Source organism: Balaenoptera physalus (assembly GCF_965194825.1).
Source record: "Balaenoptera physalus genome assembly, chromosome: 2".
Lineage (NCBI taxonomy): Eukaryota > Metazoa > Chordata > Mammalia > Artiodactyla > Balaenopteridae > Balaenoptera > Balaenoptera physalus.
Genome location: NC_138883.1, coordinates 122573385 through 122861742, shown reverse-complemented (window position 1 = coordinate 122861742; position 288358 = coordinate 122573385). Strand labels below are relative to the sequence as shown.

The window sequence follows — 288358 nt, the reverse complement described above, 5'->3', positions numbered from 1 at the left end:
ATCCTAAACAATCTAAGTCTCAAATTCTAAGAGAAAAACATAAAAATATTAGAAAAGCAATGACATTTTTATTAGCAAGTGGAATGGGGAAGGCTTCATTTTAAACTATTACACAAAACCCAAAACCATAAAAGTATTGAGAAATTAACTATATGAATATGATAAATTCTGCTTGAAAAAATAAAGTCAAAAGAGAAATGAAAAACAGAAATGAAATATTTGTAACTTATGTGATTGTAAAAGAGTGATTATATATTCCCATACTATGTAAAGAGTATCTATAAATCAATGAGAAAAAAGACCAAACCCCCAATAAAAACCTGCAAAAGATAAGAAAACATTTCAGTGCATAAGAAAAGAACACAAGAATAACTGTCGTGCCCCTTTCTTCATTTAAAGATGCAGACTAAAACCACTAGTATAGTTTTTACTTATCAGATTTGATAAGTGATTGGAGAAGATATAGTTCATACATTGCTGGTGGAAGTGCTCTTTGGTGCAAACACTATAAGAAACAGTAAGGTCCTGTCTTACCAGAAATTAAAAGTTCACATACTCTCACATAAAAGTACACATCTACTTTTCACAAACTCACACCGGACTACATGAGGTGTGAACAAAATTACTTATAGCAACATTGTTTGTAATAGCAATATGTTGGAAATGCATAAATATCCATCATTAGAGAGCTGTTGACTTGAATTGCAAAGGATCCATGAAATTTAATATTATACAGCAAAAGAAAAGAAGGAGAAAGCTCTACATACACCACAAAAGAATGAAACAAGTGAAAACCTCAAAGTGATGAGGTGGAAGACAATGTATCTTGTGTGAGCACGATGTAGGCCTGAAGAACCAAGAAACCAATCACAGAGGTTGCCCCTTGGAAAAAGAAATGCCTGGAACACAGGGAGGAAGGATGACTTTTTTTTCACTACAGATTCTCTATTCTTTTGAATTTTGTACCATGCATGTGTGTTTCCAGTTTAAAATTAATAAATTAAATGGCTATTTCAGAATTCAGCGGAGAAGAAAAGAAACATGATAAAGTCCCACAACACTTGGGTTTAGGACCATCTTAGCTCTACTGCAACTGCTACTGTTTCTTCTTCACTGTGTGTCCATGAGTCTTTCATGTCAATGCAGGAAGAGAAGAGAATCTCCAGCAGGGGGCCCCAAGGTGTAAGAATCCAATCTGTGAAGAGCAGGGAAGCTGGTTGGAGCATGGGAAGAAGTAAAGACAGAAAGAGCATGAGCAACAGATAATAAGGGAGCTCACGCAGGATACACTACTACAGCACAAATTCTGGAATTTGCTTAAAAAGTCATTGAAGTGTTCTAACCAGCACAGTGACAATGTCAGATTTAAATTTTTTAAAGGGCATTATTTACAATTCCCAAGACATAGAAACAACCTAAATATCCACTGACAGATGAATGGATAAAGAAGATGTGGTACATATATACAATGGAATATTACTCAGCCATAAAAAGAATGAAATAATGCCATTTGCAGCAACATAGATGGACCTAGAGATTATCATACGAAGTGAAGTAAGTCAGACAGAGAAAGATAAATACCATATGATTTCATTTATATATGGAATCCAAAAAAATGATATAAACTTATTTACAGAAAGAGATAGACTCACAGACATAGAAAACAAACTTATGGTTACTAAAGGGGGGAGGGATAAATTAGGAGTTTGGGATTAACAGATACAAACTAATGTATATAAAATAGATAACCAACAAGAGCCTACTATATAGCACAGGGAACTATACTCAATATCTTGTAATAACCTATAATGGAAAGGAATGTAAAACAGAATATATATATATATATATATATATATATATATATATGTATACACACATATATATTATTTATATATATATATACATATAACTGAATCACTGTGTTTTACACCTGAAACTAACACAACATTGTAAATTAACTCTATTTCAGTAAATTTTTTTTAAAAAAAAGAAAGGAAAAGGGAGAGCAGAAAAAATTTTAAGGGCATTCTTAATGAAAAAAACAGCAGATGGGGCAAAAATACTGGTAATGTGAGTATCAAAAAAAATAGAATTGGTAAGCAGAAATTTTTTTAAAAATCCTGAAAACAATACAAATAAAATTGATTGGAAAACATAAATAGGCAATTTTGAGGAAAAGGAGATATAATTGACTGATAAACATTGAAAAGATGGTGACCATACTGTAAGGCCTAAAATTGAATGTGCCATCTTGACATCTTCGAGCCGCACAGGTCCCAAGGTCTAAGCATGAGTTCTCCTGCCTTCCAGATATGCCCCCACCTAGTGGGAAAGTCTCCCCACTGCCTACTAGTCCCCTATCAGCAGGACCAGCTGCATTCCACCTGGTCCTCACCTTAAAGGGCTTGATTTCCCTGCCAGCTCATGAAGTTATTCAAGCAAGCCAATCGCATCCTCCAGTGGGGATGGGAGGCAACCCAACTCCTTGATACTACAAAGCCTGCCTCCCACAGACCCTGTTTGTTCACTCTGTTCCCAAGCGCAATTCCGGTGTGGACCTGTGTGTGTGCCATGTCCTCCTCCCCCAGACTGTGAACATAGGTGAGTAATAAACTTCTGCACATCTTGCCGTCCCAGTGTCAGGTGTCATGTGTCTCATCATATTTAGGGCAAGGGATCTCTCCCTCACCAACATAAGAGGTGATCAGAACCATCACTTCATTGGATATCAGAGAAACAGTAAGTGAAACAACAATAACATGGAATATTTTTACCCAACAGACTCACAAAATTATGAATAATAATAACCAGTGTTGGCAATAGTTTGGATGAAAAAGTAAATCGTTGTTTTCTGGATGATAACTATGCATAGCCTGTGACCTCTAATTGCCTTCTATTTACCTTCTAGAAACTTTTACTTAGATGCACTGTTGATAAAAGAGAAAAACTGGATAAGGCTCAGAGGTCCACCAATAAGGGGATGGTTAATGAATGTTAATACAACCACCTGTAGGTCATTCCTGTGGAACGGCTCAGTCAATATCATTTTCAATGTTCCTCTTGTATGTTTCCCTGTACTTCAGGGGCTGGAAAGCTGGAAACTGCATTTTTCTAGGCTCCTTTGGTTACAAGCATGACTTAGGTTCACCAATTAGAAGCTCTCATGTATGACTTGGCTTTGGATGTCTGTTAAAGGAGATAGAGGCAGCATGAAACATCATTTTTTAAATAAAATATTTTAACTTTTAGAACAGAATTCTGTTCTAAAAATTTTACATTACAGAAATACATTTACAGAAAAATTGAGAAGCTAATACAGAGAGCTCCCATAATACTCACATACTCAGCTTTCCCTATTTTTACCATCTTACCATTTAACATTTGTTAAAATGAATAAACCAATAGGATTTTTTACTATCATTATTATTAACTAAAATCCTTAGTTTACTCAGATCTTCTTAGTTTGTACAGAATGTCTTTTTCTGCTCCAGGATCTCATCCAGGGTCCCATTATATTTACTTGTCATGTCTCCCAGGCTCCTCTTGGCTGTGACAGATTCTTTGTTTTTGACAATCTCGACATATCTAAGGGTAGAGGTCAAGTATTTTGTAGGATACATCTCAAATGGAATTTGTCTGAAATTTTTCTCATGATTGGAGTGGGGTTATAGGTTTTGGGGACAAGGACCACAGAGGTAAAGTGTCATTTTTACCTCATCACATCAAGGATAATTTCTACCAACATCACTAATCACTGTCAATGTTGACTTAGACCACCTGGCTGGGGTAGTGTTTGTCAGGGTTCTTCACTATCAAGTTACTCTTTTTTTTCCTGCTTTCCATACTTTAGTTTTAGTAATGGAGTCACTATGTTCAGCTCACACTTAAGTAGTGGGGATTTAAGCACACCCAAAATTTCACCACTCTGAAATTCCCCTGTGCTTCACCTAGTCAACCTTCCCACAATCCTTAGCCCCTGGCAACTACTGATCTTTTTACTCACTCTGATTGTGCATTTTTGAGAATGCCATACAATTAGAATCATACAATATTTAACCTTTTCAAATTGATTTCTTTCACATAGCAATATGCATTTGAAATTAATCAGTGGCCTTTCTTGGCTTGATGGTTCATTTCTTTTATTGCCAAAATAATATTCCATTGTCTGGATGTTCTACAGTTTCTTTATCCATTCACCTATTGAAGGACATCTAAGTTGCTTCCAGGTTTCTGTGTTTATAAATAAAACTGCTAAAAACACTTGCATGTAGGCTTTTGTGTGAGCATAAATTTTCAAATCTGCTATTACTGAGGGATGTGATTGCTGGGTTTATGGTGAGACTATTTTTAGCTTCTTAAGAAAATGTCAAACTGCCTTCTAAAGTGGCTGTACCATTTTTTACTCTCACCAGCAATGATGTGAGTTCCTGATTCCACATCTTCTCCAGCAACTGGTAGTGTCACTTTTATAAATCTCAGCTATTCTAATATAGGTATAGTAGTATCTCATTGCTGTTTTGATTTGCAATTTCCAATTGACAAAATCATTTCAGAAAATATTTCATATTGCCATCAGTATATTTTCTTTGATGAAATTTATGTTCAGATCTTTTATCCAATTTTGTTTTATTTGGTTGATTGATTTCTTACTGTTGCATTATAAAGTTCATTGTATATTTTGAATATAAGTCCTTTATCAGATACGTGTTTTGCAAATGTTTTCTCCCAGTCTGTGGTTTGTCTTCTCATTCTCTGAACAATATATTTTGAAGAGCGGAGTGTTTAATTTTAATAAAGTCCAACTTATCAATTCTTCTTTCAAGGATTAAGTCTTAGAAGGTTGCCTTGATTCTAAGAATTTATTTGCTTCTTCTAGGTTGTCCAATTTGTTTGTGTATAGTTTTCATAGTATCAATATTTATTCTCTTACAATCCTTTGCATTTCTGTGGTGTCCATTGTTATTTCTCCTCTTTCACTTATGATTTTATTTATCTGAGCCTTGTCTCTTTTTTTCTTAGTGAGTCTAGCTAAAGGTTTGTCAATTTTGTTTATCTTTTCAAACAACCAGCTGTTAGTTTTATTGAGCTTTTCTACTGTCTTTTTAGTCTCTATTTTATTTATTTCTTCTCTGATCTTTATAATTTCCTTCCTTCTACTGATTTGGACTTCATTTGTTATTCTTTTTCTAGTTCCTTTAGATGTAAAGTTAGACCGTTTATTTGAGATTTTTCTTGTTCCTCAAGGTAGGCCTGTGTGTTGCTATAAACTTCCCTCTTAGTACTGCTTTTGCATATTACATGAAGTTTGTTGTTTCTTAGATGCTTATATTCATGTCTTTCATAAAATTTAGGAAGTTTTCAGTCATTATTTCTTCAAATAATATCTCAGCCCCTTTAGGTCCCTCTTCTCCTTCTGGGACTCCCATAATGCATATATTGATCTGCTTAATGATGTCCCACAGGTCCCTTAGGCTCTGTTCACTTTTCTTCAATTATTTTTTTTCTTTCTGTCCCTTAGACTGGACAATTCCCATAGTCCTGTCTTCTAAGTTGCTGTTTCTTTCTTCTGCTTGCTCACATCTGCCTTTGAATTCCTCTAGTGTATTTTTCATTTCATTTATCGTACTTAGTGGCTCCAGAAATTTTGTTTCTTTTTAGGTTTTCTGTCTCTTTATTGATATTTCCATTTTGTTCATACATCATTTTCTTGGCTTTCTTCACATCTTTCTTTAGTACTCTGAGCATCTTGCATACAGTTGTTTTACATTCTTTGTCTAGTAGATTTGCCATCAGGTCTTTTTCAAGGACAGTTTTTATTGATTTATTTTTTTTCCCTTTGGATGGGCTATAAATTCCTGTATCTTTGCATGCCTCATGATTTGTTGTGGTTGAGAAATGGACGTTTGAATCTAATAATGTGGTAACACTGAAAATGAGATTCTCCCCCTTTCTCAGGGTTCACTGGGTTTTATTATTGCTGTTGTTTATCTTCTTTAACTGTTGAAGTCTGTCTCTGTGTTAAAGATCAGCCTGAGGTGTAGACTTAAGGTCTGGTCAGATCTTTTCTAAGCCTGCACCTTTCCCTGGGCAGGTGCATCTACCTTTTAATTTTCCATATATATGAAGTTTTTGTTGTTGTTGTTTTGTTGTTTGTTTGTTTTTTAATGTTCTAGTCTTTAATGCTTGGATCCCAAAAGGAAAAAAAGAAAAAAAATTAATGGGAAGGGGAAAGGGTGTCCACTCTTTAAATCCCCTGAAAGTTATTTCAGCCAGAAGGGGAGGGGATTGCAACACAGGGGGCAGGTGCAACAACAATGGCCACCTGCCTCTTTGTCTGCACTTCTGTGATCAGAAGCAACAATCAGAACACAGATTCCTTATACTTGAAGAACAGTGTTCTTTTCTTCCACTCTTGTTCCTGTAAATTGTGTGCAGATATCTGGTGAAACATGTATACAGCTGCCTGCATGGGACAAGGGGTAGGAGATGGGTAGCTGCTACTCTGATGAAAGCTGAAATCATCTGAAGTTAACTGCAATTTACTGTTCAACTCTTCCCCTGGTAGTTGCAAACCTTTAATAGACTCCTGGAGTCCACAATAGTTATATTGGACAGATTCTGCCAGTGCAATTGTTGTCTAGTTGGGAAGACAGTTTCCTGATGCTTCCTTCTCTGTCATCTTCCTCCACCCATTTACTGTTAATGTGTCTGTGTCTTTGTATTTAAAGTGAGTAAGTTGTAGACAACATACAGTTGGGTCTTGTTTCTTTCATCCGTTCTGACAATATATGCCCTTTAATTGGTATATTTAAAACTATTGCATTTAATGTGATTTTTGATATAGTTGGAATAATATTTACCATGTTTGTAACAGTTTTTCTATTCATACACTTCTTTCTTTTTTCCCCTCTTTTTCTATCTTCTTTGGTTCTAATGTACCACAAAATATAATTATATTTTTCTTCTTTCTTAGCATAGCAATTATGCTGGTTGCTCTAGAGTTTTCTATATACATTTACAACTAATCTAAGTCTACTTTCAAATAACATGATACCACTTCATTGGTAGTACAGGTAGCTTGTAACAGAATATTCCCAATCTCTCCCTGCCTCCTCTTATAAAATTGCTGTGTTTTATTTCACTTGTCTATTTTATATAATTACATAATGCATTGTTACTATTATGGCTTTGAACAAATTTGTATCTATTGAATCAATAAGAACTTTTTAAAATATTTTATTTTACTTTCATTTATTCCATCTCAAATGTTTCCCTTTTATTTTTAAAATGTAGACCCAAGCTTCTGTTCTATCATTTTCCTTCTCTTGAAGAACTTCTTTTAACATTTCTTGTGGGGGGATGAATTCATTCAGTTTTTGTTCATCTGAAAAATTCTTTATATTCTCTTTTGAAAAATATTTTTTGGATATAGAATTTTATATTTGTGGGGTTTTTTTCCACTTTTTTTTATTGGAGTAAAATTGCTTTACAATGTTGTGTTAGTTTCTGCTGTACAATGAAGTGAATCAGCTATATGTATACCTATATCCCCTCCATCTTGGACCTCCCTTCCCCCTTCCCCCCCCATCTAGGTCATCACAGAGCACCGAGCTGAGCTCCCTGTGCTATACAGCAGGTTCCCACTAGCTATCTTTTTACACATGGTAGTGTATTTATGTCAAACCTAATCTCCCAATTCACCCCACCCTCCCCTTCCCCCCCGTGTCCACATGTCCGTTCTCAATATCTATGTCTCTATCCCTGCCCTACAAATAGGTTCATTTTTTTGGATATAGAATTTTATATTTTGGGGGTTTTTTTTCTTTCAATAGTTTGAATATTATGGCATGCCTGGGTGCAGATTCTTTGTTATTTATCCTGTTTTGTGTTCTCTGAGCTTCTTAGATCTGTGGTTTGGTGGCCATCATTAACTCTGGAAGGCTCTTAGTGATTATTACTTCAAATATTTATTCTACTCCATTCTTTCTTTTTTCTTTTACTGGTATTCCATTTTGCATGCATGTGTTACACCTTTTGAAATTGTCCCAAAGTTCTCAAAGTTCTTTCTTGGATATACTGTTCTTTTTTCCCTTTTTTTTTTTTTTTTTTTTTTTGCATTTCAGTTTGGTAAGTTTCTGCTGACATACTTTCAAGCTTACTGATTCTTTCCTTGGTTGTTGTTGTCCAATCTATTCATCAATCCATCAAAAGCATTTTTCATTTTGTTAACAGTTTGTGTGTATGTTTATTTCTATCATTTTCTTTTAATTTTCTTAGAGCTTTCATCTCTTAACTATCCATCTATTCTTTCATATTTTACTTCTTTTCATTAGATTTCCTAACAAATTAATCAAAATTATCTTAAATTTCCTCTCTGATAAGTCCAAAATATGTGACATATGTGAGTTTTGTTCTGATATTTGCTTTGCTTCACATTCTGTTTTATCCATCCTTTTAACATGCCTTATAATGTTATTTTTCTTGATATCTGAACATGATAGGTTAATACAAACTGAGATAAATTTGCCTTTACTCTGAGGTATTATGTTAATCTGGCTAGAAGTGTTTAATGCTTATTGTAGGTGTAGGTGCCAGGGGCTTCAAATTCCTCTAGTTTTCTTGTTTTTGTCTCCTTTGTTGTCTGAGTTTCTCTAAGAACTTCTTAAGTAGTGTCTGAGCCTTGCAACTCTTTTAGCTGTAATCCACTGTTAACTTATTGGAGCCCTGTTGACATAGTGGTAAGACAGGCAGGGAAGTGTTCTATAATCTTATGATTCAGTCTCAAGTGGTTTTTTTGTTTTTTTTTTTGTTTGTTTTGTTTTTTTAGTGGGCCTCAGTCTCTTGGCAGTAACTTTAAGGTACTTTAAGTGAGACAGGAAGGTTAGAGGGGGCTGGAATTGGATAATCGCCCTTCCACCTAAGTGAGACAAAGTCTTTTTCTGTGGAGAGTAGGTCTTTGTTATAGTGAATATTCTGGGCATTTCAAAATGGTTACTTTCCCCCTCTCCCTGCCTAGGCAATGAGGTGATTTTTCTTGGCTTCTTATGATAAGAACCTGATGAGGTGCCTCGAGGTAAAATTCACAAAAGTGTGGAAACCCTGTAAGACTGTGGCCCCCAGAAGTTTCTTGCTCTCAAGCTATTGTATACTCTTTGTCTATAAATTCATCAAAATTACTATTTATGAGATTCTACCAGTTTATGGTTCCAGAAACTTTTGTTCCTCGCAAATTTATCTGCACTCTTTTTCTCTGTATTCACCTGTATTTCTAGATTTCAGGGAACAATTTTCCCTGTGACTTCAATTCTCTCTTGGGTTCAAAAAAATCTTTGAATTTGTTTGTTCAGCTTTTTTCTTATTGTAAATTTGGTTGACTTCCAATCTCTTTACATGTTGAGGCTAAAACTAGAAGTCCCTGAAGCATCATTATTACATCATGTGCTCCTAGAGCTGGCAGCTGAAATGGCAGCATTCTGACTTGGTGACTTGGCAAGAGTGATGTGATGGTTAATTTTATGTATGAAACACACTGGGCTATGGGATGCCCAGATGTTTGGTCAAACATTGTTCTAGGTGTCTCTGCAAAGTATATTTGGTTGAGATTAACGTTTTAATCAGTAAAGTAGGGTACAGTAGAGTGCAGCAGACTGCCCTCTGTAATGTGGGTGGACCACATCCAGTCAGTTGAAGGCCTGAACATAAAAAGACCAATCTGCTCCAGAGTAAGAGAGAATTCTACAGTATATTTCCTTAAGACTTCAGTTGAGCCATCAGTTATCCTGGGTCTCCAGTCTGCCAGCCTCAGGACCAGAACAGCAACATCAGCTCTGCTGGGTCTTGAGCTTACCAGCCCATACTGCAGATTTGGATTCCAATCACCACAATAATGAGAGCCAATTTCTTATAATAAAACTTTTTCAATCTATACACACGTTTATTGGTTGTGTTTCTCTGGATAACTCTAATATGGATTTTGGTACTGATAGCAGTTCTAGAGGAACAGACTTTTAAGTATGAATTTTCAATTCATCAAGATGATATAACAATTATAAGCATGTATGTGTCAAACAACAGAGTCCCAAAATGTATGAAACAAACATTTACAGAATTAAAGGAAGAAATAGACAATTATACAGTAACAGTTGGAGACTTTGTACTAGTTTTCTATGGCTGCTGTAACAAATTACCACAAACTGGGTGGCTAAAACAACATAGATTTAATCTTTCACAGTTGTGGCACCCAGAAGTCTGAAATCAAGGTGTCAGCAGGGCAATGCTTCCTCTAAAGCCTCTAGAAAAGAATACTTTCTTGCCCCTTGTAGCTTCTGGTAGTTGCCAGCAATCCTTGGCATTCTTTGTTTTGTGACACTAGGACTCTATTCTCTGCCTCTGTCTTCACATACAATTTTTTCCTGTGTGTCTTTAAATCTCTCTCCTTATGAGGATGCTAGTCATTGGAAGTAGGGCCTACCCTAATCCAGTTTGACCTAATCTCAGCTTGATTACATCAGCAAAGACCCTACTTCTAAATAAGGTCTAGTCATGGGTACAGCATATCTTCTGGGGGAGACACAATTCAATCAACAACAACTGCAGTAATAGATATGTTAAAAATATGTTAGATGCATACTACAGACAAGATGTGCACATATCAACAAGGATACTGTAAGGACACATATCGGAGGGAAAAAGTGAGAAGCTGAACGGGATATATAGCAAAATCCCATTCATGTGATTTAAAACATATGCACACAAAATAAGTTTACATGTTTTACAATAGCACATACAAGGGAGTAATTAAAATGGGGCCTGCAATAGGCAGATGTAATGGAGTAGGGGATGGGGATAAAAGGTATAAAACAAAAGAGATGCTGTGCTCTAAGGGCACTGATGTGAGCTATATGATATTTTTGCACTTGAGGTCCAAAAAAGAATTAATAAACACATGAACACAGAAAAATAATAACAAATACACATTTAATACTTACTGTGTTTCAGGCACAGTGTTAGCTCTGGCAGCCATATATATACATACATACATATATATGTTTAAATATGTATATGTATAAAAATGTTCAACTAATTAAACAGAAGACCACTCTCACCACTCTTAAGAACTTTACTTCTCACTTGATCCCTTAAATGGCATTTTAGAATGTTGTATTATTAATCAATATAAATTTATAGAAATGTTAACAGTTGAGGAGACTCAATGAAATCTCTAAAGCAAATTTCTAAAAATCTCTTTGAGGAGAATATCTGATAGTGGTTTGTTCTGTATTTGTCACTTTCTTAAAGTAGTATGTAATGTAATATAAGAGGGAACAATTCTGAATATTGAGTCTTCCTTTTGTTCTGAAAATTAATGAATTGTTCCTCATTTAAATCTCATGCTATAGATTGACTCCTTTCTAAGATTCCCTTGTACATGGATTGTGTTTGTTCTTGATGCTATATTCTCAATTCTGAAAGCTTTATATAATGCCTGATACCCTGGGGTCATTAAATGAATTATAACAGAAAGGACTCAGATGCCAAAGGTACCTTAGGTGATAGAGATTGCAGCTTCCCCAAACCTAATGGGTTCGAAGCCACAAAATAAAGAATCACAAGGTCATCAAGAGAGAAATAAAGTAGGTGTGGATTTTCCTCACTCCCATTTGATTTCCTTGGAGAAGAGAAGGCTTATAGAAGACCTGACACTTTATATCTGTCCCCAGAGACATACTAGAGCTTCTGTTCTGTTCTCAAAGTGCACTGTGGATAATATGAAAATGTGTTTCTGGGGAGATTTCCCAGTGGCTACAACTTTCTCAGATGACCTGGTGCCCTATTAATAAAATGTTAAACTCACAAACTCCCCACAAGTCAATAAATAATGCAGGCTGAAATCATTAAATATTATGCTTCTGAGGGCCATTTCATTGAAATTCACTGATTCAACACTTTTCCAAGTAAGTTCTGCCTCATTCAGCATTCTTACTATGAAGTTGGCCAGCCTGAATATCAAGGTCCTTAAAGGCCCTTCTTGCTGCTGTCACCCTTTGTCTGCACACAAACGATGGGGATATAAAGCTGGTTCACAGAAAACTGCAATTACATCGCGTCTCCAAAGTCTGGTTCATTTCTTCTCAGTTTCCAAGTCTGTGGAAGGGAATCAGATATGCTCACTCTGCCTCTCTAGCAGATTGTGCTCCTCTCCACACCCAGCATAAAGTTCAAAGCACAAATTGAAAAGCCTTGAAAAGGCTGACTCAATGTCTTTCTCCTCTGTTAAAAATCTCTTAGAGTATTATGTTCGGAAGACTTAGTTTCTTAATTGTATCTGTGCTCTTATTCTGGAATTTCCAGAGCCAATTCTTCAGAAATTATGTGCTATTAATACATCTACTAACAACAAGAGTAAAAAGTCTGCAACCCTGTTGCTGAAATTCAGCCGCTGTTCAACAGTGCCAAATGGAAACACAGAGACAGAGTTCTGAGTGAAGTAGAAAAGAATAGCTTTATTGCTTTGCCAGGCAAAGGGGGCTACAGTGGGCTAATGTCCTCAAGATTGTGTGACCCACCCTAGATGGGGTAGTGAGGCGTCTTATAGTGTTCAAGGAGCTGGGCGTGGTCAGCTTGTGGACATTATTCTGATTGGTTGGTGGTGAGGTAATCCAGAGTCAGTATCATCAACCTTCTGGTTCCAGTTTGTCTGAGGTCTACATGCTTGTCAGCAGCATACGGTTTACTTCTTCCACCTGGTGGGGGATTCAGTATCTGCAAAACAGCTCAAAGGACATGGCTCAGAATATTATCTATAGTCTTTGAGGAGGAACTAAAGGTCCTTGACTTTGTTTAATGGCTAAAGTATTATTATTTTGTTTTGCTTAACTGTATTCCTTTCTTTCTGCATTTTCTCACTTCTCTGATTAAATTTATTCTTTGACTAAAGTTTTTCTACAGACAAAAGGCAGGCAGAGGTGGGGGTCTATTCTGGGAAGGCCTCATAGGGTCCTGCTCGGTTACAACCCTTTGCAAGTTCTTTTCCATAAGGAGGTAGGCGGGCGGCCACAGATGGAGGGATTGCTGGGAGAGGAGAGAAGACATACCCGATTGCACCCTCATGGCTATTGCTGATGAAAAACAAAGGAAGCTTTGGGAAAAGCACCTTGACTTTTCACTTTCAAATTCCCACAACATCACGTGTCTTTCAGGTGCTGTGTGTCCATAGGCACAGAGGTGCCTTGACATTTGTCCTTGGCTCATGAGCAAAAAGAGAGTTGCAAGGCAGGTTTGTATATTCCAGGCAGGTTTGATTCCCCGTAAATCTGTATGTTGGTCTTTGCACTCCCTTCTTTCCACTCCAGCAGTCAATGGTGATTTATAAGCATCCTTCTGAATGCACTTCTGGTGTCAAGGAAAGACCCAAGAAATCACAGTTAAAAAACAAATGGGGGTCTAAGTAAAACCTGAACCTTTCTTTGTCATGAGCTTTATGGCAGATCCCTTCACCTTCTTAACTCTATACCTCCTCACCCCTAAAATGGGGCCAGTGATGCCTACCATACGTGGATGCTGTCAAAGGAGATAATGGGTATTTGCAAATAATTGAAAACATCAGGGAAAAAGTAATCTACATCTACTATGCCTTCCACTCACCTTTCAGTATGTCATACATTTCTTATAACTTTATTTAGGCATGTTACAAGGGTTAAGACTTCCTGCAAGCCAATTCAAAGACTGACTTTTGGTAAGAAATTTTATAGAAAACAATGGTTAAATGGTTGAAGGTGTGGATGCAAGGAACAGCACACCTGCTGAAGGCAGAGTGGAATCTTTGTCCAGTCCTAGGAACCCAGTCAGGGTTGTCAACCCCTCTCAAAGCTGATGGTCAGCAGAGCAGGTATGCAGCTAGTGTCTAGAAGAATTTTTTTTTTTTTAATTTTATTGAAGCATAGTTGATTTACAATGTAGTGTTAATCTCTGCTGTACAGCCAAGTGATTCAGTTATACATATATGTTATTTTTCATACTCTTTTCCATTATGGTTTATCACAGGATATTGAATATATTTCCCTGTGCTATACAGTAGGACCTTGTTGTTTATCCATTCTATATATACTAGTTTGCATCCACTAATTCCAATCTCCCACTCCATCCCTCCCCCACCCTCCCTCCCCCTTGGAAACCACAAGTCTGTTCTCTATGTCTGTGAGTCTGCTTCTGTTTTGTAGATAGGTTCATTTATGTCATATTTTGGAAGAATTCTTAGTCCATTAAAATCCTTTGTAAAAATGCTAAAGCACTTATCCAGAATTCTAATTTCTCTCTAGGATAAGGTTTATGCATTATGTCACACAAAAAGTTCGTTCCAGATCAGGACTAGAACAAGATTTTTTTTAAATAAATGTTTGCAAAGAACATAAGTCTCTGTTAGTAATCTGTTAAAAAGAAAGCTGCACTAGCCTTTTAATTTGTGTTTGCTCTTTGAGTCTTGTCGACTGAAAAAACTGCACAACCGGAAAGTTGAGAATCATGTTTTATTCGAGGACATTACTGAGGACTACAGCCCAGGAAGGCAGCCTCTCAGATAGCTCTGAGGAACTGTTACAGAGAGGTAAGGGAGGAGCCATATAGAAGTTTTTCTTGAAAAAAAAAAAAAAAAGCATGTAGTCTAATATCAAAAGATTACAGCTGATCACAAAAAAAACCTCAGACATCTCAAGTTAATGATTTTAGTGCTTTTCTACGTATGACAAGATGCAAGATTCTGGCCTCATTGAAATTATTCCTTTCATATGCATCTTAACTATCTAGGGACAGTATCCTGTTTTTCTCCATCCTGAATTCTCAGGGTGCACCTTAGGGGTCAGCTGCAGTAGCTGATAACTCCATGGCCACAGTGTTCTTTGTTTACTGACATTCTTTGTCCACAGTCTGAAGGAAGCCATATTGCCTGAGTGCCACTTTATGGACACCACTTGTTATGCTGCAATCTAGGAAGAATCAAGTGAATCCAGGAGCTCAGTTTGCTAATTTGTAGCATAGGGAAGAACCTCCCATAGTCCTGGATGGGATGGCAGGCCTTGGCAAGGTTCACCCACCTCCCTCCCCACATGAAGCCCCTGCCTTTTGGTTCTCTGAGCCTAAATCCAGATGGAACTGGCCATTTCTAGCTAAAGGTCAAATTATCCTAGGCATAATTTGAAGTAAGAGAATCATCTTCATTGCTGGTTGCATCTTTTCATCTTTCTTTTTTTCTCTTCTCTTGGGGTCTGTGAGAGGTAAATTTTGGTGAGAGGAAAAAAACTAAACATTTACTAATTTGAAATAATGGCTTCTGTTATCCTTATGCTAGTTCTGTGGGACCTGTTCCTTAATAAGGTCATCATTTAAGACTAAAGTTGCAGGCCATGGCTGGGTTCACAGGGGCCACTGAACTCACCCTATAAAGTAACAAGCAGAATCATAAAAATTATCCAGAGGATAAAAGGTGCATGATACAATCCAGTCCCCAGACACTGTGACCCCCAGGCTAGCTGGAGATCAGCAACAAAAATAGTACAAGCCCCCACCTGCCCCAGTGAGAGGGTATGAAAAGTCACTGCATCAGGAAACACTGCTCTGATCTTTTCCATGCCTTGTGGTCACTCCTCACTGGCTGATAGTTCTGAGTTCTTGAGCCCCAGACTAACAGCCACAGCCAGCCCCAGGCCTGAAGGGTGTCAATGACTCATCCTTATCCTCAAGGAGTTCCTACTCTTGGCCTTCGAGAGAGAAGACCCCAGGGAACAATCATCTGACCACAATGGGGAAACATTTTAGTAGTTGTCATTAAATATTCATGTTTCTTTTGCTATAGATTTAATCTCTCTGACCCTCAGTTCTTTGTTTTTTTATTGTTGTCTTCTGTTACAATGAGTAGGTAGTCCTAAAGCTGTGAATCTCAAACTATGTTTCTAAGGCATCTGAATGCTGTTTCCAGGTGAAAATTAACCCAGTATATACACACACATTTATGTATACACATGTATATTCATATAAATGCACACATGCATGTGCATATCATGCACATTTCATATGTAAGTACATGTAGCCATATACACACATATCCTATGTGTATGCACATGTGCATATCATATCACATACACACATGTACATATACACAGACACATGCATATACATATGCAAAAGTGCAGCTGTGGTGGTTGAAGCTCGGTCTCTGCCCCCCTGCCTCCCAGTCTGGCCTTCATGGTGACACCTGGGCACCATCACAAAACTCTTGGGCGCCATCCAGCTCTGCTTTAAAACTACTAGGTTTTATGATTGCAAGTCAAAGGCCTGGGGACTTCCCTGGTGGTCCAGTGGTAAAGAATCTGCCTTACAGTGCAGAGGATGTGGGTTTGATCCCTGGTCAGGGAACTAAGATCCCACATGCAGCAGGGTAACTAAGCCCATGTGCCACAACTACTGAGCTCTCATGTCTCCACTAGAGCCCATGTGCCACAAACTACAGAGCCCATGCGCTCTGGAACACGCTTGCCACAACTAAAGAGCCTACATGCCCTGGAACCCGCTCGCCACAACTACAGAGCCCACGTGCCCTGGAGGCTGTGCACCACAGCTAGAGAAGAGAAAACCCACATGCCACAACTAGAGAGAAACCCACACGCCGCAATGAAGAGCCCTGCGCGCCACAACGAAAGATCCCACATGCCGCAACCAAGACCCAACACAGCCAAAAATAAATAAATCTTAAAAAAAACAAAATCAAAGACCTGTTCCCACCAACCAGCTTGCTGGCAAATCTGAAAATGTGGACGTTTACATGAATCAGTGGTGCCTGAGGCCAAATTCTCTTGAAGGAACTGGGACAATACTTCAATTTTGTGGGATTAAATTTGTCAAAAAACAAACTTCCTTTAAGAACCAGTGAGTGAATTCAATGAGTGCAGTAAGTCTGGAGCTTAGACATCCTACACCCTTAGTTAGGACCCTTGGACCTCCCAAAATAACTTCGGTGTGGATGGTCTCTGTTTAAAGCTCTTTCTGTCACAGATGAATTAGAGTTTTCCGTGCTTTGTGACTTTGGGCAAATTGCTTAACCTCCAAAAGCCTCAGTTTCCTTATAAGTAAACTGAAAATAATGATAACACCTATTTCATGAGGTTAGCGTGAGGATTATGAGATGATCCAGGGAGAGTACTCCACACAGTGCTGGGAGGACAGTGAACACTTACTGTATGTCATCATCTTTACAATTATTGCTCTTATAATTGTAGAACTAGCGCTGACAGCACCAGTAAGAGTAGAGCCGGCAACAATAACAAAAATACTTTTGGAGAAGAGTAAATATAACTTAGTGACCTATCAACTTTAGCAGGCAAAGGAGACAAAAGGAAGAATTTCAAGCCAGGTGGAGGAAATCTTAAGGAATATGGGAGCATGAGGTAATGAAACTGTCAACTAAAAACAAATGCACAACCTAAAAGTTGAGAAATATGTTTTATTTTCCAGACAAAACTGAAGACTTAAGACTGGGACACAGCCTCTCAGGTAGCTCTGAGGGACTGCTCCAAAGAGGTAAGGGAGGAGCCAGAACATATAGGAGTTTTTTCAGCAAAGACCAGGTGGTCAGAACATCAAAAGATTACTGTTAATTAAAGAAAAGCAGACATCTCAAGTTAATGAATTTAGTGCTTTTCTATGTATGGGGAGATGCAAGAGTCTGGGCTCACTGAAATCATTCCTTTGATATTTACCTCAGCTCTCTGGGGCCAGTATTCTGTGCTTTCTCATCCTGAGTCTCCTCAGGGTGCACCATTGGGGGTGGCTGCAGTGTCTGATGGTTTGGTGGTCGGCGTCCTCTTCCATCCTGAGTTCCCTCAGGGCTCACCATCCATCCAGGTGGCTGTAATGTGAAGGCTTGATGGCTGCAACATTCTTTGTTTACTGATATGGCAGGCAATATCTTTTCATTGACAAACAAAAGCTCATAAACTGAATGGAGAGGAATCAAACACACATTACACGATACTAGCGAGTTAGAGCCATGTGAGGATGTCACAGGAGGTATGGTACATGAATAGAGCATTTTGGAAATTGGTGAGTTTCTGGGTAAGTGGAGGGTAGTATTGAGGGAGGAAAGATGTGGCTAGGATCAAAGCTGTGATGATCACAGAATTCATGGGACTGGAGGAGTTCATGCAATGGGAAGAAGACAACTTGTAATTGAGATCAGCGAGAAGATGAAAGGAGCTCATGGGAGCTTCTTTATGGGGAATGTATGGAGGGCTGAGAAGGGGCGGGACTGGTTCTGTCCTCCTGACAGAATGTGGACCCCATTATGAATGAGGTGAGAACTCTGCCACTGAGTTTGGGACTGAATGAGTGGGGACAGGGGTCTCACCCAGCATCTGCTATGAGAGAGCAAGCAAGTGACTCAACGGAAATGGCAGAGATTCCCTCTTTAGGTCCCTGTTGGGGGGGCACCTTCTGGTAAAATTGGTGGTAATTCATGTCACCTTCACACTGAACATATGCCACATTCTCATACTAAACACTTACACACTCCTATCCAAAAGTTTAAATGGACACACACACACACACAAACAAACATGCCCCTAAGGAAGAGGTGACCCAAACTTTAATTCCTGAAGGGTCTAAGTCCTTAGCTGTCTTGCCTTTATGGAATTGCTATTGTCATTTGTATCCATTTCCAAGGACTGATGGAAAAAATTACCACAAACCAGGTGGCTTAAAAACAACAAAAATTTATTTTGTCACAGTTCTGGAGGCCAGAAGCCTGAAATCAATGCATCAGCAGGGTGGGTTTCTTCTGGAAGTTCTGAGGGAGACTCCATCCCATGCCACTCTCCTAGTGTTGCCAGGGCTGCTCCAGGTCTTTGCTCAACACCCTCCAACCCCTACCTTTAGCAAGAGTTAACATAATTTTTTTTAAGTTTTTAATTTTATATTGGACTATAGTTGATTAACAATGTTGTGTTAGTTTCAAGTGTACAGCAAAGTGATTCAATTATACATGGATACATATATCTATACATGTATACATCTATACATACATACATATAAACATACATACATGTATACATGTATCTATTCTTTTTCAAATTCTTTTCCTGTTTAGGTTGTTACATAATATTGAGCAGAGTTCCCTGTGCTATACAGTAGGTCCTTGCTGGTTACCCACTTTAAATACAGCAGTGTGTACATGTCAATCCCAAACTCCCTAACTATCCCTCCCTCCTCAGTAACCATAAGTTCGTTCTCTAAGTCTGTGAGTCTGTTTCTGTTTTGTAAATAAGTTCATTTGTATCATTTTTACATTCCACATATACACAATATGATATCATAAGATATTTGTTTTTCTCTGTCTGACTTACTTCAGTTAGTATGATAATCTCTAGGTCCATTCATGTTGCTGCAAATGGCATTATTTTGTTTTTTTTTATGGCTGAGTAATATTCCACTATATATATATGTCTCACATATTCTTTATCCATTCATCTGTTGATAGACATTTAGGTTGCTTCCATATCTTGGCTATTGTAAATAGTGCTGCTATGAACATTGTGGTGCATGTGTCCTTTCAGACCATGCTTTTCTCCAGATATATGTCCAGGAGAGGGATTGCAGGATCATACGGTAGCTCTATTTTTAGTTTTTTAAGGAACTTCCATACTGTTCTCCACAGTGGCTGTACCAATTTGCATTCCCACCAACAGTGTAGGATAGTTCCCTTCTCTCCACACCCTCTCCAGTATTTATTGTTTGTGGGTTTTTTGATGATAGCCATTCTGACTGGTGTGATATCTCATTGTAGTTTTGATTTCCATTTTTCTAATAATTAGTGATGTTGAGCATCTTTTCATGTGCATCTTGGCCATCTGTATGTCTTCTTTGGAGAAATGGCTATTTAGGCTTTCTGCCCATCTTTTGATTGGGCTGTCTGTTTTTATGATATTAAGCCACATGAGCTTAGTTCTCTGACCAGGGATCAAACCCATGCCCCTTGCAGTGGAAGCACAGAGCCCTAAGCACTGGACCACCAAGGAATTCCCTAAGAGTTAACATAATCTTTAAGTTAAAGGGTTCAGAGATAGAGGACCCTCAAGATGGCCGAAGATTAAGACTTGGAGATCAACTTCCTCCCAACAAATACATCAGAAATACATCTAAATGTGGAACAACTCCTACAGAACAGTTACTGAAAGCTGGCAGAAGACTTCAGACCTCCCAAAAGGCAAGAAACTCCCCACATACCTGGGTAGGGCAAAAGAAAAAAGGAAAAACAGAGACAAAAGAATAGGGACGGGACCTGCACCTCTGGGAGGGAGCTGTGAAGGAGGAAAGGTTTCCACACACTAGGAAGCCCCGCCGCGGGCGGAGACTGTGGGGGGCAGAGGGGGGAAGCTTCGGAGTCACGGAGGAGAGCGCAGCCACAGGGGTGCGGAGGGCAAAGCGGAAGGATTCCCGCACAGAGGATAGGTGCCGACCAGCACTCACCAGCCCGAGAGGCTTGTCTGCTCACCCACCGGGGCGGGTGGGGGCTGGGAGCTGAGGCTCGGGCTTTGGAGGTCAGATCCCAGGGAGAGGCCTGAGGTTGGCTGCGTGAACACAGCCTGAAGGGGGCTAGTGCACCAGGGCTAGCTGGGAGGGAGTCTGGGAAAAGGTCTGGGACTGCCGAAGAGGCAAGAGACTTTTTCTTCCCTCTATGTTTCCTGGTGCATGAGGAGAGGGGATTAAGAGTGCTGCTTAAAGGAGCTCCAGAGATGGGCGCGAGCCGCAGCTGTCAGCGCGGACCACAGAGACAGGCATGAGACGCTAAGACTGCTGCTGCCGCCACCAAGAAGCATGTGTGTGAGCACAGGTCACTATCCACACCTCCCCTCCCCAGAGTCTGTGCAGCCCGCCACTGCCAGGGACCCGTGATCCAGGGACGACTTCCCCGGGAGAACGTACGGTGCTCCTCAGGCTGCTGCAATGTCACGCTGGCATCTGCCAATGCAGGCTCGCCCCGCATCCGTGCCCCTCCCTCCCCCTGGCCTGAGTGAGCCAGAGCCCCCGAAGCAGCTGCTCCTTTAACCCCGTCCTCTCTGAGGGAAGAACAGGTACCCTCAGGTGACCTACACACAGAGGCAGGGCCAAATCCAAAGCTGAATCCCAGGAGCTGAGCGAACAAAGAAGAGAATAGGAAATCTCCCCCAGCAGCCTCAGGAGCAGCGGATTAAATCTCCACAGTCAAGATGATGTACCCTGCATCTGTGGAATACCTGAAAACACAACGAATCATCCCAAATTGAGGAGGTGGACTTTGGGAGCAATGATATATATATATTTTCCCTATTTATCTTTTTTGTGAGTGTGTATGCGTATGCTTCTGTGTGTGATTTTGTCTGTATAACTTTGCTCTGTCTGTTCTGTCTGTCTGTCTTTTGTGTGTGTGTGTGTTTTTTTTTTTGCATAGTTTTCAGAGCTTGTTACCATTAGTGGATTTGTTTTATGGTTTGGTTGCTCTCCTCCTTCTTTCTTTCTTTTTTTTAAATTATTAAAAACATTTTTTTAACAATTAATTTTTGGTTTTTATTTTAATAACTTTAATTTAATTTAATCTTTTTCTTTCTTTATTTCTTTTTTTCTCCCTTTTATTCTGAGCCATGTGGATGACAGGGTCTTGGTGCTCCAGCCAGATGGCAGGGCTGTGCCTCTGAGGTGGGAGAGCCAACTTCAGGACACTGGTCCACAAGAGACCTCCCAGCTCCACATAATATCAAATGGTGAAAATCTCCCAGAGATCTCTATCTCAACGCCAACACCCAGCTCCACTCAACGACCAGCAAACTACAGTGCTGGACACCCTATGCTAAACAACTAGCAAGACAGGAACATAACCCCACTCATTAGCAGAGAGGCTGCCTAAAATCATAATAAGGACAGAGACACACCAAAACACACCACCAGACGTGGACCTGCCCACCAGAAAGACAAGATGCAGCCTCATCCACCAGAACACAGGCACTAGTCCCGTCCACCAGCAAGCCTACACAACCCACTGAACCAAACTTAGCCACTGGGGGCAGACACCAAAAACAATGAAAACTACGAACATGCAGCCTGAGAAAAGGAGACCCCAAACACAGTAAGTTAAGCAAAATGAGAAGACAGAGAAACACACAGCAGATGAAGGAGCAATGTAAAAACTCACCAGACCTAACAAAAGAAGAGGAAATAGGCAGTCTACCTGAAAAAGAATTCAGAATAATGACAGTAAAGATGATCCAAAATCTTGGAAATAGAATGGAGAAAATACAAGAAACGTTTAACAAGGACCTAGAAGAACTAAAGAGCAAACAAACAGTGATGAACAACACAGTAAATGAAATTTAAAATTCTCTAGAAGGGATCAATAGCAGAATAACTGAGGCAGAAGAACGGGTAAGTGACCTGGAAGATAAAATAGTGGAAATAACTACTGCAGAGCAGAATAAAGAAAAAAGAATGAAAAGAATTGAGGATAGTCTCAGAGACCTCAGGGACAACATTAAACGCACCAACATTCAAATTATAGGGGTCCCAGAAGAAGAAAAGAAAATGAAAGGGACTGAGAAAATATTTGGAGAGATTATAGTTGAAAACTTCCCTAATATGGGAAAGGAAATAGGTAATCAAGTCCAGGAAGAACAGAGAGTCCCATACAGGATAAATCCAAGGAGAAACATGCCAAGACACATATTAATCAAACTCTCAAAAATTAAGTACAAAGAACAAATATTAAAAGCAGCAAGGGAAAAACAACAAATAACACACAAGGGAATCCCCATAAGGTTAACAGCTGATCTTTCAGCAGAAACTCTGCAAGCCAGAAGGGAGTGGCAGGACATATTTAAAGTGAAAAAGGAGAAAAACCTATAACCAAGATGACTTTACCCAGCAAGGATCTCATTCAGATTTGATGGAGAAATTAAAAGCTTTACAGGCAAGCAAAAGCTAAGAGAATTCAGCACTGCCAAACCAGCTTTACAACAAATTCTAAAGGAACTTCTCTAGGCAGGAAACACAAGAGAAGGAAAAGACCTGCAATAATAAACCCAAAACAATTAAGAAAATGGTCATAAGAACATACATATCGATAATTACCTTAAATGTAAATGGATTAAATGATCCAACCAAAAGACATAGACTGGATGAATGGATACAAAAACAAGACCTGTGTATATACTGTCTACAAGAGACCCATTTCAGACCTAGGGACACATACAGACTAAAAGTGAGGGGATGGAAAAAGATATTCCATGCAAATGGAAATCAAAAGAAAGCTGGAGTAGCAATTCTTATATCAGACAAAATTGACTTTAAAATAAAGACTATTACAAGAGACAAAGAAGGACACTACATAATGATCAAGGGATCAATCCAAGAAGATATAACAATTGTAAATATTTATGCACCCAACATAGGAGCACCTCAATACATAAGGAAAATACAAACAGCCGTAAAAGGGGAAATCAATAGTAACACAATCATAGAAGTGGACTGTAACACCCCACTTTCACCAATAGACAGATCATCTAGAGATGGGCGAAATTTAATAAGGAAACACAAGCTTTAAATGATACATTAAGCAAGATGAACTTAATTGATATTTATAGGGCATTCCATCCAAAAACAACAGAATACACTTTCTTCTCAAGTGCTTATGGAACATTCTCCAGGATAGATCATATCTTGGGTCACAAATCAAGCCTTCGGAAATTTAAGAAAATTGAAATCATATCAAATATCTTTTCTGACCACAACGCTATGAGACTAGAGATCAATTACAGGAAAAAAGTCTGTAAAAAATACAAACACATGGAGGCTAAACAATACACTACTTAATAACCAAGAGATCAGTGATGAAATCAAAAAGGAAATCAAATAATACCTAGAAAAAATTGACAATGAAAACGCTACAACCCAAAACCTATGGAATGCAGCAAAAGCAGTTCTAAGAGGGAAGTTTATAGCAATACAGTCCTACCTTAAGAAACAAGAAACATCTTAAATAAACAAGCTAACCTTACACCTAAAGCAACTAGAGAAAGAAGAACAAAACATCCCAAAGTTAGCAGAAGGAAAGAAATCATAAAGATCAGGTCAGAAATAAATGAAAAAGAAATGAAGGAAACGATAGCAAAGATCAATAAAACTAAAAGCTAATTCTTTGAGAAGATAAACAAATTTGATAAACCATTATTCAGACTCATCAAGAAAAAAAGGGAGAAGACTCAAATCAATAGAATTAGAAATGAAAAGGAAGTAACAACTGACACTGTAGAAATACAAAGGATCATGAGAGATTATTACAAGCAACTATATGCCAATAAAATGGAGAACCTGGAAGAAATGGACAAATTCTTAGAAATGCACAACCGTCTGAGACTGAACCAGGAAGAAACAGAAAATATGAAAAGACCAATCACAATCCCTGAAATTGTGACTGTGATTAAAAATCTTCCAAAAAACAAAAGCCCAGGACCAGATGGCTTCACAGGCAAATTCTATCAAACATTTAGAGAAGAGCTAACACCTATCCTTATCAAACTCTTGCAAAATATAGCAGAGGTAGGAACGCTCCCAAATTCATTCTATGAGGCCTCCATCACCCTGATACCAAAACCAGACAAAGATGTCACAGAAAAAGCAAACTTCGGGCCAATATCACTGATGAACATAGATGCAAAAATACTCAACAAAATACTAGCAAACAGAATCCAACAGCACATTAAAAGGATCACACACTATGATCAATTGGGGTTTATTTCAGGAATGCAAGGATTCTTCAATATATGCAAATCAATCAATGTGATACACCATATTAACAAATTGAAGAAGAATAACCATATGATCATCTCAATCGATGCAGAGAAAGCTTTTGACAAAATTCAACACCCATTTATGATAAAAACCCTCCACAAAGTAGCCATAGAGGGAACTTACCTCAACATAATAAAGGCCATATATGACAAACCCACAGCCAACATTGTCCTCAATGGTGAAAAACTGAATCCATTTCCACTAAGATCAGGAACAAGACAAGGTTGCCCACTCTCACCACTATTATTCAACATAGTTTTGGAAGGTTTCGCCACACAAGTCAGAGAAGAGAAAGAAATAAAAGGAATCCAAATCGGAAAAGAAGAAGTAAAGCTGTCACTGTTTGCAGATGACATGATACTATACATAAAGAATCCTAAAAAAGCTACCAGAAAACTACTAGAGCTAATCAATGAACTTAGCAAAGTAGCTGGATACAAAATTAATGCACAGAAATCTCTTGCATTCCTATACACTAATGAAGAAAAATCTGAAAGTGAAATTAAGAAAACACTCCCATTTACCACTGTAAAATAAGAATAAAATATTCAGGAATCAACCTACCTAAGGAGACAAAAGACCTGTATGCAGAAAATTATAAGACACTGTTGAAAGAAATTAAAGATGATACAAATAGATGGAGAGATATACCATGTTCTTGGATTGGAAGAATCAACATTGTGAAAATGACTCTACTACCCAAAGCAATCTACAGATTCAATGCAATCCCTATCAAACTACCATTGGCATTTTTCACAGAACTAGAACAAAAAATTTCACAATTTGTATGGAAACACAAAAGACCCCAAATAGCCACAGCAATCTTTAGAAAGAAAGTGGAAACTGGAGGAATCAGGCTCCCGGACTTCACACTATACTACAAAGCTACAGTAATCAAGACAATATGGCACTGGCACAAGAACAGAAATATAGATCACTGGAACAGGGTAGAAACCCCAGAGAAAACCCCATGCACTTATGGTCACCTTATCTTTGACAAAGGAGGCAAGAATATACAATGGAGAAAAGACAGCCCCTTCAATAGCTGGTGCTGGGAAAACTGGACAGCTAGATGTAAAAGAATGAAATTAGAACACTCCCTAACACCATACACAAAAATAAACTCATAATGGATTAAAGACCTAAATGTAAGGCCAGGCACTATCAAACTCTTAGGGGAAAACATAGCCAGAACACTCTAGACATAAATCACAGCAAGATCCTTTTTGACCCAGCCCCTAGAGAAATGGAAATAAAACAAAAATAAACTAATGGGACCTAATGAAACTTAACAACTTTTGCACCGTGGGAGAGAATATTTGCAAACAAAACAACTGACAAAGGATTAATCTCCAAAATTTACCAGCAGCTCATGCAGCTCAATATCCAAAAAACAAACAACCCAATCCAAAAATTGGCAGAAGAGCTAAATAGACATTTCTCCAAAGAAGATATACAGATTGCCAACAAACACATGAAAGAATGCTCAACATCATTAATCATTAGAGAAATGCAAATCAAAACTACAATGTGATATCATCTCACACCTGTCAGAATGGCCATCATCAAAAAATCTACAAACAATAAATGCTGGAGAGGGTGTGGAGAAAAGGGAACCCTCATACACTGTTGCTGGGAATGTAAATTGATACAGCCACTATGGAGAACAGTATGGAGGTTCCTTAAAAAATGAAAAATAGAACTGACATACGACCCAGCAATCCCACTACTGGGTATATACACTGAGAAAACCATAATTCAAAAAGAGTCATGTACCACAATGTTCATTGCAGCTCTATTTACAATAGCCAGGACATGGAAGCAACCTAAGTGTTCATCGACAAATGAATGGATAAAGAAGATGTGGCACATATATACAATGGAATATTACTCAGCCATAAAAAGAAATGAAATTGAGTTATTTGTGGTGAGGTAGAGGGACCTAAAGTCTGTCATACAGAGTGAAGTAAGTCAGAAAGAGAAAAATAAATACCGTATGCTAACATATATATATGGAATCTAAAAAAAAAAAAGGTCATGAAGAACCTAGGGGCAAGATGGGAATAAAGACGCAGACCTACTAGAGAATGGACTTGAGGATATGGGGAGGGGGAAGGGTAAGCTGGGACAAAGTGAGAGAGTGGTAGTGGACATATATACACTACCAAATGTAAAATAGATAGCCAGTGAGAAGCAGTCACATAGCACAGGGAGATCAGCTCAGTGCCATGTGACCAGCTAGAAGGGTGGGATAGGGAGGGTGGGAGGGAGGGAGGTGCAAGAGGGAAGAGATATGGAGATATATGTACATGTATAACTGATTCACTTTGTTATAAAGCAGAAAAGAACACACCATTGTAAAGCAATTATACTCCAATAAAAATGTTTAAAAAAAAAGATAATAGAACTTCTCTATCTAAAATAAATCCCATTTCTGAGAAAACTAAAAAAAGGGTCCAGAGATAAAAAAGGAAGCTACAAACAAACAAACAAAAACCCAGATGGCACCAGCCTGGACTAAGATGGCAACTGATCGGACCTCCAACAGACCCTGAGTCTCATTATACATTGATTTTACCATATGAGTATATTAAAATGACACACCAACCAATGGCCATGACTGAACATTAAGGACCAAAAAAGGATGAAAAGGGGGTCACCCTCCCACTCCCTCGAATGCTCCTTCCCCGGTAGACTAATGCATATGCCTTTCCATCATTAGCCTCACTCCTCCTCCGTTTGTCTCTACTGTTTAAAATTAGCTTCAGTTTCGTTATTCACCTATTCAAACCCAAATGGGAAAAGAGCCCTCCCCCACCAAGGTAGAGGGCCTCAGCCAAGCTAAGATTCATAGGAATTAATTCGGTAACACTATCTTCTGGTGGTGGCTGGAAACCTTGTCATTACTTGCTTTGTTCGTACATAACTCCAATCTCTGACTCTGTTGTTAGGTGGCATTCTTCCTCTGTGTGTTTGTGTCTCTTCTCTACCTCTTATAAGGGCACCTGTCATATTGGAGGTCATATTGGTCTCCCACCCTAATCCAATGTGACCTCATCTTAACTTGATTACAACTGCAAAGACCCTATTTCCAAATAAGATCACATTCACAGGTACCAGAGTTTAGGACTTAAACAGATCTTTTGGGGGGACACAATTTAACCCACAAGATTGTCCACTAACATTTCCTATTGGACATGGGAGAGGCATGTGAGAGGCACTCCAGTGCATCTTCCAGGTACGTCCTCCCTACCTCCTTTGTGTAACAGAAACCCAGTTTCTCTGTAGTAATCAGAATCATCTACCCCGGCCAGGACAGTAACTCTCCTCTTTACAGTGTAATAAAGAGTCCCACGTGACAGGATACAGCCTCAGCTTCCAATCCAATGGACACATCGTTGAGTTCTCTGACAGAAGTATCCCTCCCCTTAGAACTAGGACCTCCAAACCAGCAAAGCACACAGTTCTAGGGATGGGAGGCAACAATTCTGCAGAAGAGATATTAGGCATACTAGTGAGAAAAACCATTTCCAAGTATGCTTCTTTGATTTCTAGACTCATGTATTCTGATGATTGCTTGCTGGTTCAAAACGTATACCACATATAGGGTGCTGCCTCCCAATGGGTACCATAATGGAGTCTTCTCAGGCCATCCTACCAACATATAATGACCACTGCTTCTGGGTAACAGGGAATAGAGTAGGATGTGTGAATTTCATGAGCTTATTACCCTGTTCCTTTGATTGTGAAGTGAATGCCTTGATCAGAAGCAGTATTGTATGAAATAACACCATAGCAAATGTGGCATTCCAGACAAAGCGAAAAACTAAATGTCCTGCTCAAGGTTTTACCCACTTGGAGGATATCCCTTGCCCTGTTCTTTAGGGCCTCCCTTGAGTGAGGCTGTTGTGGTCCAGCGGTCCACTTAGAGTTAGTTGGTGCCAGCATCTCAGGCAGAGCCATCTGTGAACCAGCCTGTCATAAGGAATTCCCCATGAGGTCATACATGTAAATCGTGGGTAAAAAAGATAGAGAAGCAGAAGATGTGATAGGAGTCTGAGCCACCTGCTCATGAAATCTACTTGTGCTTCCCAGACTTGCAAACCTGTTCTCTTACAAACAACTTCTGCACTTTGGCTCCATGTGTCAGAGCATAGCCAATTCGTGGTGATCAGCTTCAGTCACAGGGTCACTGAGTCCCTGTTCTGCTACAAAGTTCAGTTGCATAGCAAGAGCTGATTCTTAAAATAATAACTTTGCACCCCAAACCTAGATATTTTCATTGTTATACACAGAATCCCTGTTGGAAACAGCCATTTCAATTACCGTGATGCTGTTCCACAAGGCCCAAGACACCTCATCCAGGCCCCACTCAAAATCTGGAGCTTTGAAGATTTTCAGTAAATGGATTGGGGCAGCCCTTTCAAATATGGCATATGTTGCCTCCAAAGAGACCCACTCAAAACTGTCCATTTTTGAGCAGTAGGCAATCGAAGAAATAGCAACTTTTCTTTCACTTTGGAAAGAATGTTCCAACATGCTTCAGACCACCTGGCCCTTAGAAACCTCCCCACGGTCTGGGCCCTGTAGTTTCATGGGGTTTCTCGCTCACCCTCTGCCACACACGTGTCTCAATATGACATTTAAGGCTCTTGCTCTTCCTGCTCACCAGGTTCAATCATCTTGATATCATGGGTGTAGTGGATGAGCGTGGTCTTCTGTAGAATGCAGAGATTTCTGCACACAGGCCATCACAGAGAGCAGAGATGGCCTTATCAGATGTGGGCCAAGGTCCAGTCTGGATTTCACCCCAGCAACCAAGCAAGCTGAGAGCTCCCCTAAGGAGCTCCATTAAGTCACTCAGCCTGAATCTCTTGTCGATGAAAATAATCAATAAACAATCAATAAGAAGAATAGAAAAGAGTTTTATTGGCGTCAAACTGAGGATTAGCCCGGAAGCCCACTTCCCAGATGACTCTGAGAAACTGCTCCTGAGAAGCAAGGTTTTCAGCACAGTTTTATATCTTGTCAGAACAAAGAACATTAAACAAGTCAGGGTTACATTTATTCAAGGTTTCAAAAAAAAAGAAAGAACAGCCCAGCATGTACACAGCGAGTCAGCATGGCCTTGGCACCTGGGAAGGGAGTCTTATCATCAAAGGAGGACCAACATTGATATCCCAGGAAGGGAGACATTTAACCTTTTTATTTTTAACATGGACATTCTTCACTTCTGGCCAATGTGCCCTTTTTTTAAATAATTAAAGCAGATGTACAATGTATGTTTGATAGGCTACAAAGAGTCTATTTTAGTTAGCATCAAATTCAAGTTAACTCACGTATAAGCCAGAATGACTTCCCTATATCTCAATTGTGAACATTTCTTTTATCACTCTGGAAGGGCCCTCGCCTGGGTAAATTCAGCCTTATCTAGTACTGAATTCTGCACTTCATGGTTTAACCTTCTTAAAACCCATGGCCATTTTACCTGTGTCTGGTGGTTTGAATTAGCATATCTTTCCCTTTTTACCTTTTCCCTTCCCCTTTCTCTCTCTCTCTCTCTTTCCCTCTCTCTTTCCCTCTCTTTCTCTCTCTCCCACCCTACTCCCTATTCCTCTCTCACTCCCTCTCTCTCCCTCACCCCCACTAAGTGTAAAAATCTCTTCATGGATCAGATTTTGCATTTGTCCCTGTGAACCCTACGTGATAGTTGTGACCCTAATTATGAGTTTCAAGGCAGTATCATTTGAGGGGGTGGGTTGGCAGATCATAAGCATCACCTTATGAGGGGTCTCTCCCATGAAAGTTATTAAAGGATCTTCAGATAAGGGAAGGTTCTTCACACAAGGTGCATGGGCCACTTCTTCCAGCAAGGGTGGAACAGGGCATTTTGGAGAATTCAAAATTCCCAGCTTTTCTGGAATCCACACGTGTCCCAATTCCAAATCTCAGGGAGCCCCTGCACCACAATCCAGCCTCACTTGTTTACAAGGGTATCGGCAAGTTACATTGTAATGATACCACCTACTCAGTTACATTCTGAGTCTGTGTTACAGCCATATCTGCCCTGTTGCTTTAAGAAAAGAAAATGTTTTATCCTATTTTGTCTTGAGTGTCACTGCAGAAGCTGTCTGATTCTCTGATCGTGACAGGAGCCAAGGGGTTAAAGTACTGAAAGCATGTCAGTCAGTCATGCCGGCTTGTGACTGCCCTCCTGTGCAGTCACATGTGGCTTTCCCATGCCTCCCTGCCGGCCTTGTCATTGTTGTCACCACTGTGAATGTCAAGTACAGCACCCAAGGCACTCGTGTCAATAGGCATTGCTTCCTTAGCAACCCTAGGTGGTAATTGAATCCTAATGCCACTGCACGCTGTAGATTATTGGAATCCCATTTTCTACTCAGCATTGCATTCAAGGTGAAGGACATCATCAAATCAGTCCTGAAATCCCACATCAGACATTAGTAACAGGCTGTATTTTATACATATTTTTCACTCCTAAAAAAGTCAAGTGGCGGGGGGACATCTCTGGGGGAGGAGCCCCATTGCTAATGGGGTCCATGCTTATTTTTAAACTTCACAAAATAGGTGTTTAAACACTACTTCCTGGATACAGGTAGGGGTATGTTTTGGTCATTGTAGATTTCCTGACAATAATTATTAAGTACACAACCATACAAACTCATCATTAGTACTTATTAGTGCTCTTTTGACTTCATCCCCATCTCGTCTTTGAAACATACATCCTGGAAGTATCCCAGAGGGTTGGCTACACCACAACCACCACACCTGTGGGCTCATGGCTGTGTATTGGGAATCTGTCTACGTCTAATCTTCAGGGTCCTTACCTAATGATATTGGCTGGATGCAGCCTGTGGTCTGTGTGAGGTCCAAAATGGCAAACCTGGTTAATGTGTTTGCTCAGAGAAGCAATCTTAATTTGTTACTGTGACTTGTAGCATCAAGTTTATTAAAATTCAAGGACTTAATAGATTTCTCCATTTATTGCATCAATAGTAATTACATGAATTAGCTGAAATGCACTACCATTAATGCAATGGGAAAATATTTTGTCTTTTAGGGAACTTGTCCCCACCGACCCCCACTTCTTTGATACTTAAAAGAGTGAGAAAAAATGTTTTACATCTGGACCATTTGGTGTGTGTGTGTGTGTGTGTGTGTGTACGTGTGTGTGTGTACGTGTGTGTGTGTAATTTTCTATATAATTTAATTTGTTTGAATTCTATAGCAAGAGAGCTTCATTTTTTTCCATGCTATGTACTTCACCAGTGGTTTTGGTTTTCTGGCTATTTCTGTGATATCGGAAATAACAGGTACCATTCTGTGCCCAATAGATTTAATGGTTCTTCTTATTTGGGTTCAATCCCTCTGTGTCCTCTGAAAGGAGCTTCCAAAGTCTAGAATTGGGAGCCATGGCTAGGGGTACTTAAACTATCTATCCATTTTATAATTAATTGGGCCTTTCAGGCATCATCTTGATCATAATTTTCCTGATCCTTGCTTGACCCATCCACTTGCCAGTCATTGCATATTCCACAGAGCTCTTGATCTGTCTGTCATACCTTGGTTAACTGGAGAAGAGGCTGTTGGATGGGGCCAGGAACTGGGACAAGAGACCCACAGAACCCAGGAGATGATTCTGAGGGATCTCCTGTCATTGGAAGGAAGTCCAGCTCAGCAGGCACAAAAAAGTGCCAGAGCATAGGAACAGGAAGTGAGTTTCTGAAAATATCTGAAAATCCAAAGCAGGAAAGCAGGCAAGTACTCACCTGGTGTGGGTCTTGGGCTGGTGTCTGCAGTCCCTAGGGAGGCACCTGTCAGGGACATGACTGGGTTCTGTGGCCTCTCTGGAGAAAACCTTCTCCTCCTTCCCTTGTTCATTCTGCCCCAACCACTATGGCCCCTCCTCTGTTTTGAACTTGCTGGTCATGCTCCTGTCTCAGGGCTTTGCACTTGCTGTTTCTCCATCCCTTGGAAGGCCCTTCCCCAATAACCAGATGGCTCATTTCCTCACTTCCTTCAGAGGTTCACTTAAAAGTCATCTTCTCTGTCGGTGGCTTTCCCTGACACATGATCTGAATGTTTATATTCCCTCTCCCTACAGACCAAATGTATGTCTCCTTTCTCTGTTATATTTTCCTCTTTAGCATTTATCACTATCTAACACACTACACATTTTCCTTATTTACCTCCTTTAAGGTGTCTCCTCTACTAGAATGTAAGGTCCATGCGGGAATGGTGTTTGTTGGGGTGATGTCTTTTGTTCACTGTTCATGGTCCAGTGCCAAGAACAGAGCTTCGTAATTAGTAAAGGCTAGTCAACATTTAACAAATAAATGCATAAAATGATCATGCAAAATCTTCTTCTGAGGAATAACTATTGTTAACACTTTGATCTATATAGTAGATTGACACTACTGAGGAATAACTATTGTTAACACTTTAGTCTATATAGTAGGTTGACACACTGGCCTCAGTTGTCCACTCCTTTGTGCATGGACTTTTGGCCTGAGTGTCTTGACTTTGGGTGGGCTGTGGGACTTGCCTTGGCCAAGGGCAGAGGGCAGAAGCAATTGTGTTCCAGTTCCAAGACAGGCATTAAGAAGTCTTACACGTTTCTGTTTAGGCTCTTGAGGGTCTGCCCCCAGCGTGAGAACTGCATGTCCTGGCCAGCCTGCTGATCCAAGGAGGGTGAGAAACACACAGAAGAGACTAGAACACGGCTTACATGTTGAGGCAGAGCTGCTCCATGACCCAGAGAGTCATCACAATAAGAGATGGTTGTTCAGGTTCACTGAGTTTGTGACACAACAGAATTGTGGCAATATCTAACCAAGGCAGTATGCATCTTTCCCATGATTTTATCAGGCACCTACAGAGTTGATTATGTGGATGCATTGGTTTTGTTTTTGTTTTTTAATGATATGTCTTAGGGATCCTCCAATGTCAGTACCTATAAGCCAACAGTATTCTTTGTAAGGGTTACATAGTATTATTCCATGGTATGGATGTAACACAATTTATTTAGCCAAACCCTGTTGATGAATATTTAACTTCCGCTGTTTCCTCAAATCAACAATGCTGCAGTGAATATTTTTATATATGCATCCCTTTTCACATATGGGAATATTTAAGATAGATTCCTAGTGGAAAGTTCATGAGTAAAAATACATACACATTTACAATTTTGACAAATGCATCCAGTTTTTCTGAAAAACTAGAAAGAACATGCGACTCCCAAGAGCGATGAATGAGAACATCCACTATTCTGCAGCCTTTAAATTAATCCCAAACTAATAAATGAGGAAAAATATTTCAGTATGGTTTTATTTTGCTATTTCTTGATTTTGAGTAAGAATTAACCCCATTTCATATGTTTATTGGCTATGTTCCAGTCTTCTGTGAGGGTCATGTTCATAGTTTAAATTTTTCTAGTAAAATGTTTTCCTTTCTTATTGATTTTTAGATCTCTTTATATATTCTAGTTATTAACTCTTTATTGATTAAATATGTTGCAATATCTTGTACTAGTCACTTACTTGCCTTTTAACTTTATGGTGACTTTCTTTTTCTAAAGGTGATTTCAGATTATATGAAGGCAAACATTTCATTAGATTTATTTATGGATTCTGAGTTTTACACTTTGCTTAGAAATACTTTTACACCATTCCAATATAATGAAGCAACTCTCTATATTTTCTAAGTGTACAGTTTTTTTATTTGGCCTTTGCAACACCTCAATATTAGGAAAACACTCTAACATTTTTTCTAAGTTTACAGTCCTGCTTTTTATCAAAATTTTATTGCTTTTATAATGTAAGGGAACTTATTTTTTTCCAGAAGGAAATTATTTCTTGAATGCGTTATCCATTTACCACTGACTTGAAACACTTGAAACTTGAATTTTTTTTAATTTTAATAAGCTACTATCCTATCAATACAATAATATAAATATTTTTTAACTTAATAAATTTTCAATTGTGGTTAAAAAATAACATAAACCATTTTAAGTGTAGAGTCCAGTAGTGTTAAGTATATTCACATTGTTGTGGGAAAGATTTCCAAAACTTCTTCATCTTGAAAAACTGAAACTCTGTACCTCCTTAAACAACTCCCCATCCTCCTCCCCAAGCCCTTGGCAACCACCATCTACTTTCTGTCTCTATGAATTTGACTCCTCTAGGTACCTCATACAAGCAGTGTCATACAGTATTTGTGTGTGTGACTAGCTAATTTCACTTAATGTCCTCAAGATTCGTCCATGCTGTAGCATGTGACAGGATTTCCTTTTTTTTCTTAAGGTTGAATACTATGAAGAATATTTCCTGAATTCTCTAGTTTGTTTATCTCTTCTATTTATCTGCTTTTGTACCGATACCACCATGTTTTAATTATAATTGATCTGTAGTGATAATCACACTATATTTCTCTCTTAAAAAAATTAGATATTCTCTACCACGTTAAATTTAAAATCATTTTATCAGTTTCCATGAAACATTCCGATTTTGACTAAGATTTTATGCAATTTTTCGATTAATGTGGGGGAGAATTAACATTTTTACATGCCTATATCTTTCCATATCAGGACATAATATGTCTCTCCTCTTGTTTAGATTTTTTTTTTAATGTCCTTTAACAAAGTTTGAAGTTTTATTCACATAAGGCTTGTGCATTCTTTGTTAGGTCTGGAGCAGAATTTGCTAGCAGTTCTTCAAAATCTAGTTGACTTTTCTTCTTGGGCAAGCAGCTAAACTTACAGCAATCTTTGCAATTAGGTTGGGTCATATAACTCATGTCTTAGCCAGTGGAAGGTGAACAGAAGTAATGGGTGTTGCTTCCAAGCCAGACCCCTAAACACACCCCCACTTTCTCCTAAGCTCTCTCCCTCTCCTGCCTGCCTGGAATAATAATCCCCAGAGGGTTCTTAGAAGAAATTGATGAGGATGGCAGAACCCTGTCAGGGGATCCCTGGGGCCCGGAATCATGGAATGGAGCACGTGGGCTGCTGCCTGGGGCTGTTAGATGTGTGAGAAATGAACTTCTCTTGGGTAGAACTGTTAGATGTTTAAGTCTGTTACCACAGCTAAATCTTGTATAATCAGTATAGAAATCTCCACCTTGAAGAGGGGCAGTGCTATAGACAAGGATTGAAATTCATGGCCTAACTTAGTGCTTGGGTGTTGGGCACAGGAAGATCCAGAAAGAGAGAGGCCCCAGCCAGCAGTGGTGGACATTTGGTCCAACTCTTCCTGCTAACTTTATGCTTGCCAGATTTACCAAATAAAAATATAGGACACCCTGTTAGATTTAAATTTCAAGTAAACAATGAATAAGACTTCATGGAAGTATGGATGTGGTTGCTGGCATGTGAAATTGACTGACAGAAGATCAGAAGTCTACAAAATTTCTGAGGAAGTTATATTACCAAAGAAACCATGAGCTTAAAAAAAAAAAAACAAACCTTGGAAATGTAAAATAAATTTGGGCCCCCAAATCGGCACCAGCAGGAAAACTGTTACAAAAACTGTACACACACCCCTAGCCCAAGGGTGGCATATTCTCCAATGCCTACTTCAAATATAGTCATGAAAGAAAATGGAAGGAAAAAATAAACCTTGCCAAAGGGTAGAACCAAGGGCAAAGGAGATTCTCCTGGAGCCCAAATCCAACGTCTAATCAAGGCCCTTCTTCCAAGATGCTGACCCGGTAAGAGTCCACTCTTGCTGGGGATGGTGATTGCTGTATGTTTTCTGGTATTTTCCCCTGTACGTCTCCCTTTTAAGGGCAGTTTCATTGGGGTTACTCTCTGCCTGCTCCACCACAGCATTTAGTTTACAGGCAGCTGGATGATGGCGAGCCACATCCAGATGGATGGAGAAGAGAAGACTTCACCCAGATCCCAGACTGAGCTGGATGAAACTTGGGGTTGGTCTCCTGGGGAAGGACTTGAATGAGTTCCATATGTGGGAAGAAGGGTGCAGACAGATTTTCACGACAAGATTAATGCAGAAGTTCCTAAAAATCTGTCCCTCCTCTTCCTTACCCAGGCTGCCTTGCACTCACACGTGGCTGTGTGGTTGAGCACTGGCCGCTGGAGAGTGAATGCCACTTTCAGCCCAGCTCATAAAGCACTTCAGTGCACATTCTTCTGTGTTCCTCTCCTCTTCCGGCCAGCTTGGAGGCAAGGTGTGGAAGACAGCAGAGTCATGGTTACCTGTGCACCAGGATGTCTGGTGCAGCAGAACCTCTGCACTTCCCTGGAACCACCTCACGTTGTGAAGTGAGACTTTAGGTATCTGGGCCTAGTTAAGGCTGCCCTGTGGCCCACCCAGAACCTGTAGTTTATTTCGTGGTATTTTGTGTTTACTTAAACAATTGATAATGGAATCCATTGCGTTTTCTGATTGGTTATTATTGGTAAGTATGTTTTAAATGTTTATTGTACATCAGACTGTAACCGAAAGTGGGGTCTGGCTGCTCGCCGCTCAAAAGCCAATAAAGAGGCCAGGTTGGTGGAAAGGAAAGTTTGCTTTATTTTGGCTGCCGGCAGCCAGCGGGGAGGGCAGATGCCTGTCCAAAGGCTGACTCCCCTCTAACAATCAGGGGGCAAGAGTTTTTATAGGCAGAGGGAGGGAGATACATGAAGAAACAACACAGTCAGCTCTGAGAGTCATCTTGAAATCGGTCAAGCGGTGGTCTGACCAGCAACATCTTGATTGTTTTAGGTACAGTTAGTCTTCAGTTCCAGGGTCAGTTTGTTCCCATTTTCTTGAGGCCAGTTGTTGGAATTGTGGCAGCTTATGTCATGGCTACAGTCTGGTCATGATGTAGTTAACTTCTTCCACCTGGTGGGGGTTTCAGTATCTATAAGACAGCTCACAGGACATGGCTCAGAATATTATCTATAGCCCTTGAGGAGGAACTAAAAGTCCTTGACTTTGCTTACTGACTAACCTATTATTGTTTTGTCCTGTTTGACTGCTTTTTTTTTTTTTTTTTTTTTTTGCTTCTGCATTTTCTCACTTCTCTGATTAAACTTATTCTTTGGCTAAAGTTTTTCCACAGACAAAAGGCAGGCAGAGGACATGGGGGGGAAGGACCATAGGGTCCTGCTCCATTTCAAGACCATCTTTTTAGTTAATATTTTGTATCAATTAATTCTCTGGAGTTTTGGGGTAGATTATCAGATAAAAGTTTTTTAAATGGCAGGTTTGTCTCTTTTATTCCATTATTTTATTTTTTATTTTTTTAACATCTTTATTGGAATATAATTGCTTTACAATGGTGTGTTAGTTTCTGCTTTATAACAAAGTGAATCAGTTATACATATACATATGTCCCCATATCTCTTCCCTCTTGCATCTCCCTCCCTCCCACCCTCCCTATGCCCCCCTCTAGGTGGTCACAAAACACTGAGCTGACCTCCCTGTGCTATGCGGCTGCTTCCCGCTAGCTATCTATTTTATGTTTGGTAGTGTATATATGTCCATGCCACTCTCTCACTTTGCCCCAGCTTACCCTTCCCCCTCCCCATATCCTCAAGTCCATTCTCTAGTAGGTCTGTGTCTTTATTCTTGGCTTGCCCCTAGGTTCTTCAGAACTTTTATTTTTTTAATTCCATATATGTGTGTTAGCATATGGTATTTGTTTTTCTCTTTCTGACTTACTTCACTCTGTATGACAGACTCTAGGTCCATCCACCTCACTACAAATAACTCAGTTTCGTTTCTTATACTTCTTTTTTCTTTTAATTTATTACTAAGATTTTCTATTCAAAACATTGAATAATGTAATAATGTAAGTAAAAATGACAATAGTCGGTGTCTTTTTCTTGTTTATGATTTTTTTTGTTTTTTTTTTTTTTTTTTTTTTTTTCAGGAAATGGCCCTGTGTCTTTATCTCCCTCCTTCTATCCCCCCAGCACCCTTACTCACTGGGGCACACTTTCTGATTCTTTTTTTTTTTTTTTTTTTTTTCCACACACACACACTGTATTTTATTTTTACAAGAGATAGACTGTCACCAAGCATTGTACATGGATGACCACAACAAAAGCAACAATGATTGCAATTACAAAACATGAAACACACTCATACTATGTCATAATATTGACATTCAGTCCAGTAATCCTCCACTGTAACAGCTCCTTTACTTTGCAGTGAAAATTGATTTGTATATTCTTTGCCTCTGAGTCCTTGTGGGATTTTTTTTTTTTAATTCAGACAGAAAGTCACAAAAATTATACTCGTCCTCATCAGTTCACTCAGTCCCATGTAATTAATTGTTGTTTTTCATCTTGATCTTTTGTTAGCACTTTTATGAGTTCATCAGTTTTTCATCAGAGTTCTGAAAATGCTTATTCATTCAGTTCAGCAGTATAGTCAGTTACCAGAAACCTGTACTTGTCAGAGTCTTTTCCATGAATTTCTTGTAGATGAAACCCTTTTATAGGAACATATTTGCAAAATCATCAGAGTACACCCAGAACTGTCTGTAAATGACAAAAGACTTAAAAATGACCACGGTAAAAGATTTGATGAAAGTTCATAATAATGCAGTTGACAAGAAAATTAGTTATTTCTGAGATATACATTTTAAAGTAATAACTAGGATTGTTACTTATAACATTATACCAGAACATGTAAGATTTTTAGAAATTTCATGTAATGTCTGAAACATTTATATTAACATATTTCCATACATATTTCCATACAAATACAAGATTTTTAGAAATTTCATGTAACGTCTGAAACATTTATATTAACATATTTCCATACAAATAACCCAATGAAAGTTTAGTATTAGTTGTTTTGTTTGCTTTTTTATACTGCAGGTTCTTATTAGGCATCGATTTTATACACATCAGTGTATACATGCCAATCCCAATCGCCCAATTCAGCTCACCACCATCCCCACCTCACCGCAGTTTTCCCCCCTTGGTGTCCATATGTCCATTCTCTACATCTGTGTCTCAACTTCTGCCCTGCAAACTGGCTCATCTGTACCATTTTTCTAGGTTCCACATACATGCATTAATATACGATATTTGTTTTTCTCTTTCTGACTTACTTCACTCTGTATGACAGTCTCTAGATCCATCCACGTCTCAACAAATGACTCAATTTCGTTCCTTTTTATGGCTGAGTAATATTCCATTGTATATATGTACCACAACTTCTTTATCCATTTGTCTGTTGATGGGCATTTAGGTTGCTTCCATGACCTGGCTATTGTAAACAGTGCAGCAATGAACATTCGGGTGCATGTGTCTTTTTGAATTACAGTTTTCTCTGGGTATATGCCCAGTAGTGGGATTGCTGGGTCATATGGTAATTCTATTTTTAGTTTTTTAAGGAACCTCCATATTGTTCTCCATAGTGGCTGTATCAATTTACATTCCCACCAACAGTGCAAGAGGGTTCCCTTTTCTCCACACCCTCTCCAGCATTTGTTGTTTGTAGATTTTCTGATGATGCCCATTCTAACAGGAGTGAGGTGATACCTCATTGTAGTTTTGATTTGCATTTCTCTAATAATTAGTGATGTTGAGCATCTTTTCATGTGCTTCGTGGCCGTCTGTATGTCTTCTTTGGAGAAATGTCTATTTAGGTCTTCTGCCCATTTTTGGATTGGGGTGTTTGTTTCTTTGATGTTGAGCTAATGAGCTGTTTATATATTTTGGAGATTAATCCTTTGTCCGTTGATTCATTTGCAAATACTTTCTCCCATTCTGAGGGTTGTCTTTTCGTCTTGTTTATGGTTTCCTTTGCTGTGCAAAAGCTTTGAAGTTTCATTAGGTCCCACTTGTTTATTTTTGTTTTTATTTCCATTACTGTAGGAGGTGGATCAAAAAAGATCTTGCTGTGATTTATGTCAAAGAGTGTTCTTCCTATGTTTTCCTCTAAGAGTTTTATAGTGTCCAGTCTTATATTTAGGTCTCTAATCCATTTTGAGTTTATTTTTGTGTATGGTGTTAGGGAGTATTCTAATTTCATTCTTTTACATGTAGCTGTCCAGTTTTCCCAGCACCACTTATTGAAGAGACTGTCTTTTCTCCATTGTATATCTGTGCCTCCTTTGTCATAGATTAGTTGACCATAGGTGCGTGGGTTAATCTCTGGGCTTTCTATCTTGTTCCATTGATCTATGTTTCTGTTTTTGTGCCAGTACCATATTGTCTTGATTACTGTAGCTTTGTAGTATAGTCTGAAGTCAGGGAGTCTGATTCCTCCAGCTCCATTTTTTTGCCTCAAGACTGCTTTGGCTATTCGGGGTCTTTTGTGTCTCCATACAAATTTTAAGATGATTTGTTCTAGCTCCGTAAAAAATGCCATTGGTAATTTGATAGGGATTGCATTGAATCTGTAGATTGCTTTGGGTAGTATACTCATTTTCACAATGTTGATTCTTCCAATCCAAGAACATGGTATATCTCTCCATGTGTTGGTATCATCTTTAATTTCTTTCATCAGTGTCTTATAGTTTTCTGCATACAGGTCTTTTGTCTCCCTAGGTAGGTTTATTCCTAGGTATTTTATTCTTTTTGTTGCAATGGTAAATGGGAGTGTTTCCATAATTTCTCTTTCAGATTTTTCATCATTAGTGTATAGTAATGCAAGAGATTTCTGTGCATTAATTTTGTATCCTGCAACTTTACCATATTCATTAATTAGCTCTAGCAGTTTTCTGGTGGCAGTTTTAGGATTCTCTATGTATAGTATCATGTCATCCGCAAACAGTGACAGTTTTACTTCCTCTTTTCCAATTTGTATTCCTTTTATTTCTTTTTCTTCTCTGATTGCCGTGGCTAGGACTTCCAGAACTATGTTGAATAATAGTGGTGAGAGTGGACATCCTTGTCTCGTTCCTGATCTTAGAGGAAATGCTTTCAGTTTTTCACCATTGAGAATGATGTTTGCTGTGGGTTTGTCATATATGACCTTTATTATGTTGAGGTAGGTTCCCTCTATGCCCACTTTCTGGAGAGTTTTTATCAGAAATGGGTGTTGAATTTTGTCAAAAGCTTTTTCTGCATCTATTGAGATGATCATATGGTTTTTATTCTTCAATTTGTTAATATGGTGTATCACATTGATTGATTTGCGTATATTGAAGAATCCTTGCATCCCTGGGATAAATCCCACTTGATCGTGGTGTATGATCCTTTTAATGTGTTGTTGGATTCTGTTTGCTAGTATTTTGTTGAGGATTTTTGCATCTATATTCAACAGTGATATTGGTCTGTAATTTTCTTTTTTTGTAGTGTCTTTGTCTGGTTTTGGTATCAGGGTGATGGTGGCCTCATAGAATGGGTTTGGGAGTGTTCCTTCCTCTGCAATTTTTTGGAAGAGTTTGAGAAGGATGGGTGTTAGCTCTTCTCTAAATGTTTGATAGAATTCACCTGTGAAGCCATCTGGTCCTGGACTTTTGTTTGTTGGAAGATTTTTAATCACAGTTTCAATTTCATTACTTGTGATTGCTCTGTTCATATTTTCTGTTTCTTCCTGATTCAGTCTTGGAAGGTTATACCTTTCTAAGAATTTGTCCATTTCTTCCAGGTTGTCCATTTTATTGGCATAAAGTTGCTTATAGTAGTCTCTTAGGATGTTTTGTATTTCTGCGGTGTCTGTTGTAACTTCTCCTTTTTCATTTCTGATTTTATTGATTTGAGTCCTCTCCCTCTTTTTCTTGATGAGTCTGGCTAATGGCTTATCAATTTTGTTTATCTTCTCAAAGAACCAACTTTTAGTTTTATTGATCTTTGCTATTGTTTTCTTTGTTTCTATTTCATTTATTTCTGCTCTGATCTTTATGATTTCTTTCCTTCTGCTAACTTTGGGTTTTGTTTGTTCTTCTTTCTCTAGTTTCTTTAGGTGTAAGGTTAGATTGTTTACTTGAGATTTTTCTTGTTTCTTTAGGTAGGCTTGTATAGCTATAAACTTCCCTCTTAGAACCGCTTTTCCTGCGTCCCATAGGTTTTGGGTCGTTGTGTTTTCATTGTCATTTGTCTCTAGGTATTTTTTTATTTCCTCTTTGATTTCTTCAGTGATCTCTTGGTTATTTAGTAACGTATTGTTTAGCCTCCATGTGTTTGTCTTTTTTACGTTTTTTTCCCTGTAATTCATTTCTAATCTCATAGCGTTGTGGTCAGAAAAGATACTTTGTATGATTTCAATTTTCTTAAATTTACTGAGGCTTGATTTGTGACCCAAGATGTGATCTATCCTGGAGAATGTCCCGTGCGCACTTGAGAAGAACGTGTAATCTGCTGTTTTTGGATGGAATGTCCTATAAATATCAATTAAATCTATCTGGTCTATTGTGTCATTTAAAGCTTCTGTTTCCTTATTTATTTTCATTTTGGATGATCTGTCCATTGGTGTAAGTGAAGTGTTAAAGTCCCCCACTATTATTGTGTTACTGTCGATTTCCTCTTTTATAGCTGTTAGCAGTTGCCTTATGTATTGAGGTGCTCCTATGTTGGGTGCATATATATTTATAATTGTTATATCTTCTTCTTGGATTGATCCCTGGATCATTATGTAGTGTCCTTCCTTGTCTCTTGTAACATTCTTTATTTTAAAGTCTATTTTATCTGATATGAGTATAGCTACTCCAGCTTTCTTTTGATTTCCTTTTGCATGGAATATCTTTTTCCATCCCCTCACTTTCAGTCTGTATGTGTCCCTAGGTCTAAAGTGGGTCTCTTGTAGACAGCATATATATGGGTCTTGTTTTTGTATCCATTCAGCCAGTCTATGTCTTTTGGTTGGGGCGTTTAATCCATTCACGTTTAAGGTAATTATCGATATGTATGTTCCTATGACCATTTTCTTAATTGTTTTGGGTTTGTTTTTGTAGGTCCTTTTCTTCTCTTGTGTTTCCCACTTAGAGAAGTTCCTTTAGCATTTGTTGTAGAGCTGGTTTGGTGGTGCTGAATTCTCTTAGCTTTTGCTTGTCTGTAAAGCTTTTGATTTCTCCATCAAATCTAAATGTGATCCTTGCCGGGTAGAGTAATCTTGGTTGTAGGTTCTTCCCTTTCATCACTTTAAGTATATCCTGCCACTCCCTTCTGGCTTGCAGAGTTTCTGCTGAGAAATCAGCTGTTAACCTTATGGGAGTTCCCTTGTATGTTATTTGTCGTTTTTCCCTTGCTGCTTTCAATAATTTTTCTTTGTCTTTAATTTTTGCCACTTTGATTACTATGTGTCTCGGCGTGTTTCTCCTTGGGTTTATTCTGTATGGGACTCTCTGCGCTTCCTGGACTTGGGTGGCTATTTCCTCTCCCATGTTAGGGAAGTTTTCGACTATAATCTCTTCAAATATTTTCTCTGGTCCTTTCTCTCTCTCTTCTCCTTCTGGGACCCCTATAATGCGAATGTTGTTGCGTTTAATGTTGTCCCAGAGGTCTCTTAGGCTGTCTTCATTTCTTTTCATTCTTTTTTCTTTAGTCTGTTCCGCAGCAGTGAATTCCACCATTCTGTCTTCCAGGTCACTTATCCGTTCTTCTGCCTCAGTTATTCTGCTATTGATTCCTTCTAGTGTAGTTTTCATTTCAGTTATTGTATTGGTCATCTCTGTTTGTTTGTTCTTTAATTCTTCTAGGTCTTTGTTAATCATTTCTTGCATCTTCTCAATCTTTGCCTCCATTCTTATTCCGAGGTCCTGGATCATCTTCACTATCATTATTCTGAATTCTTTTTCTGGAAGGTTGCCTATCTCCACTTCATTTAGTTGTTTTTCTGGGGTTTTTTCTTGTTCCTTCATCTGGTACATAGCCCTCTGCCTTTTCATCTTCTCTATCTTTCTGTAACTGTGGTTTTTGGTCCACCGGCTGCAGGATTGTAGTTTTTCTTGCTTCTGTTCTTGTTTATGATTTTAATATGAGTACTTCTGATATTTCACCATTAGCTATTATGTTTGCTTCAGTTTTCTAGGAGATACTTTTTATATCAAGTTAAAGCTTTATTTCTAACTTTACTGTGTTATTTTATTTATATTTTTATCACAAATAGATGTTGAATTTTAGAAATGTTTTCTTAATATTTATTGAGATTATCTTCTTTTCCTACTTTAATTTGTAGATACAGAGAATTAATAGATTTTGAAACTACTGAATCACATCTGCACTCTAAGTATTGTTTTGACCTGATATGTGAATCACAAAAATCATTACTGAGTAAAATCTGCTGAGATATTTTGTATTTAATTTGTCCATATCTATGTATTAGTGTGATTGGTTGATAGTTTTTAGATTTCTGTCGTCAGCCTTGTATAGTGTGGGAGTTAGTATTATATTAGCCTCATGGAATTCTCTTTTATTTATAGAAAAAAGGGCATATTTAGCAAAAGGCACACTGAAATAAGAGTCACTATGGTCCAGGAGACAAGGCAGGGAGGTGACAAGTATTTGGAGGCCCTGCTAGGGGAGGAGAGGGCTGGGAATGTGAGAAGCAGTACCCAGTAAGAGCACAGTGTGGTGGGGGGGGCCACAGAGAGGAGAAAGGTCCAGATGGATCCACACTGATGTCAGATCATGGGTGGGACTCACAGTCATCTCACTGCTAATTATTGCTTTGGGGGGTGGGGGTGTCAGTTAGTGCTGCAGACTGGAGTGAGAGTCGCCCCCTGGTTCCTGGAGGGATACAGGCCAGGAAGCCCAGGATGGGAAGTGTAACTTGGGGTGGAGACCAGGGGAAGCAACGGATCTGCAGTGGCTGAGGCCTAGGTGCATCCTGTTGCGGGGGGGGGGGCGTCTGCACCGTGTCTGCCAGGCACTCTCCACTCCAGCCAGGGTCCGAGCAGTGATGATGTCTCCCTTCAGGGGCTCCCTGGCACACTGTCAGCACAGGGGGGCTGGATGTCTTTGCCCTTCCTATGACCCACAGCAGGTGCGTGTAGCACTTGGGGGGACCTGGGCCCCGGTGATTGCATTGCCTGTGCATGGTCCCTGGAGGGCAGTCCAAAGTGGATAAACAATGGGGTTTTCTTGTTTGGTTTTGTTTTTTCACTATTCAAGGTTTAGTTGGTATTTTAGCTGGTAGGACACTTGGATAGTTGGCCGCATTATTTATGTAGACTTTTCTTTTCACATTACATAGCAATGTACACTATTCTGATACATAGAGTACATAAAGTAAGATTCTTTAGAATAGTTATGCACGAGCCATGCAATGTTGGATTTATACATTGGATTAATCGGAGAAACAAAAGTTGGATTAGGCATCTTGACTAAAGGAACCAGAAGTTATATAACCCACAGTAAACACACATCCAGTTGGAAGGGCAGCTACAGCATCTGTGACATTGGCAGTGGTGCCTCTTGAGGAGGGGCTGAGTCCAAGGACCATGGGCCACATCCACCTGTAGTGCCCAGGGTGCTGGGCCCAGGGGTGCTGCTGGGGGTGAGGGCAATGAGTTGTATGTCATCCCAAAACCCTGGCACAGGGATGCTGGCCAGCAGTTCGCCTGGGTTGATTGCCCATGTTCAGTCACATTCAGAACCTGGTGACAGTAACCCACAACCTTCTGTAGAGGCAACTATCTTATCACTCCTGCAGGACTCAGAAGCTGCATTGTTGGTTTCTGAGGGTAATCAAACAGTTTGGTATGAATATGGTTGTGTACGATCAAAACTGCTCAATGTAACACAGATGCCATTTGATATGCATTAGGCTTCTCATGCACTCTATGCTATGCAAGTGTGTCCATAATACAATGATCATCTATCAAATAAGGTTTAGTAAAATTCACTCAAGAAACTATCTGAACCTGGTGTCGTTCTTATGGATAGATTTTTCTTTCTTTTTATTACCCTTTCAGTTTTGGTTTTGATACTTTATTTGTTTGGATTTTGTCTCTTTGTGACTTAGAACTGATAATTCATAGATCGCATCTTCAAAAAATGTCCATTTTCCCTAGACATTTAAATGTGTTGGTATAATTTTTACACTATCTTCTTATATTTTTAAATATCCTCTCTCTTCCCCTCCCTCATCTCTAGATAGATAGATAGATGGATAGATAGATAGATAGATGATAGATAGATGATAGATAGATAGATAGATGATAGACATATACATATATAGCATTTGACATTTTTTCACAGAACTAGAACAAATAATTCTAAAATTTTTATGGGAACACAAAAGACCCTGAATAGCCAAAACAATCTTGAAAATGAAGGACCAAGTTGGAGTTATCAAGCTCCCTTATTTCAAACTACACTACCAAGCTATGGTACTGCAAACAGTATGGTACTGGCACAAAAACAGACACATAGCTCATGGAACAGAATAGACAGCCCAGAAATGAACCCACAGTTGTATGGTCAATTAATCTATGACAAAGTAGACGAGAATATACAATGGGGAAAAGACAGCCTCTTCAATAAATGCCATTGGTATTTTAATAAGGATTGCATTGAAGCTGTAGATTGTCAGGAAGAGGGAGATTTAAGGACCTTAAAACCAAGCTCAGTCCTGGCTCACCCTTGTCTCAGCTGCCCAGCTCCAGACACAAGTTCTAGGCTGAGCCCCTGAATTAAGAACTAGGACCTCACATGGTTTATTGGGCCACTGATCTGGAGCAAGAGCTGGGGACCTACAGGAGCCTCACATCCACCTCTTTTCTATGTGCTTGTCTTCATGCTGTCGTGAAGGCCAGAGCAATAATGCTACTTGTAAAAGCCAGCACTCCTGGGTGTGCAGAGAGGCTGGCATTCTGACAAGCCTGCCTTATATGAGGAAGTAGGACTAAGTACGGGGCAGGAGGGTCAAGCTCCAATTCTGGGGCATGCTGCACATTGAGGAAAGCGAGACTTGGGGCAGGACTTTTTAGAACTAGAGGATACCATGAGTGTCTCAGAATCTTAGTGCAGGAGAACAACACATAATGGGAAAGAGAAAGGTATGAGAGTTCCAAGGCAAAAGAGAGTTCTTTTTTTTAATTGAAGTATAGTTGATTTACAATATCGTGTTAGTTTCAGGTGTACAGCAAAATGATTCAGATATATATATATTTCAGATTATTTTCCATTATAGGTTATTACAAGATATTGAATATTGTTCCCTGTGTTATACAGTACATCCTTGTTTAGCTATTTTATATACAGTAGTGTGCATCTATTAATCCCATACTCCTAATTTATCCTTCCCCTTGCTTCCCCTTCAGTAACCATAAGTTTGTTTTCAATGCCTATGAGTCTGTTTCTACTATGTAAATAGATTCATTTGTATTATTTTTTAGACTCCACATATAAGTGATATCATATATTTGTCTTTCTCTGTCTGACTTACTTCACTTAGTATGATAATCTCTAGGTCCATCTATGTTGCTGCAAATGACATTATTTCATTTTTTTATGGCTGAGGAATATTCTATTGTATATATGTACCACATCTTCTTTATCCATTCATCTGTCAAGGGACATTTAGGTTACTTCCATGTCTTGGCTATTGTAAATAGTGCTATTATGAACATTGGGGTGCATGTAATTTTTCCAATTATAGTTTTCTCCGGAAACCATATGCCCAGGAGTAGGATTACAGGATCATATGGTAGCTCCATTTTTTTTTAGCTCTTCAAGGAAACTCCATTCTAAAGGCAAAAGAGAGTTCTTAACTGTGCCCAGGACTGTCTGTTCCCCATCCCTTTCCTTAAGATATAACTTAATGCTAGTGACATTTCCTGGACTAAACACACAATATCTATTTTTCCTGTGGTTAAGCAGAGGTGTAAAAGACAAAACAAAGTCATTCTCTGGCCAGTGTCAGACAGCAAGCACAGTATGTTACTTTATGCTGGTAAAAGATACATGTGAATTTTTCCCACACTTAAGAGGAAGTAGAAAAGGAAGAGGTTCAGTAAAAGTGTAAGAAGCAGCAATCAGAGAGGCTGGGGGCAAATCCTGATATTCAGATTTGCCCTGGGCACCCCTGCCCCAATCATTTTAAATTACAAATTATCCATCGGAAACCTGGAAACACTTTTAACTTTCTATTTCAATTTTTGGTCATATATTACCTTAGATAATTTTCTAAAATTGGATAACCTGGAGACTAATTTACTTACTTTTCACTTTCCCTTTAGAAGGTTGAATTCATTTCTGTTTTCATTACTGGTACACAGTGGCTTGTCCAAAATTGCCTTCACCCAAATCCCACATGGATGAACTTACAGAATTTTAATAAGATGGCTCTTTGCTTTGGGAAGAATCTATAATAAATCTCCTTATCTTTGAAGTAATACCTCACTTGTGCCAGAAGATACACAGAGTCACAAAGGTTGTAGGTTAGCTTGAATGTGAGACCAAAGTATGTCCTGTGTACTTGTGCACACAATAATCCAGGATTCCTTCTTTAAAAGTTCAATACTGAGGGCTTCCCTGGTGGTGCAGTGGTTGAGAATCTGCCTGCCAATGCAGGGGACACGGGTTCGTGCCCTGGTCTGGGAAGATCCCACATGCCGCGGAGCAACTAGGCCCGTGAGCCACAACTACTGAGCCTGCGCGTCTGGAGCCTGTGCTCCGCAACAAGAGAGGCCGCGATAGTGAGAGACCCGCGCACTGCGATGAAGAGTGGCCCCCCGCTTGCCGCAACTAGAGAAAGCCCTCGCACAGAAACGAAGACCCAACACAGCCATAAATAAACAAATAAATAAATAAAATTTAAAAAAATAAAGTTCAATACTGAGGTTCTAATGCAGCATTTTATTAGATGGTAAAGAGCTCCCTTTCTTCATATACTATACTCCATAAACTGCTGAGCTGTCCGAGTGCTCCATAAATAATGCAAGTCCCCTGCCTATGATTAACAAAAGACACCACTAAGTGGACAGAAAATTCAATGATTCCCTTTTATGGAGATCACAGGACACACAGCACAATTTGCTGGCCATGCCATCAAAAAATACTGTCTGCAGAAAACGGCCTGGATCCTTTCACACTGAAAAATGGAGAGTGGGGGATTTTAAAGGGAGACACTGAACCCTGGTTAAAACTCTGACTTCACTTTAGAAGTGACCCACGGAGAGAAATGTGTAACTATTGCTTCTCTTCCATTCAGCACGCTCTTCTAGCAAAGGCATGCTGAGCCAGGAACCTGAGCTCTTTCAGGAAATCAGCTGGTAATAAGCCCAAGTGAACTGCAGAGTCCAGACCCCAGTGTGATAACAGTTATATTATCTGTGATAAGCTGTGAATCATCACTCATGCAACGTCTTGTTTGTAATGTGACAAATATGCCAGACAAGCAAATTCACCATGCATCTGTCCCTGGAAATTTGGCTTGGGAAATGTAACACAGCGTAACAGGCAACTTGCAAAGTTTATAAATCCAAAGAAAGCAGGGGCCTACGGGGTGAATGTGCCCGAGACCACCAGATGTCCAGGCACCTGGTCTGAATACGCTCTCCCCTAGCTGATAATACGTTCTGATGCTCCATTTCTCAATATTCTAAGCAATAACAAACCTCAGTTAAGTCTGCATTAACGTCTCTGGTGAATGCATGCTGCCCATCTACTTCCCGATTTGGAATATTTCTTAGTAGTTAGTAGATCCCATATTCTGGAAAGTCCAGTTAGACAGATTGTAACACAGACAATGCAGGGACCACTCTGGATTTCTTTCTGGCAAATGCACAAGCTTAGACTGTAGGCATCTCCAAATGTTACATTCCACAGCACGGAATCCACCTTTCACTGTTTCTCTCACTCAAATCAGAGCCCAGACTGAGCCAAAATTCTTCACCTGACCAAATCTACTGAAAGAACCAGAAATCTGTTAAGAATCCTTTGGCATTTTCTAATGGTGTGGCCACCGTGATTGGCTTCCTAACACACAAACCTACCCCACCCCCCTTCCCCACTGAAAGAAAGGCTAATCCTACAATCCAGAGAAAATGTATTACCCCGCTCATCCAGGTATCTTTCTTTTCTGTCCAATTGCATCAGAATCAGCTTCCGTGCACATTAAAAACTGGATTCCTGGTCTTCACCCTAGACCTGCTAATTAAAATCTCCCAGAATGAGGCTCAGGAAATTTTACTTTTTAATAAAATTCCAGATAGTTCTGTACACATTGTATTATACTTTGAGAATCATTTGGGATAGGTTTGCACTGAGACTCATCTCTGCCCTAATGTTCTGTGGCTTTGGAAACATCTAAAGATGTCAGTGTATATCACAAAAGAGCACCCACAGGGTCCCCTGCAGCCATCAGCCACCCCATCCTCAGACCATCACAGGACTGTGGTCAGGAGAACACACAGGGCGCAATAGGGCTGGGGAAGACGTGAGGGCTGGAAATCACGGATCTGGGTTCAAGTTCAGTGCCTCCATTTCTGATTTTGCAGTCTTAGTTCCAGCACTTAACCACTCTAATTTCAAGTTCTCTACCTGTAAAATGAGAGTAAACACAGAAAAAAAAATTGCTTCCCAGATTGCAAGAAGATTAAATGAAGTGATGAAAGTACAGGATCTTGTATACGGTGATGCTCCATTGATATTGGATTTAACTCAGTACATGTTAGTTCCCTTCCCAATTTCCTACCTGCAAGGTGATGATGACAGCACCCCCTGGCTTGTGGGTTGTTTTGAAGATCACGTTAGATGCACGTTAAAGATACTCTCTACAGATAGCATTGTGAAGAGCGGGGGCCCTGAATTCCTTTCCCTGCCTTGAAAGAGGAACAGACAAGGCCACCAGTTCAATCTGAGAGAAGAGTTGTGTGACTGGACAAATAATGGGCCCCTAGGATGTCCATGTCCTAATCCCTGGAACCTGTAAGTATGTTACCTTACACAGCAAAAGGGACTTTGCAGATGTGATTAAGAACTTTAAGATGGGGAGGTTATCTTGGATTATCCAGGTGGGCCCTAAATGTAATCATAAATGTCCTTGTAAGAGAGATGCAGAAGGAGATTTGACTATGAAAGGACAGAGGCAATATGACAAGGAAGTAGGGGATGAAAAAGTCATGTGTGCAAGGAAGGGGTCAGATCCAAACAATGTAGGCAACTTCCAGAAGCTAGAAAAGGCAAGGAAACAGTTCCTCTCTTAGAGCCTCCAGAAGGAACCAATCCTGCTTATACCTTTTTTTTTTTTTAAGTATAGTTGATTTACAAGGTTTTGTTAGTTTTAGGTGTATGGCCAAGTGATATATATATATTTTTTTCTTTTTCAGATTCTTTTCCTTTATAGATTATTACAAAATATTGAGTATAGCTCCCTGTGCTATACAGTAGGACATTGTTGTTTATCTATTTTATGTATAGTAGTTTGTATCTGCTAATCCCAAACTCCTAATTCATCCCTCCCCTTTCCCCTTTGGTAACCATAAGTTTGTGTTCTATGACTGTGAGTCTATTTCTGTTTCATAAATAAGTTCATTTGTGTCATATTTTAGATTCCACATATAAGTGATATCATATGGCATTTGTCTTTCTCTTCTGACTTACTTCACTTAGTATGATCACCTCTAGGTCCATCCTTGTTTCTGCAAATGGCATTATATCATTCTTTTTATGGCTGAATAATATTCAGTTGTATATATATGCCACAGCTTCTTTATCCATTCACCTGTCAATGGACATTTAGGTTGCTTCCATGTCTTGGCTATTGTGAATAGTGCTGCTATGAACATTGGGGTTCTGCCTACACCTTGGTGCTGTCCCCATGAGACTTATTGCAGACTTCTGACCACTAGAACTATAAGGGAATAATGCATATTGTTTTAAGTCCCCACGTTGATGGTATTTTGTTATATCAGCCATAGAAAACTAATACAGGTGGGTTTTAAAGTAAAAATATTTCTAAGAAAGTAAGGGAAATCCTTTAATAATTTATAGAGAAGTATCTGAAATTCTAATAAGGTGGTTTGGACTCGTATCCATTACTCCACCAGCACTGACAGGGCACACATTAAGGGCCTGGCACAGAGCAGCTCAATGTCAGTCTGACACAATCTAAGGTCGTATGTGTCCCCATTTCCTTCACCCCCCGACCCCGAAGCATCTCTGGGAAGAATGCCAAATGCAGATCTAGGATAGAGCCAGGCAGGCTCAGTCTCCCCAAGAGGCGGGTCGCAGTGTCTTCAGATACAGCTTCCTGTAATTCTTTTCTCGGCTCCATTCCTGTTCCTTAGGGGGTCTGCCCAGGTCAGGAGGCCCAGCAGGAAGAGTAGAGGTTTTTCCTCCCCATCCCTACCATTTTCTCTGCTAGCTGTCTCAATCTGTGTCCTTTTTGTTCCATTTTTCCTCATCCTCACTCTGTCTGCCAAAATCCTATTGCCAACCAATTGTAAAGCTGGGTTCTGTGGTTAAAACAAAGCAGATGCAGCCAGTTCAATGCACAGAGGACCCTCGGCTAAGAATAGGATGATCATATAATTTATCATCCACAGCAGGACACTCCTGCATTCAAAGCAGCACTGCTGACTTGAGACTGGGTATCTGTTGGAACAGGCAAGCTCCAACCAGGTAGTGGCACTGCCACCCAGAGTGGGACCACAGTCGGGCAGGGAGAGTAAGGGCACGTGGGCCCTCCGTCAGAGGCCCGCATCTTCCCTTGTTCACATGGAGCATGCAAACCTGTGGCTGTCTTGGGTTTCCAGGAGAGCCCTCCAGAAGCCCTGAGGGCTGAGCAGAGAGCCCTCTTGGGGAAGTGAGGGGTAGAGAAACAGACATGGGTTTCCTCATTCCTTTCCTCCTAGAACATCACCTGGACCAGAGCCAGCTGATTTCCCAGGCAGGGAACTTGACTCAGTTGAGACCAGCATGTAACTCAGCCTCCTGGGGCTGGTCTAGGCTCTGGTCTGTAACTAGACCTTCTGTAGTCAGCACTTCTCCACAACCCATCAGCATCAATCCCCTGCTACACACACAGTCCCCAAGTCCTCTTTTGGCCATCCACTAAGTTCCCAGTTCCTAAGACAGATGCCCAAAGCCCCTAGGTCATTGGCAGAGCATGCCTTGAATTCCATCACAGACCAAGCCTCTCTTAATTTAGAACTCCGCTTCGACCTACCACGTCTTTAATATTAATTTTTGTGATGTCCTTCCCACTCTCCTTCCCCCTGGGGTGGTGAGATAAAACACAGGATGCCCAGTTAAATTTGAATTTCAAATAAACTACTTTTGGGGAGTATAAGTAGGTCTCATGTAATATTTATTTCATTCTCTATTTTTATTTGATAAATATACTAGCCCTACCTTCCCCCACTCCCTTTCCCCAGAACCCAAGGAGCTATTGTCCAAAATCCTATCACGATTGTATAGTATCAGTAAAACATGATTAAAAGATTTTCATTTGTTGAAATTGATGTGGGAAGTAGAATAATGTGGCAACTATTTAGGGGGCCAGCCCACACCATGAATTCCATGAAGGCAGGGTCATCCAACGGTGTGAACTGCATGGGTTCAGATCATATGTCTCTGCCATGTCATACTCCTGAAAGGGGTGAAAAGAATTGCTGTGCAGATCTCAGCAAGATGTCTCCTTGAAGCTTCCCAAACTCCACTGTCAACTCCAGACAAAGAGATGCGTAGGCTGCTCAGATGTACGGTCAAAGGCTCCATATTACTCGCAAAGCCTCCCTGACTTTGAATATGCTTTGAGTGCCATTTTGCTAAAAGTCTGTAACCAGAAACTTTAAGTAGATTGTATTTATTTATTTTTTATGTCTCTGTGTTACTGTGTGAGAAGTTAATTTTCATGCCATTCAGTAAACTACACTGGTGCTGAACATCCATTATAACGTCTCTTTTGGTTTTCTGAAAGATGTTCTTTGAAAGCAGATACACAGTCATTGAAAACGAATGGAGTGTGCGTCTTAGGAACAGACAGCAGGAGAGCTGGGAAGAAGAGTTTAAAGGTCTGGGTGGTTCCCATTAGTCACTAGTAGACTCATTAGATGAATGAATGGAGAAAATATGATCTCCACTTTCATGAAGTTACTCCTGGTGTCATTTAGACACCACAAAAAATGCAAGGATGTTCTCAGCTCAGACATAATATCCTGTGTTCCAGAATCCTAGGGTTTAGTAAAAATTATACTATCATGGAGTTGGTGGCCAGTTGTGGGTGGAATATATAAGCTGTTTTATGTGTTTCAAAAGCTCTCATGGAAATTAGCCTGTGAATGCCATCCTATGTGAATATATTTTAACTGAAAATGTCCTCCAACTGAAGACCCCTAGGAACAGCCCTGCAGTTGAGCGAGTTTGGCTTATTATTTGCCAGAGGAAGAGAGATTACACACAAGTCACCCGAGGGGGAGCCAGGGGCATCCCAGTAAAAGGGAGCCAGAAGGGACTCATTATAGGCTTGTGTTGGGTGATTTGGGGAGAGGGGTCCAGGAAGCTGGGCTTTGCTCTAGATTGGATACTGTGATGCTGTCAGGAAGAGGGGAATCCTATGCTTGGACATCTTAATAAATCATGTCTAGAAGATGTGCAGGTGAAAGCGAGGCGGCAGTCTTCACTGTATAGAAGCAGCCCCTCTCCCTTTACCTGCAGCAAGGTGGATGTTTGGCCCTTTGTGTGGCTTCCTGTTTCGTCTGTGTTCAGACGTGATGACATTGTGACCTTGCTCTCGTCCTGACCTGTCACCTTCACTGGGTGGCCTTGCCTGATGATGTTCTGTGAAGTTGTTCAGGTTCATCAGGAGACACCAAGCTGTGAGCGCCGGGCCAGCTCGGCCGGTCGGTCGGGACAGCTCTCCTCTTTCTCATTATGAAACAATAATAACTGCAAAATAAGACCAAGTTTAGCACTCGCTTTGTCGTTGTTTACTGCAGGGTTATTATGGAATAATGCTTCATTATATTCCTTTCTTTAGAAACACTGGAATAGAGTCATTAATGGGGTAGATATGCTATTTTAAATCATGGGATGCAGAAAGGAAAAGTAACAGAAAGGTCTTGGGCTAAAGACAGCCTAATCTTGCAATATACAAAGATGCAACGGTCTTGTGGCAGCCACTAAACCAAACCCCAGGAGACAATGGAGGCCGAGTCTGTCCTCATCAGGCCAGGCACCCCCTTCATTTTCCTCACAGCAGGCAGCCCCCTCACTTCTGCTGCCTCTCTGTCCACAGCCCCACACATATCTGTCCACCACGTAACCCTCCTTTACTCTGGAGTGTTTCTCAGCAGCCCCTGGCTGTGCATCCTCCCACCTCAAGGACAGTCTATGATAAAGATGAAAGCTGCCTCCATCTCACCACTGGTCCATCCCAGCAAGGTAGGGGAACCCCTGCCTGCTGCTCTAAGCACAGCTGGACACCTCAAATAACACCAGCAGCAATCAGAGGACTCTGAAAGCTGGTTGGAGGACAGAGGGCTGGCTTGAGACCCTAGGGAGGAAGGAACAGTGTCAGGGAAACTGGCTGCTGCCCTTGTCCTTCCTAATCTTCCCGCTGGGTAACTTCTAATCAGCTCTCACTGTCTGCTGCACACATTGCCTGCAGGGGGAGCTGGCCTGAACCCATTCCCCTGCTCCCAGGCCTTCACCCCATCACTCACTCTGTCACATTCATGTCCATGTCTGTTTATTAATTTACCACCCTCTCTACCAGACTCCAGCTCCATGTGGATAAGCCTCTCTCCCCATTTATCTTGGGAACATGCCAGGCATGTAGAAGGCATTCAACAGACAGCCATTCTGTGAAGGGTCTCTGCTGGTTTCCAAGTGTAATGGCCCCTCCCTAAGGACCCCCCAGATTCTCCCAGGACTCACTGCCAAAGTCCCTTTCTTCATTTTTGACTTGTGCTTTTCAGTTTGGGGTCCCAGAAAATATCCCTAGAAAGAGACAGTTGACAGTGTCTCTCTAAGCTTTCCTTATTCTCACCAGAGAACTTGCTGCTTGATGTCATTGCCAACAGTGGTGGGAAGAGTTTGCTAAACTTGAAAGGGACACTTGTGACAGGACCAGGCAGCCTGTTTGTTTGTCGTAAAGCCTTTTAAGACAAGAATAGTGTGTTCCCTGTGTGGGAAGGCTGAGGTTTGATCCTGATGGAAATTAACTTAACTGACATTTTCTGAGTGTTTCCCATGTTCCGGGCTGTATCCAGGCTCCTGCCTCAGTGGGTACTAGTATTAGTTGTTTGCTCTTAAAAGATGGGGAAACTGAGGTTTGGATAAGGTGAGGAGCATGCTGGAGGTCAGTAGGGGCAGAAATGGGTTTGCAGGTGTGGCAGCCAACCTGGGGTGGCCACTTTTCATCTCTGCACTAGAGAAAGGAGGGAAGGCGTGTGGAGGGAACAGACTTGCCAACCTTAAAGAAAATCTTGGAGAGGTTTTCTTAATCACTGCCCACCCAAGCTTATTTTTTTCTTTTTTAATTTATTTTATTGAAGTGTCGTTGATTTATAATGTTGTGTTAATTTCTGCTGTACAGCAAAGTGATTCAGTTATACATATATATACATCCTTTCCAAGCTTATTCCTTTGTGATGTGTTCACAGGGCCCTGAAGCACTCAGGAAGTTCTCACTGCCTGGTCCTCAGGACATTCATTCTCACCTGCCCCGCCACTGCCCAGGCCCCAGCTAAAGGCAGTTTTAGGGACCATGAGCGTCTTCCACCATCATGGTATTGAAGTATTAACTTTCAAAGAAAAATTGTTTTGGCCAAAAATTTCATTCACAGCTAATGAAGACAGCACATACCAGTGACAAAAACAATACTTGCATGAAAGCAAAGCTGGGGTGAACAAGGCAGCCTCTCCAGTTTCCCTTTCATTCCAGATCATTTCAGGATTCCACGCACCGTTCCCTGCCACTGCCACAGGGGGTGGGAGGGCAGAGATGTTGGAAGTAAATGAGAGCGCTGTCGGGACATTTTCTCATTCTTTTTCAAAAACAGCCATTTGTGAGAGAGGGAGCAAGCTGCTGGTGTGGGCCTCAATCCTGCTGTCTGGTTCTAGCTGAAGCACCACCATCTCTGGGAGGCTGGCCAGGATTTCTCAAGGTTGGGATTCCTCACTGGGTGGCCCTTGTCTGTTTACATATCTAAGCCCCTTACTGAGAAAGAGCTCATTGCAGCTGAGGTGTCATTCTTTCACAGGACTGTATCTGCACCCACCCAGTGCCTGGCAGAGGAGATGCCCTGTTGTAGGCGGTGCATTAGTCTGAGAGGGCAGTCAATAAAGTCCCACAGGCTGCGTGATTTAAAAAACACACGTTTATTTGCTCACAGTTCTGGAGGCTGGAAATCTGAGATCAAGATGTCAGCAGGGTTAGTTTTTTACTGGGGTCACTTTCCTTGGTTTGCAAATAGCCATCTTCTCCCTGTGTCTTCACAGGGTCTTCCTTCTGTGCACATCTGTGTCCTAATCTCTTCTTGTAAGGACACTAGTCATATTGGATTAGGCCCCACCCATACGACCTCATTTAACTTAATCACTTCTTTAAAGCCCTCATCTTTAAATACAGTCACATTCTGAGGTACTGGGGTGGTTAGGATGTCGACATATGGATTTGGTGGGGTGGAGGGACACAATTCAGCCTGTAACACGGCCCAACATACTTTAAGTGAATGTATTAAATCTCAGACTATGGTTCCCATGGGGTCACGAAATCTGAATTTAAGTGGTAGGTTAGTCTCAGCCAGTGGCTTTTGCTCTCCTCTGCCCATTTATTTCTAGGAGTCTGGAGGACTCTCAGGAGAGTTCAGAAAGCCCCCTTGAAGGAAAGCACCAAATGTTGGCTACCACCACTGCTCCATCCTGAGAGTGGGGTTCCCACCTCCCCCAAACACAAACGCAGTGGGAAGTGACCCCGTGACCCCTCATTGGTCCACCGCCTCCTGAGCCCACATTGCTTTGGCTGATGCCCCAATGTTTACTAAGACCCTTTTCAAAATGTTTCCTTCACAGCTTCTCTTTAGGGGCAAATCAGGCCCCCCAGACTCCCACTCTGGAACTGATAGTCTGTTCTCTTCAGTTTGAAGAAGTAGTCCTTTCCCTCTTCTTTTTTTTAAGTTTGGAAATGGATGGCAGAGATGAGCTCTAAGCTTTTGTCTATTTTGGAAATTATGAATCTAATTGAATATAGTGAACTTGCCCCTATCCATGAAGGATTTGAGGCACTGCCTCCTCAAATGAGTCACCAGGCCTCCCTCTTTAAACAGTATTGTTACCCACCAGGATCCTTGGCCTCCTTAATCAATAGAAATTGATAAGAGACCAGACAAGAAATTCAGGCAAGGCTTTATTGGGACTCCTGCTGCAGCAGGGGGGAGCTAAAACAAGTAAAAGATTCCCTTGTTTGCTCCCTGAGGGGAGGGGTGAGCTGGTTCCTTATATGGCCTAAGGGTAGGGGTGTGTCCATGGGTAGGGGTGTGTCCAGGGGTCGGGCTGGAGGCGTGGCTTAGGTGGTCTGCCCATCCCCTTGGTGGTGCTGTGTGTGCAGGGCATGTGCAATAATGCCCTGCTTTTGCTCCTGGCTCCTCAGAAGTGACAGTTGGATTTTTGGTCTTTTTGTACCTTGTTCGTAATTTTCCCCAACTGCGCATGTGTGCAGTAATTTTTAGTCCATTATAGTTTCTTTGTATTCTGTTGCTCGAGGAGACCTTTGTCCAGGTGCAAGCACTGCAGCAAAGGGTCCCAAGTCCCAGCCTGTCTCAGTATGCAGGGCTCTGTAAATTAGGGTGCTAAAGGGAGTATAATACTGTCACATAGGAGCCAGAGACTGAGGATGACAGTGTATAGGGAGCACACTGCAGTATGGATGGGACTAGCTCAGATTGTCATTTCAAGTGGGTGGCGATTTTCTGAGCCTTATCATGTTTGAAAAATGTAACAGCAGTTCCTAATGTATAGTAACTACCAAAATGCACAGGCAGAAACATAACACTCATTTTAACTCTAAAGTATTTATTTCTGCCAGACTATCCTTATTTTAAGTGATAGTTCAAAGCAACATGCTTTAGAAAACAGCTATGCAGATAGTATTAATAAAAATATGTACTACAGAGAAATGGCTGATGCTTGGTTACTTTCATCTACCATAGAGAGAAAAATGGACAAATATAGGTGGAGAAATCCTAAGCCCAAAACTACAGAGGCTCCTTCAACATAAAGATCAACAGCTTCAACATAAAGTTGAAAACATCTGCCATGATACTCTCAAATTATTGATAATATAATTTACCACTAGCCTTGGTGCTTGAGTATATCACTGTCCACTGATACTCATCTTTTTTAACATAGGTCAAGGGCCTTAAAAATCATGGGTGGAGGAAATCAGGGCCAGAGATGCTCCAGCCCCAAACAACAAAACTACTAACCAGCAGCAGCGAAATAAGTGACTTGACGAAGTCACATGCCACACTCTTCAAAATGCTGCAGCCAAGAAAAGAGAGTCAATCGTGGTGGGGAAAACCCTGCCTCAGGGAGACACCCCTACATACACATCCTACTGAAGGACCTGATTCCGTTGTCCCCACCCCATCCACACCAACGTGGAGTGAGGTGACTGGGAAGGGAAGCTGTAATGTGGAGGGGAAAGTTTATAAAAATCTCACAAGTGCAGAATCCCCTACGGAGCCCTGGAGGGTCTCCATAGAAGCAGGACACCCACCCAAGGTCTTCGTGTTTTCTTTTCCAGATGGGCAGAAAGAAACGGGGATGTGACTGTAACCACTTCCAAGGCACAATCAGAGCAAAAGATAATGCTCCCCCATCCTACGAGCTGCCAGCACAGCACCCAATCCATGGTTATCTTCTTTCTGTCCTGACTGGAGGTGGGTTAAGGATAGGGGTTGGCAATGCTGCTGGGGAGATGAAGCTAAAATAACCAGCTGATGGGAGGCCCCAGGGTTTCATGCTAAATTAGAGAAGTAAATGCCAATGCAGGTCTCCTCTACCTGAGGGTGAGGGGCACTTAACAGACCAACAACTGCAGCAAAAGAGTAAAAACATACAAACCCAAATCCTCCAACCTTCCTTCCAGAACCTCAGGGCAAAAGAACAGAAAGAAGAGGGAGGTCTGAGCCTTCATCTCCAGCTTGAATGGGAGGATAGAGAATTTGGGAAGAGGTTCAGAGACCTTCTCTTTTAGAGGAAAAAGAAGGTCCACACAGAGCTGCCCAATAAGCAGAAGCAAGATGAACATAAATGGGAAGGCATTCGCTCAAACACACCATGGGAGAACAGAAGAGAAAGTGTGGACCCTGGCATGGGGCAGAGATGGGAAGTTCCCTTTCTGTAAAGGAAGAACCAAACAAACAGAAGAAAATTCTCCAAAATGTTGTATGAGAATGAGAACTGGATTTATATAAAATAAGTGCTAAAAGACAGGATGGACAAATAAAATAAGTGGTAAGTTGCAGAACTTTGGAAACAAACAGTGGACCAAAAGCTCACCATTTCAGAACATGTGGAAACACTGAGAACAGGTTCAGGTTGATTAATCATGAAATAAAGGTTTGATTATATTACGTAAAAGTATATAGGTGACCACTTGAAACACATACCTATAATGTCTTCCATTTTAACAAAAGGAATACATATACACCAAAGGAGGAAAAAGAAAGAAAACCGAAAACATAAGATGCAAAAGAAATATGAACTTCATATACAGAAATTATTTAAGGAAAAATGATATTAGAACCAAACATAGCAGTTATATTAAAATGTAAATGCATATTCAAGACAAACCTATAACAAAGTGACTCAAAGAAGGTTAAAAATAAAATTACGGTTAAGGATATACTAGGCATAAGCTCAGAAAAAAAATCTGGGGCCCTGATTTTAAAGTGCGAATTCAAGGAAAATATAGAATCAATAAATGATATCAATTGTTAAATGTCATATAGTAAAAGGAAGGAAAACTAGAGGAGAAATACTGCTAGTAAGGAGTGTAGCCCCTCCTGCCTGGCTCCCACTGGTCAGTCTCAAAGGCCAGAACTCCAAGGCCATACTCTGGAAAGTGCTCATTTGCACAAAATGATTATATTAAAAAATTCAAAATATACATCAATTATAAATATTAGAAGTAGTACACAATACATGGTGCTCAAAGCACAATATAATACAATAGGAAATTAATTTTTAACTTTTAAAAATTTTGGAAATTTAAAAATATTCAAAAAATATCAGTTCAAAGAATATTTCAAAACTGAATTTATAGAATATTTAGAAAGTGAAGATAAAAATGCTACATATCAAAACATATAGGTTGCTGTTAAAGCTCTAATGAGAAGAAAATTCAGAGCCAAAAGTACTTATATGATTAAATCAGAATAAATGGAGATAAATGAACTAGGTATCAACTGCATAAGTTAGAACTACAACAACAATAAAGTAAACAGTAAAAGCAGAAGAGGAGCACCAACTTGGATGAAGCTTGAGGGCCTTATGCAAAGTGAAATAAGCCAATCACAGAATGACAAATCCTGCATGATTCCACTGATGTGAGGTACCTAGAATAATCAAATTCATAGAGACAGAGTAGAATTGTGGTTGCCAGGGTCTGGGGGATGGGAAATGGGGAATTAGTGTTTAATGCATACAGAGTTCAATTTTGCAAGATGAAAAAGAGTTCTGGTGATGGATGGTGGTGATGGTTGTACAAAAATGTGAATGCAATTAATGCCACCAAACTGTACACCTAAAGATGGTAAATTTTATGTTCTGTATATTTACCACAATTCAAAAGTATACATAACATTTTTTTAAATAGGGGTTTGACTTCAAGACTTACTATAGATCTACAGTAATCATTACAATATAGTATTAATGAAAGAATAGACAAATAGAGCAGAATAGAGAACCCAGATGGTACCCAATGGGAGACAATAAAGAGCCCAGAAATAGACTCACATAAATATAGTCAACTGATCCTTGACAAAGAAGCAAAGTCAATTCAATGGAGAAAGGATAATTTATTCAACAAATAATGCTGGAGCAACTAAACATCCACATGCAAAAATAAATAAACAAATCTAGACGCAGAGTATATACTGTCCAAAAAATTAACTCAAAGTGATCACAGACCTAACTTTAAAACACGGAATTATGTAACTCCTGGGCGATAACAAGAGAAAGTCTAGATGACCTTGGGTATGGAGATTACTTTTTAGATACAACAGCAAAGGCATGTCCATGAAAGAAATAAATAATAGACTAGACTTCATTTAAATGCAAAACTTCTGCCCTTTGAAAGACAATACCAAGAAAATGAAAAGACAAGTCACAGATTAGGAGAAAATATTTGAAAAAGACACATCTGATAAAGGATTGTTATCCAACATATACAAAGAACTCTTAAAACCCAACAATAAGAAAACAAACAACCTGATTTAAAAAATGGGCCAAAGACCTTAACAAACACCCTGTCAAAGAAGATATATAGATGGCAAATAAGCATATGAAAAGATGCTCTACATCATATGCCATCAGGGAAATTAAAATTAAAACGAGATACTAGTACATACCTATTAGATGGCCAAAATCTGGAAGATGGACAACACCAAATACTGGCAAGGAAGGGAAGAAACAGGAACTGTCTTTCATTACCAGTGGGAATGAAAAATGGTACAGCCACTTTGGAAGACAAGTTACTTTCAAAACTAAACATAGTTTTACCATACAATCTAGTAATCACACCCCTTGGTATTTACTAAAAGGAGTTGAAAGCTTATATCCAGGCAAAAATCTGCATGCAGATGTTTATAGCATCTTTATTAATGACTGCCAAAACTTGGAAGCAGCCAACTCCTTCAGTAGGTGAATGGATAAACTATGGTATGATAAGCTCTGATATTAAAAAGTCAAACCCACATGTAAATATAGTAAATGATAATTAGAAAAGGAGCAAGGATCCGTATCATGAAGTAAATGATACAATGAACTGTTACTCAGTGCTAAAAAAAAAAAAAAAAGAGCTATCAAGCCATGAAAAGACACTGGGGGACCTTAAATGCATATTACTAAGTGAAAGAAGTCAATCTGAAAAGGCCATATACTGTGTGATTCCAACTATATGACTTTCTAGAAAAGGCAAAACTATGGAGACAGTGACAAGATCAATCATTGCCAGGAGTTGGAGTGGGGAATGAATAGATGGGGGCACAGATGATTTTTAGGGCAGTGAAATTACTCTGTATGATACTATAACGCTGGGTACACATCTTTATACATTTGTCCAAACTCACGGAATGCACAACATCAAGAGTGAACCCTTGTGTAAACTTTGGACTTTGGTTGATAACTATGTGTAGGTTCACCACTTGTAACAAATGTCCATCATGAGGGAGGTTAGGCATGCGGGGGCAGGGAGTACCTGGGAAATCTCCATAAATTCCTCAATTTTGCTGTGGATCTACAACTGCTCTAAAAAATAAAGCCTGAAAAATAAAAAAATACAAAAATAAGAGTAGAGGAGGACTGAAATATTAAAAATCAAGGCAGAAATTTAAGAATTACAAAATACAACAGCAGAATTTGTTGATGTGCAGTATTTGTCAGATGGTAGAATTACAGAAGTCTAACACAGAAGAGGAGAGATTGGCAATAAGGCTCTAGCAAGAAAAAAATTAGGAAAGAATGTAAATTTTTAAATAAGACATTGGAGAGAGAGACTAGAAAGGGCAAAGAACAGGGCAGAATGCTAGAATGTTTTGCATTCCTGTGATTCCCCAAGTGGGGTGTACTGCGGACACAGCAAGATTTGACCACAAGAGTTCAGAAAGCCTGAAACTGCAGACAGTCTCCATCACATGATAAGCTCTGATATTAAAAAGACAAACCCACATTCAAATGAAGTAAGTGATAATTTGAAAAAGAGCCAGGAGCAGTAAGGTCAGGTCTAAGAAGGATTGGGCCGGAAAGGAAGGTTTGGGCCAGAAAGAAAGAAGTAACCAGGGAACAGAAATTATTATGTGAGAAAGGATTGCTTCCGGGAGTCCAGAGCCTCAAGACAGCTTCTGGTTAAAGCTTCGGTGGGTCTGTTCTCCAACTAACTGTGGTCACAGGGGTGACATGACCAGCCTTGTTGGACACATCCCCACTGCCTGGCCTGGCTGACCCTCTAGCTCTCACTGCCAAGTGAAGCTCCAGTCCTGGTGCTGGAGCCCTGCTGTGGCTCCCCCTGTACTGCTTGCCTGCTGTCCCAGGAAGGGTTGCATCAGCCCAGGGGCAACAGGGGTTGCAGCCAGGTCCCCGAACTGATGAATAAGTCTAAGGTTTCAGTGTCTGAAAATACAGAAAAATAAAATCCTTGGCGAGACAAATCAATAAAGACAAAAGGAGAAATGCACACAATTAGAAATGAAAAATGGAGAAATAATTATGAATATAGAGGAAATTTTAAAATCCTAAGTTCCCATATTGCAGAACTACGTAAATATACTGAAAAATGGATTAAAATTAATTTTCTTTAAAAATATGTAACTAAAATTGACTCCAGAAGTGCCCTAGGACCTAACGTGCCAGTGGGAGAAATTCAGAAGCACCCCAGTGTATTCCCAGACAGCCCCCAGCCCTGGTGAGACATTTGACACTTAAGTAGATGATTCTAAAACCAAGTAAATGGTTGCAGAATATAGAGCATTCTTTGGTTTCTTTTGGTTTTGCACACAAAGCAAGCTGCAGAATGATTCATCTCATATGTGAAATTGATAGCAAAAATCGTAAGTAGAGATCTTCTCAGGAACATAATAGTAGTTTGGTCTGAAGCAATCTATTAATATACAACATACTACTAGAGCAAAGGGGAAACTCTTCTGATCATCTCCATGGCTACTGAGAAGGCTGTGACAAAAACCTAACATCTACATTTCCCCCAGAAAGCCTTAATAGTTTGAGAATACACAGATACTTTTTATTATGACAAGGAAAATACATGTCTTCATACAAGTTAAACGGTGAGACATTAAACCATCCCATTGATGTCAGGAACAAGACAGGTATGCCACCTGAGTCACTATTATTTAACATTGTTCTCAAATGCAGTTGGCTAAGAGAAAGAAATAAGAGAAATTAGTGGAAAGGGGGAGGCAAAAGAAAATCTTAGAAACAGTAAGAAATCATAGTTAGGGTGTTTGATTACAACACTGATATGCAAAATCGACTACTTTCCTATATATCCAGTGAGAATACAAAATGTAAAAAATCATTCCATTAAAAATGGTAGCCAAATGATATCTAGAAATAGACAATAACAAATTCATAGGACCTATCTGAAACCATAAAACTCAACGAGTGATATAAAATTAGATTTGAATACAAGCCTGGGTTGCAGTATTGTCTAGGAAGACAATCTAGAAATTCATTGTGATCCCAATTTTTTAGAAAGTTGTGTGTGTGTATATGAGAAAGAAAGAGTTACAGAAAAAAAGAGAGAGAGGAAGAGAGGGAGAGAGCGTAGAGAAGAGCCTTGATTGAAAATGTTTATATTAATATGAATATTTTATATTAATTGGAATGAAGCCTCAGAAATTAAAGGAATTCATAGGGAGACAAATCAATAAAACAGAAGTAGACCCAAACACTTGGAGGAATTTAGTTTACAAATAAGGTGTCATTTTGAACAAATGGGGAAAAGACTACAATTATATACCAGAATGCACTGTCATGTATTTTGCTGGCACAACTGACCAACCATTTGGAGGGAAAAAAACACATCTTTACCTCCATTTCCTGCAATAAATGAATTCCTGGGAGTTAGAAGATGTAAAGATAAACAGATGAAACCATAAGGATTTAGAAGAAAATATGAGTAAATTTATTTATAATCTCAGAATGAGAAAGGTCTTTTAGAACTGGAAACAAATTCTGGCATCTAACAAGGAAAATATGGGTAAGTTGACAACATAAAACTTTAAACTTTATATATATACATATATATATATATATATATATATATATATAACATACATATATATATATATACATATATATGACCATTAATAAGCAAATCAATAGAGAATGTCAAAAGACAAAAATATTTCAAGACCTAAGACAGAAAGGTTTCAAAATACACAGCCAAATTAATTAAGAAAAAGCCAAAATTGTGTAAAGGACATCAATTTACCAAAAAATTACCAGGAAACATTTGAAAAGATGTTCAACTTCACTCCTAATAAAGTGAACTAAATCAGAATGATACTGTAATATCATTTTTCACCAGACTGGAAAAAAAAAGGTTGTTTGTGAAAAATGAGAAATCGACCTTTTCATTATACTCTTAAGTGTGGCCACGGGTCAATTTTTGAAGAATAATCTGGCAATATTGACAAAAGTGTTAAATGCACATAACCTTAAATCCAGCAACTCCATTTTCAAGTTGGAATTGATATCAAGATACAGTCACACAAGTATGCCGTGATATAAGTACAAGGATGCTAATTTTAGATCTGTGTATAAAAATAAAGGCAGGAAATACTCTCTAGGTTCACTAATAAAAGACTAATCAAAGAAATTATAGTGCACGGGGACAATGGAACGCTAAGCAGCTATTAAGAATGAGGTAGATATTTATATGTTGTTATGGAAAGATCTCTTAACACCAAGTGAAAAAAGCAAAGTGCAGGGCGCCGAGCACAGCATGGGTGCTAGAAACATACAGAAAAGGAAGGTCTCTCTCCACGTCCTCTTCCTCCCTGCTCAGCCTCTCTCCCTTCCTTTTTTTCTGGAAATGCCCATCCCTCCCCAGAAGCTCACTGATGGTCCCCTGTGAGGAGAGAAGGCAGGGGCTGGGGTGGGTGGGGGCTTATTTTCAGCCCTTCACACTTGTCTTCCTATGTGTGCATCTTTTCCTTATTACTACTTTTTAAATCGCAGAGTAGTTATTTGGGTGGTCAAAATACAAACCCCTTTTGTGTGCCCTTTTACATTTTTCTGTGTAAAATACAAAACCAAAAAGGTTTTTTATTAAAGGAAAATGTAGTAGGGATCAACTTCGAATAGCAATAAGAAATGAAGCACTCTCTTTATATACCAAAACACTTCTAGTTATTTCTAAAGACACTTTAATAGGAAAAAAAAAAACCATGATTGTGCATTTTTCGTCCACTCCACATAGAATGAGTGTACTCTGAGGACGACCCTGCTCCAAATGGTATGTTGCTGGAATGTCCTTATTTATCAGCCTTCTTGTTGTAAACCAGGGGCCTTTTCTGAAGGTGCTCACACACACGTGTTCTCGCACACATACACACACACCATACACAAGCCTCCATCTTCTTTAGTGCACACAGATCCACCCAGAAATGAGCGAAATAAATGGCTGAAGAAGGGCATGCAATTTCTTTTGCTCTGAAAATCAAATCTTCCCTCATGATGTATCCATTTCAGGCGTTAGAAGCAAATTAAAGATCCCCAGGAGCTCAGACACCTTCTGCAGTTTTGAGCTCTGAGAGTTACTAGATGAAACAACAGAACAGGAGAGATTGTCTTGTGTCTTCCTCTGATCACATTAAACAGTAAGGATGGGAGAAGCAAAGGGATGATTGTCAGCTAGACAATCTAAGTGGAGAACTGCATCACCACCTGGATTTAAAATAAAAATTTCCCTAGCTTTCAAAGCACACACCTCCAGTGAATCCACCCATTCAGCCAGCTCTCTGGGCTGAAGCTGTGTGTGTGAGCTGTGGGAAAGCAGATCCCCCCAAACCAGAAACCGGAATTACTGGGTGTGCAGCTACTGTTAGTCTGTAAGCCCCTCCTGCTAACCACCACTGGCCTGCCATTCAAGGAAAGCCATCAGCCATGCCACCCCCTCCCTTGTTCCTGCCACACAGGGAGCCAGAAGAGGCCCAAACCCCTGCCCCTTGGCCCTGACACATGGAGAAAAAGCATAGAATACTTTGGTGACTTCATGTTGTGCATTTGTATGGATCCACAAATTTGTAAGGCTAATCAACTCCAATACATGTGAAGTGTCTAATGCATTATTTAAAAAACAAAACAAAAACATATATGGTTTAATTTAGCTTCAGCTATTACTTACAATAAAAAAAACCCAAACACATAGATGGTTTAAATTAACTTCAGCTATTATTACATTGGGTGGTAATTCTTATAGAATTCTACTTGTCCTTTGGGCTTTGTCGAATAGAACAGACCGACTCAACCTGCCAGTGTCTGGGGGCAGCACAGAAAGCTTGGGAGTGCCTGGGATCCACAGAAATCCCCTTAACTTGACTGGGTCTGCTCCTGGTTCAGAATCAACACACACCTGTGTCCCTCCTGGTTCCCCTCACAGGGTAGGTTGGCAAAAATCAGGCTGGCAAAAGCATACTTTACAAGACGAACTATTACTGTCTCTTTTTTTAAATGTAGACACAGCATAAAACTGTTTCTCTCTACCAACTGTCTTTGGTAGAGAAAATTAAAGTCTGAATTGAAGAAAAACCAGCAGTTGGGTTTTAAGTTTTAGTTTAGTTTTGTTTCATCAGTCAATTATCTGATGGATTTACTGAGTGTGGTTTATTATGATGATTAGCTTCAATCTAGATTTGTACACAGGCAAAGCAGATATGAATTTTCATGTAAGCCCTCACAGCAAGTGACATGCAGGCATGCAGACCAGCTACCCAGGTCTCACCTGGCAGTCAGTCCTGAGCTACCCGAACCTCTTTGAAGGGCACACCAGGCAGTGGAGAATGGGCAAAATGACCTCTCCAGGGTCCTGCTGACCATAAGGATGCTCAGAGGATATCGAGTGGCCCATCAAAGAGGGTTAAACAGAAACGTGCTGAGATCCTATTACTGAAAGTAACAAGTAAACTGAAACCGACATGACAGCGATAGGGTACATCTGCGTCCTCGGGTTTAACGGTGCTGTGGAATCAGCGCCCCCAAGTTCTCCCTAAGCCAACGTCATCGCCCATCTCTGCGTTTCCTACATGCTGGGAGCCAGGACTGAGTCAAGCGAAGTCTTTGGACACAGCCTCGACGAAGTTGGGCGCCGACATCAGGATGCCGATGGTGCAGAGGATGGTGAAGACCGAGAAGGCCATGAGGCACAGGCGGTCCACCACACAGGCCGCGAACTTCCACTCGCTGCACACGGCCTCGCTCTCGTCCTGGCAGCGGAAGCGGTGGGCGATGTAGCGTACCTCCTCCAGAATCTTGGCCAGGTCCGGGTCCCCCTCCGAGGGCTGGCCGCCGTGCAGCAGGTGCTCGTCGTGCGTGGGCGAGCAGGCCAGGCGGCCACACACGACCCCCGAGTCGGGAGTGGGCGCGCAGTGCACGCTGTCCAGGCCACGGAAGCCGATGTACAGCAGGTTGCCGTTGGTAGCCGGCGGCCCCGCCACGGCGCTCATCTCCACGCTGGCCAGGCTGCAGCGGCGCTGCTTGTGCTGGCAGGCCGGCCGCACCTTGTCCTCCCCCGGTCTCTTCATGCGCAGGAACCAGGCACACCAGTTCAGGAGGATGACTCTCGTCTGCAGAGACAGCACACCGTTAGGGTGGCCAGGAAGGGCGCACGGCTGATCCGTCCAAGGGGATGCTGTGATACCAGCTAGACTTCGTGGAGGTGGACCCTAGGGGTGACAGGTCCCCAGGCCTTCCCAGGCGAGTTTACACAGGCAAGCAGTGCCAACGCGGTACAATGGTTGAATCGAATGTGAGGCAATGACAAAGCAATACAGAAAATCACCCTGGGAAGGAACTATGCGCACACTGCCACCTCAAGGAGGACAGCCTGTGTGGGAGGAGAGGGCTGTCTTCTAAAGAGAGCCCTGAGCTGGGGAACAGAGCAAGTCACCCTCTCTGGTCCTTCCTCATCTGGAACTAGGGACCACCAACTCTAACTCCCTGTGAGGTACGCCAGTGTGAGGTGACAAACTCACAAGGGCACCCCTGGAGATGTTAAAGTTTCAAGGGCAACCCTGTGACATGTGTCAGACACTGTGTGCACCCCTAGCCTGAAGCAGTTCAGACTGTCACATTAGATCACTGCATTCCTTGCATGATGTCCTATCTGTGCAAAGTAGATTTTGGAACTTGTCCTGATAAAAGGCAAGTGCCAAGAAAGTCATCGTGGAACAGACAAGGAGGGTAGCATGCTCCCAAGATGAGAGAAGTTTGCTGTGCCAATAGGTGCTAAGCTGTTGGGGTATAAGTACTTAGTAAGTTGTTTTGACCTGTTTAAATAACAGAACCGTTAGGTATTCCTCTTGTCCTAGGTGCTCTGTCAAAAAAAAAAAAAAAAACAACAAAACCCTGAGACATGAAAGGTGCTGTGAACCATGGGAGTTTAGGAACCTCTAACCTAACTCATTAGGCTGCAGTGAAGACTGAAGGAGATGATATGAGACAAAATGCTGTGAAAAGTCTGAAGCTGGGGTTGGCAGACTTTCTTCAAAGGGACAGACAGTAAATATTTTAGCTTTGCTGATATAGTGCAAAATCAGCCATACATGCAAAAGAGCAAACAGGCTTTTTTTTCTAATAAAATTTTATTTGCAAAAGCAGTTGGCAGGTTGGATTTGGCCACCAGGGCCATAGTTTGCCGACCTCTGGCCTAAAGTGTTTTATAAACATACATTGCCTGCATGCTTAGACGATGATGGAGAGATTTGTTTCTCCCTTCTAATAGAAAGAAGGGAGCCTTGTGCAACCTCAATCCAGCTTTTAAAAAATTCTTGCAAGCCTATTTAGACAAGTGCAAGAAAAGTGAGCCCTTTCCCTGAAATGATCCAGATACTGATTTGAATTTTGGTTTATGATTTCAGGCAAATTCCATCAGCAGTGTAGCAGGTATGTTTCCCATCTGTAAGTGCAGGCAGCAAGTTGTGAAATTCCTGTCTGCCACCCTTTTTTTGGTAACCATTTTTATGACACTTATCAAAGATAACTGCAGTTATCTGGTCTGGAGACAGCAATGAAAAGAACAAGAAGGCGTAAGAGCAGTTTTGCTGCAGCTGTAAAGATCACCCTCTGTCCATCACAGGCGGCACTTTTTATGCTGCCCACACCCTATGGACATACCTCCAGAGCCTGGAAGAGCCAGCCTACAGACTCTGTTTTCCAGGATCAGTAAGGAGCAGAAACACACAGCCCCACGTGGACACTCCACATGAGGCTCAAGACAAGCCATCTCACCTGGGCATCTCAGGGTTCAGTGAAATGAGTATAATTCCCCCATTTTACAGATAAAGAAGCTGAGGCTCAGGGGGAGGCAGTGGGGGAGGGATGGATTGGGAGTTTGGGGTGAGCAGATGCAAACCATTATATATAGAATGGTTAAACAACAAGGTCCTACTGTATAGCACAGGGAACTGTATTGAATATCCTGTAATAAACCATAATGGAAAAGAATCTGAAAAAGAATATATATGTATATGTATAACTGAATCACTTTGCTGTACACCAGAAACTAACACAACATTGTAAATCAACTATACTTGAATAAAATACATTTTTAAAAAAGAATCCGAGGCTCAAAGAGGCAAATAAATTGGATCAAGGTCATACAGTGAGTTTGAGTCACCTAATGTGTTCAGACTTCCACAGCCTCATCTATAAAAGGGTCTGCTAGGTTCTCTGCAAGCCCCCTGTGACTTTAGCCAAACCCCCACTCTGAAGGCACCAGAAAGTTGGGGCCAGAGCTCAAGGGAGCACATGGGGCAGTGAGTGTGCCCAAACCCAGAGGCAGCCTGGAAGGGAGGGCTGAGCCTCAGATCCAGGGCTTTGCCTGCCAAGTGGGGGTCTGCACATCCCCTGGGGCATAGCTCAAGCTAAATCTATTTTGAATTTCATGGCCTAAATCATTAGCTTTCAAGGCTAAAGCATCTCAGAAGATGAGATTATCCTCTTGGCACTTCTCAGACTGTGCTTGTGACCTCTGCTGTTAGGTTATGGTTTTGTTTCTGGCTGTGTGAATGTTACATAATGCCACCACACCGGCAGTGTCTTCTTCATGGTAACAGAACACAATGAAAGCCCCTCAGAGGCTGTTTATGTTTCATATACACATGGAAAGAAAAAAAAACGCGGTGTGTTATATAAAGTGAAAGAGAAATACAAGTTTCATATTTGCTTTGCACCATTGGCTTTAACATGCTCTTGCACTGAAAGGTGAATAATCAGCATATGCTCTTAATTCAGATTTTTCTGGAAAAGGTCATTAAAAATGGTTTTGTTTCTTATTGCCTTAATCCCCTTGTCTTTACATCAGTCAAAACAGAAGAAATAAGAATATGTATTTATATTTTGGCATCTGCATAAACACTGGAAGGAAAAAGAAATTAATTGAAATGGTTATCAATTGGTGGTGGAAGTAGGGGGAGGGGCAGGAATGGGAGCAGGAGTTCCTTTGTATAATTCTTTGATTTTGACTTCTGAAACATGTAAATGTTATTTCAAACAAATGGGTGAATAGACAAGAAAGTGTATCAGAGTTATAAGGAAGTCAGATGAGAATGTAGGTCAATGTGTGCAAATGTGTCTCAGCTTCTTTTTTTGAGGGGGGAGGGACTTCTCAAAACAAGCCCGCAGACTGTGGTGATGTGACCCATGTGGGAGGTGGCACCATTTTGGGGAGCCCACTGCTGATGCCACGAGAGAATTATTAAGTGTAAGGATTTGCTGTGGAAAAGAATTCAAGGGCAGTCACTCTGTAAAGCCAATTTCCTAAAAAAAAAAAAAAAAGTGGTCTTTCCTAAGTTAATTTTTGGGTAACTGTAAATTATTGCACAATGGATATTTTTAGAAGGGCCAGGAACTCCCTGCTCCTGGAGATTAAGGGAATGCATCTTACATCTTGCAGTTACATTTAGTGCACTGGTGAGTCCTAAATTGACTCTGAACTTGGAGGCAAGATTTATGGGTCTGCAAAGACAGGCTTGTTTTGGCATGAGAGGGCTTCTTTAGCTCCCAACTGTCCCTAAGCCATGCTCTCTCAATGGGAAGACTGGAGGGTTTGTGGGGCCCAAGTAAGAAGTGGGGTGAGGGTTTGGGGGGCAGCTCTGCCCTGCCGGGGGTTTGGTCACACCAAGTGAGATGGGGAAAGTCCAGGCCCTGCTTGTCCCCCAACCAAGGTTTCCCAAGTGTCGGGCGAGGGTGGTGTAGAGCTTTGGACATTGGACTCCGATGGAGCACAGCCCATGGCTGGGGAAGCATCAGCACATGTCACAACACATCAGTGCTGGGAGGCACTGGGACCATGTGGCCTGACCTGGGCTCAGATGACAAACATTTATTTACCATCTATTTCCTTTTTGTTTTTCTTTTCTTTTTCTTTTTCATTTCCTTTAAAAAAAAAAATTATTTATTTAGCTGCACCAGGTCCTAATTGTGGCACTTGGGATCCTCTTTGCCGTATGCAGGATCTTGAGTTGTGGCATGCGAACTCTTAGTTGCGGCATGTGGGATCTAGTTCCCTGACCAGGGATCAAACCCGGGCCCCCTGCATTGGGAGCACAGAGTCTTACGCATTGGACCACCAGGGAAGTCCCATCCATCCATTTCCTTTTATCCCATCCTCCTTCCCCACTGTTAACTACTCACACGTTTATTTTATAGGCTTTTGGTTAAATCACTTTCCTATGTGTATTGTGATAAAAGAAAGTTTCACATACTGAGATATAGGGAAGTCATTCTGGCTTATACATGAGTTAATTTGAATTTGATGCTAACTAAAATAGCCTGTTCGTGGCCTATCAAACATACATCTGCTTTAACTATTAGAGAAAAGGGCACATTGACCAGAAGTAAAGAATGTCCATGATAAAAATAAAGATTAAATGCCTCTCTTCCTGGAACACCAATGCTGGTCCTCCAATGATAAGACTCCCTTCTCAGGCGCCAAGGCCATGCTGACTTGCCGTGTACGTGCTAATCTGTGTTTTTGTTTTGTTTTGTTTTTTTTACCTTGAAGAAATGTAACCCCGACTCATTTCATGTTCTTTGTTCTGACAGGATATAAAACTGTGCTGAAAACCCTGCTTCTCCAGAGCAGCTACTCAGATTAATCTGGAAAGCTGGCTTCCAGGCTAATCCTCAGTTGGACTCAAATAAACCTCTTTTCTATTCTTCTTATTGATAGTTTATTGATTATTTTCATTGACAACTGATTGTAATATTTGTACACTGTTCACTCTGTTTCTTACTCTTTTCACTCCCCATTCTGTTTTGAAGATCCAGCCCGCGGCTGTGTGCTCATCTTGTGTGTTGCTTCTAATAGTGTACTTGCAAAAAGGAGGTTTAGAAACACTGTCCAGTGAAAGGTGCAGAGTGTTCGACCTGAGCCCTGCTCTGGGATGTCAGATTGTAAGGACAGCCCTGTGGGACCCTAAGAGCATTCACCATACTGCCCTGGATGCAGAGATATGCAGACAGGTAAGAAATTGCAGCTTTTTGTTTAGGAATGCTAGCTGTTTGTGGGATTTTTTAAAATAGATAAGTCATCCTCGGAGCCTCCTCTGGGGAGGGGCCCTGACCCCCCCTCTGGTGGAGGAGCTGGGGAGGAACTCACCCACTTGGGCATCTTGCCACCGTCGGGGTCGTGGTGGTGGTACTGTAGCACGATCACCGTGACGACCACGGAGAGGCCCACGATGATCATGGTGCTAGCGAAGTACTGGGCTGCAGAGAGAGCAGATGGCAGGGGAGACCTGGGGCCTTGGTCACAGCGAGTCACCATGGCACAGTGCAGGGGACGCAGACTGTGTCTTGACCACCGGGGGCTGCGGAGCAATGCCCAAGAGCAGAGCAGGACCTCCTCCGGGCCTGCAGCCCACCACGCACATTCCTGGCGGGCAGATGCCAATCCAGAGCACACAGACCTCCTCCTCCCACCCTGCTGCGCGGCCTCACCAGCTGACTGCACTGCTGGGAACCCTGCCTGCCTCACCCTTCCGTGAAAGCTAACTGCGCCTCACAGGATGGTGATAAGGTTGTCCGATGAGAAAGCACCATTGTCAGAACTGAAACCACCTGGACACAGAGGGTGTGATCACCACTGTGATGACTGCGGGCCACGGACAGGCTTCGGGGATCTAGCAAGGGCGGACCCGGGTGCCACCGGCTGACTTATCAGACCTGGAAAATGACTCTACTAACGAGAGAGTCTGGCCCCATCTACTTACTGAGAGCCACAGGGGTGGGGAGTGCCGGCTGTCCAGCCGGAAGAAGAGTTAAGCTGCAGTGTCTTTTCAGGCTGAGAACATCAGCTTCAGCTCTGATGGGCAAGGATGCATTTCTCCACCTTGGACCAGGTGAGAAGCAGCATGGAGCTTCCCCCCCGGTCCACTGGCTGCCGTCTGTGAGCTTGGACAGACCACTCAGCCTCTCTGGGCCTCAGCTTCTTCACCAGTATAACAGGGATGGAAATGCCTTCTCTGCGGGGTTGGTGCAAGGATTAGTAATTTTATGGGCCAAGGGTATAGGAGAAAGCTGGCATGGGTGAGCATTCCTTAATTGCCAACTCTGATTAGTAAACCTTCAGTGTGGGGGAGGCATAAATTAGGAGGTTGGGATTAACATACACACGACTATATATAAAATAGATAACCAACAAGGACCTACTGTACTATACAGGGAACAATACTCAATATTTTGTAATAATTGTAGGTTATTTGTAAAAACCTATAAGGGAAAAGAATCAGGTTGTATACCTGAAACCAACACAACATTGTAAATCAATAAAATAAATAAATAAAATAAAAAGGGATTAGAAGCAAAGATGGATTCAAGTGTAAAAAGAGTATTAAAAAATAACGAAACAAAAAATATATACACACAATGCCTCTCTAAGCAACAGAATAAATTATCCTAACATAAATGCAAACAAACAAAGCTTCAGTGTGGCCAACCACCAAGGGGCTGGGCTCTTAAAGAAAGCATCCTGGTACGAGGCTAAGTATGCAGCCACGCACTTGGTTAAAAACACCTCCTGCCCTCCAGGCAGGCAGGAACTCGCTACTCTCCCATGGAGACCAAGAGGAACCTACAAGGAGCTACCAGAGGTGGACATTTGAGACTTAACATCAGCATCAGGGAACTCTGGGAAGGGAAGGGAGGGGGGACCAAACTGTGACTGTTATGGGCTGCATACTGTGTCCCCCTAAAATTTATATATTGAAGCTGTAGACCCCAAGTACCATAGAATGTGACTGTGTTTGAAGAGAGGGCATTTAAAGAGAGAATTAAGTTAAAATGAGACTGTTAGTGTGGCACCTGGTCCAATCTGACTGGTGTCCTTATTATAAGAAGGGGAAATTTGGACACACAAACAGGCACAGGGATGTGAAGATACAAAGGAAAGACCATGTGGGGACACAGCAGAGGGTGCCCATCTGCAACACAAAGACAGAGACCTCAGGAGCCTCCAAAACTGTGAGCACAAAAATTCTTCCTGTGTAAGGCACCCAGTCTGTGGAATTTTATTGTGGTAGCCTTAGCAGACTAATACAATGACCTATGGAGGGATCCAGGCTGACTGGATCCCACAGCTGAAATCTCAACAACAGAGGTCAAAGGCCAACAGCATCCCATCCTTCTAGATGTGGCCTATGCACTGACCAAGGCTGTGGGTTCATCAGACACAACAGGGCCTGCTGACTGCCCCTTTAAGGGTGGTTTCTGCTGCAGGTCTCTATTGAAAGCATTGTGCTAGAAGGTAGAAAGGATGGGTTCAGAATGTCAGGCTGAAAGACGGTTCCTTGCTCCCAGGATGGTACGGAGAGAAATATGACACTCTCAGAGGCTTTTTATACCAACAGTCTCTCTGGTCAAAATATTACACATCCAGAAACCTCCAATAAGAAGGGCCTTGGTTTCTTAATTCATGAAGCCTGGCGATATCATGTAAGGCCCCCCACTCTTACTTACCCCTGGTTAACCACATAGGACTGCCACAGGTATACTGCTTTCCTGTTTCTGACCTCCACCGCCAAATAGGAGTGGGGACTCTCATTAAAACTAAGATCTATTGGCAGAATGTTTGCTTCCCGTCCTCACAACTGGCTTGGAGGTCTGGTTCCCTGACCAGGAACAGAACCCTGGCTGCAGTGGCCAGGGTACTGGGTTCTAACCTCTGGGCCACTGAGAGCCCCTCGGCACGCTCTTGCTTATTCCAGTCCAGCCCAGGGAGGTTCACAGCAACAGGTGATGCTGCCTCCTGTTTCTGTCATCCTTCCTTGGGCAGAAGGTCATCCTTACACCTGCCTTTGCGTGTGGTTTGTGCATCCCCTGCTGGACCAGTCCCTGCTTCACCTACACCCTACTCACATGACTGACTTTCCCCCCTAATTGCAGAGCCTAATCAGTAAATACCTACATCCTTGTCCCGCTGCCCCGAGGCTAGTGATTGTTTAATCTTTAATTCAGAATGGCTCCCCTTTGATAGTTTAACAAAGGGAAGATCTCCGCACATTGAAGGTACTTAGCCCAAGGGGCTTAAGAGGGCTGTGCCCCTCTGCTGGTTTCCCTGGTAACCGATGGGCCAATCTGACTTCAATTCCCCCAGATAACTGGTGGGGTGTCACTCCAGGACCCTTTTGCTTCAGATGTGTAAGATCTCCCATCTACCAAACAACTGATGTCCTGTCTCTGGACTCTTTCTTCAGTCTCGAGTCTGGGCGAGTACAGGGCTTGCAGGCCTGAGGGGTGCAGCCCAACATGTGGCCAAAACATATTTGTCCTGTTTACCTTCCCTCACAAGCTTTAACTTTCTACAGAGACATCGAGTTATCTCAAGAAACAATGGCTGAGAGTTAATGTGTAACAAATAATTTGTGGAAAAACAGTGACTCAAGCTAAAATAATGAATCTTTAATGGTAAAAATCTCTGGTTCCATAACAAGTGTGAGGGGGGCATTGTGGGAGAAAAGGGGGCATTTCTGCATCTTAAGGCCAAACCACAAAGCCAGACTCCCCCCACTTCTATGTGCCAGGTGAGCAGAGCCCATGGGTCAACTCTGAGTAGTTACAGCAAGTCATCTCCTCACAGCCGAAAAGGGGGGCCATGCAGCTCTCCAGGGTTCTGTGGGACACGTTTCTGCTCCCTGCCTGTGCTGCAAAATCCCAGGCACTCTGTAAGCCCATGTCTTTAGAGGAGCTGGGTGCTTGCTTACCTATCAAGGGCACTGAGTCAGAGGTCGCAGGCATGATCTCAGCCACCAGCAGCATGAAGACGGTAAGAGAGAGTAAAACTGTAATCCCTGGAACAGAGACATACAGTGGCCCCTGAGACAGAACAGATGGTAAGGCCTGAACTCCATCCAGCCCAAGAGTCAAAGGAGGTGTGGAGGGAGGGATGGTGGTGGCCATGACATTCCTGAAACCAAATGCACGGTTTTCTATATTGATGGGAATGGGTATCTTTCTGGGGACAGTCCGGGTCATTTACCAGAGTCCCAGAGGAGTCCCTGGGAAAACAAACTCAGGAGCCAGAACTTTAGAAGAACAACTCAAAATAAATCATTGACCTCAGCACATGTATCTCTCATTTTCTTTATTACATTAGTATCGAGAGGTAGTTTCATGTAGCAGGAAAAAGAAAACATACAGTTTGAAGACCTGGCTTTTGTTCTTGACTTTTCTACTTACTAGCTGTGTGACCTTGGATAGGTCATTTAATGTGCCTGAGGCTCTTGTATGAATGAAAAATATCACCTGCCATATCAGTAAACAAAGGATGTTGCAGCCATCAAGCCATCATATTACAGCCTCCCCAGTGGTGCACCCTGAGGGGACTCGGGATGAGCAAACACAGGATGCTGGCCCCAGAGAGCTAAGGTGCATATCAAAGGAATGATATCAGTGAGCCCAGACTCTTGCATCTTCCCATACACAGAAAAGCACTAAATTCATTAACTTGAGGTGTTTGGCTTTCTTTAATCAACAGTAATCTTTTGATGTTTTGACTACCTGGTCTTTGTGGCAAAAACTCCTATATACCCTGGCTCCTCCTTTACCTCTTCAGAGCCATCCCTAGAACTATCAGAGATGCTATGTCTCAGGCTTGAAGTCCTCAGAAAGTCCACCAAATAAAACATAATTCTTAACTTTTCGGTTGAGCATTTTTTTTTCAGTTTACACTCACAGTCAGAAGTTATAGGTTTGAGAATGATTTCTATGTGTACCAAATAGGATCTTTAGTAACTCTTTGAGATGTTGAGGAGCTCATTTCACCAATCTAAATCATAGTTTTCTTATCTTCCTATTGGAGGATCATAAGGAATTACACTGTGTGTGGCCATATATAAATGCAAGCTGATACTATATTAAACTAAACTGTGTCCTGTCCACAGTGAATTCCAGCTGGTTGCCACCAAGGTGTGGGGTGGGGTGGCAGGAGGGGAGAAGGCACAGGCCCCTCAGGGAAGAATTGGTTCTTCCCTGGGCATCCCCATCCTCTCTGCAGGATCAGAGGAGCCTGTGGAATCTCAAGAGGGCCTGGCCATCCTGCACAGCGGGCTGTGGTGTCAGGGAGCCACCCTGGGCTGGGGTGCATGGAGTGGGCCCTGGACATCTCTGCACCTGGAGCCCAGACTGCCACCCTCAAGGCAGGGCCCTCCCATCCCAGCTCAGACCCGGTACTCACCCAGGGAGATTTTCTCCCCAGAGTCTGCAGGGAGCAAGAACACGAGGAGGGCCAGGGCAGAGATGAGCACACAGGGAATGAGAAGGTTGAGGCCATAGTAGAGGGTCCTGCGGCGGATGGTGACAGTGAAGGTCACATCCGGGTACGGCTCTTTGCAGCACTCATAGAACTTCTCACTCCGCTTGCCAGGGACCCCTTCAGTTCCAGGGGAAGAAAGGAACCACCGTTGAATAAAAGGACGCAGTTTATTTTAAGGGGTTATAACACACACACAGAGCCATGGGATTTGTTAAGTGCAAAAAACTGGCTAATTGTTGTCTGAATAAACGCTTTAGGTTTATTATAGATTTATTTAAGGGTATCTTAGTGATATTTGAACAAATTGGCAGGTTTTTTATGTATTCAAACTACATGTGCTCTAGACTGAATGTGTCCCCCGCAAGGTTCATATGTTGAAATCCTAACCGCCACAGTGATGGTTATTTGGAGGTGAGGCCTTTGGGAGGTGATTAGGCCATGAGGGGGAGCCCTTAGGAATGGAATTAGTGCCCTTATAAAAGGGACCCCAGAGAGCTCCCCTGTTCCTTCTACCATGTGAGGACACAGCCTGAAGACAGCTGTCTGCGAACAAGGAAGCAGGTCCTCACCAGACGCTGAGTCTGCCAGCACCTTGATCTTGGACTCCCAGCCTCCAAACTATGAGAAATAACTGTCTGTTGTTTATAAGCTACCCAGTCTATGGTATTCTGTTATAGCAGCCTGAATGGACTAAGACACCATGATTATAAATAATACATTGTAAACTTGACACAATTATAAATGTAATTATTGTTTTTCTATTTAAAATCATCAAATATAGGTTCCCATCAACTGCAATTTGCTGTTCCACCTGATTTTAGGGATGAAGCAGATTTGAATAACGTAGAGATGCCCATACTAGCACTGACCTTACCATAACTGCAAGTTCCTTATGGAAAGCACTGCATTTTCTAATTGTTTTTTGTTTCTCATCCTAGAGCTCTCAGTAAATCATGGAGAATGCTGCAGGGTTCAATAAATGCTCATGCTGAAAAGCGGAGTGGAAAATCCCAAACTTTTTAAGCCAGCACAGTAATAAAGCAGCTTCCTTCTATGTTGCCAGTATCACATCTTTGCTGGGCTTACCCACAAGGTCCCATTCTCCATTTGGGATATAGCCGCTGATGTCTGCCTCCTGCATCTGCAGATCCAAGGACCACCCTCCATAAGACCAGGACCCAAACTTCAGTTTGCACTGCTGCACATCAAAGGGGAACCATCGCACATCAATGTAGCAGGAGCTCTTGAAGATGCCTACATGGGCAATGAGACAGACCAAGATGGAAGCTGGCTGAGACCTGCTTTAAACACACAGCAGTCTCACACTGTTGGTGGGAATATAAATTGGTGCAGCCACTATGGAAACAGTACAGGGGCTCCTCAAAAAATTACAAAAAGAACTAAAAACGATCCAGCGATCCCACTCCTGGGTATACATGGAAAGGAAACAAAATCAGTATCTCACAAAGATATTTGCACCCCACTGCAGCATTACTCACAATAGCCAAGACATGGAAACGACCTAAGTGTTTGTCGATGGAGAAACAGATAAAATATTATATATATATATGTGTGTGTGTATATATATTATATATAAAATCAAATTTATATGGATTATATGGAATATTATTCAGCCTTTAAAAAGATGAAAATCCTGCCATTTGCAACAACATGGATGAAATTGGAGGGCTTTATGCTAAGTGAAATAAGTCACACACAGAAAGACAGATCCTGTATAATATCACTTACATGAAGAATTTGAAAAAAAAAGTTGAACTCATAGAAACAGAGTAGAATGGTGGTTGCCAAGGGCTGGAGGGTGGGGGAAATGGGGGAGAGGTTGATCAAAAAGGGAACAAACTTTCAGTTATAAGGTGGATTCATTTTGAGGATCTAATGTACAGCATGGTGACTACAGTTAATAATATTTTATACTTGAAATTAACTATCTGAGGTGATGGGTGTGTTAACTAACCTGATTATGGAAATAAATGATTTCACAATATATATGCATATGCATGTGTGTGTGTATATATATATATATACACACACACATGCATATGCATATATCTCATGTATATACATACATATATTATACATATATATGTGTATATGTATATATATATATTACAATTTCATTTGTCAACTACACCTCAATAATGCTGGAAAAAATAAAAATAAATGCACAGCAATCCCCTGGTCTCCATCCCATACACTGTTCATAACACACAAAGCCTACTCTTCATGGAGTCAAAAGCTTGGTAGCCTGATCAAGCGTTGGCAGGTTAAACGATGCATCATTTCTGATGCTCTGCATGTCTCACGATCAATGCTGTGAATACATCCCCTGGACCATTTGAGATCCCTTCAGGAGGAGGCAGTGTGAGTACCGGGGCCTCTCACCTGGGTGTGACCAGAGAGGCTTCAGCCCATCCTGCCTGTCCAAACTAGACCTGTCCAGGACAAGCTGGGTCTTTCTGGAAAAATCTCTAGAAAAGAAGTTCAGCTGAAGCTTTACTGTCTTTTACATTTCAAAGGCTACACCGACATTGTCTGTTCTGAGAGATTTCTGGGCAAAGAATTAAACATTCTGTAAACTTGCTCTTGCCATGTATGTGCATCTCCAAATTCTAAACAGTAAGAGAGATGTAAAGAATGTAAAAGAATCCCATAGAAGCTGATAAAAATGATGAAGAGCTTAGAAACAGAATCTGAAAGGTCTGTGTGTGTCTGTGTGACTGTGTTTGGTGAGGAGCAGGATGAGCATTTTCTTTAGGTTAAAAATTGAGAACATACTTGGTTATCTAGAAATATATATGGAAGATAATTTAACTAGCTTGAATTCTAGATTATTAACAGAACAAAACCTAATAGGTTTTAGTTGAAGAGGTAGTGTTTGGACAAAAGCTAGAGTTTCCACTGAAAAGAGGGACAGGACAAGTTGGGAGTAAATTTCTCAACAGGTCACTGAGATAAGCCCACACCAGCCATTTATGCCCATGTGCTCCTTGCTGCCCAGAGAAAGACCAGAAGGCAGTGATGGCACAAATAGCTAAGGGTCCCAGTGCTCACAGGGACAGGGCAGACGCTCTGTAAATTTCTGCTACCAAATTTTAAAAAATGAATGGAGGGACTCAACTTGCTAACAGGGACACCCCAACCACCCACAGTCAAGCTGGGAAAGGATAATAAACTTCCTGTCTCCTCAAGTCCCTTTGAACAGGATTTGCAGCATTACATCCAATGTCCACAGGAATCTGGAAGTCATTACAGACACTGCCCTCCCATTAATGGGCTGAATCCCCCAAAACTCTCACTGCTGGTAGAAAATGAAACTGTAACTGTATTATTCCATTTCTATCAAATGACCAGAAAAAGAGACTCTCTAGAGGCAGAAAGCAGGTCAGTGGTTGCCTCGGGCTGGCAGTGAGGGTGGGGATTAACCGCAAACAGGCAAAAGGGATCTTTGGGGGGTGATGGAAAATGTTCTAGAACTAGATTGCAGTCGTGGTCGTACAACTCTGTGAATTTACTAAAAATAATTGAATCGTGCACTTAAAATGGGTCAACTGTATAATACGTAACTTATACTTCAATAATGCTGTTAAAAAATAAAAATATGACATGGGAAAGAAGTCATTTCCTAATAACCAAGTCTATTTCAAAGCTTGCATCTGAAGCACTTTTTGCCTGTTTAGTTGCTGGAGCAGAGCAGCTTCCCAGATCAGGTCTACACGACCCCAGGCGCAGTCTTGCTGCCTTGAACCAGACAACCCCACACTCTCTCGGCCAGAGTAGGGGAGACTCCCACAGTCAAAGCTCAGTGTGCCCTCCTGACAGACTCCAGGGGCCATGGAGGCTGGGATGTAGGAACTGGCCCCAAAGGGGCTGCTGCACAGAGGGCTCGGGGGTCAGGAGTGCTGCTCCTGTGGCTGAAAATAGCCTCAGCCTTCAAAACAATCTGCAGCCCAGTATTCTTCTACGCTGATGACTGCTGGAGGTCGTTTTCCAAAATAGTTCTCATGATAGAAGCTGCAACTTCTAGGCCTGGTGTAAAAGAGTGTATCAGTGATGGAAGACCCATCCCGAGGTCTTTGTTAGGAGGAAGGCTTGCGTGGCCTGGGGGAGGAGAGGAGGGGCTGAGGAAGAAGCAAGGAATCACAAGGTTTAAGACAGAAAACCTGAAAGTCTGGAGTCCTTCCATCTCCTCAGACAACAATGGATGGTATCTGCCTGTGACAGGTTCAATCCCTGACGCGTTTGTTTACCTACATGTGGGCCAGGCCCCTGGTTGATGAGGGTGGTTCTAATGGGAATAAACACAGATCCTGCCCTCGGGACGCTTATCCTCTGCTAATGAGAAAGAGCATGTAAACAACAACCCAGGAGGCAAAGCCAGCTTTGCTGTGAGCTGTGAGATGAATCCGAGGGCACAAGACGGGGCTGACTGCTGGAGGGTGTGTGTGTGTGTGAGAGTGTGTGGTGTGTGTGCGGATAGTGTGTGGTATGTTTTTTGTGTGATGTGTCTATATGTGTGGTGTGTATGTATGGCTTTAGTGGGTGACGTGTGTACGTGTGTGTTTGTGTGTGTGTGTTTGTGGTGTATGTGTTGGTGGTGAGGGGGGAGGTGGCTGCAGGCTGCCTGGGAACAGGAAGTTAAACAGTTGCAGTGGGGGAAATGACCCTGGAAAAGAACATGTGAAAAATCATCTAGAAGATTTTTTAAAATCTGTTAATATCTTGAGGGCACAAAGCCCGGGTTTCCCAAGGCATGGATCACTCACAAGCAGCCCAAGGCCCTGTGAACTGACAGGAATGATGGGCTGGTGGGAGGAGATTCAACCCCAGCAGTTACCCATCAGCTGCCTGAGAAGGAGAGAAGCTCTTTCAGGAAGAAATTACTGATGAGTCCCTTGGAAACCACCTGTTCTCGCCTCTAACAAGCAGGTGGGCTTTAATGCACGCACTCAAGAAGCCCGCTCAGCAAGGTCACCATCTCACCCCGACACTGGAGGGCAGCACATATCCAGGTACCCAGTGCAGTGGGAAGGAAAAGGTAGGCTGTGAGGAGGAAATGACCTGGAGGTTGGCTTGCAGGCTATAAGGAGAACAGAAATGACCTGACAACGGAGACTTGTTTTAGTTGTGGATGAACTTTAAGAACACAGGACAGACAATAAGGACAGAGGACATGTGTTGGCAAAGACAGCTTGAGCCATGATCCCAAGACAAAAAAGAGGAAAACGGCATTGCCACGCTCAGGGAATATGTGCAAGCACAGAGGAGAAGTCAGGAGGGCTGGCCGTGCATGGAGGCTAAGGATGCCCAGAGCACAGAGCCAGCCGCTGCCCCTGTGGGCACCGTCGGGCACCCCAACCTCCTTCACGCTGTCTAACTGCAGGGGACAAAGGGAGCGGCACTTACCTGGAGGGAGGTACTGGCAGTGCCCAGAAGAATTCACTAACACGTTGGTGTGGAACGTGGCGTCAAACCGCTCATCAGCACTGGAAACAGGAGAAGGATCCGTGAGCCAGCCCGGCTGGGCAGTGGGTTCCCCATGCCCTTAGGGCGGTTGTTCCTGCAGTCCGAGCAGCTCTGAGAGGGGCTGCTGCTTGCAGTTGGGGCAGCCAACGGCGGTCTGAGAGCCCCACCTGTGGCTGACTTGGAAGGTCTTCCCAGAGCACAGGGGGAAGAGACCAATGCCCACCTCCGTTTCATAGGGATGCCGATTTTTTCCATGTGCATATAAAACAAAGCTCTTAGCAAAAATGAATCCTGAAGACAACTTAGGAGGACACTGGCAGATGAGACATTTCAATCTATCTGCAGGAGATAAAGAGTGGGGGGAAGCACAGTGCCCCTCTATCAGCCCTTAAGGGTGGGATTTGGACCCACTGTGTTCAAGGCTCTAGTTCCAGCCCCTTGAATGGGCCCAAAGCTCGGTTGGTGCTTGAGAAATCCATCTTGAGTGGCTGAGGCTGCAGGTGCACGGGGGAGCTGGGCAGCCTCAAGGAGTACGGGGCTCCAGGATTAGTGATGACAGGAAGGAGCACAGGTGGAGACAGAAGAATTAGGTTCAAGTTTAGAAGAACGCACTCCAGCCCCACCCCCTGCCCAAGGTCAGAACCTCCTACAGCCAGGAGTTACCAACCTGGTTAAAGGGGGCACACAAAACGGAAAGGAAAAACAATTAAGACCAACAGCCCTTATTATCCAGGTCTTTCATTTTCTGTGTTCTGACACTTTGACATCTGGGGTCTTGCTGATCCTGGAGGGACTATTCCCACCCCCACCCCCGCCCCAGGTCAGCCAGTTCCTAGAGATAGCAAACAACTCGCTCAAATGGAAAGCAACCAATCCAGAGCCCACACCCCCACCATCTCTTTTATGGAGCTCTCACCCTCCTGGCCACCATCCACCTGCCCTAATCACCCCAGGACCAGGCACCAGACAAACAGGGACAGGACATATGTACCCAAGCCTGTGAAGGCATTCCCGGTCCTAGCCCTGCTTACCCTGCCTCACCAGTTCCATTCCATGGAAACCACAATAAAGGCTTTGACCACATTTTCCCCTCACACCCTCTGCCTCCTGACCGTCCCTGGTGCTTCCCTGTGTGGCCCTGTACGGCGAGCATGCCTCCTGTTTCCAGGGAACTGCATGATAAACTTCCTTCCTTCCTTCCTGACAGTCATTTCTGTGTCTGCATTTTACCATGCCTGATTAAAACATATCCTTAAAATGTCAGATGTAGTGAATGGACTTGAGGACACGGGGAGTGGGAAGGGTAAGCTGGGACGAAGTGAGAAGGTGGCATGGACATATATACACTACCAAATGTAAAATAGATAGCTAGTGGGAAGAGGCCACATAGCACAGGGAGATCAGCTCGGTGCTTTGTGACCACCTAGAGGGGTGGGACAGGGAGGGTGGGAGGGAGATGCAAGAGGGAGGAGATATGCAGATATATGTATATGTATAGCTGATTCATTTTGTTATAAAGCAGAAACTAACACACCACTGTAAAGCAATTATACTCCAATAAAGATGTTAAAAAAGAAATGTCACCCTACAGGTGAATAAAAAAGTAAACAGCCTCCAGAAAATGTAGGCAGCCAGTCAAGGTGCCAGCACCTCGAGTTAAGTTTCCCTCATTTTAGCAACTGGAGAACCTCTGCTAAGGGCTGCCCACGTCTACAGAGCCTCTGCAGCCGTTTCTGTTCCCAAAATCCTCTAAAGGGGAAACTCACCGTCATGAGATATCTGAGGACAGCCTTCACTGTGAGAGACAAGAACAGAGACAAGAAAGATCCAAGAAGAAACAGTCAATGAAAGGAATGAAAAATTACCTCTTAAAAAAGTAATATGCTCACAAAACTTCAAGAGGATGTTGCATTTAGAAAAACAAATGGCAATATGGAAGTTAAAACATGATCTATGAAATACATCTTTATAAATTGGCGGGAGGTTTGGCTGATAAGAATCACTGAGATGAAACGTAAGACCGAAAGGATGAGGGCCTCAGAGTAAAGGCCAGGGAAACGCGCTCAACAGAAGCGGAAGAGACATGGGGGCAGGGGTGGGTAGTGGGAGGGAGAGAAATCACAGAGAGAAATTCCAGAGCTGAAAGAAACCCCTCCAACATGAAGGCAGAGAAAGGTGTTTTTAAGAACATTAAGGTGCCAGAGAGCTTGTTTCTTATGTATATTTTCTTGGTCATGGACTTGAGCATCAGCTCCAGAAAAATGAGGGTGAATACTAAGGAAGAAGAAATAAACTTTCAGACTAAACCTAAAGATCCGGAAAAGGAATTTTCATGATGAGCTGTGTAGTGGGTCTAGAAAAAGGGGCAGGGTCCAAATTACAGCAAGATGTAAGGGGTCTCTGAAGAGAGTAAAGTGGATTCAGAGTAATGAAGAGAAGAAACAATAAGGTGGGAAACACCATGGATTTGATTAAGGGCACATTTTTTTCAAAAATCTTTCATCCAAAAAAGGCCACCAGAAACTTCAGGAAAAAACTGTACAAGAAAGCCAAGGTTTGAATATGAAACAAAAATGTGATGAAGCTTAAAGAAAGAAGGAAGGGAGGAAGACTAAGCTACAATAAAAAGATAATCCTCTGAGATGAAAAAGGACACATCCACCTCCTGACTTCCAAACACACTCAGGGAGAGAGAGGAGGAGGAAGGCTCAAGATGTAAATATTCTTTGCTTGACTGCAGTCTGTACCCGACTGTCTTAATGAGACACAAACAGTGACAGGGCACCAAACATCTGAGGATGTGGACCTTCACAAACTCACCCTGGATTTTATCCTGCTTTTTAAATTAGGTTCTCTGGAACCCCAAGATTCTGTGGAGGTGCTTCAGGTTTCTGCAAATGTTTGATTCCAATATTTTCTTTTCCTTGTGTTTCAAAATGCTAATAAAAGTCCAAAAACACTCAAATAATTGTTTGCAAAATTTTAACTCTTCAGACACTACCAATGTATTAGTTCATGTGGCCAGTTTAACTTCTTTTCTGGTGGACGTGAAACTAAAACTCCTCTTGCCATGAATACTGCATGTATTTGAAACTCTTGAAAATGAGTCACCCAGTAAGATTTCAGTTTTGCATTACTGCTCTTTTTTAAAAAATTCACATTTGAATCTACAATTCCAGCACAGAACCTGCATCTGCCTTGGCACCTCTTCCCCCCTCTGTAGCAGCAACAGCAGAAAGCACTGTGTGATGCTTGCATAGCTTTGTTTATTTTAAGCTTGAGTGTTGTCTTGGCTGATTTTTATATTTATAATAAAGGCTGTGGGCATCTGTTAGTGATTCAATTCTGGAAGAAAAAGAAATTCATACAGCTCTTTCTCCATGGATTTGGAGCAATTTAATTGAAAAGACTCTTGAGATCACAAGGCAAATGGGTAAAAACAAGATAAAAATCTGTTGCCATTAGCAACAGCTTACCTGTGTGACTCAGTGATTTCTGAATACCGTGCAACCAAAATAGAATATTGAGATAAATGCACCGCTGTCATCATTATCAAAATTCAAATCTTAATGCTCACTATGGAAGTTTTAGGATTCTTTCCCAGGGGCAAATAGATTTTATACGTAAATGATATAAAAGTAAACTCTGGTAATAATTATGTGCTAATACCACTTCATCTGTTTTGACCATTAGGGCTGGAGATAAGGTTTGTTTGAAAAGGGGTTCTGTTGCTAAAATCTAAGTCTGAAAACAGGCAGGGGATGAAGTCCCTGTGAAACATGAGTGACCAAAACCACTGCAAGGACCTGCCAGGCGACAATATCAGTGATGTCCATTGGGTGCCAGCTGACAGTGACCTTGAGGCCACGTGGTATCACAGCCTTGTAGCCAGCAGATTCTGGTCACCCTGGAGGCTGGGTGGGTTCACGGAACACAGCTCACTCTTCTCTCTGTGCTGGTGTGCACCTGAAACTTTCTGTATTAAACCGTTAGAAAACAGTCAAACATATATATTTTTTCTTGACTACTAGAGGACAGGATACACCCTCAGAACTTTTGACGACCCTGGCACGTGGCCCTTCACTCCCCTCAAAACCTCTTCCCTCCAGCAGCCTTGGTCCTTCTCCAGGTAGTGATGGACAGATGAGCTTGCACTTGGTGTGAGGAGAGCTCTGGGCACTCCCACTGAGAAGTGCCCATGGAGAGGAGGCATATTTAACCCCAATATTGAAGGTGCAGGTCCTATGTTATCCGTCAAGTAGTCAGGAGCAGAGGACATCTGGACAGGCTCTAAGGATGGACAGAAGGCTCACAGGTTCTGTGAGCCCACCAGGAAAGGTGGGCGTGTCCCCAGCAGAGAGCATAGTCTGATCACACACCTGGAGGTAGACTGGACTGAGGGAGGCTTCATGAAGGTGAGGTTTGCCTGGAGCAGGGGTGAATGAGATGTTGTCCCAAGCAGCAAGGCTAGTACAGGGGCTTGAGAGCTAACCACCAGTGGCTATGCCTGCAGGACCCAAGGGCCCATCCTTAGGGAAGGATTACAAACTGTGCTTCCAGACGTCAATGGCAGCACAGGTAGGCAGAGCCCAAGGGGCACAGGTGAACCCTGGTGGTGTGGGCTAAGACTGTTTCCTGCTCCCCATCTGCAGGGTCTGACACAGTGCCTGATCCCAGCCCTGGAAAGGGCTCCTGGCCCTGGAAGCAGAGCCCTCCGATCCCAGCTTGGTGCAGCCCCTGCTCATCTCGCCCCACAGCACTGACCCCCATCTCTGAGCAAAAAACCCCAGGTACACTGCACTGCTGTCGAGAGCACACTGTGGGCTCATGAGGTGAGGACTGTAATGAATAGGGTCTCAGGCACCATCAGACCCATTCCCTCTGAGCTCACATGGTCCTTGAAAGAGAGAGAGGGAAGAGCAGAAAAGACGAAAATGATCTTAATTGCTCTACCACAAAAAAGAAATAATGATTATGTGATGAGGATAGAGGTGTCAGTTAATGCTACAGTGGTAATCATATTGCAATATATATGTGTTTCAAATCAACACAATGTACATGGTAAACATACAATGTATATATAGATCAATTGTATCTCAATAAAAATAATAAAATAAAATTTAAAATATTGTAAGAAAAAAAGAAAATGAAGAAGAAAGAGGAAACCCATCTATCTCAAAAGACTGTCAATCTAAGGTGCCATTTATCTTAAATCTTTTAAGGAATAAAAGCTGCCATGGATCAAACATCAATAAAATTAAAAGCTGGTTCTTTGCGAAGATAAACAAAATTGATAAACCGTTAGTCAGACTCATCAAGAAGAAAAGGGAGGGGGCTTCCCTGGTGGCGCAGTGGTTGAGAATCTGCCTGCCAATGCAGGAGACACAGGTTCGAGTCCTGGTCTGGGAAGATCCCACATGCCGCAGAGCAACTGGGCCCGTGAGCCACAACTACTGAGCCTGCGTGTCTGGAGCTTGTGCTCTGCAACAAGAGAGGCCGCAATAGTGAGAGGCCCGCACACCGCGATGAAGAGTGGCCCCTGCTCGCCGCAACTAGAGAAAGCCCTCGCAGAGAAACGAAGGTCCAACACAGACAAAAATAAATAAATAAATAAAATTTTTAAAAAAAATTAAAAAAAAGAAGGGAGAAGACTCAAATCAATAGAATTAGAAATGAAAAAGGAGAAGTAACAACTGACACTGCAGAAATACAAAGGAACATGAGAGATTACTACAAGCAACTATATGCCAATAAAATGCACAACCTGGAGGAAATGGACAAATTCTTAGAAAAGCACAACCTTCCGAGACTGAACCAGGAAGAAATAGAAAATATAAACAGACTAATCACAAGCACTGAAATTGAGACTGTGATTAAAAATCTTCCAACAAACAAAAGCCCAGGACCCGATGGCTTCACAGGCGAATTCTATCAAACATTTAGAGAAGAGCTAACACCTATCCTTCTCAAACTCTTCCAAAAGATAGCAGAGGGAGGAACACTCCCAAACTCATTCTACAAGGCCACCATCACCCTGATACCAAAACCAGACAAAGATGTCACAAAGAAAGAAAACAACAGGGCAATATCACTGATGAACATAGATGCAAAAATCCTCAACAAAATACTAGCAAACAGAATCCAACAGCACATTAAAAGGATCATACACCATGATCAAATGGGGTTTATCCCATGAATGCAAGGATTCCTCAATATACACAAATCAATCAATGTGATATACCACATTAACAAACTGAAGGAGAAAAACCATATGATAATCTCAACAGATGCAGAAAAAGCTATTGACAAAATTCAACACCGATTTATGATAAAAATCCTCCAGAAAGTAGGCACAGAGGGAACTTAACTCAACATAATAAAGGCCATATATGACAAACCCACAGCCAACATCATTCTCAATGGTGAAAAACTGAAACCATTTCCACTAAGATCAGGAACAAGACAAGGTTGCCCACTCTCACCACTATTATTCAACATAGTTTTGGAAGTTTTAGCCACAGCAATCAGAGACGAAAAAGAAATAAAAGGAATCCAAGTCAGAAAAGAAGAAGTAAAGCTGTCACTGTCTGCAGATGACATGATACTTTACAAAGAGAAACCTAAAGAGTCAACCAAAAAACTACTAGAGCTAATCAATGAATTTGGTAAAGTAGCAGGTTACAAAATTAATGCACAGAAATCTCTTGCATTCCTATACACTAATGATGAAAAATCTGAAAGAGAAATTAAGGAAACACTCCCATTTACCATTGCAACAAAAAGAATAAAATACCTAGGAATAAACCTACCTAAGGAGACAAAAGCATGGACTTATATATACTACCAAATGTAAAATAGAGAGCTAGTGGGAAGCAGCCGCATAGCACAGGGAGATCAGCTCGGTGCTTTGTGACCACCTAGAGGGGTGGGATAGGGAGGGTGGGAGGGAGACGCAAGAGGGAGGAGATATGGGGATATATGTATATGTATAGCTGATTCACTCTGTTATAAAGCAGAAACTAACACAAGATTGTAAAGCAATTATACTCCAATAAAGGTGTTAAAAAATAAAAATAAAAACAATATATTGGTAACAGCAAAAAAAAAAAAAAAAAGCTGCCAATTACATGTTAAGATACCGCTGATGCCCAGATTTCAGAGGAAAAAAAGTCTGTAGAGAATAGACTAATTTTATTTCAAAAGAGAGTAGTAAGTCCTTTCTCTGGATATTTTGTTTTGTATTTTATTCTTAAGTGTTAAGGACATGTTAAAATGATAGCAATGTGGCTTGTCACAGACCATGACCAAAAGTCTTGAGCAGAACTGAAATATCATGGTCGTTTCTACCTTTCAGAGATCCCAGGAGGCAGACATCTAGGTATCAGCAGGAGGCTTCCAGAAGAATCTATTCAAGATCCTTTCTTTACCCACCCATTTGTATGTTAAATAGCATATAACATGGATTATAACAATTGGATGTAACATTGGATGAATTATAACAATGTTATAAATAATATGGGATAATGTTATCAAAGCCTGTGTCAAGTTTCTGGGCTCCCAATATTGTTCCTTGATCAATAGGACTATTCCTGATCCAGTACAACATCATCTTAATCACTACAACTTAATGGAAATGTTGGTATTTGGCAAGGCAAGTCTTCGACAACTTTGTTCTTTTGTTTAAAAATTATCTTACCTATCCTTTGCCCTTTACTCATCATTGTTAAGTTCTAGGATCTACCTGTCCAGTCCCATGAAGAACCAGTTGAGACTTTAGTTGGAATCACATTAAATTTACAGACTAGTTTGGGAAATTTTGACATCTTTATGATATTGAGTTTTCCCAGAAATAAATATATAACTCACCATTTATTTTGGTCTTAGATTTATTTATTGATACTTTTTAACACCTGCAAATACTGGAAAAAAGTCATATAGTCTATGAATGATAGTAATTTAGTTTATTGCTTTCTAATCCTTAATATTTCATTCTTTTACTTTTCTTGTTATTTAAGATTCTTATCATTCTTAAGATTTTTTTTAAGTGATGACAATGTGTATCTTTATTTTGTTCCACATATAGAAACTTGTAATGTTTCAGCATTAAATGAGCTTTTGGTAAACACCTTACATCAGGTTACACAAGTTTTCTTCTGTTTCACAAATGGGTATTAAATACCATCAACTGATTTTTCCCCAGCTGCCAAGATGATCATATGATTTTTCTCCTTCATTCTGTTAATATTGATAGAATGAATTATATGAATGAATTTTTCTAAAGTTAAACAAAACTTATTTTTCATTAGAAAACTAAATTTGTTATGATTTTTTTAAAATTATTGCTAGATATAGTGAGTTAATACTCTAGTTAAGATGCATACATACATGCTCATAAGTGATATTGTATGCTAGGTGGAAGTTGCCTGCAAAACCCACTTTTTCAAATTTCTTTTTAAAAACATACCAATCAAGAGAATGAAAAGGCAAGCTTCAGACTGGTAGAAAATATCTGAAAAAAGATATACCTGATAAAGACTGCTAACCAAAATATACAAATGACTCTTAACAGTAAGAAAACAACCCAATCAAAAAAAACTTGGACACCTCAACAAAGAAGATATTAGGGAATTGCAAATTTAAACAACCAGATACCACCACACACCTATTAAATGGTCAAAATGCAGAACCCTGAGAACACCACATCTGGCAAGGATGTAGAGTAACAGGAACTTTCATTCATTACTGATGGGTATGCAAAATGGAACAGCCACTTTGAAAGACACTTCGGCAGCTTCTTACAAAACTAAACATCCTCTTACCATACAATCCACCAATCACACTCCTTGGTGTTTACTCAAAGGAGCTGAAAACTTATGTTCAGACAGAAATCTGCACATGGATGTTTAAAGCAGCTTTATTCATAATTGCCAACACTTTGAAGCAATCAAGATGTTCTTGAGCAGGTGAATGAATAAATAAATAAACTGTGGTATATCCAGACAATGAAATGTTATTTAGTCTTAAAATGAAATGAGCTATTAAGCCATGGAAAGACCTGGAGGAAGCTTAAATGCATACTACTAAGTGAAAGAAGCCAGTCCGAGGGCTACATACTGTATGATTCCAACTATGTGACATTCTGGACCAGGCAAAACTATGGAGATGGTAAAGTTCAGTGGTTTCCAGGAGTTGGGGGGAGAGAGGGATAAATGGGAGGAGCACAGAGGATTTTTAGGGCAGTGAAGCTAGTATGATACTATAATGGTGGATACATGTCATTATACATTTGTCCACATCCATAGAATGTACAACATAAAAAGCGAACCCTTAGTGTAAACTATGGACTTTGGGTGATCATTATTTGTCAACGTTGGCTCATCGATTGTAAAAAACATACCATGATTGTAACAAACATACCACTCTGGTGAGGGTGTTCATAATGGGGGAGGCAGTGCATTGTGGGGGCAGGGCTATGTGGGAAATCTCTGAACCTTCTCAACTATGCTGGGGATCTAAAACTGCTCTAAAAAATAAAGCATATTTTAAAGATAGATAGATGATAGATAGGTAGATAGATCCAATTATCTTGTCTATTTTTCTATTTTGTCTAGAATCAGCTTATATTTTTCTAGAAAAAAATAAATTCTGGCTAAGTTTCCATATTCAATGGCATAAAGTTGTCCATAATATTCTCTCTTCTTTACTTTCTTGATAATTATTCCCTGAGGTGTGTTCATTTTATTAGTTCTTTTTAAAACCAACTTATTCCTTCTTGATTTCTATCTTATTTTTCTCATTTAATAAATTTCTACTCTTTCCTTTATTCTTCCTTCTATTTACTTAATATTATTTTTTTCCTAACTTCTTGGGATTGGTAATTAAGTCACAAATTTTAGTTTTAAAATCTTGCCTAATGTAAGCATTTAAGGCTATGGATTTCTCCCTACATATATACACACATGCACACACACATTCACACATGCTAAAGTTTTTTTTTTTAATTCACATTTGGGTACTTAGTTCTCCAGATATGTATTTTTAGTAGAACAAGGACACATCTGTTTCTCTATCTGTGTCTATCTGTATCTATTTCTCTACATTAGATGAGGCTTGTTAATTATGAAGTTCTATATCCTGCCACTTTTTTTCCTTCTTGAACTATCAATTACTAAAAAAAAAAGTACATTAAAATCTTCTACCACAATTATGGATTTATCTGCCAATTTTTCTTCATTTGTTTCAAAGCTATTTTATTAGGTGCATACATGTGAAATTTGTTAAATATTCTCAGAAATTGTTTCTTTTTTATCATTATGACTTGACCTTTAACCTTAATTGCACCATTTTTCTTATAGCGTGTGTGCGTGCACATGAGAGTGCGTGTGTGTGTGTGTGCATTTTCCTGTTGTAAACATAGCCATTCTAGTTTTAGTTTTATCTTATTCCTGTTGGTCAAGTATATCTTTTTCCTTTTTTTTTTTTTTGTCTCCTGTGTACTTATGCTTTAGTTCAAATATATATCCAAATGGTGTGTGTGTGTGTGTGTGTGTATATACACACACACACACACACATATATATATGTGTGTATGTATATATATATATATATATATATATATATATATATATATATCCAAATGGTGTATAGCTGGATTTTTAAAAAATATATAGTTGGGGGATCTCTGTCTTTTTAACTAGCTGCCTAATCCTTTTATCTTGTCTGTTACAATGTTTGGTTTTATTCCTACTATTTAATTTTGTGCTTTTTATTTCACCCTCCTTTGATTGCATTTCCCTCATTTCTTTAGGCTTCTCATGTTTTCTTTATTCTTTCCCTACTCACTTCTTACCTGTCTGGAAGTTTAAAAAATTATTCTTATACTTCTGATGGTTATTCTTACATTATTTTATCCCTTTAAAACAAGCATTTGTTGTTCTTTTCTAATTACAGAAATAAAACATATTCACAAAAAGGGAAATACAGAAAACACTTGGGACACAATAATTATGAGGTGACTGAAGGAACAAAAATAAAAACTACCCACAATTTTGTAACTCAGAGGTAACCTCTTTAAAATTTTTATCTGACCTTTTTCTATGCATGTGGATACATCAGTTGTATATAATGCACATGCATACATACAGATATTTTAAACAAAATTTTGGACCTTACATACAATACTCTTTAGAATTTGCTTTTTTTCCCCACTTTAGCAATGTATCATAGACAGTTTTGATTTTTACATTTTTAACGTGTATACTTTACTTGAAGCTGACAGCTCTATGCTCTGCCAGAGCAACTTAAGTCCAACTAAGTGCTTTACCTCCAAGTACCATCCAAATACTGCCTTTCATGTTACTATTTTCCATCATTTTAATCTCTCTTTGTTTTTCACCCTCAAGTTCATCATTATTATATATGTTCAAAACTGTTTATATTTACCTGAATTTTTAACAATTGCATTCCTTCTCATACCCTGTTCCTAAATGTATATTCTGGTAGTTTCTTTAATACTTGTATTTCTGGTATTTCATCATGGCAGTTTACCTCTTCATGGTAACTTCTTTAGTCTTTGTTTTCCTGAAAATGTCCTGATTTGGCCGCTCATGTAAAGAAGGGTTTAGCCGGGACAGAATTCTATGTTGATGATTATTTTCTCTCAAAATTTAAAGTTACTCTTATTTTTTTCTGGCTTCTACTGTTGCCTCTAAAAGGCCTGCAGTCAGTCGAATCGTAATCCCTTTGTAGCAAACTATCTTTTTTTCTTTCATTTCTTCCAGCATCTCCTTAGCTTTGGGCGTTCTGCCGCTTTTAGCAAAGTTGTCTAGGTGCCCGTTTCTTATTATCTATCTTTCCTCAGACTTCTTGTATCGCCTGAAACTGAGGATTTATGTTTTTCATCAATATTATTAAATTCTCAGCCATTCTTTTGGAACACGGCTTCTGGAGGAAAAAGTCATATTTCACCGGAAAACTGCATCCTCTACAAGCATACAGCTCTGAGCAAGGCATGGGACTACGTCTGAGCTCTTTGGAAGCTCTTTGTAAGCTGCAAGCAGAGGATAGATGTATAAATTATGTGTTGTCTGGGAGTGATTTCACTGGTGGTGATTTGACTTCCTGCGCCCTATAAATAAACACATTTTATGTCCACTTACAATTCATTTCAACATTCCTTTACTTCATATACATTTGTCCTGGTTTGACTTTTCCTTTAATTGGATCTAACATCTGCCTGGTTCCCTCATGTCTTGTGAGTAAAATAAATTCTTTAGCATGTGTTCATTTTTTATATCGGTATATGGGTCACAATTTTACCTTTCCTCTGAAAAATCATCTCCTAACACTTCTCCCACGTTCTTTCTATTATTTCCTTCTACAATACCAGCCACCACGTGTGGGAGCACCTACGCAAGAGAGGAACGCATATGACCTGTCTCACAAGGTTAAGTGTGGGGTCAATCCAGGATGGGGTTCATACGTCCACATCAGCTTTCTGCATGACCTCAGACACACTGTGCTATTATTTTGATGACTCTTCCTATTTTTGACTTATTTGCAAAATAATAACAGTACCCTTCTCAAAAAGGTTGTAAATGTATGTAAAATATTTGGACCAGGACCTGGTACATAGAAGCACCATTCACCAATGCATCCATTCACTATTCTTTCATATTTTTCACCTATTTAGCTGGCTATGATTCATCTAGGAAATTGCCTTATTCCTTTGACCGTGTCTCATCTGACACCCAATGCTTCTACTGAGTTTTTAATTTTTTATTTCATTGAAATGTTGTGTTAGTTGTACAATGTTGTGTTAGTTTTAAATGTTGTTAGAGTTACAATGTTGTGTTAGTTTCAGGTGTACAGCACACTGATTCAGTTATATATATATATATATATATATATATATATATATATATATATTCAGATTCTTTTCCCTTTTAGGTTATCACAAAATATTGAGTATAGTTCCCTGTGCTATACAGTAGGTCCTTATTGTTTATCTATTTTATCTACTGTAGTGTGTATATGTTAATCCCAAACTCCTAATTTATCCCTCCCCCACCCTTCCCCTTTGGTAACCATAAGTTTGTTTTTTATGTCTGTGGGTTTATTTCTGTTTTGTAGATAAGCTGAGTTTTTAATTTTGATGCCTATATTTCTCATCTCTATTAATTTTATGTGATTTTTTCCAAAGCTGTTTTTTAAAGAGTGTTTTGCGTTTTTCTTGCATTTTCAATTCTTAATTGTGGTTAATTATTTAAACATTATTTATTAGTTCTTATTACCTAAAGTTTAGATCCAGATCTGCAGTTTGTTATGTCTGATAATATTTGCTCCAAGGGAGCTGCTATTTATTTATGTGTCTTTTGTAAGTTTAATTTTCAACTCATCTGTTTGCATATGTTTGTTTGCCTTTAACAAACAGTCTTTGTAACGTTTGCTGTAAAATCTAATGAAGGGCGATATAGAGTGAGAGCTCAGGGGACACAGATGCAGCCATGGTGTTGGTGGAAGCAAAATGACAAGGGGGAGGTGGGGAGAAGAGCAGAGCCCTGTGGCTGTCCCCTCACAGCTTTCCAGCCCCCACTCCTGACACCAACCACTGTAGTTTGTGCTGTTTGTCAGGTGGCAGAAAACTCAGGGTTCAAACACTGATGCACCACCATGGAGCTTGGACAGGGCACATCTCAGCTTCCAGATGCCAAAGACTGGAATGAATCTTCAGTCTCCGAGCCCCCTGATTGTGACATGGAGCTTCCCCCATACAGCCAGAAACAGGCAAGCTTCCTGTTCACCTTCCTGCACTGAGAAGGAGATGCTCCTCCAGCCCCCTTCTCAGAGAGGGCAGTGTTTCCACAGTAGTCGGTTCCAGCCCACCTGGTCTGGGCAAGAGGGTGGGGCCCAGGTGTCACCCTTGCCTCCCTAGGGGAGTTGTTTGGTGACCCAGGACCCAGGATAACTCCCTGAGCTCCCAGGGCTCCATGTGGGGAAAGCACTGGTCTCCATCCTCCCGGGCTGCTCAGAGCCCCTGCAGTCCTTCCAACACAGAGGTCAGGCAGCCTACTTCATGGATGTGAATGAGTCCATGAAGTAAAAGTGAATTTTCCATTTCTGAGCTGTGTAACCTGTGATGCCCTTTCTCTCCAGAGCCATGAAACAAAGAGGACAAAAGAAAGCTAGCCACCCCTGCTGGGGAGGGGAGAGTTTCTGCCACTGGTGCCCTTGGTTACTTTTCACACAAGGACTGTAAATCAGGTGTAGAAATTCAAACGTGAGTGAAGGTGAGTAGAAAACACAGAGGGAAAGGTGCTGACTTTGCACTCTGCCCACCTGTGTTTCAGTGACCTCTGACCTGGCATGTATGCCACCTTGGGAACCTCCCACATAAGTGGGGCCACCAAGTCCATGCCTGAAGTTCCCCAGTAACTGGCTGAAAAGTGACCAGACTAATTTTCTTAAGGGAGCTTTTCCCTTTAGATTGAAGATAGTAAAGAAATTGATCAACATTAATCTGAATAAATATGAAATCTAAGTAAACTAAGCATATGCACTTGCTATGACAGTATAAATAAAATCTAAAAATGATAAAACAGAAATATTGTTTTATCTCCAAGAGGTTAATCTAAATATTTCCTGCCTAAAATTATACTAAGTATTTCCACCAGAACACTGAAGCAAGAAGTGCTTCAAGTGAACCAAGCTGGTATAACGTGTTTGGAAAGAAATTTCACAAAATGTGATAAGAGGATTTAAGAAGCTTAAAAATTCCATGTTTCGTCTGGGAAAATATATAAGATTAAAATAATTATAGTCACAAATATGTTTATTACCAATTTCAATAAAACAAAAACTGGAGCTCAGACTTTCTGTTAGGGATAGAATAGACACACTTTTACCTATTTGCATGGACTGAACTGCATCTCCCTCAATTCATATGTTGAAGTCCTAACCCCCAATGTGAATATATTTGGAAATAGGGCCTTTAAGGAGGTAATTAGGTTACATGCAGTCATTAGGATGGGGCCCTAATCCAATAGGACTGGTAGCCTTATAAGAATAGGAAGAAATTAATATTCATATTCTCTCTCTCTCTTTTCCATAGAGGACACAGTGTGAAGGCAGGCATCTACAGGCCAGGATGGGATCTTTCACCAGGAACCGAACTGGCTGGCAGAAATAAACGTCTTCGTTTTTATGTATCCATTACAGTCACTTTAAGAGTTTCTTGGGAACAACACAGTATATAAATAAATAAGAAATAAAATGTAATGGCCTGGGGATTCTGCCCCAAATAAATATTTACTTTAGTGAAAAAAAATGCCCAGAGTATGGTATTTTGTTATTAGTGTTTTGCAGCACTATTATTTCCATTACCTATGCCTAGAATTCTTAACATAAAATATAAATAAACATAGGACCACTGTGAAAATGCAGAGAAGAAGGCAGAAGGATTGACACGAGGTCCCTGGGTTTTCCATTTGTCTCTTATATTCCAAACTGAGTACTGGAGAAGCATCAACAGGTGCAGAGAAAAACAGCAACAACAAAAATGTCCTGAGAAAAGCAAAATGACCAGGAAAGGGCAGCCAGGGAGACAGAAAACTTTTAAGTAATAGTCCCACCTCAGCTAAACACCAAAGGAAAAAATCATGTTCTACCACCAACACCATCAACAGAGAGGTGAGGCCTGTAGGCTACCAACCAAATTACATATTCCAAGAAAATATTATCAAAACAAGCAAGATAAACTATATTATTACCAGATAAACTAGACTTTAGAGGAAAGAAAATTACAAAGGGCAGATATAAATTTACATACTGATAAAGACTCCACCTACCAAGAAGACACAACAATCATACATTCTTTCCCAAACAAGCTGAAAAGCTGAAAAGTATGTGAACAAAACCAGAAGGAAGTAAAAAAAAAGAAAAAGAAAAAGAAAGAAAGAAAGAAGTATACAAATCCACATTCTTCAACACTCCTCTCTCAACACTTGATGAGAGGACAACTAGACAGAAAATCAGGAAAGTCACAGAACTTCACACACCATCAACCAATAGGGCCTAATTGACAGAAAACCCTTTCCCCAACACAGCAAAAACACATTGTTTTCAAGTCCCCATGGAGCATGTACTAAGACAGACCACAAACTGTGTCATAAAAACCTCAACAATATTAAAAGAATTTAAACCATATGGAGTGTGATTTTCCACAATGGAATCAAATTAAAAACAAGTAAAAAGGAGACAACATGAGAATTTCCAAAGACTTGGAATCTAAACAGTAAATTTCTAAATAATCTATGAGTCAAAGAGAAAGTCTATGGGAAACTCAAAAGATAAAGTGAACTGAAGAAACTAAAAATACAGCTTATCAAAATTTGTGAGGTGCAGGTAGAGTGCTGAGGAGATGTATAGTAGTAAATGCTTACATTAGAAAAAAGTATCAAGTCTGTAACTATGCTGACTCCTCATGTAACAAAAAAAATGAAGAGAAAAATAAACTCATAACAAGTAGAGAGAAGGAAATAATAAATATAGGAAGAAAAATCAATGAAAGTGAGAAAAGAAAAACAATAGGGAAAATCAATGAAACAAAAATCTACTTCTTTGAAAAAAATCAATTAAATTGACAATTCAATATCAGGAATGAAGTTGAGTATATCACTACAAGCCCTGCACACATCAGAAGAATGACAAGAGGATGTCACAAACAACTCTTCATCTATAAATTTGACAGTTTAGATGAAATACACCAATTCCTTGGAAAGCACAGCCTACTAAAATTTAAACAAGAGGAAATAAATAAGCTGAATAGTCACAAAATTATTAAACAAATTGAATTAATAATTTTAAAATTCCTGAAAAGAACTCTCTAGGTCTTGATGGTTTCACTAGAAAATTCTACTAAACAATTAATAAGGATTAATACCAATTCTATAACTCTCTCCCAGAAAATAGAGGATGAGAGAATATCTATCAACTCATTTTAAGAAGCTAATATTATTCTGAAACCAAAACCACAAAGATAGTACTGAAAAAAAAAAGAATAAGAAAAAAAATAGAAATGTATAGAGTACATTCCCTCATAGACAAAAAAATCCTTAACAAAAAATTAGCAAATACAATTTGGCAGCATATATAAAGAATTATACACATAACCAAGTGGGGTTTATTCCATGAGTACAACACTGGTTGGAATACTTCAAAACTGATCAATGAATCAACCATATTAAGAGGCTGAAGAATAAAAAGCATATGCTTATACCAATTGGTGCAGAAAAAAACACTGATAATATTCAACACTCATGCAGAATAAAAACTGTCCGAAAACTGGAATAGAGGGGATCTTCCTCAGCCTGATAAAGAACATCTACCAAAAAAACCACAGCTAGTATCATACATAATGGTAAAAAGACTGAATGCCTTGCCTCTAAGATCAGGAACAAGGCAGATCTTATTCCTGATCTTTCAACACCCTTATTCAACATAATACTGGAGTCCTCACCAGGAAAGCAGAAGAAATAAAGGCATAGAGATCAGAAAGAAAGAAAACCATCTTATTTGCAGTTGACGTGATGATAGAAATCATTTACATAACTATATAGAAAGCCCCAAGAAATCTCTAACAACAACAACAACAAAACCCCACAACAACTCCTAAAACTAATACATGAGTGGAGCAAGGTCAGAGGATACAAGGTCAACATTTAGAAAAAATTGTGAAGGAGGGTTCAAGATGGTGGCATAGGATGATCCTGAACTCACCTCCTTCCACAGACACAGCAGATCCACAACTACATATGGGATAATCCCCTCATAAAGGAACCTGAAAGCTGGAGGAACAGAACCTCCACAACAAAGAGTAAAAGGACAACATTGAGACGGTGAGGAGAGGCAAAGAGATGTCTCACCAAGGAGGAAACCACACCCTGGCTGCGGTGATCCACAATCGGGAGTGATCACAAAGGCCCAGATCTTTTCTTTGAGGAGTGAGGGATTCAAGCTCCACACCAGGCACCCTGACCCTGCACAGGAGAGACAAGCCCCCAAAACACCTGATTTTAAAAGCCAAAAGAGAGTGCTCACTTCGGCAGCACATATACTAAAATTCGAACAATACAGAGAAGATTAGCAGGGCCCCTGCATGAGGATGATGCACAAATTCGTGAAGCATTCTATAGTTTTTGCACTTATTTACAAAACAGAAATATACTCACACACATAGAAAACAGTTTTATGGCTACCAAAAGGGGAGGGAGGGGATAAATTAGGAGTCTGGGATTAACATATACACACTATTATATATAAAACAGATAAACAAGAACCTACTGTATAGCACAGGGAACTATACTGACTATCTTGTAAGAACCTATAATGGAAAAGAATCTGAAAAGGAAAAAATATATATATATATATTTTTTATATAACTGAATCACTTTGCTATACACCTGAAATTAACACAACATTGTAAATCAACTATACTTCAATAATAAAAAAAAAAAAGAAAAACCAAAAGGGAATACATCCAGGGCAACCACAGAACTGAGAGAAGAGAAAATTCTTTCTTAAAGGGCCCACATACAGACTCACTCAACCCAAAAGCCAGCATGAAAACATCAGATTGAAAAGCATATAGACTGTAGGTCAAGGGACCCACTTACTAACCTTGAAGCATCACCAGAGAGGCAGGAACCGTTTCAGATGCTCCCTGGGGAATGCAAGACAGTGCCAGGAACCATTTTTGCCATTTCAGACTACCTTGCTAATACTGGTGCTGGTGGGCACCACTTTGAAATTCTCCCTCTAACTTGTTAGCACCAGTGAGTGTGCCCCACTGAGAGCCCCACCCACTCCTGCACATCAGCCCCACCTACCAGTCGGTGCAGCCATCACAGGTAGACCTCCAAGCCAGTCTGGGGGGCTGCCTCACTCACCAGCACACCACAGCAGCTGTAGCTATGTCCCTCAGCCATCCTGGGGGGAAGCCCAGCCCACCAGCATGCCACAGAAGCAGCTGTGGCCCCACCATAGAGGAGGGTGCATGCAGCCCCAATAGGGGACAACCCTTGAATGCCTGGCTCTAGTGGCCAGGCAGAATTGCACCTCTGAGCCCCACAAGACATTTCCTAAATAAGGCCACTCCTTCAAGACTGGGAAGGATAGCTGATTCACCTAATACATAGAAACAAAGAATTAAGAAAAATGAGGAGACAGAGGAATATGCTCCAATTGGAAGAACAAGTCAAAACCTCAGAAAAATAACTAAATGAAATGGAGATAAGCAATCTACCTGATAAAGAGTTAAAAGTAATTGTTATATAGACACTCACCAAGCTCAGGAGACGAATGGATGGACACAGTGAGAACTTCAACAGAGATAGAAAATATAAGAAAGTACCAAACAGAAGTTACAACTAAACTGAAAAATACACTAGAAGAGCTGAACAGCAGACTGGATGAGATAGAAGAACAAATCAACAAGCCGGAAGACAAAATGGAACTCATCCAGACAGGGCAGTAAAATGAAAAAGAACTTAAAAAGTGAAGATACATAAAGGGACTTTTGGGACAACATTACATTTGCATTATAGGGGTTCCAGAAGAAGAGGAGAAAGAAAAAGGGTCAGAAAAATTATTTGAAGAAATAGTGGCTGAAAACTTCCCTAGTCTGGGGAAGGAAACAGACTTCCAGGTCCAGGAAGTGCAGCAAGTTCCAAATAAGATGAACCTACAGAGTCACATACCAAGACATATTATAATTAAAATAATAAAAGTTAAGGATAAAGAGAGACTCCTAAAAGCAGAAAGAGAAAAACAACTTGTTACATACAAGGTAAACCCCTAAGGCTATCAGTAAATTTCTCAGCAGAAACTGTACAGCCCAGAAGGCAGTGGCATGACATATTCAAAGTGCTGAAACGAAAAAGAAAACAAAAAATTTCCAGCCAATAATTCTCTACCCAGCAAGGTTATCATTCAGAATTGAAGAAAAGATCAAGATATTCTAAGATAAGGAAAAGCTAAAGGAGCTCATCACCACTAAACTGACCCAATAAGAAATGTTAAAGGGACTTCTTTAAGCTGAAAAGAAATGGCACTAACTAATAATAAGAAAACATACAAAAGTAAAAATCTCACTGGAAAGATGAATAATAAATATAGTAAATTAATCACATAAAACAAGCATGAAGGTTAAAAGACAAAAGCGATAAAATTAACTAAAATTACAATACTTAAGGGATGCATAAAATAAAGAGATAAAATGTGTCATCAAAAGTATAAAACATGGGGGGTATTAAAAAGATAAAGTTTTGGAATGTGTTCAAACCTAAGTTGCTACTAACTTAAAACAGGCTACTATTTACACTGAATGTGATATGTGAACCTCACAGTAGCCAAAAGGAAAAAAGTTATAGTAAATACACAAAAGAAAATAAGAAAGGAATCTAAACATAACACTAAAGAAAACCACAAAACACGAGGGAAGAGAAAAAGAGAAGAGGAATAGAACGGAGAGGAACTACAAAAATAGCTAGAAAACAATTAAGAAAATGGCAATACATACCTATCAATACTTACTTTAAATGTAAATGGACTAAATTTGCCAATCAGAATACACAGAGTAGATGAATGGACAAAAAACCCAAGACCCGTAAGTAGGTTGCCTACAAGAGACTCACTTCAGAAGAAAGGACATGCACAGACTAAAAGTGAAGAGATGGAAAAAGATATTCCATGCAAAGGGAAATGAAAAGAAAGCTGAAGTAGCCATACTCGTATCAGACAAAATAGAATTTAAAACTAACAGTGAAATAAAAGACAAAGACAGGCATTATATAATAATGGGGTCATTAGAAATTAATCACAAGAAAAAAATGGGGAAAAAACCCACAACATGGGCTTCCCTGGTGGCGCAGTGGTTGAGAATCTGCCTGCTAATGCAGGGGACACGGGTTCGAGCCCTGGTCTGGGAAGATCCCACATGCCGCGGAGCAACTAGGCCCGTGAGCCACAACTACTGAGCCTGCGCGTCTGGAGCCTGTGCTCCGCAACAAGAGAGGCCGCGATAGTGAGAGGCCCGCGCACCGCAATGAAGAGTGGCCCCCGCTTGCCACAACTAGAGAAAGCCTTCGCACAGAAACGAAGACCCAACGCAGCTAAAAATAAATAAATTAATTAATCAATTTAAAAAAAAAGCTGTCTCTCAAATTTAAAAAAAAAAAAAAAAAAAGAAAAACCCACAACATGTGGATATTAAATAACATGCTACTGAAAACCAACAGGTCATCAATGAAATCAAAGGAAAAATCAAAAATTACCTAGAGAGAAATGAAACAGAAATATGACATACCAAAATCTATGGGATACAGTAAAGTGGCTTTAAGAGAAAAGTTCTTATCAATACAGGCCTACCTCATAAAATAAGAAAAATCCCCCCCAAAAATGTAACTTTACACCTAAAGGAACTAGAAAAAGAAGAATAAACAAAGCCCAAAATTAGTAGAAGAAAGGAAATAATAAAACTTAGGGCAGAAATAAATGAAATAGAGACAAAAAGCTATAGAAAAGAGGAACAAATCTAAGAGCTGGTTCATTGAAAAGACAAAATTAACAAACCTTTAGCTAGACTAACCAGAAGAAAAAGAGAGGACTCAAACAAATAAAATCAGAAATGAAAGAGGAAAAGTTACACTAATACCACAGAAATACTAAGGATCATAAGAGATTATTACAAACAATTATTATTATTAGATTATTACAAACAAATCCAATAAATTGGATAACTTAGAAGAAATGGATAAATTCCTAGAAACATACAAACTTCCAAGACTGAATCATGAAGAAATAGAAAATCTGAATAGACCAATCAATAGTAAAGAGACTAAAACAGTAATCAAAAATGTAACAAAAAACCCAGGACCAGATGGTTTCACTGGTGAATTGCATATAATATTTAAAGAAAATTTAATACCCATCTTTCTCAAACTCTTCCAAAAACTGAAGAGAAGGGAAACTTTCCAAATATATTTTACAAAGTCAGCATTACCGTGATACCAAAACCAGATAAGGGCATCACAGACTTAAATGTAACTCTTAAAACTATAAAACTCAGAAGGAAACAGGAGAAAATCTTCAGGACATAGGTGTAGGCTAAGATTTCTTAGACTTGACACCTAAACACAATCCATCAAGTAGATTTCATGTATATAAATTTTTTAAAAATTTGCTTTGTGAAAAATCCAGTTATGAATATGAAAAGATGCCATATAAAAAAATAAATAAAATAAAATTCAAAAAAAAAAGAATATGAAAAGACAAGCTATAGAAGGATAAAAAATATTTTCAACACATATCCAAAAAAAGACTCACAGTTAGAATATATAAAGAACTCTCAAAACTAATAGTAAAAAATAAATAATAACAAAACCCAGCAACAATCAAATTAGAAAAAAGGCAAAAGAAATGATCAGATACTTGATTAAAGAGGATATGCATAACTAATAAATACATGGAAAAATGTTCAACATCATTAGCCCTTGTGGAAATGCAAAACCACAATGCGATATTACTACATACCTATCAGAATGACCAAAGTAATAAATAATGAAAACATCAAATCCTTGTGAAGAGGCAGTGTAACTTGAGTCACGTATTTCTGACAAGAACGTAAATGGTACAGGTGCTCTGAAAAAGGGTATGACAGTTTTTTTAGAAAACTAAACATCTATGTATTATACAACCCAGCAATTATACTCTTGTGTAATTTATACCAGAAAAATAAAAACTTATGTTCACATAAAAACCTGTACATGAATGTTCATGGTAGATGTATTTATAATACCTAAAAACTGTAAACTCCCCAAATGTCCTTCAATCGATGAATATTTAAACAAATGTTGTACATCTATACCATGGAATGTTATTCAGCCACTGTCAAAACGTTACATACTGTATGGATCCATTTATATAATATTACTGAAATGCCATAATTCTAGAGATGGATATCCTATGAGTATGTGCCAGAGCTTAACTGTAGGAGGAGTTACACAAATCTTCACATGTGATGGAATTGCTTAGAATTATGCACATGTAAAATGGGTGAAACCTGAATAAACTCTGTGGATTGTACCAATGTCAATTTCTTGGTTATGACATTTTACTGGACTTATTTAAAATGTTACCACTAGGGAAGATTGGGAAGGGTAGGAAGATGTACCTCCCTGTACATTTTTTTCTGTTTTTTTGTGAATCTATAATTATTTCAAAATAAAAAGTAGAATTATTATTTTTTTTAATATTCTTAATAAGCACTTTATTTTTTTTGAATTTTTGAATTTTATTTTATTTACTTTTTTATACAGCAGGTTCTTATTAGTCATCCATTTTAGAATTATTTTTTTAAAAAAGTTAAGACACCAAATATCCAACAATGGTCAATTAAAATACATCATCTCAATGGAATCTTATGTTACCATTAAAATTATAATTAGAAAGTGCCCATAGAAACATAGAAAATGTTTATAATTACTGAAAAATGCAGTCATTATAACCACATCAAAATGTATTTAGCTGTTTAGGGAAGGGAGGATAGAAATAAAGCAATTTGACTCTGTAATGGCCAATGATACTGCTCTTTTGAAGCATGAAGACTTTTTTTTTTTTGCTCTCAATCTGAAGTTGGTTTTCACAATAAATGAGGTAAAAGGGTCAACAAAGCCAAGATAAAAAGAATGTGACAATGTCCACTGGAAGGTCAGGAAGAACTGCCACCTTCAAACCCAGATGCCACCTGCCACAAGCTTTTAGAGGCACCCACTGGAAGTCTATAAAATGGAACCCATCCTATGTTCTGTTTACTGAGAACATCAAAGGAACTATGTTATAGCCATAATATATTAATATATCCTGCCTGTAGATTACAAAATGCATAAGGAATCCTGTAATAATTCCCTAAAGCATTAATGCACCCTGGGAAAATGAGAATACCTAGGTAAGTACCAGGGAGAAGCACTCAGATGGTTAGAATCAAGTTCCCATTTGTTCTTTTGCCATAGGCCACCAACGTCGTGAGCATCCTTCATCATTCAGTTGGTCTCTCTCTCTGGACAGCAAGAGGGAGACAAGAATTTAATTAAGGTTATTGTATGGGCTGAAATTCATGACATCAACCCCCCCAAATTCCTCCTAGTTTCCACCTAATTAAAGATATGTAAGTTGGTATTTGTGCCCAGCAGGTCAGAGTCTTTCAAAGTTTTGTCCATGGACCACTTGTAGCAGATTCCTCAGCTGTACTCGACACCTGCTGTATCTCACCCTGAGGGAGGTAGAGATGAAGCCTCCATTGCTAACAAGTACTTGGGAGCTTCTTAGGCAGAGCAGAAGCCAGAAAATCAAATCAGAAAAGTCAAAATGAGTAGGAGGATTGAGAGTACCCACATGGGTTGCAAGGACTCAGAGGACCACACCAAAGAAACCTCTGAGCATCCTGGGAGTTTTTAAAGCCCATTGAATGTCTCCTCATGAACCCTCTTACCTGGTGCAGAAGGACTGCAGACATGGCTTACATGGGGGCAGAGAGGTTCTAGACCCTGGTCCTGGAACCTGGTCCCCCACAGCAATGGCGCTTCTGGTTGCACACTCTTTCAGATGCTTTGGTGGGTTTTTATCCTGGATAGGCAAAGGTGGATGAAACTGGTAGACTTACTAATGCAATTCACTACATATCCATGTTAGACAAGGAAGCAAAGACATAATCTTAACAGAGACAGAATAATTGCTAAATTCAGCTCTCACGGGCTGGTGCATTTGTCCCAGATTTATCCCTCAGTATTTCACGGTTATGCTCACTATTGTAAATGAGATCCTGTTTTCCATTTTGCTTCCCTGTTAGTCACTGATGTGTAGCTCAGCTATTATCTCGTCTTCCTTGCTCAACTCTATTTAGCTCCAAGTTTGTCAGCAGATTCTATTTTTAAGTCAATAATCACCTAGAAGTAACAGCAGTGTTGTGTCTTCCTGCTATATTTAGATCTCTTATTTTTAATTTTTTCTTGTCGTGCTCTGGCTACACCCTCCAGCAGACTGCTGACAGGAGGGATATCTGGCATCTTTGCCTTATGTCTGACTTGGATGTGGATCTAACTTCTTAACTATTAGTTTATGTTTACTGCAGTTTTCATGTGGATTGTATTTATCCAATTATGAAAGTTTTCTTCTAGTCTTGGTTTATAATGTGTTACATCAAGAACTAGAGCTGAATTTAATATTTTTTCTGTCTCTGTTCATTTGTTTCCTTCTTTAACATGGATACAAATTAACGTGAATTGCATTAGTAAATCTACCAAGTTAATCCATCCTTGCCTACCTGGGATAAAAATTATTTGGTATTTTTCACTTAGTGCGCTGCTGGAATTCATCTGTCGGTATTCTTTTAGGGTATCTGCATTCATATTTACATGTAAGATTTGTCAATACTTCTCTTCTATTCAGACGTCTTTGTCATGTTTAATATGTGTTAGCTTTATAAATTTTCTATCTTTTATCATGTTCTAGAACAATTTATATAATGTATATTTATTCTTTGAGGATGTAAAATTCAAATGTAAAAATGTAACTTTTAAATATATATATTTGCCTACTTTTTCCATTTTTATGTATGTTTAAGTCTATTCTGATTTTCTACCTTTTAGGTATATTTAGTAATATTTATTTCCCTCAAAAAGCACCCATTTCAACCAGATGTTCAATTTATACATATGTTCTTTCATTCATTCACTTTTTTGACGTTTTCAAAGAACTAGATTTTAGTTTTGAATTTTCTTTTTTTTAAATGTGTGTTTGTTTTATGCCTTTTGAAAACCATTTCTGTTACGTCTTTACTAATTCCTCCTAGTTTCTTCCAGTTTATTCTGATATGCATTTGCTAACTTTTTGAGGTATAGGATTAATTAATCAAATTTCAAACTTCCTTGCTTTCTTATCTTTAGACACGACTTTGACATCTGTCCCTGGTCTTGATATGTTCATACTCATTGTTATTCATTCTTTAAAAGACACTTCTTAAAAGTTCCTATAGCCAAGATTAATTTAAGAGTGTTTTTTAAAAATAAATTAAGTGGACGTTATACATACATATATACATATTACTGTATTACTATCCCTTTGTTGATAAATTCCACTTATAGAGCTTTGTGATGAGAGAACAGAAGCCATGTGATATCTACATTTTGGAATACACTAGATATTATTATTTGCCTTAAGTACTGAGGTGCTCCTGTGTTGGGTGCATAACTGTTTAAGAGAATTCAGCACCACCAAACCAGCTTTACAACAAATGCTAAAGGAACTTCTCTAGGCAAGAAACACAAGAGAAGGAAAAGACCTACAATAACAAACCCAAAACAATTAAGAAAATGCTAATAGGAACATACATATTGATAATTACCTTAAATGTAAATGGACTAAATGCTCCAACCAAAAGATATAGACTGGCTGAATGGATACAAAAACAGGAACCGTACATATGCTGTCTACAAGAGACCCACTTCAGACCCAGGGACACAGAGAGACTTAAAGTGAGGAGATGGAAAAACATATTCCATGCAAATGGAAATCAAAAGAAAGCTGGAGTAGCACTTCTCCTACCAGACAAAATAAACTTTAAAATAAAGACTATTACAAGAGACAAAGAAGGACACTACATAATGATCAAGGGATCAATCCAAGAAGAAGATATAACAATTGTCAATATTTACGCACCCAACATAGGAGCACCTCAATACATAAGGCAAATGCTAACAGCCATAAAAGGGGAAATAAACAGTAACACAATAATAGTAGGGGACTTTACAACACCACTATCCCCAATGGACAGATCAACTAAAATGAAGATAAACAAGGAAACACAAGCTTTAAATGATACATTAAACAAGATGAACTTAATTGATATTTATAGGATATTCCATCCAAAAAAAACAGAATACACTTTCTTCTCAAGTGCTCATGGAACATTCTCCAGAATAGATCATACCTTGGGTCACAAATCAAGCCTTAGTAAATTTAAAAAAAATTGAAATCGTATCAAGTCTCTTTTCCAACCACAGCGCTATGAGACTAGATATCAATTACAGGAAAAAAAACTGTAAAAAATACAAACACATGGAGGTTAAACAATTCACTACTTAATAAGCAAGAGATCACTGAAGAAATCAAAAAGGAAATCAAATAATACCTAGAAACAAATGACAACAAAAACACGATGGCCCAAAACCTATGTGATGCAGCACAAGCAGTTCTAAGAGAGAAGTTTACAGCAATATAATCCTACCTCAAGAAACAAGAAATATCTCAAATAAACAACCTAACCTTACACCTAAAGCACTTAAGAGAGAGAAGAACAAAAAAACCCAAAGTTAGCAGACGGAAAGAAATCATAAAGATCAGATCAGAAATAAATTGAAAAGAAATGAAGAAAATGATACCAAAGATCAATAAAACTAAAAGCTGGTTCTTTGAGAAGATAAAAAAAATTGATAAACCATTAGCCAGACTCATCAAGGAAAAAAGGGAGAAGACTCAAATCAATATAATTAGAAATGAAAAAGGAGAAGTAACAACTGACACTGCAGAAATACAAAGGATCATGAGAGATTACTGCAAGCAACTATATGCCAATAAAATGGACAACCTGGAAGAAATGGACAAATTCTTAGAAAAGCACAACCTTCCAAGACTGAACTAGGAAGAAATACAAAATATGAACAGACCAATCACAAGCACTGAAATTGAAACTGTGATTTAAAATCTTCAAGCAAACAAAAGCCCAGGACCAGATGGATTCACAGGCAAATTCTGTCAAACATTTACAGAAGACCTAACACCTATCCTTATCAAACTCTTCCAAAATATAGTAGAGGGAGGAACACTCCCAAACTCATGCTATGAGGCCACCATCACCCTGATACCAAAACCAAAGATGTCACAAAAAAAGGAAACTACAGGCCAATATCACTGATAAACATAGATGCAAAAATCCTCAACAAAATACTAGCAAACAGATTCCAGCAGCACATTAAAAGGATCATACACCATGATCAAGTGGGGTTTATCCCAGGAATGCAAGGATTCTTCAATATATGTAAATCAATCAATGTGATATACCATAATAACAAATTGAAGGAGAAAAACCATATGATAATCTCAATAGATGCAGAAAAAGCTTTCAACAAAGTTCAACACCTATTTATGATAAAAACTCTCCAGAAAGTAGGCATAGAGGGAAGTTAACTCAACGTAATAAAGGCCATATATGACAAACCCACAGCCAACATCGTTCTCAATGGTGAAAAACTGAAAACATTTTTACTAAGGTCGGGAACAAGACAAGGTTGCCCACTCTCACTGCTATTATTCAACATAGTTTTGGAAGTGTTAGCCACAGCAATCAGAGGTGAAAAAGAAATAGAAGGAATCCAAATTGGAAAAAAGAAGTAAAACTGTCACTGTTTGCAGATGACATGATACTATACATAGGGAATCCTAAAGATGCTACCAGAAAACTATTAGAGCTAATCAATGAATTTGGTAAAGTAGCAGGATACAAAATTAATGCATGGAAATCTCTTGCATTCCTGTACACTAATGATGAAAAATCTGAAAGAGAAATTAAGGAAACACTCCCATTTCCCACTGCAACAAAAGGAATAAAATACCTAGGAATAAACCTACCTAAGGAGACAAAAGACCTGTATGCAGAAAACTATAAGATACTGATGAAAGAAATTAAAGATGATACCAACAGATGGAGAGATATACCATGTTCTTGGATTGGAAGAATCAACATTGTGAAAATGACTCTACTACCCAAAGCAATCTACAGATTCAATGCAATCCCTATCAAACTACCAATGGCATTTTTCACAGAACTAGAACAAAAATTTTCACAATTTGTATGGAAACACAAAAGGCCCCGAATAGCCAAAGCAATCTTGAGAAAGAAAAGTGGAGCTGGACGAATCAGGCTCCTGGACTTCATACTATACTGCAAAGCTACAGTAATCAAGAGAGTATGGTACTGGCACAAAAACAGAAATATAGATCAATGGAACAGGATAGAAAGCCCAGAAATAAACCCACGCACATATGCTCACCTTATCTTCTATAAAGGAGTCAGGAATATACAAAGGAGAAAAGACAGCCCCTTCAATAAGTGGTGCTGGGAAAGCTGGACAGCTACATGTAAAAGAATGAAATTAGAACACTCCCTAACACCATACACAAAAATAAACTCATAATGGATTAAAGACCTAAATGTAAGGCCAGATACTATCAAACTCTTAGAGGAAAACATAGGCAGAACACTCTATGATATAAGTCACAGCAAGATCCTTTTTGACCCACCTCCTAGAGAAATGGAAATAAAACCAAAAATAAAACTAATGGGACCTAATGAAACTTAAAAGCTTTTGCACAGCAAAGGAAACCATAAAAAAGACGAAAAGACAACCCTCAGGATGCGAGAAAATATTTGCAAACGAAGCAACTGACAAAGGATTAATCTCCAAAATATACAAACAGCTCATGCAGCTCAATATCAAAAAAACAAAGAACCCAATCCAGAAATGGGCAGAAGACCTAAATAGACATTTCTCCAAAGAAGATATACAGATTGCCAACAAACACATGAAAGACTGCTCAACATCACTAATCATTAGAGAAATGCAAATCAAAACTACAATGAGGTATCACCTCACACCGTCAGAATGGCCATCATCAAAAAATCTACAAACAATAAATGCTGGAGAGGGTGTGGAGAAAAGGGAACCCTCTTGCACTGTTGGTGGGAATGTAAATTGATACAGCCACTATGGAGAACAGTATGGAATTTCCTTAAAAAACTAAATATAGAACTACCATATGACCCAGAAATCCCACTACTGGGCATATACCCTGAAAAAACCAAAATTCATAAAGGGACATATACCACAATGTTCATTGTAGCACCATTTACAATAGCCAGGACATGGAAGCAACCTAAGTGTCCATTGACAGATGAATGGATAAAGAAGGTGTGGCACATATATACAACAGAATATTATTCAGCCATAAAAAGAAACGAAATTGAGTTATTTTGTAGTGAGGTGGATGGATCTAGAGTCTGTCATATGAGTGAAGTAATTCAGAAAGAGAAAAACAGATACTGTATGCTAACACATATATATGGAATCTAAAAAAAAAAAAAATGGTTATGAAGAACCTAGGGGCAGGATAGGAATAAAGACGCAGAGGTAGAGAATGGACTTGAGGACACGGTGAGGGGGAAGGGTAAGCTGGGACGAAGTGAGAGAGTGTCATGGACATATATACACTACCAAATGTAAAATAGATAGCTAGTGGGAAGCAGCCACACAGTACAGGGAGATCAGCTCGGTGCTTTAGGACCACCTAGAAGGCTGGGGTAGGGAGGGTGGGAGGGAGACGCAAGAGGGCGGGGATATGGGATATATGTATACATATAGCTGATTCACCTTGTTATACAGCAGCAACTAACACAACAATGTAAAGCAATTATACTCCAATAAAGATGTTAAAAAATAATAATAATTTCCCTCTAATATTTGAGTAAGACCTTATTAACTAAGGCAAATTTGTTTCTTGTTACTGTAATTTTTCACTTTGAGGGCTTCTAAAGGTTTTCCCTATATTTTGGATATTTTAATATTTCTGCATGATATTCAAAATATATGTCTCTTTTTGTTTCTCTCCTTAGCACTAAGCAGGCTACTGATACTGAATAGATGAATACAACTATCCCATTTCAATTCAGTAGGAAAAATACAGAATGTTTAGTACATCATGTTAGAACCATTTTCTACACTTTAAAGAAAAGTAAAGTTAGACCCTTACCTTACACCATTAAAAAAATTTAAGTAAAAAAAAAACCCACAAAATGAAAAGCAAAAAGCATTAGAAAAGCAAAAAGCATGAGAAAAAACTAGAATAGAATGCATGTGTGATCTTCTGGTATGGAACTCAAAGCCACAGTGATACATAATGAGAGTAACAAAAAGATCTGATTAAGAAGGTATAGTTTATCTTCAATAAAAGACCATAAATCATGCTAAAAGATAACTTGAGTAGTTTAAATTGGATAATCCTTCATGATAGATTGATGGGGAAGTGAAGGAGAAAAGAGAATGATAAACTCTAGATATTTGCATTTCATGACCCATACCCCTCACCCCTGCCCCAAACAACCAGAGTTCACTTATTTTTTATTTATTGCTGTTGGGAATGGATCTCTTAATCCAGAGCTGTGAGCGCCAAGCACTAAGGCCTCCAGCGATTCCCTACTGCACCAGGATCACAGCCCCCAACACCGCATCCACTCACTCTAATTTGATGCCTTCCATGTGCTGTTTGCCACATTCACCTTTAGGAATCAAAGATGTGAACAGAACGTGGTCCCTTTGACGGAGCTTGCTGGCCAGAGGGTAGGAACCTGGGTGTTAAACTGGATTTGCACATGATGTAATGCTGAGAAACACCAAGTCCTCTGAGGCCCACAGCATCACAGAGGCAACAACTGCACTGGACATCAAGGTCAGAGTCCTAGAGGAGAAGCCCAGCTGGACTGGTCTGAATGCCTTACTGTACTTCATCCTGGCCTATTATCCTGTTCTTTACCCCCTCCCTTGAATTAAATAAAAGCAATGTTTTGGGGGTCCTGTAACATTTGTTCCCCTCCAAGACTGTCACCCACGGTCCCCCCCTAAGAGCTCCGTGCCATGGCCTCACCTAGTGTTTCCCCCTGAGGTGCCCTATCCTGTTGGCTTCCAGGTCTTCATTTAACTGTTGTCTCCCTGTAGCCACCTGTCCTAAGTGAGAGGACCACATACATTATTATCTAAGCTGGGCCACTCTTAGAAGTGAAAGAGGCACAGTTAACAGCTGCACCAGGACTGCCCCTGGCAGACAGGTCCAGTCTGGCCCCCTTCCCAGAACAACTTCTCCCCCCACCACTGGATGAGGGTCTCTCTCCTCCAGATCCTGCCCGACCCCTGACTCACATCATCTGCTCTGTAAGATGATCTTCTGAGCCCCTTACACCCATGACAAGATTGTCAAGTGTTGGGAAAAGTCAACAGTTTGGGAGTCAAGGCCTTGGTCCTGTGTCTCAGCAACAGTTTCCTTAATTGCGAGTGAGGGAGAGTAATTCCACAAGGCTTCACTGCAATCAGGAATCAGATCAGATCAGCCCACCAGGATGAAGTGATATGTAACTGATTACAAACGCCTCAAGGGCAGTGAAGGTGCGTCCTCAGAAGATTCCCCTGAGCTGCACAGACAGCATCGGCTACACACCGGCCCAGAGACCCTGTCCCACAGTCCAGTTCCTCCAGATTTTGATGCATGCCATAGGCACACTCAGCTTGACCCAGCCCCTGCACAGCTGAAGTCCCGGGGGCTTCGGGGGAGGACCAGCACCCCGCCCCCATGTCTTGTCCCTGTCAGTCACAACTTTCTATGCTCTCCTTCCTCTGTACAGATGGCCCACAGCCTGGGTAGGCAGTGGAGATCCCACAGGGACCCCACAGCAGGCTGAGGAGGGGGCAGCGTGAGGGCTGACCTTGGCCTCTCCCTTCCCTCAGGAGGCTCCTGAGGATGACTGAACTTCCCATTGAATTCCTGTCTCACGTATTTACTACACAGACCCTTACAGCTGAGTTGGCTCCATGTCTGACATCACGAAGATCAATAAGCTCATCTCCCAAAGCCAGGCTCTTGGGCTGGATGGGTCTTGCAGCCCTCAGGGTGTAGGGGGTGGGGGACTCGGTGGGCTGGCCTGGCGCCACAGGTAGGAAGACAGTCTTCAGCCCTGGATACAAAGCTATCCCTAGAAAACTCTGCTGGCTGCAGCACCCGGCTCTCTGTTTGAAATTCTGCTCCAACTCTCGCCCAGCAGTTTGCATTTTGTCATTCCATGCTGGCTGGCAAGGGATTTGGTCAAGGAAAATTCGGTTGTCGGATGCTGAGGAAAGATCAGCAAGAAGCGATGTATGAAAATCCCCCAGCGGCTCTGAAATTGGGAGGAGATAGGCTCACTCCTTCCAGAGCGCAAGAAAAAAAGGCTGAGACAGAGTGGCCAGAGAAGGTCTGAAAGTGGAGTTGATTCTTAGGGAGCAAGAGGAGTCATTGCACTTCGTCTAACTTGTAGAAAAATAAAACACAAGAGCTCTAAAAGCACAGCTAGAGGCAAGTACATCACACTCCAGAGTCAAGCATGCCCTGCTGGGTAACCTCGGGCAAGTGGCTGAACTTCTCCAGGCACCAGTTTCCTGCCCTGAGAAATGTGGATGCTAACACAGACTTTGGAGCCACCCAGCCTTTTGCAGAAAGAGTGGAGCAAAGCAGGGGCACTAAAGGTCGGCTAGTGACAGTCCATGCTGTGCGGAAAGGCTGGGCTCCAAGTCAGTATGAGGCAGCCGGGTCTCTGGGATCCCAGCAGCTGAATGAGGACGCACGTCCACATGCCCTCTGTCCCCTGATTTTACCAAGATGCTGGAGGAAATGACAGAGGTAAAACACATCCACTGCCGTAAGCTGGGAGGAGTGTACAGCAGAGAAGAACAGATAATAACTTCCAGATAAATAACCATGGGATGGGAATCAGCTGCTAGCAAGTCAAAAGGAGAATATGAATTAGGATTTTGACAGTTATTCAGAGCAAAAAAGGAAATGCAATTCTACTAAGAGGCTCAGAGGCCTCTCCTGTCTCATGCAAAGTAAAAGTCAAGACCAGGGAGACTTGGGCGGCACCCCCAGTGTCTCTGAGCCTCTCCCCTGCCACTCCTGCCACTCTGGCCCCTTCTGCTCTGAGGACAGATCTAGATGACAAGTTCCTGCCTCAGGGTGATCAAAAAAAGATACATTTTAAAAAGATAAAATCATGATACTCACACAAATATAAAATGGACATGTGTCAAAGATTTTTTTTTTAAGTCATTAGTTAATGAGGGAAACAGCAAGGCATCAAAGACCAATTCTGAGGAGCATCCAAAGAGCAGACATGGACACTGGTGACCAGGAATGCTGAGCCCGTCTATTCACAGAAGAGTCCACCAGAGAGAATCCATTTGCTTCTCTACGGACTGGAATCATCTCCACCACTACCGGTTCTAGAACTTACAAAGGTGAAAGGTAGTTCAAAGACCATGGCCTACTGAGTCTACTAGAGCATCTGATAACTAGAGGGTGCAGGTGACCTCACACGGAGATGTCACAGACTCCCACTCATCTTTCTCTCCTTCACCATTTTATTTATTTTATGATGATGATGCTTTGCATTTCAAAGCCTTTCACAACCTTTCCTGGCAGGCCTGTGCACCTGTTCTTTCTGCCAAGAGCATTTGCCTCCCTGATGCTCTGACTTCTTCCACAGCCTCCCTCTAGCCATTCTGCTGGTCTCACACCCCACCTCTGGCTCCAGCACATGTGAGGCTCTCTCCCCAATTCTCAAAGCCCCAAAAACCTGATGCATGCTCTCCCCTCCCTCTCTCCCTTCCTCTAGAGGGCTGTCCATCTTGATCGCTGAGATGTCCTCAGATCCTAGAACAGTGTGTGATAACAGCACGTAAGCCTTCATTAAATACTGGTTAAGTGAAGAGACAAACGAAAAACAAACATCCACAGTGGCAGGGGTGAGAAGGGGGAGGTTTGGATGGACAAAGTTGGCAGGTTCCGCTCACTTCCTAAAAACTGCTCCGCCCTCTTCTCACCTCACCTTATCTACAAACAGCCTCCCTCCAGATTAGGTCAGAAGATTTGATAATGCAGATGCTATCACAGCACGCCATAAAGCCTCCTTCTCTAAGATCCACAGCTGAAAATTACCTTTGCTCAACTGGAGTTCCCTGCTGTAACAAGAGCTGCCACTGACGTCCTTTCAGTGATGCGTCCTGCCCTGACCCCCACCCCCAGACCAGCCACGGCTGTGTGATGGGCCTGGGAGCATCAACCTGGGAACCTCCTTGTGGCGCCAGTAGCAGCAACAGCACTGAGTCTAAGAGATTCACTCCCTAAGATCCCATCCCACACGTGGACCATTGTGATACCATGACAACACATGCTGCCCAGGGGAGCAACTGCCACTCACAAGGATGCAGGTCCCAGTTGGTCTCTGTTACCTTTGCCACCTGCCTGCCTCCTCCACTTTGCCTGAGTCCCAAGATGCTTTCCCATCACTCACGTCACTGCTGCCCTGCCCCCAGGAGCTGGGATTGGACCTCCAATCAGGCCAAGGTGAAAACGACTGGTACTTCAGTGGGCCACTCACCTGCACTGAGCTGACCATGCTGACAGCTGTCCTGTCCGTGCCTGAGGCCCTGACAGCTGTGCATGCCTAGAATCAGCAGCCCTGACCGAGGCTCTGGTTTGTGCATGGGACAGGCAAACAGAATGATACCCCTGGAAGCAGCTGTCAATCTAGGACAGAAGGTGGTTGGCAGATAAACACCCCGGACGTCCCCGGTGGGAATGGGCCTTGCTGCCCACAGCAGTAGCTTTTTGACACATCCTATATTGGTTTCCCTCCCTCCCTGGTCTCACGTCCTCTCTCAGACAATGTGCACTTGAATCCTTGTCTTGATTTCTAAGGGAATTTAAGACACTTGGAAAGAGAATAAATTCTATTTCACTGGTGACTCACTGATCAGCACAATTACAAGCCCTCTCGGGCTGGATCATACTGCATGCACTGCCCTCTCCCCAGGGTCTGCCATCAGCCACAGGGTCAGGGAAACATGTGACAGAAAGAGGGCTGGAGCCAGAGGCCTGCAGCCTCAGAGCCAGACAGGAGCCTGCAGATGTGCAAATGTGGTTTTGCACAGCCTGTGAGAAAGAGATGGTTGACACCCGACTCTGTCCTAAAAATACAGAGCCAACAAAAACATCAGCAAATTACATTCATCAACAAAGATTCCATTATTGTCATGGGATTTTCTGAAGAAACAGCTCAAGAACTGAGAAGCCTGGAGAGGCTGAGGCAGCTGCCCGTGGTTGCACAGTGCAGGGGTGGCTAAGACGTTGCTGGAGCTCAGGCTTTCCTCTGAAAAGCGCCGCTGATACCAGCCAGGCCTTTCATTCCGCCCACAGGCATTGTAGCTTTTCCCTGGTCAGTCTCTTGCATGACTCATTCTGAGGGAAGCCATCCACCACACATGCAATCCATAAAGAAGCCCATGTGCATAAGAATTAAGGCTCCCAACTGAGGGCCAAAATCAATTGGCCAGCCATCTGGGTTGTCAGGCTGCTGCCCCAGACAGCACTGGGCTGAAACTTCACGAGACCTGAAGTCAGAGCACCGGGCTGGACCCCTCCCCAAATCCCTGACCCACAGTGACGGGGAGAAGTCACAAGGATTCTTATTTTAAATTTTGGAGTGATTTGTTCTGCAAAGACAGGAACTGCAATAAATATTTGTCCCAGTTAGGATTGGTTGGGGTTCCTTTACCTGATGATTCGTATTTTTTATAATTTCTGGAAAATTCCCAGCCATTATTCCTTTAAACACTGCTTTTCCCTCTTTTTCTCTTAGTTCTATCTTGGACTCCAATTAAACATTTTAAGGACATCTCACTCTATTCTCCAAGTCGTGACATTTCTCTTATTTTTCATCTTTTTGCATCCCTTTGCTACTTGCTGTGTAAATGACTTAAATGTGTCTTTCAGTTCACTGATCTTCTCTTTATTTGTGAACCATCTGCTATTTAACCTATTACACATTTCAAATTGATCTATAATTTACAAGAAGAAAGCACAGATTTTTGGTGTGTGGTTCATTGAATTTTTTTTTTTTTTTTGGCTGTGTTGGGTCTTCGTTGCTGCGTGTGGGCTTTCTCTAGTCGTGGCGAGCGGGGGCTACTCTTCGTTGCGGTGCACGGGCTTCTCATTGCGGTGGCTTCTCTTGTTGCAGAGCATGGGCTCTAGGCATGCAGGCTTCAGTAGTTGTGGCTCGCAGGCTCTAGAGTGCAGGCTCAGTAGTTGTGGCACACAGGCTTAGGTGCTCTGCGGCATGTGGGATCTTCCTGGCCCAGGAATCAAATCCGTGTCCCCTGCACTGGCAGGCGGATTCTTAACCACTGCGCTGCCAGGGAGGTCCTGGTTCATTGAATTTTGATGCAGATTACATTCATGTGACCATAATCACCATGAAGTCAAGATACAGACACTCCCATTACCTCAGAAAGTTCCCTCATGCTCCTTTCCAGTCAAATGCCCCTCCCAGAGGCAACCATTTTATTGATTTCTATCCCCTATTCTAGAACATCAATAAATGTAATCATACAGAAGATAAAAACCAAAAAAGGGGAGGAAATCGTAACAAGCCATCCACAATTGCTACTCACTTTGAGCAAGATTGTGTTCAGACAAATCCTTGAACTGCAAGCTTAAAGTAAAGCAGAACAAAGTAACCAAGAAACCGCTGGGCTCAGCATCTAGCAGGGATGGTTTTATCAGTGCCCGTCCTCTCCTCAGAGCCACCCAGCCAGCTGGCCTGCAATGGTAACTTGTTCATCATCCCTCAGGGCACTAAAGCAGTGCATCCTAGAAATGATGCAGAGATGGCTGTTTTGCAGTGACCCAGCCTCTTCAAAGCACAGAAAATGTACTCTATCTCAAAAACCATGTGGGGCTCGCACTTGGACTACAAAATTGAGCTGGAATAGAAGGAGAAATGTAACATACATGTTGGTGATGTTTCCCTTGACCTGAATCAATGCTCCCTTCCAAACCACGCTCACACAGAAGGATGGCACATCCCCTCCTCAAGGAAGTGCGCCCAGCCCCACCACACACACATAATGAACTATCACATGCGCCCACTGAGGAAACATACCATTCTGAGACCCTCTGTCTGGTGGAAAGTATCAAGTTCAACATCTCTCAAAATCCCCCATAACAGAGTAGTATTGGAAGGTTAGGATCTTACTAAATTCAGGCCTGTTTTTGCTACTTCCTGTGTCAGTTTCTGGACTCAGTCACCCAGTCTCACATTTCCCAGGCTGCCAATATGATTTCTCTCCTTCCTTTCTTCCCTTGCTGTCCTTAGCGGCACTGGCATCACACAGATAATCCCCTTCGCTCCTCCTCCTCACACCTGTACCCTCCCTCCGTGCTTCCATCTCATCTGTGCACAAATATTAGTTAGGTGCTTTCCAGGTGCCCAGGAGAGGGGGCAGAACCTGCGTGCTACTGGGCACAGAAATGCCCTTCTAGGAGATCACGTGACAGAGAGAGGTGTCTGGAGTCAAAGGGGTGTCGACTTGAGGTCTAGGGGCAGAGAGGAGGGTGACTGTCCCATGCCGAGAGGGGGCACGTGCAAACAGTGGGAGTCAGGGCACATCCCTGAGCTGACAGACAGCAGGTGGAAGAGGAGGCTGCGGGGTGGGGGGTGGCGGGGGGCCCACACACACCTGGGGCAGGAGGAGTGGCAGCAGAGGGAGGCTAGCCCACGGAGGCAGGGATAACGGGGTCACCCTGCGTCTCCCCCTCCTCCTAGCCCCTCAGGGCGCCCTGAGCTTTGTGCTCCTTCATTATGCACGTCTGTTTTGGTCCTTCCACTCCTCCCAGTCTTTACTCTGACCTTCCTGTGCCATCACTGTCCCCTCTCAGCCTGGACAGCTGGTCTCCCCAGGGCAGCCTCCCCCCCTCCCTCCCTGGTGCCCTGGATAAGGGGACAGCTGATTTCTCCTCCCTCCTCCAGGCTGCACCCAGATCTACTCTGCCCAACAGGACCAGGTAAAGGGCTGGTCTGGTTTCTCACGCTCAGTCCCTAAGGGCCCCGGAGCCCCCACTTCCTTCCTCTCCTGCGTCGCCAGGCCACGTGGAAGAGCCTCGGGGAGGGAGGAGACAGCCGAGCTGGCACAGATGCAGCCCCGGCTGAGGCCCCACCCACGGCACCATCACCACCACTGCCAGCCCTGGTGGTGCATCCCCACATCCCAGCTCATCTGAGCCCCGGCCCGTCACCTTCCGCCAGCATCTCACGGAGCAGACAAGCAGCCACGCGGGCCCAGCCAGCCCACAGCATGGCGAGAAATAATCTGCGCTGTGTTTCTTCCTTAAGCCACTAAGCTCAGGGTCATTTGTTAATTTGTTAAGCAGCAAAAGATAACTGGCGCCGTGTCTACGACTGGCTTCAATATCTTGCGTAACCTGCTTACCCCTCGCTGTGCTCACGTGGACGCGCAGCCATATAGTTAGCAGTTACTTCAGGTAAAAAACCCTACATCTCATTTCTCGGAAGAAAACTAACGCAGAAGAGGAGGCAGCCTCTACAGATCCCGTGACAGAGGCTGGCGCACTCATTCAATAGGGATACGGGACTGAGAGGCAGGAGGAAGATGGTTATTTGGAGCTCCGGGGGAAACAGGAGAGGAAGAAGGGGATGCATTATTCCTGGGGGCCGGGTCCCTGTTGTCATCTATCAGATGGAGACGGCTGTATCTTTGCTCCTTGAAATTCAGGTATGTATAGAATACTTGGTAACTCTTCATTAGCCAAAATATTAGAAACTCCAAACATTTTATTTATTGGGGTTTAAGGTCTTACAGATAAGCCATAAGAACCATCTCTTAAAGCCTCATTCTTAAGATTCTACCATAATATTTATTCTTGATTTCAGATAAAAAAACTGAATCATTATTGGCATTTCTTTTTTAAATTGTCAAACCCGTCTTACTTGAAGCAGAAATCCTCATCATCAGGCCTGTGAGCACACGACTGCCATTAGTGAATGTTTACTCTTTGCCAAGTACCACCCAAGCATGCTATGTACATCTGCAGTCATCCTTCCAAACTCTGCGAGGTTGGCATTTCCCCCACTGGGCAAAGGAGGAATCTGAGACTTACAGACATAGTAAACATTACAGTTAAGATTTACACCCAGACTTGTTCAATCCTAACCCTTTGTCCTTAAGCAGTCAACGGCAATGCCCCTGTAATAGGCTGAATTGTGTTCCCCCAAAAGTCATCGGTTGAAGTCCTAATCCACATGCCCAAGTATCTCTGAGTGAAACTGTATTTGGAGACAGTCTTTAAAGAGGTAACTAAGTTAAAATGAGGTCATTAGAATAGGCCCTAATCCAACATGACTACTGTCTTTATAAGAAGAGATGAGGACACAGACACACACAGAGGGAAGACCTTGTGAGGACATAGGGAGAAGGTGGCCATCTGCAAGCCAAGGAGAGAGGCCTCAGGAGAAACCAACCCTGCAGACACCTGGATCTGGGACGACCAGCCTCCAACAGAAAATAAATTTCTCTGAGAAAATAAATTTCTGTTGTTTAAGTCACCCAGTCTGCGGTATTTTGTTCTGGCAGCCCTGGGCAACTAACATAGCCCCCAGGAAACAGATGAGCCAAGGAGAAGGCATGGGAACGTCTGTGCTTCTACTCAGTTGGGATCACTTACTCTGACCTGAGACATCTTTCAAAGCTCAGCTGCCTGAACTAATTTAAGAAACTGAAGAGTGGCAGCAAATCAGAAGAGGTATAGTCTTCTAGAGACAGGCCCAATGATTCAAATGAAATGTGATGTCAGTAAGAAAGAAAAAGAATTAAAAGGGGAAACAAGACTTGGAATACCCAGCCTTCTGGAAGGAGCCAGTGCAGGACAAACACATCAGCTGGTCCTGGGGGGATGGCCGTGGGCAGTGGCCGATGGCAGCACTGTTTCCTGAGTCAGGAAGGTACTCGGTTTCCTTCTTGTCCACGTGGGACCAGAGGCAGCAGCCATCACTAGGAAATATCTTTCTTGTATATTAAGCTGGTTATCACATCCTATGCCTTATTAGAAAGAAAGGTGCTGGGTTCCCTTTTTTGACTATGTAGTTTAGCAAATAATTTAATGCTTCTAGAAATTTATCCTACCCGGATATCTGCCTTCTGGGCTTCCACTCTACAAATCAGACAGTTTTGGATGACTAATGAATCTTTCCTTTCCTGACCTCAGGAGAAGGACTACATTTATTAGAACATGACTGCTATCTGCCTTTCTTCTGTCAGGTACAAGCTTCTGAGTGTGGCTAGAGATGACAGTCTCCTGTGCTCAGCTGCCCCACAGGGCTCTCCCAATGCCCAAAGGACAGTGCATCAAATGAGGACGTGGGTCCAGAAAGTCGACTCCAGCCATGCGTCCCGTTGACCAGCAACTTCTCGTGCTGTGACTGTAACTGCTGTCATTCAGGGGCAAAAGTATGGCCACATGCAAAAATGTCTCAGTGCCAACATGCACACAAGTACCTACACACCTGTAATGCACAGCCCTGTGGACATGGCCATCGGGGGCAGTGTGCTGGGCACTGCAGGCCTGCGTGCCAGGACAGAGAACGCTGGACATGGGACAGGGCTGCTTCCTACAAAGCCTTGTGGGGATCCACAGTCCCAAATTACAGATAATGTACTGGCATTGCTATAAAATACTCAAATATGCTTGATTGTTAAACACGTCCAAAAATAAAGTCATTTTTTTCCTTTGTCCACTGTGCTTACCTGTTGTAGAGGAGAATGTCTGGCTTCCAGATCTGGCCATCTGGGAAACGAACCGTCTTCACGCCTGGATACTCTGACATATTCCACTGTAAGTAGTGATCTATCCAAGACTGACAAACACAGAGGGCGGCATTAGCAGCACTTTGCTTCCTTGCCTGCTAATATATCTTATAAGAGATTATCAGATAAGTTCAAAACCAAAAAGAGTTCCAGACACTTATTTACATAATTGAGTTGCTATCTGTAAAATATATGGAAACTGGGAATTAAATAACCCCTTACAAAATGACCATGAATAGCAAAAAAATCACATTTAAGATCCTGCTGTCACCATGACCACAGTCAGAGGGTAGCATTAAAGTTAATTCCAGTTCACTGAATGCCCCCAAGCCTTCCCCTCCCATAGCAGATGGGTTTTTTCCTAGCCAAATGAAGAACTGTTTTGCTTTCAAAGTTTTCCATTGTAAAGACACTTTGGACAAATAAATTCATTATTTCAATTAGAACAAGAACCAAGCTGGAAAAATGAAGAATATTTATTTCCATGAAACAACTTCGTGCAGCTGCAGGGGTACCTCTCAGAAATTTCTAAGGCCCTGTTTTTGGATTTGAATTATTATTTTCATGTAGGAATAGTGCTTCTGACACCACAACTCAAAAGTGCAAACATGGGTGTTGCCAGTAAAACAATGAATCAGCACATGAGGGTACAGGGTAAGACTCAGGAAATATTTATAAACACGTGAACACAGGTGCATCTCTTTGGGGCTAGGCCTGAAATTGGCTCTTGAGGGATCTCTGTGAGATGAAGGCCCATGTCTGGGGTCCTCCGCCCCAGGACTATGCACCCCAGAGCTACCTGGGGTCCACTAGCTCTGTAAAGACTGCCCAGGTAGGACCCCACCTGCACTGCTGGACAACCAGCACCACCCAGCCAGGACCGCAGGGCTGCTGGGTTTGGACTCATCAGCTCCTACAGGTGTGCATAATCAGAGCAGACCCAGGAAAGGTCCCCATCCTGTATTCAGTCCCCCTGGGGCCACCTGCTCTGGAGCTCAAACTTTCTCAGATTTAAAAAGGTATGTGATGCAACACCCGAAGCTGGCCCAGGGACAACTCCCTATAATCAATCATTATTTCTGCAGCAAAACATGCATATTTTTACTGAGAAAATAAATGCATATCAATATCAGTTTGATGTAAAGTTATAAAAACAAAAACAAACAAAAAACCCTGTCATGTTCAGAGCTGCTGAGATTTGAGAATTGCAGCCAAGGGGCTGTGGGTCTAGAGCTACTGAAACTTGCAACAGAGGTCAAAGGGCATGTCCAAGAGATCCCACCATCCTCTGGAAAGGGCAGGCAAGCATCCCAGTTCTGGGACTATCTGAAGTCAGACAAGAAGGAATATGCAGGCAAGTAACAGCATTTCACAGCCATGGACCATGAGAAGGAGGGTGTATTGATACCTAACGTGCTGAAGTATCATCTGGGGCATTTAGGATAGAGACCCACCTGGCCGATGTTTCTAATTAGACATGTGTGGCTGGGGAGGGTCTCTCCCCACCTCACCCTGCTGTGACAGGACAGCACAGCACCCAGAAAGAGCCAGACTTGTTCGAGCGGTTTTGCAGGAAGGCCTGGGTACCAGCCATGCTGTGTCCGCTCCAGTGGCTCCAACTCTGCCCCATTTGCCCAGCGCTCCCTTCTTTCCTCTCCCTTATTCTGGGCATAAGCCCTTATGTGCCCAACATCTGTGCTTTTCTGACCATGTCCTCATATCCAGCCCTGGGATGCTTCTCTGGCAGCTGATTATCACAGAGCCTTACACTATCACCTTCCCCACCATGCTGCTCAGGGCCCCAGGGCGCCAAGAACTGCCCAGGAAGGTAGGTGTGGCAGGCAGACACCCATCTCTTCTGCCTGCTGAAATGATGGCCACAGCGCAAGGAGAAGCAGGGAAGAGGGAGCGCTCTGTTGGTCAAACTCAAACCTCTCCTAAGGGCACCTGATCTGAGCTGCAGGAAGCCTCCCTGGCAATTCCTCACCCCTCCCGTCTCCCTACTCATGCTCCTACTCAGCTGCATGTGCCCCAGGGCATGTATCCCGGCCACCCTGCTCACTCAGTGTCTGCTATGTGTACCATGCTCACCAGGATGCCAGGATGCCAGCATGACTATTCCTATTTACAAGAGAAATCTGGGGCCCAGAGAAGTGATATATTTTTTGTTGGTCACTGGATCAGGATTCAGAATGGCGTTATTTGACTTCAAGCTGGGTGACTCCTGGGCTCTACCGTGGTTGGTTCTTCCCATCCAATCTGCCTGCACAGGCAGATTCTGCACTTCACCCCAACAAGGTGGGCTGCTCATCATCCCTGAAGGCACTGCCCTTCTGGGGCTCTCCCTTAGTCCAAAGCCAAGCTGGGTCTCTCCCACCCTCACGGCAGAAAGGGGGGCTACCGGGAGCTTTGGAATCAGACAGGCAGGTTTGTACCAAGGCTCCGGCAGAGAAAAACTGTGTGAGCTCTAGCAGGTAAACCACCCTCTCTGTGCTGCAGTTTGCTCATATGTGTCACACCTCATCGGGCGCTGTAAGGATGCAATGAGATAGTGTCACAGCAGGTAAGTCACATGGCCCTGGGAGGCACGTGATAAATGATGGCTTTAAAAGGAAGAGGGATCCCTCCCTTTCACAAAATCTCAGAGGATGTGAGAGCTGTAATAACTGAGCTGCAGCCAAAGGTGGAGAAAGCAAGGGCCAGCTCAGTGTCAGGAGGTGGATGGAGCAGGAACCTTGGTGCTGCATTGTCCTGGGTTTTCATGAAGATTTCTTAAGAATGGATGTGGAAAAGGGCCCATAAACAAGTTGGGGGGGGGGGTGGTTTCTATCCTCCAAAGCACTCACTGCCCACTCAGATTGCAGGGCGCGGGAAGGCAGAGGCACTGAGCAAAATCTGTGCACAGACAGCAGCTGGCACGGCTTCCACACGTGGGCACCTGGAAACAGGCATGAACCTAGAAGTGCCAACCCTCCCAGAGCTTCCCGTCAGAAGAGGCTGCACTTTGCATTCTCTCCCTATTTCTGTGTGATTCCTTCTCATTAAGACATCAAGATTACATGGGATGCTTAAGGGGAAACGCAGGGGAGGAAGGGGGCCTTGATCTAAAATGCACAGTAAGAATCCCACTCTTTCAGGGGTCTGAGAACTGGCCCTATTAGAACCTGCCTTGGGCCCACAGGAAACTCTTCTTAAATGTGTATGTGCACACTTGCATGGAAGTATTTAATGCAAGAAAGAAAGAAAGCAGAGAGTGAGAGCAAGTGAATGAAAGGGAAGAAAGGGAAAGTTTACTTCATTTAAAAAAAAATACAGTATGGTATAATAAGAAATATATTTGGTCTTTTTCCTTGGTTCCTGGCACAGAGCTCCTAAAACCCTGGGAACTTCCTGAGTGATCAGATGTCTTTTAAGCATATTTTTTATTCTAATGAGCTGGCTTAGGGTGGGGCCCCTAGTCAGCCTCAGGCCAGCAGAATGCCTCTGGTCACCGGAAAGACCAACCCTGCATTAGAGGGTGGGAACCCTTATCCCCACCCCACCCATATCTCTGGGAAGAGAAGAGAGGCTGGAGAGTGGGTTATGAGACTGTGAACAATAAGGCTGACATTGTAAAGCAACTATACTCCAATAAAAATTAATAATAAATAAATAAATAAACAAACGATGCTGTTGGAGCAGGAGAAAAAAAAAAAACCAAGGCTGGTGACCACATCAAGGTGCAGGGACACAGTGACGGGGGTGGGGGGACAGTAGTTCCACTCCTCCCCTCATACCTGCCCTGGCATCTCCTCCTTCAGCTGTGCATGAGCTGCATCCTTTATAATAAATTGTAAACATAGATAAAGGTTTCTCTTGAGTTCCAGGAGCTGTTCTAGGAAAATACTGAACCCAAGCAGGGTGTGGTGGGAACGTCCGAATTTGAACTCAGCTGGACAGAAGTGCGGGTTGCCTGGCTCCCCCATCTGCAGTTTGTGTCTCAAGTGGGGGCGGTTTGTGGGACTGAGCCCTTACCTCGAGGGACTGGACGCTAACTCAGAATAAAACTGAACTGCTGGACACCAAGGTCGAGTCCCGAGAATCACAGAACCAGCTATTGGATGGGCAGACGCCAAGCGCCTGGTGTCAGCAAACACCTCACACACACATGCTCTGAACATTCTTCCTGTCAACTGTTTTGATCTCAGAGGAAGAGAGTGGGCCTCCTCCTTCCTTCTGCCCTAAAACTTTCTTCTCTCAGTGGGACACAGTGATTGGAACACCACCCTTAACCGTGGGTTACTCTTATGGCCCTAAGCAAGCCACCGACCTCTCATCTATGAGCATAACGTATGGCATTTCTATTTGTCAGAGAAAAGTGATAAAGAATGCAGAAATGAAGAAGGTAAGCATTTTAGAAATAAATATGGTTTAGAATCTAATATTCTATGATGCTATTCATTCCATAATTAGAATTAGGAGGTAAAAAATAAGCATAAGAAGGATGGGAAACCTGAAACCAGAAGAATGGTCAAAATTCCAAAATTAAAGACGACAGATTTTTTTTTAAAGCAACTACAAGTCTCTGGATGGCTCAAATGTCTCTTTAGAAACTGAAATGGCTTCTGTCGTTTCTTCTCGCAGATTAAATCAGATTATGTCTGACAGGCCTCCCCAAATGATAAAACTAATCTGCAGAGAAAATACACTTAACTGCTTCCTCCTATGAATATAGAGGTAAACAGAAAAGATCAGACACTTTCTCTTCCTTCAGGTTATCTAAATAACTGGAAAGTCCTACAAATCAAGGGCAGGTAAGAGAAAGGAAAACACAACAAACTGTAGGTCAAAGAGAATGTTTTCTCTGATTCTCTTTTTGAATGTATAGAAAATCCATCATTTGTATAATATTGACCTCAGAGTTTAAATACCTAGAGAAAAGATTATGTGGATTCAGGTTTTCAGAACAGGAATTCAGCAACATGAAATGAGGGGAGAGAAAAACCAATTGCTGAGAGCAATTTCCTGGGTCCTCTGTCCCCTCCTGTCCACATTTCTGCCCTCCCTCCCTGGGAACTCTGGCCTTGACTGTCTTCAGCATGGAGTCTCACTTCTTGTCTGTCCCCATAGCTGGGGCAGGCCAGGCTGGTCACCAGTTGGGAGAACACAAAGAGCAGGAATCGAGGTGGTCATCTTACGAATGGCTCTGGGGCAGCTTCCAAGGCCTGTCGGGGTGACATCTGAGCTCCCCATGGCCATGCTGTGGCCACAATAGGAATGCCATGGCTTTCCAGATGGAAACACTGGGTGGGGCAGAGGTTAGATAACTTTTAAGGTCTGCTCTAAATCCAAGATACTTGTGATTCCTTAAAATTCAGCTGGAAGCTACCGTTACGGCTGCTCCATGAGCTACAGGTGCCAGATAAATGTGCCACCCAGCTTTATAAGGACATGCGCTACGAAGGCACCCAACTTGTTTTCCACACGATGGGCACCTGGAAAGAAGCACTAATTAGCAAGGTCACACCTAGAAACACTCGGGCTCCCTGATCATCACATTCAGAAGAGTCTGTGCCTTTCCTCCTCTCCCTCCCGTTTCTGTAAAGCAGAGATTTCTCCCACCTGCCAACTCCACGGTCTAAACAGCCAGCCTGCCTCCTGCCAATTCTCTAGGGAGGTACTTGGTCTTGATATTGGAACCTTCTTTAGAGTGTAAATTACACAGCCAGATTGGAGATGATTTGCAAGTAGAAACTGGGTCTCATCCTTTTCTGGGCCCTCCTTACATGGCCTAGTTCAATGCTTTCCACAAAGCAGGTGCTCGAAAAGATTAGTTGAATAGGTTCATGAGATTAAAAAGTGAGTTTTAAAACAAATGAAGCTGCAGATGCCTCTGCAAATGCAAGTCTTAATTAGAAATACACTGTGCTTGAAAGAAATTTAGAGGCCTCTGGTGACATCCTCCAAAGCAAGGATGTTTATTTATGGAGAACCTGAACTCAATGCAGTAAGTAATAATCCAGTTACATTTTTCCTGGAAACCAACACCCTTGTAAAAAACACCAAATAATATACATTGCTGAAGATCAATCACTTACTGAGGGTTAAGAAACAGAGACTCAGGGAAACACGACCTGACATGACAAGGGGCAAATTCGGTGTGTCTCTCTCTCCATGAGAAAAATGTCCACAGCAGCTCTGCACTTTAGAGGGCTTGGGAAACAAGCAGTTTTATGTAAAAAAGGAAGCATTTGCATTATGCCCCAGGATTCCCAGAGCTATACCTTATATCACAGTCCTGAATGCAAGGGATGGGGGCGGGGGCTGCAGACCTGAAGGCATTCCTGGCAATTCATTGACAGATACACTCTTAGGATCTGTGCATTGCATTGTATGCAAATACTTTACCTTGAAAGAAAGAAAAAAAACCCTCTGAACTCTTGAGATCTCCATGAAATATGTGGGTGAAAGGGCACCACTGTCCACTATTCTACTTTGAGCTGCATTTAAAAATAAACTAGATGAATAGATTCCCAGATATGGGATAAAGCAAGTATAGTAAAACGCTAATTATAGAATCCAGGAGGCAGGTATATGGGTGCTTGCTATAAATTCAACTTCTTGGTATAGTTGAAAATTCTCATCAAAAAAATTGGGTAAAAACATTACTCATAATATGTAGTAACCTGGGGGTTAGTGCTTTGCTTACACACAGCCAGATGAAGGTGAGTTTAAGTGAGAATGCAAGTGGAGAGACTGAGGACAGTAGGGCAGGGGGGCACTGCTCAGGGGAGCCTTGCCATAAAGGTAAGAGGAACCAGGGAGTCACCGGGCGGGTTTATGGGGACAGACTGCATCATGTCTGCATGCTAATGAGTGGCTCAGAGACACTATTATGATGCTCCAGGCAATAGGGGCAGTTGTGAAAGCCCAGCTCTCAGCAGGTGCCAGGAGACAGGACCAAGTCCACTGAGGAAGGGCTGGCTTCCAGGGGAACACAGACCCTGTACCCCTAGCAAAAGGAGGGAAGCTGGAGTCGGCGGGCACAGGTGTGCAGGTGGGATCCACGCTGAAGAACGTTGCTTTAAATCCTGCAGGGAAGACTCTCAAAGGTTCCTACTTTATTCACTACAGGAAGGTTCTGCAAGAGGTCTGAGGCGTAGCTAAGGGTACCCCTGGGACAAACAGCAGACAGTGTGAAGTAAATCCGTTTTCTGTTTTCTATCCCTCAATGTCCACTTGAATCCAACTAAAACTCACCTGCCCAAGAATTGCCTGGGAGCATCCTTTGTCTCCATGTTGAAGTATCCCCCTCCCACTTCACAAATAAAGACCTATTTCCCTTTTCTCAACTCTTACCTAGGGACACTGACCCAAGAAGCAAGAGAAAGTCCATTCAAAATACCAGTGTCTACGTCAATTTTGTTAAAAATTTGGGTGACAAATACTTTCAAAGGTCAGATGCGTTTTAATTCTTTCAATTCTTTGTTTTCAGCAAAATTGAAGGAGAAACTAATCAAGTTGTCCACTGATACACCTTGATGAAAACTCTATTATTTTTGGCATGTAATCTGTAAGAAGTTCAAGAAACTGAGTAACACTGTTGTTACAAAGTGCCTTTCATTCTGAACTATACATGTTAATACATCTATTTTTAAAAGTTATAGAATTGATAGTGAAATCTGTATTGATGTCTCAGTTTTAGCAATAAAAATGTCATGTATGAATACATTAAAGAATTTAGAATAAAGCCCCATCTTTTTTTTTTCTTTTTTTTCTTTTTTTATACAGCAGGTTCTTATTAGTCAACCATTTTATACGCATCAGTGTATACATGTCAATCACAATCTCCCAATTCATCCCACCACCACCACCACCCCCCCCCCCACTGCTTTCTCCCCTTGGTGTCCATATGTTTGTTCTCTACATCTGTGTCTCAGTTTCTGCCCTGCAAACCAGTTCATCTGTACCATTTTTCTAGGTTCCACATATATGCGTTAATATACGATATTTGTTTCTCTTTTTCTGACTTACTTCATTCTGTATGACAGTCTCTAGATCCATCCACGTCTCTACAAATGACCCAATTTTGTTCCTTTTTATGGCTGAGTAATACTCCATTGTATATATGGATGTGGTATATACCACATCTTCTTTATCTATTCGTCTGTTGATGGGCACTTAGGTTGCTTCCATGACCTGGCTATTGTAAATAGTGCTGCAATGAACATTGGGGTGCATGTGTCTTATTGAATTATGGTTTTCTCTGGGTATATGCCCAGTAGTGGGATTGCTGGATCATATGGTAATTCTATTTTTCGTTTTTTAAGGAACCTCCATACTGTTCTCCATAGTGGCTGTATCAATTTACATTCCCACCAACAGTGCAAGAGGGTTCCCTTTTCTCCACACCCTCTCCAGCATTTGTTTTTTGTACATTTTCTGATGATGCCCATTCTAACTGGTGTGAGGTGATACCTCATTTTAGTTTTGATTTGCATTTCTCTAATAATGAGTGATGTTGAGCAGCTTTTCATGTGCTTCTTGGCCATTTGTATGTCTTCTTTGGAGAAATGTCTATTTAGGCCTTCTGCCCATTTTTGGATTGGGTTGTTTGTTTCTTTAATATTGAGCTGCATGAGCTGTTTATATATTTTGGAGATTAATCTTTTGTCCATTGATTCGTTTGCAAATATTTTCTCCCATTATGAGGGTTCTCTTTTCATCTTGTTTATGGTTCCCTTTGCTGTGCAAAAGCTTTGAAGTTTCATTAGGTCCCATTTGTTTATTTTTGTTTTTATTTCCATTACTGTACGAGGTGGATCAAAAAAGATCTTGCTGTGATTTAGGTCACAGAGTGTTCCTGCTATGTTTTGCTCTAAGAGTTTTATAGTGTTCGGTCTTACAGTTAGGTCTCTAATCCATTTTGAGTTTATTTTTGAGTATGGTGTTAGGGAGTGTTCTAATTTCATTCTTCTACATGTAGCTGTCCAGTTTTCCCAGCACCACTTATTGAAGAGACTGTCTTTTCTCCATTGTATATCCTTGCCTCCTTTGTCATAGATTAGTTGACCATATGTGCGTGGGTTTAACTCTGGGCTTTCTATCTTGTTCCATTGATCTATATTTCTGTTTTTGTGCCAGTACCATATTGTCTTGTTTACTGTAGCTTTGTAGTATAGTCTGAAGTCAGGGAGTCTAATTCCTCCAGCTCCGTTTTTTTCCCTCAAGACTGCTTTGGCTATTCGGGGTCTTCTGTGTCTCCATACAAATTTTAAGATTTTTTGTTCTAGTTCCGTAAAAAATGCCATTGGTAGTTTGATAGGGATGGCATTGAATCTGTAGATTGCTTTGAGTAGTATAGTCATTTTCACAATATTGATTCTTCCAATCCAAGAACATGGTATATCTCTCCATCTGTTGGGATCATCTTTAATTTCTTTCATCAGTGTCTTATAGTTTCATACAGGTCTTCTGTCTCCCTAGGTAGGTTTATTTCTAGGTATTTTATTCTTTTTGTTGCAATGGTAAATGGGAGTGTTCCCTTAATTTCTCTTTCAGATTTTTCATCATTAGTGTATAGGAATGCAAGAGGTTTCTGTGCATTAATTTTGTATCCTGCTACTTTACCAAATTCATTGATTAGCTCTAGTAGTTTTCTGGTGCCATCTTTAGGATTCTCTATGTATAGTACCATGTCATCTGCAAACAGTGACAGTTTTACTTCTTTTTTCCAATTTCTATTGCTTTTTCATCTCTGATTGCCGTGGCTAGGACTTCCAAAACTATGTTGAATACTAGGGGTGAAGTGGGCATCCTTGTCTTGTTCCTGATCTTAGAGGAAATGCTTTCAGTTTTTCACCATTGAGAATGATGTGTGCTGTGGGTTTGTCATGTATGGCCTTTATTATGCTAAAGTAGGTACCCTCTATGCCCACTTTCTGGAGAGTTTTTGTCATAAATGGGTGTTGAATTTTGTTAAAAGCTTTTTCTGCATCTATTGAGATGATCATATGGTTTTATTCTTCAATTTGTTAATACGGTGTATCACATTGATTGATTTGCATATATTGAAGAATCCATGCATACCTGGGATGAATCCCACTTGATCATGGTGTATGATCCTTTTAATGTGCTGTTGGATTCTGTTTGCTAGTATTTTGTTGAGGATTTTTGCATCTCTATTCATCAGTGATATTGGTCTGTAATTTTCTTTTTTTGTAGTATCTTTGTCTGGTTTTGGTATCAGGGTGATGATGGCCTCATAGAATGTGTTTGGGACTGTTCCTTCCTCTGCAATTTTTTGGAAGAGTTTGAGAAGGATGGGTGTTAGCTCTTCTCTAAATGTTTGATAGAATTCACCTGTGAAGCCATCTGGTCCTGGACTTTTGTTTGTTGGAAGATTTTTAACCACAGTTTCAATTTCATTACTTGTGATTGGTCTATTCATATTTTCTATTTCTTCCTGGTTCAGTCTTGGAAGGTCACACTTCTCTAAGAATTTGTCCATTTCTTCCAGGTTGTCCATTTTATTGGCATAGATTTGTTTATAGTAGTCTCTTAGGATGCTTTGTATTTCTGAGTTGTCTGTTGTAACTTCTCCTTTTTCATTTCTAATTCTATTGATTTGAGTCCTCTCCCTCTTTTTCTTGATGAGTCTGGCTAATGGTTTATCAATTTTGTTTATCTTCTCAAAGAACCAGCTTTTAGTTTTATTGATCTTTGCTATTGTTTTCTTTGTTTCTACTTCATTTATTTCTGCTCTGATCTTTATGATTTCTTTCCTTCTGCTAACTTTGGGTTTTGTTTGTTCTTATTTCTCTAGTTCCTTTAGGTATAAAGTTAGATTGTTTGAGATTTTTCTTGTTTCCTGAGGTAGGCTTGTATAGCTATAAACTTCCCTCTTTGAACTGCTTTTGCTGCATCCCATAGGTTTTGGATTGTCATGTTGTCATTGTCATTTGTCTCTACATATTTTTTGATTTCCTCTTTGATTTCTTCAGTGATCTCTTGGTTATTTAGTAACGTACTGTGTAGCCTCCAAGTGTTTGTGTTTTTTACGTTTTTTTCCTTGTAATTTATTTCTAATCTCATAGCATTGTGGTCAGAAAAGATGCTTGACATGATTTCAATTTTCTTAAATTTACTGAGGCTTGATTTGTGACCCAAGATGTGATCTATCCTGGAGAATGTTCCATGCGCACTTGAAAGTGTAATCTGTTTTGGGATGGGATGTCCTATAAATATCAATTAAATCTATCTGGTCTATTGTGTCATTTAAAGCTTGTGTTTCCTTATTAATTTTCTGTTTGGATGATCTGTCCATTGGTGTAAGTGAGGTGTTAAAGTCCCCCACTATTATTGTGTTACTGTCGATTTCCTCTTTTAGAGCTGTTAGCAGTTGTCTTATGTATTGAGATGCTCTTATGTTGGGTACATATATAATTGTTATATCTTCTTCTTGGATTGATCCCGTGATCATTATGTACTGTCCTTCCTTGTCTGTTGTAACATTCTTTATTTTAAAGTCAATTTTATCTGATATGAGTACTGCTACTCCAGTTTTCTTTTGATTTCCACTTGCATGGAATATCTTTTTCCATCCCCTCACTTTCAGTCTGTATGTGTCCCTAGGTCTGAAGTGGGTCTCTTGTAGACAGCATATATATGGGTCTTCTTTTTGTATCCATTCAGCAAGCCAATGTCTTTTGGTTGGAGCATTTAATCCATTCACGTTTAAGGTAATTATCGATATGTATGTTCCTATTACCATTTTCTTATTTGTTTTGGGTTTGTTTTTGTAGGTCCTTTTCTTCTCTTGTGTTTCCCACTTAGAGAAGTTCCTTTAGCATTTGTTGTAGAGCTGGTTTGGTGGTGCTGAATTCTCTTAGCTTTTGCTTGTCTGTAAAGCTTTTGATTTCTCCATCGAATCTGAATGAGATCCTTGCTGGGTAGCGTAATCTTGATTGTAGGGTCTTCCCTTTCATCACTTTAAGTATATCATGCCACTCCCTTCTGGCTTGTAGAGTTTCTGCTGAGAAATGAGCTGTTAACCTTATGCGAGTTCCCTTGCATATTATTTGACGTTTTTCCCTTGCTGCTTTCAATAATTTTTCTTTGCCTTTAATTTTTGCCAATCTGATTACTATGTGTCTCACTGTGTTTCTCCCTTGTTTTATCCTGTATGGGACTCTCTGCACTTCCTGGACTTGGGTGGCTATTTCCTTTCCCATGTTAGGGAAGTTTTCGACTATAATCTCTTCAAATATTTTCTCGGGTTCTTTCTCTCTCCTCCTTCTGCGACCCCTATAATGCGAATGTTGTTGCGTTTAATGCTGTCCCAGAGGTCTCTTAGGCTGTCTTCATTTCTTTTCATTCTTTTTTCTTTATTCTGTTCTGCAGCAGTGAATTCCACCATTCTGTCTTCCAGGTCACTTATCCATTCTTCTGCCTCAGTTATTCTGCTATTGATTCCTTCTAGTGTATTTTTCATTTCAGTTATTGTATTGTTCATCTCTGTTTGTTTGTTCTTTAATTCTTCTAGATCTTTGTTAAACATTTCTTGCATCTTCTCAATCTTTGCCTTCATTCTTTTTCCGAGGTCCTGAATCATATTCACTATCATTATTCTGAATTCTTTTTCTGGAAGGTTGCCTATCTCCACTTCATTTAGTTGTTTTTCTGGGGTTTTACCTTGTTCTTTCATCTGGTACCTAGCCCTCTGCCTTTTCATCTTGTCTTTCTATGAATGTGGTTTTTGTTCTACAGGCTGCAGGATTGTAGTTCTTCTTGCTTCTGCTGTCTGCCCTCTGGTGGATGAGGCTATCTAAGAGGCCTGTGCAAGTTTCCTGATGGGAGGGACTGGTGGTGGGTAGAGCTGGCTGTTGCTCTGGTGGGAAGAGCTCAGTGGAACTTTAATCTGCTTGTCTGCTGATGGGTGGGGCTGGGTTCCCTCCCTGATGGTTGTTTGGTCTGAGGAGACCCAACACTGGAGCCTACCCGGGCTCTTTGGTGGGGCTAATGGTGGACTCTGGGAGGGCGCACACCAAGGAGTACTTCCCAGAACTTCTGCTGCCAGTGTCCTTGTCCTAACGGTGAGACAGAGCTACCCCCTGCCTCTGCAGGAGACCCTCCAACACCAGCAGGTAGGTCTGGTTCAGTCTCTTATGCGGTCACTGCTCCTTTCCCTGGGTCCTGACGTGCACACTACTTTGTGTGTGCCCTCCAAGGGTGGAGTCTCTGTTGAAGTCCTGCAATCAAATCCCGCTAGCCTTCAAAGTCTGATTCTCTAGGAATTCCTCCTCTCGTTGCCAGACGCCCAGGTCTGGAAGCCTGACATGAGGCTCAGAACCCTCACTCCAGTGGGTGGACTTCTGTGGTATAAGTGTTCTCCACTTTGTGAGTCACCCACCCAGCAGTTATGGGATTTGATTTTATTGTGATTGCACCCCTCTTACCATCTCATTGTGGCTTCTCCTTTGTCTTCCGATGTGGGGTATCTTTTTTGGTGAGTTCCAGTGTCTTCCTGTCGATGACTGTTCAGCAGTTAGTTGTGATTCTGGTGTTCTCACAAGAGGGAGTGAGAGCACGTCCTTCTACTCCGCCATCTTGAACCAATCTCTTACAAAGCCCCATCTTTGGTAAAGAGGTAGATTTCCAATTTTTTATGTTTAATAATTATTTATTAAAATGTGTAATTATTGTCACCTTGAGGAATTATGTACCATTAATCAGTATAATCCTAAACTGATCCAGAAGAAAAATTCTTAACACTTATTTTCTGAAGGAATAATTTTTATGTAAATATTTACATTTGAGAGAACCAAGACAGAATGATTAATAAAAGAGTTTCAAACATAAAGTTATATCACATTTGGATAAAATTCTGTGTGGAAAGTGGAATAGAAATATAAGTGCAGGGGCTTCCCTGGTGGCGCAGTGGTTAAGAATCTGCCTGCCAATGCAGGGGACATGGGTTCGAGCCCTGGTCTGGGAAGATCCCACATGCCGCGGAGCAACTAGGCCCGTGAGCCACAATTACTGAGCCTGTGCTCCACAACAAGAGAGGCCGCGATAATGAGAGGCCCGTGCACCACGATGAAGAGTGGCCCACACTTGCCGCAACTAGAGGAAGCCCTTGCACAGAAACGAAGACCCAACACAGCCATAAATAAATAAATAAAATAAATAAAATTTAAAAAAAGAAAGAAATATAAGTGCAGAGAGAAAATGGGACTATGTAAAATATCAACCAGTTAAAGAAGGGCTTGTTTGTATATTTTTTTTAATTAATGATATGGGTGTCAAATTATATGGCATTTAAATAGATTCAATTTAAATAGAGACTGACAGTTTTATTTTTAAATGTCCATATTTACAATTGGATGGAAGTAACATAATTTGTAGTTAATTAACCTGGGGTTAGAACTTTAGATGTCAATGTTAAAATACATGAGTGAAAAAATACAGCTTCTCAAAATTCTTGCAGGGGTCACTGGAACAGGATGTGCGAAGGCCTCTGGCTTAGATTTTCACTCTGTTGCATTCAGACATGCATGGCTGGAGCCAGGGGGAGCAGGGCAGGCACTCCCGAGCCCTAGGGACCAGTTAGGGTGCAGGCGGTGGACATGCACATGCAGACTTGCATCTTATGACTTGTGCATATTTCTGCCTTGCAGGGTGTAGTGCAGGACATGCAAAGGCGGGGTGGTCTGGTTCACTGTTTGCATACATGAAGGAGGGAGGACAGTCCTGGCTTGCCTTACGGGACCTTCACTGTGATTCCAGCACAGGCATCGTGGAATCAAGAGCAGGAAGCCAAGGTCGCAACTTACCATTTGCAGCCAAATGTTGGTGGTCAACACTTGGTTCTTCTCATCCTTTAAATGAAAAAAAAAAAGTCAAAAATATGGTTTATATGATTTATATAAGAAGAAATGATACCCTCATTCATGCACCAATCTGATGGTTAGGACGGCTGGCGTGTGTGGAAAATAGAATTCATGGAGCACTTCCAAATATACTCCAGCATTTCCCTAGAGTGCAGCTTTTCTATTTATGCTGAAGTAATACACATTCATTACAGAGCTCTTACAAAAGATGGAAAAGTATAGAGAAGAAAATTAAAACCCTGCAACGCCACCATCCCGAGATGATACCTGCTAATGGTTTATCTTATTTTTCCTTACACATTATTTATCATTTGTATACTTAAAAAATAAGACTGGGTACAGATTCCAATCTTTTAAAGTCAAGTTTTTTAGCAGAATGGATAGAGTTTTAAGCAAATTGAAATATTTTAGGCTTCTCTCCCCCGGGAAAGGGAGTCCCCCGCCCCGCCCCATGACAGCTGCGGCACCTGTGCTAACAGTGCTGCGTGGGCCCTGTTTCTCCCTGAGCGCCAAGGGTCTGCCTGCCTTTCCTCCCATCCTCCATCAGCCTGGCAGCACCCAGGCCCTTGGCACACACCTGCAGGGTACATCCTGTCCAGGTGAGCAAGCTAAGGGTCAGAAAGGTGGTTCCTTTATGAAGGAACCATTCACACTTGGATCTGAGTCAACAGCCCCTCTTTCCACATTTCAAAACTGAGAGTGGGTTCCAAGCTGGGCGCCAAAGTCTGAATTCTTTCCAGGAAGCTCCGGATAGCAGATCGACCGCGACTTTGCCCCTGCACTGCCCAAAGAAGATGCTAGTCAACATGGGGCCTTTCCATCTGGGATGCAACCGGTTTTTTAGCATGGCTGGCAAAGCCCAAAAGGGCCTAGCAAAAGCCACGGTGCACACAGAGACAAACAAGCCCATTTCACGCAATAGTTCTACTGAGAACGCTGTTCAGTATTTCGTGTTCAATTCCCACCTAAAAGACTCTGTAAATTAGCAATTTTCACCTCTCCAGGAGAAAGTACTTATTAATGCTGAGACACCCAGAGGCTGAGGCCATAAGCCCCTCCAGCAGGAACTACCTGGCCTGGCTCCCTGATGGCAGTCACAAAAACAGACCCAGTGGCAGAAAGAACACCATCTACTGGGGCATGGTCTCAGGGCAGGGACACAAGTGAGAAATGGATGCTGCTTCTCCTTCAAATACAAATGTGTTGAATGTGTAAGGAGCTGGCAGAGATTCTTTGATGCACCAATGCCCCTGCCCCAGTAGCTCACCCTGGGTTCCTCTGCGAGGTGAGAGTTGGGGGCAGGAAGGCGGGTGTAAATCTCACAAAGAGGATCAGGCTGCCTAGGGAAAGACAGGGGACCAAGTCCCAAGGGTCCCAGGCCAGGGGCTGTGTCCAGAAGAAGCTGCCAATTCTGTTACAAGAAAAATACATCCCCTTTTTCAAAATAACACATGCCAGGGGTTTTGGTAGAAAAAGCTGTGGAGCTAACCTCTCTCCATCCTCTGTGCAGAGAGAACAGTCTCTGACAGAGCCATGCATCTGAATTGCAAGAGGGCTCTAGTTCCAGTCCAATCTCCAGTACTATTTGAAAGCACTGATAAACTCTTATAGGACATATGTCCCTTGCCTCAACTTATTAAGGAGTTGTTTTTAATCGACTTAAAATTAGCCAGTGTTCCATTCACGTGGCTTTCTTTCTTTTAATTGCATCCACGTCTTTATCTTCTGAGAGAAAGGCTTCTGTGGTTTGGGAGTTCAATTACAACCAATCTAATTAAAAGGCTTTCTTCTTTCCAACATGCTAGCTGAAACCTCATTAGAGGGAAATGAGATTTCTGTGGTGTGCGGCAGCATGGGACTGAGCACGCATTTCAAACTGTAATCAACGCAAAGCAGCAGCCAGCCTCCAATGGAGGCAGCAGCAATGCGGGTGGGGGAGCCTCCACGGAGATGCAGGAAAAGCCTGCAGGACCAGCAGAGAGGCTACTGTCTGTGTTCCCAAGGTGGGCCCCTCACACCACCCCCCCCATCCCAGGGCCACCCACTGGCTGAGTCTCAGCTCTCAGTCTGTATGGTGACAAGGCATCCCACCTCCTTCCCACCCCCTTGCGAAGTATGTCCTTCCCCCCAAAGACTGAATGTTTGTGTTGCCCAAATTTCCTATGTTGAAACCTACCCTGCGCGGGGATGGTATTAGGAGATGGGGCCTTTGGAAGGTGTTTCGGTCATGAGGGTGGGTTCACCCTCATGACCAGGATTATTGTCCTTAATAAAGGGACCCCAGAAGGCTCCCTCACTCCTTCTGCCATGTGAAGACCGAGCCAGAAAACAGCCATCTATGAACCAGGAAGCAGGCTCTCACCAGACATCAGAGCTGCAGGTACCTTGATCTTGTACTCTCCAGCCTCCAGAATTGTGAGAAATAAATGTGTGTCATTAAGCCACTCAGTCTATGGTACTTTGGTTACAGCAGCCGAGCTGATGGAAGGCAGGGCCCTCACAGGGTCTGAACTCTGCTCAGCTCCAGACAGGCTCTCTGCCCTCCTCCAGCTGTACTGCTCAAAGAATCCAGTCTCAAGTCCTTAGGGCAGCACACAGCCCTTTCTACAACCCACAGTCCAGCCAAGTGTTCATTTGCTCATTCATTCATTCACTCATTTGACAAATATTTCTGGAGCACTTCCTGTTTGGGGCATTATGCCAGCCTGACATGCACAGTGGGAACTGAACAGACATGGTCCCTGAGCTCATGGAATATAAAATGTGGGTGGAGGGTGGGATAACACAATTCGACGATGACACACCTATAATTACAAATGGTGACAAGTCACAGAGGACAGGAACAGAGCCCCTTCAGAGGATGACAGGGAGATGGACTTCACCAGAGTGATGGGGATGGGATCCTGAGGAAAAGACATCACCTTTACTCCCTATGACCCTGCAACACCAAGCCACGACCCCTCACGCCCACTGTGTGCACCCCTACCCTTCGAAATCTTGCTCCCCACTCAACTCCCAAGCGCCTGCCCTGCCCCACGCCCTCCTCCTTCCTCCTGCACAAGCCCAGGGGCTCCGGGAGGGAGCCGGCAACCTTGGGCAGACCTGTAGCCTCGGACAGCAGAGTTCAACTCAACCCAAGGAGGAACCTTCCTGCCAATCGTCCAGCTACTTTAGAAGGGACCTAACATGTATCCACAAGGATGACAAGTTAGCTGAACATCATTTAATGCTTAATAAATCTATTTTCCATTTAAAAAAAGAGGGAACCTATCAACCAGTTCCTGAGTTGTAAGCACAGAAAACGGCCACCCTTCTGGTCCACCCCTGGGCTGGCCCCCTGAGGGCGAAGCCAGGTGACCAGGGCCTGCAAGGTCTGCAGAGCCAGATCCCCCACACCCAGTGCCCCTGCCACAGCTTCCCAGCCTCGTCCCCGCCACCCTGCCACCCACGGTGCCCTGCTTCTTGATGGGAGTCTTCGCCTCTGCATTCAACTGCATGGCCTCAGGGGCTGCACGTCCTAAACACTGAAGTCAGGTGGAAATCAATTCTCACCCCGGGAGGAAGCTCTCTCCTCTCTCACCTCATCCTCCTCCACTGACACCCCGGCCACCAACCCCCGTGCTGCTCTCACGCTTGTGTGAAATTAGGAACCAGCCAATGATGCTGAACTCAGCAGTCACGTCTGGCACAGGCTGGAGGCACACGGGTCCAACACTGGGACTCTTGGGAGGGAGAGGGGGATGAGGCTTCCAAACCCTGACCCCAGACCCTGGCCCAGGGGCTCTAAAAAATAAGCAGGTACAACCCCCTGGGAACAAACAGCACAGGATCCGGGCATGGGTTCCAGTGATTCCAGACCCTCAGCAGCCGCCTGCCCATCACAGCCCTGACCCAACCTGTCAGGACAGCACACAGGATCAGAGCCCGCCCTGGCTGCCAGAAAACCCCCTGGGCTCCAATCAGCTGCCCCCTATCAGGCACTCACTGTCTGTGGTTTCAGTGCTCTCTTCTCAGAAACAGGGAGACAATAGCTGCCCCCACCACCTCCCAGTGTAGGAGGGACTAGGGTAGAGTCACACAGGCTGTGACATATGACTCGACTCTAGTGTGTCACTGTGTGGTTGCTCTATCTCTCTCTCTCTCTCTCTCTCACACACACACACACACACACACACATACACACACACACACACACACACACGGCTCCCCCACAAGACCCAGGCTCCTTGCTGACCCTGGGATCTCACAGGAGGACACAGGACCCCTGGGTGCCATGGAATCACACAGACCAGTGCACAAAACACCCCCAAAGCCAACCCCTTCTTTGTTTTTCAAACTGAGCACTTCAGAATATATTCAGCCTCAAAAAAGAAGGAAATCCCGCTATTTGCGACAGCGTGGATGAACCTGGAGCACATTACGTTAAGTGAAAGAAACCAGACACGGAAAGATACTGCATGATTCCACTTGTATAAAGAATCTAAAATAATCCAACCCACAGAAGTACAGAGTAGAATGGTGGCTGCCAGGGGCCGGCTGGGAAATGGGAGGTATTAGTCCAAGGGTGCAAAGTTTCAGTTCTGCAAGATGAACGAGCCCCAGAGATCTTGTGTGAGGCACAGAGCCTGTAACTAATAATGCTGTAGGGTAGACTTAAACATTTGCTAAGAGGGTAGATCTTATGTTAGGTGTTCTTATCACAGAAGTAATAATTATAATAAATAAAAAAGAGGGCAGGAGGAAACTTTGGGAAGTGATGGGTATGTTTATGGCATAGATTGTGGCGAGAGTTTCACAATGTATGGTTATCTCCAAACTTGTCATATTGTGTACATTAAACACGTATAGCTTTTTGTATGTCAGTCATACCTCAATAAAGGGATTTTTAAGTACACTTTAAGTAGCCATGCTTTTTAAAATCAACCTCCCAGAATAATCATGTGTCTGTTTTAGAGTACAACCATTCTGATGTGCTATCCTGCACACCTGCAGCAATTATTCTTCTGGAAGCTACAGGGTGACATTATTCAACATTATTTTGCAGAGCTCCCAATACTTTTTCTTTGCTTTTCTGTAAATGCTGAGAAAAAAAATAGGTAACAATAGATCTGTGTCTCAATTCTTGTTTACAGAGAAAGTTGCTAGATAACATAAATTTTTAGTTATGTAGTACTCTGCAGTTTTTTTTTTAACAAGGATCACTTCTTTTATCTAATTTAGTCTTTACATTAACCATATTTTTGTCCTGTTTTTACAGGAAAATAAATTGAGAGGCTGTGATTTTCCCTGAGTCAGCGAGATATTAGGGCTGAGAGAAGACTCATATCCAGAATAAGAAATAAATGCCTAAAAGTCAATAAGAAAAAGGCAGACAATCCAACAGAAAAATGGGCAAAAGATGAATAAGCCCATGATTCTCACCACAGAGGATGACAGTAAATGATATTTGAAAGTAACACAGCTAAACCTTAAATAGAGTTTGCAGTCTTCTGAATGTGATACACACACATGCACGGACACACACACACACACACATTTTTTTCAAACTCATTACAGTCTTGTGACAACCACACAGTGAAGTCAGTACTATTATTATTCTCATCTCATAGCTCAACACCAGTGTTTCAGCCACCAGGTGACTCTGCTCCCAATGTCCTAAGGAAACACTTTGGTGATGGTCACAGAAAATGATTCCCTTTGGCATCTGTACAGCACAGACATTCTCAATGTACAGGCTGGCAACCTCTGAGTTTCTGAGATGCCTCCAGAGGATCAGTGAAGCCACACCTTTTTCACAATCATGAGAAGTTATCAGCCTATTTCACCCTCATTTACTCATGAACGGTTGGTAGAGCTTTGCAGAGACCACGTGACACACGATGCAGCAGACTGACCGCAGAAGCGGATCAGAGAATCCAGCTGTCTTCTACGAAGCTGGGCATTAAGGAGATTTGCAAAAATATAAAACAATGCTACTCTTCTCACTAAATGTGTCTTTCCTGGGAAAATATAGTTATTTTTCTTAAAGTATTAGTTACGGTAACAAGGCATGGGGTTATTATTTCGAATGAATTCATGGACTTGAAAATGTTCTCTTAGTTTTTATTTCAAACACGGTAATAAATATTGATAGATGTAACCCATATAAAAAATCTAGGGGGGTGGGGCAGGGATCTGAAATAACTTTTATGAGAGTAGAGGGGTCCGGAAGCTTAGAAGTTTGAGAGCCGCTGGTACAGGCTTGGCGTTCCTAAGACAAGGCGTTCCTGGTTCTTGGACCCAGGGGCCCGGCCCCATCTCTGTTCTCATTTGGGGGTTGCTCAGAGTCTGTCTTTTGGGAGTACAGTGTGAAAAGTCTGCCCCAGCCTCCCCAGGCAGGGGCAAGGGGTTTGAGGGTGCACTTTTAACTAGGACTGAAAGGGCTTCTTTCCACTTCTGTTAGAGGAAGAGCCTCCCTGTCTCCCCCAAGAGGACACAAATCTGGAAGAATGAAGCCTGGGGCATGGATCATGACAGCAGAACCAGAGAAGAGATTCCATCTTGAGTCAGCAGGGCTGGAAAGTGGAGGAAGGGTGGAGGGGCCGGGGGATTATGGATGTAGGAGAGAGGGGGAAAGAGGTGGACTCCAGTCACACTGGTAAACCATCACTCAAACTTCATCTGAACTCTCCCTGGACAGAAACAATAAATTTCCCTTTATTCTGAAGCCATCATCCTGACTGAATCAGTGTCTAAACATCCCCTTCACAAACACAGCACACATAACAAGTTATCTCTGGCAGGACTCAAGGTAAGCAACTGCACACAGAGCTGGACTCCACAAATGCCTGGGTCATGGAAACCAGTGCTGGAGCTTCAGCATCAGGCTTCTCCAACAAACTCTCTTGGGAACCTGGTTGTGGAAAGTCCCATCAAAACGAGGTCCTCTGAAGACAGGAGCTAGTGATAGGGGATCTCAACACAACCCTCAGTGTGGAACTGGTGCCAAGGTGGATTCAAAAGGTCGAAGGGAAGGGAAAGGGATGAGATACATGAAAGAAGGCAGGAGCCGGAAGTGAAAGCAGTAATGTTTTCTTTTTTTGTTATTTGACATTTATAATATTTCTACAAGCAATGTAGAATTAATTGGTTAAATTAAGCAAAAATAAAGATCACATAAAAGGAAAGAATATATATGAAAAAAATTACCACCATTATAGCACAGAAAATTAAAAACTATGAGTAGACGCACCCTCATAAGGCATGGGCAAGATGAAAAAATTAGAATGACAGATTCACAAACATAGTTTGGCAATGAATGAATGAATGAATGAATGAATACATAAATAATTTAAAATAGCAAATGCAAGGAAGAAAAGAAGGCAAGCAGATAAACACAACTAAAATACAAAATATAATCTGGAAAAAAGCCCAATTAAGACAAGCATGCTTCCCATGAATTCTTTCTACTATATAACTCAATAAAGCCTTGGATCAAATTAAACATGATTTCAAAGATGAGATTATAAAATACCTGAATGAAATAAAAGGGAGACTGCAGAGCTAAACAAATAACCTCAGAACCAGAACAATACAGTTACATGGCTAATAAATTAGAGTCAGAAAGGAACAAAACAGACCCAGCTGAAAACTGAGTTACTGGCATGAAGGCAAGGCATGAGATAACCACAGTGTGTAGAGGAAAAACACAAAGAGATTAAGTCAATTAGGGACGTGGACACAGAAGTGCCACAAGGAGGGCACAACTTGAGCTGAAACGGAGTACACGCATGTGGGAAACAGAAAGTGTCCTGGGACCACACAGAGACACACTTCTGGTTCTAGTAAAACAGTAAAATCCATGACCTGAACACTGTCCTGCTACCAAACACCTAGAAATGCTGGAGAAAATCACAGAAATACCTTCTTAAACACAAATGGAAGCTCACAAAAATGGAAGAGAAATCTTCAAAAACAAAAGATCCAATAGGAAACCGAAAAGAACACTGTCAGGGGCACTGGTGGTGCAGTGGTTAAGAATCTGCCCATCAGTGCAAGGGACACGGGTTTGATCCCTGGTTCAGGAAGATCCCACATGCCGCAGAGCAGCTAAGCCCGTGAGCCACAACTACTGAGCCTGTGCTCTAGAGCCTGCAAGCCACAACTACTGAGCCCACGTGCCACAACTACTGAAGCCCACGTGCCTAGAGCCCATGCTCCACAACAAGAGAAGCCACTGCAATGAGAAGCCCGCTCACCACAGTGAAGAGTAGCCCCCACTCGCCGCAACTAGAGAAAGCCCGCGGGCAGCAAAGAAGACCCAACACAGCCATAAATAAATAAATAAATAAATAAATAAATAACCTTTAAAAAAATAAAATTAAAAAGTTTCAGAAGGAGAAAATTTAAAGAAATAATGACTGAGAAATTTCCAGAATTGCTGAACTAACCCTCAGTTTAAGGAAGCTCAACAAGTTACTCAAGAAGATAAATATGACTCAAAAACTAATCAAAGTTTAATCATTTTTTTCAGCTCCTATACGTAAAGAGCTTAGAATTAACCTTTTATAGCAAGAAAAAAAAACTGAACATACTGAAAATCAGTGACTTTGGTTGGACCCAGGAGAGCTTGATGTTGCAGTGTAAAGTGCCACACCGAAATGTGAAAACAGGCAAATTCACAGAGTCATAGACAAGATCTGCTTACCTGGGGCAGAGGCTACTAGAGCCATAAACTTGCAGTAACACCTACATGATCATTTTGATGAGTCTCTGTTTGCTGGGGATAAACTTGAGTGAGAATAAGAAACCTCCAGGGAGCCACAACCTTGGGGACACCCTACACTCTCATGGATTTCATCTCCAGGAGCCCCACCAAGTTCTCAAGGTAAATATGCAAGAAAGATCCCCTTGTAACTCTGGCACAGGAAGGGAAGGAGTAACTCTTAGGAAACAGGCCACCCAAAGCCTTCTCCATAGCAAAGGCTACTCTCCAAGCTTTCCAGAGCTTGATCTCCACCATTCCTCCCACATCAGTGTCCTGGAGGCTTTCTGTCCCATGCGAAGGAGGGGACAAAAGCCATCATCCGAGGGAAACACTTGTGAAGGCCACAGCCCAGGAGCACAGACAGGCCCACTGAAAGGCTGAGATTTAACCCTAACACTACAGAACCTATAGAACACTTCCCCTCCCCCACGTCATCCCACCACACTAACACTCCAGAATAAGGGCAGTGGGAACCACTGAAAAAGCTGAAGACACCCTCTGAGGAGGGGTACTGAGCGAAGACCAAAATCAAGAGGGGAGACAAAAACAGACACTAGAAGAATCTGAAACCTCTGGCACAGAAAGCTACAGCAAACATTACAGCCCAACTACTAGCCAAACTAACATAAATTCTCACATTAAAGGTGTATTTATTTCCAGTCCTATTACCTTATAGGATATTTCTGGTTTATAACAGAACAACTACAAGGCAACTAAAAGACAAGAAAAAAGTCTGAAGAGACAAAGCAAGCATCAGAAAAAGACTGTAATATGACACAGATGTTGAGATTATCAAACACTAAATTTAAGATAATATGATCAATATGTTAAAGGGCTCTAAAGAAGAAACAACATGCAAGAACAGATGGGTAGGGGGGACCTTCAAGATGGCGGAGGAGTAAGAAGTGGAGATCATCTTCTTCCCCACAAATATATCAAAAATACACCTACATGTGGAACAACTCCAACAGAACACCTACTGAACACTGGCAGAAGACCTTAGACTTCCCAAAAGGCAAGAAACTCCCCGCGTACCTGGGTAGGGCAAAAGAAAAAAGGAAAAACAGAGACAAAAGACTAGGGACAGGACCTGCACCTCTAGGAGGGAACTGTGAAGGAGGAAAAGTTTCTATACACTAGGAAGCCCCTTCACTGGCGGAGACGGGGGTGGCTGGGGGGAAGCTTTGGAGCCACGGAGGAGAGCGCAGCAATAGGGGTGCAGAGGGCAAAGCGAAGAGATTCCCGCATAGAGGATCGGTGCCAACCAGCACTCACCAGCCTGAGAGGCTTGTGGGTGGGGGCTGGGAGCTGAGGCTTGGTCTTTGGAGTTCAGATCCCAGGGAGAGGACTGGGGTTGCCTGCATGAACACAGCCTGAAGGGGGCTAGTGCACCACAGCTAGCCAGAAGGGAGTCCGGGAAAATGTCTGGAACTGCCTAAGAGGCAAGAGACCATTATTTCAGGGTGCACGACGAGAGGGGATTCATAGGACCACTTAAAGGAGCTCCAGAGACGAGCGTGAGCCGCGGCTATCAGCACAGACCCCAGAGATGGGCATGAGACGCTCAGACTGCTGCTGCAGCCACCAAGAAGCCTGTGTGCAAGCACAGTTCACTATCCACACCTCCCCTCCCTGGAGCCTCTGGAGCCTGCCACTGCCAGGGTCCCGTGATCGAGGGACAACTTCCCGGGGAAAGCACATGACATGCTTCAGGCTGTTGCAACGTCACACCGGCCTCTGCCACCGCAGGCTCACCCTGCAGTCCATACCCCTCCCACGCCCCAGCTTAAGTGAGCCAGAGCCCCAAATCAGCTGCTACTTTAAGCCTATCCTGTCTGGGCGGGGAACAGATGTCCTCAGGTAACCTACACGCACAGGCAGGGCCAAATCCCAAGCTGAACCACAGGAACTATGCAAACAAAGAAGAGAAAGGGAAATTTCTCCATGCAGCCTCAGGAACAGTGGATTAAATATCCACAGTCAACTTGATGTACCCTGTACCTGTGGAATACCTGAACAGACAACGAATCATCCCAAAAATGAGTCAGTGGACTTTCGGAGCAATTGTAGACTTGGGGTTTGCTATCTGCATCTAAATTGTTTCTGGTTTTATGTTTAACTTAGTTTAGTATTTAGAGCTTAATATCACTGGTAGATTTGTTTATTGATTGGACTGCTCTCTTCCATTTTTTGTTTATATATATATATTTTTTTCTTTTTCTTTTTGTGAGTTGTGTGTGTGTATGCTTCTTTGTTTGATTTTATCTGTAAAGCTTTGCTTTTGCCATTTGTCCTAGGGTTCTGTCTGTGCATATTTTTTTTTAGTATAGTTGTTAGCACTTGTTATCATTGGTGGATTTGTTTTTTGGTTTGGTTGCTCTCTTCTTTCTTTCTTTTTTTATTACTTTTTAATTTTTTAAATTTTTAATAATTTCTTTATTTTTTCTTTTAAGAACTTTATTTATTTATTTATTTTCCCTCCCTTTTCTTCTGAGTCATGTGGCTGACAGGGTCTTGGTGCTCCAGCCGGGTGTCAGGCCTGAGCCTCTGAGGTGGGAGAGCCGAGTTCAGAACATTGGATCACCAGAGATGTCCCGGCCCCAAGTAATATCAAACAGCGAAAGCTCTCCCAGAAATCTCCATCTCAACACTAAGACTCAGCTCCACTCAATGACCAGCAAGCTACAGTGCTGGACACCCTATGCCAAACTACTAGCAAAACAGGAACACAAACCCACCCATTAGCAGAGAGGCTGCCTAAAATCATAATAAGTTCACAGACACCCCATAACACACCACCAAATGTGGTCCTGCCCACCAGAAAGACAAGATCCAGCCTCATCCACCAGAACACAGGCACCAGTCCCCTCCACCAGGAAGCCTACACAACCCACTGTACCAACATTACCCACTGGGAGCAGACACCAAAAACAATGGGAACTATGAACATGCAGCCTGCGAAAAGGAGACCCCAAACACAGTAAGTTAAACAACATGAGAAGACAGAGAAATACGCAGCAGATGAAGGAGCAAGGTAAAAATCCACCAAACCTAACAAATGAAAAGGAAAGAGGCAATCTACTTGAAAAAGAATACAGAGTAATGATAGTAGATCTTGGAAATAGAACAGAGAAAATACAAGAAACGTTCAACAAGGACCTAGAAGAACTAAAAGAGCAAACAAGTGATGAACAACACAATAAATGAAATTAAAAATTCTCTAGAAGGAATCAATAGCAGAATAACTGAGGCAGAAGAACGGATAAGTGACCTGGAAGATAAAATAGTGGAAATAACTACCACAGAGCAGAAGAAAGAAAAGAGAAAGAAAAGAATTGAGGACAGTCTCAGAGACATCTGGGACAACGTTAAACGCACCAACATTCAAATTACCCCAGAAGAAGAAGAGAAAAAGAAATGGACTGAGAAAATATTTAAAGAGATTATACTTGAAAACTTCCCTAATATGGGAAAGGAAATAGTCAATCAAGTCCAGGAAATGCAGAGAGTCCCATGCAGGATAAATCCAAGGAGAAACATGCCAAGACACAAATTAATCAAACTATCAAAAATTAAGTACAAAGAAAAAATATTAAAAGCAGCAGGGGAAAAGCAACAAATAACATACAACAGAATCCCCATAAGGTTAACAGTTGATCTTTCAGCAGAAACTCTGCAAGCCAGAAGGGAGTGGACAGGACATATTTAAAGTGATGAAAGGGAAAAAATTACAACCAAGATTACTCTACCCAGCAAGAATCTCATTCAGATTTGATGGAGAAATTAAAACCTTTACAGACAAACAAAAGGTAAGAGAATTCAAACCACCAGCCAGATTTACAATGAATACTAAAGGAACTTCTCTAGCCAGGGAACATAAGAGAAGGAAAAGACATACAATAACAAACCCAAAACGATTAAGAAAATGGTAATAGGAACATACGTATCGATAATTACCTTAAATGTAAATGGATTAAATGCTCCAACCAAAGGACATAGACTGGCTGAACGGATACAAAAACAAGACCCGTATATATGTTGTCTACAAGATACCCACTTCAGACCTAGGGACACATACAGACTGAAAGTGATGTGATGGAAAAAGACATTCCATGCAAATGGAAATCAAGTGAAAGCTGGAGTAGCAATTCTCATATCAGACAAAATAGACTTTAAAATAAGACTATTACAAGGGACAGAGAAGGAGACTACATAACGATCAAGGGATCAATCCAAGAAGAAGATGTAACAATTGTAAATATTTATGCACCCAACATAGGAGCACCTCAATACATAAGGCAAATGCTGACAGCCATAAAAGGGGAAATCGACAGTAACACAGTAATAGTAGGGGACTTTACAACCCCACTTTCACCAATGGACAAATCAATGAAAATGAAAATAAATAAGGAAACACAAGCTTTAAATGATACATTAAACAAGATGTACCTAATTGATATTTATAGGACATTCCATCCATAAACAACAGAATACACTTTCTTCTCAAGTGCTCATTGAACATTCTCCAGGACAGATCATATCTTGGGTCACAAATCAAGCCTTGGTAAATTTAAGAAAATTGAAATCATATCAAGTATCTTTTCTGACCATAATGCTATGAGACTAGATATCAATGACAGGAAAAAACCAGTAAAAAATACAAAGATAAGAAGGCTAAACAATACACTACTAAATGACCAAGAAATCACTGAAGAAATCAAAGAGGAAATCAAAAAATACTAGAAACAAATGACAATGAAAGCACAATGACCCAAAACCTATGGGATGCAGCAAAGCAGTTCTAAGACGGAAGTTTATAGCAATACAATCCTACCTCAAGAAACAAGAAAAATCTCAAACAAATAACCTAACCTTATACCTAAAGCAATTAGAGAAAGAAGAACCAAAAAACCCCAAAGTTAGCAGAAGGAAAGAAATCATAAACATCAGATTAGAAATAAATGAAAAAGAAATGAAGGAAATAATAGCAAACATCAATAACACTTAAAGCTGGTTCTTTGAGAAGATAAACAAAATTGTTAAACCATTAGCCAGACTCATCAAGAAAAAAAGAGAGAAGACTCACATCTATAGAATTAGAAATGAAACAGAAGTAACAACTGACACTGCAGAAATACAAAGGATCATGAGAGATTACTACAAGCAACTATATGCCAATAAAATGGACAACTTGGAAGAAATGGACAAATTCTTAGAAAAGCACAACCTTCCAAGACTGAACCAGGAAGAAATAGAAAATATGAACAGACCAATCACAAGCGCTGAAATTGAAACTGTGATTAAAAATCTTCCAACAAACAAAAGCCCAGGACCAGATGGATTCACAGGCAAATTCTATCAAACATTTACAGAAGAGCTAACACCTATCCTTATCAAACTCTTCCAAAATATAGTGGAGGGAGGAACACTCCCAAACTCATTCTATGAGGCCACCATCACCCTGATACCACAACCAGACAAACATGTCACAAAAAAAGAAAACTACAGGCCAGTATCACTGATGAACATAGATGCAAAAATCCTCAACAAAATACTAGCAAACAGAATCAAACAGCACATTAAATGGATCATACACCATGATCAAGTGAGGTTTATCCCACTAATGCACGGATTCTTCAATATATGCAAATCAGTCAATGTGATACACAATATTAACAAAGTGAAGCAGAAGAACCAGATGATAATCTCAATAGATGCAGAAAAAGCTTTCGACAAAATTCAACACCCATTTATGATAACAAACCTCCATAAAGTAGGCAAAGAGGGAACTTAACATAATAAAGGCCATATATGACAAACCCACAGCCAACATCATTCTCAATGGTGAAAAACTGAAAACATTTCCACTAAGATCAGGAACAAGACAAGGTTGCCCACTCTCACCACTATTATTCAATATAGTTTTGGAAGTTTTACCCACAGCAATCAGAGACGAAAAAGAAATAAAAGGAGTCCAAATCACAAAAGAAGAAAACTGTCACTGTTTGCAGATGACATGATACTATACATAGAGAATCCTAAAGATGCTACCAGAAAACTACTAGAGCTAATCAGTGAACTTGGTAAAGTAGCTGGATACAAAATTAATGCACAGAAATCTCTTGCATTCCTATACACTAACGATGAAAAATCTGAAAGAGAAATTAAGGAAACACTCCCATTTACCACTGCAACAAAAACAATAAATACCTGGGAATAAACCTACCTAAGGAGACTAAAAAGCTGTATGCAGAAAACTATAAGACACTGATAAAAGAAATTAAAGATGATACAAACAGATGGAGAGATATACCATGTTCTTGGATTGGAAGAATCAACATTGTGAAAATGACTATACTACCCAAAGCAATCTACAGATTCAATGCCATCCCTATCAAACTACCAATGGCATTTTTCAGAGAACTAGAACAAAAAATTTCACAATTTGTATGGAAACACAAAAGACCCCGAATTGCCAAAGCAATCTTGAGAAAGAAAAACGGAGCTGGAGGAATCAGGCTCCCGGTCTTCAGACTATATTACAAAGCTACAGTAATCAAGACAGTATGGTACTGGCACAAAAGCAGAAATATAGATCAATGGAACAGGATAGAAAGCCCAGAGATAAACCCATGCACATATGTTCACTTTATCTTTGATAAAGGAGGCAAGAATATACAATAGAGAAAAGACAGCCTCTTCAATAAGTGGTGCTGGGAAAGCTGGACGGCTACATGTAAAAGAAAGAAATTAGAACACTCCCTAACACCATACACAAAAATAAACTCAAAATGAATTAAAGACCTAAGTGTAAAGCCAGACACTATGAAACTCTTAGAGGAAAACATAGGCAGGACACTCTATGACATAAATGATAGCAAGATCCTTTTTGACCCACCTCCTAGAGAAATAAAAACAAAAATAAAGAAATGGGACCTAATGAAACTTAAAAGCTTTTGCACAGCAAAGGAAACCATAAACAAGACCAAAAGGCAACCCTCAGGATGGGAGAAAATATTTGCAAACGAAGCAACTGAGAGAGGATTAATCTCCAAAATATGCAAACAGCTCATGCAGCTCAATATCAAAAAAACAAACAACCCAATCCAAAAATGGGCAGAAGACCTAAATAGACATTTCTCCAAAGATATACAGATTGCCAACAAACCCATGAAAGGATGCTCAACATCACTAATTATTAGAGAAATGCAAATCAAAACTACAATGAGGTATCACCTCACACCGGTCAGAATGGCCATCATCAAAAAATCTACAAACAATAAATGCTGGAGAGGGTGTGGAGAAAAGGAACCCTCTTGCACTGTTGGTGGGAATGTAAATTGATACAGCCACTATGGAGGACAGTATGGAGGTCCCTTAAAAAACTAAATATAGAACTACCATATCACCCAGCAATCCACTCCTGGGCATATACCCTGAGAAAACCATAATTCAAAAAGAGTCATGTACCACAATGTTCATTGCAGCTCTATTTACAATAGCCAGGACATGGAAGCAACCTAAGTGTCCATCAACAGATGAATGGATAAAGGTGTGGCACATATATACAATGGAATATTACTCAACCATAAAAAGAAATGAAATTGAGTTACTTGTAGTGAGTTGGATGGACCTAGAGTCTGTCATACAGAGTGAAGTAAGTCAGAAAGAGAAAAACAAATACCATATGCTAACACATATATATGGAATTCCGCCCCCCCAAAAAAAGGTTCTGAAGAACCTAAGGGCAGGACAGGAATAAAGACGCAGACGTAGAGAATGGACTTGAGGATACAGGGAGGGGGAAGGGTAAGCTGGGATGAAGTGTGAGAGTGGCATGGACATATATACACTGCCAAATGTAAAATAGATAGCTAGTGGGAAGCAGCTACATAGCACAGGGAGATCAGCTCAGTACTTTGTGTCCACCTAGAGGGGTAGGATAGGGATTGTGGGAGGGAGATGCAAGGGGGAGGAGATATGGGGATATATGTATACATATAGCTGATTCACTTTGTTATAAAGCAGAAACTAACACACCATTGTAAAGCAATTAAACTCCAATAAAGATGTTAAAAACAAAAACAAAAACAAATAAACAAACAACAACAACAAAAGAATAAAAGAACAGATGGGTAATGTCAGCAGGAATATGGAAACTCTAAGGAAGACTCTAAAGGAAATACTAGGAATCAAAAACACCATAACAGAAATAAAGAATGCCTGTATGCAATTTGAATATATTTTGTCCAAAATATACAAAATTCTATTAAATGTAAACATTTTTAAATTAAAGAAAAAAAGAAAGCTTTTGATGGTCTCATGATTAGACTGGACACAACCAGGGAAATAATCAGTATGCTTGAAAATATGTCATAGAAACTTCTGAAACTGAAATGCAAAAAAGGAAAAAGAATGAAAAAATAGACCATCCAATAACTCTGGGATGATTTCAAAATGTATAACTTTATATAGTTGGGTTACCAGAAGAAGAAGGAGCAGAGCAGATGAATAATCGAAGTAATAATGGCTGAGAACTTTCCAAAATTAATGACAGACACAAATCACACATTCTGGAAAGTGAGGGAACACCAAGCAGGATAAATATCTAGAAAAATAGACATGGACCTAATACCTATCACAGAAGTAAAATCAAAATGGATCATAAGACTAAATGTAAAACTAGAAGAAAACATAGGATAGCATATGTGTGATCTGAGGCTTGGTGATGAGTTTTTGGATACAACGCCAAAGGGACGATGATCCATGCAAAAAATAAAATAATTAAAATTGCTAGGTTGGGCTTCCCTGGTGGAGCAGTGGTTGAGGGTCTGCCTGCCAGTGCAGGGGACACGGGTTCGAGCCCTGGTCTGGGAGGATCCCACATGCCACGGAGCAACTGGGCCCGTGAGCCACAATTACTGAACCTGCGCGTCTGGAGCCTGTGCTCCGCAACAAGTGAGGCCGCGATGGTGAGAGGCCCACGCACCGCGATGAAGAGTGGTCCCCGCTTGCCGCAACTGGAGAAAGCCCTCGCACAGAAACGAAGACTCAACACAGTCATAAATAAATAAATAAATAAATAAATAAATAAAAGAACGTGAATTTCTTTAAAAAAAAAAAATTGCTAGGTTGGATTTTATTAAGCTTAAAAACTGCTTTGTAAAAGACAGTTACCAGAATGAAAAAACAAACCACAGACTGGGAGACAGTTTCTCAAAATAACATCTCTGATAAAGGACTTGGATCTGAAATATTGGGAGAAAAGTCAACAATAAGAAAACAAACAACCTAACTAAAAAATAGGCAAAAGATGTGAACAGATACCTGAACAACAAAGATACACAGATGGTAAAAAAGCATACAAAAAGATGCTCAACATGTCATTAAGGAATTACAAATTAAAACAGTGAGATACTGCCACACACCTATTAGAATGAGTAATATCTAAAAAACTGACAATACCAATTGCTGAGAGGATGTGGAGCAGCAAGAACTCTCATTTACTGCTGGTGGGAATGCAAAATGGTGTGCCTGTCTGGAAGAGAGTTTGGCAGTTTCTTATAAAACTAAACATAGTGTCACCAGACTATCTGACAAATGCACTCCTAGATATTTACTCAATGGTTTGAAAATTTTTATCCACACAAAAGCCTTCATGTTAATGTTTATGGCCAGTTTATTCACAACTGCCAAAACCTGGAAGCAACCAAGATGTCCTACAGTAGATGAATGGATAAACAAACTGTGTTACATCCATATAATGAACTACTACTATTCAGGGATAAAATGAAATAAGCTATCAAACCACGAAAGATATAGATATACCTTAAACATATATTTCTAAGTGAAAGAAGCCAGGCTGAAAAGGCAACATACCGTATGATTTCAATTATAAGACACTGCAAAACTAGGGCTGGTAAACAGATGATCAGTTGTGCTGTGTGTGAGGTTATACGGATGAATAGATGGAGCACAGGGGATTTTTAGAGCAGGGAAACAATTTTGTATGATATTGCAATAGTGAACACAAGACATAAAGCATTTGTCAAAACCCATATAACTGTAGAGCACAAAGAGTAAACCTTAACATATGCAAATTTAAAAGAAAATCATTTAGGAAGTCAGAGGATCCAGGATGGAATGCAAAATGTGAGAAATGGATCTAAATACATCACAAAAGTATGAACCTCCCTGACGGAGTTGGAGGGAAAGGGCGCTGACCTAAGTAAATTCCAAAATAAGGGAGTCTGTAAGGCACCGTACACTAGCACTGCACTCTAGGTGATGAAGCTGTTCTCCATAGAGGTCTGGCCTAACAATTCTAAAACCACTGCATGTATACTGGGATTGAACAATTATGTAAGTGGGTGGAAGATCGTGGGAGTCAGATTTCTCACCACTGGAGTGGGAGGAGGTTAGAATTACCTATATGGCAATGGATTAGAGTTGGAGACATAAGGCAGAATTCACGTTTAGCTTAATATAGATTCCAGTGTTATATATAGAAATACCATAGATATGTGCATATACATGCATTAGTATACATACTGTATACATACACCTGTCCCTTACTCCATCAATTTAGAGGGCCTAGAAACATGCCCCAGGAGCAATGAACACACACACCAAGCACCCAGATTTTGTTTCCTAATCATTCTCCAGTAAAAAGAATCAGGCGTCCTTGAGAAACAGCTGACTCCAGGTGTTGGGCAGGAAATAAACAAGATGACCTGGAGCATCGAGTGCCAGGAAGTAAGAAAGTGGTCAAAAAATAAATACATAAATTCACAATGATGAGGATACATCAAAGGGTCACAGGAACAAACAGAACAAGTACCCAGGTGGCCAAAGCTGGAACAATTTGAGAACCAAAATTCATAAAGTAGTATTGAATTATAACCAGAGTATAAGATAAATATCCATGAGTCCACACTGCCATAAATAAATAATTGAATAAATAAAAGGGAGAAAACAGACAAATCTCTCATGCAGAGGAACTCCAAATAATTTATGTAGATATTCCACTTTTTAAGGAGATGGAGCTTACCTCCCCACTACTTAAATGTGGGCTGCACAGAGCGACTTCCTTGCAAAAACTACAGTATAGACAGGGGGGAGAAAGAGTAACTGTACAGTGGAGAGCCCTGACATACCTAAAGTCATAAGATGAAGGTCAACATCAACAATGACAAATCATATTGATGGTATATGCCCTTGATATGACAGGATGAACTGGGAGATAGAACAATAGAAATTACCCAATTTGAAAAACAGAGAAAAACACTAAAAAATGAAAAAATGAACAGAGCTTCAGGGACCTATGGGACTAAAATAAAATATCTAATAATTGTATAATTGGAGTCTTAGATGAAAAAGAAGGTGAAACTATAAAAGTACATGAAGAAATAAGGGCTGACACTTCCCAAATTTTCTCAAGAAAATCCTAATAAAGCATGGACTTTAGTTAAAATAATCTATCAATATATGTTCATTAATTATAATAAAAGGTAGCATACAAATGTACAATGATAATAACGGGGGAAACTGGGTGTGGGGTAAACGAGTAAATCTTTGCAAGTTTTCCCTAAATCTAAAACTGTCCTAAAATAAAATATGTATTTAAAAAACTAAATCTACTAAGTGAAGTCAGAAAGAGAAAGACAAATACCATATGATATCACTTATATCTGGAATCTAAAATAGGATGCAAATGAACTTATTTACAAAGCAGAAACAGACTCACAGACATAGAAAACAAACTTATGGTTGGTTATCAAAGGGGATAGCAGGGATGGGGGATAAATTGGGAATTTGGGGTTAACAGATACAAACTACTATATATAAGATAGATAACAAGGACTGTATAGCACAGGGAACTATATTCAATATCCTGTAATAAACCATAATGGAAAGGAATATGAAAAAGAATATATATTTATAACAATCACTTTGCTGTACAGGAGAAATTAACACAACCCAACCCTGTAAATCAACTATACTTCAATAAAATAAAATTAAAAAAATAAAGTCCTCCCCTTGTCAAATCAGGACAGGGTCACCTTGGAAACCTGTTGGGCTAAGAGTACTGCCCAAACAATACACATCAACCAAGAGAAAGCACTACCATGACCTCTCTCAGATTCCTAGCTCACACCATTTATCACAAGGGCTCTAAAAGGTCCTGGAGAATCTGACTAAGCCTGTGCTTCCCAAACGGGTTTATAGAATCCTTTTTGTTTTTCTGTAAAATCTATTAATAATGAGTCCCCTATGGATCTTTAGACTCTATCTTTTAGAGACTTGTAGAAAGCTAATAAATTACTGGTGCCCAGAAATAATTTGGCAATTCACCAACAATTAATCACCACAGAGTTCTAACACTCAGAAAGGAAAATTCAACACCTCTCCCTTCTCCAGCCCCAAAGTCCATTTCCCATATAATCCAGAGCATATTCGGATTCCTATTTTACAGGGAACAATGAGGAGCTAAATAACCCAAATTCAGACTATTCACAGACCTCTTTGCTTCTGAGAAGTACAATGAAGTGACTCAGGCCATAAAGCACATGACACCAATTAACAAGAAAAATGTTCATATCACCAAATCAGGAAGAGAATTACTTCAGGAACTTTTTCATAATGCAGGTGATTACATACTTTGCATAAAGTTCCCAAGTCATTCCTTGTTTCATAAATGGCCTTTGGTTAAGTGTGAGCCACTTAACATGTCAGGGACAATATTTTCATTATAAACTCTGGGATGGCTGGGAGACAGGAAGAAAGTACACAATGTAGGTGATGCCTGAGCTTATATCTACACAACAGCTACAGCTGAATTTTTATCCCACAACCCCCCACCTCCTCACCCCAGACTATAGATGATCACAGTCTCACTTGTAGATCAAAATTAATCTGCACCTACTTTTATATTCATTATCATCTAGAACAACCACCAGTTTCTGTTCAGTTTAATGAAGTAATGCATTTGCCCTAATCTGGATTCCATAGATACAGGTTATTAGAGAGGCTTAGGTTATGAAATAAGGAGAGATTCCTGGGGAAGGAAGTACCCTCTTGACATCTTATAATCTAGTTCAAGAACTTTCATGGAGTACCAGAATGAGTCACTCTCTAACCTCTTCCTACCTGCCCTTACCTTACCTTCCTTAACCTCCCCTGACCAACCTCATGCCACAAGTCTCACCTACCCCTCTGCCCTCAGGAGGAGTTTCCCAAGGTCCCACCTATTTAAACAGAGATTTTAAATAAGACCCAGAGTCTCATAACAAAATAAGTACTATGTTTAGGTTCCTATTGAAAATCACTTACCAGACAAAGAGCCAGGAAGATCTAAAACTGAATTAAAAAAATAAAGACAATCAATGGATGTCAACAAGATGACGACCAAGAGACGTTAGAATTATCTGACAGAGATTTGAAAGCAGACATCAAAAAATGCTCCAAAAAAAAAAAAAAAAATGCTCCAAATAGCAATTGCAAACATGATAGAAATAAATGAAAAGATAGGAAGTCTCAGCAGAGAAATAGAAGATATACAGGAGAATCAAATGGAAATTTTAGAACTGAAAAACAAAATAACCTAAATAACTGAATGGAGGGGCTCAACAGCAGAATGGTCAAAGAATGAGTGAACTGGGAGACAGAACAATAGAAATTACCCAATTTGAAAAACAGAGAAAAAAACTAAAAAATTAAAAAATGAACAGAGCTTCAGGGACCTATGGGACTAAAATAAAATATCTAATAATTGTATAATTGGAGTCTTAGATGAAAAAGAAGGTGAAACTAAAAAAGTACATGAAGAAATAATGGCTGACACTTCCCAAATTTGATGAGACACAATCTATAGATTCAAGAAGTGAGCAAACCCCAAACAAGATAAATCTAAAGAAATCCCTACCAAGATACATCAGAGTCAAACTTCCAAAAGCTAAACACAATGAAAAAACCTTTGAAACAGCAAGAGAAAGACAATACCGTATCTACAGGGCAAAAGCAATTCAAATGATAGTGTATTTACATCTTGGAATCTAAAGTATCTCCTGTAGAGACATATAGTCAGATCATTTTTTTTTAACCCATTCTGTCAATCTCTGTCTTTCAGCTGGAATGTTTAACTATTTAATGTAATTTCTGATAAAAGTAGGATTTATGTTCACATTTTGCTATTTGTTTCAATGTCTTATGTGGCTCCCTCTACCTGAATCCCTCTCTTATTGCCTTCTGATGTGTTAAATCAAAACCTTCTAGACTACCATTTTAATCTCCTTGTCATTTCATTTACCATATATTTTTGACCTATTTTTCCTGGGGATGACAATTAACAATTTATTACAATCCTGTTTGGATTGATATTAACTTAAATAAATATTACACAAAAACTCTGCTCCTCTGTAGTTCTGCTTTCTCTCCCCGCTTTCTTTATACCACACAAACTTTATATATATTATGCACATCAACACGTATTTATAGTTATTGCTTTACTGGGTTGCCTTTCAAGTCAAATAGGAAGAAAAAAGTGATAAACAAAACATAGATTTATACTGTCTTTTATATTTACCTAAGTGGTTACCTTACTGGTGCTCTTTATTATTCACGTGGATACAAGTTACTGTCTACTGACCTTTCATTTCACCTAAAGGATTCCCTTTAGTATTTCTTGTACAGTAAGTTTACTATCAAGAGTTATCTCAGCTTTTTTTTACTTCATTTTTTAGAGCAGTTTTAGATTCACGGCAAAACTAAAGGGAAGGTACAGCGATTTACCTGCCCCCACACACATAGCCTCCCTCATTATCAACACCACCCCCCCCACTGAAGTGTTAGAATCATTACAACCAATGAACCTACACAGACACATCATTACCAACCAAAGTCCATAGTTTACATTATGGTTCACTCTTGGCGTTGTATATTCTATGAGTTTGGACAAATGTATAATGACACATATCTATCATTTAAGTATCATTCAGAGTAGTTTCACTGCCCTAAAAAGTCTCTCTGCTCTGTCTATTCATCACTCCCTCCCCTGATTCTTGGAAACCACTGATATTGTTATTATCTCCACAGTTTTGCCTTTTCCAGAAAGTCATATGGTTGGAATCATTCAGTATGAAGACTTTTCAGACTGACGTTTCACTTAGTAATATGTATGTAAGGTTCCTATGCCTTTTCATGGCTTAATAGCTCATTTCTGTTTGGTGATGAATAACATTCCAGTGACTGGATGTACCACAGTTTATCTATTCATTGACTGAAGGACATTTTGGTTGTTTCCAAATTTTGGCAGTAATACTAAATGAGGCTGCTTTAAACACCTGTGTACAAGTTTTTGTGTGAACGTAAGTTTTCAATTCTTTTGAATAAATGCCAAGGAGTGGGATTGCTGGATGTTATGTTAAGAGTATGTTTAGTTCCATAAGAAATCACCAAACTGTCTTCCAGAGTGGTTGTAGCATTTTGCATTCCCACCAGCAATGAATGAGAGTTCCTGTTGGCACATCCTTGCCAGTATTTGGTGTTGTAGGTGTTCTGGATTTTGGCCATTTTCATAGGTGTTATTGGTATCTCACTGTTGCTTTAATTTGCATTTACCTGATGACATATGACGTGAATTCTCTCAGAGTTTTAAAATTTGAGAATGCAGTTGTCCTTTGATATCCAGGGGAATTGGTTCTAGGACCACCCTCAGACACCAAAATCCAAGGATGCTCAAGTCCTTTATAAAAAATGGTGTAGTATTTGCATATAGCCTACATACATCTTCCCAGATACTTTAATTCATCTCTAGATTACTTATAATATCTAATATAACATAAATGTTACGCAGATGGTTGTAAATGCTATATAAATAGTTGCCAGCATGTAGCAAATTCAAGTTTTGCTTTTTGGAACTCTCTGAAATTTTATTTCAGATTTTCAATCTGATTTTCAACCTGAGGTTTTCAATCTGAGATTTTCAATCTGAGGTTGGTTGAATTTGCAGATGTGAAACCCACAGATACAGAGGGCTGACTGTGTATTAATTCATTCTTCATTTTTGAAAGGTAGTTTTGCTAGATATAGAATTCTTGGTTGAAAGTCTTTTCTTTCAGCATTTTGAATATGTCATCCCACTGCCTTCTATCCTTCATTGCTTCTGTTCACAGAACAGCTGTTAATCTGATTGAGGATTCTTTGAATGGGATGAGTCAGTTCTCCCCTACTATTTTCAAGATTCTCTCTGTATTTGTCTTCCAACAGTTTAATTATGAGCATCTGCATGTGGATCTCTTCAAGTTTATCCTACTTGTAGTTCACTGAGCACTTTGGATGTGTAGGTTAATGTTTTTCATCAAATTTGGTAAGTTTCCAACCATTATATCTTCAAATATTCTTTCTTCACCTCTCTTTCCGCTCCGTCTAGAACTCCCATTTTGCATTTGTTGGTGTCTAACAGGTCTCTGAGATTTATTTTTCTGCATTCTTTTTTTTTAAGTTCTTCAGACTGGATAATCCCATTGATTTATCTTCAAGTTCCCAGTTTCATTCTTCCACCTACTCAAATCTGCTGTTGAAACACTCTAGTGAGTTTTCCTTTCAGTTTTTGGGATTTTCTATGCCAGAATATATATCTTTATTATAATTTATATCTCATTATTGATATTCTGTATTTGATGAGACGTCATTCTTGAACTTTCCTTTGGTTCTTTATAGATGATCTCCTTTAATTCATTGAAAAGATATAAAATAGCTGATTTAAAGTCTTTGTCTAATAAATCCAATGTGTGGGCTTCCTCAGGATAGTTGCTATTGTTTATTTCTGTGTATGGATCAAACTCTTTTTTCATTGCATGTGTTATATATTTTTGCTGAAAATGGACATTTAAAATAATATAACATTACAACTCTGGAAATCATATTCTCTCTCCACCCAGGTTTGATCTTGTTGTTGTTTATTTATGTAGTCATTTTTCTGAATTAATTCTGTAAAGTGTATTCTTCGTTGTGTGTGGCCACTGAAGTCTCTGTTTGATTAGCTTAGTTTTTAGATAATGATGGAATGAACAGAAATTTCCTTAAATGCCTGGAACCAACAAGGCTCCCAGTCTTTGTCAATGGGATCTTCTGTGTGTGCTGGGGCACATCCTCAGCACTCAGCCAGGCAGTTGACTACATTGCTTTAGCATTTACTTTCTGCTTGTGTGCAGCCTCAAGGTCAATCAGAGGTGAGAAGTGAGGGTCTTCTCAGGTCTTTTCCTGAGCATGTGCATAGCCTACACATGCTTTCTGGAGATTTTTTCAAAGACGCTATGGGCATCTAATTCCCCAACTTTTCCTTTTAATCTTTTTTCCCCAAGTGTCATCCATTGCCTCAGGCAGCTCCAAGCTTAAGCAATTACTTTTCAAAATGGAAAAGTAAATTTTCAAAATGAAAAACATACAACACAATAGCAAATATATATACATCACCAACTAAAAAGTGGGCAGAGGTCTAAATAGACATTTTTCCAAAGAAGACATAGAGATGGCCAACAGGTACATGAAAAGATGCCGTCACTAATCATCAGGGACATGCAAATCAAAACCACAATAAGATATCACGTCATACCTGTTAGAATGGCTATCATAAAAAAGACAAGAAATATCAAGTACTGGCGAGGATGAACAAAAGGGAGCTCTTGTACACAGTTGGTAGGAATGTAAATTGGTACAGCCACTATGGAAAACAGTATGGAGATTCCTCAAAAAACTAAAAATAGAACTACCATTTGAAATTCCACTTCTGGGTATTTAGCCAAAGAAAACAAAAACACTAACTCAAAGATATATGCACCCCCATCTTCACCGTAGCATTGTTTTTAACAGCCAAGATATGGAAGCAACTGAACTATCCATTGATGGATGAACGAGTAAAGAAATTGTGATATGGGGCTTCCCTGGTGGTGCAGTGGTTGAGAATCTGCCTGCCAATGCAGGGGACACGGGTTCGAGCCCTGGTCTGGGAAGATTCCACATGCCGCAGAGTGACTAGGCCCGTCAGCCACAGTTGCTGAGCCTGTGCATCTGGAGCCTGTGCTCCGCAACAAGAGAGGCTGCGACAGTGAGAGGCCGGCGCACCACGATGAAGAGCGGCCCCCGCTTGCCGCAACTAGAGAAAGCCCTCACACAGAAACGAAGACCCAACACAGCCATAAATTAATTAATTAATTAATTAAATTTAAAAAAAAAGAAATTGTGATATGTATATTTCACTATATATATACATACATCAATCATAAAAAAGAATGAAATCTTGCCATTTGTGACAATGTGGATGAACCTCAATGGCATTATGCTAAGTGAAGTAAGTCAGATACAGAAAGACAAATACTGTGTATGATCTCTCTTACCTGTGGAATCTAAAAAATCAAAACAAAAACCTGATAAGGAGGGTGGGAGGTGGGAGAAATGGGTGAAGGGGGTCAAAAGTTAAAGAGAAAAAAGAGAAAAAAGAAAAATTATGGTCACACAGAAGAAATATGGAAATGGGAGACAGAGTGGGGAAAAAATTCAACAGATGCTCCCAGGAAAAGCTTTATGCACTAGAAAGCTCTGGATTAGGTCTGTTAAAGACAGCCTTGCAAGTGGGGTTTTCTAATGATGCACCAGACAGATCAAAGAAAACTCTTCTCCGGCAATGAGTTCTTTTCCCTGTGGTGGCTGGTACCCTGGATGGAACAGAGGGCAAGTTACAAAGCTCACTGTTCTTACCAAAGGTCAGCTAATTTTCTTGAATTAATGTTCCCCTGGATTTCTGCATATGTTTGGTTAATTTCCAAAGTTTTGGAAAAGTTTGTTTGGGAAATTTTTGACAGTTTTCTCCTTGATTTTGTGAAGGAGAGAATTTCCAGGGGTCCTTACCCCACCATTTTCACTTCCATCCCTCAAGCAGTCACATTTGACAAAGCTTTTCATGGGGTTCTGGTACAGAGTCCTAGTTAAGAATCACCATTCAGAGGATTCCTATTAAAAATGTGATTTGGGCATAAGCATACATCCTCTTCTTCTCAAAATTCAAAAAAATGCGTGATAAAGAAATGCGTTAAGGAATAATTTCAAACTTACCAAAACAAGCGTGAAAGGAGACAACATAAACAACTTGGAATCTGAAAAGTAAATGGACAAGAAATGATGACTGACAGAGTCTTCCAAGTGCGGATCTAAGTCCACATGGAGGAGATTGAGATGAAGCCCAGAACAGCTCACAAGTTGGAGGGAGCAGGTAACCATGAAAGCAGAAGCGCAGATGAGGTTAAAACAGGAGGGCTGACATCAAGTCTTTATAAGAATCATTCAAATGCCCCAATATACTCATATGCACGAGTGGCAGCTGCTCCTCCCTGCCTGGCAGGATATTAGAATCTTACTCTCTGGAGAAGACAGACCAGAGGATTCTGTACACCAGACACAGGCAGAGCTACAACGGAAGTAACACACTACAAATAGAGGTGGGGTTAAGAATACCCAACTCCTCCAGCCCCTGTCTCCTCTTGGCTCTCAGAACTCCAATTGCCAGGCTCAGGCTGCCCCGGTGGCAAACTAGAAAAATTTTCTCTGGGCAAACTGATCAGCCTAAAAGAAAAGATCTAATCATACTAAGGTCTCCAAAATAATACTGATAACTTCCCAGCCAGATCATGCTATAGTGAAGCCCACACTACCACTCCCTCTGAGACCCTCATGGACATGGACACACACACACACACACACACACACACACACACACAGCTCCAATCAAGGGATCACCTAGCATTATGAGAAAGCCTCTAATATAAAAAGCAAGAAACAGACAATACAGGGAGCAAATGAAAACTTCTAAAACTTAAAAAAAATATATAACTTCAGAAGTTATTTCCCAAATTTTGCCAGCTAGAGTTTTTATTGAAATTCTCTTTTGTAGACACGATTGATTAGATTATTGGCCACATTATTGGGCTCCATTTCCAGCACTGCCTCCTCTCACTGAAGCCTGAGCTGAAAGTTCCAGCCCTCTAACCTCCTCTAGGGTTTTTCTGATGACAGCATCCATCCTGAAGCTATTCAGGATAACCCCTGTCATAAGTTACCTTATTAGCATAATGAAGACATGCCTATCAGGAAATTCCAAGTATTTCTGAAGCTTTGTGTTATGTCAGGAGCTTGGGACAAAGGAAAAAAAATATATATATATATATAATATTTTACAGTTTTTTTATATTTTATTATATACCACAACTCAAGCAGAGAATTCCTGTTGCTTTTCTCCAGTTATATCCTTTTCAGGGACCCATGTGATTTCCTTTCAAGATGTATGTTCTCATTCTGGTGGATGGTGTCCATCAGGAGCAGTCTGAGAAAGGGAGCATAGAAGAATATGTTTTCCAGGTCTTATGTGGCTTTATTGTTGATCCTTCTACTTGATGGTTAGTTTGGTTGGGGATAAGTTAAAGAATTTTTTCCTTGGAATTTTGTTGTTTCTTTGTCTTCTACCTTCCAAGGTTCCAATTTCCAAGAACTCTGTTTTGCACTCTGTCTGTTCCTTTTTGGTAGTATCTGCATCCTGATACACCTTGTTCTTTTTACATTGATGCAACTGCTTCTCTTACATTTCTGACGTTATTTTTTTTAAGTTTTGTAAGTTTTCATCGGCTCCCTGTACTGTCTGTTTCTTCAAAGCCCTTTTATTCCTTGCTTATATTTTTGACTCTGTTTGTTTATATTAGCTCTTGGGAGAGCTTCCTGGCTGGAAGGGTAGCACCATATACCAGGAGGGTGGCAAAAACCAGCTCCTGTTCTCTGAAACCTCCTCGACCTTGCCCTACATACTCTTCATCTGGCTGCTCATTTGCATCCTTTATAATAAAATGATCATTGTAAGCATAGCATTTTCCTGAGCTGTGTGAGTCAGTCTAGTGAATTATCAAAACCTGGGGTTTAGGGAAGTCTCAAATTTGCAGTCAGCCAGACAGAGGTGCAGACAGCCTGAAGACCCCACTTGCAGCTGGTGTCTGAAGCAAGAGCACCTCATTGGGAATCATGCCCTTTATTTTGTGGGGTTTGATGCCAACACAGAGTAGTCACAGGGTCAGAATTGGACTGAACTGCAAGACACCCGTCGGTGTCCGAGATTTGTTGACAGAACCTGACAGTGAAGGAAAATACCAGTTCAACATTTGCTAATTTAGTTACAAGCACGAAGACAAATGCTTCTAAAGATAAGGTCACTAAAAATGTGGATGATACAAAACCACATGTGTCTGAACCAAGGAGAGCAACTTACACTTCTACTTGAAAGTTTAGGGATGAAACAATGATTGTTACAAGAAAAATTCAACAACTAGGAAAAGACAATAGCATTAACCCTGAGGAAAAATAAAAAGTAATACTACAAGATAAATGAAATCATAGCCCACTACTTGGCTCATGTGAACAGTGATTTCATAACAATTTTAATATATACACTGTAAATTAATTTAACCAAAAATGATAATATAACTTCATTGAGAGGATAAGGAAAGAAAAAAGGAAATATATTACCTATCTGGTGGTGGGGGGGTGAAAGGACAACTAAATCCTCACCTTCAGTATTGGGAAGTCCTTAGATATTGACCACAACACTCTAAACCAAAAAGCAGTAGTTGTTATAAGCATTTTATTTAGAGATATAGATGCAAATCTCAATGAAACACCCAGAGCTGGAATCAGATGCTTCTGGAAAATGTAAACAGAGAGAGAGGTATAAACAGGCCTTGTATAACTATTTCAGTGTTTAACCTATGTGCAAGAATCATATTAACAAAAATACAATTTTTTTTAAAAGTATCACTACCCACAACACAGCACTGTGATGTTATCACAGGAAGCAGTATAATTTAAGGGGCAGAACCCAAGAGGTGTGGCAGGGTTCCTGAGCTCACAAAATTACGGAGGGTTGGATCCAGTTTGAAACTCTGTTCTTATGATTCCAAATCTTGTGTTTCTCTCACAATCTTCTTAGTAACAACCTGTCAATAAGTAAAGTGTTTTGATATCACAGGAGTAAAAAAGATTAATTCTGATTGGCAGGGATTCGGAAATCTCTTTATAGAAAGTATCCTTTAAACTAGTCTTTGAGCCATCTCAGGCTGCTCCCTGCAGGCAGGGAAAGTGCCTGGACCATATTCCTCCCTCTTCTCCTGCCACTACCTGACTTCCTGTCTGGGGTGGGGGAATGATGGAGCTCCTGCAGTCCACCCACCGCATGATTCCGATGCAGGGGTCTGGTGAGCTCTCAACAGTCTGTAAACCACATACAATCTCTCAGCACCTGGTGGCCCCACTATCACAGCTCCCATAAACTGCACCAATGTTGGTGTGCAATCAACAGAATAAGGTGAATAACAGTACATTTGACAGGGCTCACTGCAGTGTTACCAAACTCAATGTCTGTGTCTATGTCTGTCTGTCTACATATTTTTGCCTTTCTGAGTACTTTTAAGTCTTTCTCTTGAAAGTGGCACACATCTGGAACTTTTTAAAAGTGAACCTGGGGCTGCTGTTTTTAAATAAGTGTGTCTACTCATTTCACAATAGAGCGATTATGGATGAGACTGGGCTTGTTCTGTCATCATGTGCTGCTGTTTTCCCACAGTATTTCGTTGTACTTCTTAAAACCATTTCTAAATATTATTGGAATGTTCAAGTTTCTTTGTTCCAGTTTCCCCCTCAAGATTTCAAAATTTTAGAACCTCTTTCTGCTCGTATAGTGGTTATTTAAAAATTTTTGAAAACACATGTTTTCATTTATATATATACAGAGAGAGAGAGAGAGAAATACACATATTTGGGTTACAGATTGCTATTAACATTTCAGGGATGGTTGTTGTTTGACACAATTAGGCTTGATGGAAATTTTTTTCTGACCTCTGACTAGTTTTTCCTATACCTCACTTACTTTGGTTAGGGTTTGTTTTGGTTTTTGCATAACTGTAATACATTACCTAGCAATGCTTTCAGATAATCTGTGGGTGGTAAAATGTGGATCCTTGCATATTTGAAAATTTTGTTTATTTTTCTACTTGGCTTTGTAGAAATTTGGGGATAATTATCAATTTCTCACCTGAGCTATGACATTATAGCCTACTGTCTTCTCAAAACCCAGATCTTCTGCTAAAACCACAGATGTCATTTTGGCAATTATTTTTCGGCAAATGATTTCCCTCTGTCCTGGATGAATTTAAGATTTTATTTTCTTATCCTTGGTGCGCTGAAATTGACGTGCTCAGTGGGTCTTTTACATCCAAGTTTTCATGTCTTCTTTGAACTCTAGAAGCTTTCTTAAAAAGATCATTTATTTATATTTTTACTTCCCATTTGCTCAGTTATCTCTTTCTGAGATACTTACTAGGCTCAAGTCAGAATTTATTCCAACGCCTGCTGTCAATCCGTGGTTTCCAAATAGTTTCCCATTGACAGGCTTCTTGATAAAAGTGGATTCAGGTCTGGAGTGGGAGGTACAAGACAGCCTTGGGACACCTCATTTTATTTTGTTCTAGAAAGCAGAGCAGCTGTCAAGGATCATAATGACCCTACCAAAAGGACAGGAGTCACCTTGATAATCTGAGCATCAGAAACAAAAATAACTGGAATGAAATAAGACATATCAAATACCCCCCAAAATTATTCAAAATAATAATAAAATCTCATTGGTCATCTATTTGGCTATCTTGAATACTGAATAACATATTTAAAAATTAAAAAACAAACAAAAATATCCCCAAACAAAAAATATGAAGAATGCCTGGGTTCAAGTCCCAAAATCTTCTCTGCCTATACAAGAATGGTCCTAATAATATAACACCTCATTCATATGATCAAAGAAGAGACAAAAATGAGGTGTGTGAAAGTGTCTGAAAACTTTAAATTTACACCCACAGAAATGATGCCATTTTAGGGTGCTTTTCAAATACAAACATTGATATACACCTAAAAATCTACCTATTAGCAGGAGAGACAGGCCCTGAATACCCCCCAGCCCAGGTCTGAGGCAGGAGATGGATGGGCTCCAGGCTAGGCCTTTACAACTGGCCTCCTATTTACATTTCTTCCGGCCAGAAAAAAGTGGGCTTCAGGCCAGATACTTACAATTAGCCTCCTGTTTGCATTTCCTGAGACAGGAGATAGGTGGGCTCCAGGTTAGATATTTACAACCAGCCTCCTGTTTGCTCTCCGAAAGGAAAGTAACAACAGAAACAGGGTAAATAGCCAGGCTTTGTCTCCTGCAGACACCTTAAGATAACAGTCATAACAGGAACAGAGAGGGGCTAAATCTTGTTTGAGTAACGGATCAAGAGGTCATATATTTCGCTTCCTTGGGGCAAGGGAGACACTACACATGCGCAGAAAGGCTCCTTGGGGTCAAACAGGAAGGAGGCACCACCCCATGATATGTGATGCTAAGGCAGCAGCGCCACAGGCCTCTGGGTTGGAAACCATCTTGGAAAAAAGTTGCGCACGCATGTTGGGGAAGGCCCTAGGGCAGGTCAAGTGTGGATAAAGAAACCAGATAATTGGCCAAAGGTAAACAAGGACCCGGAAGGACTGCCTTATATGAGTGATTTAACCACCTCTTTACTGCACTCCTCCTCAGCTCCTCCTCATTAAGGAGGATGCCCATACCCTTTCCCTCTCTCTGCCTTGCTCCTATCTTCACTAAACAAACTGTTTCTCTGTGTGCTCTCCCATCGTGCTGTGTCTCTAATAATAAACTTTGTAGCTGTTTTTACAGTTTTTGCCTCCCTGAGAAATGCATTTTTCACTGGGGGCAAGAGCCAGGGAAAAAAATAGCTTCTAACCTCTAGCCCTTGCTGGTCTGGTGGCTAGGATTCCTGGTTTTCATCCAGGCTACCCAGGTTCAATTCCTGGGCAGGGAACTAAGATCTCACTTCACACCACCGCTCAACGCTGCCTCTCTGATATCAGGTCGACACCCACCACCCTTTCCAGATTTCCTACAACGATAATGATAAACTCAGAAAGAGTCTCATTTTCCTCCAAAAGAGCAGCCTTTCTGAAATAGGTGCAACCTTTCCAATCCAGAGAAAGCCACACCATGTATCCCATCTTACTATTCCCTTCCTCTATTTGAGATTAAGTTTCAAGCCCTTTAAAAGTATTTCTGTCTAATTCTGTGTGCTTTTATAGTGACATCTGAAAAAAAATGCAGGGAGCCGGTGGAAAGCTGGTTTGTGATGACACATCAATGACCAGCTGCTCCCTGCAGATGCAAAACACCACTGGAAAAGAAACACATTTCCTGTCATGAGTATTCATTCCCTTTCAGTTTTTAATTTAATCCACTGCCTATAATTTTTCCTGTCATCAACAATGAAGGTGCCATCTGCACACTGTTGCTTTAATGCATGCCCAATGGTTATTGACAAAGAAGCGTCCTGGGCAGTGGCCATCACATTAATTGTTCCATACATGGAACAGGAGGAGGGGTCCAACTGGCCTGACGTCCTCCAAGGGTAAAAAGGAGGTAAGGGGGACCTTCCTGCAGCTGGGTATCAGTCCAACTCCTGGACAGAGAGCTGCCTTCAATGCCTCTCATTCCTGAGACCAGATGTCAGTACAGACCGCTCCTGGGTATAAGGACTTCCAGAGAAAAGCCTCTGGTGCAGTTTCCATTCACTCTGGAACTTAAAAACACAACACCACTAATACAGAGGATAAGCCAGATTCGGAGATATTCTCCTATTTTTAAATATCTATGCTGCATGCAATTTTCTCTATAGAATGTGCCCCTGAAGACTAGCCAGAAGCACTTGAATGTTTGCAAATATCGGGATTCTCTGGGCTTTGTCTGTTTTTTTTAATCAACATGCCTGTTATTCTTTAGTTTCCATCAAGGAATTCTGTTGATCCTCAATCGCCAGATATTTTAGGCAAATATAAAATATTGTCCTAAATGATTCAGTCACAATTTGCTGAATAGCTACAACATTTAATGAAAAAAATCTAAGAGTAACATTTTTGGTTTTTTTAAAAAAAAACCTTGTAAAATAGTTTTTTAATGTTTTCTCAAGTGTTTTAAAGTTTTGGACCAATTGATATTTAAGACCCATAAAATGTTCATTTACTAATATATAAGCTATAAATTTTTCAAAATAACATACCAAAAAGTTCATTACCTCATTAAGGCTGTCTTTGAAAATAGTCAGTAGAGAACTGTTTTAAGTTGCTTAGGACACTTTGGGGAATTTTTATTTTTCTCCAGTGTCAGATTATATGCATCCAAAACAAAAATAAAAACAGAAAATCCATCTCCATCTCATTTGTGAGCCATCAACATCCATCATGAGACCCTGCTTTGAGGTACACCTCCAGTCCTAATAAATAAACTCATTCTGAAAAGAAGAATATCTCTATCAAAACTTTTCAAATAATCGGGCTTTAATCCTAACAGGAGTCTGAAACTATTTGATATTTTAATAGCTTTCTTAGAGTAACTGCATCTCCTTCTACAGGGGCTACATTGAAGAAAACATTCATTTACATTTAAATAAATCATAAATGTAAGAAGTATGTAAAATGCTCATTCTCTCATTCTTGATTAAGTCAAAGGTGTAACCATGGAATACGACATTACAACTTCTAATTGTATTTTTTTTTAGATAATACCTTGTAGGCATATATTCAATTCACTAAAAACCATCCGAAGGACATGCTCATACACCTTTCCAAGGAACTGCACTGATTTAAGAAAATGACAGACACAATTTTGCCCAAGTGTTCTCCACTCAATCAGTTTAAAGGAACGCATTAAATATCAAAATGAGAGGGGAAGGAAGCAAGATGGCAGAGTAGAAGGACGTGCTCTCACTCCCTCTTGCGAGAACACCAGAATCACAACGAGCTGCTGGACAATCATTGACAGGAAGACACTGGAACTCACCAAAAAAGATACCCCACATCCAAAGACAAAGGAGAAGCCACAATGAGACAGTAGGAGGCGCGCAATCAGAGTAAAATCAAATCGCATAACTGCTGGGTGGGTGACTCACAGACTGGCGAACACTTATACCACAGAAGTCCACGCACCGGAGTGAAGGTTCTGAGCCCCACGTCAGGCTTCCCAACCTGGGGGTCCAGCAATGGGAGGAGGAATTCCTAGAGAAACAGATTTTGAAGCCTAGTGGGAATTGACTGCAGGACTTCAACAGGACTGGGGGAAACAGAGACTCCACTCTTGGAGGGCACACACAAAGTAGTCTGTGCAGCAGGAACCAGGGGAAGGAACAGTGACCCTAGGGGAGACTGAACCAGACCTAGCTGCTAGTGTTGGAGGGTCCCCTGCAGAGGCAGGAGTGGGGGGACTGTGGCTCACCATGGGCACAAGGACACTGGCAGCAGAAGTTCTGGGAAGTACTCCTTGGCGTGAGCCCTCCCAGAGTCTGTCATTAGCCCCACAAAAGAACCCAGGTAGGCTCCAGTGTTGGGTTGCCTCAGGCCAAACAACAAACAGGGAGGGAACCCAGCCCCACCCATCAACAGTCAAGTGGATTAAAGTTTTACTGAGCTCTGCCCACCAGAGCAACAGTCAGCTCTACCCACCACCAGTCCCTCCCATCAGGAAACTTGCACAAGCCTCTTAGATAGCCTCATCCACCAGAGGGCATACAGCAGAAGCAAGAAGAACTACAATCCTGCAGCCTGTGGAACAAAAACCACATTCACAGAAAGACAGACAAGATGAAAAGGCAGAGGGCTATGTACCAGATGAAGGAACAAGATAAAACCCCAAAAAAACAACTAAATGAAGTGGAGATAGGCAACCTTCCAGAAAAAGAATTCAGAATAATGATAGTGAATATGATCTAGGACCTCAGAAAAAGAATGGAGGCAAAGATTGAGAAGATACAAGAAATGTTTAACAAAGACCTATAAGAATTAAAGAACAAACAAACAGAGAGGAACAATACAATAACTGAAATGAAAAATACACTAAAAGGAATCAATAGCAGAATAACTGAGGCAGAAGAACAGATAAGTGACCTGGAAGACAGTATGGTGGAATTCACTGCTGTGAAACAGAATAAAAAAAAAAGAATGAAAAGAAATGAAGACAGCCTAAGACACCTCTGGGACAACATTAAACTCAAGAACATTTGCATTACAGGGGTCCCAGAAGGAGAATAGAGAGAGAAAGGACCAGAGAAAATATCTTAAGAGATTATAGTCAAAAACTTCCTTAACATGGGAAAGGAAATAGCCACCCAAGTCCAGGAAGTGCAGCGAGTCCCATACAGGATAAACCAAAGGAGAAACATGCTGAGACACATAGTAATCAAATTGGCAAAAATTAAAGACAAAGAAAAAATGTTGAAAGCAGCAAGGGAAAAATGACAACATACAAGGGAACTCACATAAGGTTAACAACTGATTTCTCAGAAGAAACTCTACAAGCCAGAAGGGAGTGACATGATATACTGAAAGTGATGAAAGGGAAGACCCTACAATCAAGATTACTCTACCCAGCAAGGATCTCATTCAGATTCGATGGAGAAATCAAAAGCTTTACAGACAAGCAAAAGCTAAGAGAATTCAGCACCACCAAACCAGCTCTACAAAAAATGCTAAAGGAACTTCTCTAAGTGGGAAACACAAGAGAAGAAAAGGACCTACAAAAACAAACCCAAAACAAATGAGAAAATGGTCATAGGAACATACATATTGATAATTACCTTAAACGTGAAAGGATTAAATGCTCCAACCAAAAGACACAGTCTTGCTGAATGGACACAAAAACAAGACCCATATATATGCTGTCTACAAGAGACCCACTTCAGACCTCGGAACACATACAGACTGAAAGTGAGGGGATGGAAAAAGATATTCCATGCAAATGGAAATCAAAAGAAAGCTGGAGTGGCTATACTCATAACAGATAAAATAGACTTTAAAATAAAGATTGTTACAAGGGACAGAGAAGGAGACTACATAATGATCAAGGGATCAATCCAAGAAGAAGATATAACAATTATAAATATATATGCACCCACCATAGGAGCACCACAATACATAAAGCAACTGCTAACAGCTATAAAAGAGGAAATCAACAGTAAAACAATAATAGTGGGGGACTTTAACACCTCACTTACACCAATGGACTGATCATCCAAAATGAAAATAAATAAGGAAACAGAAGCTTTAAGTGACACAACAGACCAGATAGATTTAACTGATATTTATAGGATATTCCATCCAAAAACAGCAGATTACACTTTCTTCTCAAGTGTGCATGGAACATTCTCCAGGATAGATCACATCTTGGGTCACAAATCAAGCCTCAGTAAATTTAAGAAAATTGAAATCATATCAAGCATCTCTTCTGACCACAACGCTATGAGATTAGTCATCAATTACAGAGAAAAAAACGTAAAAAACACAAACACGTGGAGACTAAACACTACGTAACTAAATATCCAAGAGATCACTGAAGAAATCAAAGAGGAAATCAAAAAATACCTAGAGACAAATGACAATGAAAACACGACTATCAAAAACCTATGGGATGTAGCAAGGGCAGTTCTAAGAGGGAAGTTTATAGCTATACAAGCCTACCTCAAGAAACAAGAAAAATCTCAAGTAAATAATCTAACCTTACACCTAAAGGAACTAGAGAAAGAAGAACAAACAAAACCCAAAGTTAGCAGAAGGAAAGAAATCATAAAGATCAGAGCAGAAATAAATGAAATAGAAACAAAGAAAACAATAGCAAAGATCAATAAAACTAAAAGCTGGTTCTTTGACAAGATAAACAAAATTAATAAACCATTAGCCAGACTCATCAAGCAAAAGAGGGAGGACTCAAATCAATAAACTTAGAAATGAAAAAGGAGAAGTTACAACAGACATTGCAGAAATACAAAGCATCCTTAGAGACTACTACAAGCAACTCTATGCCAATAAAACAGACAACCTGGACGAAATGGACAAATTCTTAGAAAGGTATAACTTTCCAAGACTGAACCAGGAAGAAACAGAAAATATGAACAGACCTATCACAAGTAATGAAATTGAAACTGTGATTTAAAATCGTCCAACAAACAAAAGTCCAGGACCAGATGCCTTCACAGGTGAATTCTATCAAACATTTAGAGAAGAGCTAACACCCATCCTTCTCAAACGCTTCCAAAAAACTGCAGAGGAAGGAACACTCCCAAACACATTCTATGAGGCCACCATCACCCTGATACCAAAACCAGACAAAGATACTACAAAAAAAGAAAATTACAGACCAATATCACTGATGAATAGAGATGCAAAAATCCTCAACAAAATACTAGCAAACAGAATCCAACAACACATTAAAAGGATCATACACCATGATCAAGTGGGATTTATCCCAGGGATGCAAGGATTCTTCAGTATACGTGAATCAATCAATGTGATACATCATATTAACAAATTGAAGAATAAAAACCATATGATCATCTCAATAGATGCAGAAAAAGCTTTTGACAAAATTCAACACCCATTTATGATAAAAACTCTCCAGAAAGTGGGCATAGGGGGAACCTACCTCCACATAATAAAGGCCATATATGACAAACCCACAGCAAACATCATTCTCAATGGTGAAAAACTGAAAGCATTTCCTCTAAGATCAGGAACAAGACAAGGATGTCCACTCTCGCCACTATTATTCAACATAGTTTTGGAAGTCCTAGCCATGGCAATCAGAGAAGAAAAAGAAATAAAAGGAGTACAAATCGGAAAAGAAGAAGTAAAACTGTCACTGTTTGCAGATGACATGATACTATACATAGAGAATCCTAAAAATGCCACCAGAAAACTACTAGAGCTAATCAATGAATTTGGTAAAGTTGCAGGACACAAAATTAATGCACAGAAATCTCTTGCATTCCTATACACTAATGATGAAAAATCTGAAAGACAAATTAAGGAAACACTCCCATTTACCACTGCAACAAAAAGAATAAAATACCTAGGAATAAACCTACCTAGGGAGACAAAAGACTTGTATGCAGAAAACTATAAGACACTGATGAAAGAAATGAAAGATGATACCAACAGATGGAGAGATATACCATGTTCTTGGATTGGAAGAATCAATATTGTGAAAATGACTATACCACCCAAAGCAATCTACAGATTCAACACAATCCCTATCAAATTACCAATGGCATTTTTTACGGAACTAGAACAAATCACCTTAAAATTTGTATGGAGACGCAAAAGATCCCAAATAGCCAAAGCAGTCTTGAGGGAAAAAAATGGAGCTGGAGGAATCACACTCCCTGACTTCAGACTATACTGCAAAGCTACAGTAATCAAGACAATATGGTACTGGCACAAAAACAGAAACATAGATCAATGTAACAAGATAGAAAGCCCAGAGATAAACCCACACACCTATGTCAACTAATTGATGACAAAGGAGGCAAAGATATACAATGGAGAAAAGTATCTTCAATAAGTGGTGCTGGGAAAACTGGACAGCTACATGTAAAAGAATGAAATTAGAACACTCCCTAACACCATACACAAAAATAAACTCAAAATGGATTAGAGACCTAACTGTAAGACCGGACACTATATAAGTCTTAGAGGAAAACATAGGAGGAACACTCTTTGACCTAAATCACAGCAAGATCTTTTTTGATCCACCTCCTAGAGTAATGGAAATAAAAACAAAAATAAACAAATGGGACCTAATGAAACTTCAAAGCTTTTGCACAGCAAAGGAAACCATCAACAAGACAAAAAGACAACCCTCAGAATGGGAGAAAGTATTTGCAAACGAATCAATGGACAAAGGATTAATCTCCAACATACATAAACATATCATGCAGCTCAACATTAAAGAAACAAACAACCCAATCCAAAAATTGGCAGAAGACCTAAATAGACATTTCTCCAAAGAAGACATACAGATGGCCAAGAAGCACATGAAAAGCTGCTCCGCATCACTAATTATTAGAGAAATGCAAATCAAAACTACAATGAGATATCACCTCACACCAGTTAGAATGGGCATCATCAGAAAATCTACAAACAACAAATGCTGGAGAGGGTGTGGAGAAAAGGGAACCCTCTTGCACTGTTGGTGGGAATGTAAATTGATACAGCCACTATGAAGAACAGTATGGATGTTCCTTAAAAAACTAAAAATAGAATTACCATACGATTCAGCAATCTCACTACTGGGCATATACCCAGAGAAAACCATAATTCAAAAAGACACATGCACCCCAATGTTCATTGCAGCACTATTTACAATAGCCAGGTCATGGAAGCAACCTAAATGCCCATCAACAGACGAACGGATAAAGATGTGGTACATATATACAATGCAATATTACTCAGCCATAAAAAGGAATGAAATTGAGTCATTTGTTGAGACGTGGATGGATCTAGAGACTGTTATACAGAGTGAAGTAAGTCAGGAGAAACACAAATATCGTATATTAACGCATATATGTGGAACCTAGAAAAATGGTACAGATGAACCGGTTTGCAGGGCAGAAGTTGAGACACAGATGTAGAGAACAAACGTATGGCCACCAAGGGGGGAAAACCACGGTGGGGTGGGGATGGTGGTGTGCTGAATTGGGCGATTGGGATTGACACGTATACACTGATGTTATAAAATTGATGACTAATAAGAACCTGCAGTATAAGAAAACAAACAAAAAAACTAATACTAAACTTTCCTTGGGTAATTCGTATGGAAATATGGTAATATAAATGTTTCAGACATTACATGAAATTTCTAAAACTCTTATATGTGCTGGTATAATGTTATAAGTCATAATTCTAGTTATTACTTTAAAATGTATTATCTCAGAAATTAAAAAATATATATATCAAAATGATATTGCAGAAGTACTGACATGGATTTGTGAATCAAATAATTAATTAAAAAGACAAAATAACATATATTTTGCTCATTTGCTTATTTGGTGATAAGAGTATTCTGTAAGTTTCTAGCCTAAGATGTCAGCTTATACTCATCTATTTCCCCTTTCCCTCCAAGACCACTCAAATTAAAATAAAGAAGGGAAACAGTATGTCAATGAAAAAATGTTGCCTGCCATATCAGGAAACAGAGGATGTTGCAGGCATCAAGCCATCACATTACAGCCTCCCTGGGTGGTGAGCCCTGAGGGAACTCAGGATGGAAACAGGATGCCTGCTATCAAGCAGTCAGTCACTGCAGCCACCCCCAAACATGCACCCTGAGGGGACTCAGGATGAGAAAGCACAGGATACTGGACCCAGAGAACTGAGGTGCATATCAAAGGAATGATTTCAGTGAGCCCAGACTCTTGCATCTTCCCATACATAGAAAAGCACCGAATTCCTTAACTTGAGATGTCTGGTTTTCTTTAATTAACAGTAATCTTCTGATGTTCTGACCACTTGGCCTTTGTTGCAAAAACTCCCATATACCCTGGCTCCTCCCTTCCCTCTTCAGATCCGTCCCTCAGAGCTACCTGAGAGGCTGCCTCCCAGGCCTAAGTCCTCAGTTCTGTCCACCAAATAGAACATAATTCTCAACTTTTAGCTTGTGCATTTTTTTCAGTCGACAGGTATAAACTCCCCAAAACAAAGAGAATGGGAATGGGGCCATAAAAAGACAAGATATTTCAATACACTATAAGAAGAGAGCACACACACAGACGGAGGTTTGGTAACTGCAAAAGCAGATGAAGGAAGCCCTGTGCTGAACACTGGGGAGGGGGCTGCAGGATGGAGGTAGCAGGTCTGCCATGTAGAAGCCCATAGAGTTCAGAAGTGCCCTGAGTCTGGAGGAGGGCAGGGAGTATGGAGTGGAGCTGTCACAGGTGAATTCAGAGAAAGCTTTGTCAACTCCCTTCTGACAATAATGAGCAACCAGGTTTCTCCTCACTCCACGGAGTGAAAACTCAAACAAACTGATCTGATTGGTGAGCGCTGCACAGTACAATATGGTAGCCACTCCAAAACATGGCTCTTGAGTCCTGGATGTGTGGCCAGTGCTGTGAGCCTAACACACAGGATTTCCACGGCTTAGCTCTGCCCTCCCCTAAAAGCATAAATTATCTCATTAACATTTTTTATGTTTGCTACCTGTTGCAACTTTAATAATTCAGGAATACTAGGCTAAGTAAGATACTTATTAAAATTAATGTTCCCTGCACCATTTTCCTTTTTAAATGTGACCACCAGAAAATCTAAAATCACATCTGGGGCTGATATTACATTTCTATTGGACAGCCCTGAATTAGGGAATTAGGGAACAAAGAAGCTAACGCAAAAAGAGAAACTAACACGGTATTGTGAAGCAATTATACTCCAATAAAGATTAAAAAAAAAGAGGTGCCTTGAAGCAAAGCATTCAGTCCTTGAGCATTTAGGGTCCTCAAAAATGTAACAGCCCCCATCTGATATAGCACTTCTACCAATGTTTCTGTTCCCTAATTTAAAAATAGGAAGAGAATACTAAGAATCAGAAGGCACTTTAGGAAGTCTTGCCAAACAGTAAAAAATAAACAGAAAGACAAATAAGCAAAATTAAAAGAAAGGCAGAAAAGTAACCCTACCCTAGAAGAAATAACATTGTTTGATTTAAAACAAATGAACTACAAAAATAAAGAAGGAAAGGACAACCCTCCAAGCGGTATCCTCAGAGAAAGAGGGGCAAATGTACAAAGGGCAGAGCGAACAGCAAAAGGAGGACACAGAGGACGGACAGCGTGACAGAGGACATCGGGAAAGGAAGGTACAATAAGGTTTGGTGAAGAAGATAAAAAAGGAGAGCATCTTAGCTTGACCCCAGATCAGCTAACAACAGGAACACTCAACTGAATGGCACAGAAGCCACAGCACTGAACCCACACAGAAGGAAACAGGGGCTTAGAAAAATGGCTTTGCAGAGAACAGTGCTTACACTGTCACAGAATCGTGAGGGCTGTTTTTTTTTTTCTTTTTAAGTCGAATCAAGCCAACTTTAAATTACAAAGAAATTAAATATGGCTACAGAATAGAATGTACATGTTACCAACGTGGAGATGGAAGGACTTCAAGAGAAGTAGGGACAGATCGGGAGTGATTACTGAAAAGGAAAACTGAATTCCGGGTGACAGAAATAACAAGAAGCTTTAAGACTGTCTTTTTTTTTTCACCAAGTTAGTCTGCAGATATAGTTAAGATCACTCAATTTTTTATTGAGGTAACTTTTTTTTTAATTTATTTTATTGAAGTATAGTTGATTTACAATGTTGTATTAGTTTCTGCTATACAACAAAGTGATTCAGTTATACATATACATACATTCTTTTTCACATTCTTTTCCATTATGGTTTATCACAGGATATTGAATATAGCTCCCTGTGCTATACAGTAGGACCTTGTTGTTTATCCATTCTATACGTAATAGTTTGCATCTGCTAATCCCAAATTCCCAATCCACCCCTCCACCAACCCCTCTTCCCCTTGGCAACCACAAGTCTGTTCTCTATGTCTGCGAGTCTGTTTCTCTTTCTAGATATGTTTGTGTCGTATTTTAGATTTTACATATAATTGATATCACAATATTGGTTTATAACATCATATAATTTTGATGTGTACATTACATTTCTACTTCTGTACACACTGCAGCATGCTCACCACCAGAAGGTTAATTTCCATCTGTCACCATCCTGTTGACGCCCTTAACGCGTTTTGCCCTTTTGAAGGTGCAGAAGTGAGCAGTGGAAGAAGTGAGAACAGAGGTTAAGAGGGGAGGTGGGGAGAGCTGTAAATGAGCCAAATTCATATCTGTCATAACAGGAAGTCACAGAAAATGGGTAAAGTTGATCAATCCAGGAAGAGGAATATAAGCAGAGTATTAAAACAGGAGTCATAATCAGAAACAGAGGCAGCTGAAGGTCTTTGGGAAATGGTCAGCAATGGGAAACGCGGAGAGGGCGCAGGACTTTTCAGAAATCCTTTACTGTTGGCTCTGTAAATGTTGCGTGCCCTGCTGACATTTATTTGTGTGTGTGTGTTCCAGTAAGACTTTATTTACAAAAACAGGCAGTGGGCAGATTTTTAACCTGTGGGCTATAGTTTGTAATCCTTGCTTTATTCATTTTTACTACTTTGCATCTGCTAACCCCAAACTCCCAATCCATCCCTCCCCTACCCCCTCCTTGGCAACCACAAGTCTGTTTTCTATGTCTGTGAGTCTCTTTCTGTTTCATAGATAGGTTCATTTGTGTCATATCAAAAATGTCATAGCCCTTACATTTTCTCCGTATTATGCACACACTAAATAACTGAAATGTCCATTTGGAGGCATACACAGTGGATAACACAATGTCTAAATGTGAGAAAGTTCACCAATCGTGCAGTCATTACACTAACAACCCTTAAATTATCCTTGATTCAAACAGATACTTTAGGCAGAAACTAGAACACAATGAAAAGCTTAAGAATTCTCTCTTCCAGCTCATAACTAACGTTTTATGTTTGATCAGTCTGGCTGAGGTCACTTTTTAATTAATATCACAAAGAAATTTTTATGGTTTCATATTAGAAAAGATGTGCTTCTTGTTTAAAAAAAACATGAAAAATTAAAAAGAAAAAATGTATAATCCCATAATCTTAAAATAATCTGCTAATATTTAATTTTGTTCCAGCCATGTAAATACATGTAAATATTATATCTTGCTTTTTACCTCTTAGCATATAATGAAATTTATCCTTGGGTTCCAAGATACTGCTTTTGACTGTTGTTTCTCTCCATATATGTGTGATTGTGAAGAGTGATACGAAATTAGCCTGTTTTATAAAAATGTAAGAAACACTGGTAAACATTTAATTAAATATTACTAAAGCTCTCAAAAGAAATTATTCTTGAAAAACAAAATAATCATCAGTCGAGATTTCCATGTGAAGGTAAAACAACAACAACAAAAAGCCTCTAAAAGCAAATATATAGGAAAGTATCTTCATGAGCTTGAGGAAGGGTAAGACTTTCTAAAGATAACATAAGCCCTAAACATAGAAGAAACAAATTACAAAATTAGGCAATTAAGAATTTCTGTTCATCAAAAGATACCATTTATCTGTAAGCATATTCTACTTCAATTAAAAGTTTACAGAAGAGGGAAAGAACATGCAGAGTGAAAAGACCAGCCAAAGAGTCAAAGAAAATACTTGCGAAAATATTTTACAAAGGGCTCGTGTCCATAATACAGAAAAACTCATACAAATCCCAATAAGAAAAAAAACAAAACCACACACACACACAAAGATAAAAATAGGCAAGAGATATGAATAAACACTTTGTAACACTTTGTAAGAGAAGATGATATCCAAGTGGAAAATTAACAAATGAAAATGTCCTGGACTTTATTGGTAATCAGGAAACTGCTAATTAAAATCACAAGGAAGTATCACTCCCCACCCACCAGAATGGTAAATTTAAAAGACTAAAATACAAAGTCTGGATGATTATGTAGAACAAGAAGAATTTTTCAGGCGCTGCTGGTGAGAATGTTAATTGGTATAATCATTTTGAAAAGGGTTTGGCTTCATCTGGAAAAGTTAAAGATATGGCATCCTATGGCCTGGCTAGTCCCCTCCTATATATATACATACGTGATAGAAATACAAATACATGTGCATCAAAAGACGTGAGCAATTAGAATATTCATGGCAGTGTCCTTCATAAGACAAAAACTAGAAACAACTTAAATCTCCATCAACAGAATAACAAATCATGTTATATCCACTTGATAAAAATGAATAAACTGCAGCAACAGGCAAGAACTTGGGTGACTCTCACAAAAATAAAAGTGAGCAAAAGAAAACAAAAGGATACATATTGTGTGCTTGTGTGATTCCACTTGTATAAAGTTCTGGAGAAGGGCAAAACTAAACCCTGGCACTTGACTTCATGTTAATGGTTTTCCAGTGGGAAAAAAGGGGGGAAGAGCCGTGTTGGGTGGTGGTTACCTGTGTGGGTTCACTGTGATAATTCACCAAGTTGGTTTTGATATTGTGCTACACGGTGGATACATATTACACTGTAATTCAAAGTTGAAAATGACTTCAAAAATGAAATCTGCCTAAGAGCTAGCCAGCATATTAAAAGTTACTGCAAATGTCAATAAAACATCTTAAGAAAAAACAGTGAATAAATGTTTACAGACCAGTGATTTCAATTGTAAATCAATTTGAGTTTAATCAGTCAGTGAGCAGCCTCGGCTTAATTTGCTTAATCTGAGCCCCCCCATATGACACACTGTATGTGTGAGCTTCTGAAGACGGCTGCAGTAGAGTAGAAAACCATTTTACGATTCTAAAGTTTCAAAACACCTGGAGCTCAACCTGACCACTTGCCTTCTCTCCACAAAATAAAACAAACACGTTTATTCTTGCTCAGACACCACCTCTTTTACCCCAAGACAGCAATCTTTACTGACAATTTGCCCTCAGTGATCCCAGAATAAATTTCCCATGCTGGGAGTCATCTCACAGGTGGCACTCATTAACCACAGCAGCCACAACGTTCCCCCGCTTCTGCCCACCGCCACCTGCAAGGGGGATGGGTCAGCTCCTTCTTCTACTACCTGACTACCTGACTCAGAGCATGGAGTCAGCCCTCTGTCCAGGCCTCTCCCACAGCCTCCTCCCCTGCAGCATTTTAAACAATTCCTTACTTAATTTCATGTTAGTTTCAGTCAATTATTTGGCTCTCTGGGAGCTATGACTCCAAGGCTTTTGCTGTAACTTCTAGCTTTTTCTCTTGGAAACTTAACAAGCATATTATGTGATGTCTTATCTTGTGACATCCAAAAAAATATTCAAAAAGGAGAGATAAGAGTAATAGGTGTGTGTGTGTGTGTGTGTGTGTGTGTTTATATACAAATAAATGTGCACATGCAAACTTTTTTACAATGGTTTTGGTTTTTACTTTGAGGGCTCTTTTTGCTAAAACAGTTTATAGCTAATGTAGAGTGTGAATAAGGAAATCACTGAAATAAAGAGCATGGGAATCAGAAAGTTCCACATTACTTTCGTCTTCTCTAAGGAGTAAAACACTACCTAATCCTGATACATCAACAAGGGAGCAGAGATTTTCACTGGCATCTCTCCATGACAAGACCACTTCTCTTCCTTTAACAGCATGTCAAGGATGAATCAGGAGCTCTGAGAGAACTGAGCCTTTGGGGAATATCTTCAGGGGTAGATTTGAAAGGCAACATTTACAAGAAAGCTTCCTTTATTAAAAGTGCCCATAATCCCCAGCCTATAAAGCTAAAAGAATTTTGTACCTTTATGTTCCAGAGCCATAAAGAGGTTTAAGAGGGATACAATTTCTACCTTAATAAATCTCGATCAATTACAAAGGTGCATTGTAAACAAGTTTTAATTTAGAATTTCAGTTCTGCTACCAGCAATGATGAACAAGGTAGTTCTCACCAGCCCTCCAGTGAGAATAATTACAAAAATGCAATGATCATGTGCATGAAGGCACCAGAGAACTAACGGGGCAATGAGGAACGGCAGGGCCAAGGTCCAGAAAAGGAAGGGAAGTTTAGGAAAATAACAGGATCTGGGGCCATTTTTCCAGAACCATGTGATGATTTCTAAAGCAATGCCTACAATGCCAAAAGTTTAAACAGATCTTGGCAGACTCGACAGCTAGCAGGACAAATAGGGGTGCAGGGTCCACAGAATAGAAGGAAGACCCTGCTAAATTCTCTATTTGCACACCCTAAAACATATACGCAAAATTCAGAAACTAACCAGCCCTCACAGGAACGGAAGCCTAGGTCCTCCTCTACTCAATCACTAACTGGATTAAGGTGATTTGTGCTTGCTGGTACCTATAGCCTGGGTGTTGGTCAGAAGCAAACATAAAACTGGAGGGAGGTAGTGTCAAGATCTTCAGATTATCTCTGTGATTTTTCACATACAATATCTGGGACAAAATTTAAAAGCATCCAGGCTTAGAAGTAACATCATGAATCATTTCAATAAATACTTTGTAAGAGATTTCTAAAATAAAAATAGGAATAGGGATTGAATATGCAGTGACGGTGAGAGTTATGTAATAGTGGGGAAAGAACACAATTTTGTTTTAAAACTCAGTTTATTACTTGGCCTATTTATGTCACTTTAAAAGTAATGCCTGCTAATATTGTTTTAGGCACCATAATGGTGTTATGCCATTTTAATTTTTAAATATTTCTCTAAACATCCCAAAACACAGAGAAAAGACAGCCTGAACTGCACCAGAAGGCCTTGAGTGATGGTGATTTGGGTGATTTTCCTGCAGTCCTTTTTTTGTTTAATTTGTTTTCTTGCACAAAACATATATTTGTAGTTGTAAGAAATATCACTTATAAAAACATTATTAGGATAATTACATAATTGCACCTTGGGTTTTCTTCATAGACTGTCTTCAAGGTGTGCAATTTTTACAGCAAATATTTGGTAATATTAAGTTAAGAGTTGTAGCATTTTACATAGTGAACAGTAAATATAAAATCATAAGTCTGACAAACCAGAGCAGAGGCCACCAAGGGATTTCAGATAACACACAAGCCCTCAGATACTGGGCTCCACACCCATGCCTGCCCTCTGCAGTAGCAAACCCCAAATGCACAACCACTTTGTTCTGCTGTCTTGTGACTAAAGCTTCTAAAAAGTTGAATCTGCAATCCCAAATGTACAAAAGAGCAAAAATCATCCATACATCATTATATATTATACATTTCCGTATAATTTTGTGTTGATTCCTATTATTCATTTTAAATACCTTGCCTTCTGGCCATGCTTTCATAACTGTACACATTTATTTTATGCAAATCAACACTCAGAATGGCCTTCAGATATATGTGTACAGGCAAATGACTAAATGGCATGCACAAAGGAGAAATATTATGGAAACTGTTGGTAGTTTAAGAACCTTACACTTGCATCACTTCAAAATGATTTCTTCGGTATTATCTCATTCCCAGCCCAGATACAAGCCCATGAAGTAAATTAATAATCACCATAAGTCAGAGTATGCATTTAGGTACTTTCATTTAATAAATTTATCTATATACCTACATGAAGTTCACATACACGGTTATATATCATAGATAGTATACCCAAAATGTCTCTGGAATCTGTCCACGTCTCCACATTCCCACAGTGACCATTCTAGTTTAGACCTCTTCATCCTTTGCCTACACTTTCTCTTCTTTTAATCTGCCCCACACATACACTGCCCTCAGCATCCTCGATCTAAACACAGATCTAGTAACGTCCCTCCTCTTGATTAAAAATCCACCACCGCTTCCCATGCTTCACCTCATGCCTCACCAAGGGGGCCTGGTGGATAGCTAGAGCAGGCCACAGCAGGTAAAACTATCCCTCTAAAAACACAGGCTTTGTCTTTAGAAATTTATGCACATTTTTTTCATTCTAGTCTATAATTTATACTTGTTGGATTGAATACAAATATCATGGTTTGGACTGTTTCCATTTCTAGGAAAATATGCTATGGCAAGCTGGTCTTGCAGCTTCACAAATCCTCTGGCACACCACCACCTCCGCCTCATGTCCTGGGAGATACCCCAGGCAACGGTCCAGGGCAAAATGTAAACTCTGCAGAGCCACTCGACACACCTCACGTTCAACACCTCCTCTGTCTACGGTACGAACTCACCTTAGCCCTCCCACCAAATGATAACCCCATCCTTGCAAAGTGTGTTTCTAGAACATCATTCTTACAAAAGGGTACCTAAGAGATACTAGTTTTGTTAGTATGATATCCCTCCTTTAAAAAATTCTCAATACACATAGCACATTCAAGTTTCTGAAAAGTTTTTCAGCAAAACCTGCAGCGAAGATCAACTGGGAGCCAGTGTTCCACAGAACACACCTTGTTGAGGGTGTGCTGTCCTCACCCCACTCTCATCTTTCCTCACCCTGTTTGTCTCACCTGGAAAGCCTTTCTTATTTTCTCCAACTGGCAAACTTCTACTCACCTTTAGAAATCTAACTCCTAGCCACCCTGGCTGGAAGCAAATATTTCCTACTATGTGTGTCTGTACCACTTTACAGACATTTGTGTTCAATTACACGTGATGTAATCTTGGATTTACACGTCAGTCTCCCTAGATAGACTGTGAATTCTAGAAGTAGAAATAATCCCTTAACCAGGTATAAATTCCCAGAATCTAGCAAAGTCCACAAGAAGGGTTCAATAAGTATGTGTGGAATAAGTTGATAAACAGGCAAATGATATTCCATGAAAATAAGATATGTAGAATCACACGTTATCTCCCTACTACTCCCGCCAGGAAATCTTTGCTGGCAGAAAGGGGAACAATAACAAGATTTGGGAGAAAAAATGTTCTCTAGAACAGCCCAGTCAGAATGGGCAAAGGACCCCTGGAACAAAATTTGTAAAGAGAACCTGACACCAGTTAGGGCTCTGCCACATGAATCACTTATGAGTCACTGTATCTCTGTCCAGGGTCCCAAGAGTCTGGCTGGAAAGCCCTGGCTCTGCTTCAAACCAGACAGAGCCGAGTCCTGCTGGAATACAAATGTTTGCATATTTCATTATTTCTAATAGAGAGACTTCCTTTTCACCCAGGATCTCAGGATAGTCACATTCAATCAGTTACACTCAGGCAGTTTAAATAAATTAAGCTGACTTCTTTCTGCAAAAGAAGTTACAGATTCTAAAGGAGGCAGGAGATGCAAAGGACTTGCAAGGCAAATGTGGATGTTCCACACAGCTCTGCCCCTAACCAATGAGCAACCTTGGGCAAGAGACCACACCTTTCTAGGCACTGACATCCCAACCTCTGAGTTGAGTAGCTACATAATGAAGATCAAGCAAACCTTCAGTCAATCACCAGTGTGTGGTAAGCACTTTCTCTTATTTAATCCTCTCAAAACCCTGTGAAGTGGGTATTATTATTCTCATTTTACACATGAGGAAACAGGGCTTAGAAAGGTAAAGTAATTTGCTCAAGGCCACTCCATGATCTCACAGGATTGCTGGGCTGGGAAGTTAAATGCATTCCCGGCTAGATCCACGGTGAGAACAATGTATTAACTGGAAAATACAGACTCAGGATGTTTAAGAAACTTTCCTCAGAACAACCAGCCAGAAACGAGCAGAGCCAGAACCCACTAAAGGTCCCAAGCACAAATCCTGAGCTCTCTGAAATAACAGAGAAGCTGCTCCATAAAGCACTTGCCTCCCCAAATGCCGCAGGCCTGTGCCGCTCCAAAGCCCCTGTAACTCCATTTCTCCACCATGGCGCCGCTTAACACCAGGGCAGCTTTCTCAGCCCCTCTTCCCCTAACCCCATATCTCCATCCTTTCCCCATTCCTGCAGCCTGAGCTCTGTAAACAGGAATTTTTGCCCTGGTAACCCACAGGACAGCACTTGTCTGCCTTTACAGCTCTCCTCTGTGATAGCCTGCCCACGTCATCGCATGCACATTCAATATTTTGAAGCATAGGTCTATCTGTAGAAGGAAGTACACATTTAACACAGATGTCATGTGGAAAAGCAAGCCATTCATCACAGCAATTTAACTAGGTTAAGTGATGCAACATACATCAGTGTAATAGAACGGGCACTCTTTATCTGCAGGACTATGAAATCTTACCTGTCTTTTTACACCTCTAATCTGCACACCTCTGGAGGCTCTTAGCACTTTCTACCTATTGTAGTTATTCTCACACCCCCTTCCCACCACATTCTTCCTTCCCTGGAACAGCGTCACACCTGCACACTTCTCCAGAGCACAGTCCAATGAATGCCTTGTACAGGCTAGACACTGAAACCCATTTATAATGACTTAAACGCTTTTGTAGAATATTTATATTGTATGAGGATGTGCCAACTGAATTTCCAATATCCATATTTAATATGTGACAACTGAATATCCAAAGCAGTCTAGAAGAACGAAAGGACAAACTTACCCAGGTATTACACAGATCTGCCAATTGAAGTGCGCAAGCCTGTGGGGCTGAAAGCAGCTGCCTGAAGGAGCAGACAAATGTATCCCGGCGGCGGAGCTTTGCTCATCCTCAAAGCAAGACGACCCGCACTACCCTCCCCAGGAAGGCAAAGAATGCCCATTACTGGAATTGGGGAGGGGGTCTAAATGCTCAGAGTTGGCCCTTTGCCTGGACAGATGAACCAGCTGCAAAGCCCAGGGCTAGGCCTCTACCCAGAGAAGTTGCATACCACGGGCAGCAGAAAAGCCTAGAAATGTCTAAATTGACTCCAAATGTTGGACTGCATGCCAATACTTATACCATAAGTGGTACTAATACGTGATCATTCGGACCTGTTCTTGAGGATTCCCGGCTCGGGACGGAGATACTTTTGTCCTGACTCTCTAAGCCGAGGGCAAGGCGGGTCTGAAGTACCCGCGCACAGGTGGCCGGGGTGCGCGACAGGCTCCTCCCAGGCGACCGGGGAAACCGAGGCACGCGGCGGCGGGCAGGGCCGGGCCGGGACTCACCACGTCCATGATCTGCAGAAGGCTCAGGGAGAAGTAGACGGTGAGCGGCTGCGAGTCGTTGACCACGGGCCTCTCCAAGGGGTTGTAGTTCTTGACCAGGTCCTTGTAGAGCTTCCTCTGGAACTCGCCTTGCAGGGACACTTCAGGAGAGGAGAGGAGAGCCGGGCGGGCTGCTCAGGGAAGGCCAAAGGGCATGCGCCCTGCGCACCCTGCCCGCACCCCCGGCCGCCCAAGCGGCGCAGCCCAGACGCGCAGGGCTCGCCTTCCCCCCGCACAGCCGACTGCGACCCCCCGCCGCCCCCGGCAGGAGCGAACCCCCAAACCCGGGCCCGGCGCGGGGCGCCCGAAGCCACCCGGGATGCGCCCGGGATCCCGCGGACGAAGAGTGGAGTGAGGGGAGACCAGCGGCTTTACCGTGCAGGAGCGACGCGGCCAGCGCCAGGCACAGTAAGCGGCGCATGTTGGTGCCGGAGCTGCGCGTCTCGGAAGTCAGTCCGGGCCTGCGCCTGCGGCCGCAGAGCCGCTTCTCGCGGTTCGGCTCGCGCGCCTTTAAAGAGCCGAGCGCGCGCCCCCGCCCGCCTCTCCACGTGACGAGCCCCGCCCCCGCCCCCCCGCGCCCCTCCCACCCGTCCCTTCGGGCCTCCCCATCCCAGCCCGCCGGCCCTCGGGCGGCTCGGCGGCCGCGGTGGGGGACAGTAGCCCGAGCGCTCCCGGGGAGGTGCGCCCCCGCCCCGCCTCTGTCTCCACCAAGCGGTCCCCGCGCTCCCGAGGCTGTCCAAGGCCGGGCTCTGCCGGTCCCTTCTGTCCTTTGTCCCCACTCCGCTCGCTGATGCTCTCAGAAGCTGCGCCGGTTCAGTGGGAGAACGCCGGGACCCTCCTGGGTCCGGTTCTCCAGGGCCCTTCCGCCCCCACCGCCGGGGCTGGGAGCAGCACCCGGGAACCAGGCTCCCACAGGTTGGCGACTCCTTCCAAGGAGACGAGACAGACCTGAGACAGGCCCCTCCTACCTCCTGCCGGTCGTGGATGTTCTTTCAGCATCCATTTGCTGGGCATCACCAGCCTGATTCTCAGCCGGTTCTGGAGGTGCCAAGAGGAGAGGCGAAGTCCGCCAGGGAGGCGTTCTACAGGGAGGAGACGCTGCAAAAGTGTGTGATGGAATTCCCAGTGTATATCCTCTTTATATCTCGTTCTCTTTTAAAGGCGATTGAAAATGTTGAAAAGTTAACTCCCCTCGGCTTGCCAGAAGGACAGTCAAAACTTGGTGGTAATCTAGGCATTGTTTTTTTTTTTCTGAGGCTGAGAGAATTAATTGCCAAGAGGAAGCTCAGAGCAGACACCAGTCAAAGGGATCAGGGGCTTAGTTACATCCTAGATATTGAGAAGGGGTCATGGTTCTCGAAGAGGATGGGAGAGAGAATGCTGACGAGGGTCTTCAAAAGTGGTGTGTAGACACTGTCCCCTTTGCTCTCAGCAAGCATGTTGCAGAAGGCTGAGTGCAGAGGGGTCCCTGTGCCCACTTAGGGGGTTCTGCAGCCCACTTTCCTCAGGCCCCAGAGAATCTGAGCTCCACCAGGATCTGGGATCGCTGTGGACCAGCAGAGGCAATGCCCACATCTCTGAACTGCATAAGGCCCAGGATTCCAGGATGGCACCAGAAACTAGGGAAAGGCTTACCAAAATGTGACTGCCCTTGAATTTACCCCAGCAGCAGGAAAGGGCGACCAAGCCAGTTATTTGATATGGAAAAACAAAGAATTATGTCAGCCTTGCAGTGAAGTGTTCTGTAGCAAATTCACACCCGTTAACTGATGCACATATAAATAAATAATCAATATAGGCTTTGATAACTGCAACAGGATCCTAGAAGAAGGAAGGATTCATTCTTTCTGGAGAAGGGTTCATAGAAGAGGGGACTGCTGACCTGGGCTTGCCTCAAAGGAGGGGTTTGCCGTGAGACAGGAACACCAGGGTAGGGATTCCTGGTGAGCAGACAGGCGTGCTCATCACTTTATTTGGCTCCTGAGTTCCACACCATCTGGGGCCGTCTGGATACACAGAGAGCTGGCATGTGGTGAAGGAATGAACTGCACGGTATTGGCCACTGGCAAAAAGGGAGTCAGACAAGGAAAATAATACCCAACAACAGAATAGAGGAGACATAAGAAGCATCAATTGGAAGATTCCCACTGGCACACCACCTCCACCGGTCCTGTGAATGCAGCACCCACTCTCCTACACATTTCCTGAAGGTACCTTCAAGCCGTGCCTTCCATCCTAGAGGTATATGAGCCCAGAGGGGCCAAGGGACTTCATATATGTGCATACGGTCATGGGGATCACATTTCTGAAAGCATAACTAGTTCCTTGCCTCCCTTGTACCCCATAATGTCAGAAACCTCAAATTAAAGCGTTTTCCAGTGGGACAACAGGTCAGTAAGTACAGATCTACCTTGACTTACAATGGGGTTACATCTCGATAAACCCATCATAAGTTGAAAATATTTTAAGTCGAAAATGCACTGAATACAACCTAACCTACCAAACATCAAAGCTTAACCTTGCCTACCTTGAGTGTGCTCAGAAGCCGTGCATCAGCCTACAGTTGGGCAAAATCATCTAAGACAAAACACTTTATAATGAAGTGTTGAGTATCTCCTGTAACTTATTGTGACACTGTACTGAAAGTAAAAAACAGAATGGTGGTATCAGTTGTTTATCCTTGTCGTGATCATGTGGCTGACCGGGGGCTGTGCTCACAGTTGCTGCCCAGCATCATGAGAGTATGGTACCACATATTGCTAGCTTGGGAAAAGATAAAAATGCCAACTTTGAAGTACAGTTTCTTCTGAATGCCTGTTGTTTTCACAGCATCATGATGTCAAAAAATCATAAGTTGAACCATCCTAAATTGGGGACCGTCTGTATTGGTGTATGCCCTGTTCTCTGCTAGGTGCCTGGAGCAGCAACAAGAACAATCCACTCGTTCAGTTGACAATTTAGAGCCAATGTGAGTGTGGAAAATAAATTCCAGTCTGTGCTGTGCCAATAAGTAGGTCTGTGAGTTTGGCTATACAAGCAGACCTCGTTTTATTGCACTTCACAGATATGATGTTTTTTACAAATTGAAGGTTTGCAGCAACTCTGTAGTGAGCAAGTTTATTGACATTTTTCCAATAGCATTTGCTCACTTCATGCCTCTGTGTCACATTTTGGTAATTCTCATAATATTTCAAAATTTTTCATTAAAATTATGTTCTTTATGATGGTCTATGGCTGATCTTTGATGTTACTATTGTAGTTGTTCTGGGACACCACAGACCGCACCCATATAAGATGGCAGACTTAATCAGTAAAGGTTGTGTGTTGTGACTGCTCCACTGACTGGCCGTCCCCCTGTCTCTCTCCCTCTCCGAGGGCCTCCCTACTCACCGAGACACAACAGTGTTGAAATTGGGCCAATTAATACCTTCCAGTGGCCTCTAAGTGCTCAAGTGAAAGGAAGAATTGTACGTATCTCATTTTAATCAAACGCTAAAAATGACTAAGCATAGTGAGGAAGACATGTTGAAAACCAAGATAGGCCAATAGCTAGAACTCTTGCACCAAACAGTTAGCCAAATTTTGAATTCAAAAGTTCTTGAAGGAAATTGAAAGTGCTACTCCAGTCAACACATGGATAAGAACGTGAAACAGCCTTCTTATTGATATGGAGAAAGTTTTAGTGGTCTGGATAGAATATAAAACCAGCCACAACATTCCCTTAAGCCAAAGTCTAATCCAGAGGAACCCTAACTCTCTTCAATTTTGTGAAGGCTGAGAGAGATGAGGAAGCTGCAGAAGAAATGTCTGAAGCTAGCAGAAGTTGGTTCATGAGGTTTAAGGAAAGAAGCTATCTCCATAACAGAGGTGCAAGGTGAAGCAGCAAGTGCTGATGTAGAAGCTGCAGCAAGTTATCCAGAAGATCTAGCTAAGATAATCAATGAAGGTGGCTACACTGTACAAAAGATTTTCAATGTAGATGAAACAGCATTCTGTTGGAAGAAGATGCCATCCAGGACTTTCACAGCTAGAGAGGAGAACTCAATGCCTGGCTTCCAAGCTTCAAAAGACAGGCTGACTGTCTTGTTAGGGGCTAATGCAGCTGGTGACTTGAAGTTGAAGCCAATGCCATTTGCCATTCTGAAAATCCTAGGGCCCTAAGAATTATGCTAAATCTGCTCTTCCTGTGCTCTCAATGAAACAACAAAGCCTGGATGACAGCACATCTGTTTACAACATGGTTTACTGAATATTTTAAGCCCACCATTGAGACCTACTGCTCAGAAAAAAAAAAAAAAAAAACCCTTTCAAAATGTTACTGCTTATTGACAATGCACTTAGTCACCCAAGAGCTCTGATGGAGCTGGACAGTGAGATTAATGTTGTTTTCATGCCTGCTAACACAACATTCATTCTGTGGCCCATGAATCAAAGAGTACTTTCAACTTTAGTGTCATTATTGAAGAAATACATTTTGCAGGGCTGCAGCTACCATAGATAGTGATTCCTCTGATGGATCTGGACAAAGTAAATTGAAACCTTCTAGAAAGGATTCACCATTCTAGATGCTATTAAGAACACTTGTGATTCATGGGAAGAGGTCAAAATATCAACTTTAACAAAAGTTTGGCAGAAGTTGATTCCATCTCTGATGAATGACTTTGAGGGGTTCAAGTCTTCAGTGGAGGAAGTAACTGCAGATTACTTAGAAAGAGAACTAGACTTAGAAGTTGAGCCTGAAGATGTGACTGAATTGCTGCAATATCATGATAAAGCTTTAATGGATGAGGAGTTGCTTCTTATGAATGAGCAAAGAAAGTGGTTTCTTGAGATGGAATCTACTCCTGGTGAAGATGCTGTGAAGATTGTTGAAATGACAAAAAAGGATTTAGAATGTTGCATAAACTTAGTTGATAAAGCAGTGGCAGGGTTTGAGAGGATTGACTCCAATTTTGAAAGAAGTTCTAATGTGGGTAAAATGCTATAAACAGCATGGCATGCTACAGAGAATTTATCCCATGAAGGCAAAATACTCATCACCACGTTAACAGGCTAATAAAAAATATCATGTCAACAACATATACTGACATAATAAAATTCAATGTGTTGTGTAAAAGCCAATGCTCATTCAGGACTAAAAGATAAACAACAAACCTAGGTTTGAAGAAAACTATCTTAACCTTATCAAGTGTGCCTTATAAAAGCCTACAGCAAGTGTCATGTTTTTGTTCTGAATAAACTTTTGTTTTTAGAATAATTTTAGCTTTACAAAAAAAGCTGTGGAGATGTACAGAGAATTCTTATATACTCAATACCCAGGATCCACTATTGTTAACATCTAACATCAGTATGTTATATTTTTCCAACTAAAGAAAGAATATGAATACATTATTATTAACTAAAGACCACACTTTATGCAGATTTTCTTAGTTTTTGCCCACTATCTTTCTGTTCCAGGATCCCACCCAGGACACCACATCACATTAGATATCATGTCTCCTCGGGCTCCTCTTGGCTGTGATAGATTCTCAGCCATGCCTGTTTATTGATAATCTTGATAGTTTTGAGGAGTACCTGTCAGGTATTTTGTAGCAAGTCCTTCAATTTGGGTTTATCAGATGTTTACTCAGGATTAGACTGAGGTTGCGGGTTTTGGGGAAGAAGACCACAAAGGTAAAGTGCCATTCTCATCACATCATATCAAGGGTACATACTGTCAACATGACTTATCACTGCTGATGTTGACCTTGATCAATTGTGTTGATGTAGTGTTTGTCAGATCTCTCCTTTGTGAAGTTCCTCTTTTTTTTTATTGTGAACTGATATATGTCAGGGATAGTATAGGTATCCTTTAATTTTATTTTATATTAATTTTGGGCCATGCCATGCAGCATGCAGCATCTTAGTTCCCTGACCAGGGATCAAACCTATGCCCCCTGCAGTGGAAGTGTGGAGTCTTAACCATTGGACCACCAGGGAAGTACCCTGAAGTTCCTCTTTTGTACCTCCCTCTCTGTCCTGTGGTCTTTGGAAGGATGGCAAAATGTGCAGCTCACATTTAAGGAGTGGGGAGTTATGCTCTATCTACTAAAATATTTACATACATTTTAAATACTCCTTAAAGTATTTACATAAATTATCTCAAATTATTCTTCTTGGGAGATTCATCTCTCTTCCCACATTTATTTATGTATTCAATCATTTATGTCAGTGTAGATTCATGGACATTTACTTTCTACTTTGGGTTCTAATCCCCTGACTTTATTTTATTGCCCATATTCTTCCAGCTTTGGTCATTGGGAGCTCTTTCAGCTGGCTCCTGTGTTGCTTTGATACCCTCCCTTGTGGGTTGTCTTTGAGCACCTGCATTCTTTCTAGCACTTTCTAGCACGAGATTCTCCAGACTTGTAATATTTCTGGCCCCAGTCCTAGAATCAGCCATTTCTCCAAGGATCCCTAGTTCCTTTTGTTTGAAAATGGTATTAGAAGTGAACATCTGAATCCTGGGTGTGCTTGTTGCTACTGGGGGAGGTTGCTTCTAGGACCTCTGGAGTTTTCAGAGGAACAAGATATATGTTTATCTAACCCATGTATATATGCATAAACCCATCTATATCCATATTAAACTCCACGTAAATCCACACTGAATTCTCCAACTATAATGCAACGTGGATCATCCTAGCCCCCTCCCCCTTGCTTGTGGGTAACCCCCATCTCCTACAGTGAGAAACCTGTCTCGTACCATTACATCTATTTACTTACCGGTTGAACTTCAGTATGCATCTATAAAGGTTTCAGAATTCTTTTTTTTTTTAACATCTTTAATGGAGTATAATTGCTTTACAGTGGTGTGTTAGTTTCTGCTTTATAACAAAGTGAATCAGTTATATATATACATATGTTCCCATATCTCTTCCCTCTTGTGTCTCCCTCCCTCCCACCCTCCCTATCCCACCCCTCTAGGTGGTCACAAAGCACTGAGCTGATCTCTCTGTTCTTAACCTGTACCCTTGGGGGATGTACGTGTGCTTTGCCGAATGGAGTACAGTGCTTATGTAGTCTTTTTTGCCTTTAAGTCTCCATGCATTTCCAAAGTTACTTAGGTCAGTACATTTTCCCTCAACCCCTTCACTGAGGTTATTTTAGATATTTCTGATACTGTTAGATACTGTTAGATATTTTTGTCACAGTCAACATTCCATCATGGGATTCCCCTGAATCCCAAAGTGATTTTTTAAAAATTTGCATCAAGTGAAGCTCATTCTTTTTGCTATAAATTTCTGTGGATTTTTAAAAAGCATAATGTCATATTGATTTTGGAAGCCCGCAGAGTAAGCGGCAGCTTGCGGCAAGCAGCAGCAAGCAGTAGCTGGAAGCAAGATCTTATTTCCTGGACCGGGAGTCCAAACTGCTAGACCACGGAGGCCAGCTGCTAGGGCCTAAACCCCCAGTTCTTGCCTGCCTTGTCAAGAATGCATTCAGGTGAGGAGGCAGAAGGTAAAGAGAAAAGTAAACATTTATTGGAAAAGCAAAGTACATGTGGAAATACGCACGGGCAAACTCAGAGAGCCGTGCCTTTGGGAAGTTTAAATCCTTTATAAGGGGGCAGTCTTCCAGGTCTTTGTCTTCTTCTTGGCCAACCGTATTATTTTGACCCTATGGCTAATTTGTCTCTGGACTCTCCCCTGGGTGCTCATGCAACCCTCAGTCAAGATGGATTTCATCGCAAAGGCCTCTGGGAGGGACAATGGCAAGACTTATTATGGTCTGGCATCCCCTGCTTTTTTGACCACGTGAAGCCTTTTGTGCATGTGTAGTGTCTCTCTTGCTCCAAGGATGGGAAATGTATGACCTCTTGATCTTTAAACAGGGTTTAGCTCCTCTCTGTCCCGGCCATAAAAGTGTCAAATGTCCAGTTATCTACCCTATTCCTGTTGTTGTTTCTTAATCGAAGTGCAGATCTCGAAATATAGACAGGAGTCCGGTCATAAATATGTAGTCCGGACCCTGTTTGTCTCTTGCCTCAGGAAATGTAAACAGGGGGCTGATAATGAATGTCCAGCCTGGAGCCCATCTTCTTCTCACCCCAGGAAGTGTGAACAAGAGGCCAGTTGTAACTGTCTAGCCTGGAGCCCATCTATCTCCTGCCTCAATATCTCTACCATTAAAATATTATACAGGATAGTTTCTCTGTCCTATAAACTCCCCTGTGCTTCACCTATTTATCTCTCTTCCCAAATCCCTGGAAACCATGGATACATTTATCATCATTATAGTTTTGTCTTTTCCACAATGTCATATAAATGGAATCATGTAGTATGTAGCCTTTTAAGACTGGTTTCTTTCATGTAGCAATATACTTTTAAGATTCATCCATGTTTTTGCATGGTTTGATAACTTATGTCTTTTCATTGCTGAATACTATTCCATTCCATATATGTAACATAGTTTATTTACCCATTCATCTATTGAAGGGCATTTTGACTACTTCCAGTTTGGAGTAATTTTTTTTTAACTTTTTGGGGGGTTTTTTGGGTTTTTTTTTGTTTTGGCTGTGCTGGTTCTTAGTTGCAGGGCATGGGCTCTTCTTTGGGGCGCGCAGGCTTCTCTCTAATTGTGGTATGCGGGTTTTCTCTCTCTAGTTGTGGTGCACGGGCTCCAGGGTGCGTGAGCTCTGTAGTTGTGGTGCACGGGGTCCAGGGCGCACGGGCTCTGTAGTTTGTGGCACATGGGCTCCCTCGTTGAGGCGTCTGAGCTCGGTAGCTGTGGTGCGCAGGCTTAGTTACCCCGGCATGTGGGATCTTAGCTCCCCGACCAGGGATTGAACCCGCATCCCCTGCACTGGAAGGCAGATTCTTTAGCACTGGACTGCCAGGGAAGTCCCTTGGGGTAATTATTAATAAAGCTGTAATTAACATTCAAGTGCAGATTTGTGTGTGTGTGAGTGTCCATAAAGTTTCAAATCATTGGATAAATACCTAGAAATGTCATTGACTATCATAGGATCAGACTATGTTTAGTGTGTTAGTTTCCTAGGGCTGACATAACAAAGAACCACAAACAGAATTGCTTAAACAATAAACATTTACTGTCTCACAATTCTGGAGACTAACAGCCTGATTATCAAAGTGTTGGCAAGAGTTGGTTCCTTCTGAGAGCTGTGAAGGAGAATCTATTCTATTTCTCTCCTATCTTCTGGTGGTTTGCTGGCAATCTTTGGCATTCACTGGCATGTAGGAGCATGACCCTGATCTCTGCCTTCCTCCCTGCATGGTGGCCTGTCTCTGTGTACATGTCTCTGAATTTCCTTTTCTCAAGAACACTAATCATATTGGATTAGGGGCCCATCATACTCCAGTATAACTAATATTGGAGTATTATAGCTCCAGTATACAACTCCAGTGTAACTATATATCTGCAATGACCCTATTTCCAAATAACGTCATATTCTGAGGTACTGGAGTTTAGGACTTCAGCATGAGATGGGGGCTGGGGGAATTCAACCCATAGCATTTAGTTTTTTAAGAATTTGCCAAATTATCTTCCCAAGTGGCTGTACCATTTTGCATTCTCATCCAGAAATAAGAAGAGTCCCTGTTGCATTATATCCTTGCCAGCAATCGGTATTAACCATTTTTTGTAAATTTGCCATTCTAAGAGTGGTACTTCATTGTTGTTTTAATTTGTCTTTCTCTAATGACAAATGATGTTAAGTCGCTTTTTATATGCCTATTTGCCATCTATATATCTTGTTCGGTGAGGTGTCCGTTTGAATCTTTTGCCCATTTTTAAATTCAGTTTTTTGTTTTCTTAATGTTAAGCTTTGAATATCAATAGTCTTTGTATATTTTGTCTAGATGTCCTTTATCAGACATGTGATTTGTAAATGTTTTTTCCCTGTTGGTGGATTGTCTTTTCATTCACTTAACAATGTTCATTGCAGAGCAAAAGGTTTAATTTTAATAAGATCCAAATTATTAATGTTTTTTTTCATGGATTGAGCTTGTGGTGTGTATCTAAAAGAGACCAAACCTAAGGTCACATAGATTTTTTTCCTATAATTTTATAGTTTTCTCCTATAGCTTGCTGAGGTTTTATTTGGGATTACATTGAATCTATGGATCAAATTGGGAAGAATGGGTACCTTAAAAATATTGATTCTTCCAATTCATGAACATCGAATATTTCTCCATTTATTTAGACCTTCTTTGATTTCTCTCATTGATGTTCTATAGTTTTCTGCATAACATATTTTGTTAGACGTATACCAAAGCACATCATTTCTTTTGGTGCTGTTGTAAATGGTTTTGCTTTTTGAAATTTAAATTCCAATTGCTGATATATAGGAAAGCAGTTTACTTTGGTGTATAGACTTTACATCCTGCACTCTTGCTATACTCATTTAATTAGTTAACAAGTTTTGTGGGGGTGTTTTTTGTGTGTATGGCTTCTTTGGTGTGTTCTATATAAACAATCATATTATCTGAGAATAAAGATAGTTTTATTTTATCCTTTCCAATCTGTATACCATTTATTTCTTCTTCTTGTATTCCAGGATGATAATAAATAGAAGTGGTGAGAGCAGACATCCTTGTCTTCTTCCTGGTCTTACAGGAAAAGAGTTTAGTTCTCACCATTAAATATGATATTAGTTGTAGGTTTTTTATACATTCACTTGATTTGAGTATGAATGGGTATCTAATTTCATGAAACCCTTTTTCTGCATTGATTGATTTTTTCTTTTAATTTCTCTATTGCCTTTTTAATTATACTATTTTGCATTTATTAAGTGTTTGTTCTAGGAATTGCAATATGCTTCATTAACTTATGACTGTCTACTGTGGTTACTGTTGTACTACCTTCTGTAAAATGTAAAATCTTTTAACAGTAAAATTCTATTTAACCTCTCCTATTCTTTGTATAATTATTATCATATATTTTACAACTACATGGGTAATAAACCCCACCTCATAATGTTATTAATTTTGTATTTAAACAGAGAGTTGAATTTTTTTTAAATAAGATTAGTATCTATAAAAGTACTGAATCACTATGCTGTACACCTGAAACTAATATAATATTGTAAATCAACTATACTTCAATTAAAAAATAAGAATAGGAAAAGGGTAATTTTTTAGAATTAATGTTTACTATTTGTGGAGCTCATTATATTTTCATATCCAAGTTTCCATCTCATATCCTGCACCCTGTAGAACTTCCTTTTAGAACTTCTTCTTATAGAACAGATCTGCTGGGAACAAATGTGCTTATATATGTTAGTTTCCTTGCCACCATTCTACATACCACTGAGGCTCTGCTTATTTTGTTTACAATCTGTTTTCTCTGTTCTTGGGGTGGGATTATTTCTATTCATCTGTCCTTAAATTCCATAATCCTTTCCTCTGAAGACTCCAATCTGGTGTTCAAGCCTATCTGGTGAAATTTTTCATATACTTTTACTTCTAGATTTTATATTTGTTAATTTTTGTGGTTTTAATTTCACTCCTGATGTTCCCAGTTTGATCATTCCTTGTGAACATATTTTTATTTATGTTTTTAGAAAACTCAAAATAGTTGCTTTAATGTCTATGTCTGTTAATTCCTACATCTGGGTCATTGTGGATTCTGTTTCTATTGACTGTCTTTTTTTTTTTTTTTTCCTTAACTATGGGCCTCATTTTTTTCTGCTTCTTCACATGTCTAGTCATTTTTTAATGTATGCTGAACATCATAAATGGTACATAGTAGGGAATGCTTTAAAGAGTACTGAGTCGTGTTCTGGTAGGCAGTTATTAATAGGTACTGTTCTAGTCCTGCCCAACTTGGCTTTATACTTTTTTGGGTGTATTATTTTGGTTATAAACTTAGTCCAGGGCCTAGCCCTCACTCTAGGGTGTGATCTTTAATCCTAGGCCTTGGCTTTTCTGGGATCTTGAATGAATAACCAAGGTGCTCAGCAAGATCTCTCCACTCTGGTTGGTCTAAAACACCAACATCACTTAGCACAATATTTGGCATCTCTATTCAGGTTTTATCCCCATAACAGGCACTCTCTCTTAGGCCTTGTTGTGGGGGGGTGGCTTTTGCTTTTGCTTTTTTTATGCATGTGCAGCCCAGTTCTTGGCCAAAAGCTCATGGTTAATTCATAAATTTCTAAACCACCACCCTCTGCATTATACCCTCCTCTTGGGTATCCTAACACAAATTCCAGCCACTTTTTTCAGCCTAGAAATCCCACCTTTGCCTCCTCAGCTCAGCAACACCAGTTTGCTCTGTTTGGGTGCCATCTCTCCACCCAAGGTCCCAAAATTTCCCTCAGGCAGAAAGCAAAGGGGAGGGCAGGACTCCCTTTTTTCCTACTCATTGTGGGATCACAGTCCTATACTGCCTGTTGTCAAACATCTAAAAACAGTTGCCTGATATATTTCACCCAGTTTTATAGTTGTTTACTGTGGAAGGTACTCCTTCCTGGCGTGAAGCAGATAACTTCCCTACCTATAACATTTAAAAGTATTTAATATTCTGTACTTTTTTTTTCTTTCCTTTTCTTTTCTTTTTTATTTAAGTATAGTTGATTTACAATGTTGTGTTAGTTTCAGGGGTACAGCAAAGTGATTCAGTTATACATACATATATATCTATTTTTTTCAGATTCTTTTCCCTTATAGGTTATTATAAAATATTAAGTATAGTTCCCTGCGATATACAGTAGGTCCTCGTTGTTTATCTATTTTATATATCTGCTAATCCCAAACTCCTAGTTTATCCCTCTCCTTTCCCATTTGGTAACCATAAGTTTGTTTTCTATGTCTGTGGGTCTATTTCTGTTTTGTATATAAATTCACTTGCATCATTTTCTTGTAGATTCCACATATAAGCGATATCATATGATATTTATCTTTCTCCGTCTGGCTTACTTCACTTAGTATGATAATCTCTAGGTCCACCTATGTTGCTGCAAATGGCATTATTTCATTCTTTTTATGGCTGAGCAATATTCCATTGTACATATGTATACATATTCTTTATCCATTCATCTGTCGATGGACACTTCCATGTCCTGGCTATTGTAAAGAGTGCTGCAATAAACATTGGGGTGCATGTATCTTTTTGAATTATTGTTTTCTCTGGATATAGTCCATACTTTAAGCATTGTATGTGCCTTCCTTCAACATATACAAGGAGCTTTTGACACTTTAAATGTTTTTGCACCCAGTGAGTATTACATGTTACTATCATTGGAAATTTTGTTTCTTTCTTGCCATTTTACCCCTGAATTTAGGCATCGTTATTATTGTTTAGATATTATTTTATTGTTATAGTTATAATCCATAAATGTTTGTTTATGTTTCTGCCACGTTTACTTTTTATTTTAAACGTGCCATTTCTTTTTGCATCTCAGGCTGTCCTCTAGGATTATTTCACTTTTTTAGAAACCTTTCTGTGATGTTACCACACTTAAGATCTGATCATTTAAAAATCATTCCATCTCTTGTTTTCTAAATATACTTTATTGGGGGTCCATTTTTAAAATAAACTTTTTTTGGAGGAAAACATAAGAAAGAAAAGGTACAAATCAAAAATTACAGCTCAGTTAATATACAAAATTAAAACACTTTGAAATTAGATCAAGTTACAAAATATTAACGGCAAGCAGAAAGATCCTCTCCAGTTTCTAGACCCTCCCCACCAAAGTAATGATTAACCTGACTTCTAATACTAGACATTAGGTTTGAATGTTTTTGTTCTCTTATGACTGGAATCTTACAGGATGTATTCTATTGAGTCTGGCTTCTTTCACTCAACATTATGTTTGAGACCCATCCATGTTGTTAGATGTTGTTTTAGTTTGTTCATTTTAATTGTCGTAGAGTATCTGATTATAGTAGTATACCACAGTATCCACTATTGATTAAAATTGGGTTGTTTCCATTGTGAAGCTATTATGAGTAATGCTGCCATGAATATTCCTGAACATATCTTTTGGGGGAAATGTGTACACATTTCCATTGGATATTGTGATAGTTAATTTTATGTGTCAACTTTACTGGCCCACAAATGCCCAGAGTCTTGATATATTTCAAATATTATTCTGGGTATTTCTATGAGGGTGTTTTTTGGATGAGATTAAGATTTAAATTAGTAAACTGAGTGACACAGATTGTCCTCCATAATGTGAGTGACACTCATGCAATTAGTTGAAGGCCTGAGTAGAATAAAAAGGCTGACCCCCCACCCCCCCAGTAAGAGAGAATTCCTCCTGCCTGACTGCCTTCAAACTGGGACGTTGGCTTTTTCCTGCCTTTGGATTGGAACTTACCTCTGGCTTTGCTGGTTCTTAGGCCCTTGGACTACAGCTATCTCATTGGCTGTCCAGGGACTCCAGTTTGCTGGATCACCCTGCAGATCTTGGAACCTGTCAGCCTCCATAATCACGTGAGCCAATTCCTTATAATAGATCTCTTTATATATACATGTAAACTCGATAGATAGATAGATAGATAATAGGTAGATATAGAGATACATGATACATATATAGGCTCACATGATTAGATATGGATACAGATATTGATATAGATGTAGATATAGATATAGGATAGATAGCTCCTATTCATTCTGTTTCTCATGTGAGTTCTGCTGGGTCCCAGAATTTGCAAATGTTCAGCTTTAGTAGATACTGTCAATTTCCCAAAGTTCTTATTCTAATTACACTCCCACCACAATGTATGAGTGATCTATGTGCTTTACATACTCATCCACTTTATTTGATTTAATTTCATACGCTCTGGCTTATGGATAAATTGATCTCATTGCGGCTTTTGATTTGCATTTCCTTCACGACTAATGAAGTTGGACAGCTTTTCGTGTGTTTATTGGTATTTTGAATATCCTTTTTCATGAAGTGACTTCTCAGACTTTTGCCCATTTTTCTATTGGATTGTCTGCCTTTTTCTTAGTTACTTGTAGGAATTCATTCTTTGTTCAGGATATTAGCATACGGTATTTGTTTTTCTCTTTCTGACTTACTTCACTCTGTATGACAGACTCTAGGTCCATCTACCTCACGACAAATAACTCAATTTCGTTTCTTTTTATGGCTGAGTAATATTCCATTGTATATATGTGCCACATCTTCTTTATCCATTGATCTGTCGAAGGACACTTCGGTTGCTTCCATGTCCTGGCTATTATAAAAAGAGCTGCAATGAACATTGTGGTACATGACTCTTTCTGAATTATGGTTTTCTCAGGGTGTATGCCCAGGAGTGGGATTCCTGGGTCATATGGTAGTTCTATTTTTAGTTTTTTAAGGAATCTGTGTACTGTTCCCCATAGTGGCTGTATCAATTTACATTCCCACCAACAGTGCAAGAGGGTTTCCTTTTCTCCACACCCTCTCCAGCATTTATTATTTGTAGATTTTTTGATGATGGCCATTCTGACCAGTGTGAGATGATATCTCATTGTAGTTTTGATTTGCATTTCTCTAATGATTAATGATGTTGAGCATTCTTTCATGTGTTTCTTGGCTATCTGTATATCTTCTTTGGAGAAATGTCTATTTGGGTTTTCTGCCCATTTTTGGATTGGGTTTTTTGTTTTTTTGATATTGAGTTGCATTAGCTACTTGTATATTTTGGAGATTAATCCTTTGACAGTTGCTTCATTTGCAAATATTTTCTCCCATTCTGAGAGTTGTCTTTTCATCTTGTTTATGGTTTCCTTTGCTGAGCAAAACCTTTTAAGTTTCTTTAGGTCCCATTAGCTTATTTTTGTTTTTATTTCCATTTATCTAGGAGGTGGGTCAAAAAGGATCTTGCTGTGATTTATATCACAGTGTTTTCCTCTAAGAGTTTGGTAGTGTCTGGCCTTACATTTAGGTCTTTAATCCATTTTGAGTTTATTTTTGTGTATGGTTTTAGGGAGTGTTCTAATTTCATTCTTTTACATGTAGCTGTCCAGTTTTCCCAGCATCGCTTATTGAAGAGGCTGCCTTTTCTCCATTGTATATTCTAGCCTCCATTATCAAAGATAAGGTGACCATAGGTGTCTGGGTTTATCTCTGGGTTTTCTATCCTGTTTCATTGATCTATATTTCTGTTTTTGTGCCAGTACCATACTGTCTTGATTACTGTAGCTTTGTAGTATAGTCTGAAGACTGGGAGCCTCATTCCTCCAGCTCCATTTTTCTTTCTCTAGATTGCTTTGGCTATTCAGTGTCTTTTGTGTTTCAATACAAATTGTGAAATATTTTGTTCTAGTTCTGTGAAAAATGCAAGTGGTAGTTTGATAGGGATTGCAATGAATCTGTAGATTGCTTTGCGTAGTATAGTCATTTTCACAATGTTGATTCTTCCAATCCAAGAACATGGTATATCTCTCCATCTGTTGGTATCATCTTTAATTTCTTTCATCACTGTCTTATAGATATCTGCATACAGGTCTTTTGTCTCCTTAGGTAGGTTTATTCCTAGGTATTTCATTCTTTTTGTTGCAGTGGTAAATGGGAGTGTTTCCTTAATTTCTCTTTCAGATTTTTCATTATTAGTGTATAGGAATGCAAGAGATTTCTGTGCATTAATTTTGTATCCTGCTACTTTACCAAATTCATTGATTAGCTCTAGGAGTTTTCTGGTAGCATCTTTAGGATTCTCTATGTATAGTATCATGTCATCTGCAAACAGTGACAGCTTTACTTCTTTTTTTCCAATTTGGATTCCTTGTATTTCTTTTTCTTCTCTGATTGCTGTGGCTAAAACTTCCAAAACTATGTTGAATAATAGTGGTGAGAGTGGGCAACCTTGTCTTGTTCCTGATCTTAGTCGAAATGGTTTCAGTTTTTCACCATTGAGACTGATGGCTGTGGGTTGGTCATATATGACCTTTATTATGTTGAGTTAAGTCCCCTCTATGCCTACTTTCTGGAGGGTTTTTATCATAAATGGGTGTTGAATTTTGTCAATAACTTTTTCTTCATCTGTTGAGATTATCATATGGTTTTTCTCCTTCAATTTGTTACTGTGATGTATCACATTGTTTGATTTGAATATATTGAGGAATCCTTGCATTTCTGGGATAAACCCCACTTGATCATGGTGTATGATCCTTTTAATGTGCTGTTGGATTCTGTTTGTTAGTATTTTGTTGAGGATTTTTGCATCTGTGTTGATCAGTGGTATTGGCCTGTACTTTTCTTTCTTTGTGACATCTTTGTCTGGTTTTGGTATCAGGGTGATGGTGGCTTCATAGAATGAGTTTGGGAGTGTTCCTCCCTCTACTATATGTTGGAAGAGTTTGAGAAGGATGGGTGTTAGCTCTTCCCTAAATGTGTGATAGAATTCACCTGCGAAGTCATCTGGTCCTGGGCTTTTGTTTGTTGGAAGATTTTTAATCACAGTTTCAATTTCAGTGCTTGTGATTGGTCTGTTCATATTTTCTATTTCTTCCTGGTTCAGTCTCAAAAGGTTGTGCTTTTCTAAGAATTTGTCCATTTCTTCCAGGTTGTCCATTTTATTGGCATATAGTTGCTTGTAGTAATCTCTCATGATCCTTTGTATTTCTGCAGTGTCAGTTGTTACTTCTGCTTTTTCATTTCTAACTCTACTGATTTGAGTTTTCTTCCTTTTTTTCTGGATGAGTCTGGCTAATGGTTTATCAATTTTGTTTATCTTCTCAAAGAACCAGCTTTTAGTTTTATTGATCTTTGCTATCGTTTCCTTCATTTCTTTTCCATTTATTTCTGATCTGATATTTATGATTTCTTTCCTTCTGCTAACTTTGGGGGTTTTTTGTTCTTCTTTCTCTAATTGCTTTAGGTGTAAGGTTAGGTTGTTTATTTGAGATGTTTCTTGTTTCTTGAGGTAAGATTGTATTGCTGTAAACTTCCCTCTTAAAACTGCTTTTGCTGCATCCCATAGCTTTTGTGTTGTCGTGTTTTCATTGTCATTTATTTCTAGGTATTTTTTTATTTCCTCTTTGATTTCTTCAGTGATCTCTTGGTTATTTAGTAGTGTATTGTTTAGCCTCCATGTGTTTGTATTTTTTACAGTTTTTTTCATGTAATTGGCATCTAGTCTCAGAGCATTGTTGTTGGAAAAGTTACTTGATATGATTTCAATCTTCTTAAATTTACCAAGGCTTGACTTGTGACCCAAGATATGATCTATCCTGGAGAATGTTCCATGAACACTTGAAAAGAAAGTGTATTCTGTTGTTTTTGGATGGAATGTCCTATAAATATCAATTAGGTCCATCTTGTTTAATGTATCATTTAAAGCTTGTGTTTCCATATTATTTTCATTTTGGTTGATCTGTCCATTGGTGAAAGTGGGGTGTTAAAGTCCCCTACTATGATTGTGTTACTGTCGATTTCCCCTTTTATGGCTCTTAGCATTCACCTTATGTATTGTGGTGCTCCTATGTTGGGTGCATAAATATTTACAATTGTTATATCTTCTTCTTGGATTGATCCTTTGATCATTTTGTAGTGTCCTTCTTTGTCTCTTGAAATAGTCTTTATTTTAAAGTCTATTTTTCTGATATGAGAATTGCTACTCCAGTTTTCTTTTGATTTCCATGTGCATGGAATATCTTTTTCCATCCCCTCACTTTCATTCTGTATGTGTTCCTAGGTCTGAAATGGGTCTCTTGTAGGCAGCATATATACAGGTCTTGTTTTTGTGCTCATTCAGCCAGTCTACGTCTTTTGGTTGGAGCATTTAATCGATTTACATTTAAGGTAATTATCAATATGTATGTTCCTATTACCATTTTCTTAATAGCTTTTGGGTTTGTTATTGTAGGTCTTTTCCTTTTCTTGTGTTTCCTGCCTAGAGAAGTTCTTTTAGCATTTGTTGTAAAGCTGGTTTGGTGGTGCTGAATTCTCTTAGCTTTTCTTGTCTGTAAAGGTTTTAATTTCTCTGTCAAATCTGAATGAGATCCTTGCTGGGTAGAGTCATCTTGGTTGTAGGTTTTTCCCTTTCATCACTTTAAATATGTCCTGCCCACTCCCTTCTGGCTTGCAGATTTTCTGCTGAAAGATCAGCTGTTAACCTTATGGGGATTCCCTTGTATGTTATTTGTTACTTTTCCCTTGCTGCTTTTAATATTTTTTCTTTGTATTTAATTTTTGATAGTTTGATTAATATGTGTCTTGGCATGTTTCTCCTTGGTTTTCTCGTGTATTGGACTCTCTGAACTTCCTAGACTTGATTATTTCCTTTCCCGTATTAGGGAAGTTTTCAACTATAATCTCTTCAAATATTTTCTCAGTCCCTTTCTTTTTCTCTTCTTCTTCTGGGACCCCTATAATTCAAATGTTAGTGCATTTAATGTGGTCCCAGAGGTCTCTGAGACTGTCCTCAGTTCTTTTCATTCTTTTTTCTTTATTCTGCTCTGCAGTAGTTATTTCCACTATTTTATCTTCCAGGTCACTTATCCATTCTTCTGTCTCAGGTATTCTGCTATTGATTCCTTCTAGAGAATATTTAATCTCATTTATTGTATTGTATGTTGTTGTTTGCTCTTTAGTTCTTCTATGTCCTTGTTCAACGTTTCTTGTATTGCCTCCATTCTATTTCCAAGATTTTGGATCATCTTTACTGTCATTACTCTGAATTCTTTTTCAGGTAGACTGCCTATTTCCTCTTCATTTGTTTGGTCTGGTGGGTTTTTACCTTGCTCCTTCATCTGCTGCATATGTCTCTGTCTTCTCATTTTGCTTAACTTACTGTGTTTGGAGTCTCCTTTTTGCAGGCTACAGGTTCATAGTTCCCATTGTTTTTGGTGTCTGCCCCCAGTGAGTAAGTTTGGTTCAGTGGGTTGTGTAGGCTTCCTGGTGAAGGGGACTGGTGCCTGTGTTCTGGTGGATGAGGCTGGATCTTGTCTTTCTGGTGGGCAGGACTGCATCCGGTGGTGTGTTTTGTGGTGTCTGTGAACTTAGTATGATTTTAGGCAGCTTCTCTTCTAATGAGTGGGGTTGTGTTCCTGTCTTGCTAGTTGTTTGGCATGGGATGTCCAGCACTGGAGCTTGCTGGTCATTGAGTAGAGCTGGGTCTTAGCATTGAGATGGAGATCTCTGGGAGACCTCTCACCGATTCATATTACATGGGGCCAGGAAGTCTCTGGTGGTCCAATGTTCTGAACTCAGCTCTCCCACCTCAGAGGCTCAGGCCTGACAAACGGCCAGAGCACCAATACCATGTCAGCCACATGGCTCAGAAGAAAAGAGAGGAAAAAAAAAGAAAAAAATTAATTAATTAAAGTTATTAAAATTAAAAACTAGAAAAATTTTACTAAAATAAAAAAAAATTTTTAAGTAACTAAAAACAAAAAGAGAACAACCACACCAATAAACAAATCCACCAATGATAACAAGCACTAAAACCTAAACTAAGATAAATATATAAATCAGAAATTAGTCACATACAGCAAACCCCAAGTCTACAGTTGCTCCCAAAGTCCACCACCTCAATTTTGGGATGGTTCTTTGTCTATTCAGGTATTCCACAGATGCAGGGTACATCAAGTTTTTTGTGGAGATTTAATCTGCTGCTTCTGAGGCTGCATGGAAAAATTTCCCTTTCTCTTCCTTGTTCGCACAGCTCCTGGGGTTCAGCTTTGGATTTGGCCCTGCATGTCGGTCACCCTCTGGCGTCTGTTCTTTGCCCAGACAGGAGGGAGTTAAAGGAGTGGCTGATTGGGGGGCTCTGGCTCACTCAGGCTGGGGTAAAGGAGGAGTACCGAATGCGGGCTGAGCCTGAGGCGGCAGTGGCCGGTGTGACGTTGCAACAGCCTGAGGCATGCTATGTGTTCACCTGGAGAAGTTGTCCCTGGATCACGGGACCCTGACAGTGGCCTGCTGCACAGGCTCCCAGGAGGGGAAGTGTGGAGAGTGACCTGTGCTTGCTCACAGGATTCTTGGTGGCTGCAGCAGCATCCTTAGCATTTCATTCCTGTCTCTGGTGTCCACTCTGATAGCTGTGGCTTGCGCCTGTCTCTGAAGCTCGTTTAGGCAGTGCCCTGAATCCCCTCTCCTTGCTCACCCTGAAACAATGGTCTCTTGACTCTTAGGCAGTTACAGACTTTTTCCCGGATTCCCTCCCAGTTAGCTGTGGCGCACTAGCCCCCTTCAGGCTGTGTTCACGCAGCCAACCCCAGTCCTCTCCCTGGGATCTGACCTCCAATGCCCGAGCCTCAGGTCCCAGTCCCCACTCGCCCCAGTGGGTGAGCAGACAAGCCTCTCAGGCTGGTGAGTGCTGGTCTGCACCGATCCTCTGTGCGGGAATTTCTCCACTTTTCCCTCTGCTCCTCTGTGGCTGCGCTCTCCTCCGTGGCCCCGAACCTTCCCCCCCACCACCACCCCCCTGTCTCCACCAGTGAAGGGGCTTCCTAGTGTGTGGAATCATTTCCTCCTTCACAACTCCCTCCCAGAGGGGCAGGTCCCGTCCCTATTCTTTTGTCTCTGTTTTTCCTTTTTTCTTTTGCCCTACCCAGGTACGTGGGGAGTTTCTTGCCTTTTGGGAAGTCTGAGGTCTTCTGCCAGCATTCCGTAGATGTTCTGTAGGAGTTGTTCCACATGTAGATGTATTTTTGATGTATCTGTGGTGAGGAAGGTGATATCCACGTCTTACTCTCTGCCGTCTTGAAGCAAGCCTCAGCACTGAACTTTTTAAATGCTTTTTGCTAATGTATTTAGAAGACCATGTGTTTTCCTTCTTTACTGTGTTCATATAGTAAATTGCACTGGTAGATTTTCTGATGATGAAATAATCTAATGTTGAATCTTTTCTGATGGCACCCATGTTTCCTGGGATAAACTTGACATAATCATTTTGTTTTGTTTTGTTAATTTAAAAATACGCTTTTGAGTTTAATCAGCTAACATTCCATTTCTCATTTCTGAGTTTATATTAACCCGTGAAATCAGTCTGTCATTTTCCTTCCTTATAATTTGCTTGCTCTGTTTTGGTACCAAGGTTATTAACTGACTTCATATAATGAGTTTGGAAGCTTATCTTCAAGTTCTATTTTCTGCAACAGAGTGTGTAAAATAGGGGTTACATATTCTTTGAGAGTTTGGTAGAATTTACGTATGTAAATTCTACAGTTTCAGTCTACAAGGAGAGAATTTGATCACCATTTCAATATTTTTATTTTTTATTGGTATTCACATTCTTTTCTTGCTTCTGGCACCAAATTTAGTATTTTAATTTTTTTCAGAAAACTTCCCACTTCCTCTAGATCTTTATATTTAGTCCTCTATAGTTGTTCATAATATTCATGTCAATGAATTTTAAATTAATTGCTTTTTAAATTTATATCAAGTAAATTCTTCATTCTCTAGTAAAGAAGAGTAAATCTCCCAGTACTTCCTAATCACTAATAATTTCCCATTTTTCCCAGAGACACTTTCCATGGAATCTTCAATCTTGTTTAGACATGCTCTTGTCCAGTTGTCATCTCAGGGTCTTATCATCATACCAACAATTCTTCCTGCTTATTTTCTGAATTAGCTAAATTGTTTTTAGATCTCATACTTTCCTTCTTCTTTCATTACTGTCATATTTTAGAACAAATCCTTCTAAGATAGGGTACATGGCAATCACATTTTGAGACCTTACTTTCTGGAAGTATCCTCGCTATATCCTTATATGAGATTAATTGACTAGCTTGAATAGAAGTCTTGATTGGAAATCATTTTTCTTTAAGAAGGTGGAGGTGTTGTTTATTGTCTGAGGTAATTTTAATGACTCATCTATTTATTCATCATTTTGTACCCATATTGTTGTCATCTTCCCACGATGCTCTGAAATATCAATGGCTAGTTTCTTGTGATTTCTTTTCCTACATTGTGTCAAGTGTTCACTGAGACCTCTCAATCTGGAGACTCATGCCCTAAAATTCTGAGAATTCTAGTGTTATTTCATTGTTATTGTTCTTTCCTTTTTATCTGTTCTCATTTTTTGGAACTCCAATTATTTGCATGTTGGCCCTTACAGATTGATCTTTTTTTTTTTCCTTATAGTTCATCTGTTTGTTTTTGGCTCTACATTCTTATAGAGTAACTCCACTTCATCTTCCAGCCCTTTTATTGTATATATTGTTTTTCCCATCATATTTCTGAGAATTTTTGTTCTCTGAATGCTCCTTAAAAGCATCCTGTTTGGGCTTCCCTGGTGGTGCAGCGGTTGAGAATCTGCCTGCCAATGCAGGGGACACAGGTTCGAGCCCTGATCTGGGAAGATCCCACATGCCGTGGAGCAACTAGGCCCGTGAGCCACAACTACTGAGCCTGCGCATCTGGAGCTTGTGCTCCGCAACAAGAGAGGCCGCGACAGTGAGAGGCCTGCACACCACGATGAAGAGTGGCCCCACTTGCCACAACTAGAGAAAGCCCTCGCACAGAAATGAAGACCCAACACAGCCAAGAAAGTAAAAAATTTTTAAAAAAATAAAATAAATTAAAAATAAATAAATAAATAAATTTTAAAAGAGATACCTCTAAAAAAAAAAAAAAAGCATCCTGTTTTTATTCCATGGATGCAATATCTTCTGTTATAGTCACTGGCTTCACTATTCATAGACACTTAGCTTCCACTGAGCTGGTAACTCTGACACCATTAGTCCTTCCACTTTGCCACTTTTAAAGATTTTTAATATCTATTAATGGATGTCATCTTATTTGCTTTGTCCTTCTGCACCGATGCTATGTTTTTCCTCTTTATTCTGATTTCAGTGGAATTTTTTTTTAAATTTTATTTATTTATTTATTTATTTTTGGCTGTGTTGGGTCTTCGTTTGTTTGCGAGGGCTTTTTCTAGTTGTGGCAAATGGGGGCCACTCTTCATCGCGGTGCGCAGGCCTCTCACTATCGCGGCCCCTCTTGTTGCGGAGCACAGGCTCCAGACGCGCAAGCTCAGTAATTGTGGCTCACGGGCCTAGTTGCTCCACGGCATGTGAGATCTTCCCAGACCAGGGCTCGAACCCGTGTCCCCTGAATTGGCAGGCAGATTCTCAACCGCTGCGCCACCAGGGAAGCCCTAAGTGGAATTTTTAATGTAAGTTCAATTGCCATGTTTAAAAGAAAATTCCTTTAATTAAAAAAACCCTCTAGTATATTTATGTTAATTTCGTTTCATTTGATATTCTATTTATTTGCAAGTTTTTTGGAATAAACCAGGAATTAGACTATATAATCAGCTTCTTTCTAATAGTCAGGTTTTATTTTGTAATCATTTTCTTTAGGGAAAATCAATAAACTGATTTTAGAAGTGCATAACATTCTAATCAAATTCTAAAAATGAAACACACAAGATGGGGTAATTATCCTACCTTAAAATAACACACATTTTAAAATTCTTTAATAAAAACAATGTGTTACTAACACAGGAGCAATGGAATATCCTAGACAGTCCAAACAGTGCCACATATGTATTTAGGAATGTGGTATATTATACTAACCATCAGTAAGGATATCTTTTTACTTAGTAAAGAGTGTTGGGTGAACCAGCTGACTACCTGTAGAGAGAAAGAAGCTGGATTCTTACCTTACACCACACACACACACACACACACACACACAATAACATTTAATGGGTTAAACTTCTATTTAAAAAGTAAGTCTATTACACTAACAGGAGAGGATACAGAATGTCTTTGTAAACTCAGATGGAGAAGTCTTTCTTAACTAAGATCCAAAAGTCACAAATGAGCCCATTCAGAATTTGTGATTTCTGTTTAGCAAAGATAAAGTTAACATATGAGGGACAGGCTGAGCGCTACTCTTTCCAGTATCTAGAATATACAAAGAACTCCTGCTAATCATCAAGGAAAAGACCAAAAATCCAATAGAAAAAAAATGGGCAAGACACATGAGGAAGGTTTTCAGATGGAAAATCAGACAGAATAGCTGCTAACTGAATGAGTATGTGCTTAACCTCACTAAAATTCTGAAATATTCAAATTTAAACATCATATTACAGCCTTGATGTCAGATTGGCAAAAAGTAGAAAATGTGATAGTGTTCAATGCTATTGGATATTTGGGGGAAATGGGAAACTTTGTTTACTTTGGGTACTGAAAACTGGTGGAGTCATTCTGGAGGGCAATCAGGTAAAATTAGTATGTGTATACCTTCCCACCCAGCAATCCTTCTCCAGGGCATGTACCCTGAAGAAAGTGTCAGTGGTGGGCACAAAGGTACTGATACCAGGGCATTCAGCCTTAGTCATGAGAGCAAGCAGCTGGAGATGACCTGGGCAGCCTTTCTTATAGAAATGGATGAGGGTGTGTATGTACACAGTAGAGATCTCAGCAGCAGTCGAGATTAGATTTACATATATCAACATCTGTGTGGTTAATGAAAAAAATTATTTGCATTAATCACATACACACAAAATACATCACATGTAGTTTTAAGTGAATACATGAAAATGGTTTGAATGGACTTTAGGTACAGTGTGTGTACATTGTGAAGGTCAGGGTAGGGAGTGGAATGGGAATGGGGATGATGAATGAAGGGGAAAATTAATAAATTAATAACTAACTTAAATAGAGAATGAATGAATGAATGAATGAAGTCACACAAAGGGGACTTTGCAGAGAAGACTGATGGTGAGATTGCCCTAGACAGAAGAATATGGTCGGGATAATTTTGTTTTTGTTTATCTGTGGTCTAAAAAGTAAAACTAATTAAAAATTAGATGCCAATAATTGAAAAGTCATCTCAAGAGAAACAGCAGAATTGGAGAGTTGGGTAAAATAGCTACAGAGATGACTGTTATTATTCGGGAGGACAGTAATCTCGCCACCCAACTGATCATTACTATATAATATGACAGAAAATCTATCAGGGGAAAACAAGACTGTGACCTTTCAGTGATCTTCCAGGGAAAAAGGTTTTTCTATATTCCATTAGCACTGAGATTGATGATTCAGGTTTAAAGTATAAGATCTTTGATCATGTGCGTTGGTTACATAAAAGACTTGAGATTGATGGAGTGCTACTGGGTGCCCAATCCAACGAGCTTGTGCTCCATCTAAAGCAGAACTGATTGCTCATTGAAGAGCCCTTATTGTGCTGTGTCACATTGGCTGTGATGGCTGAGGACAAAGAGGCAGGAGGATGAAGTGCCTAAGTCTATACTAGAAACTAGTATTATGTTGTACCAGGGGTTTAGGTAGGCTGTGTTAGTCAGTCTTCATGACAAACATAATAGGCAAGTATTCTTTTTTTATTTTACAGGTGCGATCAAGAGAGGTGATATAAATTGCACAAGGTCGACTGGTAAAAACCAGCTGAGATTCAAACCCAGACATTTCTGACTCTTTTCAATATATAGCACTTTACCTTCATCTATAAGATGCTAGAGTTGCATTTCATTATTCACATGGAGTCATCCAACACTAAGATTTTATCATTTTACTAGATATGCCAATCATAGAGTTTCTCATAGCTTCTGCAATAAACTGCTATGACCATAGACCCTTCTGAGAGGACAGCCCTAGGCAGTCATATCATGACCCCCACTCCCAGCCCACAACTGATGGACCAGGGACTTGCAATGACCTGAAGGTAACCACTGCAAAAGGCAGTGGCCCAAGGTGAAAAAAGGTTAAGAAAAGATTTTCCCTGTCAGGTATTGGGTTGGCCAAAATGTTCATTCAGGTTTTTCCATAAGATGTTATGGAAAAAACCAAATGAACATTTTGGTCAACCCAATATTATGGATATAGATCAGGCAAGGTAGAGTCTTCTCTGGAATTCAAAGTAGGAGGCTTGGCAACCATGAGCTCCTTGGTAGGCCAAGGTAAGCTGATTCAGAGAGGAGGGCACACCAGCATCTAGCTGAGTGGTCCTGGAGTGGTCCCTGGATTCCTGCAGCTGAGTTTGGAGCTGCCCTGGATTCAGGAAACCCTTCTGTTCGAGTCTTCCTGGTGGCTAACTTGGACTTCCTGACCTTGATGTGAGGCATTGTTGTTCAGTTTTCCCTAGGTTCTTGTGAAGAACCACTGCATGTTTTTCAATTTCTTAAATGGATTCTTAAGCTCTTCTCCCATTTACAAGAGATGGTGTGAGCAAATCTTTTCCATGAAGAAAAAGAGCCCAACTGAATCATGGTTTTGCTTTCTCAAGTTTCTAGAAGGTGGCCTTCAACTTTGACCAAGGAGACCCAAACACTCAAGTGTGAGAAAAAGTATCTAGGAAGTCTGCTTCATGCTTCAGTTTCCAATTGCTTCATGCTTCAGTTTCCAATAGCTTAAGCCACACATGGAAGGAGCCATGTGACACTAATTTGATTTATGGAGGCAAAGTTAGGCAAAGTGTGGTTCTGCCTTAGAGGTATTAGTGAATCAGGGTCCAGGAGTTGTGTTGGGTAAGGAACAGAAGTGAGAGGGCAGTTGTGAGACAAGATTGGGGGCCAGTGAAGGCTGGGATGACATCTCCGGATCTGTGCGGGGCATGTACTCGGAGATCCATGCTGTTGAGATAAATTATGATGGTGGTTCATTTATGAGCCCCAGTTCAGAGGGTGAAGAGAGGTCATTCCAAGAAATCCAGCAGGAAATTAAATTAGCCAGAATGCTTTGATTGCAAGTGGAGTAACCAGCCATCCCGGTTTGCCTATGACTGCAGAGTTTCCTGGGAAGTGGAATTTTCAGTGCTAAAACCAGGAGAGTCCTGGGCAAACTGGGATGCTTGGTCAACTCCAGAACTTGCAAAAGATAGAAACTCACTAGTTAAGCAAAAATATATAATTTGTTGACTCACAAAATCAAACCATGGTGTGGAAAGATCTAAAACCAGGTTTGAAAAGTCCCAGGAAAGGATTATGCAGTTCAGGGATCTCCTGCCTTAAGCTTTCAGGATTTCACCTCTATCAGCCTGAGAAGATTTGAAAAATCTATGCCCAGACTTCCCCCAGAGATTCTGTTCTCACTGGTCTGAGTTTGGATTTTGGCTTCAGTAATTTTTTAAAAGACTCCCTTATTTGATTCTTATTTTAAACCCCTGCTTTCTGTGAATAACAGAATAACCCCAAGGTTCCCAAACTTGTCTTTCCATTGTAATCGGCTGGTAAGTTTTTAAAATACCAATGTCTTCTCTCGCAGATGACGGTTTAACTTGTCTGGGTGTTGGCCAGGGCTTTGGGTGATTTTAAACATCAGCAGGTGTTTCTAATGAGCAGACAAATTTGGGATCCACTCCTGGATCCTCTCCCAGAATAGCGCTGGGATTTGAGCAGGGGAAGAGTAAGGATTTATGGGTACATGAGTCTTCAGAGAAGTCAACAAGGGACCATTTGCAAACCCTGTGGGTTAGCTGATCATCTGCAAGGATAGAGTGAGGGTGAGAGGGTGCAGGAGATTAAGACCTAGGAGATTTTGCCTGCTTCTGGGATGGAACCCTGACCAGATAGAGGCTGGGTCCTCTGCAATCCTCACGCTCTCCCCATGCTGTCATGGCCATCTATCAAGGCTTCTGACAGATGAGCAGTTAATGTCCTGGATCTGGCCTGTATCAGCTGACCTTTGACGTTAAATCATTCTTGGCTTTGATTTCCTTACCCCTCAAGTGAGGATAACACCATATGCTTGGATGATCTATACAAAGCAGCTGATGTGTGGTTAATGCAGAATAAAACATTAGTATTTCCCTCTTCCTCACCGCTTTGAATATCTGAGTCTCCACAGGGACTTCCTTTAATAATGGGGCATTTCTGCTGTGGCAGACAAATGCTCTCAATCTGTGCATTCACAGCTTGCTCTAGCATTCCCACCTGCATCTTTAAGACATTATGACGCCACGACTCCTCATTTCTTGGAATTTGTGAGTTTGCAGTCACAGAATGTTTGAATTAAAGCTTAAGATTTCAATGAGAATGACTCTGGGGATGACTGCAGTTGTGATTTTGATATTCTGCAAGTGTTACCAGATGCAAGTCCTTGTGCCCGATGCACAGTAAGGCCAAACAACACCGAAACATTGGAGTTTGGAGCAGAGAGAGGTTTATTGCAGGGCCAAGCAAGGAGACGGGTGACTTGTGCCAAAGAAAAACCCCGAACTCTCTGAAGAGTTTCAGCAAAGCATTTTTAAAGGCCAGGTGAGGGAGGGACGTGGTTAGTTGTTAGAAACTTCTTGGTGTCAAAATCCTTTGTTCTTGCAGCTGTCCACATAGGTCAGGTCACGCTGTTACTGTACACCTCCAAAAAAAAAATGTTACTCCCTGTTTTGCAAATTTTTATCTCTATATGAATGGGCTCTTTAAAGTCAGAGTCACGTATATTTTAGGCTACAGGCAAAATTCTTTTACAAAAGGTGCAGAGCCAGCATGACTAAGCACAGGCAACAGAGCACAAATGTTAGAGCTAAAGGAATAGATTCAATATGGAATCAGATTTGTTCTTCTCTAGTACACAAGTGCAAATCCAAGCCTTCAAGTGAACATAATTTTCAAATATCATGACTCAGCAGATTTCAGAGTACAAGATTCATAGATATTCAAAACCCATTACTCAGTGATTCTCTGATATTATGACACTGATTTTCTATTTTGGTTATCCATATACAGAAAACATAAATCTAAATCTATAGCAATTATACCACAAAAGAACAGTGCTGTTTCTGGGACTGAGAGACTCAAGTAGATGGGGCTTCTGCAGAGGATTTGGCCCTGAAGTGACAGCTCATTGAAGAAATGGCAGCTACCAGACAGTTGAAATTGAGAGTAATTTTTTATTTGTCCTATTTAAAGATAACGGTATACCCTAGGTAATAATTAGTATAGACAAGTGTTTGGACAGTGAACACAGAATAAGGATAAGATAAGGGTGTTTCTCAGATTGACCCAGGGAGCCTCAGATTTTATTACTTGCTGGTTTTTAGATTGGCGATTCTTATGCACAAATAATAAGACACTTAAAAATAGAGAAAAAAGAGAAAGACAAATACTATATGTATCTAAAATATGACACAAATGAAACTATGAAAAAGAAATAGACTCACAGACATAGAGAACAGATTTGTGGTTGCCAAGGGTTGGGGGGAGGGAAGGACTGGGAGTTTGGGATTAGCAGATGGAAACTATTATATATAGGATTGGTAAACAACAAGGTCCTACTGTATATCACAGGGAATTATATTCAATATCCTGTGATAAACCATAATGGAAAACAATATTAAAAAGAATGTATATATGTATAACTGAATCACTTTTCTGTACAGCAGAAATTAACACAACATTGTAAATAAACTATACTTCAATTTAAAAAAATAAAATAGGCTCCCTGACTTCAGACTGTACTAAAAAGCTACAGTAATCAAAACAGCATAGTACTGGCACAAAAACAGGAATATAGATAAATGGAACAGGATAGAAAGAGATAAACCCATGCACCTGTGGCACCTAATCTATGATAAAGGAGTCAAGAATGTACAATGGAAAAAAGACAGTCTCTTCAATAAGTGGTGCTGGGAAAACTGGACAGCTACATGTAAAAGAATGAAATTAGAACACTTCCTAACACCATACACAAAATAAACTCAAAACGGGATAAAGACCTAAATGTAAGGCTGGATACTATAAAACTCTTAGAGGAAAATATAAGCAGAACACTCTATGACATAAATCACAGCAAGATCTTTTTAGATCCACCACCTAGAGTAATGGAAATAAAAACAAAAATAAACAAATGGAACCTAATTAAACTTAAAAGCTTTTGCACAGCAAAGGAAACCGTAAACAAAATGAAAAGACAACCCTCAGAATAGGAGAAAATATTTGCAAATAAAGCAACTGACAAGGGATTAATCTACAAAATATACAAACAACATGTGCAGCTCAATATCAAAAAAACAAACAACCCAATCAAAAAATGAGCAGAAGACCATAATAGACATTTCTCCAAAGAAGATGTACTGATGGCCAACAAACACATGAAAAAATGCTCAACATCACTAATTATTAGAGAAATTCAAATCAAAACTCCAAAGAGGTGTCACCTCACACCAGTCAGAATGGCCATCATCAAAAAATCTACAAACAATAAATGCTGGAGAGGGTGTGGAGAAAAGGGAAGCCTCCTGCACTGTTGGTGGGAATGTAAACTGGTACAGCCACTATGGAGAACAGTATGGTGGTTCCTTAAAAAATGAAAAATAGAACTACCATATGATCCAGCAATCCACTTCTAGGCCTATATCCAGAGAAAACCATAATTCAAAAGGAGGCATGCACCCTGATATTCACTGCAGCACGATTTACAATAGCCAGGACATGGAAGCAACCTAAATGTCCATCAACAGAGGAATGGATAAAGAAGATGTGGTACATATATACAATGGAATATTACTAAGCCATAAAAAGGAATGAAACAGTGCCATTTGCAGAGACGTGGATGGACCTAGAGATTGTCATACAAAGTGAAGTCAGTCAGAAAAAGAAAAACAAATATTGTGTAATATCACTTATATGTGAAATCTAGAAAAATGGTAGAGATGAACTTACTTGCAAAGCAGAAGTAGAATCATAGATGTAGAGAACAAACTTATGGTTACCAAGGAAAGGGGGTGGCGTGGGATGAACTGGGACATTGGGACTGACATATATACACTACTACATATAAAATAGATAACTAATGAGAACTTACTGTATAGCACAGGGAACTCTACTCAGTCTTCTTTGGTGGCCTAAATGGGGAGGAAATCTAAAAAGAGTGGATAAATTTATATGTATGTCTGATTCACTTTGCTGTACAGCAAGAAACTAACACAACATTGTAAAGCAACTATACTCCAATAAAAAATTTATTTTAAAATAAATAAATAAAGGCATAAGCCCTTTTCCAAATTATGAAGATTAAAACAGCAATATGGAAAATACTTACAAAACATACCAAGTAGAAGAAAGCATACTACAAATCCTATCTGTGAATACAACCACAACCACAAAATGAGCCTGCACACCCAAACGGTAAACAAATAAATTGTTAGAATAGTAAGGGGAAAATAGAGAAAAAAATTAATTCAGTAATATATATAAAAAAGCCAGAATCTCACAAGAGGAGAAAACCATAAAACACACTCAGTGAGAGACACGACCACACTGGAAATGACCAGAACTCTCCCTGGCCTCCCTCCTCTCTCCTGGACTCTGCCCTACAGACAGCTTAGAAGGGGGAAGCATGGCTGTACCTGGCCTCCGTTCTTTGCTCAGCTGTGGGACTCCTAACCCAGGGAGAAACAGAGTGGGGACTGGCTAACCCAACCAGATTCTCTCTCTTGCCACCTGTCCAAGGGTAACAGACATAGTTAATGTTAGAGCTGGACGGTCAGGGAAACCTACTGCTTGGGGCCATGGCTGCTGACGGCCAGGGAGGATGTAGTCTGTGCAGAAAGGAACAGAGGCAGGAAGGAGTAGACCCCATCTCCTCCGCAATGTGCACTTTCTGCCCTTAAGTTCCACCAAACATTCGTTAACTTGTTTTTCCTTGGATTTATGTATATATTAGTTTATTATTTATCTTTTTATTTTAAGGTTAAACAGGAAACTAGACCAAAACCCATGCTGAGCTTAGTGAATTACGATTATAAGGCAAGTGCCCTAGTAACAACCACCCAGGTCAAGACCAGAACTTTGCAGTAACCTCAAAAGCCCTTCCCCATACCTCATCCAAGCCATGCCCCTCCTTCCTCTAAATGCAATGATGCTGACTTTTGTAATAGGCACTTCCTTGCATTACTTCATGGTTTTACCATCCAACTGTGTATCCTTTCAAGCTAGAAAGGTTTTACCATCCAACTGTGTATTCTCTTTCAAGCTAGAAATCATGTATCCGTCCCTTCCTTCCTTCCTTTCTTTATTTTCTCTTTCTTTTTTTTTCTTTTCTTTCTTTCTTCAATTTATCTGTTGAAGAATTGAAGAATCTGAGCTCTTTCACCTGTAGAGTTCCCTATTGCCTGAATTTCAGACTCACTGTGCAGCTCAGCGTGTTTGCCCTGCCTTATTTGCCTTATTTTCTGCAAACTAGCAGCTGAATCCAGAGGCTCCATCAGACTGAGGTTCAACCCCATTGACAGGACTACAGGCTGTGCTGTGACCTTTTGCCAGGAAGCACATGGTGCCTGGTTTTCACTCTTTTGATCACCAATGAATGATACTGAGTGCCAAGACCTCTTAATTGATTGAGTGTTGGAAAAACCTAACATACTTATTTTGTCATGGTGTTTTTATTGTTTCTTTTAAATTTGTTAAGGTGTGTTTTATATCCCAGAATGTGGTCTTGGCAAATGTTCTATCTTGTGGAGATTGTGTAATTTGCTCTTGTTACATGAAGTACTCTAGAACTGTCAATTATATCTACCTGATTGATGATGCTTTTCAATTCAACCACCTCCTTACTGATTTTCTGCCTGTTGGATCTGTCAATTACTGAGAGAGGGGTGTTGAAGTCTCCAATGAGAATAGTGGATTCATCTATTTCTCCTGGTAGTTCTATCAGGTTTTGCCTCATGTATTTTGACACTGTTGTTAGACACATGAACACTAAGGATCATGATGTCATCTTGGTGAATTAATACATTTATCATGATGTAATGCCTCTTTTTATTCCTGGTAATTGTCTTTGCTTTGTCTGAAATTAATATAGCTACTCCAGCTTTCTTTTGATTAGTGCTAGCATAGTATATCTTTCCTTATCCCTTTATGTTTAATCTATCGGTGTCTTTATATTTAAAATGGGCTTCTTGGGACTTCCCTGGCAATCCAGTGGTTAAGACTTTGTCTTCCAGTGCAGGGGGTGCAGTTTCAATCCCTGGTTGGGGACCTAAGATCCCACATGCCTTGTGGCCAAAAAACCAAAACTTAAAAAAAACAAGTAATATTGTAACAAATTCAATAAAGACTTTAAAAATTGTCCACATCAAAAAAAAAGAGAATAAAATAAAATGGGTTTCTTGTTGACAACATATAGTTAGGTCTTACTTCTTTTATCCACTCTGATACTCTGTCTACTAATTGGTGTGTTCAGACTATTGAGGTTTAAAGTGATTATTGATATATTTGGATTAATGTCTACCATATTTGTTACCATTTTCTATTTATTGCCCTTATTTTAATCTTACACTCTTTTTCTGCCTCCTCCAGTTTTAATTGAGCATTTTATACAATTTTGTTCTCTCTTAGCATATCAATTTAATGTTTTCTGGTTGTTGCCCTAGATGTCACAATACACACGACTAATCCAATTTCACCCTCAAATACACTATATCACCTCAAGGGTCTGAAACTATTCCCAATTCCTCCCTCTTATCTCTTATAAAATTGCATATAAAAATGAATTGTCCTTCATTTACTTATAATTTGCTGTAATTGCACAATCCATTGTTATTATTATTACATTAAACTGTCATCTGTTATATCAACTGAGAACAAGAAAAAAATATTTTATTTTATCTTTATTTTTTTCCTTCTCTAATATTCTTTGTTTATGTAGATCCAGGTTTCTGACCTCTATCATTTTCCTTTCTTCTAAAAAAAACTCCTTTAAACATTTCTTTCAAAGCAAATTACCTCAATTTTTGTTTGTCTGAAGAAGCCTTTATTTCTCTCTTAACTTCTGAAAGATAATGACTCTGGTTACAGAATTTTAGGTTGGTGGTTTTTTTCTTTTTTTCTTTCAACACCTTAAATATTTCACTCCACTCTCTTCTCGTCCACATGATTTCTAAGTAGAAGTCAGAAGTCAGATGTAATTCTTTTTTTTTTTTTTTTTTAACATCTTTATTGAAGTATAATTGCCTTACAATGGTGTGTTAGCTTCTGCTTTATAACAAAGTGAATCAGTTATACATATACAATATGTTCCCATTTCTCTTCCCTCTTGCATCTCCCTCCCTCCCACCCTCCCCATCCCATCCCTCTAGGTGGTCACAAAGCACCGAGCTGATCTCCCTGTGCTATGCGGCTGCTTCCCACTAGTTATCTATTTTACATTTGGTAGTGTATATATGTCCATGACACTCTCTTACCCTGTCACATCTCACCCCACCCCCTCCCCATATCCTCAAGTCCATTCTCTAGTAGGTCTGTGTCTTTATTCCCGTCTTGCCACTAGGTTCTTCATGGCCTTTTTTTTTTTTTCGCTTAGATTCCGTATATATGTGTTAGCATACTGTATTTGTTTTTGTCTTTCTGACTTACTTCACTCTGTATGACAGACTCTAACTCCATCCACCTCATTACAAATACCTCCATTTCATTTCTTTTTATGGCTGAGTAATATTCCATTGTATATATGTGCCACATCTTCTTTATCCATTCATCTGTCGATGGACATTTAGATTGCTTCCATGTCCTGGCTTTGTAAATAGAGCTGCAATGAACATTTTGGTACATGACTCTTTTTGACCTATGGTTTTCTCAGGGTATATGCCCAGTAGTGGGATTGCTGGGTCGTATGGTAGTTCTATTTGTAGTTTTTTAAGGAACCTCCATACTGTTCTCCATAGTGGCTGTATCAATTTACATTCCCACCAACAGTGCAAGAGTGTTCCCTTTCCTCCACACCCTCTCCAGCATTTATTGTTTCTAGATTTTTTGATGATGGCCATTCTGACCGGTGTGAGATGATATCTCATTGTAGTTTTGATTTGCATTTCTCTAATGATTAATGATGTTGAGCATTCTTTCATGTGTCTGTAGGCCATCTGTATATCTTCTTTCTTAGTTCTTCCATGGATAAGGTTTTTCTGTTTGTTTGTTTGTTTAAATATCTGGCCTCTTTAAAGATTTCTCTTTGTCTTCAAATTTCTGCAGTTTGATTATGATATGACTTGATGTAGATATTCTGGTATTTACCCTTCTTTAAATTCTCTGAGCTTACTGGATCTGTGTTTCAGCATCTGCTATTAATATTTTTTCCCTTTATTCCTTTCTCTCTTTCTTCTCCTTCTGGTATTCCTATTCTGCATATGTCACACATGTTATAATTGTCCCACAGTTTTTAGGCATTCTGTTCCACCTTTTTTATCCCCTTTTCTCTTGCATTTCAGCTTTTAAAGTTCCCAGTGACTTTTTTTCAAACTCACTGATTCTTTCTTCAGCCATGATGGGCCCCTCAACGACATTCTTCATTTCTGTTACACTTACCTTTTAATTTCTAGCATTTCCTTTTGATTCTTTCTTAGAATTTCCATCTCTCTGCTTACATTACCCATCTGTTCTTGCATGCTATCCACTTTTTCCTTTAGAGATCTTAGCATATTAATCATAGTTGTTTCAAATTCTTGGTCTAATAATTCCAATATCTCTACCATATCTGAATCTGGTTCTGATGCTTGCTCTGACTCTTCAAATAATGTGCTTTGTCTTTTAGCATGCCTTGTAATTTTTGTTGAAAGCGACGTGGTATACTGGGTAAAATGAACAGAGGTAAGTAGGCCTTTGTGTGAAGTTTTATGTTTATCAGCCTAGGAGTTGTGTTTACTGTTTGCTATAGGTTTCAGAGGCTACAATTTCCTTAAGTTTCCTTGTTTTTTTCTTCCCTGCTGTCTTTGGGTTTCCATAGAGACTTCTTCTTAAATAAGATCTATGATATGCAGTTTTTTTGTTGTAATCCCTGTTATCATACAGGAACCCTGTTGATGTGGTGGCAAGGTGTGAAGCAAGTGTTATATAGTACTATAATTACATCTCAGTCTTTTAGTGAGCTTGTGCCCTTAGACTGTGACCTTCACAAGTGTCTCTCTGTTGTTGCCCTGTTAGGTGAGACAGAAAGGATAGAGAGGGCTGCAGTTGGTTATTTCCATTCCTCAAATCAGTTAGGCTCTGGTAAAATAGTTTTCCTTGAAGGAAGCCCTTATTAAGAAGAACAGAATGTTCTGAGCATGTTTCAGAATGGTTCCTTTCCCCTCCCCCTGCTGGAAGTGCAAGGGGATTTTTTTTTTTTTATTCTCACTGTGAGAACCTAGTAGTTTTCCCGGAGGTAAAACTCATGAAAGTGTGCCTCCTCCAGTCTAAGACTGAGCCCTCCAGGAGTTTTTAACTCTCAAGCTTGTCCACACTGAGCTTCCAACATTTCAGAGATGAGAATTTTCTACCCTAGTGCTGGCTCCAAGGACAGTTTATGCTCTTGAGTTTCTGCTCTGCTAAACTGTAAGTCTCTATATCTGCCTGTCTGTCTGTATTTGGGGTGTAACCATTTGCCCTGGGACATCACTTCTCTGATGGAACAAAGAATAGTTGTTGGTTTTCAGTTTTTTTCTTGCTGTGAAGGTGGGAATCATGACTTCCAAGCTCCTTACATGCAAGACCAACCAGAAAGTGGAAGTCTTGTTTTTATGTGTTAGAATACTTCTATAAGGAAACATTTCCCTCATTTCCTGCTTGATTACCCAGGGGTATAGTTGATATAAGGAAGGCAGAATGAATAATTTTTTTTCTTTGTATTTACCTAGGTTTCCAGATAATTAGTTTTCCCTATCATCCACAGGAAGTGACCTAATAGCACTTTAAAGATAATTTTAGACTCAGAGTTGTAAAAACAGTAGAAAGTTATAGTTTACCCATCATCCAGCTTCCTTTTATGTAAACAACTTACATAACCATACAACATTTTCCAAAATTAAGAAATTAGCATTGGTAAAAAGTGGTAACTAAAGTACAGAATTTAATTGAATTTGATCAGTTTTTCCTCTAATGTCTTCCTGTTCCAGATGCATCCAGGATATCATATTGCATTGAGTTGTCATGTCTTCTCCAATTCATGATCATTTGTCAATCCTGCCTTGTTCTTTAGAACCTAGAACTTTGACATTTTGGGAAAATACTAGGCAGGTATTTTTGTAGAAAGTACCTCCATTTCTATTCTTCTAATGTCATCTCATGATTAGATTGAGTTTATTAATAATTGGGAAGGATACCACCAAGCGGTGAGTCCTTCTAGTACATCATAGGCGGGGATACATGATGTCAATTATTTATTACTGCGTATGTTAACTTTTATCACACGACTCAGATGGTGTCTGCCAGAGTTCTCCAGTGTAAACTTACTATTTTCCTCTTTGTAATTAATAGATATTTGGGGGAATATACTTAGAAAATTATATACATTTTGCTTAAAATTTTCCCACTATTTACCATTCATCAGTGGACCTTGCCTGTGGCAATTATATCTGTAGCATTCTACTAGTGATTTTTTAATTGAAGTAGACTTGATGTATAATATTATGTTAGTTTCAGGTGTACAACATAGTGATTTGACATTTAAATACACACTACAAAATGGTCACCACAAGTCTAGTAATCATCTGTCACCATATCAAATTATTACAGCATTATTGTCTTATCCTTATGCTGTATATTACATCCCCATGTATTTTATAACTGGAAGTTTGTACCTCTTAATCCCCTTCACCTATTTCACCCACCCATCCCACTCTGGCAACCACCAGTTTGTTCTCTGTATCTATAAGTCTATTTTTGTTTTGTTTTGTTTGTTTGTTTTATAGATCCTACATGTAAGTGAAATCATACAGTATTTGTCCTTCTCTGTCTGACTTATTTCACTTAGCATGTTCTTGGCAAATGGCAGGATTTCATTCTTTTATGGTTGAGTAATATTGCATTTTATATGTACACCACATCTTCTTTATCCATTCATCTGTTGATGGACACTTTGGTTGCTTCTGTGCCTTGGCTATTGTAAATTTTGTTGCAATGAACATAGGGGTGCATATATATTTTCAAATCAGTGTTTTTTTCCTTTGAGTAAACACCCAGAAGTGGAATTGCTGGATCTTACAATAGTTCTGTTTCTAATTTTTGAGGAAACTCCATACTGTTTTCCATAGTGGCTGCACCAATTTACATTCCCACCAACAGTCCACATCCTCAGCAACACTTGTAATTTCTTGTCTTTTTGATGACAGACATTCTGACAGGTGTGAGGCAGTACCTCACTGTGGTTTTGATTTGCATTTCCCTCATGATTAGTGATGTTGAGCATCTTTTCATGTGCCTGTTGGCCATTTGTATGTCTTCTTTGGAGAAATGTCTGTTCAAGTCCTCTGCCCATTTTTCAGTTGGATTGTTTGTTTTTGGATATTGAGTTGTATGATTTTTAAAATATAATTTGGATATTAACCCCTTGTTGGATATACCATTTGCAAATATCTTCTCCCATTCAGTAGGTTGCCCTTTTATTTTGTTGATGGTTTCCTTCACTGTGGTAATGGTGATTTTTTTTGTGTGTGTGAGTAAATTTGAATTTTGAAACAGTAAAACAGTAAGGTTTAATATAAAGCAAAATAAATTTTTTATGTTTATGATCTGCCAATTTCCCAGAAAAAGTTTTGTGGTGACTTTAGTTATATACCAGATATATTAAAATCACCAATGGACAACACATATTTTATTCAGGTGCCATCTGAAAGTTTTAAAAATTTGTTGACATAATATCACTGAACTGTCCACTTTAAAATGGTTGAAATGATAAATTTTCTGTTTTGTGTATTTTACCACAATTTTTAAAAAATGTGTTGTTTCAAGATTTTTAGGTTTTGTAAAGGTATTGTATTAGCATAACAATGAAAAATTTAAAAGACCATCTCTAATCTCATTATCCTATCAAGCATTGTTTACATTTTTTTCCACACACACACACTGTATTTTATTTTTACAAGAGATAAATAGACTGACACCAAGCATTGTAAATGGATGACCACAACAAAAGCAAAAATGTTGCAATTACCAAACACGAAACACACTCATGCTATGTCATAATATTGACATTCAGTCCAGTAATCCTCCACTGTAACAGCTCCTTTACTTTGCAGTGAAAATTGATTTGTATATTCTTTGCCTCTGAGTCCTTGTGGGATTTTTTTTTTAATTCAAACAGAAAGTCACAAAAATTATAATCATCTTCATCAGTTCACTCAGTCCCATGTAATTAATTTTTTTTATCTTGATCTTTTGTTAGCACTTTTATGAGTTCATCAGTTTTTCATTAGAGTTCTGAAAATGCTTATTCATTCAGTTCAGCAGTACAGTTACCAGAAACCTGTACTTGTCAGAGTCTTTTCTATGAATTCCTTGAAGATGAACCCCTTTTATAGGAACATATTTGCAAAAGCATCAGAGTACACCCAGAACTGTCTGTAAATGACAAAAGACTTAAAAATGACCACAGTTAAAGATTTGATGAAAGTTCATAATAGTGCAATTGACAAGGAAATTTAGTTATTTCTGAGATATACATTTTAAAGTAATAACTAGAATTATGACTTATAACATTATACCAGAACATATAAGATTTTTAGAAATTTCATGTAATGTTTGAAACATTTATATTAACATATGTCCATACAAATAACCCAATGAAAGTTTAGTATTAGTTGTTTTGTTTGTTTCTTTATACTGCAGGTTCTTATTAGTCATCAGTTTTATACACATCAGTGTATACATGTCAATCCCAATCGCCCAATTCAGCACACCACCATTCCCACCCCACCACAGTTTTCCCCCCTTGGTGTCCATATGTCTGTTCTCTACATTTGTGTCTCAACTTCTGCCCTGCAAACCGGCTCATCTGTACCATTTTTCTAGTTTCCACATACATGCATTAATATACGATATTTGTTTTTCTCTTTTTGACTTACAATGGTGATTTTTTTATATTCCCCAATTTCTTCTGCATTTTATAATTGGAATTCTTATGTAAATAAGAGGTATTTCTTTCCTATTTATTTATTTATTTAGATATATGTTTATATCAGCACAGATTTATGGGTATTTATTTTATCATTTAGGTTATATTCTAATACTATAGTTATTTATAATTGGTCATTGTTCTTTGGACATTTAGAGCTCTTTCAGGTTTGCACCTGTACTCTTTTAATATACCCCCCATCCTTTTATGTTTTTGTTTTGTTTGCTTATGTTGTTTTATTTTATCATTTACTTATTGGCACTACAAGATGACCCAGGCTCATCATGTATTTTCCCTGCCACAGGTTTGGAGTCAACCACATCTCCAAAGACCAACATTCTCCTTTTGTTGGAGAACAAAAGTGGTTTAGAAACCAAGACCTCCTAGACACAAGGTATGCTCTTTGTTACTAGGTCACATAGCATCCATTTCCTCTCAGTGGATGGGGCTGGGGAATACGTGTATGTATACTATCTTGTGTATACACATTTATATACCTATACTTATTTATTTATCTATTTACATATATATGAATGTATATATATCTTCATGTGTCCATATTGATCCTCCAACTTCAACACAGCATCATTCTAGACTTCCTCCTCTCCTTACCTTATTTGTAACTTCTTTCTCCCACAGTGAGAAACTTTGCTTTCATTCTCTACAACATATTTACTTATTTGTCCAACACTAGTACACACAAAACAAGTCGTTTCAAAATTCTTAATTCAACCCCTTCTGGGAAACAAATATATCAACAAAAGTACAATGATTGCTCATTGCTCTTTTTGTATTTAGCCTTACCATATGCAGTCAAAACTAGATTTTTGAACTTAGGTATAGTCTTTTATTCCTTATCCTTTCTGTGTGCTTATGTGATTCATTGGTAATATAGCTTGATTCATTCATCACAGTCAAGATTCAAATTTTCTCCCACATCCTGGTTGATTTTAAAATATTATATCAATAAAATTCACTTTGTGATAAAAAGTTCTATGGATTTTGACAAATGAATAGGGTCATATATCAACCAGCACAATTTCACTTCAACCATCTCATATCAAACAGTTCCGTCATCCCAAAAGCTCCCCGTACTACCCTTTTATATAAACCCTCTTCCAATGCAAAACAACCTCTGATCTGCTTTCCTTTCTATAATTTTGTCTTTTCTAGTGTTATATAAATTGAATTACACAATAGGTCTTCTTTTGGATCTTTCTTATTTCACTTAGCAAATGCTTTTAAGAGTCATCTGTAATTTGGCACGCATGAATAATTTGCTTCTTTTTGTTGCTGAAAAGTATTCTATTAGATGGACATATCATAGATTAAATATCCATTCATCATGTCAAGGACATTCACATACAGGCTTTTGTGTGAACATACATATTCATTTGTCTTGGATAAATACATAAGAGTAGGACTCTGGGTCATAGAGCAGGTGTATGATTAATTTTATACAAAATTGCCCATTTCTCCTCCCCAATCTAGACCTGGGACAGACACGCAGAAAAAATAAACAGGGCCCAGTCACAGCAAGCGATCTGGTCCTTGAAGCCTCTTTGTCCCTGTGGGTGCAAGACTGTTTCCCTCACCCAGAGACACCAAGGAAGTGTATAAAGCATGCAAATGTGGAACTGCCCTCCCTTGCCAAGAAATGCTTACATGTCCCACCTGGGGAGACCTTTTCTGCCCTGCAGGCAGCACTGAAAGACAACACTGAGATCCGCATGGCACCAGATAAACCAAAAAGAGGAAAATAACACTGCTAAGTTTCTGAATGTGAAACTGCCATTGGAACCGCAACCCACAAAATTTGGATAAGAACCACACACTAAACCTGCAAAAGGTGACAGCAAGCTAAATTAAAAGATTTAAATAGAACTCAGCCCCCTAATCTAATAGACAAAATAGCCAGCATAGAGTTGAAGGTCACCTGTCATACTAAGAACCACCTTGAATGAGAAAAGACAATCAACCAACACCAGCAAGATGAATCAGACTTTGAAATTAGTTGACAAGGATTTTTAAAGCAGTTGTCATAAAAATGCTTCAATAATCAGTTACAAATTCCCTTGAAACAAATGAAAAAAATAGAAATTTTCAGCACAGAAACAAAAGCTACAAAAATAACCAAGTGGAAATTATAGAACTGAAAAATACAAGTAAGAGAAAAAAATAACTCACTGGATGAGCTCAATAATAGAATGGAAATTACAGAGGATAGAATCAGTTAACTTGAAAATGTATCAATAAAATTCAGCCAATCTGAGCAACAAAGAGAAAATATATGGAAAGAAATGAACAGAGCCTCAGAGATCTGTGAGAAAATAACATAGGATCCAACAATCATATCATCAAAGTCCCAAAAGGAGAAGAGAAAGATAATGGGGCAGAAAGAATATCTGAAAAAATAATGGCTGAAGATTTCTCTGATTTGACAAAAGACACAAACCTACAGCTCAAAAAGGCTAAGAACACCCAAATAAGATAAACCCAAAGAATCATTTCAAGATACATCATAATGAAGTTTTGTAAACCAAAGATAAAGAGAAAGATCTGGAAAGCAAGCAAAGGGAAACAATACCTTACCAATAAGGAAACACTAACTTAAATATCAACAGAATTCTTATCAGAACCCAAATCATGGAGGCAGAAGGAAGTAGCACAATATTTTTCAAGTGGTGAAAGAAAAGATCTGTCAACCAAGAATTCTGTATCTAATGAAGCTATTCTTTAAGAATAAAGAGAAAATGAAAACATTGTTAGATGAGGGAAAACAATAAGAATTTGGTGCTAGCAGACCTATCCTTAAAGAGTGGCTAAAGCAAGTTCTTCAAAAGGAAGGAAATGATAATGAAGGAACAATGGTAAAAAGAAAAATATAGGTATGTTTTCTTTTTCCTAATGAGTTTTATAAATCATATTTAATGATTGAAACAAAACTGTAACACTATCTGACACTCCAGACAATGGTGTTTAAAAATGGGGCAGTAAGGTGCCTAAATGGAACCGAGGTTTCCACATGTAACACTAAGTGGTAAAATAGTGATACCAGTAGCTATGATAAGTCATGTACCTGTATTGTAGTACCAACCCAGAGCAACTAGAATGAAAAATATATAAAATGATACACCCAAAAGCACTACAAGTAAATCAAAGTAGAATCCTAAAAAGTGTTCAAATAATTCACAGGAAGGCAGGAAAAGAGGCAGAGGAATGAGAACCAGAAAAAACAAACAGAAAAAAAATTTTTAAAGGCAGACTTAAGGACCTCTCTGTTGGCACAGTGGTTAAAAATCCACCTGCCAATGTAGGGGACACAGGTTCAAGCCCTGGTCTGGGAAGATCTCACATGCCGCAGAGCAACTAAGCCCAGTGCACAACTACTGAGCCTGCACGCCACAACTACTGAAGCCCATGCACCTAGGGCCTGTGCTCCGCAATAAAAGAAGCCACCACAATGAGAAGCCCGTGCACCACAACGAAGAGCAGCCCCCACTTGCCGCAACTAGAGAAAGCCCACCGGCAGCAACAAAGACCCAATGCAGCCAAAAATTAATTAATTAATTAATTTTAAATGAGGCAGACTTAATATCTAACATGTCAATAAATACCTTATATAGAAATACAATGAACAGACAGAGAGCAGCAGAGTGGATTAAGAAAAAAACAGGGCCCAACTATAAACTTTATATGAGAAACTCACTTTAAATTCAATGACATATGTAGATTGAAAGGAGAGAGAAAGATATGCCACGTAAACATTATTTTTTAAAAGCAGGATTGTCTAGGTTCATATCTAATAAAGAGAACTCCAGAGCAAAGAAAACTGCCAGAGGCAGAGAAGGACATCCCACGATGATAAAAGGTGGATTAATAATCCACCAGAAAGACATAATGATCCTAAACGTGTAATAGCCAAACCACAGAGCTTCGCAGTACATGAAGCAAAAACTGATAGAGATGCCAGGAGAAACAGACAAATCTACAATTACAGTTGGAGATTTCAACACCCACACCCACCTACTATGAAATCAACAAGGATATATATGATCTGAACAACACAAAAAATAGGATGTAACTGACATACGGAACAGTCCACCAATCAACAGAAGAATACACATTTTTTCCCAAGCACCCTTGGAAGTTTCACCAAGATAAACCTGATGGGCCAAAAATCAGACTCACCAAATATCATACCGAGTGTGTGTTCTACAACCACAATAGTCTCAAAGTAGAAGTTAATAGTAGAAAGACAACAGGAAAAGCTATACATGTGGAAAGTAAACAACACTCTAAAGAAGTCCTGGGTCAAAGGGGAAATCTCCAAGAAAATTTGAAAACACATAGAACTGAATGAAATCAAAAATATATAATACCAAAATATGTGGGATGCAGCCAAAACAATGTTAAGAGAGAAATGTATACTGCTAAATGTTTTCATTAGAAATGCAGAAAGGTCTAAATAAATAACCTAATTTCCTACCTCAAGAACTATGAAAATAAGATCAAAATATATCCAAAGCAAGAAGAAGGAAGGAAATAATAAAGATAAGAACAGAAATTAATGAAATTGCAGACAGGAAAAAATAGGAAAAATAAATGAAACAAATAGCTGGTTCTTTGGGGAAAAAATCAATAAAATTGATGAACCTCTAGAAAGTCTGGCAGAAATACAGAGAGAAAACTCAAATCATCAATATTAGGAATGAAACTGGGAATATCACTACATAGTCTGCAGCTGTTGAAAAGATAACAATGGGATGGTTTGAGCAATTACTCATAAATTTAAAAACATAGAAGAAATAGAACAATTCCAAAATAAAATTCCCAAACTGCAAAAACTCATGCAAGATGAAATAGATAATCTGAATATCTCTAAATCATTAAAGGGATTGAATTTGCAATTTAGAATGTCTGGAAAAATAGATCTCCAGGTTCATAAAAATTATGAAGAGTTCTAAAAATTATTCGAAGAAAAATAAACCAATTTTATGCAATCTATTTGAGAATATAATAGAGGAAGGAGCACTTCTCAACTCATTTTATGAGGACAGTATTACTCTGATTTCAAAACCAGACAAAAATAGTATAGAAAGAAAAGAAAATTAGAGACCAATGTCTCCCATGAATTTAGAATTAGCAACTGGATCTATCAGAGTGTAAAAAGAATTATTTACCATGACCAAATTGGATTTATTCTAGGATGCAATGTTAGTACCACATTTGAAATCAATCAATGCAATCCATCATGTCAACAAGCTAAAGGGAAAAAAATCATATGATCTTATCAATTGATAGGCAGAAAATACATTTTACAAAATCTGTCTCTCATTCATGATAAAAAAATTTTTTTCAGCAAGTTGATAGCTGGGAGGAATTGTCTGAACTTGATAAAGAGCATTTACAGAAAACAACAGCAACCGTAGCTAACATCATACTTAATGCTTGCCAACTCCCCTAGGATTAGGAACAGGACAAAGATATCAGCTCTGACCACTCTTATTTCCCACAGTACTGAAAGTTCTAGCCATTTAATAAGGCAAGAAAAAGAAACAAGTATACTGATCAGAAAGGAAGATATACAATTATTCTTATTTGTAAATGATCTGATTATCTATGTAAAAATCCCAGGAATTCTACAAGAAAACTCCTAGAACTAATAAGTAAGTTCATCACTGTCCCAGTTTATAAGGTGGACACACAAATATCAATCACATTTCTATATACTAACAATTGTAGAAACCACAATAAATTGACAATCACTTCAAATAAAATGAAATGTTAGGCATGCTCTTAACAAAACCTGTGTAATATCTATGTGCCTAAAATTACAAAATGCTGATGAAAGAAATAGAGAAAACCTCCATACATGGAGAGATGTATCATGTTTATGGGTTGGAAAACTCAACATAGTAAAAAATGTCAATTTTCCCAGAATTGATCTATAGCTTTAATGCAATTCCTACAAAAACCCTAGCAAGAATTTTTGTAGACATAAACAACCGATTCTAAAATTTATGTGAAAAGGTACAGGTTTTAGAATAGCTTAAAAAATCTCAAAAAATAAGAATAAAGTTGGAGGAAACGTACTTGATGTTAAGGTTCACTATACAGCTACAGTAATCAAGACATTATGTTATTGGGGAGAGATGAACATCAATCAATGGAACAGGATAGAGAACCTAGAAACAGACCCCAAATAATATGCCTGACTTTCCACAACAGTGCAAAAGCAACTCAATGGAGGAAGGATAACCTTTTCAACAAATGGTGTTGGAGCAATTGGAAATCCATGGCAGGGGGTGGGGAATGAATCTTAACCTAAACCCAGACCTAATACCTTGTACAAAAATTAACTCAAAATTCTTCATTGCCTTAAATGTAAAATGTTAACTATAAAGGTTTTGGAAAAACATTGGAGAAAATCTTCAGAATCTGAGGCTAGGCAAAGTTTTCTTAGATTGACACCAAAAAAATGATAATTCACAGCTTATCAAAATTAAAAACCTTTGCTGTGCAAATACCCCTGAGAACAGAATGAATATACAAGCAACAGACCGAGAAAATATTTCCAAATCATGTATCTATCAAAGGGTTAGTAGCTAGAAGATATAAACTCAACAGTAAAAAAAAAAAAAATCCAATTAGAATTAGCAAACTATATGAACAGACACTTCCCCCAAGAGGATATACAGTACACATAGCAAGTAAGCACATGAAAAGATGCTCAGCCTCACCAGCCATCAGGGAAATTCCAGTTAAAACCACAGTGAGGTATCACTACAGAACTATAAGAATGTCTAAAATTAAAAAAAAAACAAATGTGATACCGCCAAATGCCTTTGAGAATGCAAAGAAACTGCTTCACTCAGACTTTTCTGGTGAGAATGTAAATGGTACAGCCACTTTGGAAAACCATTTGGCAGTTTTCCCAGAATGCTAGACTTGCAATTTCCATATGACCCAGCGATTGCACTCCTGGGCATTTATCCCAGAGAACTGGAAACTTGTGTTCACATTAAAACCTGTCCACTAATGGTCAGAGCAGTTTTATTTATAGTAGCCACAAACTGGAATCATCCCAGATAGCCTTCAACAGGTGAATGATTAAATAAACTGTGGTCCAAACATACCATGGAATACTACTCACCAATAAAGAGGAATTGACTATTGGCACCTGCATCAATTTAGAAACTCTAGGAAATTATGCTGAGTGTAAAAAGCAATTCCAAAAGGTTACATGTCATATGGTTACATTTATATAACTTTGATATGACACATTTTAGAAGTGGAAGATGTATTAGTTGTTGCCAGAATTTAGGGATGGAAGTAAGGTGTGCAAAAGTAGGTAGATTTTAAAAGGTCGACAGGAGGCATCCTTGTTGTGTTGTAATTCCTCACTGTATTGACTATGGTGGTGGATAAAGAACATACAGGGGTGATAAAATTCCATCAAATTTAATACACTCACATACAAATGAGTACAACATGGGAAATCTAAATAATATCAGTGGTTTGTATCAAGGTGAATATCCTAGTTGTGATACGGTACTAGAGTTTTGCAAAATGTTACCATTGTTGGAAACTCCTACAAGTATATAAGGGACATCTCATTATTTCTTACTACTGCATGTGAATCTACATTTTTCTCAATGAAAATTTCAATAACTTATTTAACAAATCTGTCACATCTTTCCCAAAGTGGCTGCACCATTTTTGCATTTCCACCCACAATGTATATGGGTTTCAGTTGCTCCACATCCTTGTCAGCACAAAGTATAGCCATGTTTTTGTGTGTGTGGTTTTACAGTCATCCCTCGGTATCCTCTGGGGAGTGGTCCCAGGACCCTCAAGGATACCAAAATCCCTGTGTGCTCAAATCCCTTAGAGTTGGCTCTCAGTTCCGCATTGGTGGATTCAACCAACCACAGATTGTGTAGTGTTTTCCATCCACTGTTCCTTGAACCTGTGGATACAGAGGGCTCATTGTAATTTGAATTTTATTAATGGATAAAGATATTAAGCATCACATCTGTCTATATGTTTACTTGCCACCCTCACATCTTCTTTGGTGAGATATCTCTTCAGAACTTCTGTCAACTTACATTGTTTGTTTTCTTATTGTTGAGTTTTTAGAGTTCTTTGTATTCTGAATACAAGTCTGTTGTCAGAAATGTGATTGGCAAATATTTTCTCCAACCCTGTGTTTTTATTTTCAATATCTGAACAGCTTTATTTAATAGAGCAAGATTTAAAAAAAATAAAGTCCAACTATGGGGACTTCCCTGGTGGTCCAGTGGTTAAGACTCCGTACTCCCAGTGCAGGGGGCCCAGGTTTGATCCCTGATCAGGGAACTAGATCCCGTATGCCACAATTAAGATCCCACATGCCACAACGAAGATCCTGTGTGCCGCAACTAAGACCCAGCGCAGCCAAATAAATAAATAAATATTTTTTTCTTAAATAAAAATAAAGTCCAATTATTTTTTTCTTTTGTGACTCATGCTTTTGGTGTTGTGTCTAAAATCACTTTGTTGAACCTACAGATTTTTTTCCCTTTGTTTTCTTCTAGAATTTTTATACTTTTTTATGATTTATATTTAGAGTTCTGGTACATTTGGAGTTATTTTTAAGATGTTAGATATGGGTCAAGATGCATTTTTCTGCATATGGACGTAAAATTTTTCTAAAATCCATATGTGGATGACTATCTTTTCTACACTGAATTGCCTTTGCATTTTTAAGAATCAGATGACTATATTTGTCTGGGTTTATTGATGGTATCTTTATCCTCATTCATTTATCTATATGTCTATCCTTTTTACCAATACCCACTATTTTTAATACTGTACTTTTATAGTAATCTGAAATATGGTAGTATGAGTAGTCCAACTATGTTTTTCTTCCAAAATTGAATTAACTACTTCAGTTCTTTTGCTTTTTATATAAACTTTAAAACAAGTTTGTTAATATCTACCCAAGAAACTTACTGTAATTTCATTTGTAATTGCATTGAATATATAGATCAAATTGGGAAAATTGATATCTAAATAATATTAAGCTTCCCAACCCATGAACATGGTATACCTTTCCATCTGTTTAGGTCTTGATTGATTGCTTTCATCAACATTTTGTAGTTTTCAAAGTGCAGATCCTGCACATATTTTGTTAGATTCATATTTTCATTTTTTTGGTACCATTGTACATGGTATTAACTTCCAAATTTCAAATTTCAATGATTCATTGCTATTATATAGAAACACAACTGATTTTTTGTAGGTTGGCTTTTTGTACTGTGAACTTGGTAAGTTCATTTATTAATCTTAGGTGCTTTCTTCTAGATTCCTTGGGATTTTTCTGTGCATGTGTTCATGTCACCTATGAAAAGGGAGAGTTTTATTCCTCTTTCCAACCTTATCCCTTCTTGATGCTTTATTACATTTGCTAAGACTTCTAGTGTTGACTAGGAATGGTGAGAGAGGCCATCCAAACATTGTACCCAATCTAAGGGAAAAGTCATTTTTTCTTTCACCATTAACTGTGATGCTTCCTGGGTTTTTTGCTGTTGTTGTCTGTTTTTTGTTTATTTGTTGATGATGGTTTTTATCTGGTTAAAGAAGTATGGATGTTATTGTGGATACACTGTAGAAAGGAGATGGATCCCAACCAAAATTTGGTTCAGATGTCAAGACTGATGATGCCAGACATGTACTGAGAGAGTATGAAAACGTTTATTAATCACATAATGGAGGCCTTCTGGGGAGAGCAGGGCAGATTCCCAAGCAAGTCCTTAAGTAGCTTGGGATTTTATGGTGGTTAGGGTGTAGGGCTGAGGTGGGAATTCACACTTATAGGCCAGGACTTGCATTGTTTGGACTTTCCACTGACACCAATGGGGGTAACACACAGGCTTTCTTATCAGCTTTCCAGGATGTGGGTCAGAAGGGAAAGGGGAAATGGTGAGGCTTGAAAAGTGTGAACATTAAACATTGAAAATGGAGTCAGACTATATTACAGGTGTTTAATTTGTCAAATGCTGTTTCTATATCTACTGAGATCAAATACTGTTTTATTTAGTCTATTAATAATGTGTTTTCATTGATTTTTTAATGTTGATCTTGTATATTGGGATGAAATCCACTTGACTGTGAGGTATTATTTTTATATATTGCTAGTTTTGATTTTCTAGCATTTCGTTGAGGAGTTTGCATCTATAGTCATATGGGATATTGATCAGTAGCATTTGTTTCTTGCAATATCTTTGATTTTGTTATTAGGGTAATGCTGGCCTCATTAAGTGTTTGGAAGTCAACAATAATCAATAATATTTTTATTCTGGAGAGAATTCTGTACAATTTGTATTGTTTTCTTTAAATATTCAGTAGAATTCACCCCTGAGAAATCATATGGGCCTAGTGTTTCTTTTTTGGAAGATTTTAAACTATGAATTTGATGTTTAAATTAGATAGAACTGCTTGGGTTGTAAAAAGAGAGAGAAAAAATGAAAAAAAAACGAAAACAAAAAAACGAAAAAAAAGAAAAAGAAACAGAAAAAAAAACTACTTGTGTTGTATATTTCTGATAATTGTCCATTTCCTGAAATCTACTTTTCTTGATAGTAATATAGCTACTCTGGCTTTTGTTGTTTAGTGTTTTCCCTAAACAGTACTACTTGTATATCTTTCTCCATTCTTTTAGTTTTAACTATCTATGTATCAATAGTTATTTTTAAGGTGGGCTTCTAGAAAACAGCATACACTTAGGTCTTGATCTTATATCCAATCTGACAATCACTATATTTTAATTGGTGGTTTTAGACTTTTCACATTTAATATTATGCTTGGCGTTTTGAGATTAAAATCTACCCTGTCTGCTATTTTCCACTTGATCCATCTGTTCTTTGTTTTTCTCTTCCTCTTTTTCTCTCTTGTTGACTCAGAGCATTATATGATTTCAATTTATCATCTCTAATAATTATTCACACCTCTTTAAAATTTCAGCATTGTCTGAGGCTTTATCTTTAGTTAATCAGTCTACCTTAAAACAATATTATACTGCTTCATGGATAGTAAAAGGACCTTACAACAGTATATTACCAATTCCCCCACACTATTCATCACGATATTACTGTCATACCTTTTGCTTTTGCATATGCTACAAATACACACTGCATTGCCATTCTTTGATTTAGACCAAGGCTTGACAAACTACAGGCTAAAGGCTGTCATTGTGAGTGAAGTTGTATTGTAACATAATCACACCACTTATTTATGTAATTTTTATGGATTCAGTTCAGCAGCAGAGCTAAGTACAGCTGATTCCTGAACAACGTGGGGGTCGGAGTGCTGACCCTCCGTGCAGTTGAAAATCAATCCACTTGAAGTCAGTCCTCTGTATAAGCAGTTCCTCTGTAGCCATGGATTCAACCATAGATTCAACATATGGATAGTGTAATACTGCAGTATTTACTACTGAAAAAAATCTTCATATAAGGAGACCCTCACACTTCAAACCTGTGTTGTTCAAGGGTCACCTGTCATTTCAACACACATCATAGGACCCACAAGCCATGTACAATGTGGCCCTTTAAAGAAAGTTTCCCAACCCTGCTTTAGACAGCTATTTCTTACAGCAATTAAACATTTTAAAAATATGTATATTTTTAATTTACCTTAAGTTATTCCATTTCCAGAACTCCTCATTTCTGTGTAGATTCCATGTTTAAATACGTTGTCATATTCTTTTGCTTAACCACTTTTTTTCTTCTGCAGTGCAAATATGTTAGTAATAAATTCTCTCAGTTTTGAGAAAGTCTTTATTTTTTTCTTCACTTTTGAAAGGTATTTTCTCTGTGTATAGAATTCTGGGTTAATGTTATTTTTCCCAGCACTTTAAAGATGTCTCTATAGTCTTCTAGCTTGCATTGTTTCTGATGAGAAGTCTGCTGTCATTCTTGACTTTGTTCTAATTCTCTACTTTGTTCCTTACACTTAGTGTTTCTTTTTTTGCAGCTACCTTTTAAATTTTCTCTTTTTCTTGTGTTTTCAGCAGTTTGAGTGTGATATGAATAGGGACATGTCTGTGTTTGCATGTGTGTGTGCATTGATATTTATCCTTCTTGAGGTTCTGTGAGCTTCTTGTATCTATGTTTTGGTGTCTGTGATTAATTTTGGAAAATTCTTGGTTACCATTTTTAAAATATTTTTTTCTTTCTCCATTTTCTCTCCCTTCTTCTGGGATTCCAATAGCACATATTTTAGAAAGTTTGATTGTCCCAACTTTTGGATGTACTTTCCTATTTTTCTTTCTCTCTCTCTCTCTTTCTCTCTTCACTTTTGGAAATTTCTATTGACCTGTCTACAAGTTCATTATTTCCTCAGCATCAGTAGTCCATGGAAGGCTTCTTTATCCTGCTTTTTTTTTTTAATTTCTAGTATTTCCATGAGTTCTCTTTTGTACTTTCAATCTTTCTGTTCAAATAACTCATCTGATTTTGCATAGTTTCCACCTTTACTATATTAATCATAATTATACTAAATTACCTATCAGATACTTCCAACATCTGTGTCATATCTGAGTCTGGTTCTGATGATTTTTGTATGTCTTCTGAGTGTTGTTTTCTTGCCTTTTCATTATCTCAAAAAATTTTACCAAAAGTTAACCATCTTATGTCGGACAACAGTTTTCATGCCTAGATACCAATCAATTTTTTATTTTGATACACCTTTCATGTGGGGATTTGAGTTCATCTAGTTAGGATTTGGCTTGGTTTGAGATGTGGCGTTGTTATGGTTACTCTCAGTGCAACCCAGGCTTCAAATTCCAGTAAAGATTCCTTTTGTATAAGGGGAAGAATTTTTTTCCATAGCAATGTCTGATTCTGAGTTTAAGATCTTCCTTTTGAACTTTGACTCACAGAGTGTCTCTCCACACATTCTTCTGGAGCATTCTGCAGTCACTTTTTATCTAAACGTTGTCATCATAGCAGTGGAAGGTGGGGTTTGAAGTCTCTGTCACTCTGATTAAGCCTCTGTCATTGGCTTGCACTGGGACCCTGGGTCTCAGATGTGTGGCCCTCTTGGTTTTCTTGCCCCACCCCGCTCACCCCTTGAAGTAGGTGGCACCCAACTCCCTATTCCCTTCCTACACATGCAATGAGTTGTCACCAGTTCTCAAAAAGAAGAAGCATTTGTTGCCCTTCTGCCCACAAATGAAGGCTCTTTTCCATGGTGCTGATGGAGCAGGATTCAGGTGGGATTTCTTGCCTTCTCACAGGGTTGTTCATCCTCTCACTCACCGCACAACAACAGGCATTTCATGTCTCCTTCTGATCTTTTCTGTGAGTGCCTGGTAGTGTTAACAGAGAAAGAGCCCACAAATGGATCCTGAACCTTCCAATTTCTATGGCCTCCCAGGGATTGCACACTGTGTCACCAGCCTGCACTTGGTGGTAACTAATTTGTCAACAACTCTAGCTGAACTTATCAGGGTCCAGTTGAATAGACCCCAGAGGAGTGAATACTTGCATCTCCTCTTTCCCACAGATATTGACTCTCCTTAGATTTGGGCTGGTGAGTTGCTCTGTGACCTCAGCTCTCCAATGGGTTCAAAATATGTCATCAATTTGAGGTCAGGCTACCTCTTTTTTGTTGTAAAAGTGGGGTAGCAACACTACTTTTAGCTCTCACTTTAGAAGGTAGCTTTACTTTTCTTCTACAGCATTAGCTGGGAGCAATGGGTCTTGCAAATCATCAAAAGATTTGGTGATCTCCTGACTCCTAGATTATCCTAGCAGATTTACAGTTAGATCTGCTATGTGTTCACATTGCAGACCTCACAAGTGTGCCATGAAAATTAAAGTGATATAGATTCCTGGGAAGCATGTAGCTTGGACCCACCTCATTTTCAAGAAAGCAGCCTAGTTGCACAACATTGACTCTTAGGTGGAATTTAAACTGGGAAATTTAATTGCTAATGCTTTACTCAGACCCTATAAAATTAAATTATAAAATAATTCCTTAGAATTAAAACTTAATAATGTCTATCCCCTCCCATGCCAGTTAAAATAATAGTTCCTGGTATTGCAGAAGAAAAATGTTTCCTGAACAAAACAAAAGCGAAAACAAGCAAACAAAAACCCAAGATTTTTTTGTTTTGTTTTGTTTTAATTCTATCTTTTTTATTGAAGTATAGTTGATTTACAATGCTGTGTTAGTTTCAGGTGTACAGTAAAGTGATTCAGTTTTATATATATATATATTCTTTTTCAGGTTTTTTCCCTTAGGTTATTACAAAATATTGAGTATACTTCCCTGTGCTATACATATGTCCTTACTGGTTATCTATTTTATATATAGTAGTGTTTATATGTTAATTCCAAACTCCTAATTTATCCCTCCCGACCTTTCCCCTTTGCTAACCATAAGTTTGTTTTCTATGTTTGTGGGTCTATTTCTGTTTTGTATATAAGTTCATTTGTATCATTTTTTTAGGTACCACATATAAATTATATTACATGATATTTGTCTTTGTCTGGCTTACTTCACTTAGTATGATAATCTCTAGGTCCATCCGTGTTGCTACAAATGCCAAGATTTTAATCCACATTTATGATAGGCTTCCTATTTTCAAATAATATTAATGCAAAAAGAACAGTACAGAAACCTTAGTGACATTTTTTAATTTTAACAGGAAAGAAACTAAAAACTCTGTGCTAGCCAATGTCAGGAGATGCCCTGGAGTGTCTGCTGAGCCTTGGACGGAATAGGTGGGGAAGAGGGAATGTAAAATTCAGACAACCTGTGGGGCACAAGGAAAGGCAGCATTACCAGGTCTCAGAAAATCCACCACTTCCATACACTTCCTGAGGGGTGAAAAAAATCTTAGAAGGATTATTCAAGCAGAGTGATAGAAACATGAAAATAGAGAAAAACCCCATGAAAACAAGAACTAAAAAGTCATAGAAGAGTTGGCAGTTAAACATTGAAACAGTTTGAACATATGGATTGGGTATAAATAAATGTTATAAATATGGTAACAAAGCTTCATGCACAATTCAAAATTCTTTTCTTTTAAATGAATATTTAAATGTTAACTATCAGTTATATAACTTTCAAAGGGGGATTGAAAGACCAAAAGAAGGTAAAGTGAGCAAAATTCTTCAATCAATATGGGGGAGAAAAGTAATTTTGTTCATGACTTTGCTAGAAAAATTTGATCAGATAAATACAGGCTTAAGCATGTTCTTTCATTTCTTCAAGAAACATATTGAAGGCCTGGGATTTTGAATGAGATGAAGTGATATTTGCTCTCTTGGACTAACTGATGAGTAGCAGAGATAAACAAACTAACAACAAAGTAGGAAATTGCAAACTGTACAGAATGTTGCATGAATGTAGCACACAGGGCATTAAGGGCAGATAATGAAACAAGACAAACTCCTGTGTGCTGCTTGGTCAGCAAGGTCCTTTCTGGGTGGCGTGTAAGCTGCACCCTGAAACCTGAGAAGACCCAGCTGCACAAGTAGGGCGATGAGCATTTCAGGCGGGCCCTGAAGTTGGGAGAGAACTGAGGTTGGCAGGGAACTGAGCACTTAGTGTAGGGGAGGCCTGTGTGTCAACAGTATATTCAACAAGGTTCAAAAATCAAATCAAAACACTTTAACACAGAATGCAATGAGGAATTCCACTTCTACCCCTGTTCTTGTCTACCCCATCAACCTCAACCTCAAGCAAACATAAATTCTTCTTTCTCCTTCTTTCTTATATAAAAGATGACATACTATGAAATACTATTTTCAACTTGCTTTTTTCATGCAACAGGATTTTCTGGAGATATTTTCATAGCAGCATATGGGAGCTTCCTCAATCTTTGTTTCTTTTGCTGCTTCAAGGAATTCTATTGTAGGGCTAGACCATAGCTTATGTATCCAGTTTCCTACTGGTGGGCTTTTGAGTTGTTTGCCATACTTTGCTGTTTCAGTGCTGCTGAGGATAAGTTTGTATGTATATCACTTCCCATGTGTGCAAACACATGCAGGAGACAAATTCCCAGAAGGTACTGCTGAATCAAAAGGTAAGTGCATTTGTCATTTTGATACAAATTCCCAATTGCCCCACCTTATGTTCTGTAACGTTTTGCACTCCCATCTTCAACAGATAAGCCCATGTTTCCTTAAGCAAGGAAGTGACATAATTTGGCTTTCAATTACAGAAGCCCAGTCCACCGTCTGAGTAGAGGCTGCTTTGGAAGGTGAATGAGATCATTCAGAAGGCTTTTGCAATTGTTCAGCGAAGAGAGCTATTCGTGGGTGGTGGGGAATCAGGGAGATGTGAATGAGTGATACGTAGACATAGAGAGAATCTGCAGGATTTGCTGATGATTTGGCTGTGGTGAGTGAAGGGAAGGAGAAAAAAAGAGTGGCCACACGGAGTGAGGGCCAGGAGAGCAGTGGGGATTCTGTGTGCAGTCAGGAACCTGTTAGGTTTGGGTTCCCTGTGGGACATCCAAGCTGAGCTCTCCAGAGGGCAGTCAACTACACAAGTCTGAAGCTCAGAAGAGATATCTTAGCTGGAGATGTGGATGGGGAATGGAACTTAGAGCAATAAAATGAAGGAGGTCACCTGGGACAGATGCAGAGAGAGACGAGGAACCATCCCAGGCCCAAGGCCCGAGGCAATCTAACCTGCAGAGTGAAGCAGGAGAGGGGCACAGCAAGGGGAGCAGCACACATGCAGCAGCATCCTGGGAAGTGCCACGGAGAGATCATTGGGAAGGAAGGTGGGCTGAAGGCCACAGGAGTCCCCTGGGTGGGACAGCATGGAGACCTTCAGTAAGAACCTGCAGGAGAGTTCCATCAACCTAAAGGCAACCACTAGGAGGTTGAAGAGAATGTCTCCTTCAAAATCACTAGAGAAAGAAAAAGAGCACAAGATACCATTGCTTAGAAAAAAATAGAGAAACTGAAAGAGTCAGGAGGGCAAAAACAGAAAGTGTAACAAGATGCTTGTGTACGGGCGGACAGTCAGGAGCAGGGCTTGGCGTTTACACTTGGCTCACGGCTGGGAGGACTTAGCTCTGAGGGCCTCACTCTGTGCTGGTGCCTCTACCTGCAGGGCTGATGGAGCAGACAGTGCCATGGGGGCGCGTAGTGATGTTAGGTAGCTGACACTTCTAAGACAGTTCTTACAATACAGGTAAGGGGATTTAAGTCTTGCAAGTAAAAACAATTCTGAGACAGTGGAGGGGAGGGAGAGATGCCATTCAATATGATATATGCATATATACTGGATATATGTGTATACATATGTAAAATAAAATGTCATCAAAGGGATTGAAAAAGAAATAGTATAAAGAACATATCCACCAAAAAGGCCAACAAAGCAAAGTACAGAGCATTGATGGAAAAAGAAAACAAAGGTCTCGTTATACATGTTACTCCCCTCAGACCAAAGTTTGTCTGTTAGCACCTCAACTCAGAGAACCAAAAACCCGGCACATTGGCTGACAAAATTTCAGTGAAGTCTGTAGCTCAATTAATGGTATTGTTTCCGTGTTCACTTCCTGGTTTTGATAATTATACCATTATCAACAATTAGGGGAAGCTGGATGAAGTGTTTATAATAATTCTTTGTACTGGTTTTAAAACTTTTCTGTAGATCTAATTATTCTAAAATAAAAAAAGAAAAATGAGCGCATCCTTTTTCTCCCTGAACCTGCCACCTCTGCCAAGTGCCCTGTGTCACCCAGAAGTGTCGTCCTTCTCTCAGCCTCCAAGCTGGGGACCTCAGCTGTGTCCCCAAGTCCTCCTTCCCTCTCCTCCCCACAGTCCCGTCCACTCTGCCCCTGACACGTCCACCGCTCCTGTCCCTCCGCTCCTCTGCAGGGCCAGGTTCAGTCCTGTGTCGTCCACACAAAGTCCCCAACACCCCTGCAATGACAGCAGCCCTGCCCCATCCTCCTACTGCTGTCAGAGTCCTTGTTCTGAAACACAGGCCGCATCCTTCCTCTTCCTACCATACACCTCTCTTCAAAGCACTGCGCCCCTGGAGACCCACCCTGCCTGTCCACCTTCAAGTCCAGCCACTTCGACCAGGCAGTCTGCCTTCCAGCCTCTGGCTGCCCAAACCAGCCCCAGGATTCATGGCCCTCTGCCTCCTCTGTCCTGGACCCCACCTGGTTTGCCTCAAGATTCAGTCAAAGGCTGCCTCCTCCCTACAGCTTTCCTCCGATCCATCTACCTCCTGGAAGTGTCAGTGGCTCTGTCTTCTGCGTTTTCAAGACACCAGGGGCCTCCTTTGCTTGCTGTGAGGCTGAAAGATGGCTAGTGATGCCTCACTCAGCTTTATATCCCAAGAACACAACTCAGACCTGGGCAGAACAGATTTGCAGAGTAGTGTTGCTGTATTGAACACCTGCCAAGGCTTCGTTTACACCACGCTTAATCATATTTCAAAAGCCACGGAACTTCCTATGAGCCGGAAACAAGCCATTTTCCGCCCTAGGAAGCGGCTCTATTATTTACTCCTTCCAGTCCCTCCACCAGCCAACAGAAAATGGCCAAGAATATATAATTGTAATCTATTTAAATGTTCTTTACTTTGGAAAAGGACTCAATTCCATAGAACCTCGAGTTATCTTCAGCTTCCTTAACAAAATTGGAATCAGTTCAGTTCGCGTTGGCAGGCTGGGAGGATTGCACACATCAGTGGCACCCCAATCACCCTGCTCAGCGGCCCATGCAGAATTCATCCAGGAGGGAGCAGAGTGGCAGAGGAAATGCCACCGTGCAGAACGCAGAGTAGTTGGTGGCCCTATCAGGATCTGCATCCCCAGGACTTGCAGAGGCAGGTGGTGCCGTAGGATTCAGGAGGCTGGAATGTGAGTCCTGGGGCCTTTCAGCTGGATTTTCAGTATCCGCCCCCCGCCACCATCCCCTGCCTCCTGGCTAAAGTCAGGGGAGTGAGCTTGGAGATCCCACTTCTGATCCTCTGTAATCCTGACATTCGTCATCTTTAGCAGATAATCAGAAAAACAAAGGAACCCTTGTCTGAGTCCTGCTTCCATTCTGCCCCTTCCTCCCTGTGCACACCACCTCCCCACCCCACGTGCCCATACACGTGTGCACACGTGCAGCCTTGTAACAAGAAGCTTTTCAGAGTGCCTCACCTATCTGGTTTGGCACAAAATGTCTTTGGTTTACACACCTTCCCCAGGGAAGGGTTGTTCTCTAGGGTGATTGACAGGGCAGGCCCCACTTGATTTCCTGACATCTGCTCTGGTTGTCCCTTTGTCAACACACGTGGCAGAGTGCTCACTGGGAAAACAACTACAGGGGTGGAAGGACTGCAGTGAGGCTGACCCCAGGGGAAGACGGCAGGCACCCCCGAGACTCACACAGACTGCGTCTTGACCGTCGCTTGAACACATCTTAAGAGAGAAGTGCTTCCGGTCAAAGGGAAGAAGCACAGAGGAAGGAGCACAGAGCATCCAGTGATGAAGCCAGAGTCAGGAGCCCTCCGGCATTTAGAGAGGCAGCCTCCGCTGTTGGACAGAGATAATTAGGAGGCCCCTGGCAGAAGGCCCGGGAAACACAACCTCAGGTAGTCTGCCTTATTTTTCTTTCATCCCGGGCTTACCTGAAATCTTCTCATTTGTAGTCACTGTACTGGCAGAGAACTTCTCTGTTGGCAGATATAAGTAGAGTTCCGTGGACAGAGTGCAGGCTCCCTCTGGGGTTCTAGCATTCAGCAGGGTGGACCTGACAGCGCTTTTCCTGTCCTTCCTGGGTACAGGGATGGAGGCCCCAGGCAGTGTTTATGGCTGATTTGCACAGCCGGGTGTGCAATCCTCTAACTGAACTCTTGCATGCTTTTTCTGCCCACTGTAAATTGGCTGGATTCATGCACCTGGATTCTGAGCCAACCGCAAACATGCAGCAGAAAGGAAAGGTCTCCAGGAAGGCTACATATTTGGCCAGCTAGCCTCCTTCTCACAGGTTGTTTGCAGGGGCTGCTCTCAGGGCCCAATTTCATCTCTGACACACTGATTTGCCATCCTTCAAAGACCTTTCTGAGCAGACAGCTAGAAAAATGCCTTCCTGTGCCTTCATGCTGACTTCATTCAATTTCCTGCCTTTTCTCAGCTAATATTCGGCCTGTAATTTCCTAATGACTTTCTTGGGCTATTCTGTTGATCACTAAAAGATCCCCTGCGTGTGTGTAGTTGGAATTCTGTCAGCATTTCCTCGGTAATTATGAACCGAGTGTCAGGGTGTCCCTGGGCGTCCAGCATTCTCTCACCAGGAATAGGGCTTGGTAGGGACCCTGGGAACAGGCCACAGCAAAAACCTCAGACATCCAACCCTGAAGAGGCCCAAGGCCTTTCCACTCCCTCCACAGCACTGGGGGAGGCAGGCCTGACTCTGGACCATCTTTATTCCCCACTCAGTCCTAACCCACACAGCACAGCTTGGAAGAGATCTGCCGAACGGAGGTGCATCTAGGTCTCCCTTATTGGTTTGCACATTTGATACCCACTGGCACGTCGCCCCCCTTCACCCTTCCTAGACGATACTGCCAGGTTGCAATGTTAAGTAACTGTTTCCCTAATACATTCATCAATGTCAAGCTATGAAATGTATAAGTGGCTTCACATTGCGCTTTGTCCATATGTTAATATTTCCAAGTTAATGAAATTATGAGCCTTAGGCTGACATACCACGTCCTAACAGTAGCCATTAAGGCAAGCTGTTAAAAAAAAAAAAAAAGTATTAATATTTTTTCCTTGAATTGGGAAAAGGTCCTCTTTCTCCTCACACATGGGTAAAAGATATGATGAAATATATGAATCCAAGATGAACCACGGAACAGACAAGCCAGCCAGACACTCCAGCTCTGCGTGACTCCCTGGTCCTCCCTGCTCCTGCGCGAGCTGGAAGCCCCGGATCCCAGCCCCCTCTCCGGCTCCCTGACCAATCAGGAACTAGGTTTCGTCGAGCCCTCACATCCCATCTGCTCTCCACCCCTGCCTCACACATGCCTCACCTCCCACTAGGACCGGCGCACGGTGGTTGCCCTACAGTCTTTCCCCACTTGGATTGTTGTGCGTAAGACAAAAAATATTAAGCAAGCTACCTAAATACTTAAACCCCTCTGTGATCCCAATTCCGATCAAGACCTTCTGGATCTGGCTCCTGTCCACCTTTTCTAATCCTACCTGCATCATTCGCATCATCACTAGAAATCCTACACCACCCTGTAAAGCCCAGGGCTGGCCCCACCTCTGTCCTCGACACGTTCCTCTCCTGTAGCCTGAAGAGAAAACCTTCCTTCTGTGAGTGAGGTCCCATCTGTGAGTCCCCAAGCCCACTCAGGATTCAGACTGGGCCCACTTCCTTTATGAACTCCCTGGAAAAGCAAGACGCTCTTTGCGTCCATAACCCATGAGTCCTCTGCTGCTCAATAAACATACGCTCTCCAGAATTGTGGTAGGCTTCATGTGGGTCTCCCCAAAAGACCAAACAGAAACCCACATCAGACACATTCTAAAATACCAAGATCACAGCACTGCCTGGCACCAACTGGACCACACAGACCAATGGTTGTTACTCAACTCACTCTCCTTTCTGAGAACGTGGTGAACTGTTCGGAAATCAAGTAAAGGTTAAGGAACAACCCAGACCAGGACGTAAAAGGGTGTCAAAGAGCAAACAGACCACCCAGGAGACTCTCAGACTAACAACGACTCTCCGAGGCCCAATCCTGTCCTCCATAGTAGCCTCAGGTAAAGATCCCAGCCTGAAGGTCCCGGTCCTCACACAAGCTGAATCTCAGTGCAGATAATCGTAGGGACTCTAAGGCTGGCTACAGTGACCTTGTCACAGACCGGCTGTCACTCTCTTCATCTCTTAGTTGAATGCCCTCTATACGACCACCTTCCATTCATTCTGTATTAGAATACACAATTTCAGAGCCTGACCATATTCAAATATCAAACAACTACTTTTAAATATAAATTTAAAAATTCAAAAGCCTGTTTTCTGAAAGGTCCTTTCCAGAAGTTGCGGCAGGGGGGAAGGTTCATGGAGCACAGTGAGTTCTCCCGAGGCAGCAGTGACTCTGGAGGACTTTGGTCCTTTAAGCTGAACCGGGTAAGACAGAGCATGGACATAATTAGCTGCAAAATGCAATATGAGATTTAATTTCCCACGCACGTCGGAACAGACACGCAAACCCCCACCCTCGCCCTGTGGGAGAGGCACTTTCCCGTGCTCCCCAGAGCCCGGGGCAGCGCAGGGCTGAGGTACGTGTGCTCCCTGAGCTCTGGGTCATGAGGGTGGCTGGGGGTCTCCCCAGGAGTGTAGGGGGTTTCCCAGAACAGAGGGCACTGAACCAGGCTTGACAGGGTGGGTATAGGTCAGTGACGGTCCAAACACCCGACAGTGCCTCCCACAGGGCTCTGTATGCTTAGAAAGAAGAAGAAAATACATATATAAGAGCACTGAAAAGAAAAATAGCATCAGCATCTCAGGAACTGCAGGGAACCTGAGTCAGGGCAGGACCATAGCACAGCCTCCAGGGTTGAGCAGGAAGGGTTGTGGCGTCAGGATGCTGCAGGATCCAGAGAGCTGAGGCCCAGACAACAGCACCTATGTCAGGTTTGCTTCAAACCTGAACAGTCCTGGGATTTCAGGAGGGGATGTCTCTGGTTGACTTCCTTTCAGTCAGAGAGTCCCGGAGAATGCAGTCTCTGAACCTCTTCCCGCCCAGACCCTCGTATTAAGGAGATAAACAGAGGTGGAGGATTGGAGGCTTCCGACGGCCAGCGGGGAAACACAGGCAAGTCCTGATTTTAAGACATTAAATTAAAATTAAAGCATCCAATAGCCCAAGTGAGTCGTTTTGCTCTGTAATCATATGAAAGCACACATACACACACACATACACACACACATTTTGTAAATGCTTGTTATATAGTTGGGTTTGTGCTTTTCTATATATTTTTAAACTCCCTGTTTTTATTTTAATTTTTTTGAATTATAGGTGATTTACAATGTTGTGTTAGTTTCAGGTGTACAGCAAAGTGATTCAGTTTTATGTACATATATGTCTATTTTTTCAGATTCTTTTCTCTTATAGATTATTACAAAATATTGAGTATAGTTCCCTGTGCTATACAGTAGGTCCTTGTTAGTTATCTGTTTTATAGATAGTAGTTTGTGTCTGCTAATCCCAAACTCCTAATTTATCCCTCCCCCCGTTTCCCCTTTGGTAACCATTAGTTTGTTGTCTATGTCTGTGGGTCTGTTTCTGTTTTGTAAATAAGTTCATTTGTATCAATTTTTTAGATTCCACATATAAGCGAAATCATATATTTGTCTTTCTCTGTCTGGCTTACTTCACTTAGTATGATAATCTCCCTGCTTTGAATGACGTTCACCTCTTCCGCTTGTCTGGAGGTCCAAGTCATTGACTGACTTTGATGTCTACACCACTTATCTCCATTCAGAAGGGGTCTGAGATGAGACAGGCTCTTGCAACAGGCAAAGGTCCCTCGTCCAGCTATGGAAGAGGTGACAGAGGACCTGCTTCCCTGGACAGAGTGGGCTCTGCCACCTGGTGGCTGCATCAGGAGGTGTCACGCTCAGCCAGGAGACCTGAGAACTGGACCCAGTCAAGGTGGGAGAGGAAGCCACCTCCTTTTTTTATTAATGTGATACTTTCTGTTACAAATTCATATTTTAAAATAAAAGGTTCATGGGTGGGAAACAGGCTGCTAGTAGGCAAAGACGGTGTTTCTAATCCTTGATCTTAATCATGACCCCTGTCATAGTTGGTACTTAATGAAATTAGTGTCCCAGAGCTTCAGACAACAAACCTTTCTACACGGCCCCTTTCATGACCCTCAAAGTAGAACTAGCTAATTTTTGCCAAGCTAGGTAATAGTTGGGAAAATTTAAAAAGAAAAAAATGTGATTGAGGCACTCAGACATATAACTGCACAGAAATCTACAATCACCTCAAAATTCCAAGGCCCCGCACGTGATGTGCTATCACAGCCTGTCCTTAGCCTTGGTGTTGGGTTTTGCTGCTGTTCCCAGGGGGCTGGGCCTGCAGGACTGGATGTACGGTGGACCCCGCAGGACCCGCGAACTTACACCGAGCAGACACCCTTCCTGGGCAGGACACACGTCACCCTTGGGAACTGGAGGCCCGTCCAAGCCCATGTCTGCGTGTGAAGAGGGGGCCCGGGAGGGGGCTGGGGATAAGAGGAGGAGGGCCTGAGAGGGGAACAGGGGTCCACCCTGCAAGAAGGCCCTGGGAACTCCGTCTGTGCCCCACAAGGAAAGGGAAGCAGAGACGAAGGGGCAATTTTTGAGGGAGATGTGCAAGATGTGAGCTGGGAGTCATGCTGCTTTGGGGACAACATAGAATTGGGGGAACAAGTCTCCTCTGCATTCAGGCTTGGATGGCAGCGCCCGACCGGGCCTGAGGCCTCTCCAGGAACTTGGCTCTGTCTGCAGCCTCACCAGGCCCAGGAGACGAGGCCTGCGTGAGCCACCTGCTGTGGGGGCCTTACCCTGCTGGGACTCCCCAGATGAATGGGGTGTCTTTGAGGTGGAGGCTGATCCCCCGAAGAGGCTAAACTTGGGAGTCTTCCGAGCAGAAGTGTGTTAACAGGGATGTGAGCTCATGGAGAGGAAGGGGCTACATGGACCCTCACGGGGCCAAGGCCAGGATGGGCCCTGAACCCCACCCTGCAGAGGGATGGCGCACCCACACCAGTGTCTCCAGCAGGTGTGAGTCAGGACTAAGCTGTACAATGGGGCCGCTGGGTGCCAGGCACACGATGCCACATACACGTGCCAGGCTGGGCACACAACACCGGGCACATTCGCCAGTGCCCAGGCTGCAAACACAAGGTGTACATCACAGGACACACGTCACCAGGACACAGCACCAGGCACACACACTGGGCAGGAAACACTGGCCACACACAGGCCCACACTCCAGGCACACGAGAGTGGACACACACACCAAGCATGCATTGCCGAACACGCAGCACCAGCACCACGACACTGGCACACAAAGTCAGGCCTACGATGACACGACACTGGCACACAAAGTCAGGCCTACGATGACACGACACTGGCACACAAAGTCAGGCCTATGACGACAGCCCAGCAAGCGGGGCACACATGATAGGAACACACACCCTCACACACACCGGGGACATGCCTGGCACCCACAGCAGGAACAGAAACTGACACAAAATGCCAGGTACACATGGCAAGAGCATATGCTAGTAACACACACCAGATACACGCGCCAAAACACAGTGCTATGTGTACTCTGTGGGGCACATAACACGAGGCACAAAATATTGACACGAGTGTCAGGCACACACACTTGGGGCACACAAGCCTGGCACACGCTCAGAGTATAACACCAGGCACAACTGCCAGAAACCCAAACAGGGCACAGAACACTATGCACATGACAGTGGGCCCACACTACCTGGCGCTACGCACAAGACCCCAGGCAATAGACACACATATCAGACAACCCCTGGGAGGCACCCCAGACCAGTCCCAATCTCTGGGAACACAACACTGAGCCCACAAGGCTGCAGTACGTGCCAGATGCACACACCCGGTACACACGGCAGGACCAAAATCCTGGGAACACAGAGCCAGGCACACGATGCTGGGCATGCACTCTCAGCCCACAAGGCCAGGTCCACACTCCAGGAGTACAATTCCAGACACGCAACACCAGGCACACAGCACAGGGCACACAACACTGAACACACAGTCCCAGGCATGCACACACACCAGGAACAAAATGCTGAGCACATGTGTGAGGTACACACCCTGGACATACAACATTGTATCAGATGCACAACGCTGAGCACACAACTCCGGGCACACCGAACCATGCACACACTGCTAGGCATATGGAGCTGGGCAAACACGAGCTGGCACACAGTGCTGTGTACACAAAGTCAGGCACACAACGCCTGGTGCCAAATGCCAGGCACACAGTACTGAGTATACCACATCAGGCACACAGAATCAAGACACAAGGTGGGCGCTCAGCAGGAACACACTGGCCACAGACGTGGGAAACACAATGGTGGACACACAAAGTCAGCACACAAAGCTGGCTTTTAGGAATGAGGTGTGAGTAGACGGCTCCTTAACCACGGGTTCTGGGCTCGCCCTGCTGTCCTTCCCCACCGCCCCAGGGACCAGCCCGACTCCAGACTGGGCTCTGAGTGTTGTTTGTCACCACTGCAGAGCCTGGACCACTGGCTGGAATTGTTTGTGGGGATGTAGGCCAGTGTATGTCATCAGGCCCCTGTGATGGGCATTTGAGTTATTCTGAGTCCTTTGCTGTAACGAAAAATCCTGCAGTGCCTAGTACGTTACACATTATTATTATTATTATTATCATTATTTTGCCAGAGTATTTTTGGCATGGCTCCCTAGAATACCAGGTCAAAGGGCAAAAGCACACGTGATTTTGCTCGATATTGCCAATTATCTCCATCGAGCTATGTCCCCTTGCCTTTCCACCAGGAACGTCAGAGTATGCCCAATAAAACAGCTGCGAGCGGGGTCAGAGGAAGAAGCAAAGGCGGGTCCTAGGATTGGAGTGACGTTCGGTGCATGTGCTCTTCCCGTGTCTCAGAGCCCACAGGCGGGGGAAGCCACCTTCCCTCAGACCTCTCTGCCTGCACCCTCCCCATCCTCACCCCTCCCCACCCTACCTCTGCCTGACCTTGAGATGAGCAGTTTGGACCTTTAACCATTAGGTGGCGCCCCAAAGTAACTGTTTGAGCTACATGATGACTTTGACCTTCCTCTCCAGAGGAGATTTCTTCTGCTGGTGGTTCCGAGATTTAGCCCAAAGGAAAACTGCAGCTCCAAAATCTGGCAAGTGTGGCAACATCTTCAAGCAGCTCTGAATGCTCTGTATACAATTCTTTGCTTTCCCTGATAGAAAATGCAAGAAGGTAGACTCTTCTGCAGGTAATCATTTGCCCTTCAGGGCCAAGTGAACTTGCCCCCAACTGGGCACCCTTGTAAGGGAGAACTAGTGGTTGGCCAATGTTTACTAAGTCCATGAACAAATGGGTAAAACTGTTAAAAACATCCCTCTTGAGTAAATCCCCCAGCAGGCAGCTGCCTCTTGGCAAAGCAGCAGTGGGCCCTCCCTCTCCCCAGAGTTTGAGGGTGGACGGTCCAGGCTCGCTGTGCTCTGGGGCAGGCCCTGGGCATCACGGCCTTATCTCTGCACACTCCTCAGCTCTGGCAGCGCCAACAGCGGCCTCAGAGAGTTCCCAAAGGCCCTCTCTAGGTGACTTCAGAGTGAGCAGGGAAGCCAGACCCCTGGCAAGCCAAAGCCGGACGGCAGAACCATGGAATTCCCTCCTTAGGCCCAGGCTGCACAATGCTTCGTCTGCATGACCTGCCCAAGTTTTGCAGAGCAGAGGACAGGGGATGATGCCGAGGCCCCCAGCCACTAACCCCTCCTCCCAGGCCAAGGTCTCAGCGGCTCTAGAATTGCTCAGGTATTGATGACATGGACCTAAAATATTCTTACTGGGGATGTTGCAGACCGCACACTCTAAGGAACTGTTTGGTGGCTTTTGGTCTGGCCTTCGCCCTCAGCCTTGCAAACTGCACGGTGTGGGTGGGAGGCAGCAGCCAAGGGCCCACGCCCACTTGAGGAGCAGGAGCCCTGAGCCAGAAAACTGGGCAGCCGGACTTCAGCCCGTGGGCCTCAGTTTCCTCGTGTGTGGAAAGACAAAAGCAATTTCCCAAAAGAGGAGAAAGTTCCCAGCTTGGCACAGGTGCTGAGGTAAGGTCCTGCAAGCCTAGCAGAGGGGCCCAGGGCAGGCGGGACACCAGAGCTGAGCCTTCCTGCAGAGCCTCTGCTCCCTCCTTCATTCTTCCCGGAATGCTGGTGTGGTCCTCTCCTCCGTCTTGTTTGTCTTCCAGGTACTTGGCCCACGGAGAGTGCAGGGGGCTGTTTCCATCAAAAAGGCGGCGACCTCGATCACCCAGCACTTCTTCACCAGGGGAAGGTGTCTTGACCCCCTGCCGCCGGCGTTGCCTTCCTCACAGTCCCCAGATCTTTGCAGATGATTCCCAGAAGGTCACGGGTCTCTGAGAGCCCATCACCTCACTTCATCTACTTCTATAAAGCATTTTAAATTGACAAAATAATGTTCTTTCTGAGTACCTGCTATAGTCCAGGTGCAGACCATGCAGCTATTATGTAAGTTAGGTTTGGTCCTTTATAAAAGTTCTGTTGTGTAAATGGCACCAGCCCTTTTTACCTTTCTAAAAAATTTGCACAACCCGCGTGTGATATTGTGATTTATAAGAAGAAATATATATAATTCGGTCTTCATCTCTGTTTCTGGCACAGAGATCCTAAATCCCTTGGAATTACCTTAGTGATAAGAGCTAGAGAGGTGTCTTGATATTCAAAACAAACCCCTTTTGACCACACCTGGATTTGTGTTAATGAAGTGACTTTTGGAAAGCCCCTAAGGATGGGGGCTGGTTGCCAAGGAACCATCCCCGGTGAATAGAGGGCTGGAACTTTCAGCCCCACCCACGCTCTGGGGACAACAGAGAGCCTGGAGGTGGAATCAGTCACCGGTAACCAATGATTTTAATCATGTCTATGTAATGAAGCCTCCATAAAACCCAAAAGGACTGTACTTGGAGAGCTTTCCAGATTGGTGATCATGTGGAGATTCTGGGAGCGTCGAGGGCTTAAAAAGGGCATGGACACTCCGTGCTTTCCCCACACATCGCCCTGTGCATCTCTTCCATCTGCCTGTTCCTAAATTATATCCTTTTATAACAAACTAGTAATCTAGTAAGAAACTATTTCTCTGAGTTTTGTAAGCTACTCTAGCAAATTAGTTGAACCCAATGTGGGGAGTTTTGGGGACCTCTGATCTATAGCCAGTGGGTCAGAAGCACAGCTGACAACCTGGACTTGATTGGCATCTGAAATGTGTGTCGGGGCAGGGAGAAGGCAGTCTTGTAGGACTGAACCCTTCCCCTGTGGGATCAGATGCCCTCTCCAGGTAAATAGTATAAGAACTGAGTTGAATTGTAGAGCACCCAGCTGGTATTGGAGAATTGCTTGGTGGTGTGGGAGTAAAACTCACACAGCAGAATTGGTATCAGAATAATAACATGAATTCATTTCTTAGAGGAAAAAAAGAACAGAAGAGTGTAGAATACAAAGGCAAAGTGCCCTTACCCGGCCTCCATGACAAATTCTGCATCTGCTCCTGAGCGGGTATGGGTAAAAGAGAAGCATTGTTCCTGGACAATTTTATATAATCAGTCATCTTCTGTCTGGAGGAAGTTCTGTTTAGTTTTCTCAAGCAGGAGGAGGACACTAATTATCTTTACTGGCAATGCGGCTGTAGGGTCCAGATTTTTGAACCCCAGCCCAGCATCCTGGGAGCAGGAGTCACTTTTCCTTGAGGTTCAGCGTCGCTGGGACAGGGTATGATCACCTGTCCAACGAGGGTCAAAGAAGTGCCCAGTGCAGGGCCGTTGAGTGGCCAGTGGAGACCGTGGGGCTGAGACGGGGCGGAGAGGGCAGATAGTAAGCTCTCGAGTTCTGTGAATTAACATGACCAGCAGGCCAATTTCCAGCCTCCCCATCTGCTACAGAAAACACGTCAGGATGTACCCACCCTCACCCCGCCTCGGCATTATCATCACATGAGGGCTGGGGGTTCTCCATGTTGTCTCTGCTCTGGCACAGTTTATCTGCACGGGTGTCCCCGCCTCCAGGATACCATGTGATATCCGAGTCTGGGGCCTCCTGAGGCACGGGGAGCCTCTGCAGGTCAGCACCAGCCCAGCAAGGTGGTCACAATGTCAGGCTCTAGAGCCAAACCAGCTGGGTTCCAATCCCTGCCTGGAGCCAAGCTCACTGGGTTCAAGTCCCCACCTTTCACTTAGAAGTTGATTAAATTTGGGAGGCTACCTCACCCCTCCTCCCCACAGTATCCACATATGTAAAATCTATAAAGGCAATAGCAGGTCCCACCTCAGCGGGTGGTAGAAAGGGTCAGGTGAGTCTAATGCCTGCAGTACTGGGAACGGGGCCCAGCACGCTGTCCAAATTGGCCATCATTCATCGCTCGGCTACTTGTAAACGTTTGATGAATATTAGTTTATTCCAGGTTTTTAAAAAATCTATTTCCTGAATCAATTTGGGGCTCTTAAAATTTATTTAAAAAACAACTTTGTATAAATTCAAATTTGTTAAAATAAAGCCTATGTATTGTATAAATTTAATACATTTCCTCTATATCAATAGCTATATTTCCTTTCTTCCAGTGTGGTCATTGTTGCTATATTATTGTTGTTGTTGTTATTATTATTTTGGATCAAGGTTTGCCAAGGTTTGGTTATTTTTGGGGGGTGGGGGAGTCCTTCTAAGAACCAGTTTTTGGTCTTACTGACTATTTTTTCCTGAACTTGTTTGTCATTAATTTTTAAAGATTTTTATTCTACTATATTTGATACAAACCAAATGCTATATTTAACATTTATGATGTTATAAAGAATGATAATCAAGCCAATACTGAACCATCAACCAACGTGCCAACTTAAGAACCAAGGCAGACAAAGTAAGCTTGGTTCCGCCTTGTCTACCTCCTCCTCATTCCAACCAGAGGCAAGCACTTATTATTACTATTTTTATCTTTTGTTCCTTAAAAAAGAGTGTTCACTGTAAAGCATGTATCTCTAGACAATATATCATTTAGTTTTACTTCTTTGTAGCTTTACTTAAGTACTCCTCTACCAGAAACGATCTTCTGCTTTTCACTTACCATTATGTTTCTGAGATTTGTATATATTGCTGCATGTAATTCTAGTACATTAATTTTAACTGCTGTGTAAAATTCTATTGTGTGAATGTCATAATATATCTTCTATTGTTGTGTTCATAAACATGTGGATTGTCCGCACATATTCGCAAGCAATGCTGTAATGCACATCTTTGTATATGCTTTCTGGAACAAAGTTCTAAAAGATATTACCTAGGAGTGGAGTCAGGTGGCCATAGAGTCAGTGTGTGCATCACAGAGTGGACAGAGGAATGGATACTAGAACAAGAGGACCTGGGTTTGGATGCTGGCTTTGCCACTTATTTAATGTATCTTAGGCAAAAGAGTTAACGCCTCTGTTCCTCAATTTCTTGAAGTAGCACTGTGGGTAGTATGTGCTTTAGAGGATTGGGGAATTAAATGAGTCAGACTATGTAAAGCACTTAGAACAGTGAATGGCACAAAATAGTGCTTTATTCGTGTTGTCAAATCAATTCAAATATAATTTAAGCATTTAAAAGATAATGCCACTTGGTTGAACCAATGTATGTTGCAATAGAAGTTCTATCAACCTATGTTCTCAACCACTGTTGGTACCATCACACTTTTTAAAGATTACTTTATAAAAGATAATACAATAGTGCAGTGTATTGAATTCACAAAAAATTATCAAAATATTTACAGCAAGACACAGAAGTTTTTCTTCAAATTAAGTTAAGTATAAATTACGTATGTCTGGCATATTTGTGTAGTGTTAGTAATTTTGTAGTTTTTTTAGTTTTCAGTATGAGTCCTGCACATGCTTTGTTAGCTTTACATCTAAGTACTTCATTTTTTTTTCTCAGTGAATGTAACTGGTATTGTATTTTCAATTTCAGTTTCCACATGTTCATTGCTAGTATATCATATATAAACACAATTGATTTTTTGTGCATTGACTTTCTTTCCTGCAAACTTGCTAGCCTCACTTACTCTAGGAGGTGTGGTTTTTGTTTTGGGGGGGCAAATTCCTTAGAATTTTCTACCTAGACCACCATGTCATCTGAATTATAGACACAGTTTCTTTATGATCTATATGCCTTTCCTTTCCTTCACCTGCCTGACTGTATCAGCTAGAACTTCCAGAAGTGTACTGAGTAGCAATGGTGAGAGCAGATCTCTTGCCTTGTCCTCAGTCTTAGGGGGAAAGCATTCACTCCTCTATCATTAAATGTGCTATTGACTGGAGGGATTTTGTACATATTCTTTATCATGTTGAGGAACTTCCTTCTTTCCCTAGATTGCTGGGAGTTTTATCATAAATGGGTGTTGAAATTTGTCACCTGCTTTTTTCTACATCATTTAATATGGTCATGTGATTTTTTTTTTTTTAGCCTGTCAATATGGTACATTGTATTGATCAATTTTGATTACTGAACCAGCCTTGCATCCCTAACCTAGATCCAACTTGGTTATGCTGTATAAGTTGTTTTATACATTGATTCAATTCCTAATGTTTTGTTAAGGACATTTGTGTTCATATTCATGATGGATATTGGTCTGCAGTTTTCTCTTTTTTGTACTGCCATTGTCTAGATGGTATCAGGGAAATATTGACCTGGTAAAATAAGTTGGAAAATCTAATTCTTCACAAACTTTAGGTAGAATTCTCCCAGTGAAACCATCTGGGCCTAAAGATTTCTTTGGGGGGAGCTTCAAATTACAAAATAAATTGCCTTAATGGTTATGGGACTATTCAAATATCTCTTTTAATTTGGGTGTATTGTAGTAATTTGTGCTTTTCAAGGAACTGGTCCATTTTATCTAAGGGGTCAAGTTTATGTGTCTAGAGCTGTTTATAATATTTCCTTATTATCTTTAACACATCTGCTTGGTCCATATTGATATCCCTCATTTCATTGCTGATGTTGGTAATTCTTTTCTCGTTCAAAGCATTTTTATGATGGCTGCTTTAAAGTCTTCGGTAGAATATTCTAACATCTGTGTCATCTCTGTGTTGATGTCTATTGATCATTTTTACATTTCAAGTTGAGATTTTCCTAACTCTTGGTATGATGGATATCTATTGAAACCTGAACATTTGAGATATTATTAATACATTGTGAAATTGGATCTTATCTAAATCTTTTGTTTTAGAGGTTTCCCCTGACACCACTTGCATGGAGAGAGAGGGTTCCACCTCGCTGATGCCAGGTGGGAGTCGAAGTTCAGGTTCCCACCTGGCCAACTTTGACTCCTGGAGGGGAGGGCCCCTCATTACTGCTGAGCAGGGGTGGGAGGCCCAGCTCCCTACGATGCCCACTGACACCACCTTGGCACAGAAGCAGAGTGCCTTTTAATAGCCTCTCGTGGTCTCCATTGGCACTGCAGGGGGACAGGGCCTTATTAGCACTCGTCGAGAACCAAAGTCCTGACCTCCCACTTGGCCTTCCCCAACATAACACACCTGTAGGGGAGCAGTTATGTCATCTTGTTGCAGCTTGGCAAACATGGAAGGCTAGACTCAGCACCTGGCCCTTGCCTTCAAGGGGTGGGCTGGGGCTGCAGGTGTTTCTGTAAAGTTGGGCTGAGGTAGGGTGGTTATTGTCTAAACACTTTCTGTCTTGCTAGGCTGGTCCTTTCCTGGTTCTCTGGATACAGAATGCAGGTTTCTTTTGTTTGTTTCTTTGTTTTTTATCTGTGATTTCCTGTTAGCATGTTGCTGGCTTCTTCAGTACTAGGTGTGGAATAGATGAGGCAGAAAGAAAAATCCAGGGAACACATCACCATGTCATTTCTCCAGACCCAAGTTCCCTAACTGATCTGTCTTCTTCTCTCCACCTTTCAGAGTCATCTTAGGTTAGTTTTATATATAATGTTTAAGGGTTTTACCTGAGCTTAGTGGGAGGAATAAGAAAAAGTACATTTATTCCATCTTTCCAGAAGCAGAAGTCTCTATCACAGAACTTATTATATATTGTATTTTCATTCAGTTCAATGTACTTTTTAAACTTAAATACTTAAACTTTGATATGTCCTCTTTGAGCCATGGACTATTTAGAAGTATGTTGTGTAGTTTCTAAGAGTGAGGAGATTTTTCTGTTATTTTTTTGTTATTGATTCCTAATTTGAGTCCACCATGGCCATAGTACAAATTCCATGTGATTTCAATTATTTTACATCTGTTGAAGTCCACCTAATGGCTCAGGAGATGGTTCAGTTTGGTAAATATTCCATGGGCGCTTGAAAAGGATGTGTATTCCACTGCTGTTGGGTGGAGTGCTCTCTAAATGTTGATTAGATCCTGCTAGTTGATGCTGGGCTCTATCAGTTGTAGAGAGAGGAAGGAGTATTGCAATCTCCAACAATAACTGTGTGGATTTTGCCTTTTAATTTTGTCAGTTTTTCTTCACATATTTTGCAACCATGTTTATTGGTGCATACATATTTAGAATTGCTATATCCTTTTATCATTATGAAATATCCCTTTCAGTCCCTGGTAATTTTCTTTACCTTAAGGTCCACTCTATGTGATAACATATCCACTTCAACTTTCTTTTGACTAATGTTTATATATAATATTATTTCCATCATTTTTCAATCTGATTATATCATTATATTTGAAGTGAGTTTCTTGTAGCTGCCATATAATTGGGTCATTTTTTAATCAACTCTATGAATCTCTGTCTTTTGATTGGTGTATTTAGACAATTTATATTTAATGTAATTACTGATATGTTAGGGATTAAGTCTGCCTATTTATATTTTGTTTTCTATTTGTTTCCTCTGTTTTTTTTTCTCTCTGTTTTCTTTATCTTGTTTTCTGGGTCACTTGAATATTTTTTAAGAATTTCACTTTAATTTATCTATAATTTTAGTGTATCTCTTTGCATAGATTCTTTATTGGTTGCTCTAGTTATTACATTCCAGGGTAGATGTTTATGTAACAAAACAGAGGGATTTCTGATGTATGTACATTCCACATTAGTCATTACATTCCACATTAGTCATTACATGAAGAAGCTAACATTCTAATGTTCATTTGTGCTACCTTTTAGTGTTATCTTGAATGGTGGGATTATTACTGAGATATGTCCATTTTGCCCCGTTGCTAATGAAAATGCTGAGACTCAGGTTTTGTATGTGATCAATGTCCTGAGGTAAATGAACCTTGTAAGTCTTTGGTAAGCAGCCAGCTTTCCCTGGCAACTTCCCAGCCTCACTGGGTTCTTTATTTCATATTTGAATGTGGAGTCCTTCCCCATGGTATCCTCTAGTCAAAGTGAAAGCAGCAGCAGAAACTTTAACTTAGATTTCCAAGTTTAAAGTGCCAAAATAATAGGGATCATATGGTTTCAGTGGAATTGTCACCATTAGTTCTCATGAAGCTTGAAAGAAACATGAGGGTGTTACAATGCCACAGGAAGCACCAAATCAATTCTGATGTACCATATCTGAAAAGCAGCAAACAAATTTTTTTGAAATTAGACCAACTGCACACACAGCCAGCTTCATGTTTTGAAATCACCTTAATAATGAAGAGGAGAAAAAAAAACTTGCCAAAACATTGGTTTTCTCAGCAGAGAATAGAAAAAGAATGCAGTGTTTTTGGATAAATGGCAAAGAATCCAGATTCTGTGGGCTCAGAAAGCATTTTCAAGGACTATTGCCTTCGCTGCTTGCACTAATTTTTCTAAAACATGCAAAAGACTGGATGTAGCATGATGGCAATTCGAAGAGTTCTAAAAAGAGAGATTAAACTTTAAAGAATGCCATGACTCATCCTGTTGATTCTGTTAAAAATCAAACTAAGTGTTTTTCTTAATGTGTGGGAAAAAGAGTCAGCATCTGTCACTAATAAAAAGCATCAGAAAAATAGAATGGGTAGGATTGATGGAGCAGCATGGCAAGCCTGAAAGTTTAGAAACACCCAGATATTATGTCTGTTCTATAAATCATGTACCATAAAACAAACCACAGGATGTTTGAGGAAAAACCAACAGCACCAAATGCAGTAAACAGATCCTGCAGTACTATTTACTGTATGTTTGTTGCAGGATTATTAGAAGTCATGGGGGAAAAAAACCCTGAAATATAAGGGAAATGTTTATACATAGGGGAATGGTTTCATAATGAGTAAATTAAGATATCTAGATATCCTGATTCTTTGCATTCTGCTTATTTATTGATTTTCAGCAAACCACAAAACCTAGTGTTTTAAAACAATAAGCATCATTCATTTTGCTCATGAATGAGCAATTTGAATGGGGCATGGCAGGAACAACCAATCCCTGCTCTGGGCAACATCAGCTGGTACAGCTCTTCTGAGGCTGGAAGGGGAGCCACTTTGGAGACCACTCGCTCATAAGACTGGGGAGTTGGTGCTGGCTCTTGGTGGGTGCTCATGCAGCATGTGCCTAGGATCTTGTCCAAATGGGTCTCTCCATGGGGGTCTCTGAATGGAGCGGTTTGGCCTTCCTAACAGCATGGTGTCTGGGTTCCAAGAGATGAAGATAGAAGCTTTAAATAGCATGGCTTCTGCCTCCATCTATTGATTAGGCAAGTAAGTCACCAAGTCCAGTCCAAAGTTAAGGAGAGGGACATTAGATTCTACCACTCAATGGAAGGATTAGCAAAGAATTTGTGGTATTCTCTAATCTGCCACACTGTGAAATATTATCCTGTTATTGAAATAATTTCATGGGTACATACCCATGATTGAATAAGTTGACATGTAAGTAGCTGATTTAATCCCATTTGTACAAAAAATGGCTGAGAGAGGACCATACGTGTATATTTATTTTTGCTTATTGAGAATAGAGAAAAGTACGGAAGAATGGGTGATTACACACAAGAGTGGGAAGGGAAAGGGAGGAGAATTGTTAGCTTCTTCTTTTTAAACTTCTGTGCTTTGATTTGTTACCATTAGCTTATGTTACTGTTTGATATTTTAAAAATCCAATGTAGTTCTTAAAAAAAAAAAACATAAAATAATTGACTGGAAAAGTTACCAAATCAAGCAGAACTAGATAATTTTTTAAATATTCAATTAAAATAGCAACCAAAAAGATAAACGTTCCTAGTATTATTCTTAAACACAACAACAATAAAGTTTATACAGAGTGCTTTACATTTAGCAGCAAAGTTTTGAGGTTCCTAAATCCAGGAAATTTCTTACCACCCTGATACTAGTTTGGCCATTCCTATGGAATGAGATATGGTGAGGCTGGGAGTCAGGAAGAGAGGGATGTACTGTGGGACTTGATGCAAAAGCATTTTTCAGGGAAGGGGCTTAAAAGAACAGTAAAACAAGTAACACTTGCCTGTGATTTATGTGCCTGTAATAACCCACAGACCCATCCAATTCCCCTCTTCATTACTCAGGCCAATTCAATACCGAGGGACATATCCAGGGGAAGACTGGCAGTTAGATTTCACTCAAATGCCCCCACGATCAGGATATAAATATCTTCTGCTGTTTGTTGACACTTTCACAGGATGGGTTGAAGCCTTCCCCACCTGATCTGCAAAGGCTATGGACGTCTGTAGGTACTGGCTTTAAATAATATCATTTTGTTGTTGTTTTGATTTTGTTTCAGCTTCCAATTGTTCATTTCTGAAATACAGAATCTGATAGATTTGTGAATATTGACTTTGTATCCTGCAACTTTTCTAAATTCACTTAATAGTTCTGGGAGTACTTTTGGAGGTTCCTTGGAATTTTCTCCACAGACAATTGTGTCATTGGCCAAGTAAGGCAGTTCTGTTTCTTCCTTTTCAACATATTTGCCATTATTTCTTTTTCTTGCCTTCATGAACTGGCTAAGACTTTCAACACTATGCTAAATAGAGGTTGTGAGAGTGGATATCTTTGCCTTTTTCCCAGTCTTAGGGAAAAAACATTCAGTCTTTCACCATTAAGAATGATTTTCACAGTATATCTTTTTACTTCAATGTTGAGACTTTTTTTTTCACATCTTTACTGGAGTATAATTGCTTCACAATGTTGTGTCAGTTTCTGCTGTACAACAAAGTGAATCAGCCATAGGTATACATATATCACAATATCCCCTCCCTCTTGAGCCTCCCTCCCACCCTCCCTATCTCATCATTCTAGGTAGTCACAAAGCACTGAGCTGATCTCCCTGTGCTATGCGGCAGCTTCCCGTTAGCCATCCATTTTAATTTGGTAGTGTATATATGTCAGTGTTACTCTCTCACTTCGTCCCAGCTTTCCCTTCCCCCACTGTGTCCTCAAGTCCGTTCTCTACATCTGTATCTTTAATCCTGTCCTGCCCCTAGGTTCTTCAGAACGTTTTTTTTTTTTTTTTAGATTCCATATACATGTGTTAGCACACAGTATTTGCTTCTCTCTTTCTGACTTACTTCACTCTGTATGACAGACTCTAACTCCATCCACCTCACTACAAATAACTCAATTTTGTTCCTTTTTTATGGCTGAATAATACTCCATTGTATATATGTGCCACATCTTCTTTATCCATTCATCTGTTGATGGACATTTAGGTTGCTTCCATGTCCTGGCTATTGTAAATAGTGCAGCAATGAACATTGTGGTACATGTATCTTTTTGAATTATGGTTTTCTCAGGGTATATGCCCAGGAGTGGGATTGCTGGGTCATATGGTAGTTCTGATTTTAGTTTTTTAAGGAACCTGCATACTGTTCTCCATAGTGGCTGAATCAATTTACATTCCCACCAACAGTGCTGTAGGGTTCCCTTTTCTCCACACCAGCATTTACTGTTTCTAGATTTTTTATGATAGCCATTCTGACTGGTGAAAGGTGATACCTCATTGTGGTTTTGATTAGCATTTCTCTAATGATTAGTGATGTTGAGCATCTTTTCATGTATTTGTTGGCCATCTGTATGTCTTCTTTGGAGAAATGTCTATTTAGGTCTTGTTTTTTTGATATTGAGCTGCATGAGCTGCTTGTATATTTTGGAGATTAATCCTTGTCAGTTGCTTCATTTGCAAATATTTTCTCCCATTCTGAGGGTTGTCTTTTCATCTTCTTTATGGTTTCCTTTTTTGTGCAAAATCTTTTGAGTTTCATTAGGTCCCCCTTTTTTTTTCCATTACTCTAGGAGGTGGGTGAAAAAGGATCTTGCTGTGATTTATGTCATAGACTGTTCTGCCTATGTCTTGCTCTACCAGTTTTAAAGTGTCTGGCCTTACAGTTAGGTCTTTAATCCATTTTGAGTTTATTTTTGTGTATGGTGTTGGGGAGTGTCCTAATTTCATTCTTTTACATGTAGCTGTCTAGTTTTCCCAGCACCACTTATTGAAAAGGCTGTCTTTTCTCCATTGTATATTTTTGCCTCCTTTGTCAAAGATAAGGTAACCATATGTGCGTGGGTTTATCTCTGGGCCTTCTATCCTGTTCTATTAATCTATGTTTCTGTTTCTGTGCCAGTACTGCACTATCTTGATTACTGTAGGTTTGTAGTATAGTCTGAAGTCAGGGAGCCTGATTCCTCCAGCTCCATTTTTCTTTCTCAAGGTTGCTTTGGCAATTCGGGGTCTTTTGTGTTTCCATACAAACTGTAAAATTTTTTGTTCTAGTTCTGTGAAAAATGCCATTGGTAATTTGATAGGGATTGCATTGAACCTGTAGATTGGTTTGGGTAGTATAGTCATTTTCACAATATTGATTCTTCCAATCCAGGAGCATGGTATATCTCTCCAACTGTTTATGTCATCTTTGATTTCTTTCATCAGTGGTTTATAGTTTTCTGAGCAAAGGTCTTTTGCCTCCTTAAGTAGGTTTATTTCTAGGTATTTCATTCTTTTTGTTGCAGTGGTAAATGGGAGTGTTTCCTTAATTTCTCTTTTTGATATTTTGTTGTTAGTGTATAGGAAAGCAAGAGATTTCTGTGCATTAATTTTGTGTCCTGCAATATTACCAACTTCATTGATTAGCTCTAGTAGTTTTCTGGTGGCATCTTTAGGATTCTCTATGTATAGTATCATGTCATTGGCAAACAGTAATAGCTTTACTTCTTCTTTTCCAGTTTGTATTCCTTTTATTTCTTTTTCTTCTCTGATTGCCATGGCTAGGACTTCCAATGCTATGTTGAATAATAGTGGTGAGAGTGGACATCCTTGTCTTGTTCCTGATCATAGAGGAAATGCTTCCAGTTTGTCACCATTGAGAATGATGTTTGCTGTGGGTTTGTCGTTTATGGCTTTTATTATGTTGAGGTAGTTTCCCTCTATTCCCACTTTCTGGAGAGTTTTTATCATAAATGGGTGTTGAATTTTGTCAAAAGCTTTTTCTGCATCTATTGAGATGATCATATGGCTTTTATTCTTTAATTTGTTAACATGGTGTATCCCATTGATTTGCATATGTTGAAGAATCCTTGCATCCCTGGGATAAATCCCATTTGATCATGGTGTATGATCTTTTTAATGTGTTGCTGGATTCTGTTTCTAGTATTTTGTTGAGGATTTTTGCATCTATATTCATCAGTTATATTGGTCTGTAATTTTCTTTTTTTTGTGGTATTTTTGCCTGGTTTTGGTATCAGGGTGATGGTGGCTTCATGGAACAAGTTTGGGTGTGTTCCTCCCTCTGCAATTTTTTGGAAGAGTTTGAGAAGGATAGGTGTTAACTCTTCTCAAATGTTTGATAGAATTCGCCTGTGAAGCCATCTGGTCCTGGACTTTTGTTTGTTGGAAGATTTTAAATTATAGTTTAAATTTCATTATCTGTGTTTGGTCTGTTTATATTTTCTAATTCTTCCTGGTTAAATCTTGGAAAGTTGTACCTTTCCAAGAATTTGTCCATCTCTTCCAGGTTGTCCATTTTATTCACATATAGTTGCTTTTAGTAGTCTCTTATGATGCTTTGTATTTCTGTGGTATCAGTTATAATCTCTCCTTTTTCATTTTTAATTTTATTGATTTGAGTGCTCTCCCTTTTTTTCTTGATGAGTCTGGCTAAAGGTTTTTCACTTGTGTTTATCTTCTCAAAGAACCAACTTTTAGTTTTATTGATCTTTGCTATTGTTTTCTTTGTTTCTCTTTCATTTACTTCTGCTCTGATCTTTATGATTTCTTTCCTTCTGCTAACTTTGGGTTTTCTTTGTTCTTTTTCTAGTTGCTTTAGGTGTAAGGTTAAATAGTTTATTTGAGATTTTTCTTGTTTCTTGAGGTGAGCTTGAACTGCTATAAACTTCCCTCTTAGATCTGCTTTTGCTGCATCCCATAGGTTTTGGATCATAGTGTTTTCATTGTCATTTGTTTCTAGGTAATTTTTAATTTCTTGTTTGATTTCTTCAGTGATCTCTTGGTTATTTAGCAGCGCACTGTTTAGCCTCAATTATTTGTGATTTTTACAGTTTTTTTTCCTGTAATTGATTTCTAATCTCATAGCATTGTAGTTGGAAAAGATGCTTGATACGATTTCAATTTTGTTAAATTTTGCAAGGCTTGATTTGTGACCCAAGATGTGATCTATTCTGGAGAACATTCTGTGTGCAGTTGAGAAGAAAGTATTCTGTCACTTTTGGGTGGAATGTCCTATAAATATCAAAATCTATCTGGTCTACTGTATCATATAAAGCTTGTGTTTAATTATTCATTTTCATTTTGCATGATCTGTCCAGTGGTGTAGTGGGGTGTTAAAGTCCCCTGCTATTTTTGTGTTACTGTCAATTTCTCCTTTTATGGCTGTTAGCATTTGCCTTATGTTTTGAAGTGCTCTTTGTTGGGTGCATAAATATTTATAATTGTTATGTTTTCTTCTTGGATTGATCCCTTGATCATTATGTTGTGTCCTTCCTTATCTCTTGTAAGAGTCTTTATTTTAAAGTCTATTTTATCTGATATGAATATTGCTACTCCAGCTTTCTTGTGATTTCCATTTGCATGGAATATCTTTTTCCATTCCCTCACTTTCAGTCTGTATGTGTGCCTAGGTCTGAAGTGGGTTTCTTGTACACAGCATATATAAGGGTCTTATTTTTGTATCCATTCAGCCAGTCTGCATCTTTTGGTTGGAGCATTTAATCCATTTACATTCAAGGTTATTATTGATATGTATGTTCCTATTACCATTTTAATTGATTTGAGTTCATTTTTGTGGGTCTTCTTCTCTTGTGTTTCCTGCTTAGAAAAGTTCCTTTAGCATTTGTTGTAGCTGGTTTGGTGGTGCTGAATTCCTGTAGCTTTTGCTTGTCTGTAAAGCTTTTTATTTCTCCATCAAATCTGAATGAGCTCCTTGCTGGGTAGAGTAATCGTGGTTATAAGTTTTTCCCTTTCATCACTTTAACTATATCCTGCCACTCCCTTCTGACCTGTAGAGTTTCTGCTGAGAAATCAGCTAATAACCGTATGGGGATTCCCTTGTATTTTATTTTTTGCTTTTCCCTTGTTGCTTTTAATATTTTTTCTTTGAATTTAATTTTTGTTAGTGTGATTAATATGTGTCTTGTTGTGTTTTTCCTAGGGTTTATTGTGTATGGGATAGGACTCTCTGCATTTCCTGGACTTGAGTGGCTATTTCCTTTCCCATGTTAGGGAAGTTTTCAACTATAATCTCTTCAAATATTTTCTCAGACCCTTTCTCTTTCCCTTCTTCTTCTGGGACCCCTATAATTCGAATGTTGGTGCATTTAATGATGTCCCAGCGGTCTCTGAGACTGTCCTCAATTCTTTTCATTCTTCTTCCTTCATTCTGCTCTGTGACAGTTATTTCCACCATTTTGTCTTCCAGCTCACTTATCCATTCTTCTGCCTCAGTTATTCTGCTATTGATTCCTTCTAGAGTATTTTTAATTTCAGTTACTGTGTTGTTCATCACTGTTTGTTTGCTCTTTACCTCTTCTAGGTCCTTGTTAAAGGTTTCTTGTATTTTCTCCATTCTGTTTCTGAGATTTTAGATCATCTTCACGATCATTACTCTGAATTCTTTTTCAGGTAGGTTGCCTATCTCATCTTCATTTATTTGGTCTTGTATGTTTTTACCTTGCTCCTTCATCTGTATCATAATTTTTGTCATTTCTTTTTTTCTTTGATGGGTGGGGTTGTTGTTTGGCCTGAGGTGTCTAGCACTGGAGTTTGCAGGCAGTTGGTTAGAGCCAGGTCTTGGTGCTGAGATGTGGACCTCCGGGAAGCCTCACTCCGCTTAATATTCCCTGGGGTCTGAGGTTCTCTGTTAGTCCAGCGGTTTGGACTCAGCGCTCCCACCACAGGAGCTCAGGCCCAACCCCCAGCTTGGGAAACAAGATCCCACAAGACACACAGTGTGGCAAAAGAAAAGAAAAAAAGGAGCAGTACAATAACAAAAAATTAAAAATAATATAAAATTAAAAAGATAAAAAATATATTAGGAAAAATAAAAACGTAATTGAAACAACTGCAACAAGGTTAAACAAAACCACAACAGAAACAAGAAAGAAAAAGAGGGAACAAGCCAAAAGGAGCAGAACAATAACAAAATATAAAGAATAAAATAAAATTAGAAAAATAAAAGATTTATTAGAAAAACTAAAAATATAGGGCTTCCCTGGTGGCACAATGGTTCAGAATCTGCCTGCCAATGCAGGGGACATGGGTTCGAGCCCTGGTCCAGGAAGATCCCACATGCTGCAGAACAACTAAGCACATGCGCCACAATTACTGAGCCTGCGTGCCACAACTACTGAAGCCTACACACCTAGAGCCTGTGCTCCGCAACAAGAAGCCTGTGCACCGCAACAAAGAGTAGCCCCTGCTTGCCACAACTAGAGAAAGCCCGTGCACAGCAACGAAGACCCAACACAACCAAAAATAAAAATAAATAAATAAATTTATTAAAAAAATAAACTTTATAAAAATATATATATATATATAAATGAATCAAGAACAACAAGGTAAAACAGAACCCCAACCTAAAAGAAAAAAAAAAGGCCTGAAAAGGCCTTGGCTATGGGGGGCAGATCTTAGGTAGGAGGTGGAACTTAGGCAGAGATGGGTTTTAGGGTGGGGCGGGGCCTATTCTAGCATGGAGTGGGGCCTAGGCTTAGGACCTGCACAGAAAGGGGGAGGCAGCATGTCCAGAGGGGGGGTCTCTGGAGTGTGGAGCTCTGGAGCTTGGAGGTAAAGCCCTGGGTAATGGTGTGTGGGTAGGGTTTAGGCCCAGCACGGTTGGAGGGGGTCTCAGAGGGGATCTCTGAGTGCCAAGTGCCACGTGTAGAGGTAGGCCCCTGCGTGGGGGTATAGGGGTGGGGCTTGGGCTCTGTGTGGCAGGAGGGAGGTTCCGAGGGTAGAGGATTAGACCCGGGAGCCCAACAGGCTCCTCGGTGCCCAAGTTGGCAGGGAAAGCACTGGCCACACTCCCTTACATTCCTCTGCTCCCCCCAAGGGTCTCCCCTGTCGCTGCTGAACCCCTAACTGTGGGTGGGCCCTGCGGGGTGTAGGAACTCCTCCCCTCCCCCAGCCACCCCTCATGGGTGCTGATCCCATAGGTCCGGCCTTTACTTTTGCTCCCCCTTCCTTCCCTCCCACTCCCTCAGGACTCGCTCGGCTGGAACGGGCCTTGGTGGGCAGAGGATGAGGCCCAGGATCTCAGCAGGCTCCCGGGGGCCCAAGTGAGCAAGGGAAAGGCTGGCCACACTCCCTTTTGATCCTCTGCCCTCCCAATGGTCCCCCCCACTTTCCCCCTCTGGTGTGTGATACCTTCCCCTCCCCCAGCCTCACCTCAGGGGTGCCAGTCCCATCCCACCTCTACTTCTCCTCCCCCTTCACTCTTCCCCATGCTCTACCCGGTCACTGGGGGTTCCTCCCATCCCCTGAGGTGCCTGAGGTCCTCCACCAGTGTCTGGTAGGTGCCCTTGTTGTGCAGAGATGAGAATTCCATGTCCTCCTATTCTTTCATCTTGACTCTGTCAAGACTTTTTGTCTTTCATTCATTTCAAGAATGTTCACCCTTACTTCTTGGAGAATATTTATAATTGTTACTTTAAAGTCTCTGTCTGATCATCCCAGTATCTGTATCATCTTGGTCCACACATTACTACTTTTCAGTCAAATAGCTTCTTCATGCATTCTTCCAAATGTTTATAGGTGCATTCAGTGGGTGAGACAGAGCAGAGTGTGTTTAATTCATTTTACCCATAACCCAAACTCCTAATAACTATATTTGACTCCAAATCTGTGTTCTCTGTCCAAAAACTGTCTGTCTTCACAAAAGGAATCTTGCCCATGAGCTAAGTGGATGCCGGATCCTTCAAGTGGATCCATTTGTTAGCTCCAAGCCTTGTACAAACACCATATGCTTTTCCCCAGTACCCAGATTAAATGGCATGAAAGAAGTTGGTACAGATAATGTCCAGCCCCTTCTCTCTCCACTATAACCACCTGGATATCCACAAGGTACCTCCTGCCAATTCTCTCCCTGCTCCCCAGGCTTCAGCCTCATCCACCTACTTCCTGAGGAGCTGATGCCTTTTCCTACTGCTGGACCTTATTCAGTACATGGAATTTTCCATGCCTTTCCACATGTTGACCTATTGCAGTCTTCAACATCTTCTGCAATGAGACAAATCACCAGGAACTCATAAAAAGGCCTTCCTTCTTTGGCTTTCTCTCATCTAGCCCTATCCCACCCCAAGATTTGGACACATCCTCATCTGTAGTCTTGTGAGCCCCTCTATTAGAGACCTTGTCATCTTACTTTGTCATTTTTCACATATCTCTGTCCCAGAAGAGGGGGAGCTCTTGGAATGCAAAGTCTGTGTGGTTTCCAGTTCTCTCCAGGTATCTCCAACATCCAGAACACATCTGATGCTAAGTAAGTATTGTAAGGATGTAAGTAAGGGATTAAGGAGAAGAGAAAAGGAAGTATGTAGAAGGAGGCAGAGAAAGAGTAAATTGTCCTACCATCCAAAGGATTTCCCAAGCCAGAAAACTGGCCTTATGTTTCATATAATCCATTCAAATTTGCTGTTATAGGTTCTACGTTATCTTCTGATCCATTTACATATCTTCATTCCTACATCTGCTGCAGAATTCTGGCCACCATCATCTCTCGCCTGTTTCTCCACATTAACCTTCTCATTGGGCATCTGACCTCCAGCCTCAGAAGCTCAGCTGGTCTTGGAGGGATCTTTATAAAAATATAAATCTTATTATTTCACTCTTTTACTGAAATTCAGTTATCTGCTTTCTTTGAATCCCAGAACAAAGACACCATTTTCTGTGGTTCACAGGCCATTTGTGGTCTTCCCCTTCTGACTATCCATCTCCATCTCACTCCCTGTGCACTTTATACGCAAACCATTCAGAAATACTTTCTGTGTTAGTTTCCTAGGGCTTCTGTAACAACAAATGACCACATATGATGGGGCTTAAAAAAAACCCAGAAATTTATTATGTCAGTTCAGGAGGCAAAGTCTGAGATCAAGGTGTCAGCAGGGTTGGTTTTTTCTGGAGGCTCTAAGAGAGAATCCATTTCTGCTATGCATGGTTGTTGCTGGCAGTCCTCGCCTTTCCTGGGCTTGTAGCTGCACCACTCCAATCTCTGCCTCCATCCTCACATGCCTCCTTCCCTCTGCGTGTGTCTGTGGGTCTCCATATCTCCCTGTCCATATAAGAATACTAGCCATTGGGTTTAGGGCCCACTCTAATACATGATGACCTCATCTTAACTAATTAGATCTGTAAAGGTGCTGTATTCAATATAGTCGCCTTTTGAGTTTCTGGGTGGACATGAATTTTGGTGGATACTATTCCAATAACTACACCTTCTTTTCACCTAATAGATTGTGTTCACTCAACCCTCATGTTATTTGCATTACTGGTTCCCTCTCCATTCCTGTTGGCCTTCAGGTTTACTTTTCATCTACTCCTCCTTGAGATTCTTCTTGCTTTAGAGTGACTTTACCTACTTGGATGGTTAATTCTATGTGTCAACTTCACTGGGTCCTGAAGTGTCCATATATTTGTCAAACAACATTCTGGGTGTGCCTGTGAGGGTGCTTCTTGGTGAGATTAACATTTGACTTGGTAGACTGAGTAAAGCAGATTGCCCTCCCCAATATGAGTGGGCCTCTTCTAATCAGTGAAGGCCTGAATAGAACAAAAAGGCTGACCCTCCCTCTAGTAAGAGGAAGCTCCTCCTGCCTGACTGCCATGAGCTAGGACATGAGTCTTTTTCAGCTCTTAGAACTACACCATTGACTCTCTGGGGGCTCCAGCTTGTCACCTGCAGAACTTGGGACTTCTCAGCCCCCATAATTATGTAAGCCAATTCCTTATAATTTAGATAGATAGATAGATAGTAGATAGATAGATAGACAGACAGACATAGATGTAGATGTAGACACAGACATAAACATAGATATAGATATACTTCTTATTGGTTCTGTTTCATTGGAGAAACCTGACTAATACACTTGGGAAAATTTCCCTTACTCACAAAAATTGCTTGAGTGTCCTTTCCGAGTACAAAGCTGCTCAGGGAGAAGTTAACATCCTACACTGTCCTTCTGACTGTGGTGAGCAACCACCCCCCAGGCTCTAAGTCCTTAGCTGTAGTAATTTTTTTGTAGTCACTGTTGGATTCTCAATGCCCAGCATATTCATTATATGCTGAATAAAGTCTTCCTTTTCAAGATGACTCGCTGACTAGACACTACAGTCTCCCTCCCATCCTACATTTCTAAAAATGAAGAAAAGATAAAAAGTGTTCTATAAAATTGTGTGAAAACAGTCATGGTTGCAAGTTCTATTGGTAATAATGGATGAGATAATTTTCTAATAGTTCTGCTAGAGAAAATTATAAACGTTGGATAAAATATTTTCTTTTAAAACTGCTTGAGACTTCTGCCTCTGGGACTGTAATAGGGAAGAACAAATCTGACTCCATATTAGATCTGTTTCTTTTATTTAACCTTTGTATTCTATTGCTTTTGCTTGGAGTTAAGAATGTTGGCTATAGCCTGAAATATACAGGATAGCCCATTCTCAAGGCTCTGACCTTTAAGGCTATAACACTTTTCCATTCGTATAGAGATAAAAAGTTGCAGAACAGAGAATAACTGTTTTGTTGGAGGTTTATAGGAACAGTCATGACCTGATCTACTGGACAGCTGCAAGAACAAAGGATTCCTATACCAAGAAGTTTGCAACAACCAACCATGCCCCCCCCCAACCTTGCCTTTAAAAATGCTTTGCTGAAATCTTTTGGGGAGTTAGTTAGGGGTTTTTTGGAGCATGAGCCACCCATCTCCTTGTATGGTCCTGCAATAAACCTTTCTATGCTCCAAACTTTGACATTTTGGTATTGTTTTGCCTCACTGTGTGTCAGTGTTCAGTAACAGAAAGATGGTATAGATGTACAATTCCTCCCACTAAGCAGAGCTAAAAACCCTGGAAGTTCTGTTAAACAAACATAAAAAGGCTATGAAAGGTGGAGAGAAAGCAGATGTGTTAGGAACCTCAGGACCAAGAGAGCAACATGGCTGTGAATTTTTTGAGATTTCTTTCAGTCTTATATATCCAAGGCTTGGAGCTAAAGAAGCTGACAACCTAGAAACAGCAAAGGGTTAAAGGAGAAATATATATATACATATATATATATATATATATATATATATATATATATATATATATATAACCAAGGGTTTCTTTCTCTAGCCAAAAGTTCAGGAAAGAGCCAACCTAGCAAGACAGAAAACTTTAAGACAACAATCACTCAACTCCAGACACATACTACAGAAGAAATGGTGGCCTCACCACATCCACACCTGTAGGGGCTGAGGTGGGACCTAGACCTCTACTCTCACCAGGTCATGCTGATACTCCAAATCCTCCTTCCCAGCACCAGGCTGGTGTCTGAGAAAGTCAAGTAGGGAGTTGGGACTTTCATTTCCAGGGAGTAAGGAGTGCCCACCCATGGTGTCAGGGGAGACCATGGGAGCCTGAACTTCCACTCCCATCTGGCAATAATGAGGTGCCTACCCTCTCCCTGGGTTTGTGTAAGAGGAGGTTTGGTGGAGGGTCAAAACCTTCACCAACACCCAGGCATATGAAGGCTGCTCCCACCCAGAGTAAGTGGAGGCCACATGGGTGCAGTGATGAGGGACTCATCCCTCCCAGCCTGGTGATTTCAGTGAAGGCTGACTGGAGATCCAGAAATTCCAACTCCATTGACAGTAATGAGGAGCCTCCTCCCTGCCTGAGGGATAACAGAGGCCAAATAAGGGATCTGGACTTCTACACCCACTAATTGCAGCAAGGCAAATCCCCACCCTTCCCTACCACAATGATGTCAATCAAAGCCATCTAAGAGAAGTTTAGATAAGACCTCGACTCTTATAATATAATACCCAAAATAGAAGGTTTTCAATTAAAGAACCGTAATTATACCAAGAATCAGGATAATATGTACTCAGGTGAAAAATCAATCGATGTTAACACTTAGATAACACCGATGTTAAGATTACCTGACAAAGATTTTAAGGCAGGCATTATAAAAATGCTTCAATAAAAAGTTACACACATGCTTGAAACCAAAGAAAAAAATAGGAATTAGAATATCTCAGCAAAGAAATAGAAGATATAAAGGAGAATCAAATGGAAATTTTAGAAAACAAAATTACATTAACTAAAATGAGAAAAACAAAATTCAGCAGACAGACTCAACACCAGATAGAAGTGAACAGAAGAAAGAATCAATGAACTTGAAGATGAACAATAGAAATTCCCAATCTGAATAACAGGGAAAGAATAGACAAAAATAAATATATAAATAAACAGAGCTTCACAGAGTTGTGGGACAATAACAAAAAGCTGTTATCTATGTCATCTCAGTAATGCAGGAAGAGGAGAAGAATGGTGGGGCTGGAAATGAATTCAAAGAATTATGGATGAAAAATTTCAGAATTTGGCAAAAGATATAAGCTCTCAAATTCAAGAAGTTGATAGAATCCCAAACATGAAACTCAAAGAAATGCACATATGCACATTAAGATGCATCATTGTGAGACTTCTGAAAACAAAACAAAACAAATCTTGAAAGCAGCCAGGGAGAAACAACACATTACCTATAAGGGGAAAGCAATTTGAATGACTGGAGATTTCTCATCAGAAACATTGGAGCCTTGTAGGAAATAGTATGACATTTTCCAAGTACAAAAAAAGAGTAGTCAATCTAGAATTCTATATCCAGTGAAAATAGCTTTCAGAAATAAGGGAGAAATCAAGAATATTCTCAGATGAAGAAAATTTAAGAGAATTTTTTTAAGTACACTTAACTTAAAAGGATAACTAAAATAAGTCCTCTAAACAGAAAGTAAATGATAAAAGAAAGAACCTTGGGATATCAGAAAGGAAGAAAGAACAATGGAGAAAGTGAAAAAAAACAGGGGGGGTAAATGTAATACATTTTCTTTTTCCACTTTAGTTTCTAAATTATGTCTGACAGTTGAAGCAAAAATTACAACACTCTCTATTACACTGTCTTATAAGGTGTTAAGTGTATACAGAGAAAACATTTAAGACAACTATATATAAATGGTAGCGGGTAAGGGGATCTAAAGGAAGTTTAAGTATCTATATTCACTCCAACTAGCACTCTGCTGTAGGAATGTTAATAGTGGGGGAGGCTGAGTGGGGAGCAGGGAGTATCTATGAACTCTCTGTATTTTCCCTCAATTTTGCTGTGAACCTAAAACTGCTCTTTAAAAAAAATGAATTTTTTTTTAACTTGCATTTGGCAGATTAATAGCTGCCTACCACATATCAGAAGCCATGCTTATCTGCCCTAGTAAGGATACACACCTACCTCGGCCTGTACCAAGCTACCACTGTAGTAATTGGCTGACTTAAGTTTGTCATTTCCTCTTTTCAGGGCACCCATAGCACCAGCAACAACCAATCGCAATTTCATAGTCCTTATGGTTACCATTTCCCCACATCTCCTAAATACCAGAGTTATTGCACACAACAATGCATCCTTTTTCAACTGCACCTGTCCCAATGAATCACACCATCCATTCCCAGTGATGGGATCCAACTTCAGAATCCTATCCTTAGAATCTGCTTTGCAGGACCAATGGATTCCCCAGGAGCAGAACCTGAGACAAGGTTTTCTATGGAAGTGATTTGTAAAGGTAGTGCTACCAGGAGAAACTGGGGTGGAGAAGCAGGGCAGGAAGTGGCCTGAGGCTGAGCAAGGGTGAAACTTCAGGAGTGTAGGAGCAGAGTGGGTGCAGGAGCCTGGAGGATGTCTTCTGAAGGTGCATGAAGGGTGCCTGCTACCAGAGAAGAGGCATGGTGATGATCACAGGGACCCCAGTGGGATGCAGCTGTGACAAGCTGGCCTCATCTGTGCTGTCTAGACCACATGAGCTTTTAACCTCTGCAATGCCTGTGTTCAATATCCTCCTGTCTGATTCTGTACTGAACCTGCAGGAGGCAGAACTTCTCACACAATATTCTCCCAGTGTCCATTTGTGTCAATGGCCCACAGAGGGATGAAGGGGCAAAGGGAAGGTCGAACTCAACAGACATCTGTCTGCAAAGCCTGGGTTCTCACTTAGCACCTCTGACTGTGGATAATAGAACTTGCAGAGGTGTTGGTCCTCAGGGAGCACTCCCAGTGCATCTCACTGGCTGTTCCATGGCAGAAGGGTAAACGGTGGGACGGAGTGAGCCAACAAGTTAGGTTTATTACACAATTCTTAGAGAAATGTCCCAAAGCAGAGAGTCATCCAAACACCCCCACTCACACATACTCCTTAGCTTTAACCCCAAACATTATAACATAGGATTCTTTCTTATTGCTCAACTTCCATGGTTTTTACTTTATCTGTTACATTATAATTTGTTAAGTGCTTGCTGTGTGCCAGGACCGGGGTTGAATTCTTGACTGAATTAATCCCCACAGAAGCCTGAAGATAAGATAGAATGACTCTCTACTCTAGTGAAAAGCTGAGACCTGCCGGTTGGTCAGAGGTTTACTGGCGATTGTTCAGAGGGAGTGCAGGC

The 288358-nt window shown here is 40.6% G+C and overlaps 1 protein-coding gene and 1 long non-coding RNA gene across 2 annotated transcripts; both read right to left on the bottom strand.

Annotated features, from left to right (window-relative positions):
* Positions 1-61375: 61375 nt before the first annotated feature.
* Positions 61376-196273, bottom strand: CHRNA7 (cholinergic receptor nicotinic alpha 7 subunit). Its single transcript, XM_082450788.1, has 10 exons — positions 196154-196273; positions 195740-195879; positions 142381-142425; positions 127508-127617; positions 85884-85963; positions 81546-81713; positions 80382-80576; positions 78910-78996; positions 75309-75418; positions 61376-70272 (listed from the first exon to the last, which is right to left on the bottom strand). The coding sequence occupies exons 1-10, from the start codon at positions 196197-196199 to the stop codon at positions 69754-69756; spliced, it is 1500 nt and encodes a 499-aa protein (XP_082306914.1). The 5' UTR covers positions 196200-196273; the 3' UTR covers positions 61376-69753.
* LOC309655519 lies at positions 165805-178470 on the bottom strand. The gene is made up of 2 exons (XR_014260878.1): positions 174306-178470; positions 165805-173211 (listed from the first exon to the last, which is right to left on the bottom strand). It is a non-coding gene; the product is annotated as an uncharacterized lncRNA (long non-coding RNA).
* Positions 196274-288358: the final 92085 nt, after the last annotated feature.

Coding starts and splice junctions, on each gene's coding strand:
- CHRNA7 (XM_082450788.1), bottom strand. CDS start 196,199: ATGCGCCGCTTACTGTGCCTGGCGCTGGCCGCGTCGCTCCTGCACG. Junction 127,618..142,380: donor CCAACATTTGGCTGCAAATG/GTAAGTTGCGAC, acceptor TGTGTTTGTCAG/TCTTGGATAGATCACTACTT. Junction 70,273..75,308: donor GTGGCAAGATGCCCAAGTGG/GTGAGTTCCTCC, acceptor CTGTCTCTGCAG/ACGAGAGTCATCCTCCTGAA.